The following is a 270,032-nucleotide window of genomic DNA, read 5'->3' as shown; positions in this document are numbered from 1 at the left end:
TGCTACCTGGGTGTGTAGGGATGGGATCAGGAAAGCTAAGGCACAGTTGGAACTGCATTAGGCAAGGAATGGGAAGAATAATAAGAAGGGATTCCACAGGTGCACTGGCAAGCAAAGGATGATTAAAGAAAATTTACCCTCCTGGTAAATAAAACAGAAAATCTGGTCACAACTGATATGAAGAAAACTGAGGTACTCAACAAGAGCTATGACTGTCATCTATCTGGACTTCTATAAGGTACTTGAAACGGTCCCCCACAACATTCTTATTGCTAAATCAGAGAAACATGGCTCTGAAGGATGGACGGTCAAATGTATAAGGAATTGGTCGGATGACTGCATCCAACGAGTTACAGTCAATGGTTTAATGTCAAGATGGAAACCAGTAATGAGTAATGTTCCCTGAGAGCCTGCATTGGGACCAATGCTGTTTAATATCTTCATTAACAACATAGTGGGATTGATGGCACTCTCAGCAATTTTGCAGATGACACCAAGCTGAGTAATGCGGTTGATTTGCTTGAGAGAAGGGCTGCCATCCAGAGGAACCTTGACAGACTTGAGGAGTGGGCACATGTGACCCTCATGAATTCCAACAAGGCTAAGTGTGAGGTCCTGCACCAATGTCAGGGCAACACTGGTGTCAATATAGATTGGGGGATGTAGGGATTGAGACCATCCCTGTGGAGGACTTGGAGATACCAATGGATGAAAAGCTGGACATGAGCTGACTCACAGCGCAGAAAGACAACCATATCCTAGGCTGCAGCAAAAGAAGTGTGGTCATTAGGTCAAGGGAGGTGATCCTCCAGCTCTACTCTGTTCTCACGAGACCCCACCTGCAGTACTACCTCCAGATCTGGGGTCCCTGCACAAGAAAGATATAGACCTATTGAAGCAAGGGCCATGAAAATGGCCAGGTGAATGGCACACCTTTCCTGTGAGGAAAAGCTGAGACAGTTGGGGTTGTTCATCCTGGAGAAGAGGATTCTCCCTGGGGAGAACCTATTGCAGCCTTTCAGTACTTGGAGGGGGATCTATAAGAAAGATGTAGGGAGACTTTTTACCAGGGCCTGCACAGGGCTATGGATGTGGGGTATGAGGGAAAAGGGGTAGAAAGGTGGAGGTGGACACAAGCTGGGGCAGGGGTTGATATCTGGAAGGCGGAAGATACATGGTTTGCCTCCTTTTTCCTTCAGAGTGCTAGAGAAGTGGAGGAAGCTGAGGACATGAGTTGAAAATGGGCACTGGAGACCTCAGCCAGAGAAGGATGTGAATTATCTCTGAAGAAGAATGAAGAGTTCTGCCTTTATATTATGATTGGGCTCCCAACTTGGCAAGACCTGACCTGCCTACCTTTGTGAACCCATTCATATCCATTTACTTGGCCTAATAAACATGTTATTATATCAACTCAGAAGCTTGTTGCCCTGACTTCTGGGCAGGAAGAAAATGCTAAATCACAATTTATCCTTGTTCTGGAGAAATTTGCTGGCTCATGACAAGGTAAGAGCCAGTGCAATTTTCAGTCACTGATGTGGTTACCAGTCTAAGTTGGTTACTGGGATTGTCATGGTCTTGATTTTCAGTGAGGATACCTGGGATCCCAGTCTTGCAGGGAAGTAGAGGAGTGGGCAGCATTATGTGAATCCATGCAGCATTCATCCAGCAGCAGTACAAGGACTTCCTTTTGCCCCATTAAACACAGTGGCATATTTGCAGTTTGTGACATTATTCAACTAGTATTTGATCGTCTTTAAGCTGAGCTAGTGCCATGTTTGCAAATATGCATAGTTTCATTAAAAAAAAAACCAGTTTGTTCACAGCACAAGGCGGTTGGAGAAGAATCATTTCACGAAATGAATGAATATATGATTTTTAAGTACAGATTAAGTATGAATCCTGCCATTCACAACTGGGGATCACAATGTTGCAGGGACTTTACTTTTCATGAATTTGAAGCCTGAACAGAGCTCTGAACAGAACTCTGAGCAGAGCTTTTTTTTTTTTTTTTTTTTTTCACTAGTGAAAAGAAAAGAGGGGAAAGACCCCACTTAAAATATTGTGTTTGGCCATCTTTTATTATGGCAATATTTCCAGGACCTCTACCAGCATCTGGCATTTTTCATCTGTCGTTGTGAGTGGACCAACTGGGCAATAAGCATTGTAAGAGTTCAATGCATGAGTAGCAATTCGTTCTGCAGCTTTGGGAGTATCAGTATGCTGTAAGGATCCGAAGTAAATATGCTGAAGTGCAGCCCCTGAAGAAGCTTTTGTATTATGTGACAACATTTTCCATTGAAAAGTAATTATGGGTATATTGCTTTAGTATTCATGTTCTGAACAGGAGTGCTGTGTACAACATACGCAGACATGTCGCAAGAAGAGCCAGAGGCCACAAATGCATTGCAAAGAGCAAGTTTTATTTTAGTTACCTCTCTGCTGGGGGATCTCTGAAATAGCACCTAAGCTTCCAGGCAGAGGTGACAGAGGTGGGGACGCAGGCGCTGGTCAGTTCAGCCCTGCTGGAAGATCACTGGGCCTTCTGAGCTCGCCTGTATTTCAAGGCTTCAGGCAGGTGTAGCCTCCCGCTCTTTCTCACAACAAAGCAGGAATCTCAGACGCAGTGATAAGGTGCCTAGAGTTTCTCACAGGCCTATGTTATCTAACACAGAGGTTCTACTCATCAAGTACACAGCATCAATAAAACAATTAGTGTGATGTATGTGCTTTTTCTACAGACAGGTGCAAGCCACTTGAGCATATTTACATTTAACTAATCTCGCCAAATCTTCTGCTATATTCCCATACAAGTGCCATTGGTCTGTCAGCTTCTGCGTATAAGGTACAATGCTAACACAAATTACAGAATCACAGAATTAAAGGGCTATTTCTGACCAAAGGGCTCACAATCACATGGTGATACAGACCACTGAGAAAAAAAACTCAGCTCCCCTTGACACTGATAGGAGTCCTATTGGTTTTGCTCTTCACTGTCAAAATAAATGTGTCAAATTCAAGAAGAAAATCTCATGGTGATAATTCAGGCTCTACTCCACTGTGCACAGAGAAGCATGTTAATAAAGAAGTCTCTTTGTACTAGATTCAGCAGAGGAACACACAATGTCTCTATGTTCTGACCCTTTTTTACGAGTTCACAGCTTCCAAGGCACAGTGGAGAGGACACTGAGCTGCATCTGGGGAAGCCCAGAGGTCCCATGGCACTCAGCCCCACGACCTCACTGCAGCACCCACCCACTGCAGGACACCCCTGGAGTCCCAGCTCAACATCCGTGCACAGGACTGCTGTGGGCTGGCATTGCAAGGAATGAGGTCCCAGATTAACGAGTGGGAGAAGTGAAGGAGGATAGTAATCCCTCAGTTCTCAGGGCCCTGTGTTAAATTTGAGTTCATAACCAAGTTCCAGTCTTTTCAAATACAGCGCCAGGCATGGTCTCTTCTTCCAGATCAATGACACTGATGGCAATGGCAGTGCCCTCCATGCAATGATTCTCTGAGGAAAACTTGCATATATTGCAGCATGCAGTCGCAGCATAAAATGCAAAATGCATATACCAGTCTCAGGTGGGTTCCTGAGTGGATACAGGATTCCCCTCTCTCTTTCCCTCTCCCTCTGCAGAAATCTTGTTTCCTGCCTCCCAGGTTTGTGTATCATACACTGGAGAAAACTTCCACAGCCAACAAAAACAATTTAAGTATAAACTAAAGGCTGAAGTGTTGTGTGCCTCTCCTGCTTCTTAGTATGGACCCACTGAACCCAATAACTCTTGAACGTACACACGCTCACACAGACACAGATACATTGCAATCTTGGGTACAACCTGAGCTCTGACATTTTAATTTATGAGCCAGCTTAGTTTGACACATCTTGAGCCCTGGAAAAGCAGCAGCAACTTGAATTTTTCAGAATGAATTTAGAATAAAGATAATCCTAATATTTGTTTTATTTGTATTCAATCATTTATGCTGTCTGATGGTAACAGGTTTTAGTTTTGAGGTACTCCTTTGCTGGCAGTCTTTCTAACCCATGTCAATCCTTTAACTTACAGGTGCCCTGAAGCTCAGCTTTTATTTAAGTGTACAGCTAGATAGTGATGCTTCTAAATAGAGAAAATGTTCTAAGCAAATGTATTTTCAAGAGCTATTATATTCTGAACATTGACTGTTAAAGTACCACCTTCTTATTCATCATGTCTACACTTGGTATGTGTTCAGTCTTGTCGGCTGGTATATGACTGCAGTTTTACTGCCTTTTACTCCCACTTACCTGAAAGACTGAGCAGGAGGAGAGCATTTGAGCTGGATCCTGAAGCAGAAAGCATCATGGACTTCAAGAAGTTTCACCTGTGCAAGGGGACTGAAGTTGGCTCTTCTTTGCAAGACTGAGCAAGGTTTTATTGGAGAACCATGTGTTACATTTGTGAAACAAAAGAGCTAACTGTACACTCAGTCTTTGTAATGGCAATGACATACAACTGCACAGTCTTGCTTTCGATCCCACCATTGAAGGCATCTACTGAGTGAAGTTGTTTTATTAGAAGTCTGGTTATCTGCAGAATTTCTACAGAAGAGACAGTAACACAAAGTGTAGGTGAAGATGACAGCTAAGGCTGCTATATTTTACAGCTAAAATTTGATTCAAATAAAATCAAGCCAAAAAAAACAAAACGAAAATGTGACTGTGCCTCGAAAGATATTCTATATTCCATCAGAGCAGAGCCACTCTGTTTGGCAGAATATATTTGAATTTTGACTGTGACTGAAAAAAATGAAGTTTCCAGAACCTGAGATTAGTACACTGAAGGGAAACCTATGCCTCTTGCTGGCTTTACACTCTATGAATTTTTAGAAAGAACGATTTCATACATACTTTATGGAAAAAAAAAAAAAAAAGTCCATGTTGCAGCTGAAATCAAGTATGTTGATTTCAAATGGAAAGCTTTCGTTTCAGAAAGACACTTGCCTTTGAATACTGGAAAATGTAAGAGGATCTGGAATGTGACCTTAGTTACAGAGAACATGATGTAATTATAGCTTTGGTTTGCTCCTTGATAGTAATAGATTTAACAACACAGTCTTAGAAACTGTGTGATGTATGACTGGTCATTCATACATATCAGCTAATTTGCCCAAGTAAAAAAATTAATGTAGCAAGAAGAGAGTTTCCACAGACTTAACCGTCATTAGTATGTCTTTTTACCTTTGATTAAGAAGCTGCTGACTGTGGGTAGTTAAGCAACAAAATACCTTTGAAGATCTGGGCCTTAAGGCTTTTGTTACAATCTAACCTTTGTTCCCATGCAAGAGGAATGAGTCAGTCATTTCAACAAAATCTTATCATTGCCAGTGTCACAAAAACATCAAATATCGTTTGGAAAAATTGACTCTTTTCTGTGGAGAGTTGCATGATATGACTTACTGTACAGTGTAAGTCATCTTCTATCCTAAAAAAAAAAGTACAAAACACCCAAATATAAGTGTAGATTCTTCAGTCTGGCCAAATAATTCAGAATGGTGTAATTCACGGATCTGTCTTAAGCTTTGGTGTAAAGAAAGTCATTCTCAGCTTAAGCCAAATTCCCTAAACATTTTGAAGCCTGAAAAGTGTTGTGGGTTTTGAATCTTTGATTGGCTCTGCTTTGCAGAAGCCAGAGGATGTGGAAATTTATAGCATTCAGATGTTACTTGGCACTTACCCATGGCAGTTAACTTTTTAATTTAAAGGTAAAAAGACAAAATAATTATCAGTTAACAAATTTCAATCTCTGTACAGACAAATGAATTAATGTGACAATTATAACTTGCAGTATGGAGAGATAAGGAAGTTTGAAGTTTACTTCTTCCCTCACTTTACTTCAGGGACTTTGGGGAAATTAAGGACAAATTCTCCACACTCAACACCTCTTTCTGTGCTCTTTGGATTAAACAAACAGAGGAAAAATCAGACTTTTTCTCCCCGAAATTGTCAGTGGCATCTTGCAGAAATAATTTCTCTCCAGTACAAGCTGAGAGCATCAGATGCTGCAAATATATATATATATCTACAAATATATTTATGCATATATGCATGTTGTGTATGCCAGGGTGAAATAAGACTTCTAGGAGAGTCTCATTGGCTCTTGACTGTTGCAGAGGGGTCAGGGACCCTTTTCCCCTTTGTGTACTCCCTAAACCCTTATTCAGCTCAGGGAACAGATCTAGAAGACTCCCAGCTTCAGAAGGGCTGTAGTGTACTGCAAAGGTGACATCAATGCCAGCATTAACTTCTGCATGAAACTGGGGGATCAGTATTCTCTCCTACTCCAGCTGCAGAAAGCTGGTTTGGTCAAAAGTGAAGGGTGGTTCTACAAGACCCCCTTCCACTGTTCACCGCCCAGCACTGCTGCTGTGATTACTGGAGCTGCTGGCATTTTTTTTTTCGTTTGGTCTCTGTAACAGCTGAACTTCAGAAGGGTTTCTCCCCTCTGCTTTTCATCATTAGACAGAGCAGAGGCTTCAAAACAACCTCTGATCTTTGTGTTGCAGCACTCTCAAATTTTGCCATACATTTTACAGGGAAAAAAAAAAAAAAAGTCAAGACATTCAAACCCTTTCTATCCACTGAAACCTTTTTAGTGCTGTATTGATAGTAATTACCCATAACATATTCCAGTAAAAGGAAGCTGAAGTTGCCAGGTCGAAGTGATCCATAATTAGCAGCTGCTAAAATGCAAACTGCAAACATACTTCATTTCTTTTCTTCCCTCACGCAAACACATGTTGAGGTTCTTCACTTTCTCAGAGAGCAGGAGCTTGCCTCTGCTGTTCAGGCTGGACGAGCTGAGGGCATGGATCAAGACTGAGCAGTTACCTGGAGAGGGAAAACCTTATCAATGCACATAGGAAGGTCAGTAAAAAGCAGAAGGATTTGTATCTACTGCTAAACATCTGTTTAAAGTGTATTTGTGGATATGTGAAGCTTTGGCATTCTCAACCGCAGTTTCTAAGGCTTTTTGATCCTTACATGTCTGTTTTTTTTAAAAGGAGCTGGTTAGCATCAACATTGTAAGTAATGTTGGATGGAGGTAGGGAGCATGATACAGACTTGATTCTTCAAGAGGTCCTTTCTAGGTCTATTTCTTACATTTAGTTTATTCACAAAATGAGGTCTGTTCCACTTGTCAAGGCAAAGATATTTAGTTAACATTCCGAAACTGAGCTAGTCAAAGTAAACTTTTACAATCAGCACTTTTTAGTTTCTGAGCTGTGAAGCACAACAACAGACTGAGACAGATTGTGCTGCCTTCTAGAAATACCCATTTAGTAATGAGTGTGCTCAGGGACCCAAAACCAGGCACTTTAACACAGCCTGTTCTGTGCCACTGAGCTAAATCTCTCCTTTTAGCAATAGCTGGTTTGCTGAGAGGAGTATGAGGTATCAAAAAGAAAAAAAAAAACAACAAACAAACCAGAAAGTATGTAAGGAAAACACAGCTATGCATGTTCAGCACCCAAATACCTAAGCTGATGAATAGGTACAGCTAATTTGGCTGAATCTTTTTTAATGACGTTGTTTGCATATTTTATATTAAGAAATTATAAAAATGGAGATGGAAATAAAAGAGACTCACAGCTGACTGAAGATAATGGATGACTCCTCACTAAAAGCATCTTACTTTTAACAGAGGAGAAATCCTAAGTTCTGTTTCCTTCATCTTTCTTCTATAATGTCTGTGTTACCAATAATAACACCTCATTTAGCCATTTCCTATGGGCTAACGGTGACATTTCAATTTAATGGTTGATGACTTCTCTGAGGGCTCTGTCCAACTTCTATGCTTGCTAGAAAGTGCACTGTCTCTGACCCAGTATCTTTAATTGAGGTGCTATTAAGTAAAGGTTCCTATAAAGGTCAACGTAACTCTAAAATAGATTCATTAACAAAAAAGAGATGTGATTCTCTGTCCTGACTCACTACAGTGCCATTTTGTTCAGCACAGAGTTTTCCTTGGTGGTATTTCCAAAGCACCATCAGAAGGTGAACTTGGAGGAGCTGGGATCCCCCTGCAGATCATGAAAGGACAAGTTGCCCTTGAGGGAATTTCAGGACATCACTGACCACCCTGATTTGTGTCCTGACAGGGCATCACTCTCTCCGCCTCCTTCTCCTTTAACTTTTTCGTTAGATGAGGGAAAAGAAAGCACCCAAAGATATTTTTTAGCCATTGTGGATATACCCTAAGGGCTGACACAAAAACTCTTGCCATAAAAGATGGCAGTCTTCTATGGATGGCAACAGGGGAGGGTGAAAACGAGGCCAAGCTGTGGGATCCCCCAGTTCCAGCCTCACAGGCTGTGTGTCTGGCACTGTGAAGCTTCTACATTTTTTTCTTCTTATCCTCCCTCTTTAAAATGCAAGCTAGGTGACATGTAGCTTGTTTAGCACTTGTTGCTCTACAGAAATCAAAAATAGCTGCATCGTGTTACTTAGGACTAGAAAAAAAAGTGTGATTAGATGTAATGCGTTCTTGTGTAGTGGGTTTTTCCCTGTGCAGCTCCAGTGCAATGAAGCATAGGGGAGTCTAGCATTTACCCTGGTACTCTGTGATTTGACCAAAATGAAAGTCCAGTACATACTCCCTCAAATGATCAGAAAGAAAATAATTTTGAGTCAATTAAAAGCAGTTCAGGCACTACAGTGGACTTGGCATCATGACAAAGCACTGGCCTTGTCCCTAATGGACTAACTAGATCTGATCTCGGCTGCAAAACTCCATAGCAGTCCTGGATTTACATTTTGTCCGGCACTCTGTTTTTGAGAATAGTAAGTGGGTTCATTTATGTAATTGCTCAAAGGAGTTTGTGAAGGTCAGTGGAATCTAATCCCAGGTTCTCTTAAATATTTAGTTTATCATCTCTTTGTATTTAAAGTTTCAGAATCTGAAACTTTAATGATGTTATGCAACTGTAAACAGATGAGTTCACCTGATATTGAGGAAAGGAAGGGCATTAAATAACACACCTCTTATCCAGGAAAGGCCAAAAACTTAGCAGCTTCTTTTACAGAGGACGTTGCCATTCGGTTGAGCATTTATCTACCTTATTTCATGTTTCAAACAGATCCATAGAATCAAAGAATAATTTAGGTTTGAAAGGGATCTCTGGAGGTTGTCAGGTTCCCCAGATCAGTGTAGGGCCAGCATCCATGAGATTCTTATGTTGTCACAGGAACAGCTATGAAAGACAGTCCACATAAGAAAACACAGTGCAACATTTTGAAATAAATTTCTGGACATCACGGTCAATGGATTTTTGAGATGATTTTTGTTTGTTTGTTTGCATTATCTTTGTTAATAATGGAATGGAATTACATATATAAAAATATTTGAATACAAATTTCAGATGATGAAGGAGAGCTTCTATGTGTACAATAAACTCCTTGTAGTTCCTATCTCTAGCACATTTTCTGTATTTGCAGGAATATCTTAGCAGTGTTATACACACTATCAGGGTTCCCACTGCCATATGTTCACAAGCTATTCCTTGTGTGGAGAACCAGTCTATGTAGTTACTCAGTTGTGGAGTTATATCTGAACATGGCTGTGGGAAACTACAGCGGGTCAGTGGAATCCTTGACAGACAGTATGGGAATAGAGATCAACCTTGATGATATTAAGGTCTACCCTTGAGAAGGATGGGAGTAAAGGAGTATCCGGAGATATTAAGTTGTACCCATGAGAGAGAAGGGATGTACCTGTAAGAGAGAAGGGAGTAGAAGAATAACATGGATGATAGCAAAATTACCCAATGAGATGTTACTGCTGTAACTTCTAACCAATAGTGAAGAGACACATGAATTGGTAGAACTGTGTAAAAGTGCACTTGTAGCAGTAAATGGCATCTACTACTTTCATCCTGGAAGAACTTGGTCCATATCATTTGTCGGTCTCAACTGCGACACATGGTTGTACCAGTCTCGGACCGTAAGTGCCTCTGAGTGGTGCACCTCTAAAGGCTACAACACTTCTTGGCCTTTGAAGTATGCCCAAGGTTTCTGGGAGGCAGAAAATCTTTGAATCCAGAGCCTAAGGGCAAAGGCTGCCTAATGTTGGAACTCACTTACCCTGGTGTGGGAGGAAAACCCTGCCAGTCCTACAGTGTCCCGTACGGGTGACTCGAGATCTTTAATGAATTCTGAAGCTTTGCTTCCTAATGGGATTTTCTGTTGTTGTTTGTTCTTGAGAGATCAATTTGATGAGGTACTGATCAAGCCAAGGACTGAGAAGTAGGTGAAAGTGTATTTTATATATATTCTCAAGCTTTTGGATGATAGCTACTAATACCTCATCAAGCAAGACAGTTAATGACACTCTCAGTTCTGCATTTGTAAACAGTTTGCTGCTTAGACCATGTTTAAATTCAGTATTAAAAAGCAGTGACAAAATACTATTGCTAGCCTATGTACCCTATATCAGCAATATATGGGGTTCAGTGAGAAAAGGCAATTATGATTAGTTCAAAACTGGAAAACTAATAGTGCATGATTTGACTCTTGGGATGGTTGTTATCAGAACAGGCCAGTATCTTGTCTCAGTCATTCCAGAGGATGTTCAGTGTGATGTCTTTAAACAAAACTGGTTCAAACGAAGGAAGTTTGATCTACAATGGTAGAGAAGACACGAGAATCAGCTTCTCTCTGCTTTCTGCTGCTGAAATGTGTCCTTCCTGTCCACATTCTCCTTCCTCCCTTACTGCTGCAAAAAAGGGGGAACTGTTTTGGACTGCAACCAAAAGCATTGTCAGAATATATTTCTTGCTAGTTTCAATTAGTATCATGTATGCACATATGCATGCACATAAACATCCCAACTCAAGTCCATTTCCATATTAGATGTTTATTCCCCTTGTTTCATTATACCCATTTCTAATTTAAAGGAGGATATGACTGATGCCTAGAGAACAAAGTAACCATTATGTCCTTTGCAGTTTTTGTATTATAAATTATCTTAGTCATAAAATACATTAAATAACGTACCTTGCTATTGAGAATCATCATGCTCTGTGCGTTGAAATGCCAATCCTAACCCAAGGGAAGGAATCATTAATTGGGTAATGAAATGGAAAGCGTGATAATAGATTTATTACTTAAATTGTTGATTATGTCAATTGACCTTTTAGTTAGATCTTGAAGCCTTCATAAAATCCTCTTGCTCCTTGACAGCAAAGAAAAAAAAAAACCACAAACCACAAGCCTGTGCTAGCAATTATATTAATTTGACAACTGTGCTTGTGAAGCAAAAAACACAGCAAGAGGAGTAAACTAAGTTCAATGAACTCTCACCTATGAGGTTTCCAGCATAACATCAGCTCAGGCAGCATGAGCTGAATACTCTGCACTGTGCACTTGCGGTAGGAAAAAAGAGTACAATTACAGCCTAGCACTGATATGTAAATCATTGCAATTATAGGTTATTTAGCTGATGTTTTGAATTAACTTGGTCAATGACCCACGAGCGTGTCTGGAGGCAGTGCTTCCCTGGAAGATAAACACAGAGAAAATGAGAGACAGCATGCACTGTCACTTGCCCACTGCAAACTTTTGTCATTAAGCAGTTGCAAAGGGTGCAAAGGACATAGGTGTCTCCTAGACAAATCTTACCCTGTGGCAGAATTAACAAAACCCAGCAAAGGAGTGACCTAAGTAATGTAACATCAGTAACTATGGCTCATGGCGCTTCTTACAGTTTCCATTTCAGAGCACCATCAATGACTTCATAATCATCTGACATTAACTGTATCTATCTCTGCCCTATCAAAAGGGATTAACAGTTGAAATTAAGGAAATCAAGGCTTTGTAACTTATTGGCTATGAAGTTGCTGAGCATAGCAATACAGCAAGAGAAGAAAGAAAACCTTCCTGGTTTGGTGGATGATCCTCCCAATACGCATTACAAAGTCTTCATTAATTATTTCTCATTGAGTTCACTGCAATAATTGAATCGCATCTGCAATGCAGGGCAAAATTTGTCAGCAATCTGATCACCGAGGTTAAAGGGATATAGATTCAATTCCTTATTATTTCTCTGATGCCATGTAGCTGCTCACAGAGCTTCACAACCAGCTGAGGAGTCAAGGCACCAGTTCTGTGGGATTTGGGTTCTCAATTAAACAAGTAAAGCTATGAGATGTGACGATAAACTGAGGACAGAGGGGAAGGAAAATGCATCTGCGGAGAGGGGGCTAAAGAAAACTTTTCTGGAGGAAAGCAAAATATTATTTGCAGTAGTGCAGCTGAAGTATGCATAGTTCAGACATGACTTTGTTGCAGCTGGAGAGCACTTACACCAAAGAGGTTTCTGAACACAGACCAAATTTCCTTTAGGCATCTGCTCAGGGGTAGTACCATGGTGCAACAGCAGCAAGTGGCTCTGGCCTTCCTGTGCTGATGCACGCAGATTAGTAAAGACAAACGGCTTGTGTCCCTCTTGCCTGTACAACCACTTGGTAGACTTGTGTTCCCATGTTACATGGCAAAGTGAGAGGCTACCTGGCTACTCCATTTGAGTAAAGGGTGCTCCCACCTGTGTCCTGGGAGGGATGTAAGGCAGCAGCCATACTCTGGTCATTGCAGAAAGAGCCCCTGTGGCAGGACCAACCCAGGGCAATGCTGTGCCTCACTGCTTCATGGTGGGATTGTGTTTAAATTGGGAAGTATTTCTGATCCTAAATGGGCTGAGGGGGCTCCTTATTGTAACGTGCAATCAGTGGGAAACTGTGTAAGACGTACTGGTGAATTTGTGGCATCTGGAAAAACAACTTTTAATCTGTCCTCAAAATAATCTTTCTTATAACATGAAGAATTCCTACAGCTGTTTACCAGGAGACTGAGGACTTCTGTGCAGCTCAGAGAGGGCCCAGCAGCAGCGGCTGGTGTCAGGGGCAGCAGTGTGGGGTTGCTCCACCAGGCAGGGTCACTGCCAGCTGCCAGGAGCAGCGGGCCAGGGGGGTGCAAGTCCTCACAATGGGCGAGCACGGCCCCACGGGGCACAGACAGCAAGAGCAGAGCAACTCCAGAAGCTGCCACCAGGTCAGTCAAAAGCCCAGATGACCACCCAGGTCCATAACGGAAAGCTGGTTCAAGGTCCAGCCAGCAAGTGAAGGGAGCCAGGGCCAGTGAAGTGCACAGGCTGGGGGTGTGTCTGCCTGCAGGGGGGTACCACAGCCCCCAAACCAGTCAGCACAGAGTGCACAAGCAGAAGCCCTGTAAGAGACTGTTCATCCTTGCAACTCAGCTGTGTTCACAGATGTGTGACTGATGGTTACACAGCATCACCATATTGGAGCAGGGCACAAACACAAACACAGGCAGCTACACCCTTAGATGTGTGGGATGGAAGAGGCTGCAGGGAAGGATTACAGAGAAAAATGGTTACAGAGCCTGTTGACATACTCAGGGCTCTGACAAGCTTCTTATGGATGGTATCAAAATTGCGTATGAAAGCTACGTTGTTTCATTAGTTCTCTCAGGACCTCAGCTATAAGATATCAGCTCAGAGCAGTAGAAATGTATGTTCTCTACCACAGCCTCCTTTACCTTGCACTTTCCAGCCCCTGCACCTTCCCAGTGTTCCATCATCTTTAGTACATGCGTCTTGTAAACACATTAAATACACACAGCTAATATTTATATGTTGGAAAAAATGTAGAATATGGAAGCCTTGGAAGGAATATGGTTATTTGTAACTCTGGATAGTCCTACCCAATAAGAAAGGTCTTTTAATTTTAAAATAGACTTACCCCACTGAAATCAGCAAAGATTTTGTATGAACAAATGGAAAAGAATCTTGACTGCTCCGGCAATGGATAAAGGGAGTAGGGAAAAGTAGCTGTTCCTCTGCCAAATCAGATGCCTCTCCAATCAATTGTGATGGTTTGCCATAGATACTGCATCTCTCAGAGGGTCTGGTTTGTCCTCTTTGAGTTGTTCATTTCACACATGGAGACTCTGAAGCACTGATCAAATATAGAGTCTCTTCTGAGCTCAGGCTGAGGTACCAGCTCCTCATAGGCAACGTCGAAGTGCATGGTTGACAATGTAGAGCTTAATGAGGATGGCTTTAGAGCAGAGGTGTCAAGCTCGTTTTCACCAGGGGCCATATCAGCCTTATGGTTGTTTTCAAAGGGCCAAATGTAATTTTAGGGCTGTATAAATGTAACTACTCCTACATTGATATGTAAACTTGCGTAAGTTTCCTGCTTTAGAGGAACAGGGAGCAGCCCTGCAAATTTCCAAGATGAAGATATCCACAGAAATGATTGCTAAATTTTCTTGTATTTTGACAGAATAGTCTCTATTTTGCATGGGTTGAGTGTGTCCAACTGATCTATAATGAAAGTAATGCAATCCAGAGTCCATAAGGCTAATTTTCAAGCTGCCCCACTACTCTTTCAGTGTGGATCAGCAAATATCATGAAGATTACTGGCTTCTGTATAGGTGCTGCAACAAGCAAGAGGAATGCTGAGACAGACATAAAGGGCATGTTGTTCATTTGAACAATCGTATGGCTTTGTAGTAAAACTGGATAAATGTATTGCCTCATGAAGGGGGACTCATTGTAGTAAAACTGGATAAATGTATTGCCTCATGAAGGGGGACTCATTGCCTGTCCTTTGGAAGGACAGTAGAGTAACATCTACGTGAAATTCTGTGTCTCTGTAGAGTAGTATGGAGCAGTCTCAGCATCTGGCAGCTCGTAGCACCTTGTGAATTCTTACTCCCCCGGGAAAGAAAAATGCAGTCTGCCACCATCTCTGAAAGACTAACAGCCATCAGACAAGAGGTCTGACCCACAAGTCCCCCTTTGCCTTGTCACAGAAGATCTAAACCAGGTGGTAACAACACTGGTGTCTGCAGCAGAGAGACCCTGGGAGTGTGAAGACACGGTCTAAACGAGTGGAGCTGAGAGCACAGCATCAGTATCTGACTGGAAAGTCATTGGGACAGAGGGAATCAATACCAGAGATGAGCTGATCCAAGATCGGAGCAGCCCCTGGGCATTTTGTGTTGGGAAGCTAATGAGCTGGAGGCAGAGCTGAGATGGATCTGCTTGGCTTCTCTAACAAAAATATCTCAGTATTGTTTTCCCTGGATTTTGGCATTCTTTCCCCAAAACAAAAACAAACAGAATGTTTTCCTGGAACACAGAATTAAAAAAAAAAAAAATCACTTAGTGTAAGCCTCATGTGAGGGAATGATCATACCACAGTGGAAAATAAACAATATAAATAACATCTGTGTGATGTGAGTTCTGCTATGAGAGCTAACACCAAATGCCACTGGAAGTTTCTAGACACTAATTCTCTGAACTGAAAAGTAATAGCCTGTTGCAATATTCCTCTGTGCCAGCAAATATCCATATTCATTTAAATAACTATCTGTGTTAATCTATCATCAAGCATGGTGGTTTCCTGCGTGGTTTCCAGGATAATGTAAAGGAGTTATTAATCATGTGCACCTCCCAAAGAACAAAGAGCAAGCTGAGGAACGGGTAAGAGAAAACTGAATTCCTCAGGGCAGAAGGGCAGGAACTTTGTTCAGAGCTGCAGACAAGGGCAAGTGCCAGATTTTTGCACCTGGAATATGCCAACCTTTGCTGTACATTCAGAGTGGGGGACTATATGCTGGAGAGCAGCTCTGTGGAGAGGGATCTGGAGGTTCTGGTCAATGGCAAGTTGAACACGAGCCAGCAGTGTCCCAAGAGGGCCACCCGTGTTCTGGGTGCTTCCAGCACAGCATTGCCAGATGGGCGAGGGAGGTGATTGTCCCGCTCTCCTCTGCACTGGTGTGGCCTCACCTGGAGCACTGTGTGCAGTTCTGGGCAACACAGGATAAAAAGCATATAAAGCTACTGGAGAGTGTCCAGAAGAGGGCTACGAAGTTGGTGAAGGGTTCGGAGGGCAATCCGTATGTGAAGCGGGTAAATGATTGATGGAAATACACAGCTGTCAGTGTGTGTGCACAGGCTGGATGAAGTTTCCAGGTAAAGGTATTAGGGTTTATTGGTTCAACTGGTGTTGCTGGAAATATTAGGCAAACTTTCAGGTATGTAAGCCCTTATTCAGGTCTGAAACAGAAGCAGCAGTTTTCAGAGCTAAATACAAGCTGAGAACAAATGTTCAGATGCTAGTTAGGTATGTGGCAATTAGGCCTTTGTTTAAAGAAAAGATATTTGGTAGCTGTGGAGAGGAAAGGATGGTAAAGAGGGAGAAAAATGAGAGACAGTGGAAATCAAAGTTAAATGAATCTGCTTATGACCTAGGGCAAAGAAGAGACAGGTAGTTTATAGCCTGGGGAACAAGAGCTGATCATGGAAAGTAGGAGGAGAGTCTAATAATAAAAGTCATATCTACTGAGAGCATGCTCTTCCACATTAAGTGGTTTATGAATTTCAGTTCTCAACTTCATCTTTAGAAAGGGTTTTTGGATGCTGTTCTTAAAAAGAGTATTAAGATGTCCAATATGTTTGGGGATAAATGTGCCCTTATTGGCAGTTAAGGTTTTTTGTTACAGCTTGACCATATGAGACCATTTTGGTGCATACTAATTGCATCATTTTTATTACACAGTTACCATGGGGCCACTGGATTAATTATATTATATTTCGGGGAATGTGGGTGTGGGATTTAGTGAAATTCAGGGAGGGAAGGTTGGGGTTGGGCCCCATTTTTGGTGGGTAAGACCTGTTTGTGTGCAGAGGAAAGGGTGATGAGTTATCTGCAACACTTTGAGGGGATCATCCTCCAGTTTTACAGGAGCTTCTGTTGAGGAAGCTTCTAGGAATCTGTGTCCTTTCTGCCTCACACAGGGTTCTTTTGAGGAAAGAGGTAGGGAAGCCAGTAAACTAAGATTTCCCATCTCTGTCACAGGGAGGTCCAGATACTTGAGAATGGTATATTTTAGGTTAGCAGCACTATGTCTTACATATTCTACCAAATAAATATTGAACATATAGGTTCTATTTAATCAGACCAGTAAAAAAACAAATGTTTCATTAATATTGTGAGTACCCTTGAGTAAGAGTTCATCTGTTGATTCTGCTTAGCCCACACAAACTTGAGGGTCTTGTTTATTATAAAAAGAAACCTCCACATGGAGCCAGTGTATTTTTAAGTGGCTTTGCATTAAAGGTAGCCTGAATTTTCTGTGAAATATAAGACAGGTGAGACAATTTCTGGAAATCTAACTGCAGAATGAAATACTGTTTATCTTCAATGATTTTTTTCTTGCATATACATGTCTGGAATTCAAATCAGAACATTTTGTAAAGAAATGTGGAAGGGTTTTATACTATCAAACCGTGCACGGTCTGTGAGTGGTAAAAAACCAGATGTTTCTAGATCACTAAAATGTCCCTCAAGTCATAATTATAAATTGATATGCATGTGTACAAAAGATTGGTGTCTCCATAAAGTGCCTGAAATTCAATATTTTTAGTCTACTCTGTCTTCTGAAAGCGCCTGCATATTTTATATTCCCTGTGTGCTAAAAATTGTCTCTGTATTTTATGTGTTGTTGTTTGTAGAGTTGTATTTGCAAACATAAGTAACGGCTAGTCCTGGAGATGATATACAGGCTGTATAACATACCTGCAGAAAACAAATCTGGAAGCATACAAATGCTCCCAACTATAAATTTTGAGGACACCATAAGAATTTTCAACCTCATGCTAATGTTGTTGAAGAGTATACCATAGCTGTGTGGGATGCATTCTTGTAGCTGGCAGGAAGGAAAATAGCTCCAGACTCTGGTTAATGTGCACTCTTCCATGGTTGTGGTACATAACTGTGCAAAAAAAACTTTGTATTTTCTAGTCAGTGGGATGAGCAATGAGTGCGGTGTAATTTCTGTCATTGCTGCATGTTGTCCACTGGCAATCATCTGCTGGCAAGTGGTCCCCGAGGTCAGTGTGGCACACTGGAGAACTTCCCGGCTCCCAGGCAAGACGCACAGCTGGAGGGTGACCTGGCTGCACACCCCTGATGTCCACTGCCCCAGCTTGGAGCTGCCAGCAAGGAAGGGACCCAGATTAGGGGTCTCACATCAGTTCGTTCACTCAACAGGAGCGCCAGGAGGTGTTTTTGCCCAACCACAGGGTGAAAACCAGTTTGGGAAGCACTGCTGGTGTCCTCTGAAGAGCCTCAAGCACCAGGTAGCACAGTGTGGAAATCAGAATGGGGACTCCTCAGAATGGAAGACACCATATTAGTGACACAGGAGTTTATCTTTTGGCTCAGAGCATGTGTCCTTTTGCCCATGTTCTCAATATAGTCATTTTTTATTAATGTGGAAGGATATAGATTAGAGAGAAGTTTTTCTTCAGTTCTAGGTTGGCTGCTTAATATAACACCAAATAATATTGAAGCGAAGCTTGAAATAAAGGGTTTTGAGATAAACATCAGAGTAGAGTTTGTTTCTTTTCCAAAATACATTCTACTTAATCAATATTTCGTGCTGGGAAAAAACCTGCCTTCAGGCAGTCTTCATTTTTGTACCACAGGGTTACTTTTCTGAGAGCCAAAAGACGTGCTTATCATGCATGTGCACAAAAAGCCAAAAGTCCTTGTTTTTCACTCCCAAGTCACAGGCTGCTGTATCCCTGGGCCTGTCTCTCTCATGCCATGGACATCCTTCTAATAAAGTGGATTTTTGTTTGCAGTTAGGTTACAATGAGCTGCAGCAGTAATAGGAGATGTCAGCAGTAACAATACTTCGATCAGAATAAGGTAGGTGTTTGTTTCTGTCAGTGCAGGGTTATTTCAAGGAAAAAACACAAATATTCCACAATGTAAATTGCTTGTATTTTCTGTGTAAAACCCCATAGCTATTTACATACCATTCTGCTGGTACAATTACATTCAACGGGAATGCATTTTGAAGCTCCTCCTTAACCAAACAAAACAGAAAGAGTGTAGATGGCCAGAATTTGAAACAGCTTTGTAAACGATTGCACGTGGCAGATCATGAATTGGTCTCAGCACTTATTCTGACAGACTGACTGAAAATGCGACTAGCAGTACAAAAATCTGTCACAAATCAATGAGATGCCAAATGTTAAACATGAAAAACAACTTATTTTTCCTGAGATCAGGTTTCAAATTTCTTATTTTTGTTGCACAGATTATCACTGAAAGTAACTCTATGTAGCAGCTTCTTTCAGCACTGAAAGAGTACTCGCATTGTTTCATACAAAAGCTTAACATGCAAAACACTGAATAATGCAGAATTCTTTGAGTGGGTAGAAAGACGAGTACACTGAAAATAACTTGTTTTTCTGGAAGAAGTTTGCCTTTTTGTAAAAAACTAAGAAGAATGAACATTTTATTATGAAATACAAAATTTCAGACAAAACATTTCAGCTAGAAATAATAATTTTTAGATTGGGAAGGCATGTATAGTGTCCACATGTCAGATCTGCTCTACTGAATAGGTTGCCTAACTAAAGGGCGTTTCGTGTGGTCATTACCCACTCTGTCCCTGACGTCCATCATGAATACCAGCAGCTGCCATTGCTGAGACCCAAGCCATTTGGCTGCGAAACTTGGCCCACGAGTAGAAGAGAGACAAGCAGCATTCAAGCAATAACCCTTAAAAGTCAGGAATTTCAAATGCACATTTTACAGCTTCAGATTTTTACATTTCAATCAAAACAGGATTTTTTTTGGCACACAGGTGATTGGGTTTTACTTAACACTGAAACACTGGATTTAAGATAAATACCTTTAACAAAAGAATGTATGGAAATGAAACAAATTCATTTCTGATCCAAAGACAGTTTTGTCAGAAATTTCAAAATAGCTGTCATGAAAACTTCCCTTGATTTTATTACAGAACGGAAACTGAAAAATGTTGTGGATCTATAATCTTGAAATAATCAGCTGTACATACAGCACGTTAAAAAGCAATTCATACCAGTATTCATAACCAGTATTATTATTAACCATTTATTCTGAACTAATAAATCTCTTGCAGATCTAGTCACAGGTCCTGTTGTGGATAACCTCACATTACTGCCTGATAGGAGTTTTGCTGATTTTCTTGGGACCCAAAGCACGTGTTCTTGCTCTTGTAGAGTCCCATCAAATTCATTGTCTATGAAGTTAAGTCTGTAATTTATGTCCATTATTTTGCTGAGATAGCATATGCCTCATTATGAAGGTTGCAATTTTATTTCATTACATGAGAAAAGAAATAAAAATAACTTAAAGCTTACACTGAGAGAACTGGTGTTAACCTTTCTCTGCTGCAGGAAGCCAATTAATCAGTTGCATATAAAATGCAACTGATTAACAGAGAAATTTCCTGGAGAAGTCCATCCTAAACAAGTGTCATGTTTCTGATTTTCTTTGGGTTGATTGGATAATCAGTAGGTTTTTGAGGCTGCACCTATGGGAGAGAAAAAGCAGTTACAGAACTAAAAGAAATCCTAGAAAAGCAGCACCACAAGGGTCCTCGGTCACCTGCCAACTTGTCACCCCAAAGCATCATACCAAAATGAAATCTGTATTCAGCAACCCATTGAAAATCTAAATACAAAGAAAAATATGAACAGCAGAAAAAACTAAAAGCTTCACATGCAGCACACTTGAGGCAGTTCTGGGAACGCATTAGTCGGTCTTATGCTGTCTGAGAACTTCTTGTGAACTCTGAAGTCTGTATTCTTTTCAGTAAAATATGATATTGGGCTTTCCCCCTCTGGGTCTCTTCAAGAAACTACCCATTAAGCTGTAATAAAAACTTAACATCTGAAATTGCTTTCCTAATACATTACAAATTGCAACAATAAGTACAGGACCATTTTCTATATCTGAAAGACTGCTCTCAACATCTCAGTGTTTATCCAAGGCAGGCTTTTTTTTAAAGTTCCCATGACTGGCATGATTGCACTTTGACCAACAGCAGCCTGTTTTCAAAGCAACCCCAGTGGGATCTTCGCAGGGCAAATGCTTGGCAGTTTTGAAAACCCTATCCTCATTTTAAATCAGTGTAATGGATTTCCAGCACTAATTGCTTATGCACTTTTACAAAATACCATTGCAGAGGAAAAGACAAAGAAAAATTGATTCTCAAATGCATCCAAGAAACATACGCTGTGGGTATTTAAAGGTAGTGGTGAGACCTCACATAGATAATTACAAAGTAGCTCTAAGGAATGAAAATTTCTTGAACCTGTATCTTCACATAGATTCCTAAATGAAACACTACAGTTGAATAGTTTGCTGTGGCTAGACCCAGTGTTGGTTTTATCTTCCTCCAGGTAGATGGTATCTGCTGGCTATTGTTCATCACAACTTCCCCACTTGGTCTCAAGCACTTGGAAATCAATGGACATTTCAATGTTCTTCCCAGTAGAATTTTTTATCAAGCCCAACTCTTTCCCGACTATTGACCGATCTTTCTGTAGTTTGTTTCTGAAGCATTAATCATGTACAGTCTATGTTGCCTTGGTATTCTTCAAGTATTAAACATCTTAAATAATGCATTTGGTACGTATACATTATTGAATAAGCAACAGAGGAAAATGCTAGAAAAAAATGTGGACAACCTGTCTCTGGTGTTTAATGAGCTCCAGGACCTCAAGGAAAACCATGGGATAAATATAACTATCCTAGGAACATTTCATATGACAGCTGCCTTCTGCTTTAAACACAACTCTCTCCTCCCCAGCCCCCACCCTGTTTTGTTGCTAGAACATACTGCTGTTTTCTAAATTTACCCTTCTTTACTGTTTATTTCTGCAAAGAAGAGAGGAGCTCTGGGAAGTAACAGGGTTGCCTGTCTCTGCTCAAGAGATGTTTTCCGAGATCTCTCTGCTGCACTTAGTTTCTTGCAGTCCAAAAATGGCCCAAAGACCTGATGGGTGCTCAACAGAGACATCACTCACTCATTTCCAGAGCACATCAGAAGTTTCCTATGGTCTGTGTTACCCTGGAGATTAATATATGATGAGATTTGCTCCATTTATGGCAGAACAGTTATTTGGCATTTCCTGATCCTTAAATTACAGGTCTGTTATGGCAGGCTTCCTCACTAGGGCAGAGGTTTTGAGAGGCCCTCTGCTTCTGCTCCTCCCCAAAAATAACCAATGTACAAGTAGAATGGAAAAACAAATCTGAAAAAAGCTGAAGGCAAGCATTATGTTCGTGGAAAGCATGTATTCCCAGATAATGTGGACTGTCCTTTGAGTATAAAGCACGCCGAACTGGTCAGCACATTGAGTAACCAGAAAGTTCCAGAGGGAGTCCAAGGGCATTTCACCGAATGCTGTCTCTGAAACTTCCTGAAAAAGGTGATTATTTGAATTCCATGTTTCGCAAAATACTGGGGTAGGAATATTTCCCAGATTTTTTTGCATGAAAATACTGTATTGCACCCAAATTTACTAAAGGACAAAAGAAGCTAATCAGAAAGTTCAAGTAATATTGTCAAAAGAAGCAGTGCTTATGGCTACTAGTAGGCAATATTACTTGAGATTTTTCTTTGTGTCTGATTTTGAATGGGAGGGAGCAAGAAGACTTGCACCAGCTGGATCTAGACTGCCCTATTCTTCACTGACAGCACTGCAGAAAATGTAACCCAAGCAGGTCTCTTTTGTTTTAAAAATATTATCTGCATGAATGAACCATCCATTTCCTGCCCCATCATACCATTTATCCTCACCACCAAAGGAGGAACCGAGCAGCAAGTTTGCTCCTGGGATGGGGACTGTGTCCATGATGGTCAGATTCCCCTCTGCCCTGCTGCATCTTTCATAGATATTTGCTTTAGAACAAATGCCCTGGGTTACTTATATTTTATTCTCACTGTGCTCTGATATCAATTAATGAATAACTGGTTGAATTTAAAGCAACTCATGCTGTGTACTGGCCCATTTTCGGTGGAGCTTTCTCTAAAGTAGCACAGCCTCACTGAGGCTGCAGTTCACTGGATGTAACTTCACTGAAATGGGGGATCAGTGACCTAAAACTCATTTTCTGATGCTATAGGAGATCTCAGATACAAGACATTGCAAATGCAATACACAGACGAGTAGGACTACCACAACTATTTCATATTTAAACCTTGATAAACCACAGCTGTTAGAGCCTCTGCTTGGTTTTGATTTCAAAGTTGTTTCTTCTTCAGATTAATTCAGTGCTCTACTAGTCCTGCCAGTCCTTGTCTGAGAAAAAGTAGTTTCATTATTCGTTACATTCTATGCAATGAAAGGAAAAAAGACAGTTCTAGTGGCTTGCTGCACTACAGGAGAGACTACCCAGCATTACAGGAGAGACTTTCTAAGGTGGTCCCCTCTATCAATAAGGATATAATATCATCAGCATTTCTTTTACACAGTTTTAGATCTCTGTACTGTCAGCTTGGCATCTAGTTAAACACGACTATTTGACAGTCACATGTTTCAAAGTCTGCCTGTTGACTTGATTTATCTGCCCCGGATGCCTTTTTATAGAGATTCCTATAAAGGGACTACTACACTGGGAAAAGCTTTGCATAGTTTGTTGGTTTGTCTGGGGAAACAGATGTCCAAATCTTGCCATCTCTTCCAGCTCTTCTGCCAGACAAAAAGAGAGCTAGCAATACATGGACGAATCAGAAGGTAAAATGAGGGTGTGTATCAGCTGATTTCAGGGTTTAATCCTTCAGTGATGTTTTGAATATGGACCTTCAGTCAATGAAAGAAGGACTTCTGCTATTACAAGCATGTTTTAGTCATTTCTGCCACCTATATGACATCAGTGATATGAATGATGAACACACATCTGGCATTATGAAACAGGTTTCTGATCTTTAAACTTATCTGACAGATGGCAGCGCCTCAGACACTGATGCCGTGGAAATGTGTGATAAACTGAAGGTTTTGCCTACTATTAGCCAATAAAAAAAAAAAAATCCAACTCTAACTGCATTAGAACAAATTGCTGAGATTAATGTGGTAGGAGTGCTTCCAAACGCATCTGCATGCATCAAAACTTTTGGTTTTGGAACAGAAAATCAGAGAGACACAGCTTTCTGCTTCTGAAGGTTATTTTTCCCCCTGCCTTAGGTTTTTAATTGTCATTCTAAATTCATTTACAGGAAAACACCTGCCCAAAAGTTCTGGGTACCCTAAAAATCAGATACACCATTGCTTCAAATAGCAAAGTACAGTCAATACCCATAGTCAACTTTTCGTACAGTCAGTACATTTCCCTGTCCATCAATAGACAGACAGTCTGGAAATTCCTTCTCTTTTCTTTATGGGTTAATCCCACCCACAAAACTCCTCCCCTTCTTCCACAGACATCTTGAAAAATTACACTATAAACTGCACCTGTCATTTCTATATCTGTATCATCAATATTTATTACTCTCTTGATCAAGATATGCTGACCAATGAATATCATAACATGACATACTCTACAGTACATTTCATCAGTAGGGGTAAAATTATTTGCTGTCATCCATTTATATTTCTATTTTATTGACCTTTTGAGTCAATTTTGATAGCTTAATTTTTCTTTTCAAACAATCCTCAGAGTCAGAGCAGTTGTATACAGTGCAATAAATGCAGGTACAATTCATCATTCATTTCCTTCCCAGTATAAAACCACAACCACAACTAAATAATATTTCGAATTTATAGAGTGTCATTTGGAGTAGTTAAGAAGAAAAATAGATCCTTCCCCATTAACGGAGCCATGACTCACTCTGGACTAGAAAGGAGAAGTGTGGCTGCGGTGGCAAGCGCAAGCCTCATGTGGCTGTGCTGAAATCAGCTGAATTACACCAGGGGTGAATCTGGCCCACTGTGAATGAGCATTTCCTCTTATGAAATGGTCTTCTGATTTGTCATAGAGACATTTATCGCATAGTAAATGGAATAATTCTGAAGCTTGTGTAGGTGACTGTCCATTCCTGCAAGATGCTGAGTCCTTAGAGCTCCTTTTGTACCAGTGGAACTTTAAAAAAATGTAGCTCCTTGGAGGTGGAACTGAGGACCTGGCAGAACTGGCCCCACGGCCCTTGTTCAGGTTAAACTGCCTACAGGACTGCCCCAAAATCTGCTAGAGCCAAGGTACAGGATCCCCCTCATTGCACTTGGGTTTTGGAAGGAGCTCTGCCCAAGGATCAGAACATGAGAAATGGCCCCTTGGATGGGACCTTGGTCCCTAGCATTCATTTGGCCTGGAGCTCAGCCCTGGGACTAGAAGCAAGGATCACTCTCCTCCCTTCACTGACAGTAACAAAATATGCAATTAAACAGAAGCCTGTAACTCTACTCTCCATTTGACCTTTTCTTGGCTAATGTAATCAGAATGAAGACCTTCCAGCACCCCTGACTAATGCTCCTAGCCTCCTCTTCCAGTGGCTGGTAATTTTTTCCTCAGCTCAATAATTTAGTTCGATATTCATCATTTTTTAAATGTCTCACACACCTTTTTTTTTTTTTTTTCCCCACTTCTTCTTCACTGAGGTATTACTTTACCCTAGGATGATTTGCCAGATCTCTTGTTCGTGTTGTGAATTGATCACTGTAATTTCTGGGCAACATTTATCTTCCATGAACATTTTGCATCAATTTCTGATTCAAAGAGTTCGAATGGCCAGTAGCTGACCTAAGCAACTTTTGGTTGTAACCTTTTTCAATGAGACCCAGCAGGTATTTCAGAATTTGTACCTGGTTAGCTCTGTAGGCAAGGACTTCTGAGTAAAGAAAACCTGTGATGCAAAGTCTCCCCTAATTTCTCAGATCATTTAAAATTGTAGCTCTTTACGTATGGAAAAGGAGGGAACAAATTTGAAGCTGATACCCTCAGAGATCCAGGAAGACTTCCTAGTGCCTCTGACCTGTGCTGAAATTTTCCATCCAGTTTTCTTCTGGGAGTGGGAGGAATGGTCTGTGTAACACATAAGATCGTCTCTGCCCAGCCAAAATGCTAACTTGAAAAATCTTCATCCACTGCAATTGCCTTGCTTTGCATCTCATCGCCACATCCATGAGATTCTTTCAATTTTAAAAGTCTCTGTTCAAACTTTGCCCATACGGACCTATTTTCTAGCCTTGTGCTGTGATTAATCCTAATCCCCCAAGGTGACAAGTAAGCCCAACACAGAAATCTTAACATCTTTCACCTCGTAAAGGTGGAGAAGGCTTTAGGATTTCAATCTCTGTGACTCCACCAGTGGATGGGCTTCTTGTTCCCTCCCCACCCTGCTCCTGATTGAGGACTTTGGTTCTTCACTCCTTCCTCTTGACCTCCATAGAAACACCACAAGGACGTTTGCTTGTTTTTCTTGATTATCCAGGGAGAGAGAGGCAATTTGCTGCAGCCCACTGCTTTATGACCTCCTTCACTATGAAAAAATTCTCTGGATAACTTCTCTTCCTCCTGTTTTTTGTTTGGTTTTTGTTTGTATGTTGTTTGAGGTTTGGGGGTTTTTTAAATGCCCTGTTTCTCATTAAAAAGTCCAGAAGAATAAAAACTAAAAGCTTTTGGAAATGTTTCCAGTACTCAGGCAAGGAAGGCTAACTGAGAAACACAACTTTCTGTCCTTAGAAAATGCAGTGGCAGAAAGGCAGGAGGTTTCTGAAGAAGGTTTTTCTATTCAGCACTAATTAGCAAACACTTAAGTGGCTTGACATCCGATTTCTCCTACTTGACAATAAATATAACGCATGGCCATCACAAGTTTTATTATGCAATATATTGGCAAAAGTGGTGATTGGACTTTATTAGAATGTATCCAGTAACGCTGTCAGAAAACCTCTACTACGCAGTTAACAGAGAAGGTTATGAATGTAAAAGAAAAACACCTTTTTGCCTGGGAAATTTTTTACTATGTTGTGTATAATGCCACAAATATAAATCACGGACTGAAAATCCACAATTTAAGGTAAACCTTCGTCAACCTTTGTCAGCTCCTGCATATACATGGTAGGGATATCAAAACGTACTGAGAAGCCCTGTTCAAAATGAGAAATAGTTTGTCTTCACAAGCCATTTTTAGACTGCTAAAAATTCCTCCAATATATGCAAAATAATTATAAATAATTTTCACCTCTAGATTATCTCTTGGTATTTTTCAAAAATGTGCATGCATTTACTGATGCTTCCAGAAGCCGCTTTAGCAGACTAGTACCAAATATTGTCCAGGGACAACAGGTTTAACAGAAACAGTTCAACTTTATGCTGTGTGCCTCTGTGTGCAGGGGCTTGCACTAGATGATCACAGAATCACAGAATGTTAGGGATTGGAAGGGACCTCGAAAGATCATCTAGTCCAATCCCTCTGCTGGAGCAGGAACACCTAGATGAGGTTACACAGGAAGCCATCCAGGCAGGTCTTGAATGCCTCCAGAGAAGGAGACTCCACAACATGCCTGGGTAGCCTGTTCCAGTGTTCTGTTACCCTCACTGAGAAGAAGTTTCTTCTCAAATTTAAGTGGAAGCTCTTGTGTTCCAGTTTGTACCGATTATCCCTTGTCCTACCATTGGTTGTGACTGAGAAGAGCCTGGCTCCATCCTCGTGACACTCACCCTTTATATATCTGTAAACATTAATAAGGTCACCCCTCAGTCTCCTCTTCTCCAAGCTAAAGAGACCCAGCTCCCTCAGCCTTTCCTCATAAGGGAGATGTTCCACTCCCTTAATCATCTTTGTTGCCCTATGCTGGACTCTCTCCAGCAGATTCCTGTCCTCCTTGAACTGAGGGGCGATGATCTTTGAAGATCCCTTCCAACCCAAACTATTCTATGATTCTATAAACACTATTGTTCTCACTGTGGAGCTCTCTGAGAACACCCAAAGTGGATCCCTGTCAGATGACACTAAACAGCTGGATGCACCCTCAGTGCACAACCAGTGCACATCAACCATCCATGAGCACCCCGTCAGTAGGAAACAGCTACAACTACCTAAAGTTATTTCTTTCTCCTAAGATGTCTACAGGGTGGATAGAGGGTCCTCAGCACAAGCTCTTTTGCTCCTCAGAGCAGACTGTGATGTGCCACATGCCTTGTGCATGTAAACATAGCTAATGCCTTATAATGCTGTACATAAGTGTATCGAACGCTGTCTGAAACTGTTGCTCAGGGTTATAGATCCCCACTGAGCTGTTTTGCACATGCTTTTCATCTTTGCTTTAATAGTATTTTGTTTGATGAGTAATCAGTGTCAAGTATAATAACTGGCAGACACAAATAGAACAGTATAATTCCAATTATTTTTACTGTTATTATTTTGATCATTATTTTAATCATTGATTGAGTACTTCCTAAATTTCATTGTGTGCCAAAAGAACTAGACGCACTCTGCTATGATTTATATGCAATGTCATCCCAAGACAGATTTCTGCACTGTACATGTTGAAACAGCTCTTCAAAAATAAATGAGTTATCACTGTGTTGAGAAGTGAACTTGGTATCACATCACTGCCACTTTCTCAAGAGAATATTGGCAAAAACCATCATGAAGGTACTAAATGTATTTTACAAATATATGGCATAAATTAGGATCCACATTGCTGTTGTGCTAGAAACTCAGGAAGCCCTACACCGCCCTTCAGAACAGACAAGTAGAGGAATAAGCACTGAGCTCTGCTTCTTTGCTAGTTAGCCATGTGGAAAGGGGCCAAAGATCGAGGGTGGATGAAGCATTAGCTCCATGCTTTCCCTTCCATCATTTACTGCTGGGATACCAAAGGTCTCTAAGATCAGTGTAAAGTTCCTGACTGAAGCAAATTCTGCAATGTGGAAGTGTAATTGGAAAATACAACCCAGAAATGATGCAAAGTGCACCTAGATTACTACATGTACAGTGGCTTTTGCTTTTGCCACTTCAAACCCTGTCTTCAGCAGTGCCTCTATGTTCCATCCACATCTCCTCCAGTCTGGCAACTGGGGAGAAAAACAAAAATATTGCAGACCTCCACTTTGGCAGAGGTACCTTTATAACAGAATTATTACATGTCCAGAACAAAGCAAACCTCTACATTCTGACGGTATAATGCATAATACATGCTGAGGTGAGTTCTCAAAAGCCAAGCCAGAGTTACTCTAACTGGCTTAATTAATGGTGATAAGTGGGTTTGTGGATAGAGAGGAGCAGACTTTTTAATCCGAGGAATGATGAGGACAACTGGCTTTACCTTTGGGAAGTCTATCCTAGCCAGGGCTACCTAGCATGCTGGCCAGCAGAATTCGGAGAAGGAAAGATATGAAAAGCAATGAAAAGGAAAGAGCAGACACTGACTGAAGTTCATGGAGCATTTGGACAATGCTCTTAGTCATATGATTTGGTTTTATTGGAGTCCTGTGAGGAACAGGTGGTGGGACTCAATGATGGGTCCATTCCAACTTGCGATATTCTATGATTCTATGCAGGGAAGTCTGTGACTTTGTAATTTTAACCTGAGAGGTGTGATGGAAGATACACCAGGATTCTGAGGGCAACAGATGTGCAACAAAAGCTTTGTCAGATATTTCTTTTAAATATCAGGGGTTTCTCCCTCACCTCCCATCCCCCTAAAAAAATCCACCTAAATCCAAGGCTAACACCTAGGACACTTATCCTTATAAATCAAACATTCAGGAATGCTGAAGGGTTCATTCCACTTATTCAATTACAGCTGTAATTGACCTGCAAATATCTACCTCCACCAAAAATCTATGTTTATATATAGTACAATGCATGCCATGTGAAAAAATAAAATAAAATAAAATAAAATAAAATAAAATAAAATAAAATAAAATAAAATAAAATAAAATAAAATAAAATAAAATAAAATAAAGGTCAAGATATCAGCATTACTGTTACCTTTGATGCAGAACTGGTATGTAAATCTTCAGCACGGACAGTAAACTTTGGATACCTTGGGGGAAGAGAGTAAATTCCTGTAACAAGAATAGACAAGATTACTTTTATTTGGTGTCCACCATGGCATGAACCACAAGCCATTCAGTAATACAGCTAAATATGATTTAATATTGTCAGCCAAACTCTAGCTAACTCATTTGGTAACACCAGGTTTTTGTAGTGGGGGGAGGAGCTTACAGGGCTGACTTCTGTCAGAAGACACCAGGAGCTGCCCTCATGTCAGACAGAGCCAGTTCTAGCTGGCTCCAAGATGGACCTACTGTTAGCCAAAGTTGAGTCCAACAGTGATGCTGGTGGCACCTCTGTGATAACGTGGTTAAGAAAGGGTAAAAAACAACCTTGCAGACACCAAGGTCAGTGAAAATGAAGGGGAGAAAGTGCTCCAGGTGTTGGAGCAGAGATTCCCCTGCAGCCTGTGGTGCAGACCATGGTGAGACAGGTTGTCTACCTGCAGCCCATGGAAGCCCACAATGGAGCAGGGATCCATCTGCAGCCTGGGGAGGACCCCAGGCTGGAGCAGATGGATGTGCTCTGAAGGAAACTACAATCTGCAGAGAGCCGGCACTGGAGCAGGCTCCTGGCAGGACCTGTGGCCCTGTGGAAAGGAGCCCATGCAGGCGCAAGTTTTCTTGCAGGACTTGGGACCCCACTGGGGACCCACACTGGAACAGTCTGTTCCTGAAAAGCTGGACCATGGAAAGGACCCACACTGGAACAGTTTGTAAGAACTGCAGCCCATGGGAAGGACTCACGTTGAAGAAGTTTGTGAAGGTCTGCATCCCATGGGAAGGACCCACGCTGGAGCAGGGGAAGCATGTGAGGAGGAACAAGCAGCAGAGACAATTTGTTATGGGCTCACCACAGCCCCCATTCCCCATCCCCCTGTGCTGCTTGTGGGGAGGAGGTAGACCAGTTTGAAGTGAAGTTTAGCCTTGGAAGAAGGGGATGTTTTTAGTCTTGTTTTTATTTTTCATCATCCTGCTCTGTGATTAATTAAAAATAAATTAAATTAACCTTCCACAAATGAAGTCTGTTTTCCTGTGACAGTAACTAGTGAGTGATATCTCTCTCCTTATTTTGACTCACAAGTTTCTCCTTATTTTCTCCCCTTGTCCTGTTGAGAAAGAGGAGTGACAGAATGACTTGGTGAGCACTTTGTGGCCAACCAAAATCAACCCAGTACACCAGCACATGTAAAAGGAGCCTGTGTAGGACCCAGTAGGATCAATTTGTCCAGGTTTACTTAGTTTTCCTTTTATTTTTTATAACTGCTTCATTTCACAATACCACATGCTCTTGATATCTTCTCACTGCACTTATTTCTTCAGAATTTATTTGTTAGAGAGAAGAGGATGTATGCCTGGATTATAGACTCTGCACAATAATTTCATGTCATTAAGTGTTTGATTAAACATTTTGATAATAATGTGGTGATACATGCATGCGGTAGGTAACAATATGGTGGAGATTTACATTTGCTTTTGAAGACTCTTTGTGCTTAAGGACTAGAATTTATAATGCCTTGGTCATGTATCAGTAAAATTATTGTTCACTGTTTCCTTCCTTCCTTCCTTCCTTCCTTCCTTCCTTCCTTCCTTCCTTCCTTCCTTCCTTCCTTCCTTCCTTCCTTCCTTCCTTCCTTCCTTCCTTCCTTCCTCCCTCCCTCCCTCCCTCCCTCCCTCCCTCCCTCCCTTCCTTCCCTTTTTCTTTCCTTTGTTTTTAATTCCGTTGATGGCAGTGGGTTTCTTTCACTTTTACAGAGCAACTGCAAAATATTGCCTAAATTAGCTATTGTATAGGAATCTGGTATTCCCATCTCTGGACCTAGACTTATTGAAGAACAAAGATATTTAAAAGAAGAAAAAAAAAAAAAAAAGAAAAAAAAAGGATACTATAATTAAATTCAACTGCAAAGAACTATTACATTTTCTCAATACCTTTGAAGGACCATACTCTAGAAACCCCAAAATATTCTTAAGAGGTTCAGGTCAGACACAAGTTCTTCACATAGCATCGCGAAATTTTGTAATTTAGCAGCTTGACATGTTATCCAAAATGCCTGTGTTGAAAAGCAGTTTGACAATATGTGATTCAAGAGCCTAGACTCACTTGGATCTTCTTCTGTGTTCCACAGTTCCTCTGGAATGTATCCTTGATTTTCGCTACCATGCCTTTGCCTGTTTCCCAAATTTCCATCTTTTTTCTTCTCAGCGGAAACTTTTCTAGAAACAAAAATGCCAGTCATAAGAACTTCATTATGATATGAGAACTCTTGGGTGTAGGCTACAGAGAAAAAACCTTTGTTTTACTTCTGAAAAAATATGTACAAAAGATATCTGAGCCTTTGAAGGAATTATCTAGTGCAATTCTTGTCCCATGTAAGTATTACATGTGAAATTCAGTTAAGACAGTTTCCATCTGCTGCATTATCAGAAAGCAGACAAATAAATTATCCATCTTTGAAAAGCAAACATTCTGTTCCAGCCCATAGGTTTTGTAGGAAATTAATTTTTATCTCTAGTTCTGAATTACAGAATATTTTGTGGCCCAATATGGGAACACCAGCTAGGTCAATTAGCTCATCATTTTTTGTGATTTGAGCCCACACAATTGCAAAAGCAAAGCATGTTAGCTCACATCACCACAGATAGCTCCCAAATGATTCATCTGTACACTTCAAAGTTAATCTTTCACTTTGAAATTTACTTTAAAAGTGAGTGTAGCCACAGTGAAGTTGACAGAACTTCCTTGGTTAAAGTTAACACACCTCTGAAATTGCAGAACAGTGACCTGCAGAGCTGAACAGTGAGAAGAGTGCCATTTTACTCAAAACTGTTATGCTACAAGAGATGCTACTATTCATCTGTTCCTACAATGGACTCTACTCCAGGATAGTCCCAGGTCTATCTTTGCCTAAATTTCACGTGTGGCAAGCACAAATTGGCAGGATTATGACAAGCCAGGAATTTGTAAGGGAAGGGGGAAACATTTTTGGTGTGCAATATTTGTGAAAACTGCTGCATTTACATTTTGTGTTTAGTAGCAGTTACTTTGCAGGTCCATAGAGCTTTAGCTGAGCATTACTGATGCACACATAAATCTGACAAGCCAGCTATGAGTATTCGGCTTTTTTAGGAGGTAATAAAGTTAGACACCACTAAGAAACCTGTCATGTTGCTAGAAGACGAGCAATTGTTTAGGAATACCACCTCCATGTAACATGATGCTGTACTGTCTATTTTATCTTATCCTTGGATCTCAGCAAACTCGATGTAGTAGCCAAATTGAAAACAGCTACAAAAAGTGTGGGAGGTACAGAAAGATAGCCAGCAAAGTTAAAAATAAATGTGGGAAGTAAAACAATATATCCCTGGTCTCACTACTTCTTTGATGCTACTAGAATGCAGCTTCCAAATTCTGGACAATTATAATCCTTTTTACTGCAGCTAGGTTTCCTCCAAGAAAAAAATTAAAAATAAAAATCTGAATCTACAAAACCTGTAAGTGATTGTGAATAATTCCTGTGATTTCAGTGTCATTGTTTACATATGCTAAAACTCTGCAGAACGGTCATCCCTGAGTTTCTAATGTAAAGCTAAGCCATAGACCCTGGACTCATCTCACTGCTTAAATACTTGCTTAAACCTTTGCTTAACATTCAGCATTTGTTTACAGTTGATGAGAAAATAGGAACTTTACTGTACTGAGATCTAAAACCACACATTCTGCCATGAAGATATACACGTATTTGCCCAAATCAGATTCAAAGAAATAGGGACCTGTTCAGGTTGTCCAAAAGGAAGCACTGTGCACACCTGCACTAGCAAGGCAGGGTCCTGGGAAGGACACAGACCCGGCCATATCTGTCCCCACTGCTGGGCTGATGCTTCCCTGCGTGTTCAACTGATTTTGCCTTAGCAGGATTGACCCTTGCAGACTGCTTTTCTCAGAATCAAGTTAGAATCCAAGCCAAAAGGTTTGTAGCATCTCGTTCGCAGCAAAACCGATACAGTAGTGGTATCTGCTTTTGGCCTCCTATTTCCTGCTGATTTAGTCCTACTTTATTTATATAGCTTCACTTGGTAAAATAAACAATCTAAGCATCACAAACTAAGAAATCACATGGAATTTTACTGGTATGGCATGACATAATTATAATTATTTCCTCAGGAGAAAATAGTGTTTACCTAATGTCCTCCTTTAGTTTTGTATCAATAAAAAGCTGCACAAATTAAAATCTGTCAACAGGCCTCTGAAAAATTTCTGCTCCAGAAGCCATTAATGAAGTTGGCTATCACTGAAGTGTGTGGCAAAGTGGTGTAAGGTTTTGTAAACTTATTAAGAGAGGGGGAGTTAAAAGCCTCACAAGTGTAGGCGAAGCGTGAACTTAGAATGCTCGCGAGTAGCTCAGATAAAATAACTCCAGGTAACCTCACTGACATGTCTGTCACAGCTGCACCGGTGCCAATAAGTAGGATCTTAATGCTGATAACCATCAACTTATGATTTCTAATATTTTCCAACTCAATGTGATAATGTATCAACAGCTTTGTACTCAAGCACATCTAAGCATCACTCGCTTACACGTCGACATTCATCATCAGGGCAGCTTTGTTTATTTATTCAATTGTCATCAGACTAACGCTGAGCAACCTTAAAAGAGCAGGGAAGACGGCCTAATTTCCTTGCCAATCCATCGGGATTGGTTTGCGAGCGGGCTTTTCGCCGGCAGGTGCGGCGGCAGCACTGGCGCTGCTGCCGGGCTGGTAGTGACCCCCTCCGGCAGAGAGGGACATCGCACTCGGGCAGCAGCACGCAGGCAGCAGCAGGCAGGCAAGGTAGCAGGCAGCCTGATGCAGGTAGAGCTCCTCCCTTTGCCTGCCCGAGACACCGGGATGGTACAGCAATTTTTAAGTATTGGCTTTGCCCGTCAGCTTCCGTAGGAGCATATTTTCAGTTTGTAATTGCTGTGCTTGCTGAATCAAGAGAGTCAGAGTTGGGAGGATTTTGGTTCTTTTCACTCAGTTTGTTGTGGGAACAGAGCTCACAACCTTCTGCGAGCTGTGACCCTCGCTTTTTGCCTCTATAGTCAGTCCCCTCCCCTGCATGCTGCCTCCACTTCCCCTACTGTGCGTGCAGAAATGGGCAAGGTCTAACAGCACCTGGGGGTGCTGGGCAACCGGTCATGGAATCTGGCACATGCCTCTCACCGTCCTGCAGCACCCTGAAAGAGCTGAGTAAAAATGGAAATTCTCCCACCTCATCCAGCTTACCTTATCTCATTTTCATACGTAGATCCTGAGGGGAAAAAAAAAAAAAAAAAAAAAAAAAAAAAAAGAGAGAGAGAGAAAAAAAACGTGTTTTAAATGCAGGAAAACATAATGTGAACTACTACAGGGCTCCTTTCAGAGCATGCACTGCACTCAAGCTAACACAGGGGTATCTCTCCTCCCCATTTACAAAATTGCACAAACATCCCTGTAGAACAGCTTACACCGAAGTTGGAAATGAGGCACACAGCACTGAATGTGTGCTTCAGCAAAGAACCTCAGCATGGGAACTGCGCACCAGTGAAAGTTAACGTGCTCCTGAAAAACACTTGCCCCTTGTAGTTAATGTGAATGGCTGGCACCGATTACTTTGGAACCAATTTACAAGAGGAACAGCAAGGTGAAAGCAAGGAGCATTTTAATCAGATCACAGTTAAAAGCAGGATCTGTCTGCTCACACTTCTGTCTACAGGTCTTTGCACAGCACCAGAGGTGACATAACTAGGAGATTTATGTCTAATTTAAGATACTTTTTTAAAGTTCAGATCAATTGTGAAGCTCCACTTACCTTTCTTCTTTAGGCAACAGCAGCGTACAACAACTGCAATAATAATGATCAGAAGAACAATACCAACAACCGAAAGCACAACTGCAAGTACAATAACCCATGTGCTTCTGCTGTCTTCAATGTGATCATTTTCTGTTAAATTAAATGGAGAAATATTGTACTATCAGAGTGTCAAAATATCCTTTCCAGAATATTTACCTGTTTTCTGAGAGGCTATTAACTGCTTGTTGATTATTTAACAAGGAGTCTGTGTTTTCCAAATGACAGATTCTGTATTTATGGATGGTGTCCAAGAATTTAAAATGTTTCCAAATGCAAATTCTTCATTGCAACAGTAACTTTTATCACAGCTACTTCTCTTCTGAAAACACAGGGTTGCAATTTTCCAACCTAAGGTTTATTTTGTAGGTATGCTGGATCTCCCAGCATCCTTTGGAGACATTTGAGGTTGGGGAGAGAGGTAAAGATTCAATTTAGATGTCTCTACAGCAGATACTAAGTATCTTGCCTAGCTGCTTTTCTCAGTAGAAAGAAAATAGGTGTTCGGGTTACAATTCATTTGGCCAAATATGTTTGTGTCCCTTTCGATTAGACTAACAGCTCTGAAAAAGTGTCCATTTCTGCCCACAGACCACAACTATAGTCTCAGGTGATTAGAACAAGTGGAGATCTCCAGCCTGTAGATACAATTTTCTGATTAATTCCATCCTGGGATTTCTCTCACTGATTTCAACAGGTGTTTGATTGTGGAACATACTTGGTAGGGTATCTATTACTCACTTAAAGAGCAGAAAAGAGCAAAAACCGTAAAGAGTAGCAGTGTTTGGGAATACATAGCTGCTAACCCATTTTATCTACCATCCTTCTCACCATTTTAACTTATTCCTCTGTCTTGGATGTAATCTACAGTGTTAAATGAGGTGATTTAAAGATAATTCAGTGTCTTGCTGAAATTGGTTGCTATGACCAAACAGTTTTCCTACAGAGCTCCCACATACACAGAATTTTAAAAATATAGCATATTTCCTACGTAGTTGGATGCACAAGAAAAATGTCAGTTCTGACTGTCACATTGTCCTGCCAATTGGTTTTGAACAAGTATTTCAGAAGCACGTGATTCGGCTACCTGTTGAAAAGTAGCACCAAAACAATATTGACAGTTTCTTAGAAAGAAGCTTCCAATCCAATTTACAGGTGTAAGACACATCCAGACTTGACAAAACCCCTTCTGTCACGCTGAGTTTATAATTGTCATTTAGGTGAAAGCTTAAGCCTAGTATTAACGGAGGAGCTAAACACACCTGCACAGGCCCATACCTCCAGGCTGGTTGCCACACCAAGGTATTTCGCTCCCTGTCAGGTTCAAGTTACATACCAAAAGAGTATCATCTAAGACGCTGAAGTGAGAAGGACAGGACACAAGACAAACACTCCCAGCACTTCTGCATTGTAGTTTCTCCCCATTTTTGGAGGATCCAGAAAGAAAGTGGAGCTGGGACCAGTAAGTATGAATGCAGGACCTGCCAGTTCAACAAGCAAGTAGGGGTGCAAGAGAGGGGTACTAAGGCATGAGGACATTAAACCACTTTTAGTAAATTCACAGCAAGTTACGTGAGATGCTCAGCGTGGATAAAGCCCTTGCCTCTATCTATAGGGTCCATCCTCTGTTGTGATCTGGACCTCTGGGCCCTCCCAAAGCTGCTCCAAAGTTTACCTGGGCTAAGTAATATCTGCAGATAAAAAAAAAGGATTTTCTGTGGCATATGCTGGTAAGCAAGGAGAAACCAGAGACTGGAAAAAGCTGCACATTGCTTCTTGGAGCTTTCTGGCTAACTTACAAAACAAAGGAAGATCAGGCTCATCTCATCTCAGCTCAGCTCAGCTCAGCTCAGCTCAGCTCAGCTCATCTTCTGCAAGTCACAGACCAATTAAGTCAACACTGATGCCCAAGAGAGCTTGGGCCCAGCTAAGGGACTGCCTTGAACCTCATTTCCCAATAACTTCTCTGTGAATGCATCTGCCAGGATGACTTCATAGGAGTTCTCAAATCTCAATCAAACATCACTGTGAGTGAGGTAACTGTGGAGGAGGAGTGACTGACATAAACATGCATCACCTTGGATGGAGAGGTCTGAGATTAAGACTGATCTAGAAGTGCAGGAAGGCAGGATATTCATTGATCAGGAGAAGGCTGGCTGAAGAGAGCTCAGGTTTTTGTTTGCAGTTGTTGCAAATGGACAGGTATTACCTGTGAGGAACATGGAGGAAGTTGATTCCTCAGGCTTTGAAGTGAGGGCTGAAATTGATGTTGCAGTAGTTTTGGGAAGGATTCCTTAAATGTTTGAAGCTAGTCATATTCTTTCCTGACAACAGCTACCTAAGGCTGAGCCTGTATATGAAAAGTCAGACAAGCTTTGAGACTTCAAGTATGATATATATATTATATATCTTCCTCTGTCATAAATGCCATGTCTTTATTTCCTTCTAATAATTTAAAGACTTCATATTCTCACATCCTGACAAATTTTTAGTGTCTGCTGCTGCACAATGATTTTTCCAAAGAGAAATGAATTATGGTCCCTTACAATCATTAATTATATACTAATTGTGCTTCATGACATCTGCTTTTCGCCTCTTCTGATTTACAATGAGTAGCTATGGAAACTGATGGTGGATACCTCAGTACTTCACAAATTAGTAGGCAGGGGAATTTATTAATTTTCTCAGGATAGTTCTATTTTGCTTAATCAGTAATTAGGATCAATCTGACTACAAGGATGTCAAATTAAGAATGGTGAAATTACCTTTTTCAGCTGCGTTAGAAAGCAAGTACTTCTGAAAGAGGCTTGTTAATAATGACTCATACTTAAAATACAAGGCACAGTTACTCAACCTCCTCAGTTGTTTGTGTGTCGAAACTTCTATACCAAACCCTTCATCAATCCACTATAAGAATGTCTTTGTATGTGCCACGTTCAACCATTACAGAAGAAAAATCTGTTCATTAAGAGAAGCTATCAGCATGATTATAGCAGTTCACGATGCTCACCACATCATGAAAAAAAACATAGGTTCAAAGACCCACTCTGAATAGAAGACAGCTGAGAATGCATAGACCTACAGTAAAAAAAAAAAAAAAAAAAAAAAAAAAACAAACAAACAAAAAAAAGAACTCCACATAATCTATACATTTCCTGTACCACAGGATCAGGCTAATAAAAGCGATATCACTGTAGGCTGGACTGTGTCCCTGTAGGAGGCAGTGTGCCTACACTCAGTAACCTCAGCTCCTGTCATGCAATTAGTGCTTCCAGTTCAGTTTGTCTTGAACCTCCTCCACCTGACAGATGAGACACTTGGCTAGTCTCAGCAGAGAAATGTTCCTAAGTACAGTCTGGTATTGTCTCCCTCATCTGCATGAAACACTGCTTACCCACAGGGAGATACTTCCTCTTACTCACTCTTATTTTGTTACAGTTAGGAAAACAAAAACATTTTTGGTAGGATTCTGTTAGATTGCGAGGCAGATCTGTAGTGATAGTCCCGCTTGCTTTGTTCCATGCTGGCAGTACAAACCAGGTAAAATCATCCTTTTCACAATGAACCTCTTAATACTGTGAATGTGTTAAATTACAGAATTTTATTTTCATAGGATGTCAGTGAGGCCAAAGATCAGCAGCATTATAGGAAATGCTGACAACCTTAGCAAAAATATTTAGGGTTATAAAAGGTCCTGCTAACTGTTCTTGAGAGATTTGACCTACACCTCTGCTTGGATTAAAGCTACCTTGAATTTACTTAAATAAAAGGCAATAGAAAGCAATCAAATGCACCATCTAAAGAATTCTACATATGTTGCTGCAGGACTTCTTTTCCCTTTTTCTAAGATGTGAAAGAGACGATGACAGGAAGAGGAAAGCAGGGCCAATGGTTCATTGATCTCGAGTAGACTTTGGGATAAGGCTCACAAATATGAAGATTCTCTCGACGACCTGATTCTTGTTCTCTAATGGGTGAATATACCACGTATGAAGACTTTCTTACAGCACATATGGTACGCAGTATAGAAGTTCCTACTTTTAAATGTTGCCATCTGCAGTTAAGTACCAGCCTTGGTGCAGTCCTGGGGATGTTACCACCATACTACAACAGCTCTATCACATCAGGTCACCGCTCACATGGAGAACTTTCCATTTGCACCTAAAGTACTAATACAGAATCTGTTTCAGGTTGTGTGCAGAAATGGAGAGTAAAACTCAGGCTTTTTTTCCAAGTCCGTGGTAAAACTGGTGTTGAATATTATGGAGAGGGGTCTGGCTTTGAGTAAATGAGGCCTAACACATCATGTTAATATGGCAGGCGTGGCCTAATCAAGGATATTTAAGACCTAAATTCATTAGATGTTTGTTTGGTCAAGGAACAAAGGCTGGTTTTCTTAGCAGTGAATCCATAGTAGAAGCCAGTGGCAGGTGTACTGCTTCATTTGTCTTGCTCAGTCCTAAGTTGGACTTCATGGTTCATTAGACTTGTAGCAGTCCTCTCAAAGATGTGAATTTTACTCTACCTATGTATCAGGTTGTAACTACTGGGCCTTAGTTCTATCACCTTTGCATATCTCATAGTATTTAATTTGCAAATAAAAGACTTTTCAAAATAAAACAAAGCAAAACAAAACAAAACAAAAAGCACAGTTCTACGTATAGGCATTACAGTACAAGCACTACAGTATAGGAAAAGTACAACAAACATTCACTTACCCATAGTAGAGTTGACAAAAATAACAGTTACAGTTGCATTCTGAGGGTTAGGGAGGGCTTCTATGTCAGCTAAACAAGTCAAAATCTCAGTGTCCATCGGAGTCAAAGTTAGGATGCTCAGGGCATTGTGGAGGCCATTAGATCCTTGACTTTGCTGGGTAACATACCTTGACTTATCAATGAGAGAGTCATTTGTCATCCAGGCAATGTCTGGAGCTGGAGCCCATTCTAAGGCTTCACAAACAATTTCAACTGTTTTGTTCTCTGTTACTGTTAAGGTGCTATTTTTGATGAATAAAGATCCATTAACTGTAGGAGGGAAAATATGTTTTGCTTCTTCAGAATATTTGGCTGCATTGCTTTCCTGCTGATCATTTTAAATCTTAACTTGCTACCTAGAAATAGCTATACCTTGAGATATTAAGTCAAAAACAACAATTATTAGCACAGATATACCATATGCATGAAATGAACATGCAGATATTACAAGTTCATGAACACATTGTGTGACACATCTAAAACACAAGTCTCGGTTTTCAGTACCTTTCCAATAAAAAGCAAGAAATTAGACTTTTTAGCAATCCTGATATATTTCCAGCTGAAGGACAAAATAATGAAATAACAGTATTTCTCTGTAAGTTTTAAGTATGTTCGGGTTTTATCAGGAAATGTTTACAGGTAGATGATGAGATGTTTTCATTGCATAAAGGATCTCCTTGACAAAGAATAGTGTCACATGGTTAGACCTTGCTTTACTGGCTGCATTCTGTCACTATTGATGCTTCAGAGAGGAGAAGAGGTCTCATTTACAGGGGCCTGATATGCAGGAACTTTTTGTTCTTTGGAAATGGAAGCTTGCAGCAGCAATTGTATGTAGAATATCACATTGTATCTCAAAGGCTTTACTTCTACATACCATTAAATCAAACTCGAATAAGCTAGACACAGACCAATTCCTGAAGGAGAAAGGAGAGAGATGTGCTCTAAAGACAGCAGAAAGGTCATGTAATAAGATGTGCATGGGGTAATCCATACTGTTTCTAGCCAAAAGATAATTTTGGAGTGACTGCTTCTGGGCCTGATACAGCCTTCAGGCATTTCAGTGCAATCCAATGACAAATAAGAGATGTAACAGGAAAAAACAAAGGTGGTTATAACCTTTGTTAATGGCACTCTGAATGTGACTCTGAAACCTGCTTTGAGAGTAAAATTAAGACAAGGAGGACAGGAGGCAAACAATGGCAAATGAGAACATGCACTCCTTCACAGGGATAATTTGAGCAATTCATCAGAGGATTCCTTTAAGTGCAGTATAATAAAATAGCTTTCTATTGGTGGCTATACGCACCTTGAACAGAAAGAAATGCAAAGCTGCTCTCATTAGGTTGTTGGGTGCTGCATTCAATTTTTCCAGAATCACTCAGCTGGGTGTTGTGGATGATCAGCTCTGAGGTAAACCCATTGCTACTGGTATAATTTCGAGAGGTGAAGCGTTCTGATGTTTCAATGGCTCCCTGAGGATTGATGACAGTGAGGACAGGGTTTCCATTGAACAGCCAAATGAGAATTAGCCATCCTACTGACACAGTGCAATTAAACCGAGCATCTGAACCAGCAAGGACTGTTGCATTTTCAGGGCTATTTATGATAGAGTAACAAAAGCCATGACCTGGAAGGAAGAAAAAAACACAGTCTCTAAATATATATACAATACCACCACCAAAGGCCTCTGACTTAATTTTTACTGCCAGCAATTTAAGACTAAAAAGCCAGGTGCTGTGGTTCAAATAGAGTACGTAAGCACTTAAGTCATGTACCAGGAAAGGCTGTTGATTCAGCTAAACTGGCACTTCACCTCTGACAGCTGTCAGTACCTGATATTTTCAGGAAAAGATTCTTGCCTCTTTTTCTATAATGCCTGTCAGTAAGTAGTTAAAGGTATGCATGGTGAATGGGAATTACAACTGAGGAATGTTAATCCCACAGCAATAAGCAGTGGTCAAATGCTACATTGTTATAATGGGTCCCCAAACCAATCATTACAAACCCAAGAAGTACACGCTTACGTAGTTTCAAAGATCTTAACCAGTTCAGACATGGAGATGTATAACCTAATCTTTTAGCTCCATCCTATATTACATGGTTTTCTTTAAAGATGCATTTGAATTTTGTCTCTGCTACTCCCACTCTGAAATCACCTGTCTCTCTTCAGTGAATCACTAAAAGGCTGACTCACCACGGAATCACAGAATGTTAGGGATTGGAAGGGACCTCGAAAGATCATCTAGTCCAATGCCCCTGCCGGAGCAGGAACACCTAGATGAGGTTACACAGGAAGCCATCCAGGCCGGCCTTGAATGTCTCCAGAGAAGGAGACTCCACAACCTGCCTCGGCAGCCTGTTCCAGTGTTCTGTCACCCTCACTGAGAAGTTTTTTCTCAAATTTAAGTGGAACCTCTTGTGTTCCAGCTTGTACCCATTACTCCTTTTCCTATCATTGGTTGCCACCAAGAAGAGCCTGGCTCCATCCTCGTGGCACTCACCCTTTATATATCTGTAAACATTAATGAGGTCACCCCTCAATCTCCTCTTCTCCAAGCTAAAGAGCCCCAGATCCCTCAGCCTTTCCTCATAAGGGAGATGCTCCACTCCCTTAATCATCTTTATTGCCCTGCACCGGACTCTCTCCAGCAGTTTCCTGTCCTTCTTGAACTGAGAGGCCCAGAACTGGACACAATATTCCAGGTGTGGTCTCACCAGGGCAGAGTAGAGGGGAAGGAGAACCTCTCTCGACCTACTAACCACCCCCCTTCTAATACACCCCAGGATTTTGCTGAAAGAAAAAATTTCCACTTTTAGATAGGAAACACATATATTCTCTAAACTTTAAGTAAATAAAGGAGTGTATAACTGGTCCCTTTTCCATAACTCAGATTGTCACTGATTTTTTCCAGCCCCAGCACACACCCTTCTATGCTCTTTCCCCTATTCATCTGCCCCTTCCCCTATTTCTCACACATGCATCACATACCTGTTTATCCACCTTCTCAGGCTTTCTGTTAACCAAAGCTGCTGTAATTCATGAGTTTTGCTTCCTCAAAAGGTAGTATGAATTTTGGCTGCTGTCTTTCAGGACTAAAAGCTCCTTTCTCAGAAGGCATTTTGTTTTCCTTCCCTCATCAGCAGACCCAGGACATTCCATTGCCCTCAGAGGAGTGAAGGCACAGTTGTTGCCCAGGCAGATGGTGGATCCCTTGCACGTGGAAAGTCAGAATCACTCACTTCTACCAAGCAGAAAGCGAAGGAAGGACAAAAGCAGAGACACCCTTTTTCAAAGAAGCAGCTGTGACTTCAGTCCCTGAAATAGCTGGGGGAAATGGTGCTGTTTTGAAGGTGGGCAAATCTTAAACTGTTTTTGAGAGAGAGGACATTGTATAACCTAGTCTTCATGAGGGACAAACCTTCACACTGTAAGAACATAAGAACATCCCAAATTAGTTGGTTGGTGTCTTAGGGAACAGGACTTGAGAGAGCAGCTTACTGATGTCTTTCCTGTGTTGGAGATCCCAAAATGGTACCCTGTCATGAGCCAGTCACTTTAATAAGTCACTGGACTGGAGGAGGAGGGAGGACTGACATTGCACACCCTACTATTACTAAGGTCCATCTCATGGGACCACCTGTGCTCTGCATGCATTCCACTGGGCACAGCTCTTCCTCATCTCCCCCAGCTGCTGTCATCTCTTCACCTGCCTTTAGGCTCAGGTCATCTTCCTTTTGTCCTAGTGCTCATCTGCACCTCATTGTGAGGGAGCTGTTCTTTGATGGAGGCACTGACAGATTTCAATGGCAGGGGACCTCAGGAAGTCTCTAGCCCAACCCTCTGCTCCAAGTAGAGCCATCTTCACAGTTGGGCCATTTGCACAGGGCCTTGTCAAATCAAGTTTGGAGTATCTCCAAAGATGGAGATTTCCAAGGTCCCTGCAGACCAAGCAGTCCTGCCAGTGAGATCCACCTCACCAGTTGGGTTTTCATCACTCACTGGGAAGCATTCACGCTGAGGAAGCATCAGGACTGCCAGGGCTACCCTTAATGATTCAGGCTACAGTCTGCATAATTACAGCAATTATATACTATAGTTCATAGCAGTCTAATTAAAACCTCGTGTCTGCAAATTTGGCCTGAGTATAAGTGTTTGATTATTTTTCAGGAGAAAGAAAGTCTGAAATGGCCATTACTTGCTTGCTACAAGTATTCAGGACAATGAAGTGATTTTTAAAGGTTTCATTCAATCTAGATTTTGTACATTTTAGGCAGTTTATTCGTTAGTGGATTAATTATAAATTTTTGAAAAATTCATTTTTCATTCAGTCAACAACTGACTGGGGAGAATATGCTGTACTGTCTCACACAAAAGACATGTTTGATAGTTGTATAACTGGAACCAAAGCCCAATCTCAGTTACAATGTTGCGACCAGAGCCTCAGTGAATGCACCCTGGGCATAGGGTCTGTAATCTCATTGCTCCATTGTCAACATCATTTTCTAATTCCCAGCTCACGCTCAATCCTAGGCAGTGTATATCTAACCAGGTTTGTGCCACGAATTGTTCTTTAATACAAATAGCTCCTCTCTTCCCTCCCACCTGCCACATGTATTTACAGACAAGAGCTTTTTCATTCTTTGTTTTGCAGGATTATACAAACCTAGCTCTCCCTGGTTCTTTGCATGATAGACTATGAGTTATCTCATGTTTACAAAAACCTTTACAAAAATTTTCCACTTTCCTGGGTTATGTTACCACTGCCATGCACCCTCATTCTCCACAGTATATCTGTGTGTAAGCAATAAAACTTTAAACGAAAAGCAAACTTAACTTCCCCTGATAGTTAATAAATCCAGATAAGATATTACAAAACATACTTCTATTCAACTTAAATAGCTCATTTTTTCCAGTAGCATTTATTCAAAGCTCTCTTCAGACTTGTAAAGGTGAACTGAAATTATTTAAAACATGAAACAGCCTGAAGATGAACTCAGCAATAAAATCTATGTGCATGCCTTACTATGTTGCTTTGCAAATAGTTAGCTCAACAAAATGCCTAAAAGCCATTTCCTCCCTTTTCTATTTGTCACTTTTTGAATGTTAGGGACTGGCCACATGTCTGTGGATGACATCATCTACAGAGCTATAGGTTTTCTAATGAACATACACTGATGAAGTGCATTCCAGTGAGACCTTTTGTCACATAATATGTCCCTCTTCCCTGATGTTCAACAGCCAGTTGTCACGGTTTCTATTCATGACTTACATTACTGGGGTTGAGACACTGTCCAAAGCTCAAACATGTCTTTGAATTACTTACTTTTTCTTGACTCATATTGTAACTAGCCTTCACAATACTACTCCCTGTACATCTGTGCTGTGTATAACATTTGTGTGCTGAGATTTTTTTTATTTTTACACTTCGCTTGAAGTCTTTCTGACTGGTTGAAGTGGACATAAAGAGCTACCATGATGACAGACACAGCTACAAACTAACTTCCTTAGAGTTAACACCAAAATGCCTTAAATTGTTTATGGAACGGAAGCTGCAGTACTTACCCGCACTGCTCCTCTTAATGTGAACTGATCTCTGTGCTTTTGTAATTTATTTCCCTGCCTGTGAAAACTGTATTTTTTTAAGCAGCCATGGTTTGCCATGGCTCTGAATAAATGGTGCGACTTTCAGTACACTGTTAGCTGTTAATTAATCCTTTGCTATGAGGTTGTGTCTGTGAGTTCCATTTTACTCTTGAAATTTATCCCTAAACATGAATAATCAGTGATCATTTGCTCTAAAAATACATGGCTAATATTGTTTTTGTTTTCTTCAGGCAGTCAGGACAGTATAGGCAGGTACGTATGAGTTATTCCTTCATTTATCTAATATAATATAATCATTTTTTATCAATCCATCGCTATAGTAGGATCTACATATTTTTCCGCCAACCATATCTGCTGGAGTAATAGATGGTCTTTCACTGACTTCTGTGAGCTGGGAACAGGTCCATCAGCCCTGTATGGGGATCCTACAGGGGGGAGGAGAACTGAGGAGTGGGACATAGCTCAGCCTTGCCTCCCTTTACATCTCAGTAAAGCCCCAGCACAACTGAAAAAGAAGCTTCATGAGCCTTCTACACCAGCTGCCAAAACATTTTTGCTTTTTTAAACTTGGCTTCTTTGTCTTTTTGCTCTTTACTTTTTATCCTGCAATAGCACGTGGAGTCCTGAACCAACAGTGCATTGTTTTGTCCAACCCATGTACAAACACTGATAAAGTGACTTGTGTAAGGTCAAAAAGGACATTTATGACAGAAATGAGATCTAAACCCAGTTACTAGTTCCTTGAGCCAGTGCCATAAGTCCTTTTGCTGGACCTTGCTTCTTGCACTAAGGAGAAAATTTTAGTGCTAGTTTCATTTGCATACTGCTTGAAAAAATATCTGGCAGATGGTTGCTTTTAGACAAATTAAGGCCTCAGGCTAGATTGTCATTGCACTTTAAAGGAATTACATGTTCAGCTCTGATCCACTGGTTTAACATCTGCTTTCCCACACACAACCGATACGAAATCCCACCTAGGCAAATATCATCTCTGCTATTAGACTATCTTCATCTGTTGCACCGTCCCTTGTCTTTTGAAGAACAAAGTTGAATGAGGACATTTATTTTAGGTACATCACTAAATGTTTGTAAAGCAGTCACTAGTGAAAGTTTGACTAAAATTATAGGTATTTGTGGTATTTCAGTTGCTCAGTCCTTCCCAACAGCATGCAGAGTACACATCAACTCCTTTATGAGCTGTTTGTTCCCTCCTCTGTCACACAAATCCACTGTCATATTGTTGCAGTTTTGAAGAAATGAAAATGCATCTCATTCCCTGAATGGCGCCTGCACTGAGGGAACCTCACTTGCCAAAGAACCACCCTGGTCCTTCATCACCAATGTTTTTACTTCTATGCTTGAACTAACTCTAAAGTATCACTTTTTCATACTGAAAGTTTCAGCAACAAGGGCATTGGGATGTGCCTACCTTCTTTTCCATCCTTCCTCTCCTCTGCTGACTCTTTCTTTCCTCTTTTATAAGAGACCTATTTGGATGCAGTGCAGTAAAGGGCAAGATGGGCTTATCCTTTTGTCACAATGATTCCTTTTTTTCAGCCTCATTATTGTATTTCAAAATAATATTCCACTCTGTACACATATTGTACTTTCATAAACACTGCCTTTTATTTTTCAGTTTTTGCATCAAATCTCTGTCTTCCTACCTTCCTTCTCTGCTATTTCTGTTTCAATTACTACATTTTTTCCTTACAGTCTGTTCTAAATTCCTTTTTCTTTTCACTCATTCTTTATTCTCTTGCTCACTCTACCCTGTCTTCTGTCTTCTCTGCCTCATTGCCAGCCCACTGCTTGAGCAACAGCTCTGCAATAAATTATTTCGGATTTAGTTGGATTTTTCTTCAGCTCAAGTTTATTTCAAAAACCAATAGCCCTGCAGCTGAGCTTTTTGAACATCAAAATAGGTTAGAGCTTGTCAAAGCCTGCAGAGAATGACTAGTTTGTTTGCTCATGTTAACAGGAGTTTTTTGAATGCTTACAGGATGTTTCTGACAAGTAATACCAGTATACTGGTACTTGGCAGCACACATTTCCACCCACCTGCACACAAACCTCTCCACAGCCCCCAAGTGCATCTTCCCATCTCCTCTCTCACTCACTGTTTGACACCTGTCCCCTGTAGCCTCTCCTGGCTCTGTTGCTGGACCACTCCTCTGGTCCCACACTGTCTCCTGTCTCCAGTGGTGAGGGTCCCCAGGCTGGGAGCACCGCAGCAGCACCACCATGGATGTCCCAGCAGAAGGCTGGGGCCCTGCACTGGCCTGCAAGGCTGTTGCTGACAAAGGGCACCCTGTGCCCACTCAGAAGGATATGTGTTCAAACCAGCTGTGCCACGAAGCTGCCGCAGCAGCCCAGCCACACCGCCCACCCTCGCCACTCCCGACACCGCAAGAGCAGCAATACCCCTTTCAGGTGCAGCACTTGTCTCTCCACAACAGACTTTTTGTCTCTGCTTTGGGGTGCGGGTGCTCCCATGGCTGCACCACACAGACCAGGCAGTGCCTGCTACCCCAGTACAGCCCACAAGTGGGGCAATAAAATGCTCATTGCAGGCATGTTTGACTGAAAGCATTAGCGAAGGGTAGTAGACATCTAAAACAGGTAGTGCTCTGCTCTGGATGCTTAAGAAGACAGTATAAGAAAGAGAAAAAAATAGGAGGGGCAGGCGCTGATCTCTTCTCTCTGGCGACCAGTGAGAGGACCCAAGGGAATGTCAGGAAGATGTGCCAAGGGAGGTTTAGGTTGGACATGAGGAAAAGATTCTTCCCCCAGAGGGTGGTGGAGCACTGGAACAGGCTCCCCAGGGCGGTGTCACGACCCCAAGCCTGGCAGTGTTCAAGAAGAGACTGGACAATGCCCTCAGACACATGGTGTTGAACTGTGGGGTTGTCATATGCAGGAACAGGAGTTGGACTCAATGATCCTTGTGGGTCTCTTTCAACCCAGGACATTCTATGGTTCTGTGATTCCCTGTTATATCGTCTTAGTGTCCAACAACAAGAGATCTAGGGGCTGCCTGAGCCAGCAGTTGCATCTACACCTATAGATCTATATTCCATGCTATTTGTTTCTAGCTTTTTTCAGCTTCTTTACAATTTGGTTACCCCTATATCCAGTGACCGTAAGCTTTACTATTTTATTACATACTGTGATGAAAAGTACAGTCTTTGGTTTGCCTTAAATCTTCTTTCTGATAGTTTTACTGGTTGCCTCTAGTGTTTTTTGTTATAACCATTATAACCATGTCTCCATTCAGCTCCACATAATTACTTTAACAAATCTTTACTATTTCTTCCTTTTCAAAGGCAGAAAGATATCCCAGTGAAGGCCTCCTCATACCTTCGATCACCTCTGTAATACTTTATACCATTTGCAGACCTAATGAGTCCTTTTTGAAGTGGAAGGGCTAACAAAACATTTAGTATTCAAGATAAAAGCTTTCTATGGATTTATATAATGCCAAGTTTCATTGTATTTCCCTTGCTGAAGAGTGTAAGCAGAGAATTTTTCTCTTTTCCAGCATTTTACTCTCTTTCCCAGAAATGCACTGTATTCCCCCACTAGATATCATGACGCTTTGTGTTAAAAGTGTTCTGCTCCTTTATTATTCATACATTTGGCATCGTGACATTTTCTGGCAAATCTTCCTAGTCTCTTTTTGGATTTGGTTGCCCTAAGTAGTTTTGCACCACCTGCAAAGTCTGCCACCTCACAGTTCACTCCTCTTCACTAGGTTGTTTAAGAGCTTGTTGAATATCACACATCCCTGTGCAACTCCACTGGGAACACCACTCTGCTCAGAAAACACAATGTTTATTCCTGCATTGTGTTTCCTTTCACCAGTTATTAAGCCATGATAATACCTCCCCTCTCATCCCAATCAGCTCTCTCCTTTCAGAGCCTGTTAAAACCCCAGCTAGATCATAATTAACAAAACAAAACAAAACAAAAAACCACCTTGTCTCCAACTAGTTACTTTATATTCACATTTTCTTTGAAGCTCTGCCACCGAGATACCTTTTATCTGAATTGACTTTGAAACTCAAGCGTGTGAAATGTAAAGTGGAGGCAAACTAGCGAAATGATAATTTGCACATAGCTCTGGAAGCAAAATCAGCTTCTGATATTCAGTTCTCTACAAATGCTCCCTCAAAAGCAGTTCGGAACAGGCAAGAGGAAGATGAGAACACGGAGAAGAAGAAATAAGTGGGACATCCCTGCTAACTGCAAGTGAGAGAGGGCAGCCTCCCCACCTCCTCCCCACCCCATCCACTGCTCACTCCTACACACTGAAGTCCACTCTAAGCCATTAAATCATTCAGGCTTGAAATGCAAACTTAACCGTTTCAAACACTAAATAATTCCCCTTTGGGACTGACAGTTCAATTTGATATCACCAGTAACTGCTGTTTACACAGCTTTAAAATCAGTTCACACATTTTGTCCACAGTGGTTCATTTCACAGGTTATGAATGTGTCCTACCTGGCAGCGAGGCAGTTAAGATGAGAGGAAGTAAAATGAATTTCAGGAACCTCTCCATTGGAGCATGCTATCCTGGTCCTGAAGGCAGAAAGCCACCAGCAGTCACTGCATACTTGAGAAGAAGCTGAAGAACAGACTGTGTTGAGAAACTCAGTAATGAGCTGCTGCTTTGTGTCCTGTGATAAAATGTGACTTTATGTGACCTATATTATCAACAAGGGGAGAAGATTAAGTGAGGGAGGGTTTGGAAGGAGAACGATATCTTCTCTCAAAACAACTGTTTCAAAAGAAGTAGAAGAACTTTCTTGAGCAGAGAAACCTCCCCCTGTGGACCTTGCATCTTTCATGTGCTTTTAGGCACTCCTGGCTCTTACAACATTACTGCTTCAGGATTCACTGTGTTAGGGGAGCTCCATCTGCATCATTAAACTTAATAATGAGTAGCTGGGAAAAATAATTCTCTAAGCTGCTTGAAATTTCATGTGTATTGTGGGTGCACCGTCTGTGCTGCTGGTGGCATCCTGGTAAACTAATGAACCCTGTGCTGCACCACTTATTGTCACACAGGGCAACTACGCAGGGTGCCAGCTGCTCCCCTGGGGTCAAGAGGAGCAGACCTCCATTCAGAGAGATTGTTGCCTCCCCCCTGTCCTGGGAAACTGATTCCTCCAGCACCAGGCAGCCTCTGGGACAGGAAGTGTGAGAATATTTCAATGCACTGCTACACCCAAAAAGATAGTTCTGCCATTTTTCTGTGTGTTTAACTCCAAAACTAGGATTCCTGCTCATGTATTTCCAGGGAGAGCCTGGTACCATCATTGCTGTGTCAGTCCTGTCAGGCCCCTGCTGCCCAGGGGTCACCCCAGCCAGGAGGAGCAGCTCCTGCCACCCTGTTCTCTCCATCCCACCTACCTTGGGGCAAGGATGAGAAACACCAAATCTCCTCCCAGCTCCCCAAACTGAGAGCTCAGAAAACCCTCTACTGCAAAGAGGGTCCCTAGAATTATTTCTCTGAACCTGAGAGTGCTTTTTACACCTCAGAATAAAACAGCACCTGCAATCCACCATGGTTGGATATAAGATACAGAGCTTGGGTGGGAGCCATCACCTTACTTCTGCATTTTCTGCTTTTCCAATGCTCGTGATTCACTTGTGTGATGTTATTCTCCTCCCCCTCAAAATGTGTGGGAGAGAGTTTAACTGCACTGCTTGGTTTACAAACTTCTCAACTAGGAAATTAAAGCTTGCATTCATGAAAGTGACACTGACCAGAGGATGTGATTTTGTGGCCAGGCCATATTCCTTGTCAGGAAAGTGTTTTGGATATTAGGGGTGCTCTTTGTGGCAGCTCTGCGCAATGCATAAATATCAATATCACCACAGAGATACTCTGACTTTCCTGGAACAACCACACTTTTTTGACCGCTCTTTTGCTAAAACCGAAACCACACCAAGGCACAAAACACAAAAGCCCTGGCCCGGCTGTTTTGCTCCCTTTAAGCAAGCAGTTCATTTTGCAGATTTGTGTGAAGACCCTGCATTAATTCTGAGCAGGGCTTTTGTGAAAGCAGTGGTTGTGGGATGGCACAGGGGTGGGTGGCAGTGCCTCTCACAGAGTGCCCACGTAGGAGGAATGTCTCTTGCCAAAAATATCAATAAAAACAAACAAAAAGCATATTTTGCTGTCTTTCCAAACATGTTCAGCTGCTGCATCAAGCTATACTGGAGCTCTGTTCACCTCTTGGTGCTTTAAGAAGGGGGTCTTGCTAAGTTTACTGCAACAGCTCTGACTTGACCAGCTCAGCTGCCAATTTGCTTTGCATTTTCCCATTTTGCAAGCTTCCAGTTTACCTTGCAATCTTAAGAGACAGCCCTGTCAATTAATCAACATCTAAAGCTGAACTTGTGGGTTGATTTCTTCACCTGCCTGTTGGGAGAGGAGATAGTTTGTAAGCTCTTTTGGGTTTGCCCAGTGCCTTTTGAAAGGTTTTGGTTTTTTTTCTCACTTCCATGTTTCATGCGCAGAGTAGTTCCCAGTGGGCAGCTGGAACAGGAAGGTCACCATGCACTGACTGGAGGGATTTCTCCTTCCTCTGTCACTGCAATACCTTGCTGTATGTACACAAACCAGTCAGTATTTTCTAAGAGTTGGTATCATCTTCCATATGAAGTGAAACGGCCCAAGTAAAGCACCGGGAAGCACGTCCAAAAGTCAGTGCTGTGTCCTTTTCCAGGAAGCTGCAATTCCAGGCAGATCTACAGGTCTGGGGAGAAACCTGGCTGCACCAAAGCAAGTTGAGCTGAGCAAAGTGTTATGGAGAAGAATAAACATGCTAGAATCTTATGCCCAAAATCAGGCTAAAATCGGTAAGTTATTTGGGGTGACACAAAGTGAGGAGGGAAACAAAGGGATCCATAACATTTTGTTTTGCTTCGTTTCACAATGGACTTTCAAAGGAACAGGAAATACTAGCCAATCCCCAGACAAAACAGCATACTTTGGCCAATGATGAATTAAACACCTGGGGTCTAGCCTCAGCTGCTTTTTACCTTTTCCGCAGGTGCAAGGGGCAACGAGCATTGGAAGTGCTGCCGTATGTGGCTCTGAGCCTGCTCCTTCCTGCATCCATGCCAGAGACGAGGGGATAATATCACCCTGAAGGAGTGGCAGCTGGATCTGGCACAGCAACAGAGCAGGGCTCGGGTGGTTTAAGAACCCCATAATGCAGGGAACACCTGCCCCAAAGACCAGGGAGCACAGCAGTAAATGGGGGGTCACAAAACCCCCCTGCTCACCCCACTGCCACCAGCTCAGGGCTGGCCTCCCTGCTGTAGCAGGAGCAGAGGAGAGGGTTAAGTTATCTTTCAGCCGCCAACTCCTTCTGCTGCAAAGCACATAATGTCTCCGGAGAGGTTACCTGGATCGCTTCCCTGGGTGCCAAGAGGGTGTCTCCGACTGGTTTCCCTTTGACGACGAGCCTGCTCGCACCCTCCACCCCAAGGGACACTGGAGGAGGCCTCTGGCGGCGTTCAAAGCGAGGAGCTCCAGGCCAGCCCTCCCCGCCTCAGGAAACCTCCCTCAGGCGGCGGAGCGGCTGCCCAGGCACAGCAGCGGGGAAGGAGCGCGGGCTCTGCCGCCTCTCAGCTACCAGGCCCCGGGGCAGGCGCCCGCTCTAACATTGTCCCCGGGATGTGGTGAGGTAAGGCTTTCCTCTCCCCTTCCCCCCGCCCAAATACGTGTATCACTGTGTTAATATTTAACCAGTCCCGCAGGAGGAAGTAAGGCACAGTCGATGACACACACACGCTTGTACAGGGAGTGAACTTCATGCCATCCCAGCCCGAGAAGCTGGGCGGGTGACACTGCCTGACATCTTGGCACCGGGAGAGTGCGCCACCACACTGGGATGTGACATAGGGCATGGTGGGAGGCAGAGGTTTTATTTTTCCTGCTTTATAACTGCACAAGTGAGTGTGTTGGCGCCCTGTGCCAAGGATGGGGCTTGTCCTACCATTACAGAGCCGCAGCAAATATGATAAAGAGCAGAAGCACCCACCTGTGGGCTCCACAATGGCCGTGCCCTCACCTGCAGGCACTGTCACCCACAGCCGGGGGTGTCAGGGTCCATCGGCAACCCCTGGCAGGGTGAGGGGCTGAGCCAGGACCAGGGTACACCCAGAGTCATAGAATCACAAAATGTCCTGAGTTGGAAGGGACCCATAAGGATCATCGATTCGAACTCCTGTCCCTGCATATGACAACCCCGTAGTTCACACCATGTGTCTGAGGGTGTTGTCCAGTCTATTCTTGAACACTGTCAGGCTTGGGGCCGTGACACCTCCCTGGGGAGCCTGTTCCAGTGCTCCACCACCCTCTGGGGGAAGAACCTTTTCCTAATGTCCAACCTAAACCTCCCCTGGCACGTCTTCCTGCCATTCCCTTGGGTTCTGTTATTGGTCACCAGAGAGAAGAGATCAGTGCCTCCTCCTCCCCTTGTGTCAGGACCTGAAGGACACAGGGTTGGGTATGGGGCTGGGTACAAGGTCGTGACATGGTGCCAAGGGGCCCATCCAGGGAGCAGGGCCAGGAGCAGGGACTGGGCAGGGGCTGGCAGCCTTGGGGGGCTGACATGGGGCCCTGGGCCACGGGCAGGGTGAGGGAACCCCAGGGTCCTGCCAAAGGGGGCGTCAGGCCCTGTGGTGCCCTCACAGCCCTGTTAAAATGAGCCTTTAGAGTGAAGTGCAACTTCATAAGCAGATGGTGAGAAAACTAAATTGGGTTTACATGTTTTAATGGAAAATACAGTTCCCAAGTGTTGGTGGGTTTTAATGAATAGAATAGAATAGAATAGAATAGAATAGAATAGAATAGAATAGAATAGAATAGAATAGAATAGAATAGAATAGAATAGAATAGAATAATTTCAGTTGGAAGAGAACCTCAGGATCGTTGAGTCCAACCATAACCTAACTCTGACACTAAACTATGTCCCTAAGAACCTCATCTAAACACCTTTTAAACACCTCCCGGGATGGTGACTCCACCACTTCCCTGGGCAGCCTGTTCCAATGTCTGACAAAGGCATATATTTTCATATATTTTTTTATTTATTCTTCATATTCCTTTTCTTCTTTCAGTTTGTATTTTGGGGATTTTTTTTTAACATTTTGTCAGGAAAATGTTCATTAAGCCATTTCATTTAATTCTTAAATATTTTGTTTGTTTACTCAGTTAAATCATACCTTTTCCTGCCACTTCAACAGTCATGTGTGTTCACCAGGGCTGCCAGGTTGCCTCATGAGAGATGTTCTTGCAAAGGCTGCAGCCTTACCTCTGGGAGCTGCACCGCATCCTTCACACTATGCCATTGCTGGTCATTGAGCTGAACTGATGTGACACGAGAGAAAATGTCCTCAAGTTGCACCAGGGGAGGTTTAGATTGGATATTAGGACAAATTTCTTCACTGAAAGGGTCATCGGGTATTGAACAGGCTGCCCAGAGTAGTGGTTGAGTCACCATCCCTGAAAGTATTTTAAAGATGTGTAGATGAGGCTCTTAGGGACGCGGTTTAGTGATGGACTTGACAGTGTTAGGTTAGTGGTTGAACTTGATGATCTTAAAGGTCTTTTCCAAGCAAAATAATTCTGTGATTCTATCACAAGTTTTTTTATGATGAGTCCATATGCTGGGAAGTCAATTATAAAGAAGGACCACATGACTTTCCTGAACTATTTTTCCTGCTAAGCATGGCAACAGTTCTAACAAGTAGAAATTAATGCCACACTGACTCAAAATGAAAAGGTTCAGTTCAGCAAAGAGAAACGAAACATTCTGTTTGCAGAATTTTGATCAATTTCAAAAATTGAATGTCAAAACTTTGCTTTGTTAGAAAAAAATGTCACCCAAACTTGTTAAAAAAAAGGCTATGAAACCTGCAGTAAGTTTTTCTATCAGTTATAATTTATTCTTTCTGCTTCCTTGATTTTCCAAACCTCTCATTTTTTTAAGTCTAAAATCTCACACACTTGTTCAGCCAACAGCTCCACTTTCATAGCCGTATTCTTGAGATATCTCCTATGTAGTTTGATTTCCATCCAAACAAAGCTAGAAGAAGAAAAGGGAGAACATCTAATAAGCAGATTCCATCTCTGTTTGCCCAACTATGAAAAGTGCAGAAGGTTAAAATGGATTGACTGGATTTTCAGCTTGAATTAATAAAGATAACTCTTTGTAAAAACACTTTGGAGAGGATAATAGATGCTTTTAAAATTCTTTAAAAAAAACCCTATAATTTGACAGTATCAAGATTGTCTCTGTTGCCTTTTTAATTACTCTTCAGGTACATTTGAGCTTGTATTAGATCACCCCTTAACCTCTTCTCTGCCTAACTAAAGCCTTACTCCCTCAGTGTCTCCTCACCAGTGCTGCGCTCTAGACCCTTGTCCACCTGATGTCCTGCCACTGGGCTCTCTCTACCTTCTCTACATTGTGCTTCAACTAGGGGCACAAAACAGCACATAGATTTCCAGATGTGTCTGGTAGAGGAGAATAATAGCTTATCCTTGGTGCCATCTCAAGGCATATCAAGGATGAGAGGGTTATTAGGGGCAGTCAGCATGGCTTTACCAAGGGTAAGTCATGCTTGACCAACCTCATAGCCTTTTATGAGAATGTAACAAGGTGGATGGATGGTGGCAGAGCGGTGGATGTGGTCTACCTTGACTTCAGTAAAGCCTTTGACACAGTCCCTCCCAGCATCCTCACAGCTAAATTGAGGAGGTGTGGTCTAGACAATAGAGTAGTGAGGTGGGTTGCAAACTGGCTTAAAGAGAGAAGCCAGAGAGTGGTGGTCAATGGTGTGGAATCCAGTTGGAGGTCAGTATCTAGTGGAGTGCCTCAGGGGTCAGTACTTGGGCCAATATTATTCAATATATTCATTAATGATTTAGACAAGGGAATTGAGTGTACTATCAGCAAGTTTGCTGATGACACTAAGCTGGGAGGAGTGGCTGACACGCCAGAAGGCTGTGCTGCCATCCAGTGGGACCTGGACAGGCTGGAGAGTTGGGCGGGGGATAACTTGATGGAATTTAACAAGGGAAAGTGTAGAGTCCTGCATCTGGGCAGGAACAACCCCAGGTTCCAGTATAGTTTGGGGAATGACCTATTAGAGAGCAGTGTAGGGGAAAGGGACCTGGGGGTCTTGGTGGACAACAGGATGACCATGAGCCAGCACTGTGCCCTTGTGTCCAGGAAGGCCAATGGCATCCTCGGGTGTATTACAAGGGGGGTGCTCAGTAGATCGAGAGAGGTCCTCCTTCCCCTCTACTCCGCCCTGGTGAGACCCCATCTGGAATATTGTGTCCAGTTCTGGGCCCCTCAGTTCAAGAAGGACAGGGAACTGCTGGAGAGGGTCCAGCGTAGGGCAACAAAGATGATTAAGGGAATGGAGCACCTCGCTTATGAAGAAAGGCTGAGGGAGTTGGGGCTCTTTAGTTTGGAGGAGACTGAGGGGTGACCTTATTAATGTTTATAAATATATAAAGGGTGAGTGCCATGAGGATGGAGTCAGGCTCTTCTCAGTGGCAAGCAATGATAGGACAAGGGGCAATGGGATCAAGCTGGAACACAAGAGGTTCCACTTAAATTTGAGAAAGAACTTCTTCTCAGTGAGGGTGACAGAGCACTGGAACAGGCTGCCCAGGGAGGTTGTGGAGTCTCCTTCCCTGGAGACATTCAAAGCCCGCCTGGACACATTCCTGTGCGACCTCACCTAGGCGTTCCTGCTCCAGCAGGGGGATTGGACTAGATGATCTTTTGAGGTCCCTTCCAATCCCAAACATACTGTGATACTGTGATACTGTATCTAGTGGACTGCCTCAGGGGTCAGTACTGGGACCAATATTATTCAATATATTAATTAACGATTTGAACGAGGGAATTGAGTGTACTATCAGCAAGTTTGCTGATGACATTAAGCTGGGAGGAGTGGTTGACACGCCAGAAGGCTGTGCTGCCATCCAGCGGGACCTGGACAGGCTGGAGAGTTGGGCGAGGAATAACCTGATGAAATTTAACAAGGGAAAGTGTAGAGTCCTGCATCTGGGCAGGAACAATCCCAAGTTCCAATATAGGTTGGGGAATGACCTATTAGAGAGCAGTGTAGGGGAAAGGGACCTGGGGGTCCTGGTGGGCAACAGGATGACCATGAGCCAGCACTGTGCCCTTGTGTCCAGGAACGCCAATGGCATCCTCGGGTGTATTACAAGGGGGGTGCTCAGTAGATCGAGAGAGGTCCTCCTTCCCCTCTACTCTGCCCTGGTGAGACCCCATCTAGAATATTGTGTCCAGTTCTGGGCCCCTCAGTTCAAGAAGGACAGGGAACTGCTGGAGAGAGTCCAGCGCAGAGCAATGAAGATGATTAAGGGAGTGGAGCACCTCCCTTATGAAGAAAGGCTGAGGGATCTGGGGCTCTTTAGCTTGGAGAAGAGGAGACTGAGGGGTGACCTCATTAATGTTTACAAATATATAAAGGGTGAGTGCCACGAGGATGGAGCCAGGCTCTTCTTGGTGGCAAACAAAGACAGGACAAGGGGTAATGGGATCAAGTTGGAACACAAGAGGTTCCACTTAAATTTGAGAAAAAACTTCGCAGTGAGGGTGACAGAGCACTGGAACAGGCTGCCCAGGGCGGGTTGTGGAGTCTCCTTCCCTGGAGACATTCAAAACCTGCCTGGACATGTTCCTGTGCAACCTCACCTAGGCGTTCCTGCTCCAGCAGGGGTATTGGACTAAATGATCTTTCGAGGTCCCTTCCAATCCCAAACATACTGTGATACTGTGATAATAGTTTCTCTGAATTTACTGGCAACGCTTCTCTGATGTGATCTTCCACACGGTTTGCCATATTTGCAGTAAGAGGGAATTGTTGGCTTGTGTTCACTCTGGCCTTCATTTCATCCATGTCTCTTCACCGAGATTTCTACCCACTGTTATTTAGGTGGTACCACTGCAGCTTGTACCTTGAGGTCATTGTACCCGGTGTGCATAACTTTGTGCTTCTTCGTGCTGGATTTCATGATGTTTCTGTTGACTCAGTCCTCAAGTTTATCAATCAAAGTCCCTTTGGGTGTCATGTAGCTGCACCTGTGCTACAGCTGTTGTTATACCACTAGCTAATCACAGGCTGACCAGCTATGTCTTTACCACACTGAGGTCTGTCATGGTCTGGAGATTAGCCATATCCTTAAACACCTACGCACACAGGGATGCACGCACTACTCTGCAGGCCCCCGTCACAGGCATTTCATTCCTGTCCCCTCAGTGCACAGGGGACTGGTTGAAGCCCACAGTAGGAACTGGGTACATTGTGGCCTAGACCATTTACCGTGTTTATCTCCTGCTCTGGATCTGACCCCAGTGAGAGTCATCAGGAGAGCACCTGTCACCTCCACCCACACACTAGCTGGCTTGGCTTCATCAGCTGAAATCCTCCTGGGTGAATCTACTGCACAGTGACTGGATTCAAATGTCCTTTGTTTCCCCTGAGGCTGCTTAGGCAACCAACACATCTATTAATATTTTATTAATTATTTCTCATTGCCCTTGTTAGTTCATTCTGTACATTGACTTTTCCTAATGGACCATGATATGGTGGTGAAAACAACCATTGGCATTGGTTAGGATGCGTGTGGGATAAGACATTACACAGCATGGCAAAGTGTCCAAATCCCCAACCACTGAGAACATCGTGCATGTACAAGACTATCCATGTTCATGAGTGTTCAAAAGATCAGGGCCTAAGTTTACCAGTCTGATGCAAATGGAAAATCATCTTGTGAATCATCATCCTGTATACCAGGCAGATTCCTACCTCCCACTCCAGTTTCTCTAGACACTTCTTTCAAATTCTTCCCTTTTTCTTCTGCCTCTGCGTAGGAGGATTTTTTTACACTTTTTTGTTTTTTGTTTTGTTTTTTTTTTTTTTCCCAGTCCTTCCATACTCTCTTTTTTGCTCACCATCTCATTTCTTCAGTGTGGAGTGTAGACTGTACAAACTACTGGAGAGACCCTCAACATTTTTTGTTCTGGAGTGTGTTAGTCTGAAACATATGTCTGCACAGCTTGCTGTGCATACAAGAAGCTCCAAGTGAAATCGTCTATCCAGGAGCTGCTTAGGGAAGCCTTGTGTCATTGTCATCATGGCCATAGTTTTGTTGTTTGTTGTTTGGTTTTGGTTTTGGTTTTCTCACTGGAGAATTAGACAAATTGTCATGATTGAAAATGAGGAGTATTTAGACATTCTTCATTTATAAATTACTTTTAATGAGCGAGAACGTAGCAGGGGAAATTACAAGTACTTTCACTTCCATGCTGTACGTTAGCTTATTTAGCTCATTCTAAGAAAATAAAATCAAAGGATGTGAGCATTAAAATAGCAGAGAGGATGCACTTACAAAAGCATATTAAAGCTGATTTGAGGTCAGTGCTAGAAACACGAATAAAATTCTTCATTTCCATGTGGAAACTGGCTTGAAAAGTGGTTTGAACACCACAAAGATTTTGAGAAATGGCTCCCTATTAAAAAATAAATGTTGTTTTCTCTAGTAAAGAGCAGGAGAACTGAAACATACAGAAAAGACTAAGGTAGGGGACAAGCGAAGTTAGTGACTGCATTAGCTGTCTCTATCTCGACACCTACAGGACACTTCCCTCTAGTAGCCAATCAGGCCAAACTGAAGCTAAGCCATAACTTTTCCAATTCTGCTTCCTTCTTTTTCCTCCTTCTATGCTCTTACACCTCTCCTCTACTGTTTTCCAAAATATTTGATGCTCTGAAAGGCGTGTTTCTCCTTCAAAACAGATTTTATTTGTGTTAACTATAGAAGCTAAGTGAGACACACAGATCCCTCTCCTTTTCTCACAAGCTTTCATTTTTAAAATCTTTTCATTTCTCTGTTAATATATTGAAGACTCATCACAATTCTAGGTTTTAATTTACATTTCTCCTTAATCAGGACCCAAATGCACTAGAGGAAAAGCTCCAGAGATAACAGGGCCATGCCATTTCTTTTTTCTGCTACCTATGTGACTGTTGAGATGCATTTTTCCCCACCTTATATCCACTTCACAGGATATGAGAACTCCAAAGGCCCATTTCTTCTTTCAACATCAAGCACAGCAAAGACTCAGAGCAAGCTGGGGTCCTTGCTGGCTACTACATATATATTCATGTGAAAAATTAGGACAACTCGAATGTCACTCTGTCTCCTTATTTTAGATGGATTGTACAAAATGGTTTGCTGAGCAAACAAAAAAGAATTACTGGACAGATACACTAAATATCTGAAAGATACTGATGTGTCCTGTGACATCCCCGTTGAAGAGCTGACATTACAAAGTGAGGCTATGGGGGCACTTATAGAGGACCTGCTATCCTTACGAATACCAGTAACCACACACAGCGTACGGGAACCCCTCCTCAGTTACTGCTAGCCAGCTAAGACAAAGGCATCTATCCTAAACTATTTATCAAGAATTTTTTTTGTAGCCATTAAATATACAAAAGCACTTCTAGATGATGCATCACCTATCCTGATACAAGGGTCCAAGGCAGGCAAGGTATGTCACCCTTTGGTTAGGTCTGCCTCATTATTTTGACTACAGAGTAGTCTGAAAGATTGGGTTAGAATGGATGTGTTGTTCTGGACTGCAAAATTTAGCTGAGACAAATCCCACAAAGAGAAGATGTCTCATGTTGATCTAAGGAATCCTGTTTTCTGTCCTTCCTGAGAAGATAGGCCACATTTGTCTTGACCTAAAAAAATCATAAAGTGATGCTATCATGAATCTAGGCCTGGGTAAATCCTCAAAAACCTCATAACATCAATATAGCTCATCTGATATTTTTGTTCAGAGTCTTTTCTTCATTGCTCTCTTGCTGGTTATTATAAAGCCATAACTCTGTGAAGAATTGCTGTGGGCCCTTACTGAGAAAAGCTTTGGATACAATCTCCTTCCAGACTTCCACTCACAGGAATCCACAGGATTTAACACTTTATTTGAATTAATATCCCTGCAGTGTTGATTTGGTGTTAATAAATCTATACAACTGGAATGTAGTTCTGCAGTACTTCTTTCATGCCAGTAGTCTTTCTAAACTGCATTACATGTTTCCCCTTTGACAGGTGTATTTCTCCTCTCCAGCACTGAAATTAGTGAAGAGTTGTAGCTGATAAAATGAAAATGTCATAATTCAGGGAACACAGGTGAAGGTAAGTGTTATGAAGTCCAGGCAACAGTAAGTAAGTAAGAAAGTTTACCACAGAATAAAACAAGATGCAGCTTTGGTGCTGTTAGGAGTGTAAATCTAAGAAGGAAATTTTTAGTGTTCTCTAATACATCAGTTCCCCTGGCAACTTTTAGCTGTAGAAATATTTTGTCTTTGGTCCAAGCAGTTAGCTTAATTGCTCTGGTTATCATTCAGTTTATTCTAAGGAACTTTTCGATGTATGATAGCTTGCCAAGAAAATGTAAACATCATTCTCTACACTCATTATAATTAGTATTACATTTTTCATTATTGCTTAGGATCATGATTTTAGACTGCCCCATGAGCTTTACATGGGCAGCCAGATTCTTCAAGGAGTTCAGGCAAAGTGCAAATCTCTCCAGGTCTCCTTTAAAACTGATGCACTCAACACCTATCAGCCAGTCCACAGTGAGTCCAGTTCTGGAAATGTCAGATGAAGAGTGAACAAACCTAGTCAGTGATACACACACACAAGTTCTGTGCCCAGGGCTCCAAATCCCACAAGACTTCCCTGATAATGCCAGGAAAACTACCATGAGAGTATGAAATTTTACCCATTTTCTTTCATTCCCGATGATTTTGCAAGGTTGCCAATTATGAGAAAAGCTAACGCTTACAACTCTGAAAATAGAATATTAATGAATATTCCCTAAGTGACCTGCAGGCATGATCCAAACCGACACTGCAATGATGAGAGAGCAGATTATTACCATAAAAATAAACATTATATTGGAAGACTGGTGTCTGTTTTGCATTTTCATAAAATACATCCTTATGATTGACATCTTACTCCTTCCTTTGGGCATTCAGTTAAGATCACCAAGTAGAAATGGCAGGGTTTTTTTCTTAGAAATAAAAGTCTCCTCTGCACCATGCCTGTGATATTGAGTCTGTGATTGAAAGCTGCCCTTTTGCAGTAAAAGAACATAATTCCCTGGCAGAGATTATTTCAGGTATTCAATTTCTCTTTATGTTGCAGAATAATGGAAGTGCTCGTGATCACTGCTGCATTTTGGCTTTCTCTTATAAAGGAGCAGTAAACTTTAATCTTATATTCTGCCATTTCCTTTGCAACACTTGTATAAAAAATAAGGTTCACTAATAGCTTTGGGAACTGGTGAATGCTGAAAGATCTCAAGAATGTAGTAAAGACTAATACGTTTATAGGATAAAGTTTCAAGTCTCCTCCCATATCCCATGCAGCACTTCCCTCAGCAGAGCTGGAGAAGGCAGCACTGTGCAGTTACAGTGGCCTTTGGCAGCAAACAGCCTGCCGCTTGAGTTACACCTGCAAGGCATGCAGGGCTTGGCCTCAGCGTAAGGGGATGGGATCCCCAAAATGGGCTGGGGGGCGCTGTGAGCACAGAGGTGCACCTCATACCATCGCCCTCAGCAGCGAGATCTCCCCGCCAGCAGCAAGCGCTGCTATTCTTCCTCTTCCTCACCCCCACAGGAATGACTTGCATTCTCGCTCCCACTCCTGCCTCACGGCTCACCTCTTGCTTCTTTTTAATTCCCTTGTTGACCCTTTACTAGCAGAAGCACATGTAAAAGCTGCAGGTGCCTTTATGTACTGGAGTCAAACATTTACTTACAACTCCTGTTCCAGCAATAACAATTAAATTAAACATGAAGAGACTAGAGTTGCCTGGAAGATCTACAAGCTGGAGGAGTAAATCACACCACATAACTAATTTATGACATTCTACGCCTACAGCTGTATGCTGACGGTTTGTAACGGCGGCTGTGATTTCTAAATGCTTTTGGTGACGGAAGAATAGGAAGCTGATTACATGGGACTCTATCCCTGCACACGAAGTCATAAACTAAATGAGGTCAGGTTAGGTCAGCAGCTGAATGCAAAGGGTGTTGTGCACACGCTTCAGTGGAGAGATTCTGAGAAGGGACTTGGATTTTTTTCTTCCCACAAAAATAATGGATTTTTGAATTTGCGAAACATAAGACAACAACAAGGTTGTTTCTCAACCATTGAAATTGTCCAATTATATTTTTCAGTGAAAATACACTTGAATGAACTTAGGAGGATAACCTTAAAACTGATGTGTTTCTAGGCTTTGAAAAAGGTCTCTGTTTCCTCAGCCAGAACACACAAATTCAAGTCTCGATTTTAAGGTGGCATCTCCTATGTACTGTATATATCCAAGTTTCGTCACTCAGCTGCTTTCCTCTATCTAGTGTGATCCTATTTGTAGATACTTCTGGAAATATACTGGTGGAATGAACTAATGAATTTAAGTCCAGCTGCAAACAACCCAGCAAAATACATCAGAAAGATAAGCCAGGGAAAAAAAAAAAAAAAAAAGCAGAAACAAAAGATAAAGGTAATAAGGGAGACCTTTTCCTAATTACAGTTGGCTATGGTGACACAGGCAAAACCACTTCTACAAGATGTGGTTAAAATTGCCTTTAATCAACTCCCTTGTTATGGCTTTAACAATCTTGCACTTGACACTCTTGTCATTTGGATAAAGAAAAATAAACAAAACATTCTGAATTCATATCACATCCTGTTTATAAGTTTTTCTTTTAAGGTGCCTTTGACTTAAAGGTATACCATATCTAGACTGTTAATGGCAAGAGTGGCTAAGGTAGCAGGATTGCATGCTTAATACTTAGGAAAGCACTCCCATTCCCGCTCTTTCTCTTTTATGGGATTTATGTATTTGCCTTAGAAAGAGGAACCAACCAGCCAAATTAGGATGTATGTAGTAAGGCATGTTAGAGAATGGGAGAAAATTCCACAGATTCAGATTCAAAAAGGCCAAGTGCCAGGTGCTGTACTTGGGTCACAACAACACCAGGCAGTGCTACAGGCTCGGGGAAGAATGGCTGGAAAGCTACTCGATGTAAGTGGACCAAGAGGTGTTGGGTGAACATGAGCCAGCAGTGTGCTCAGGTGGCCAAAAAGGCCAACAGCATCCTGGCTTGTATCAGGAACAGTGTGGCCAGCAGGACCAGGGAAGTGATTGTGCCACTGTACTCGGCACTGGTGAGGCTGCACCTCGAATCCTGTGTCCAGTTTTGGGGAGCTGGAGAGAGTTCAGAGAAGGGCAGCAGAACTCTGAGGAGTCTGGAGCACAAGTCTGATGAGGAGCAGCTGAGGGAACTGGGGCTGTTTATCCTGGAGAAAAGCAGGTTGAGAGGAGACCTTATCTCTGTCTACAACTACCTGAAAGGAGGTTGTGTCACAAATGGTTTTGGTCTCTTCTCCCAAGTAACAAACAACAGGACAAGAGGAAATGGCCTCAAGTTGCAGCAGGGAAGGTTCAGGTTGGATATTAGGATAGATTTCTCCATGGGAAGGGTTGTCAGGCTTTGGAACAGACTGCCCAGGGAAGCGGTGGAGTCACCATCCCTGGAGGTGTTTAAAAGGTGTATAGACGTGACACTTAGGGACCTGATTTAGGGGTGGATTTGGCAGTGTTAGATTTACAGCTGGACTCGATCTTAAAGGTCTTTTCTAACCAAAGTGATTCTGTTATTCTATTAATTTTAACTGGAAAAAAGAGCAAGCCTCCTAACTTGACTAAATCCCAAAATGTTAATACATTCACAACCAAAAAGATAAGTGAACACTGTCGAGGGTTAAGATTGCGAGATGACAATCAAACCCTGGCAGATGTATTGTTAACCTCCTCTCCCCTCCACTTCCCCCTTTTGCCCCTCCCTCTCTCCCCTTCCCACTCAGGACAGGCGATCGGGAGGGAAAGAAGGACAGAGAGAAGAGAGTTGGAAAAATTAAAGATGTTTTACTAATGCTACTAATAAGAATAGAGAAAATAATACAAAACATACAAAACCAATCTTGAAAGTCTCAGCAACTGCAGAGCTGGCACCTGAAGTCCTGGAGTAGACTCTGTAGCCAACCAGAGCTGGATTCAGTCTCTCACTAGGCCTCAGTTCGCAGGGACGACCAGCAAGGTCCTCTCCTAATGTCAGCCATGAGGAAAAAGGGAAGGAAAAGGGCAAAAGGGACGAGATCCTCATGATCTCGCACTTTTATATGAAGTATTCACGTGAATGGAATGTTATACACAGTTGGTCAGTCTCTTGGTCACCAGTTTCTCGTTGCCCCTCTCACGAGATGTCCATCCGTGCTTATCAATAAGTTTGCATTCCATTGCTAGGTTTACCAAAACATGTGTCTGGTTCTCCAGGAAAATGCAGCTAATATGAAGGCTTTAGCTGACAGGCAAAATTCACTAAAAGAGAAACTTGTTTTTTAACAAAACCAGGACAGGACAACACACAAAACTGTGATAACAAAAGACTTTACTAAAATATCATACATTGAATAGTTAGCTCAACATTCTCATTCTCATGTTCTATGCAAATAATGCAAACATTGTCACACATTTTATATTAACATTATATAGTAACCCGCACAAATCCAAGAAGAGCAGCATTGCTGTCAGATTCATTACAGACAGTTAGCCCTTGTGTTCCGTTAGGCTTTTATGTAAGGCAAATGTTTCATTACAAAAATCTACTCCGTATTCTCGAAAGTGCCTGGAAGGGTTATATATGCTCAATAATACTGAATCAGATAAGATGTGTGATTCAATGCTTCAAGGATATTTTTTAAAATCTAAACTAAGAATATGTTAGTTGATGAGTTAGAGTTGTGAAAAATGCATTCATTTTCCTGTATTCAAAAACTGATCTAGTGTTGGAAGAAACAGAGAATGCATATATTTAACCAACTCTGAGACACTATCAGCTCTGCTGATTTTTTACATCCCTTTCTACTAAACAAGAAGCAATGAAATAACTTTTCAGAGTAACATTTCAAAGCTATTCATAAAAAACTGATTTAGTGATCATCTGACTCAGAAAGTCTAAAAATGTTAGGATAGTGCAGTATTTCTACAGATAAACTGCCCCAAAATTGCCTAAATTATTTTATCAGCCTATATAAAATTTAAAAATAAGTATATATACACTGCAGTATTGTGTTTACAGTTATATTTCTGGTCTTTCATAGGAAAATGCACATAAATTTGCAAAAGGCCCCTAAGACTCTTTGATTGAGTTAAACTCCATGATCTGAGGCCTAAAATGCAAAAGCTAATTTAATTTAGCTGATACATATAAACTGACTAGCATAGTGGTTTTATTTAAATAAATGAATTTGCCTTACATGCAGTCATCTACTACTCTTCAATCACCTTTTCCAGCAGGATGACCTTATAATTTAAATAATTAATTATTCAAAGCATCCTACTGAATGGAGAGAATTATGAAATCAATTTCTAATTTATGTGAGTACAAAGAAAGTCGTATGTTGAGGAAACTAATCTGCAGCAACATAAGTGCTCACTTGGGAAGCTGATTTGCAAAAAGGAGAGGAACAGGCTATCCAAACCCATAACATTTCAACCTGTACTCATTTGTTCCTCATCAGAGATTTAGCAGCGATAAGACAAATGCTTCAGATAAGCAGGCTATTAGTTGCTTAAGAACATGTATTCAGGGGGGACAAAGTATTTTGAATGAAGGAATAAAGAGACCAGCATCTTGCAGAAGTCACTTGAAATTACAAATAGACTCCCTGGAAACAGTATCCAGAATGGGATGGTTTCTTAAAACATACCTGAGGACCTTTTTCCTAATGGCATGGTAGCTATGGATTCTGTCCCAAAAATATAGCGGTAGCATCTGCAAATATGATTAAGAGAGAATAGCACTACCTGCCCAGATAGTAGCTGTATTCAGATAATTAGGAAGACTCCTGAACTAAAATAAAAGCCACAGCCAAGAAGTCTAGCAGGACCTGGCCCTCAAGGGTAATGTTTTTATAATGATACAAAACCACTAACTGCTCAGGTAAGACATATTTTAATGCCACTCACAAGTAGCCATCATTCAGGGAAGCAACCCAAAGTACTGTCTCCTACTGGGAGACTTTACCCTTTGGTCACTAAGTCAGCCTGACAGAAGACCAGCAGCCACGCCATCCCAGGAGCCTGGTGCCACCATACTTCTTGAATCTCAACACCTAGTGGAGGTGAACAAGTCAGCATACCCATGTGTAAATGAACAGCTGTTCTACTGAGACACAGGTTCCCTGGGACCACATGGTTGGACTGGTCCTGCCAGCTGGGACACAGGTGGCACCAGGCACAGAGGTGGAAGTGAGACCCAGGAGGGACTGAAGGATTATTTCACTGAGTACAAGAAGAAGTCAGGTAAACATTAGGCTGCACTGTGCTGTCCCAGGTCACAGAACCTCTAATCCACAAGAAAGAAAGGGAGTTAGGAGAGGCTAGGAAGCATTCCTTTCTGCTCAACATTTTTCCATAAATGAAAGCAATAGCCCACTTGCATCTTGAGTACAATAGCAATGAATGACAAAAAGACATTTCTGCAGGTTGCATGGAAAGAATAATGGTCAAAATGATGTTGCTAGGCTTTATCAATCTGACCCATCACACCTACTGAAGGCAGCAGCAAAAACAGATGTGCTACAGCAGGACTTCGAGTTCAAGGGCAGATCCACCTGCAAAGCTGGGATGGGAGGCAGGGAGATGTTGTCCAACCCAGACTTGAGCTGCCCACCCTCTGGCACAGGGTACACACTAGGGAAAGGTGAACACCTCCTTGGTCACCCATCCAACCACCTGGCTAGACACATCCCTGCAAACACCATCTACACAGCTATTTCCTGAATGGGAAACTTAAAATAAAGAAGATTATTCTTCTACCAAAAAATATACATTATTTCTTTCATAGTAAGTTGTCAAAAATAAGTACATGAGTTCAGTTTATATCAGAAGGAAATAAATAATATGTTATTAATGTCAATGAAAATTTTTCAGGATGAGGCAGTATTTCCGCTGAAGATATTTATCCTGCTCTTCAGACACAGGCAAGTAAAAAGAGACACTTGGACAGTCCTACGGATTCAGTAAAAAGAAAATAAACAATAAAATTAAATAACCCCAAAGTAATAAAATATCTTTCCTTCATGTTTTTTACCACATTCAGTGTATGTCCTCACCCCCCACCCTAGGGTAGTGTTTGGCCCTGGTTCCCCACACTGGGCCTGATCCTGACCCCCACCTGTCATCACCAGGGCCTGATCACTGCTGGCTGAACCTCAGACCTACCTCATCACCATGATACTTCCTCAGGACCAGGACTCTTGGTTGGACTGGGCCACCATCTGTGGGTCTATCCTGCTCCCTTGTGTGGGTGTGTGGGGCTGAGCCCTGCTGTCTGCCAGACCCACTCGGCTCCCATCTCATCTGCCCCTAGGGAGCAGCACCACTGTTACTGGTCTCTGAAAAAAAAACATTTCATACATAGTATAGGCATTCAATACTTTTTTTTTTTCTGGTAAAACTGATCTTTTCTGTGCATAAAAGCAAATAAAATTCCCATAGCCCAAATGTATTTTTCACAGCATCTATTGTAAAGACTCAATTCCTTATCTCTGAAAACCATCCTAGTGATTTCATGGGTCTCTTCTTGGTAATGAAACAAGAAATGAGTCTCTCAGCCTGAATGATTACTTGGGCACATTTTCACATCAGGTCTTGTTTGAAAGAGAAAAGTCCTCCTATCTTCTTTGCCTTACACACAGTTCCTCATCAGGAAAATCACCTAACTCAGATGTGCTGTTTAGCTCACTGTAAATGAGTCTATTTTAGCCTTGGCAAACCATTTACAGTAGCTTTCAAGCAACAAAAGTGAGACACAAATGCAAAAGATGTCTCCAGGGTCTATTTTAATAGAAAGACCAGGACACTCTCCACTGAGCATGGATCTGGTTCTACTACATACCATTTTCAGGAGGAGGCACGTATAGGAAAATAGATGCAGTAACCTTACACATTCACCAGGTGATCTGCAGTACCTAAGGTTGTCCCAAGAGCACTGCATGAGCAAATTCTTTCATTTCTGAAAAAAAAAAAATGTGTAGACCAAAGGAGAGATCTGTGCCAGTACGCTGTTCTGCCCACACAGAGCTGGCAGGGCTGCAGTTCCCTGCGCCAGGAGAGGAGTGTCCTGACAGCTACAGACACCTTTTCTTAAATGTTTGCACAAATGGATGCAAATGTAGTGATCTATCAAGGGAGACCAAGAAGAAAGTGCAAATTTTCTTCTCTGAACAAAAATACTTTGACATTTAATTTGGCACTGCAGAAATGTTGCCAGTCCTGTAGCAGGAAGATTTGGAGACCCAGTCCATGGAGAGTGCGGATTTGTGGGTCTGCATCTTTCAGAAAAAATACTTGTAACTTGATGCAAAGAACTGAGAGTGAATGGGAGAGAAAGGGGTTTGCATGTTCTTGGACAGAAATTAAGATATTAAAATAAGCATTAAAAATGTCCTTAACATGATGAGTCTAGAGTCAACCAGGAGTTTTGCTGGAGTCATGAGCAGCCCTGTAAATGTGGAGCATTTCAATTTGTATATTCGAGCAGGGAAGGTGCTAGAGGACTCCTCAGTGATTTTCTCTCACTAAGTGATTCCAGTAGCTCAGCTGCTCAGATGGTTCTACTCCATGGCACATCACGATTTTCTTAAAGTGAGAAACAGAGAACTTAATCCTTTCTGGAAAAAACGTCTGTTCTGAATGAAGTTCCTCCAGATGAATTTTTAATTTGGCAAGGCACAGTCCTATGAATACATCCTCTAGTTTAATGAACGAAACACTCTCTGAGACATTATAGATCTGACTAGCAACATCAGTGGATAAAACGTAGCCCGTCCCAGAACAAAACGGCGGGTAGGTCTTTCCCGGATACTCTTCTCTACTCACAAACCACTTACTCCCTCTTCTCCGTATGGGGTACTCATGCAGTTTTAAAAAGCCTGTGAAGAATCTAGTGGCCCTCTTTTTCCTTAGAAGAAGTTCAGTGAGGTAAAAAACATTGACAAACACATCCGTGTCTGTTTTCATCACAAAGGTGGCCTGGTAACAAAATCTGTGAATCCATTCCATTCCCATCATGGTCTTCAAAGTCAAATTGTAATACGTGTCTGTAAAATTCTTTTGAATAATGTCTTTGTACTTTTGGCTTTCAGCAGCAATGTCAACCTGCTGGCTGAGATTCACAGTGCTTCCCAGAAGGAAATAAGTCACCAGGCGCTTGCCGGCGACTGTTCTTTCCTTCCCCCAAGTTTGCCGGATCACCATCCTGGCATTGACATGGTGGTATGAGGAGGCCACAAGCAGGACGAGGAAAGGCGGATTTTTATGGCAGTCTATATCCGGGAGCTGTGAGAAGTTTCCTCCAATTCTTCTAAACGTCTCTATGGGGAATAGGTAACCTTGGCTAGTTTCACCGAATGCACAGAATTCGGCCAAATAGTTGTAAAAGACCCAGAAGCTAGCACAGCTGAACCCTACAAGGCAAACAAACAGTCTGGATTTTCTGAAATCCATCTGAAAGAAACAAGAAGGAAAAGTACATTAAAAAAAAAAAAAAATCTAGTGCCTTTCAGTACTGTATTCCAAATTCCCTGCATAGGGATTTAAAGCCAGGTCATCTCTAATTGAAAACCAGCTATTTCAGGGCACTTGCCCACATACATTTTTCTTGCTATCATTCCCACAAGTTGCTTTGCTGGCAATCAAACTCATGCTCATGCTTACTTGAATCTGCAGTCCAAGCCAGCATATCTTCAGAAACAAACACAAGCAGGTCCACCGATACCCAGTCACCCTGGCCGATGCTTCTGACCTCCTCCCCATTTTCAGCATGTTACAAACCCACCAGGGCTCTCACAAGCAAGAGAGCAAAGAAGCAGCGGATATGTGCCCGTGGCATATGAGAGAGAATAGCAATAGGGTTTGTTTCTTTTTTTAAATACCATGTTTCTCCATTTGTTTGACAAGTGCCTGTGTCCAAGAGTCATTAAGTTCTGTCCAACTGGTAGACCCAGTCAGGTTCTCCCCATCTTCATCTTCTTTGTGTCCTGTGGGGCTCTGGCACTGACCCAGAAAATTCTCCCAATCTTTTTGCTGGAGGGGCCATGAGTCACATATTTGACTTTGGGTCAGCTGCTTGGAAAAAACAATAGAGGGTCAGATTATTTGGACGCTTTACCTTTTGCAGAGTTCAGGTGACTCACTAGGGCATGCTGAGGTGAGAATGGGGTTGTCCATACCCCTCTCTGCTTTCTAGGTGAAAGAGATCCAAACAATAACAACAATATTCATCTTTTATCCTTGTAACAGATTACTGTGCTGTGTATCTGGTTACAACTCTAGTAAAAATTTTGAGAGAGAGAAAAGTTACCAAAGTAAACCCCAAAAAGGTCACAATGCCAAAAAAAATTACATGACTCCATAAATTAACCTGGTGAGTACGATGCTTCACTTAGTTACTCATTCCATTAACCCATGGGCCCACCAACTACTGTTTTAGAGCACTAGGATGGGGGAATTTTTACCAGGGGGAAGGGCATTCCCTTCCACTTGCCTCATTTTTAATGAAAAATTGGACCTGGCTTCCCACCTGAAAATGCAGCAGAACAAGTCTACAATCCCCAGAGCTGTAGATTTCATGGAAATTTAATCTCTGCCTTCCAACGAGGAATGTTCTGCCTGGGCTCCCCAAAGCCACATTAGTGCCTTCCTTTTTCTCAAATTCCCCCTTCCAAGCAATGGAAAGGTTTTGTGTTGCAGGCTTAAGTTCATTTTAAAGTCTAGCCTGTTGTTTCTGGGACCCAATCCAGCTCATCGTACCTGTAAGAATAGTCCCATTAACTTCAGTTGGTATTCTCAAAAGCATGAAACAAGTAGAACCGGAGTCCTGGTTTGCTGAAATTCCTCCCACATGCATTTTTGCAATGATTCACGAATGAATTTTGAAAATACTTCAAAAGTTCACGTCTTCTGGCGTTCATATTTAAATTGCTTTATCTTTAAGTAGGTTATTCCTCAAATCTGGTTTTTTTTTCCTGTATGTATAGCTCACAAGTAGCCTTGAGATTGACTTAAAATTTGCTTTAATTAAATACAGATGTAAAATTGTGTGAGAATATACACATGCATACATATATATGTACACACACACATACACAAAATAGCATATGAAAATCCACTCTGCATCTGTTTTCATGTTCTTCAGTGGCCTGGGAAGAAGCACATGAATATCCCCAAAATAGCGTTTTCAGGAAAAGCTGGTGTTCCAAGCTTGGCAACCTCTGCGGAAGGGGTTTGCTCCTGTTGTCGGCTGTCACAAGGGTCTGACATTTCTCTATCACAGGAATTCCAGAACATGCACAAATAAAAGCCCTCCAAATACTGAACTAACAAAGTAATTGAGAGCAATTTTCTGTTAAAACCTACTAAAACCTTTTCAGAAATACTCAAGAGCAAGAAAACATAACATAACATAGTCTTTTTACCTGATTTCAACAGAATCAAACTAATGTGACTTGACCATATTTAGTTCTTTTTTCTGGGTTTGATCACTGGTAACATATCTTAAAAATAAAATTAAAATAAAATAAAATAAAATAAAATAAAATAAAATAAAATAAAATAAAATAAAATAAAATAAAATAAAATAAAATAAAATAAAATAAAGTCCCTGTTCCGAATGACTGAGAAAGCAGCCTCTCAACATATGTTCTGGCATGTATTTACCATACTGCCTACCCAGAGCCAGACTGCCTTTCTTTGTCAGTCCATGTATGAAGAAGCATATATTATACAGGTATATAAACATGCCGGGGCAATGCATACATGTATAAATTCATGTAAATTGTAAAACGTATCTTCTAAATTTCACAAATCACATGTGTATACATGTATCATATCCCAGCAGGTCCCTGCCTACCACCAGTGGGTAGACAGTGGCTTTGACAAGAAGCATATACTTTCCAGAGCAAAGTCTCATTTGGTTCTGATTGTGTGAAAGCTGGAAAATACCAGCTTTTTTCATTGGTTTAATCACCAAAAGTAAATTTGGGTTTATCTGGAACTGGTGGGAGTCATGATCTTTTTTTCTCCAGTGAAACATTTGCAATTACCCACAGAGGTTTTCGCAGAGGGGATTAGTGAGGAGGGCTTACGAGGACCCAGACTGCACCAGTAGCACCTTGGTCATTCCCAGCTCGGTGTGTCAGCTCTCTCCACATCCCCAGCTGCATATAGGAGGGATCCAACCAGATAACATACTTTCCCCCTTGGAGCTCAAGAAGGGAAGACCTGTCCCAGATGCCTCTGAGGCCAGTAGGAGCCCATGATGCAACAGAGAAAGATGCATTTGCACAGGTACAGCCTCGGTGTCCCAAGCACCTAAACTTGGCAATACGTTATAAGGTTGGCATTTATTGAAAGAACACCAAGGGAAAGAGTGACAGAGAGACCAGTTTCCTCTCACTGAGGCCATCTGTTCTTTTAAAATCATAAATTTTCTTCTTCTTATCAAGTGAACAGGGAAAACTTCGAAAGTTAAAAAGCAATTTATATTAACACAGGCAGGTCGCTTCCTTGGACCACTTTAGTTGGTATATCTGGAAATTAAATCACCCTGATATTGGCTCCTTACCCCTGGGATGCTGAGGACCTGTCCCATCCTTCACCCCACCTGCAAACAGCAGGTTTAGCTTCCTGGGTGAAGCAAATGCTCTGTCTTCCCCGTTGCCTGGGAGAATGGCATATAGTATATAGTGTATATATTATATCTACTATATAGTATATACTGTGTTTTGCTGAAAATAAGACAGCATCGGTATTAATTTTTGCTCCAAAAGATGCCTACATGTATAGCTGCCTGGACACTATTTAAAATTACGTTTTTAGTGAACTGTAACTAGGGCTTATTTTTGGCGTAGCACTTATATTTCAAGCATCCCCAAAAATCCTGAAAAATCATGCTAGGGCTTATTTTTGGGAAAGGCCTTATTTTCAGGGAAAAAGGATAGTATATAGTATATACGAAGAATGTGTGGAAAACAGTGGCTTCTGCTACGTTTCAAGAGGACAACATGGCTATGACTGCATTTAGCAAAACCATCACCATCCAACCTAAAGTATCTTGCTCTACAGCAGAGGTATGAGCACAGGTTAGGCATGACAAGGCCTGTGGTTTCTAGATTATCTCTCACTATATTTTTCCTCCTTTACCTACGACTGACAGACAACACAGTCTGTGATTCAAGTTTTCCAGCCTATGTGCATGTATCTCCACAGAATACTCCTGGACATGTTAATATGAAGGAAGCACAAGTCTACAGGAGGTCATCCAGAAAGCAACAGAGACTTAGTAGCAATGGATCTCTTTACTAGGGGTCATTTTGAACAGCATCCAGTATTTTTGCATCAAAACAAATCTTTCCAGTTTTATAGCAAATTCTATTATGTGATGTTATACTTTATTTTCTCTCTGATCTGAGTCAGAAATCGCAGTTTGTAACGATCTCGTAGCTTTTTCCATCTCCTATTGTTCCAACTGCAAAATATTTAATTTATGTAGCGCATGGACAAAACATTACCTGCTTCGTGTCCTAGAGAACAGTTTGTTTAAACTGACCAGTACAGTGTTTCACAGCTCTGCACGGATCCAAACAAAGTTTGCACGAACACCTGGGACCCAAGTGACGTGGGCTATGGGAGCCTGCAGCCTGGTGCTCTTCCCACACGTGCCTGACATGAAAACATGAAGAAAACAAGAAGATAGTCAAGGTCTGTGATCCAAAACAGTCAAACTGCAGCTCTCCACTTTGCAAGTACCTATTTCCATCAGTGGCGTGAACATCGTCCTGGTTCTGCCATGGTGAGCAGGCAGACGCTGTGGTCTTTCTATTCACACTACTGACCCTTGGCTATCTCATCATGTTGTGCAGCAACAGGGCCATGGTAACTTCATGATGGAGCCTAGTTATTCCATCAAAATTAATCTGACACCTCCTTTAGGTCTGTTAATGAGTGTAATTATCTAAACGGCACCAAGAGATCAAGGCTATATGCCATATAGTTCAGGAAAAGCAATCTGGCCCGAGGGAGGGAGAGGTAAGTAGGTCTAGAGTTCCCCTGAGAAACTGATTCAAAATATCGGTTTAAAGAAATAAAGTTTTCTTAATTTTTCTGGGGCAAAGCTACAGTCATACCACAGAGTTCAGTGGACCATCAGTGTTGGTTTTGCACTGAGGTTGCACATATCAGTCAGGGAATGACCTGATCCACAAACGACCAAAGTGCTTTTGACCATCTGCAAGAGTCCCAACTTTGTAAACAGCAGATGGGACAAGACAGACCCCGAAGCGGCAGTGTGATTTGAGTGTGTAAACAGGAGTTAAGACCTCAAATACTACATGTTTAGAGCTGGTAGAGATATTCCCATTTTCTTTTCCTGATAATCTAAAGTAGCATGTGCCCTGGTATAAGTACTAATAATACCTGCTAACTTTTGATTTTCATCAGAATAGAGCCTCTAAATTGCTTTCTCAGAAGCTCAGTAGGACACAAAGAGGGATTAAACACGCATAGATAATAAAAAAATGTCAAGTACAGCATGAAACATTTATTTTTCCTAAATGCAAGCATTGAAGAGGAGCAGGGGCCACCTTGGAGCTCTCAAAAAAATGATATCTCTGGTGAGACAGTGAGTTCAGCAGTGGGGGAGATGGAGGGGGTGGGGGGTAGCCAGGTTTTCCCCTTAGCCCAAGCGCAGAAGTTGGGGAGGGATGACCAGGTTCTTCTGTCCCAGCAGCGTTCGGCTGTCCCCCCACTCCTGGAGCAAGACGATGCCTGGTGCCTACCAGATCTTGTCAGGAGCAGTAGTGCCCGCTCAGGTCCCACGCAGGACTACCAAAACAGTGAACATGGGGACAGACCACCCTGCCTGGACTCCCAGGAGCACTGGCTGGCTCCTCCTGCCCCGTGCGCCCAGTGACAGTGTCCCATGGAGCCTCTCAAGCTGCTGGTGCTGTTTCCACCCTAAAGAACTGCACACAAACTGGTGATGAGGCTAAAAGTCTCCTTCCTGGTGCTTCAAAATGCTACTTTTCAGAGTGAGGGTTTTGCAGTAACATGTATTAACAATATCCTCGCCCAAACCGTATGTCAAGACTGGCAGGCAAGAAGGGTGAAAGCCTGAAAAGGGTACAGGACAAGGGAATCACTTTTCCTGACATCCTTACTGTCAAACTACAGAAAATCTTTTTCCCTCTGCTACATCTCACCAGCCTCTGCTGTCAGCATTGTCTCTCCTTGTCAGCCTGTCAGCGAGTCAAAGCAAGACACTATTCTTCTGCTTCATACGTGCCAGCCTCCATCACTTAAACACTGAGTTGCTAGGCACTAGAGCTGGAGCCAAGAACCCTCCCTTATTTCTTTTTTTCTTTTTTTTTTTTCTTTTGTGTCTCTTTGGTTTTATTTGTGGTTGGTTGGCTTTTGTCATTCTTTTTGCATTGCTGTTGAGGGGCAGGTTGGCTTTTCCAGCTGCTCCCCAAACACCTCAGCACTCCCCCAGTCTGCCATGATGGGGTGTGCATGGGGAGAGGAGCTCTGAGGGGTGGGTGCTTTTGATGCCTGAAATAAGCCTCAGGCTCTCCAGAAAGGCCACAATGTTTTACAGCTGGGGAGATGACGCTGGGGAGTGGGTGAGCCTTTTGCTCATGGTCACAGACCCATGACAGGAGTCCCTATCTCCAAACCCTAAGCAATCAATGAGGTAAGAGATAGAAAAGGATCATTATTGTTACTGATTTGCAAATCCTAAAGCATTGCCTGGCTTATGCTCTGTCATTATGCTACCAATTCTCATTTAGCTGATTGACCCTGTAACTTGAACAGCAGATTGAATTTTCTTTGTAGAACGTTGAGCTGGGGTTTTTCTACCATACCAGATTTTAGTAAGAAAAGAAAAATTGTTAAAAAAAAAAAAAAAAAAAGATGAAGAGGAGGAAAAGTCAAGTTTTGAATAGTTCTAGCAGAAAAAAAAAAAGTTTTAGAGTGATAGGTTAAATTCTGTATTAATATTAAACCAAATGAAATGCCAGGCATATAATACAATGTAGATGTATACAGATATACACATAGAACTGTATTGTTTTTAGCAGTGCTGATCAATACAGGCTAACTACTGCTATAGTTACAATAAGTAAAGAAGCTTGTTTTCTAGCAATCAAACAAAAAACATGACCAAAGAAGAGATACTTTAAAACATAAATTGGTTAAAATTCAGTAACTGAATAAAAGTCCCTGAAAGTTTCACCCCCATGCCCCAGATCTCCTCCCATCATGCTATGACAGAGTTTCAGAAGAGCCTCCTGACCCACTGTAACTCCTCAACTTTCTCTCTTCAAAGAAAAATTTCCACCATTTCCTCCTGCAAATCATGTTTTCTGTACTACGAAGGGTAATTTACTGACGGTTAGCCAAAGCACCAGCATAAGCATATAAACATACCTTAACATGGCATCTCTCTCAAAGGCAGCACACAGGCACAACAGGACCTTTGCATGCAGCATTCACCCACTAAAAAGGTTCTTCTCTTTTATTACAAGGAAAAGAACAAATATTCACAGGTCTTATCCACTTGAAAACATCATCTTTCCAGTTCAGGTAGAGAAGTGTCACCTCGGGTGTGGAAAGTTCCATTACCGAAATGGTTGCAATGGCCCAGACCAGAGGTCCACACAGCCTCTGGGTTCTCCCTCTGAAACTACCCGGGAGGCAGACGCCTGAAGGAGAATAAAGATCATGGTGACCGTATTCTCATAGTGGGAAGGCATTTGTGGTACAGGCATCTTCTAAATCAGAGGCTGCATCTTTCTCTTTATTTAAAAAATCATCAAGAGCCGTTAGCTCTTGATGCACCTTCATCTCATTCAACCAACCATGACCACTTGCTCATGAGATTTGTTTGGAAAAGCCACACAGCATCCTCACACCAAAATGCAGTTTTGCTCTCAAAACCAGCCAAAAGTTTGGCAGGAGGTGGAGCTGCTCCCGTAATGTCACAGGAAAGAAGTGCTGCATCTGAAGAGTCAAAAAGAAATGTAGTTCCAGGGACTTTAGCCAACTCAAGAAAGCTTGTTTCTATTCAAAAATATTATTTTGCTTTTCCAAGCTGCCTGCAAAATTCTTTTGATGAATCCTGGCCCTAAAAAGCCCACCAAAATGTCAGCATCAATATTTGGGAAGATCAGATCCTTTTTTCCAGGAAGGAGAAAGATGTTGCAGTGGAGGTTGGAAAATGGGCTGTTAGGTAGGCACCCTGTTGCAAAGTTCAGACTATCAATGCAGAGAAACTGTACAGGAAAGCCATACAGTCCAGTCCCTGGTGTAGGTGCTTTTTGTACTTTTTAGGTGTATATTTGGACAGTTTTGACTTAATCCACTCCTATGTGTGACACAAACACAGTTGACAGGCAACCAGCAAAGATGCGTCTTCTCTTGCAGGCAGAGAAAAGAGCAGTGCCTCTGTGGTACTCTGTCCTTGTTATCCCAGAAGGACCTTTTCTTGTCTTTGTAGTTATTTTTTCCAAACACTCAGCCTAAAAGTCTCCTCTTCTTGTCTCTGTCTTCTCTTCAACCCCCATGTGCTGAACATCCCTTTCTGGGTTCCACTTAGTGCTGATAAACTCCCTTTTTCTACTGCTCCTTCTATTCCTACAATATCCCTATCTTCCTTTTATCACTGATGCTAATGAGCGTATTTAACTTTTTAAAGAATTGCCTCATGAATCAGCAATTTCTCTACATTTGCTACATTACTTGCTATATTCCAAACTCCAGATCTCACCAAAGATAAGCAATAGTCCACAATGGGATGAATCAGAGCAACCTTACCCAGTATAAAGCCATGTGGTTTATTGTGCTGAAGAGGAACAAAATCCAACTCACAGACACCCTCTTCATAAACAAATAAAGTGGTGAGAAAAAATATTATTCAAGCTCTTGCTATCAATGCTAGGATTTCAAAAACCTGGTTCTCTGAGCTATGTGTCTGTGTCGCCCAAAATTGCACCCTCTTTATTGCACCGTCATTTACAAGTAGTGCTGCATACTGGATTTTTCACCTAATGAAAAGGAAAAATTAACCTGGAAATGGTATTTCAGACAGGATGAGGGTCTTGCTCTTCTCTGTCGGAAGCAACATCAAGATACATGACATAAGAAGTATAAGAGCAGTACAAAGAAGAAATAGGTATGTGGAATGGACAAAAAAATGTTCAAAACAAGAAAAATTGCCAATAAAGCCATTCCAATATCACTCTTAAATCTGTCATAAACAAAGTGCTTCTCAACTCTGCCAATAGTCACTATAGAGATGAGGACTTGTCAGAATTCTGCCTTTCAGGTGTTTCATACCCCTATTTTAATCTGGAGCAGCACGTGCACAGAGTAGGTAAGCCCGGTGCTCTTGCCGTTCTGTGACCTTTCGTTTCATGCTGCCTCTTGGCAGTAATTTTTTAGCGTTTGGGGCTTTACTCTACCCTAGCAATACAACAGTTGAATCAAGTTTTTGCATTTATGTGCTTACTAAAGAAGCAATCTGGTACTTGTGGAGGATAATGTTCCTGGACAGCATATAATTTCCATCCAAGGCAGAGACAGCCCAGGCTCCCTTCACCGTCCCAACCCTGTGCCAAATGCTAACTGGGAGGGATGGTGTCCAGCTCCTCTTTTGATTAGCAGGGCTAAGGTAGAAAGCAGAGGAACAGAAATCCCATCGTGGGGCCCTCATGCTGGCAAATCTTTTGTAAATAACTACTTGGCTTTAAAAGTGCTGATTATACACAATAATGTTTGCAGGATCAGACCCAACAGCTGTTTTTTCGATTACTTACCTGTACCTCATGGATCTTCTTCTTTTTAAGCATTTTATCCAAGGGCTCAGCAAACACGCAGGACAGCGAGAAAAACATTGCCCTGTGTTTGTCCTAACTGACCCTAGTCTTTATCTGGGGACAGGATCACAGGCTGCCAAAATGTTTCACCATGTTAAAACAAATGCTAAATCCTCTGGCAAACGAGGTTTCTTATTACCACCTTCTTAGCACCAAATCAGTCTATCCCTCATGCCAAGCAGCACCATGCTCCTCACTGCCCGTTGTACCAGAGGATGTGCGCTGCGGTCTGGAGCCTGCAGTCGAACCCCACACTCCATGGGGATGAACACCCCTGGCTCTGGTGAGGGGCTTCCCTGGATAGGGAGATCTGGACTTTGATCCTGCTCTTCGAAGCGGGGTCACACCTGCCTCCCCCTCTTACCTTATTCTCCTAACACACTCGCGGCGGTCGGCGAGTTTCGCAAAGTCGGCGTTGCGGGTCCAAGGGTGCATCCATAGGAGAACGGACTCCTCTGCCCCACGGCCATACCTGCAGCCGGATTTGGGGGAAGGACCGGGCACCTCCTCACCTCAGGCACCGGCAGCGCATCCTCCGGCGGCTCTGGCCATGTTGCGCGGGGGCTGCAGCGGGCGGGCGGGCGGGCGGCTGCCCCTGCCTACCGGGAGGCGCCGGCTACGGTGTGTAAAGCCTCCCTCGATCTCCCCGCCATCCCGAGAGAGGCGGTGCACGATCGTCTGTGTCTCCGGAGCGAGATGAGAGGGGAGGCAGCGATGCGGCAGCGGTAACCTGAGCTCCCTGCCTGTCTCTTCCTTCTCTCCCTCCTCCCTCCCTCTCTCTCTCTCTCCTTCCCTCTCCATCCATCCATCCTTCCCTCCCTCCCTCCCTCCCTCCCTCCCTCCCGTAGGTAGGTAACAGACCACCTGCACCGCTGCAGCTCCATCGGCAGGGAAGGGAAAGTTAGGAACTGTCCGCAACTGTTTTTATTTTGCATATTTTGGATGGGAGTGGGGAGACCTTGGCCTCCCAGGCACGGGAGCAGTGCTCACGGAGCTGGAAATCGTGTCAGAGCAGAGCCAGCCCCTCCCAGGGCTGGGAAAGTTCAGCTCCGTACTCCCAATTAGGAGCGATGCTGCTTTGATTGGCACAGTGGGAGAGAAATCTCCCTCTGCTAAAAAGGCTTCACTGAGGCACCCTCAGAGTCACAGGATTTTCCTTGATGAGGAATGACAATCTGGTGAAAGGGGAAAAGGGCAAACACCTCCCTGCACTCATCCCTGGGCAGTGGCATCAGCGACGGGGCAGCACCCATCTCCCAGTCCTCAGTCTCTGCTCTCTGCTCTGTCACTTCATCACCCCTCTTCTCAGATCCCAGCATTAGCCTAACACCTGACACTTTGCTGTTTGGGTACCAGCTCAGGTTCAGGACAGCACTCAGCCTTGGGCATAGTCAACCCTTTGCTTTAGCGCTGGTAAAAGTCCAGGCAAGGTGTCTGATCCCTTCCCAGGGACACTTTCAAAACTTCTTGGTGCAAGTGGAGCAGTGCAGCATTTTTACCTCTGTATATACGCAAACAATCTTCTGGTGATAGCTAATCAATGACAGATTCACATGGCAATTACTGAAGCAAATGGCTTGGGCAAATAAATTTTTCTCCTAAGGGCTGCAAGCTCAAGCAGAAAAAAATACTTCTAAATAACTGCTGTGAATAAAGCAGCTCATTTAGTAGCAAAATACCCACCAACAATTGGGGGAGTTTGAATTTCTATCAACGAATATTAACTTTGATTCGTCATTGTCATTTTCGAAACAGGTTGTTCTATTGCAGCATAAAAAAACAGGTGACAGATCAATCACTATGGGCTGCTGGCAGCTCCTTTCTCCTCCCCCTCTGCTCCAAGGCTAGAGATGAATAGATGTAGTAAAGGAGACATACAAAATGCTGTTTGTTTGTTCTACTTTGTGAGGGAAATACAAGTAAGAAGAGAGATCCAGATTCACTTCCAGATTTGCTGCAGAGAGCACTGCTCCAAAAAGCGTGGGGGTTTGGAGGATTTTCCTTTTTTGGTTTTTTTTTTTTTTTGGTTTTTTTTTTTTGTTTGGTTGGTTGGTTGTTTTTTTTTAAGGTAAAAAAACAAACCCAAATAGTTTTCGTTTCCTCTAAAGTGGAAGCATTAGCTAAGCCACCTAGAATGCCTTTGCCTCCCTCTGCATGCATGACTATCTCTTTTGTGTTCTCAGTTCCTAAAAAAACCTTTCCTTTAGTTCTGGGAAACTGCTAATACTTTCTTTGTCACAGTCTGACCTACAAAAGTCCAAGAGACACTGGACATAGCAAAGCTTCTGCAAGTAAATTTCCTGTTCTTCACCTGGACATGGGACATTTTCCCATGGAAAATGGGAATCCAAGGGAGGGTTGGGGCTCACACCTCTGCCTGCACAGCCCCGGCACATCAGATCAGGAGCGTTCTGAAACAGGAATGCATTGCCATTTCATATAAACCCTGTTTCCACTCCCTTCAGCTGTGTCAGTGAAAGGTTGTTGCTCCCAGCTTGCTACGTGAATTTTAGCAATTTGCTTCTTGGCAGTTCGTAGCCTGCCCAGGTGTCATTAAAGCCAGGGAGACCTGAGTGTGTTCAGTTTCTGACAGGACCACATGCTGAAAAGCACACATTGCACCAGGAGATAACATAGGACAATGCCTGGGAGGGGCACAAGAAGAAGAAAAAGGAACTCTGAAATATCTAGCCTTAGTGCTGAAAAAAAAAAAAAAAAGAAAGAAAAAGCACGCAAAATCTGCTTCCTTATATCTCTGATTCAAGATTGCACTTGCCATCTAAGTCCACCGAAACACCAGCAGAGTAATGTAAACATATGCCTATATTTCATTAGCAGTAAATTTAAGTCAACATATGTCTCCATGAAGTTGGGCCTCAGAGAGTCAGGGTCTAAACCAGTGTTGTAATGGAACTAAAATAATCTGGGCCTTCTCAAAGTGCACATAGTTTTAGCCTGTCACATCAAATGAAAATTATATACTTAAACTATAACCTTCATGTTCCCTTAGTCATCAAAAGAGGCTAGATCAAATTAAAAAAAGAGCGTGGATGCTGCTCAGCTGGCTGAGAAGGAGGTGGGGCTCATGGAGCAGGATAGTCAGCTTGAACCAAGGGGCATTTCTGCCTTCCAAACTGGAGTCACCTTTAAACTCAGCTCCCTCAGCACCCGTATCGACATTGCTCCTTCATCCTTCAAGCAGTAAACTGTCAGCTTGAAATACCAATTGCGTTGGTGGCTCTAGATTGTCATCTCCCCTGACAAGTAGTGCTAGTTGGATGTGGTCTCACTAAGTGACAATATTTCCACACGTGAGATTTTTCAAGCATAAGGCAGGCAGAGATAAGGTCAGATTGCAAACACTCATCAAAATATGCCATTATTTGGTTTGGGTTTGGGGTTGCTGTGTTTTATTTTGTAGCACTACAAAAAATGTGAACAGGAGATCTGTCCTTGGGTTTTCCTGAATGCATATGCTAATAAGACAGCTGTGGGGGAAGGCAGAGAAACACTTGCAGCTGAAGAAACTAAGTGATTTCCAGGCTGCTTATTTGGTGTAGGTATAGGATCTTTTAACAGCTTTATTACCTGACTGCACTGGAAGTTTCAAGGCTATTCAATTCAATGCAAATTTAAATCCAATCTTCATATAGAAGTTTTCAAGATTTTTCAACAGTGAACCTACATAGATTTATTTCAGTCAGGAAGAGGACTTTTTTTGAAATAACAGCATCATCCCTCCAATGGGCACAGTTTATGCTATGAAGGCACTAATAGCAGTGCAGATACATCTGAGGAAAATCATTTGCAATAAAACCTACTTGTATAGTAGCAAAATGGTTTCTACCCTCAGATTTACAGTATTACAATTTGTCGTGTTTTAACCCCAGTTAGCAACTAAGCACCCCAGAGGTATAGGAGACAGACTCGAAAGAGTAAAAGTGAGAATACTCGGGGATTGAGTTAAAGACAGTTTAATAGGTAAAGCAAGAGCTGTAGGCACAAACAAAGCAAAACAAGGGATGAATTCACTACCTCCCATGGGCAGGCAGATGTTCAGTCACCTCCAGGACAGCCGGGCTCCACCACATGTCATGGTTACTTGGGAATACAGCACCACCACTTCGAGCATCTCCACACTTCCCTATTCCCCCAAATTTACGTGCTAGTGTACTGTCCTGTGATTTGGAGGGTCCCTTTCATCAATTTGGATCAGCTGTCCCATCCATGTTCCCTCCCAACTTCTTCTGTGCCTGGCATAGTGTGATAAGCTATGTCTCGCTATGACATCAGCCAGGTCTTTAAGCACTCTTGGATGAATCCCACCACGCCCCACTGACTTATAGGGATCTAGCACCCACCTTGTGTCCTATGTTTCCTCCTCACTTTACCTTACCCTACCCACTTCTCTATTGTGCTTAAATGAATCACCAGGTGGGGTTTTAAGGTGTATGTAGGTAAACTTACTAACATTTTTTGAATCTGGATATGCTTGCCTAACCACGGCCCAAAGAGCAAAGACAGCTGAGTTTGCCTGTCTTTGTGTCCCATCTCCACTCCTGCATGGTGCTGACGGGTACAGCTGCTCATGGGTACAGTTGTGTGTGGTGGCACGTACAGAGGGTTGGGACAGGGATGGGATGGGGTCAGGGAGGGACAAGAATGTTTCCTGCCTTCACAGGGTTGCGTTCAGTGCTACAGTGGCAGCAGCGCTACCAGCCTATTGCGCATCACTGAAAACAAAAAATATTAGGTGCATTTTAAAAAAAGTTTATGGAAAGCAATGCTCCCATTCAAAAAACACATGCACACAGTTAACGTAACTCTAGGTGCCACAATCATTCAGTTGCTTCATATTCTTATCCATTGGGTGTTGCACCTGGTTGGCAAACCTAAGTTGTAGCACACTACATCCCAACAAGAAACCAGTTGTGAAAATGCTGCACACCAAGCAGTCATGCAAAAAAAATTTCTTTGACAAATAGGTTTCCATAAGAATTTCACGTGGAGGGAAAAATCCATAGCTTAACTTTGCATACAGGATTAAAGCTAATCAGTAAAAGCACATTCAAAAGTCAGTTAATGAAACTGCTTAAATACACCAATCAGGCTTTAAAAGCTTCTTTAATTGATTGTCACAAAGGATATGGTGTTTTTAATATTAGTTTTGTTTATGCATGCCTAATACCAACTTCTACTCTTTATTTGTAAGAAAGCATGCCAATAAGACGTGAATAAAAGTTTATTCAAAGGTATGAATTAAAGTGTTCTGATTTTTGTTAGTGTACGTTGCTAACGAGTTTTTGCTAGTTAAGCCAAACTCTTACAGTCTAACTATTTCTCTATGGGGCTATACACAGGGCTTGCAAACTGTGAAGAAGAACTTCAATGAGTCCAGGAGTGTCCCCACCTCCTGCTGAAGCTGTGAATTTATTCCTTAACCATTTACAGCAGCACTAATTCAGTGCAAGACCTGAGACCTATGGACCGTGACCTTTCATTTTGTCCTGTATAAAACCTCCAATTTATCCTCGCCATTTTGTCATCCTGGTCATTATTATTTCCAGTGCTAACTGCTAGTGGAGCCTGGAGCAATCTATCTACTGGGAAGAGGTGATGCTGCACGTTACAGCATTGTTTCCCAAGGATGGGAGCAGAAACGTGCTCATGGCAGCAGAATTCTGGTTTTCTTCTTCCTCAGAGGGTAGACACTGGGGGCTGGGTGGATGACAGCTGTGCCTGGTGGAGGGCAGAGCTGGTATGAACCCACAGCCCCAGTTGTAGCTGACACCTGCAGGAACAACAACAGCCATTCCTGGCTAACAGGCACCCTCTGCGTGTTTAATTTGGGGAGCACAGACCCACAGCTGGCCAAGCTAGAAGGCTGTTCATGCTGGCTGTCATCTGCCTCCTGGCCAGCATGTGCCAGTGGGCACCACCATTCAGAAAGGAACCCCAGCTTGACTTGGGGCCTGTGAACAACGTGAAAATCTGTTGCTTCTACTGATAAGTTGCCTGAATAGCTAACCATCCATACTGTAGGGGTGTTTTGCCTTATTTCTTGCTATACTGTTGTTGGCTGGGGATGGCAACCTGCCCAAGAGAGTTGCCTTGCTCCTCTGTTGGCAGACACAGACTGCCATTGAGATACCTTTTGAGGTTCTTCTGAATAAGTTTCACCAAAATTTCCCCACAGCCATCTTAAATTGTGAGCAGGTGAAGACAAGGACTTCACACCTTTTGCATTGGTGCAGTGCCTGAGGCTGCCTGATGCTGACTGTGATGTGGGGGCTTTGGACACTGGCCGTTTCCTTGCTGCTGTCACGGGGACTCATAAGCCTTAACCTCCATTACCACAGTGCTGGATTTTTCTACTGGGCTCTTTCCAGCTTTCTCAGGTTTCTTCCTGAAGACACTGAATCCATCTCACTGCAACAAGCGTGAGATAAACTCCAGCTTCATGTGGCTCAGTCCTTCCCACCATCTGAGGATGGACTCAGCGCTGCCACCACAGTGCTGCAGGTTTCGGCCACCAGTCATCTGCATCCCTGCTGGCCTCAGGCCTGGCATGGGATCAAAGGTTTGGCCTGTGAAGGTGACCTACACAGAACAGCCAGCCCACCCCTCAGTCCTTCCTTGCTAGGCTGAGTGATCTGAGCTGACTATATCCCCGTGTACTAGGCTATTTTCCAGGTCTGGGTCCCATTAACTCTTGCCATCACTTCCAAGCATGAGACCAGGGTCCAACAGAGTACCCTGGACAAAAGCATATCACTGGTGCCCTCAAATACCACCAGACCTTCCCACATCCCTCCTGGTACGGCATCTGGAGGCTGGACTTCAAGGCATTTAGCCATTAACTAAGACACATGTCTTATTTAAATAAATCGTGTAGGTTATGAAATGCCCGAGCCATTGGTAAGGTGCAGCACAGCCACCCCTTGCTGCCTGCAGCATTTCAGGTCTCTCTGGGAAGGAGCCTTCAGCACATGTTGGTGGGAAGGAGCTGGAGGGCCAGGGGCTGGACAGAACCAGAGGTCACCACGTCTGCCCCAGCAACCAGTGACCCGCTGAGGGCCCCAGAAATCTCTCTCACATCGAGCACTGAGCACTGCCTTATGACAAATGATGATAATCAAATCATATGCTCCAGGGCTTTGGCCTGCAGCAATAAGGAAAACAGGATTTTTCAGCCCCCTGCCCACTGCACAATTAAATGAAAGCATGCGGAGGCTTTTCATTGTTTGCATCTCTTTGCCTTGTCCCCATTTTGAAAAAAAGAAAACAAAAAAGAAAACACTCACAACTGGGCGCAGGACTCTACAGCTACAAAGCCATGAAGTGTGTGCACCACTCACGCACCCTCATTTCCAGACAGAAAGCGTTTTCTGTTCCCAACCTGATGACCTGACCTGGGGACAGGGAACAGATGGGGCAGACACTAAAGGTTTGCTTTTGTCCTGCACCAGAGCTTATGGCTCGGCCACCTGGCCTTCTGCGTGCCCACCACATACCTTCTGGCCCCATCCTCAGTGGTACCATCTTGAGAAGCTCATTATTCCCCTCCTCCATGAGGATCCAAACAACAGGTTGTGGGGCACATCCACTCTGCGGGAAAATGTGGAGCTTCGCAGAAGGGCATGCACACAGACTTGATACATCATGTCAATCTTTCCTCTTCTCCCTCCCTAGCATCATGTTGTCTTCTACCTGCCAGCAGTGAGGCAGTCAAGCAAAGCCCAGGAGATAGGCAGGGGTCACCATGGAGCTGCACAGGTGAGGGGGATGGAGCCCAGCCAGTGGGATACTGGTTGTAGGCTAATCATGGGGCAGCTGGTGCCTGGGACCACTTGTTGGATGGAGGGACGTGCTAGGGATGGGGTGAGCTGGGGAAGAGCTCCCATCTCCTTGCATGGAACGGCGCCACTCAGACAAGGATGCTATCCGCAGAAAATAATGATTGAAAACCAGGTTTAATATAACTCCCACTCCTTCCCTTCCAGCTTTATCTGCTTGTAAATGTTTTCTCAGTGCTGACTGATCTGAGAGCCATTATCTGGTACACAGCCTGAGATGAAGGTTTTGATGGAGCTTGATTGCAGTGCCAGAAAACTGTTCAGTCAGTTATGGCTCTGACAAACGGATCCCTCTGAGCTGCTGAGTTTAATGTGTTGGTTTTTTTTTTTTAATTTATCGTCAGCATGTTCCTGGTTTGGGCTAGTGAGAGAGCAAAAGCCAAAGGGAAGGTATCCAACTAGCATATTTTTGATCTGGCTCAAAATAGAGAAAAGGAACAGGAAAGTTTCAGGTTATTTGGGTTAAAACCAGGTACACTAAACCTTCCAAATTTAAAAAATGAAATACTATTTTCTCCTCTTTTTCATAGAATCATAGAATGTCCTGCATTGGAAAGGTCCCACAGGGATCATTGAGTTCAACTCCTGTCCCTGCACAGGACAACCCCACAGTTCACACCATGTGTCTGAGGGCTTGTCCAGTCTCTTCTTGAACACTGTCAGGCTTGGGGCTGTGACACCTCCCTGGGGAGCCTGTTCCAGTGCTCCACCACCCTCTGGGGGAAGAACCTTTTCCTCATGTCCAACCTAAACCTCCCCGGCACATCTTCCTGACATTCCCTTGGGTTCTGTCACTGGTCATCAGAGAGAAGAGCTCAGCGCCTGCCCCTCCCCCCCCGCTGTGAGGAAGCTGTAGCCCCATGAGGTCTCCCTCCTCTCCTCTCCTCTCCTCTCCTCTCCTCTCCTCTCCTCTCCTCTCCTCTCCTCTCCTCTCCTCTCCTCTCCTCTCCTCTCCTCTCCTCTCCTCTCCTCTCCTCTCCTCTCCTCTCCTCTCCTCTCCTCTCCTCTCCTCTCCTCTCCTCCTCTCCTCTCCTCTCCTCTCCTCTCCTCTCCTCTCCTCTCCTCTCCTCTCCTCTCCTCTCCTCTCCTCTCCTCTCCTCTCCTCTCCTCTCCTCTCCTCTCCTCTCCTCTCCTCTCCTCCTCTCCTCTCCTCTCCTCCTCTCCTCTCCTCTCCTCTCCTCTCCTCTCCTCTCCTCTCCTCTCCTCTCCTCTCCTCTCCTCTCCTCTCCTCTCCTCTCCTCTCCTCTCCTCTCCTCTCCTCTCCTCTCCTCTCCTCTCCTCTCCTCTCCTCTCCTCTCCTCTCCTCCTCTCCTCTCCTCTCCTCTCCTCTCCTCTCCTCTCCTCTCCTCTCCTCTCCTCTCCTCTCCTCTCCTCTCCTCTCCTCTCCTCTCCTCTCCTCTCCTCTCCTCTCCTCTCCTCTCCTCTCCTCTCCTCTCCTCTCCTCTCCTCTCCTCTCCTCTCCTCTCCTCCTCTCCTCTCCTCTCCTCTCCTCTCCTCTCCTCTCCTCTCCTCTCCTCTCCTCTCCTCTCCTCTCCTCTCCTCTCCTCTCCTCTCCTCTCCTCTCCTCTCCTCTCCTCTCCTCTCCTCTCCTCTCCTCTCCTCTCCTCTCCTCTCCTCTCCTCTCCTCTCCTCTCCTCTCCTCTCCTCTCCTCTCCTCTCCCCTTCATTTTAAAGAGACATTGGCATTTCTCAGAGGGAAAACAGTTCTCAAAACACTTCCAGCAAGTTTCTAGAAAGTTCCCAGGATGCTTTTCCCCAAAGCACCAGCAAAGGAGAGAGCCTGAGCCACCAGCATGAATTTGCCAGCAAGCACTTAGCCCAGGTGCCACCTCCTCATGGACAGTGAGGACCAGGGCAAGTGATGGTGAGGTGGTGCCCTGCGTGGGAGCACGTGTCTGCAGCAGGGCTGCACCCCACATCAGCAGGACTTGGGCTGGCAGACACACCACCAGGAGCAATGGGAAATCCAGGTTGCAAACACAGCCCTCAATGGCAGCCTGGGAGGTGAGGTGAGCCCATCTCATGGGTAATTGCCCACTCTGTTCATCGTGCAGAGTCCTGTATGGAGCCAGCAAAGGTATATAATGTAGCAGATAAGTTTAAAGTTCACTGACACATCAGGAGTGTTGTTAATTGCTCACCGTGATGGCTAAAATGTGCCTTAGCAGGCACCTTTGACTCAAGCCCAGGGCTGCTCATTGCTGTTATGATGGATGGTCTGATTTCACCAGCCAGTAGAGCTGCACAAACACAACAGAAACTAAAATCAAGCCCAGTTGAAGTCTTCACACTTTTTACCCATTTTTCAGCTGGCATTGAAGGGAACAGAGCTTCATCATTTTAAGTCTATTGTGGTTGCTGTGGTGCTAGCTTGTACCCAGGATTTTAAACAAGCATTTGGGGCACTATGGCACCAGCATGAATGGCTCCTACACCCTTTTTTCCTGGAGCAGAAGGCTCCAGATCCAGCCAAACACAAGCTAATGTGCTGTCAGGCATGGTGTTGACATAAAATAGGACTCAAGGGAAATCTGATGCAATATTACATTGAAAGAGATTGAAAATTCAAAAAAAAAAAAAAATTCTCCTAAAAACTCAACAGAAATTAAACAAGCTTTACATCATTCCTCTTTGAAACATTTCCACTTGGTTTCAAGATGAATTCCAAGAAATGAAACATGGTTTTTACAAAAGAAAAAAAGGCCACTCGATGAACACTTATTTCTTCAAAAACCTAGAACTGGTCTATAATGCACTTCAATGTCAGCATCTGAAATAAAATTATAACTATTTTACCATTTTGTTTTTCAGGGAAACCTTGTTTATTGGTATAGATCTTTATCGACTTGCCTGCAACCCTGCTCTGCTACACTATTTTCTGTTACCTAAGAGTATTATTTGCAGTGATTTAGTAAATTGAGCAAACCCATCAGCTCTACAAATATTTATCAGTGCCTTTTAAATATTTATACTTTTAAAGACATACAGGCTTTTTTCCCTGTTGGGTTTTTGGGTGTTTTTTTTCAAGTGAATGATTGTGAGTATTGTTAGCTAGATGTCCATCTTCCCCATGATATCCTGGATGAATTAGATAATTCATGTTTTGTGTCTCCTATATGGACAGCTTGTCTGGCATGTGAGGTAGGGAACTCATGGATGAGGACCCAGCTTGTGGAGCCGGGGGTGTCACTCCTGGCTCCCAAATGTGGGAGGCAGCTCCCCCAGGACCACTGGGTGTTACAGCTCCCCATGCCAATAAGCACCCTTGATCTGTTCTTCACTCAATGCTAAAATATTCTTTTCACTGAAGGCACACCTGGTTGGGGATGTGGCTTTCCCTTATATTTGTAGGCTATACTGGCACTTGCAGCACTCACCTTTGATAAGGGGTGCCCCAAGTCTATTTAAGAGTCACTAGATAGCCAGTGGGACAGGGAAAAGACCCCGCTCAAAGGTCAAGCCAAAAAGCCCTGCTGCTCACCTTCTGCCCCTCATTGGCAGCCATGGAGCTGAGGTCTCTCCACAGCCAGGATTTGTCAGAATGTGCATGTTTAGCATCAGCCCTCTTCCACTCTGCCCCACAAAAGATCAGCTTGAAGACCGAGACATCGTGTGAATGTACACAGTGTCCAGCTGAGTATTTATTTATTTTTCATTGCTCACTTGCCAGGTGACTTTTCACAAGAGGCAATTTTTTAATCAAAAAAGGATTGATTTTATTTTTTAAGTAGATATGTTCAATGCACTCTGCTTATAAGCATTTTATCTCATCTTTAATTTATATTCCCCCTCTCAAACCTCCTTTTCCAAGAGAACAAAAACACGTTGTGGGCACCCAGACATGGGGGTGTCAGCACCCCCACGGGCTCCTCTCATGAATGAGTCAGGCCAGGAAAACTGGCTGCCCACAAGTTTAAAGCTTACTAATCTTTAATACAGCACAGTAAAACATAGATGAGCAACAAATGTACCTGTCCCTGTTGCTTCTTGCCCATCAAATCAACCCCTTGCTTTCTGAGATTCAGAAAATGGAATTGTAATTAAGAAATGAAAAAAAATCTTTATATCTGGAAGCAGTCCTCGTGCTAACCACTGCAAAACATATCACATAGCATTTTACTGGGCAAATGAACATTGTCTGATTGGTTCGGCCCTGAGCTCCACAAAGCTCATCTCTGCCTGGTGAAGACACTTACCTGCATCCTCTGCGGATGCAGAGCCCCTCAGTGTGATTAAGTATGACAAATTCATGCTTTCCCCTTCTAGTCCCTGGGCTCAAGAAAGAGCCAGCACTAGGATTGCCATCAACTGCCTTTCCAGTGCCAGCTCAAGCATGGAAGACCTGTGGTGGGGCAGCTAGAATCATAAAATCATTTTGGTTGGAAGGGACCCTCAAGATCATCAAGTCCAACCATAACCTAACTCTGTCACTAAGTCATGTCCCTAAGAACTTCATCTACACGTCTTTTAGACACCTTCAGGGATGGTGACTCAACCACTTTCCTGGGCAGCCTGTTCGAATGCCTGACAACCCTTTGTGTGGAGAAATGTCTCCTAATATCCAGTCTGAACCTCCCCTGGTGCCACTTGAGGCCATTTCCTCTCGTCCTATCATTGACTACTATTGGATGAACCCACACTTCTGTGAGGAGCACTCACAGCAGCCTGGCTGCTTCCGCACCACGGGGTCTGTGCAGTCATCACAGGGAAACTAAAAACTAATTAAATGCAACAAAACATGGCAGAATAGCAGTTTATGATGAATGCATGATAGAAATGTGTACATCTGAATCATCAGTATTGGGCTTTAAATATTAAAACCATCAAATCTTCAAGCAATCATAGACTGCAATATCTCTAGGTCAGTGTAAGGCTTCTACATTAAGCACTGAAATGAGATGCCTGAATTTTCATCCTCCCCCAAATTTCTCAGTACCTAGTGTTGTACTTGTGCTCCTGGAAGTAATAGTGAAGACCTGTTACTGGTTAATATAGAAAAAGGCACGTGGGATAGAAAAAAAAAAAGAAAAAGAAAAAAAAAAAAAGCTGATGCACTTACTTAGATGTCTAAGACAACTTTTAACTACCAAACATTTCAAAAATAAGTAGCTCAGAAGCTTTAAATAGGTCTTAATACTGCACTTTTCTGCTATATTTTGGACATTAACCCATACCAATGTATTTAATACACAGCACATTAATATGAAGTGACTTTTCAGGACCACCTGTCACTTCCTGCCCTACTCTGCAAGCTAGCTGTTTCACCATGCCTACCCTACAACAACCATCCATCTACTTTCTTATTTTCCTTGCCCCCCAAAAAATTTCACACGTTACGCCATGAGCTTTCATGGTGTTATGATCAGCTACAAAACCAAGACAGAAGAAGAGCTCAGGGCAGCCGCAGCAAGTTACGAGTTCAGGATACAGCACCAGGCACCTGACCAACAGCTTCAGAGATAATTTATCTCTAAATAATGACACTGTGACAAACACAGATCAGTACTTAGAGAGCAGAAAATGGCTTTACACTTGCAGAGGCACTTACTGTATCAGCACAGAAGGCTGAGGAAAGGGCAGGGCAGCTGCCACCCCTGGAGATGAGTTTCCCCATTCTGGGGAAGGACCTGATGTCCTGGTGCCACCCCACTGGTGATGGCACCAAGCGAGTGAGAGGCACTCAATGAGTTTCTACGACGGTCTTCGCATCTAACTGGGAAACAAAAAATCCAGCCCAGCAGACCACCCTTTAGAAGTTGCTGAGCTTCATCCATGGCATGTCGATTAGCCCTGCTGCCAGCTTTTGGGACTTGTATGCACCCCACAGGCGGCTATTGGGTGGGCCTGTCTGTAACCCAAAGAGGCTTCATCACCTCCCAGGGGATTATACCAGCCCACATTTCTGAGTCCCGCCTGCTGATGCCAACAGGGATCAAGTGTCTGCCAGGCTCTTGTGATGTTTCAATAGCAGCAGGCAAGACTTCAACATGCACCCTTAAGACACCATGCACCAAAATACCTATGTTTTTAGCATGAGTCACCAGAGAGAAGAGGGTGATGCTGACATTAGGAATAGTAACAGCCAGGCAAAGATCACTACAGGTTAAAAATGTACTGCTAAGAGCAGGAGTGCAGAATACTTTGCTAAGGATATACAGCACTGGTTGAATTCACTCCCTTCAGCTACCTCTAATGCACTACAGACATCCCCAGGTAGTAGGTTTCCACCAGTGAAACCCTGGTTGATAACGGCAGCCGGTTTCTCAAGGGAAGTTCCCAGCTTACTTGCAAAGTCCTGCAAGATCTCAGTGGTGTCACCACAGAGAAAAGCCACGGAGCAAAGTGACCTGTCACTCCCTGCCTCACCAGATGTTTCCTCTCTTCTAGGTGAGAGACATTTTCAGATCCTGGAAATATTCCTGCTGTGACCCTGTTTCTCAGTGTGCCAGCAGTGTGTCCTGTACGTTCAGTATATGCTGTCGTATAGTCGCACTCTCTCCTTGCTTTACTTTTTGTGCAGCTCCTCATGACATGTAGTGACGATGTGCAGCATGCATCTGCTGAAGAGACATTATTTCCCCTCCTTCGAGTAAGTTGCTTCGCCAGTTTTATGTTTTCTCTATTCCCAATTACAAAACAACTAGCAATTTCCACCATTTTTTGGAATTTCAAATTTGGAAATTTGGAAATTTTGCTGGACTATATCAACCAAGGTCCTGTCACCTCCTCTTGTAAATCTCATACCTAGAATAGCTTTTCCCTGGTCTCTTGGTGAGTATTCATCCTGTTTTTGAGCAAGGGTTCAAGCATGACACAGTACCTGCCCCAAAGGAGGTGCCATTACCATGCTTAGAAATGTTATTTGGTATTCCCTTCACTTCTGAAAATAGCTCCTTAGCAAATCTGCTCATCACATTTCCCTTTGCCACCGCTGCATCACATTACAGTTCCCTGTGGCTTTGAGATGGACCCGTGCACACAACCCAGAACCATGCACACAACCCAGAACCATGTTCACAAGCCTTTCTGCTCCTGTGCTAATCCCAGGAGTACAGGCTGCCAGGTTGCAGCAGAAATTCTTATTTGCTCCCAAAGCACATGATGCTGGTACTCTGTACCACCAAACTTTGTCTCAGTTCTGTCCTGGGGTCTTTTGCTTCTTTCTGGATGTGCTCGTTTGGCAGAAAGTGAGTTGATCATTAGCGTCATGCTTCGTATTTAAGGAGAGTCAGGATTTTCTGGCCAGGAGGATGGACAGACAGGCGGAGACAGAGACCCGTTCCAGTTTCTGCTCTGTTTTGGTGGAGTTCTGTTTGGCAGTTTCTTTATTTCAGCCTTTCCCATCCTGCCATTTTGCAGAAGCCTCTGGGCCTTTCTGCCTTTTTCTCTCTTCTCTCTCCAGGATCGGCTGTTGGGACCAGGTGCTGCTTCCTGGGACTAGCTGCTCAGTGTGGATGGAGTTCATGAGGAACTGCACTGAGTACCTTTTATTTTATATTTACCATTTTATATATATTAGTAGTAGTGGTGTATTAATATTATTTTGTTATTTTACTAAACTGTGTTTATCTCAATCCATTAGTTTCTCCATTCCCTTTTGATTTTCTCTCCTTTTTGGGGGTGGAGGGGGCAAGTGAGCGAGCTGCTATTGTGGTTTGTAATTGCTGGCTGGGGTTAAACTGTCACACTGGGCCACCATCCTGCTCTTCTCTGCACTGGCAATGCTCCCCGACTCCTCACCTCAGAGGTGCCAAACTTCATAAACACACACATTCTGTGTTAAACACAGTCCCCAGGATCCATTCTTGGAGGCCTTTGCTACCTTGGGCACATCCCTGCCAGTCCATGGGTAGCTGCTCTGCCCGACCCTACTTGTCTCCCTCCCTTCTTCCTCACCCCCTTCCCTCTCTCAGAGCTGGGCATCAGGCAGAGATACCCTTGTCACCTTCACCGACCGCTGGGAGATACATCACCCACCCTGCCATGGTTGGCACAGCTGGGTGACTCCTTACCCAGATTTTGGCCACCTGACCCCTCAAGGTCCTGCCAGAGCCACTTCTTCTGGCTCTTGCATTTGTTCATGGTGGCCCACACCAGCAGTTGCTCTGAAACTAGTCCAAGGCTGGCCAGAAGCTGAATACAATTTTCTTTTATTGCCTCTGGCTTTCATCAAAATCTGATTAGGAGTACATGGACGCCAGTGCCAGACCCAGTTAAGCTGGCTGCAGCCAATATCAGTGCAGCACACCACGTCATTAAAATCCAGCAATGCTGTAATCCCTATGGAAAAGTACTGGAGCACAGAGAAAGCCAAAATTCTTCCAACGCACTGTGCTCCATTACTGACTGTTGGGAATCGCTCACATGCAATGACCAGAAGATACTTCTTAGCCCAAAGGGGATTTTTGTCTCCATTTTCTTTCTCACTTTTCTTGCTTTTCCTTCCTTCCTTCCTTCCTTCCTTCCTTCCTTCCTTCCTTCCTTCCTTCCTTCCTTCCTTCCTTCCTTCCTTCCTTCCTTCCTTCCTTCCTTCCTTCCTTCCTTCCTTCCTTCCTTCCTTCCTTCCTTCCTTCCTTCCTTCCTTCCTTCCTTCCTTCCTTCCACTCAGACAAGGTAAGCAACATAACTGAGATGCTGCTGCTAAGTCAGCTGTAAGGGCTGGAACAACAACCCTTTTTTGGGAGCCCAGGAGAAGCACCCACCAGCAGCCCAGCCCTTTCCAGCTGCCACTCCACAGCCCTACTGCCTGAAACCTCACTGTGCCCAGCACATCAGCTGGTGCTGCTGCTGTGGGGATTGGGTCAACCAGGAATTGTGTGCTCTGTATTCGGCAGTTGCCCTCACTCCTGCCTATGTGCACTCCCAACTGTGCCCTGTACCGGTATCTATCTTGAAGTAATTTCCCATGCTCACCAGGATGCCCCTGTCACAGAATCACAAGATTATTTCGGTTGTAAAAGACCTTTAAGATCATTGAGTCCAACAGCCCAGTCCACTGCTGCCTTTGCAGGAAAGGCAGCATGCAATTGCAGCAGAAGAGATTATGGAATCATAGAATCATTCCAGTTGGAAGAGACCCCTGAGATCATCAGGTCCAAATATAACCTAACTCTAGCACTAAACCATGTCCCTAAGATGAAATACTTCCAGCTCAAAAGGGAGAATGGACCTCAAGTGCCCAGTTTGAACAACCATCAAGTCATCTTAAACTACCGAGCATTGCTGTCCAGAGCTGTTTGCAGGAGCGACAGGACAGTTTTTATTCTAACTCTGAAAGCAGCATGCTTACAAGCTGCCAGGACAGAGTGCCCACCATGAAAGGATGGCTTCCTTGGGCTCCCCTCCACCCATGGGTACCTCCCAGACATCTGACAGGACCAAGGAGGTTGACCATTCCCAGGGGTCCCTTTCTTCTGCCCAAGGCGGGACAGCAGAACTGGTTGGTGCAGGGGACTGGCCTCATCTCCTAAGCTGGTGACTCAGAGAGTGGACATCGCCCATGGCAGCACGCAACCATGGGGCTCAGCACTGGGGATTCAGCAGTGTGAGGGGATATCGACGACAAGCCCACCCTCCCAGGCAGGGTTTCTCATTGATCTTTGCTCTGCTGAGCCACGCTCAGGTGCAGTTGAGAAAATGAAGTATTATAAAAGTTCTTCTAGGTTCTTGCATTGTTTTATGCCTCCAAGTTTCCTGTTCTGGGGTTACATTTTCCTGAAGAATCACACCACTGAAAATGTAGAGATGCTCACGCCTTTTTTCCACACCTATCAGCAAAATCAATCACAGCCAGCTAACAGGATGGCACTGTGTGACATACTTTTCTACCTACATAAAGAAGCAGCTCATGCAATTTTAGAAATATGTTCTAAACTTTTTTCAATGAACTAGGAAACCCAGATGAGTTATGTTCTGCCTCAAAATATATCTCTTAGTAAATGTGTAAGCTGTATGAAGCTGACTTCAGTCCAATGACTGTAAATATACACATATTTTGAAGGACAGCTTGTGACACAGGTGTGTGTAGATACATACTTAGTAAATTATGAGAGAATGGAGACACTGACACAGTTGATATTTTCTAAGAGGAATCCCCAAAGAGCCTTTTTGCACGAGCAATTCTGATCTAGGTCAGTGAGCAACAAAGAGGGAAAGGTGAACACTTTTTCAGCCTTTTATTCTGTAGACTGCTTAATATTAGAATTAGGTGAGAAAGCAGTAAAGACATACTGTAAATGAGAAGGTGATTTTGAAAGCTGTCAGATATCAATATGATGAGGGGGAAAAGTAGAAATTAACATGTTTAATGTGGAATAGACAACACGGAAGCAAATACCTTATAAAGACAGAAGATGCAATTATACTTTCATCTTTCTATCACTGCATTGATATTTTGATTTTATTCCCATAAATTTTCTATAAGTGTTTTCTCACTTTCATAGGGAAACTAAGATGCAAGGAAGTTAACTTTATAGTCTGTGGTCAAAAATAGTTTTGGACAAGCTGGTATCAAAAATTCAACTTCTCTTCCTTGTTACAACTTTATTCCTCAAAAATCAAACATCCTGAAAGAGGAAGGTACCATTCTTCCAGGAAACTGTGGCCACTGTAAAGCAGTGTGTTCTCAGAGATTAATTCTTTTTCCCTCTCAGATAAGGACTCCAGAGTTCCTTCCTACTTTTATCCCTGGATGTATTTAAAAGATGTGTAGACGTGGCGCTTTGGGACATGTTTTAGTAGAAGACTTGACAGTGTTAGGAGAACAGCTGGACTTGATGATCTTAAGGGTATTTTCCAATCTAAGTGATCAAAAATATTTAGTGACAGAAAGTCATGACCACATGCAAAACCATGGTTGGTATGTCCCAAAGCAGGGAAACACACAGCAGGTAGTCTACATCTGATTTGGACTCTAGTGCTCTTGGCCTGTGGTATTCAGCATCTCATCCCATCTCTGCACCTTTATTTCCCCATTAGCAAAATGGAGACAGTAACTCATTAAGAGTGAGAGTCTCAGTTGAGAATTGCTGTTTCCTCTGTTTGCTGCCTGCATGGCAATGACTCTGCAAATGGAGGCACAGCAAGCATTCTTCAAGGTATTTGACATCAAAACACAAACTTCCAATCTGCTTTCTGAAGAAATTGTTATCTTGAATTTTCAGCTTCCCAGATTGTTTGTCAAGTGTATTTCAAACCTTCTGAAGTAGTCAAAGGATGCAGATACGTAGTCTTATCTCCTTTAAGGCTGATGTTCTCTCAGTAAACAGAAGACTATTAGCAAGTCTTATTATTTGGAAGGCAGGTAAACAGATGTGGCAGCTGGAAAGGTGACCAGAGACACTGACCAGAAGCTAGTGCTGTACTGGCAAAACTAGTCAACAGTTTAATTTCTCTCCAATGAATTTCCCTTAGAGTTTTCTTAGGAGAAAACCTCCTACACAATTTGTTGACTCAAAATTGCTTTCATACAAGAGAGAGCACAGCACAGGTCATCTTCTGGACCTGTTATTCAAAACCCTGCCTTACCAGTAGTAGAATGAAGCTCCTAATATTTCTTTTCCTAGAAAACAAGCCATTGACTAGCCTCATCTATTTAGTTGCTTTGTCATGATAAATATAGTGGTTTCTTTTACACTTCAGCAGTCTGTCAAACTTGACAGTCACTTTAAAGTGCAAACAGCCACCATCCCATGATATATATGGATCTCTGTGAAACATAGCTTGAAGCCTTTCTATTTTTAGCTTGTTTCAGTATATTAGAAGCTCCTAGCATCAATTATCCAAGAAAATACTTTACATACCAAAGTGCCACAAAAAGCTGTGCGCTCTTTTGTGTCTAACTGTGGTGCACTGGAATAATTTTGCATCCTCAGTTTCTTGAAGCAAGTGAAATATCAGGTACCGGGTGCATCCATTTAACTAACTGCAGTTGTTTTCTCCCAGTAAAATACAAATTATGTAAAAATGCAGACAGGATGTTTTCAAATGCAAATAGTTCACATATTTGTGCTGCTGTGCTGTACTAGAAGAGACTTAATTCTTTTCCTAGTCACACTAAATTACTGCAGAAAGTATTAAGCTTATGTAAGCAGAATTAGTGTGATGGCTAAAATCACCGAGCAGTGGTCAGCTTTCAGTTTATCCTTCGCATACTCACAACCTCCTTTTGTCTGGCAGAAAAGATGATCAGCAGATGCTGGAGAGCATTGTCCCAAGGCAGGCACCAAGGAGCTGTGCTGTGAGTAGGACCATCCGCTATCCCGTTTGCTTTTTTACCACACACTGAGCACAACCTCAGTCACCAGTTGAAGACCAGGGGAGTGCGTCACTCCTCTACGGGAGGCTTAGCATTCCTCACATTCCCGGACGGGCTTTCCAGATTATACCCTCTTGAGAAGATGGTTGCCATATTTCTGCCTTAACAAGTAATACCTGAATACGTGAGGTGTGGTGTTTTTGTTTCAAGCCCAAAGCCTGTGGCCCTGCCTGACGTACCGACTACTCTCAGACTCTTTGTTCTGCACAACAGAACCTGGGGTTCATCATCTGTGTGAAGCTCAGGCAGCCCAAGGGATATGTCAAGGCTTCTACAAACATGCTGGCCATTGCACAACACGTGCTCACTGTGCTGGATTTACCGCTTTTCCAGAGTCATTAACAGTTCTGTTTTCATTTTGTCTACCACCCTCAAAAGTCTAGGCTTTTGCTCAAAACTACTGCAGCGATGACTGGCACCCCAATTCAGCTGCTTGCAAGATGGGGAAGATTTTTCCCGGGAAGAGTAATCACCTGCAGGAACATAAGAAATGGTTAGATCAGTGTCTCACCTTACCTGGTACCCAGAAAGTAGAAATGGGCAATGCTATTTAGGGACAGCAAGTCTGCTGTATTCGATGTCTTCTGCCCCCAGCATCCACAATCCATTGGATTAGGGACACTGGTGGACACATTACAGGCTGTAGTAACCCCTTACGAACCTCCTGTTCCTGACATTGCCCAATATCTTCTTGGGCATCTTGACACTGTCAGTCCCTGTAACATCCTGTGAACAAGAAATTCCAGAAGTTTCTGACCCATCATATAAAAAAATACTTTGTCCCTTTTAAGCTGATCTACTAATTTCATTGCATATACTAGCTGTGTATACTTGTGAAGGGGTTTCGTTAGAAGGAGATATGTTGTTGAATTAGTCAGGCCCAAAGGAATCTCAAGGCCACTTTGAGATGCTGAGAACAGAATCTACTGTGAGAAAGAGGGGCGTTTCTTCACTAACAGGGCCTCAGCATGGCGTGAGTCGTCGGACCTATCATCGGTGGGGCTCCAGCGTGTGGACTGCCCATGATACTCATTTAGCGAATCCATGCTTGGAGCGTGGATTCGTGATTAGAGAATAGTTGCGTATATAAGGAGACATGTGTCTGTAATAAATGGCTTTGGCGTGATTCACATTGAATCGGAGTGCTGAGTCCTTTATCGTTCCAACATATACTAATTTTCGTTATAGTATTGCAGGATTTTTGACTAACAGCTCTGCATTCATCTTACTCATGGCCTTTATGATTTTTGTAAATGCCTTGGCTTCCTTTCCAAATTGAAGAGAGTTTTCAGTCTCCTCACAGAACAGCTGTTTCATTCTCTCTAATTGTTGTCTTCTCTGTATCTCTGTGCCACAACATCTTCTTTGAGCAGCAGAGACCAGACTGCAGAAAGTGCTCAATCAACTCATCAAGGCTTTACATGGCAGCAAAGTTCATGTCGTCATCCTGCATCCTGCCCAGCACTTTCCTGGGTCTTGCAGGGCTGCTGCATGTTGAGGTGATGATTTTGGTGAGCTGGAAGCAAGGACTCCAACATCCTTCCCTCGGCTGGACCTGCCAGCTCTGAGCTCGGCATCACGTATGAGCATAAGAACAGCCTAAAGAGTGCTGCGTCCCCATCCATCTTCTCCCAACAATTGCAACTTTAGATGTAGCATGACCAAAAAAATGCACCCATTCAGGAAACCTCCACAATTTTTTCTTTCATTTTATTTGTTCAGCTATTGTTCAAGTGCTCTCAATATAGGAGATCTGAGCTTGAAAATCCAGACTGTTCTCGATCAGAGTTAAACATAAACTTGTGGTTCCTTTGGAGATTATTTTGTCTATGAAGCTACGGACTACTTTGGCAATTAGCATTCTTCATCCTCTGCCTTCCTCTATAAGCAGTTTCTATAAATCTTATAAAAATTAATTGGACAAGAGACTGAAATCCAAGCTCTTTCCTCCTCAGCTACAGCATGAACATGTATTAATTTTTCCTGGCCCAGTGAATACGAATGTATCCATGAAGACTGACAATGCTTCAGTAGAAGGGACTGGGACATCGGTTGCCTTCAATGTAGGTTCTGTATCTGCATGTTGGACTCTTACACACAACACCAGAAACACCAGCAGGACCATGGAGGAACAAGGTGAAGGGCTTTGCACAGCCTACAACTGTAATGGCAGAGAAAATTTAACTTTACAGATCTTAGCACAGCTTGCTAGGGTTAAATTAATGCTCTTGCAGACAAAGAACAGATATGACAGAAAACTCATTTATTTAAACTGCTGTACAATGGAAATCTCAATCATTTTCAAAAGCCAGCTGAGGGAGAAGTGACTCACATAGCTTGTATACAGGAAGCCTCTTTGCAGTTTTCAGTGCTGAATTTCTTTTTCTCTGAATACATCACTTGTGTGAGTGCAGTTATCTGTTGAGTGGCAGCAATGTGTTTGGCAATATATAAACATGGAGAAAGACATGGTTCCTGCCCTGAAGAGCTTACAAACTAAATGTGACATGGACAATACCATTCCAACATATAACAATCTACTGAAATATCATCAGTCAGATATATAACAAGCAACTGGAATAACAAATATATATATAAAGGCCACAGATAGGTCAAAGTGGTGTCTTTGTTCTGTTATATATTTATATGTTCCTAAGTCTACAGGCATGAAAGGTAGTGATGGTTTGCTTGAGAGAGTGATTTTATTTTCTTTGGCAGGGCTGCTCCAGCTTGTGCTTCCTGAACAAAAATAAGGAAAATTAGATTAGAACTCAGTACTCCTGTGATTTTGCATGTCTGAACATGGGGCAACATTGGGATGAATTAATTCCTATGCAACAAAGGAACCCAGATTTGGGAGAGGTAGTGTGAAGGAAGTGATGGACTTTCTGTTCTGTTGGGACCCTGGGTCTCCACGTCAGCATACGGTTGGTGAAACCTATGGCAACTACTTCAGAGGCAGAGTTAGCTGGCAATCACACAGGTTCTAGAAAGAGCATATCACACCCTGTGTATGCAATCAGGAGGGAGTCCTGCCACCCATGGGAAAATCTACTGAAAACTACAAGTTTCTTGCAGGTTAATGGTTTTTCCTTAGTAAGTGGTTGTCTGATCTTTATTTCTGTGCGGAGGAGAAAAGACAGTAGGAAGATGAAGAAAACCTGAAAATAACATTCGAAACCACATGCTGACAAAACCTGAGGAATGCTGGATGCTCGTAAATCTATACAGGCACAAATTCTGCCTCCCAGAGGCTCCTTGTTTTGAGGTTTTAAAGCCATATTTGAACAAGTTTCTAAGGCAATCAGAGTGATTTTACAGTGTGTTGTATTTCTGATCAGGCTCCTCTCCACTTCAGGATAATATTTTTTTAACATTTCAATTAAATTTGAGAGAGGTTTTCATTTGAGACATGAAAGTCCTAAAAGTTTCAGTGAAATCAGTAGCTGAGTAAGAAAGGAGAGGGACGAATTCTTATCCCAGATGAAAGAGAAGCTGCCAAGAGTCTAACAGTTAAGTTTACTTTTAGTGCATCAGCTGGCCACTTTGTGCATGTATAGAGATCACTCAAGCAGCACACAGCAAGCTGGTTGCTCTTGGCACTGCTCGTATTTCGGGGACACAGCAGAGAGGTGGGGGCTCCCATAGGACAATTCTAAGGAATATGCCCAAAGCAGATAGCAGAAGCCTGGCAGTGAGGTGAAGGTTGTAAGACTGATGGGGAATGGGGCCTGGCAATACTTGGTGAATATCAGAATCACAGAGACAGCTATGTAGAAAAGTCAGATTCACTGGTGCCACAAAAATGGGGAGAACTAACAAGCTCATTAAGGGCAATAGGTCTGACTCACTATTATGTGCCAAATGCATAATACCATTTTCGGCTTTGCTATGTTCTTTCCATTCTTGTCATTGCATATAACAACAATATGTACAAAATTTTCCGGTTTACGTTACTTTACGAACATTTAGAAACTGTACTGGATATCTTAATAGTTACCTGAAAACCTGTTCAAGAAAGAATATGTCAAAGGGAAGTGTACTAAGACTCTTCTTGCTCCTCCACCTCTTCGTTTTCTTCTCCCTCTTCCTGCTTTTCTTCTTCCTCTTCCTGATTTTCTTCTTCTTCCTTTTTTATAGAAAATAGTTGTATTTATCAAGTAGGAATTGAAGAGAAAATAACCAGTCTTGAAATGTAGAGCTCTGCTTCTGTAACTGCTATGTTTCTAGTAAATGCAATATTATTAGAGCTTAAAAAACAGAACAGAGGAGCAATGTATAGAGCTTCTAATCTCACTATGCCAGGGCTCTAGCTTTGTGGAGTTAATAGGCAAGTGCTGGACTATAAGAACCCTCTTCTTAGAGAGGCCAGAACAAGGTACATGGTTAAGCTGTAAAAAGATGTTCAAGATCTAAATGAGTATATGAAATATGTGTAAATATTACAAAAGTTTGGTATTTTTAATTATACACTTTATTGGAGCAATAAACAGGTCAAGATTCATGGCATAGGAACTAGATTCTTAAATAACCTAAAAATCATTTGGAGTCAGTGTTGTATCTGTTTCAGAAGTTCTTATTTCTCTCTTTCATGTAGGAGAAATGGCACAATTTAAAGACAATAGACCTTTGCTTCAGTCAGCCAAAGGAAGTTATCTGCAAGCTAGTGTTTAAGTAACACAGCTGACAATCTGTGTTTATTATCTTCTAAAACCTAGGAAATGAAGCTTTAAAGTGTAATCCTACTCTGAAAAACAACCAAAAATTGCCTTGTAGGCTTCTCTGCTCATTCTCTTCCAGCAAACTCTCATTCAAAGGCATTCCTTCTGTGTGTATAAGCAAGCTTTATCTCAAAATGTCATACTTCTGTGTACTATCTAGACTGAAAAAGTTATGGAATTTCTTCCTGGCATAATCAACCAATCAAAGAATACAGAATTTGTTTTCAGTCTGGACCGCAGTTAGTATAGGAGCAGCACAGACCTTACGTTTTCCTCACAGACACACACTGTCTCTATGAGTCACATCCGAGTCACTCTAGTAAAATCCTTTTTAAACATGTGCATGGGAATGAACCTGAGATAATCAGATTCTTGGTCTGAATCTTTGTTTTTCAGGCAAAATCATTGCAATGAGGGGTCATCCCTACAAAACCAGAAATGTGATAAGAATGTCACAGAGGTCAGCTGGATTAAAAGAGGAATATCGTCTCTTTCAGCATCTTCCACCTGGAAAGGTGCCTTTCATTAGCGTTCTTTGAAACAGGGCCAGGTAAGCCCATAGACAAGCAACACCTCTCAGATACTAACAACTTTGGTTCAAAGTCCAAGTTAATTGCCTTTTACAGGAAAAAATGGGTATTTTTCTTGCTTGATGCAGTTGTTAGCAGTGCCGGGGTGCACTAACCAGTCGTAGACACCCTCGCCAGCCTCATCCGGAGCCCCCAGGCTTTGCCCATGGGACAAAGAGCTACGTTTCAGCTGCCAGGTCCACAATGTGCAGCTCTGGCAGCGGGTATGTGTATGTATACAAATGTATACATGCATGTATACACACATATACACGCATGCATTGCAGCTTGGCTATGGGAAGATGTGAATGTACCCTCTATTTAATTGCAGGTTGGCAGTGGAAAATAGCATAAAGTAATCATTAGTTTCACTGGGAGCGATGAAGAAATATTCGAAGCATAAACTTGCAATGCTGGCCAAAGCAGAAAAACATATAAGGGTCTTACAAATTCTGGCAAGGAAAATATTTCCCATATAGGCAGAATTGCCTAAATTTTCAGAATTACTCTTTCACACTCACAACACTAAAAACGTAACCAGCACGGTGTTCGTTAGCAATTGTCAAAGATACAGTTGCCTTGAGAGTCTTTGGAAAATTTGATTAAAGAATTTGTTAAAGAATTGTTCTTCCATTTACAGTTTTTAATGATGGAAGGCCTATCTTTGTTCCCAAACAATAAGACAATGAAATGACCAATAATTACCTCCAGCAGAATAGAACACTAGAACATTTAGTTTCATGAATAAAAATTTACTAACTTCTGAGGGAAGATATGAACCTGAAAAGGAATTAAATGCACACCAACAAAAGATGAAAGCAAAATGTTAAAATATACTATACCCCTGTTGCTTCATGTTCTTCCTTGTTTTCCTACATAAAAGATATAAAACAAAATGTTTAAAAGACAGAATATCCAAGGTCATACAGGCAAAACACAGCAGAAATTAAACACTGAATTCAGGAAAATTATGTGGAGTTTAGTAGACTTATTTTGAGATAATATCCTCCAGATTAACTCACAAAGCACATTTAAGCTAAGCTTTTACTTTGAAAAAGGGCTATAAAATCATTAAATACAGCTCCCTTTTCCTCAGTTACTTCAAATTAAATCTGCTTCATTGGCAAACAAGCATTTGGGCAGGGATTTTGTTTAGTTTTTTTCAGGTGGGATTTTTTTTTTATTATTTTTTGGTAACTATCTGATCTGCAAAATGAAAGTTAAAACAGAATTATACAGAGACTTATCCATGTTATATATCATCAGTCAGAATGCGGTTTGCAATCTGTTAACTGTTGTTGGCTGGAACAGATGCCTTGGCTCAACAGTGCCGGAGGACAAGAAATAATATAAACCATATAAGCTGGTTTTAGACTAGTTTGAGCAAAAATGATGGAGAAAAGAGAGATAAAAGACAAAAAATATATATAAATACGCAGTGAATACACTTTAATGTTTGACACCAAGCTGGTTATTGGAGAGAAGAGCTAATCTTACAGAAAATCCCAGAGAAAGGGCAAATGGAATAGTACCATGCAGAAGGCATGAGTGGTTGACAGGAGTTTGCAGAGAATGAGTTGAGATAAGGAAGTTGAGTTGCAGTGCCAGGGTTTGTACATGGCCTGGTGAATTGCTGAGACAGGATTCAGACTTGCATTATAGTACAATATTTTAACAAATTTCTAAAATAATTCTGCCCTGAAGTGAGCCTGATCTGTACTGCAAATTGATTTAACTGGGACACTACTTACAAAATATCCTAACCCCCAGGCTAAAATCTGAAGTTAAAATCAGATAGTAAAAATAAAGAAAAATTGTTACCATCCCACTTAGTGACCAGCAGAGCCCTTGCTGTGCCACATGCAGAGAAGGTCACAGTCTTTTCCTCAAAAACAAAGGGACAAAGCAAGAAAAAGGGATACTATATCCAAATGAAATGGTTCCCCAGCATTCTCTCTCAGAGGATGAGAATTAGGAATGAAAAAAAAAAGATTAGGAGGAAGTCAAGGATAAGCTTGATGAAGCGATTAGGGAAGGAAAGTATGCAACAGGTTTAAGGTGAATAAAAATTCCATAATCTAAATAAATGCTAGGGCAGATGTCCCTTGCTGCCCCAGGCTGGAAGCTGTTCCTGTTACTTACTAATGGATCTGTGTGAGGGACTTTCTACTTCAGCATCTGCTCCGGGCTTGTGTGAACAAGGGGGTGGAGTTGTGGAAGCCCAGGCAGCCAACATGAGATGTGTGAAGAACAACCTGTCACACTGTGCCCTCACACTATGCCCTCATCCCTGCCCCTTCCAGAAGGCAGCTGCTGACTTAAGATATTTTTTTCTCTGAAGGCTGGGGTCTGTCGCTGGTTTCCTCAGGGTCGTACCAGCCTGAGACAAAAAGCTGGAGCTTCTGGACTCCCGTATCCCCCAGTGAGGGGAGCAGAAGAAGTAGGGGAGGGCTGCAGCCCCCACATTGACCATCAGCTGCCATTCCTGCTACTGAGGCACTAGAGGAGCCTTCTGGAGTCCAGGACCCTCTGTGAAGCTCCACAATTGAGACACCCACAGTTTATTTTGTTATCTGTCTTCTGATCACTGGCAAAGATTGAGATATCTTTAATTTGCCAAGATTCTTCTAGAATTTTTCCATAGCACTGGCATTTCTCTGGCAAATCACTGGAGAAGAGCTGGCTTTTTACACCCTGCATCAGAGAGTCGTTTTTAAGCTGGTTTGAAACTGAGTGCTAAATAAGGCCAAAATTCCAATACTAGATTCCCACTAGTATATTAATGCAGAAGCAGAACATAAAACTATGATGTTTGAATTATGGCATTTTGATTTGAGGGTTTGTCAAAAGTGTAAGTTGATGCTCTAAAAGAGACCTGACTACTGTTCAAAAGATGCAATTTGTTTGGCTGCCAAACACAGTGGGCCACTGAGAAAAAGGTCACCCTTTCAGAACCCAGTTTACAGAAGCCAGCTCCTAACAAGCTAGAAGAAAAAAAGCCACGGGATGGGGAGCACTTGGAAAACATGTATTCAGTCTGACCAAGCACTCAAACAAGATGTGCTGGGCTGCAGAATAAGAGGAAGAGAGTGAAATACTGAAAACACTGTGTTGATACTACATATATCTTTTAGGACCTAACATCCAGTGAAGATACTCCAATGGCAATCTGACATTCTTTAAATGTACTTAACTTCAGAAAGTCCTGGCCAGGTAAGGAAATGTTATTCTAATTTTCTTTCATAAGGATAAAATGAGATAGAAACAAAAGGTGGAATTCCTCTCACTGCAGCTGCCTCAGAGTCATTCTTCTCATCTAAACTTGTCCTTTGTGTGCTGTTTGTAGTCAATGAGAATACCAGAATTTCTACAGAATGATTCATGCCCTCCCAGCAGAAGCGATGATTGGGATGAACTGTGGCAAGGTGGACAGATGCCACATCACTGAAGTGATTTGTCCCAGGTGACATGGGAAATGGGTGGTGGAAGAGGGTGAAAAATGTTTTTCGTGCATCCCTAGCAGGAGCCACTGGTACCTTGCTGCCTGCAATGGTGAGTACGAGTGAGACAGGAACAGAAAACAGTGCTTTTATTATTCCCCCAGGAGCCAATATACACTTGACACCATGAAGCTGAGTATCAGTTGGATGATTTCAGGAAGACTTTTCTCCTCCTTATGTAAGATCATTTTAACACTGCCAAGACTGTGCAGGTGAAAGGGGAGGATTTGTAAGACTAAGCATATTTTATGCCCTCATAACCACAGAAGAACCTGTTCAAACACACTATCTTGCCTGCTGCTTTCTCCTCTGGCACTCCCCTCCCTGTAAAACTGAAGGAGAATATATTTTCCACTTAGAGGCTCCATCCATTCTGTGAGAAACGGAGCAAGGTACTTGTTGCATAGGAGTGGTATTGCATTATGTCATTACAAAACCTCTCATACACAGCTGCTTGACACATTTGCAGACATGTTCCAGCATTCTGTTCTCATTTGAAGAACATTACAGCAGACGGCCAGCCAGAATGGCAAGTAACCTAATCCAGCCAGGGGATGCACTGCAGTTTTATGCGGGGCTTCTCTTCAGAGCTGAGGAAAAAGGCATGTGATGGCACTCACAAGCCAGCTGATATTTCTAGAGTCATGAAAAGTGCTTGGATATAATTTAAGGAGAAATTTCAGTTCCCACTGAGGACTGTCTCTCCTCCTCGCCATTTTAAAATATTAAATGGGACTTGCCAGCGTGTTAGACTTGCATGGGGCTATGTAAAAGGGTGCTTTTCCAGCCTAACAACGTCTGGTTCAGTCATTGTTAAAAAGGGTAATGGGAAAGGCTTACAGAGAGCTGTTTCCTCTGGCAAAACCTCACAGCTAGATGGGAAAAACAAAATCGTTTTGGTCTTTAGTGAAAGAGATTATGCATTTGTGACAGGTATTCCACTGGGACCATCAGATCTCCAAACCACAGAAAAAAACAAGTGTAAGTCCTTGATCCAGCAGTAGGCCTGACTTTTTGGGAAGAGAGTCACCTGACACTGCAGCATCAAAATAAACCCATCTTTAAATGCCAAAGTGTCAGAGCAGCAGGAGAAATAAAGCAGCTGGATCCCTATCTCCAGACACAGGATCCATTTCTGCTTAGTGTCTACTGGGTCTAGAACCTGTCCAGTAACATAAACATCCCACTGAGGAAGAGACCAGCACGTAACAGAATGAGCCCCTTTTGCAGGATCCATCTACCCTTCAACAACAAGGACTTCACTGATGTTGGCTAACTGCAGGATATTATACCATGGAATTAAAGGAACTCAGATGGCTCCTTTCAAGAACCTTTGGCACTGTAGTTTGTGATCTGCCCATGTGACTGTAATATCAGACCGTGATGCAGCCAGAAAGGATAACAACGGTCTTCGTTTCTGTACTGCCCAGGGGTTTCTGCATGACTTGGAGAAGACACTGTCAGACCTGGCTTGCTGCAACAGCAGTCAATGCTGGTACGTGACAACAAACATTAACAGATAGATTTCTGAGCACTTCAGATGCTGGTCACGGATAGCAGCAAATTTTCCCACACAGATAGGACTCAGATGTCTACTCCTAAATTATTCTCCATATCTAGAGTTTGGTTCCAAATGAACATAAACAAACAAAAAAAAGGTGCTTGGTAACAAGAGGCAAAAAGAGCTGTTAAATAAAGACAACTCCTGTTATTCAAGATTCAAAGATTCGGAGCAAATTTCCCTGGAGTTTTATCTAGGTTTCATATCACCATAATGTCAAATAAAGTGTATCCAAAAGACAAGCAGGATCACACTGCAAATCAGTCGTCCCACCCTGAGGCACACTAGGAGGGGCTGTGGGTTTATGTTTCATACTCTTAGCACAGGTAAAACCTTCATATCACAAGGGGAAAAGGGAAAAATTACCTGTTGATCTTCTGATGGTGACTGAGCAGACTGAGCCTCTTCATGAGCCCCTTCATCAGCCCCTTCATGAGGCCCTTCCTCTGCCTTGTCTTCCGTGTGTGTTTCATTTTTGTCTGTGGCATCGGATTTTTCATTCTCCTGACAGCAAAGGAGAGGTCATTGTCAGCCTCATGGCACATAAACAACAACTTATTTCTAGAAAACTCTTGACTGTTTTGGGAGACATTTTTCTAATTTCACTTCAGCACTCAAATGAATATATACTTTTAGACATTTTCCTGTGAAAGGAACACTTGTTGGCATGTTGATCTGCTGGTAAATGCATGGGTTTTGTGTAGGGAAAACATGAATTCAAGTACTTCTTCCTCTTCAGAGCATAGTAGATTCTCTAACTTTTCCGTGTAAAGTTTAATAGAAACTGATGCTCACTCTGATGGCACATTCTGGCTTCAGAAAAAAAAAGAGAGACTTTTTTGACAGCATGCATTCCAATTTAACTTCATCAAGAAGCTACAGAAAAACTGAATAGAGGATTTCATTCATAGTCTTTTAGCTTTCTTGTTTAAAATCATCAGGAAACTGTTCCTCAACTCACACACATATCTAGCAAATCTATTTATTCCAGCACCATGAACAATCACATCCTAGCAGGCTCTTTATTTTAGGTCCTATTGCACTTGCAGCCAGGTAGCTGTGAAAGGTCACAGTGGATCACACACTGTGTCAGATAAAAGGACACCTGTATGGCCTCAAGTGGAATAACAGAAATAGGATGAAGTGCAAAGTCACATTATTTGGGACAGGCAGTTCTGAGACAGAGATTAGAAACAGATATTTCTACTGCATTTTGAGAGCTTGTTAGTTGGTGATCATCGAAGAAGAAAAAGATGGATGTATTTAAATAATCACAGAATAACTGAGCCACGAATGTGATGCGATGGTGACAAAGGTAATAAATGTGAACTTCAGACATATGAGGTGAGGTAGAGCTGGTAGAGCTGAAAGCAATTTTTAATGTCATTGTATAAGGCCAAGGTGAAACCTCCTCTAGATCGCTCTGTACCATTCCAGTCACTCAGGCTCAAGAAAGAGAAATTCAGACTGGAACAGGTGCCCTGGGAGGCTGCAGGAATATCTGAGGGAGTGGAGAGCTTGTCTTATGAAATGGTGACAAAAAAAGCTTCATTACTTTAATCTATTGAAAGTAATGCTGTGAGGGGATATGACAGCTCTCTAAAAATAGACCAGAGTAAACATCAGGGAGGGATAGGATGAGGAAGAGCACTGAGGTAGATGCAAAATGCATACAAATCAGCTGTAAATAAAATTTCTAATCAGCAGCATGACATTTTTGAAGATCTTTCTAATAGAAAAGCAGAGGCTAAGGACCTAATTCATTAAAAGGGAATCTGAACACTTCTGAAAGGTGCTGTCTGATGTGGTTGCCTCCAGCAACAGAGAATTAGATTCAGGGGAGGTCCTGTCCTGTGTCATCCTAAATCCTACAATTTTCAGCCAGAGAAACATGTTCCGGATAGAAGACGAGCTCCTTTATCAACCCTGTGACCAAGTCCTTACAACTCATCCACCTGGCTGGTTTGGGTTTTATTCTCCTTTTCCGTAGTTTCATTTGTCTCTACAGTTAAACAAAAGCCTCCAGTCATGATCCCCTGTTCTTCAAGCTTCACAAGTCCTCCTCCAGTGTCCTCATCACATATGATTTCTTCAGGCAGTGTACTTGGCCTACAGAAGCATTACACTAGCATAGCTACCTGGCTTTTAGCCTCAGAGCAGACTTGGGCGAGCACTGACTCCGGGACGTTTGTCCCATGATGTGGTGTGCAATATAAGTCATGCCTTCCTGCTGAGATGCTCTGCTGGATGGGCACAAAAATGATAGAAAGTCAGGAATGTTTGGAAGCAGATATCACAACGGAGTGAAGATGTACAAAATACTTCTGCAATTTTAGCTTTTTCCTGAAATTTCACTGTCTGTAAGACTTGGTGCCCTTTTGGCAATTTTCTCCTGAAATCATGGAAAATATGCTTTATAGGTAAAGAACTTGTAATGAAAAGAGAGTGAGCACATAGGTTCATAAGTTCCCCTTCCTCTCCCAGAGAATAACAACAACAACAACGACAAAAATTCGGCAGCCAGCATCACTCCCCCAGCAGCCCTTCCCAGAGCTGCCCTGCCTTCCTGGCAGCAAAAGCCTGTGCCTGCTGCCTGGTGAGCTGGAGCAGGAGGCTGATCAAGACTCAAGCTTTAGAAATAAAAACATTTCTATCTCACACAATTTGCACACTCCGTTATGCAGCTGCATTAATGTTTTTGCCAGCATGTGGAGGATGCTTGGGGAGAGGAATGAGCAGCTGGCAGTGAGCAGAAGGAGCCAGAGGAAGGAGAAGAGACCACTTTTTCTGCAATTCTGATGTCAAGTACACATAAAACTGTGGGTTCACTGCACTCTGATGCTGGTGGCATCGATATTAAAAATAGATCTACAGAGACATTTGTTCGGCTTAATTTACATCTTGCTTTTCTCTCACAAGATACCAGAATATTTGAGGATTAAAACTTGTAGTAACACAGACATACATTGAAATTCTCTTGTGCAACATTGTGTTTATACATTGTTTCCTTAAGCAAGTGATAACGTCCTTACACATACTTACTTTGTAGCAATTCCTAAAATGAAAATTATCGTGTTCAAGAAAACTGAATTGGTTAGATATTTATTTTCAGCATGTATCTTAACATTCCATTTTAAAATACACATACTCAATATTTTTGGCAGATACATAAAATACATAAAAGTAAAGTGGCATTCTAATTAAAATATGCCTATTGTGTAAAACTATCTTAGATGAATCACATACTTACTCAGAGCATAAGGCAAGAAAAGTTGTGGCTGAAAGAGCTCAACTCTAGAAGCAGTGTGTTATCAGCCAGTATACACGCACACACACATACAGACTCCTTGTTGATTATATGGAGAACTGTGATATTTGGAATAGCATTGTTACACTAGCCCTACATAGCAACACAAAATTTGATTTTTAAAATGATGTTCCATTCATAAAGTTTGGCTGACCAGTTACTTTTCCTTTAAATAAAATGCACATATTTTAAATTAGTAGAAGACTTCTTCAACTAAAAGGCTAAAGCTCAAGTATCTATGGATTTGGGGATGTCAAGATCATGAATATTAAGACCAAGAATACTAAGATTAAGGACTTGGGTATATACGAGATTTGAAAATGGATCCTCAGCTCAAATAAATCAGCTTCAGAGAGCAATAAATGATCTTGCTACAAGCTACTGTCTCTCTGGACTTCTGGGAAATGGAGACAGTATTCCACTGTAGTTAATAAAGTTGTCAAAAAAACCTTTTTGTTCCTCAGAATAAAAAGTAATTAGTTACCTGCATTCAAACCTTGCCAAGATACTCAGAAGGTATAATGATGCAGCATTCTGTTTGACATCTTAGTTTAAGTAACAGACATCTCATTTGTAGAACAATGTACCTGTGTCATTTCAGGAAACCAGCGGTGTAGCCAAAGCTACTAATGGGACGTTCACACAAGACCAGTATTTCAGAATATTTTCAAGAATGTTGAGAACAGTCTCAGACTAAGCCTAAAAAATGATGGGGGCTTCAAAAAGAAACATACCCAACTTTGGGGGCAGTTGAAACTGACACACCTGACCCTATGTACATGTGTATACTGTTGGCACATTCACCATTGTTCACCATTCGTGCCACTAATCCAAGATTAAATAGGATCATGTAGAAATCTGTCACTAATTTGAGTGATCTTTGGGTCAGGCACAAAGTGTAGCTGTCCTTTAAATCCCAGTGTGCCATGGAACACATTGAGAAGTTAGAAGTATCTAAGATCAGATATTCCTTCAGGTGAGAAGGTTTTTAATATTAATAGACTAAAGAACCTATTAACACAAACACTATGCCCTCTTCTTCTCTTAGGCATAGAAAACCGTGCAACTCACCCCTGTTAAATGATGTTGTAGAAAATATGATAACTAGTATGAGGAGGAGGCAACAGGAGAGAGAGGATGATGTGAGCTAATTGATCCTTTCTGAAATACCAAAACCAACAACTGATTTCCTGTAGTGTCACTGAGTTTTATGGCCACATAGCATCCTTTAATGACAAAACCGTATTTGGTATATAGGAAAAAAAGTGTGAAGACCTTTGCCCAACTCCCACAGTGTTCTAAACAAACAGCATTTAGATCTTGGGCACTTCCACCAAGATCTGCAGAAGTTTCCATATGTCATCCAGGCATCTAAATGTTTCATTGTATTGCATCCAAGAACACAGTGACGGCCACAGCAGTTGTCCATCTGTATGGTGGTACCTGACCAGATCTCTTAGCAGAGGTCCAAACAAACCCGGCTGCAGGGAGGAGCAGGTCCCTATTTTGGGAGCTGCCCCTCAGCCTGTTTCCCAGCCAGCCTGATTAGCTTTGATGTTGATTTGCTATTTCTTAATGAAACAATTACAGTGTTTTTTTGTAAGTAATAGGATACTTAAATAAGTGCATGAAGACTATTTTGCATGTGTGCTGCAGATCTAAGAAGGATCTTCATATCTGTGTGTATTCAGAGCTTCTTCACATGTGTCTTACAGTTAGTCTGCTCTTTGATGTGTCCTGGACATGTCAGACTCAGCCTGTAAGTGCAGATCAGTTTGCACACTAGGCTCTGGCACTACCAGAGCTCCAATACCAGGCAGTAACACTTCAATGTAAAGCCTGGTCAACTAGATCTGATCACATGTCATAGACACCTAAACCAGAGAGAATCCAGGGCTACAAAAATGTGAATTTGCAAAATTGAAACATGTATTTTGCACTCAGCAGGTTAACATGGCAATTAATTTACCAAGAAGTATTTTGTTGGAAAGTTATAATTTGCTGAGGTAGCAGCAAAAAGTTCCTCTGCTTGCTCTAGAAAATACTTCTAAAATAGCCCTGGGTCAGGATGCTAGTGGGTTGTGCTGTGAAACATCTTCATGGTCATTAAAGAGCTTCTCTACTGCTAGTGCAATATGAGACAAAAGCTGGATGGAGTAGGAAGAAGAATCTCCTGAGGCAAGAGTATAAAACACATTGTCAGCTTCATATTATTTTTTTATAATGACTCAGTGAGATAAAAAATACTAGAAAGCAAATGCTTACTGACTGCACTGTGGTGTTTCCATGCTTTATAGTTTGCGTATTTTATAAATTACCACCACGTTCCAGAAACAAAATACAATTATTTAAGAAGATATTAGTTGGAAGCCCTGTCATGTGTCATCATCACCATCTTTTCCACACCTGACTTATTATTCCAGATTCATGCTGCTGGAAATCAATGTCACGAGCCATCCTTTGTACTCCATGCTAAGGTTGAATTCACAGCCTAATGAAAGGAAAGCAGAAGCAGTGCAGCAAGGTTATTTGTATGACAAACCACAGCCAGACTGTCAGGCAGTGAAGCTGCTGAGAAACACCTCTGCAATAAATGCTAAAACACTTATATGTGTCTCTTGAATTCAGGAATAGATTCTAAAAGGGAGATGATGTAAATATGCTTCTACTCTTTACATGGATTTTTAAAAAACACTCACTTATTTCCATTTTCTGGACTGAAACAATCCTCACCAACACCAATGCAGCAGTTAATCAACATAAACTGTATTTGCTTGCTACCAATAGCACTAACAGTTATCTGCTCAGCAGAACGTATAGAGCATATTATTTTCAACATTTACAAAGTTGTCAGGAAGTAGAAACTGTAATAGCCTCTGCTGACAGCTGGGAATGAATGAATTCTAAAAAATTGCTACTTTGCTTCATAGACACACTATCTAACAGAACCTTGCACGAAGGAGTAGATAATACATGAAGTGGGAAGATGGAAAAATGTAATTTTCTTTGTCTCATTGATTCTCCATATATCTTTTATGATGATTATAATATGTAATACATGTAGTCCTTTAAGCCTTTCATGGCTTTGTGGATGTTAATTAAATGAATTCTCACAAGACCCTTGTGAGGTAGGCGAGTAATTTTTGTTTCCCTTGGTGGGAGATGGCACAGCTGAAGCAGAAAGTTTAAATCACTTGCTCCTTATCACACAGGGAATCAGCGTCAAAGACATTTATAGCAACCGTGGCTCTCCCCTGGGTATCTCTTCAACTCTAACTCGCAAAGCACTTAGCAAAGTCTCCTTTTTCACTCTGCTTTTACAGAAGAGCAAAAACAGAGACATGTACAACAGTGTTTTTACTCAATGTTGCTGCACAGTTGGCAGCAGAGTTGGACCAGAAAGCAGATCTCATGCTCCAGGGCACTTCTTCAGCCAGGTCACCACAGTGCAGCAGAGATCTCTGCTATCGTTCTGGCTTATCGCTCTCTTGATTCATTTCTTTTGTTGAATCACCCACGTTAAAGATGGCAACATTTGATTATCATGTAACCTGACGTTAGGATATGAGAGCTGTAATGCTCTCAGCTATAAAACTTCTGATTAGAAGAAGGCTCTGTTAAAGATAAAACACCTTACTTCTGCTGAAGGGAAAAAAAAAAAAAGACAAAAAAAATATTTTCCTTTTACCAGAAATACACTAGAACATTGTCAAAATACAGTGCATGGAGAACAACAGGAAGGTTTGCCAAAGGGACTTTGTGACATTCTGGATAAGACTTTAAGAGATCTCCTCAAGGGGCAGGGGGAGCAAACCTCACAGTGCCCCTTTGTGTGTAACCACAGGGGATGGAAGGGCCCCACACCCCAGCCCCTCTGCTGGAAGCCAGTACAAACCCTGTTTGCTCAAGGTTTGATGCAGTCAGGGAGAAGAGAATGTTTCTTGTATAATAATTAAAACAACCCATACATTGCATTAGGAAATTTTGCATCATTTATAGCTGAACGTGATAAAATACTGCTTTGTCAATAACAACAACATAAAAAATCTTCAGCTGGAGGCATGGTAACAAGCCTGCAGTGATAGAAGGGAAGAGAGAAGTATTTTCTAGTATTTACTGAACCAGCTACTTATTTTTTTTTCCTTTAAGAACACTTGGCTGCACCAGCATCTAATGTAATGCTTGTCACTGCTCCTTATTTGACATGCTGCGTCACTATCTATCTCCATCTTTTATTAAAATCAAATAAATGGCCCCCATGGAAGGACAGCAGTGCATACCTTTACGCCTGGAGGAGGAGCAAGACCCAGGAATGAATAAATAATATTTTCTTCTTTAGCAGAGAAAAAGGATTCAAAATCCTAAAAAAAAAGAACAAACAAACAAACAAAGATTGGTAACAAAAATCAAACCAAAAGCACAGGAGGAAGACACTAGCCCAGGCAAATCTTTCTTGTATCGATGAGAATGACTATGCACTTGTACAAGCACCCACATTATCTAAGCCCCACGAAAAAAACTCAGATAAAGGGAGTTTTGCACTGGCTGGCAAAATGCACAAATGGGCAAATCTCTCCAGAGACTCAGACTTTAATTATGTCACATCCATGTCAGAATCAGATAAAATTAAGCGTCTCATTTTAATGTGCCTCAGCTGTACACACCGAAGCAAAGCTATTCCCATTTAAATGTTAAAATAAAACTTGCTGTAAGTAAGAATACAAAATAGATCCTCAAAACCCTGGATAGTTTCATAGCAAATAAAAGGCAATAGATTCCGCAACAGCACAAGTGAAATGATGAAGAAGATGGTTAGAAAACGCAGTTACTTTTCAGACAAACATAGCAAGCAACTGTGTTGTTCCCTCTGACGTGCATGTACAGCCAAAATATCTTGTTCACACATGAACCAAAGTTATAAATCATTACGTTAGATGCCTATTTTCTCTTCAGTGCCAATATAACTGAAAAGATGTTAGGGATGGCTCCAATCCTTCCATCTAGAACTTGCATGTTTTTTATGTATTCACCTGTACAGCTTTCCTATCAATTAAGGAAACTCTGGTATCACTAGCTTGTTATTGGGAAGTTCATAACTAACACCTTACATGGGTAAAAATCCACAGGTTTTCAACACCTCAACAGAAACTCTAGTCATAAGTGACCAGCCGATGGCCAGACAGCAGCTCTGTGTAGGACAGCAGACTGAATGCATGTCTGCTGAATCCTAGACTACTGTCTTGACCATGTTATCATCCCCCCTCTCATCCCAAATAACTCCAGAAATAGAAACCTGTAAATAATAAGGTGCTGACTCATCCTTGAGACTTATTTGTAAAGCTGGGTTAGGACTTGAGCTGTTTTATTGTGCTGTTCTAGTATTTAGAGAGAAAAAATTATTGGCCAAAGCTAATCCTAGGGAAAAGCTGAAGTGGATGGTTTAGAAGTCACCTTAATATCAACAAGACTGGAATCAATGACATTTCAGTCCAGTTTGGAAGAGGCAACATAGATTAACAGACAGGATAAGTGACAGCCCATTTCACTGATTTATCTAAGGGACAGATGAGCTTTCATGCAGACCTAGCTACAGGCAGTGGGAACTACCTGGCACTGGGAGAAGCCCCAGAGCACATTTTGCCCTGACCACATAGAACGCCTGCTGCTGCTACAGGTCACCCATTTCTCAAAGCATCTTTTTGCTGTTTTCATGTTGCTGTAGGGTTCTCCTCATCTAACTCAAGCCCGCCCTAAGCATTTAAGAAAGCCAGTGTCCAAAGTCTAATCCATAAATTTAGGAGCAATACAGCAAATGAGAACACGACAATTTTCTGCAATTCGAAGGGCCAGAATTTGACGTGGGCCTTTGACAGGTCAGAGAAACACAGGAAACATGCTACAACATGTCAATACCTGAGAAACAAAGAGAAGACTGTAACAAGAAAGGGCCATGAACTGGACTCATTTTATACATCTTGTTAATTCCTCCTCAGAGGAAAATCAGCAGATGGCAAGTGCACTAAAAATCTCCAGAGACATGTAGCCTTGTAGATAATGAGACCTCGTCTTGCACAAGCAAGACATGTGAATGACCAGATGAACTCCTTATCAGAACAGGAAAATCTTCTATCATATCAGGTATTCCTTGGTAATCGGTAATGTACAATGACATCCCACAGTAAATGTGGTATCTTGCAGTAATTGGAAGGTCACTCGACCTTGCTTACACTGAGGAGTAAGCTATTGTGCATTTAGCATGGGGTAAAAGCATGACTACAGTGCCCATGGAATAGTTTTTGTATTGTGTATTTGCACTCTTACCTTCCTAATGGTGACTCATTCATACCTCCACTTGGTGAATGACAAAAGGTGATTGTTCCCAAGGCAGATATTAAGAAAAATTAGCGGCAACAACTTATTTCTAAGTACACAACAATATTATAGCATATGAGAAGACATAAATGGTCTAGGCAGAGAGTAGTGGTGTCATTTTGCCTTTGGAACTAGCCTTTGAAAAACACAGTGAAATGTATTAAAAAAAAATACTCCATGAGTTTTTCTTTATGATATGAGGGCACATGCACATATACTCTCTAACATCCTTTGGATGACCACTGCAGAAATGCCAGACAGCAAAACAGTAAACTCCATTTGGACATCAGCAGAAAGTTCTTCCCCACAAGTGATACGGTACCAGGTCAGAGTGCACAGAAAGGACATGGAAACATCATCCTTGGGGACTTTTGAAACTCAAATGGCCAAAGCCCCGAGCAACATAAGCTAACTTTAAAGCTATCTCTGTTTTGAGTGGCAGGCTGGACTACAGACCTCCAGAGGTCCTTATGATTTCCATATATTTGACTTTAGCAGCTATATGAAGCATCAAATAAAAGTCTTACCTAATAATACAGAGATTCTTTAAAAATATATGTACATGGGTATTTTATTCTATGGATTTCAGTTTACAGAGGAAAACACAGATTTCATCTTACAGAGAAAACCAGAAGTTTACATTTCATTTCTTCCCCAGTTTTCTAGGGTTTTTTGTTAAGCAAAAGCAGAGACAAGAGCAACAGAGTGCTCAATATATTTAGAAAGTGACACAGATGCAGACGTCTGTCTAGACATGAGCAAAGAATCAGCGTAAGAAAAAGAGCAAATAAGAACATAGTTGTCAACACTGATGGATTAGAATGGATACTTGAAATTCGTGCTATAGCCAGGCATACAAAATGAATCCATTTCTAATCTTTCTTCAAGTGGCAATACCAAAGATCTGAAAGAAAAATAAGATCCAAGCTATTTATAAGACAGACTTAAGCTTCTCTGACCTCGCAGAAAAGCTACTCACAGTTGGTATATTTTCATGAATGTATTTGTAAGAAACCTCCATTTTACCATAAAAAGTTAGGAAGCAAAGCAGCCCTTCAGGGTCAGCCAGAAGATGTAGATACTTTTACGTATCAGGGGAAGAGATTCGCACCAGGACTGAATTTACTTGCTCATTATGTCAGTCTATCCCAGCACATGAAGTCTCCTCACCTGTCCCCAGTATCCCCTCTTTGCTTACCCCCACCCCAAAATTTCACTGAACTGTAGAACAGGAGACTGGAGAAGAACTCAAAGGACCATTTCTCCAAGGCAGGAACCACTACACTGTTCCCAATAGGTGTTTCTCTAATCCATTGGTAATGACCTTTAATGAGATAATGAGACAATCTCCTGAAAACTATATATTTTTTTCTGATGTCTGACTTAAACCTTTGTTGCTGCATTTTTTGTCATTACATCTTGCACCACCTCCAGTGGGTGTGGAGCAGAACATATTTTACAACATCATGGAACTACAGGATAATTCAGGTGGGAAGAGACCTCAGGAGACCATCTAGTCCAGCCTCCTGCTCAAAGCAGGGTCAATACTGAACTCAGACCAGTAATAAATTCTTTTTTTCCTGCAGTGCTTAAAATATTTGAAGGTTGCCATGTCTCTCTCTAAATCCATCTTTCTCAGGATGAGGAAGGAAATCTTTTATCTTGAATTTTCATCTCCCAAGGCCAGAATGCTGCTAATGCGTATATAAGTGCACATATGTGAATGGTAACTAAACATACAGGACAATTGATAGGAAGGAAAGTCAAGGAAAACAGTGATCTCAGAAAGGAGAATGAGTACAAATGAAATGTAACAAGTTTGACCTAAAAAAAAGGGCTACTTGGGAATGAGGATAGAAAAACAAAACTTGGGAAGGAGAAAAAGAAATTGTCTTTTACAAAAAAAAAAAAAAAAAAAAAAAGTGTAAAGAGCTTGAGTTGTTCAGTGCAGCAAAATGAAGATTAATAGAGGATTTGATTCCCATTTATTAATATATTGGACTAGAGCTGTTTAAGCTAAAGGGTGATTTTGGCATATCAGGAAATGGGTATAAACTGGCTGCATATACCCAATTCAAAGGTTCCTAGATACCACAAGACTGAGGCCCTTGAAGACTGTACTAACAAAAGCAACACATTTTAAAGGGACTTTCATGAATTCAGGATACTGGACTGCAGCCTATGACTCAGACAGAACTTTGCAATACTCAGCCCTAATTTTAATGAAGTAGCTGAGGACAAAGGAACTGCGACACAGGAGAAGCATTAAGATATAACATCTAAAGCCTAAACAGCATAAAAGACTTCTAGACTTCAGAATTATGGGTCTGTTGGACCTGCACATGTTATGCAGGGAACTACAATGCAAATCCCCAGCTTTATGTTGTAGACATGTTACAGAAGACTTGGAAGAATTTTGCACCAGTCTGCCAGCCCCTGACTGTGTTCTCAATCAGCCCACATAATTCCACTCCACAGTCACTGTGCAGCTCCTTTACAGCACTTTCCCATCAGGAGAAAGGTAAAGCTTGTGTACAGATATGGATCTCCTTACCTTATTTATTTGGAAATAATGATGTTATAAATTGATCTTTGCTATGCACCCACTGAGATCATTAGCAATGAGCTTTGAGAACTTGGTACGTTAGAATTCTGGAAACTTTTAGAGTACTTGAAAATTTGATTTAGTTTTCAAATCAGTAGCTGCAACTATTTTCTGGACCCCTTTGCACATGGAGGTGTCTTTGCAAATGACTCCTTCTTAACTGAAATTGATTTCAAGATGTAGATGGTTTACCCCCTGAAATAGCTTCAGACATGGAGTAAAACCAGTGTATTTGTCATTTACTGGCAAGGCTGATCAGCTGCAACAATTTTTAAGGCAATTACTCTTTAATTCACTACATAACCTCTCCAGGGAATATCAGAAATATTTATTGCAACATTGGTTGCAACAAAATCCAGAGTAAAATATATCGAATTATATGTTTTATTGGTGCAGACTGGATGTTGAAATGCACATGAACTCTAACTTATCAAGTTCTCTTTTAAGATTCCTATGAGAAAATGCGTAAACAATTGCACCGCATTATTCATACGAGCAACTTTTGCTCTGAGAGTACTGAAGTTAATTCTGAAAACTTAGTGGCATGTAAATCCCTTCTCTCTCAAAACAACATTTGCAGTAGTTCACACTGGATTTGTGGAGTAACTTAAAACTGGGCTCACTATGTGATCTGCGTTTCAGAGTACTTTGCAAGTTCATCTCAGCAATCATATCAGAGTACTTTCCAGACTATGTATTTCCATCCAGACCATGAGAGAAAAATTGTCTCAGATATCTCTTTTGATTCACAATCCTAATATTCATGCTGGTACAGTATTATCTGTCACTGATTTGAACAAACTCTCTGAAGAGAAATAACCTGTTACAAGCATATATGAAAATATAAAAGCATCTGATGAGTGTTACAATTTCTTTTATAAAGAGTTGGATATTTATTGCGTAAGCAATATAATTTCAATAATTCAAACCACATAGCAGAACTATTCCAGTCAACTATAACTCCTATTTTTTTGTACAGTATAATAGAAAAGATTCCTGTTCACAACCCCTGGTGCCTTAGACATCTACTTGACTTCCTAGCAGCCCAGATGAGTCAAAGAATCACAAAATGGTTGGGGTTGGAAGGGATGTCTGGAGAGCATCTAGTCCACCCTACCTGCTAAAGCAGGTTCACCCAGAGCAGATCACACAGGAATGTGTCCAGGAGGGTTTTAAATGTCTCCAGAGGAGACTCCACAACCTCCCTGGGCAGCTTGTTCCAGTGCTCTGGCACTCTCAAAGTAAATAAGTTTTTCCTCATATTCAGATGGAACCTCCTGTGCTTCAGTCTGTGCCTGCTGCTCCTCATCCTATCACTGGGCACCACTGAAAGGAGCCTGGACCCATCCTCTTGACACCCATTCTTGAGGTATTTGTAAGCACTGATAAGATCCCCTCTCAGCCTTCTCCAGGCTGAACAGACCCAGCTCTCTCAGTCTTTCCTCATAAGAAAGATGCTCTAGACCCATAATCATCTTTGTAGCCTGCTGCTGGACTCCCTCGAGTAATCCCTCATGGTTCACATATGGCTACCCTGAGATTTGGTGTGAAGAAGCCATATTCACCCAGACAGCACTACCTTTGGTCTCCAGGAGCTGAAGTGAATGCGCAGGCACAGAGCCAGCAGCAGGACCACTTGTGAGTGAGCTACACAGCAGAAGGTAGGAGACTGTGAGAGGAAAACACTGAGCTCCTCACAGGCAGCAAACTCCACACCTTGCAGTGAGCTCTGTGTCCTCCACAGGCTCTGGGTCTGCAGGGGAAAATCCATACGGTCTGTTCGGCAGAGTTTCTCTAGCCAGTTTTCCCTCTATGTATATTTTTTCTCTTAAAATGGAATAATCTTTTGGTTTATTGCTTTTCTGTGCCTAAAGAAATGTTTTGTAAGAATTGTTCTTTCAAAGTGAATCTCAAAGTGTTTTAAGGAGTTGAACACTTCCTACTAATGGAAAAAAGTCACTTTCTGTGAAAGAAGACTCTCTGAAGATATTTGAATTTCCAAACAGCTCCTTACCCCACAGTACCGCTCCTCATTGAAGATCTGTGGAGGGAGGGGAATTCCATTTTGAGGCTTTTTTTCACCCGGGACGTTCTCTCTCATCCATTTCCTGTTGTCTTCATCACCTGCTATGTCCATTTGCTGGAAGTCAATCTTGTTGGCCTCTAAAAAGCCCACTACTTCTTGCTGCTTCTTTTTGATCTGGTTAGCAAAGAGGAAAAACAAAATTCCTTCTTTAAAAAGAAAGCTGTTTTCTAAAACCAGTTGCTATTACAAGCAGAACTAATGCAAGTATGTCAGGTTGGATCCACTACTCTAGTAGCCCCTAAACTCTTTGAAGCTGGGATTCAGCACTGCTTCTCAGCACCCAGAGCTCTGCCATTACTTCCCCCCACCCACCTCCCAGCCTCTTTCTTTCCTCCCTGGAAGCAGATACCTTCATCTAAGAAACAAAGCTCAGCAGAAAGCCTCCTACGGTTCCTGGATCTGTGGGTGTGGTGTATAGATACCTAAGCCAATCCTGTGTAAAGTCAATGGAGGTCTGAGAATGTACGTAGTCTCCTCAACATGTAACAGTCTCATTTTTCCTACTCATTACATACAATATTTAGCTTTCTGTGAGCCCCATGTTTCTCTCTGTCCCTGTTCTTTAATGCAACCATAATTAAATAAGTGAAAGCTCAGTGGAAACCCAGTACAGCTTAACTCCTGTGCTTGAATATTCCCCACATTACAGAATGATGTTCCAGTTGGACCACAAAGAACATACTACATACAAATAAAGCACGCTATACACAGCTTCTGCGCCACCTAAAATTCAAGTATGGCCCTTATTCACTTTGATGCCAGTTCTGCATGGACCTAGGATGCAGGCATCAAGCTTACAACCTATCCCTTTACTCTGAAGATGTACTACCCACTGTAGTTCTCTGCTAAAGGAATGCTTCTCCTAATCAACACATAAAGAATGTTGCTGTTTTGTACGTGGCTGACTTGTCTAAGAGCTGCAAGGCCAAACTTTAGCCTTACAAGTACTGTAGCATTTGAAGCAAGCGCTGTTTGGACTGATCTGTACAAATCCTATAAAACTGCTCTTTGGTCACAGAGAACTAAGTTACTCTCTAGCACAAACACGTTCCAGATATGACTCTCTTCTTCTCCCAGTTGTGCTACTCCATGCAGTGTCTACATCGCGTCCTAGATAGACAGTAGCCAGAATGATGTATCAAGGTAATTTTTATATACAAGCCATCATATGATTTGAAACCATGTCTTCCACAAGTCAGGCATCTGAACAACTGATTTAAAAGTGACACCGAGCTAGTGTAAATCAGTCTGAGACAGAAAACGAGACAGGAAATAATTCCTGAATTACATATTTCTATAATCTAATAAACTTGAAAAGATGAAGTAGAGTGATAGCCTACTATATTGGAAGAATGAATTTTTGTGATTAAGAATAAAATTTATTTTTCTTATTTAAATAAGGAAGCATCTATCTATGCAGCTATGGTTGCTTATAAAAAATAACAAACACAAAATGCTGCACATTTTTATGATAACAACAGAGGTTTATGGTGAGATTAAAAAAGTACATCACTTCGAATGGAAACACTAATCCAAAGCATTAAAAAGCCATACAGCTGACAGACCTCAAAGGTGCTTATTTATGTATTTATTTTCACTTTTTAAACAAAGGACATTTTCTTAACGGCTATTTAGCTGCACAGTCATTTGCAGAACACATTCAGGTGGCAGAAAGGATTGTCTGAGGGACTTCACTGGAGGAAGTGGTAGGATAATATTAATATAAATGGTTTATAAAATCTGCAGGAGCCGGTACTAAGAGTTTCAGCACATGCTCTGAAAGCCAGTGTACTCAAGTGCTGTCAGCTGCAATTTCAGCGTCAGCTTGTCGCTTTGGACACAGGCACTGGAGTAGATATGGCTCCTGGAATAGCTCTTGCCCCAGACAGATAGTGGCTCTGAGGAGATAAAGGAAACTGAGCTACAGATTCTGCGCTCCCTCGCTTATGTTTGTAGCTATAAATTTTAGAATTAAACCCCGATAAACAATTTTTCTTCAGGCTGGGTTTCATAATAAACAGAAGGCTCAGACAACACCAGGACTGAAAGCAAAAATCAGAAGAGGGTTGTGTGAAAGACAAATGCTGAGGAAAACGAAAAAGCTACATGGAATTATGCCTATATAAGGATAACTCTGATAACAGCAATAAGCTATGCAGAAGTACTATGTTTTCAGGCTTATAATTACTAGAGTTGAGGCAGAGCAAAACATTGGGACACACGCTAAGTATGGAACCATAAAGCAAGCCCCTGCTGTGGCTGGCAGCAGGTAGCCGGGCAACCAAAAAATCTCTCCAGCAAACAGCACTCAGAAAGGGAAATCTTCAAGGACGTAACAACCCAGAGGACATGCAAAGGTTTTCCCAGAATGGATGAGATTGCAGGAGCTTGTTTGTGCTTTCACTTGTCTGATGATACAGGAAAAATTCTGATTACTTGGGAATATATTCCCTGGAAAGCAGTGGTGAGCAGAATATATTTTCATCAATGTCATTTTCCCTTTCCACAAAGCTTAGGTTCCACCATCCCTAGCTTCTAGTCTGTTAAAATAAGAAAAAACTGTTTAAAATAAATATTATCTTGCTAGAGATACTATTAGTTTTACCTGATGCAGAATTAAATACTATTATCTAAACCTCATAACCCAGAGCATTTGTGTTGATCAGCTGCCTATGGCAGAAGCAAACAGTACATAGTGAACAACTCACAGCAAGAGGAACATTAATGTTGGTAGGCGGAGTTGCTGCAGCTCCTGGTTCTAACACCGCACAAACAACCTATTTCTGATAATTATTTATCACATATTTAACCTCTGATTTGGCTTGAAATTGATTGTAATTTGAGCTTGAGTTTATATATGGCTAGATTCAGAGTCAGGGATGACAAACTTCTACTCTTTTTTTTAGAGAATATAACTGAAATGTTCTGCATTGTCCTTCTTAGTCCTATAGATTTGAAGGTGGGAAAGTTCATAAAATGTCGCTTAAAAAAAATGGGAATAAAAGGATCAGCAGCAGTAAGAAAGACTCCAGAAGCCTTTCTCAGTGTAAGACATGAACCCCCTTTCTCCCATAACTCATGGTACCTTAGAACCATTTCTAAACACCTCTGTGGCTAATAACAAAATTATTTTTTTACTGCTTCTTTCAAGCCAAGCATTTAGTACTTTTTAGTGATATAAATGTACCCGCTTCTGCTTGCCTTAATGACTAGTTCAATATCAGCTAAGTTTGGAGCAGAAAGATAACAAAGCTGAAGTTATTTAAAATAAATTTCTGAATCACTGAAGGGGAAAAATACAGACTGAAGATTTGACCTAGAGCCACAGTGAATTATATCACTCAAGCATTAACCAGAATGTTACTGGGTTCACTGCATTCACTTTTTAAAAAGTATTTATTAACATGATAAACAGCTGCAATTAGTAGGGTGACTGTGCAGTACATAGAATAGAAACATTTTTCATTCTTTACACCAGCGAAGGCTGGCTCCATCTTATTTTGAAATTCAAAATGAACAACATGCATTTGATGGAGAACAGCCACAGTGAATAGAGCACCACTGCTATTGGGACAATTTAGACTTCCAATTTAAGCTCTTTAGGGATTAAATTCATTCTTCTCAGGAAAAGCTGTACAAGGCTGATATAAAATTTGTTTTTAATAAGATTTTAGTGAAATATTGGGCTTTGTGCTGGCTCCTTGCATGAGTGAGTTTTATTCTATATATACAAAAACTCATTAAAGGTTCATTGAAAGGATAGCTTCCATCCATTTTAATCAGTAAATGTAGAAAACTACTCCGGCCGAACATTGTGTTTACTTGGCATTGTAATTACATATCAGTAATCTGAACACATGCTGCCTTCTGAGATTGCTACAGCTATACATAGACTCAACACACCAGAAAGGAGGAAATACAGAGGCATATTGCCATGTAAAGATGCCATACCCTTCCTTCCCGTGTACATCTGGGATCTGACTAACAGCTTTCGTAGACTGCTAACATACAGTGGAGACTGACATTAACAAGGTTAAAACCTATTACAATTCACTGCCATTAGCTATGACTCTTAGTGGTAATAAACCTCAGTAGCAATGCTTAACAGCCAAAAATGGCTGGGTAAAGCTGAATGTTGCCCCATGTTCAGTGCAGCATCCACATCCCTCCACTGCAGCCCAAGGGGAAAGCAGTGAGAGTTGTTGCCTGGGAGGAGACACATGGAATGCGTACAGCAAAGATCTTGGTTCGGCTGGTGCTAAATAGCTGATATGCTTAGTTTTAATTGCGTAAGTGATCTCTGAATGTCAGCATCTAACCAAAGCACTCATACGACTGCCTCGCTGAACTACAGCCCCTGTATCTGGAGTGGCAGCAGCTCATGCCCGCGGCACAAGAGATGATGGTGGCCCCAACACACACGCCCCACACACATCTGCACTGGGATTTCGGTCACGGTCACCATTTTTGCCAGAAAATGGATGAGTGGCAAAGGAGGTAGAGACGACTCTTCTCTGGCCAGCCAAAGGAGACCAAAACAGGAGAACAAACAGGAGCAAAAAGACTGCCAATGCACTGTGTAGGGCAATTTATAAAGCTACTTGAGCAGTAACTGCTAGATTACAAATTACCAAATTTGCAGTTTCCAACACCCTCTTCATTTTTCCCTTTGCATCTAAGGTTTCATATTACAAAAAAAAAAAAAAAAAAAAAAAAGCAATCCTAAAATGTCAATAGTACATTTAGAGTGTCTGCTTAGCAATAGGCTGGCAAGAAAAGGTGATGAGAGAACTGCAAACATCCTCAGCTGTATTGCAATTTGAATTTCAGTGAGTGAGCCCCCCGTTCATTTTCTAGAGATGATGGTCCCATGAACAGTGGGTATTTTCTGGACCTTTTCAATTCTGAAAGCTTCTCGAAGACACAGAGCTGGTGTCAGAGAGAGATGTCATTACAGCTATGTGCAAACCACAGCCAGTTTGTTTAGCCATGTCACTGAGAGTGTGTGGCTGCCAAAGGAAAACTGCAATCTGAGCTCATCTGGGAATTGGATATAAAAGGAAACAGTCCCTTCCCCGTTCCCACCTCCCTCGGACTTCCAGCCTCCCTACTATTCACATGCCCTTCCCTTCATCTGATAGACTGTGCTGACAGCTACAGCAGTAGATCTCAATACTAAAAACATCAGTATAGAATTTCAAGAGACACATAGCACACACACAAAACCCCCAAAACAAAACAAAACCAGGGAAAAACTAAACAAAACAAACACCAGCAAAAACCTAGGGAAAGGGTGGGGGGTAGGGAAGAAATTTTTTTCTGCATAGCTTTATTCAACTTACTTTGTCTCCAGGCTGTTTCTTAGACACAGTTCCCCTTTTGCAGGAGCAGTGTCCTAAAGTCTCTATTAAAAACAAATACATAAATTTCTACTGCAAACAATCTACCTTAGCTTTTGTGCATATACAATATCCACATTTTCCTTCTTCAGTGAATATATATTCCATGTACTTTTTCAAACAGAAGCAAATCTATTAAATGACAGATCATTTATATGTAAATGTTATACCTGTAGTAAAACCTCACATGCAAGCAAGCCTGCACTAATAGGAATTCTCTACATCTTGAGCAGCTTTCAAGAATAAGGTGTGCAGTGCAGATCAGAAGAAATCCAATGGATTTTGGCTTTTTTTCTGCATGCAAACTCAGGTTGTCCTGGGATTTTCTAGGCTAATTTACCAACCTGATCCCAGCAAGAGAGAGGAGTTATGTTAAATGAGACACCTACCGCTGTAGACCCCGAAGATGTGGCTACAAAGACTTTGATCACCATGTTAACAGTGATGAAAATGAATCAGCAGAGCACGCCTGCTATCCACAAGTCACCACAGTCCCAAGAGGAATGCAAGCGCTCTGCAGCTCCTGGGCTAACCCCAGTCCTAAATGAATGTCCTCCCGGACCACCCCCCCAGCAATCCAGCAGCTTTGGCCTCTCCCTGGGGTCCTGGGTTTTCCCACTCCATTGGCTCTTTGGTATTTTGGGACGAGGGGCCAGTAGAGGATTGGTTGGTAAGAGGAGCCATAGCAAGGGCTTTGCACCTGCCCCTGGCCTTATTGCATTAGATTGACAGGGTAACAGTCCGAAAAAGGCAAAGGAGAGTAGCGCACCAATGAGACAGGGCTGGAGAAATATTTGGGAGAGGGGGAAGGGACAAGTGAGAAGGGACAAGGGAGAGGGAGCAGGAAACTTAGTGCCGGGGGCGATCACAAAGCTGTCAGGATATGTTTAAGGTTGCATGGGCACTGGCACAGCTGCCTCCTGCATGTAAGGGCTCGTGCCCTTTCCCTGGGCACAACAAGGTGGCTTTAGAGTTGTACCTGGAAATTTTACATGATAAATGGGGAAGGAAGCAGGGGAAGGCAAGGGGAGTATCGATGCAGAAGTAATTATAGCAGAGACCATATTGAAATAAGTCTCGGTTGTGAACGCTCTCAGCTTCAAAGAATTCAGATCATCATCCACACGACAGGGCTCAGGGTTGTCTCTGAAATAAATATGTGTCAGTGCATATTGAGGAGGGTGATTCAGCTGATTCTGTGTAGCCAGAACTTATTGTTGTATTTTCTCCTTCTTTCTGCATCACCAGTGAAAATTGCCAGGGCACATGGTTTAAGAGGAGGTCCAAAATATTTGGTAAAAAATATCCCATTTTACAGCATTGCCCAGGATGCTCTTTCACCATCTGGTTGCCACCTTCTACCCCAGACATAACTTGGTGGCTGCCTGCACGTATTTGCCTAAGGAGGTCTCTGAGCCTGAGAGATATTTTAAGAATGTTACATGATAACAGATTACTTTTAGATTTTAAGGGCCAAGTTTGTTTTCTGCTGTAAGTGAGCAACATGCCACTGAGCTCAGTAAAGCTGACCCTGTGTCAGAGGTGGAACTGGCCTAGGTTTTAGAAAGTGTTTACACACATTTAAAATGTTAAGACTGAATATAGCAGCATCTGATCCTGAAAATACTTAAAATGGAACATAATACTTTATTTCCAGGATTTATTAGGTGGGACTGAATGCACAATAGTAAAGACGCTCTTGAAAGTAAGGGTTTTTTTTGTCTTTGCAAACCATTACAGGCAGCTGGAAATGCAGTATTCCATGTATGGAACAGGGATCCTGAAAAACTTAACTGAAAACTAAAAATAACAGTATGGATGGTTTGCACCATTTACTGTGGTTCACCATCTGTCGTTTCTTTTTTCTCTTAAGAGGCAATAGGAGATCTAGCAAAAAGAAAAGCCTGTTAGAATCGGGTATTTTCAGAGTATTTTCCTGTAAAACAAACAAAAAAAACCCCTACCTCTGTGCAAAAACATCAATTATTGCCGGAAATTATTATACGTGCTTGTTTCTCAGGAGATTTTGTACGTAAGTATAGCCAGGTAGAATCAACAGAAATGATTGGCCATTTCATACATACGCTTTCCAAATTAATTTATTTGGTTACTTGTGCTCTGAATAAGTGCAAACAAAGAATACAGTGGTCACTGGCTTCAAAGTGATAGTAATAATACTCAAAGTGGTAAATATTTGCACCATCAAATGTCCAGAGTCAGGACTGGGACAAAATTGCCAGTTAACACTCTTTCCTGTTCTACTTCACACCTGAAATGCCCGCTAAGCTACACAGGGAAAAATCAGGATGCAGCCCAAAGCTTCTGCCCACCTGGGGCTTGGCCGGTGAGGACTTTATCGCAGAATCACAGAATAGGGATTGGAAGGGACCTCAAAAGATCATCTAATCCAATCCCCCTTGTGGAGCAGGAACACCTAGATGAGGTCACACAGGAAGGCATCCAGGCGGCTTTTGAATGTCTCCAGAGTAGGAGACTCCACAACCTCCCTGAGCAGCCTGTTCCAGTCACCCTCACTGTGAAAAATTTTCTTCTCAGATTTAAGTGGAACCTCTTGTGTTCTAATTTGAACCCATTACGCCCTGTCCTGCCATTGGTTGTCTCCATCCTTGTGACACTCACCCTTTATATATTTGTAAACATTAATAAGGTCACCACCCAGTCTCCTCTTCTCTAAGCTAAAGAGACCCAGCTCCCTCAGCCTTTCCTCATAAGGGAGATGCTCCACTCCCTTGCTTATCTTTGTTGCCCAGCACTGGACTCCTTCCAGCAGTTTTCTGTCCTTCTTGAACTGAGAGGCCCTTGTGGCCAAGAAGGCCACAAGGGCAAAGTCCAGCCTTGAGGTATTCCTCCAGCTGCTTGCATTTTTTAGGATTTTTTCCCTGTTTTCAGTATAAAAATGTCTCGTGTAACCCCACACCACGAGTTTGGAGCTGGTTGGGTTTGGCTCCTATGCCCTCGGGACCCCCACCACACCACACTACGTGAGGCAACACAACCCCAGGCCCCACCAGAGCCACCACGAGGCTTCGAGGCCTGCGGCCCATTGCTCAAGAGGACCCGCAGCCTTCGTACCACGTTGCCGAATTCCCACCGAGACGCCAGTGGGGCACAGAAATAAGAGGGCTAACATTTACACGCAGACACCTCTGCAGTGTGCGAGGCCAAGGAAAGGGGTGAGGGGGGCTGCACAGGCCCGGTCGCGGGACCTCCGCGCCGGCTGAGACTACAGTTCCCATGGTGCCCCGCGGCCGCCGCTTGTCTCCATGGCAACGGCGACGCGCCCGTGAGCCGAAGAGGCCGGTAACGGCGGCGGGAGCCGTGGGGGAGACGCTCAGGAGGCCGGAGGGGACGGGGCACGCCGGGGTGGGCAGTAAGGCCAGGGCAGGGTGGAGGTGGGGAGGGATGTGTAGGGGAAAGGGACGTGGGGGTCCTGGTGGACAGCAGGATGACCATGAGCCAGCACTGTGCCCTTGTGGCCAGGAAGGCCAATGGCATCCTGGGGTGTATTAGAAGGGGGTTGGTTAGTAGGTTACTTTTTGCACATATATTGAAATTAATTCTTCCCCATGATAGTTTAGCAATTTCTGGGTGCTTGAAATGGTGCTGTCATCTCTGACAGGTAGATTTGGCCCTGATTATTTTTTTCTGCTTTTCCTCCTTTAACGTACCTTCTCCTGGTGTTTCTGTGTTTCATTCTACCTTCAGCTACTGCTTTTTTTCATTTCTGTAGTAATATCTTTTGTTTCATTTCTCTGGGTTTTTTTTTGTCTTTCACCTTTTGTTTTTCTGTCCTTTCGTCTCCTTTTCCATTTTATTTACTTCTCAACATCTGCTTTTGAAGTTGGATGGTGAAGTTCAGCCCACACTTCTCATCAAAACAAATTAAAGCAGTACTTTTAAGCTTAATTTAATTTGATTTAAACACAATTTGACCAGAAAGTGCTGACAGTGCCAAACGAAATTTAAACAGAAACACAAATCTATGTACCAAGCTGGCCTTTGCCTAATCCTCATCTTAAAATGAGTTCTCATCTCTTAGGGGTTATTGCAGTAGCTGAAATTTAGTAGGACCCTTGGCACTCCTCAGTCTTCCACAAAGAAGAGTTGTTCATGTAAGGGAATGAAGAGTAATGAAACTGTATTGATCCAATCTGGAACATTTTGTGCAATCCTAAATTACACTTATACATTTTCTTTGGGAGTTATGGGATTCCCCTCTCCCCTTTAAGAAATTTAATTTAATTTAAAATAAAATGCCACCAAAAATCAAAAATGCCAACAAGGTAGTTAGAATGTTCTAAAAATATCTTCCCATTTTTCTAGCTTAGGCTACTTGTTAAATCGTATTGGAACTAAAATATCATTGTAACCCCCCTCAAATTGCTATGCCCCTTTTTGACCTCTCCCCAAATACACAACTTATTCCACTAGTGGGTAGAGTTCTGCATGTATAAGACTATGGTCTGGGTAGTCTTCAAGTGTCATTAAGAAAATGAAACAGATTGAACCGTATCCCCAAAAATATTTTTACCAGAACTATAGTGTTTAAACAGTTCTGCCAGGAGAATGAAGTAATCTTCTCTCCAGTAGCCTCAATAGGCAAAAACATTGAGGTGTGACAGATATTCACAAAGACATAGAAAATTAGTCAGCATTTTATATTTTATACCAAATATATGCTTTTAGAAAAGCTAGACAATTAGGAGAGTTCATTTAGTTTGAAAATTGGACTATTGAGAAAAGACAATTCCAGAGGAAGCAACATTACTTAGAACCCAATCAAACAAAATGAGATCATCATCAGACAACCACAGCTCTGGCAACAAGAGTGCATTACAGGTGATATTTTCCAAGCTACATGGGTGCGTAGGCATGGAGATAAGTGTCATACAGCATTTTCAAAACCAAACAAATGTGTCAAGTATAGTTAGGCTGTGAATACGTTATTTTCATTAAAAAAACCTCTGACATTTTCCCTAATCTTTCTTCTAAAATTGTGCAGAGACACTTTCATTACACTGTGAGGTTTTCTTTAACAAGCTTTTTTTTTTTTTATTATTTTTTACAAATAATTCTGATTTTAAAAATAAATAAAATAAACAACATCTCAAAAGTACAAGAAAGCCTTTATTTCAGTCTCTAAATCAGATACTCTTGTTGTGCAGCTTTAGCTGCTGCTAGATCCTCTGCCTATAATGGTTATAAGGCAGCTAAATTGGGTTTTTATATATATATATATTTTAATGCATAAGTTAATCTTGTGATTTCCGATATAATTATTGAAAAATATTACTAAATTATATTTTTATGACATGAATGGAAAGCTAAAAATACTATAAAAGCACAATTAGAAATATCTAGCTTCTAGACACTTGAACAATAATTTTTTTATGTTGCAAAGCACTTTGTAGGTATTGAGCATAAACACAATTACACTTCTTCTAAATTACATTAATAATGGAGAAAATGTATACATTACAGAAAACAAACTGTGGTATCTGTTTACATTTAAATGGTAGTACCTTGTAAATCTTTAGAAAACACATGTCAGTATCATAGAAAATTCTGAGATAAAAACTAGAATGTTTCATGTTGCAGTTCATTCTGGAAACCTCCATCCCACTTACTACAGACCACACAATTATTTTAAGGGATTAAAGAGTCAGGACTTTTTTTTTTTTTTCCCAAATGTAACCTAGTATTTCTGAACATTATTTAGTATAGTTGAACACAATTTAGTATTGTTTATGTTAAATGTAAACAACTCAGTAACATTCTGATTCCTGATGACAGGTCAGTTCCTGATGATGGAGGTCAGCTTTTAAGTCTTCCACCATAACATTGTGGTGAACTCAGATGATTGTTTCCTCCATATTTTAGTGACAGAAGATAATAAGTCAGAACATGGCACAAAAAGCAGGGGTACTAAAGATTCCCCAAAACACAGAAGTACCAGAAGCAGCAGCTGTAGCAGAGATGATTGTAGGCAGCACAGTGGAGAACACAAAAGAGACAATTCTCACGCTGACTGTTCTGAGGGCTTTGTCAGTAACTTACTGCGAAACAGCTAGAAACAGCAAATGTTTTGTAATGTCAGGAACTGAAGAGAAGAAAGCACAGCAAAAGGAAAGAAAGAAAAAGGAAAAGAAGAAAAAAGGACAGCGTATCTTCCCGCAAGATGATAAAAAAGGTACTTTGTTGTCTGCACTAGTAAAATGAGACTCTGTGAGAAATACAACTGTTCCCCTTCTTCGGCGTTTTTTCAGTAATTAGGAAGACAGGGGAAACAGTTTTTCATTGAAGAAAAATAGTAAATCATGTTTCAAACTCTAGGAAGGGGAGGGAAGAGAAACAGAGATTCCTTTTTGTGTTATCCCACAATAGTTGGTGATCCAAGGGACAGAAAAATAACTTGGGATGTGGGAGCACCTTTGCAATCCTTATTCCTCAGTTTTAATCTGAGGACTTGAAAAATGGTTCTCCCACATATACTGTAATTTCTGGTTTTGACCATGCATCATCATATGAGCCTGAAAAAGCCTTTCCTGAGGAAAGTTACTAAAAAAATTAAATGTCTGCACTAAAGTGTCAGTTTTGACAAAAAAAAAAAGCACCATGTTTTGGCCAGCTAAGTCATGGTGCATCATGTAAAATTAAGCTTATGCTTCAATGGAATAATCATATAGCACAAATATATTCCCTTTACATAAATGTTAACAGTGAAGAATCTTTTCATGTCTACATATTTTCATATCTAGATCTACGCTTTCTTAAATCCCACCATGCCGTGTCAAAAAATGAGTGTAAAACCAATGACCATTTTCTTGCTGAGATTCAAAATTTCATCTAGATCTACTCAATCTACAAGATGCAAATCAATGAAAAGAAGAGTGAGCAACTACTGATTATCTCTTCTATTATATAAGTTATATGCTGCTGTCAAGAAGTTACACTGGCATGAAAATAGCAGACCAGAAAGAATAACCACATTTTTTACATCTATTTAGCAAGATATTAATTATTGGCTGCTAGCTGTGTTGGATTTTTAAGTGGTTATTTTTGCTTGTTCATGACTACTTGAAATGATCCATTTCCCGGTAATGTAATTATAACCTACATTTTCCCCCTGTATAGACATGTATAGATTTTACAGTATTTTTGTCAGCTTTTGCAGGAAAGTATTTTCCCATGTCTTTTGCATCCTCTCATTCAATGCTGGCAAAATAAAATAATAATGTAATGGTTGTTCTCATTTTGCACTTATTTGTGTGACAACATTTGTGGTCACATGTAGTCTTCCTACAGTGAAATCACAGAGAATGTGCAGGCGTGGTGCTTGCCTACCTGCCATTTGCTTTGGGTTTTACCTCTGGTGAGGTTTTTTTCATGGCACTTGTTAATTTTGCTCACTGTAGAAGGTGTTGAACATGTCTGACATCAACTGGCTGCTGTAATTTCTTCTCTGTTTACTTGAACCTCCATGATAGTCCTTCTTAATCCATTTAAAACATATGTAAAATACACCCAAATCACAGTCTCTCCTCCTTTTGATTCCTAATCTCAGATTCTTTCCATCCTTCCTTTTGCTGTCGTGTTGAATTTGAGTCTCTTCTCCATGTGCGGCTCTGTGTGAGCGAGGTCCTACCAGCTTGCCTCTGCCTTCCCTCCTCTGGGCCACCAGAACAAAGACAATTTTGTTTGTTTCCTGGAATGGCAGATATGCGGTTGTTCTCCATGCCGTTCCAACCTCATTATCATTGTGTAAGTGACCCTTTTTATACTTCCCTCAAACTCGCTGCCTTGCACAGCGGGCACGTGGGTGTCAGGCCCAAGGCCCCATGGTGGGATGGGGCAGAGCTGAGCTGAAGCTGTGGAGCACAGGAAGGCTGTTGAGGCTGCTGCCATTAGGGAAAGAGAAAGAAAGGAACAGGTGCTGCTCCAGTGTGGAAGAGCATCTGCCCCATGTGTCTCTCTCTTCCTAGATAATCCTCTTCTCATAGCTTTCCACTGCTCTGGCTTAGGTCATGGAAGCAGCAAGGCTGTGACGTGGTGGTGCCCAGGTACTGTCCTGCTTTGCTTTTCCTGCCACCGATTAGATGTTGCTTACCATCTGCAACGGGGTGTTCTCTTTAGGGCCTGCTCCTGTAAAGAGTTTGTGTGTAGAAAACTCATTGGATTCAACAAAAGAGCTTGAAAATATCTGTCCTTTGCTGTTTTTTTTTAGGTTAGGACCTTGCCTATCTTATCCATAAAATGTTATGTGATCGATAAATTATTATAATAAGCTTCTAGCAGAATACTGCCTGAGATGTCTTGACAGCTGTAGCGCAAATGAATATATGCTTAAAAAAGGGGGATACGCTCAGACTTACAGTCTTGACTATTTTCAAATTATGTTTCAGGAAGGGAAAATGAGAGTAGTTCAGTTATAATGCTGGCCATAAAGAAAGGCAAATGACAGTAATATGCTTAGAAAGCTAGTCCGTAAAGATTTTTTTCAATTGCTGTATAGAAACAATGTACACAACTGCGTAACTCTTCTGTACTAGTAAGTATGTCGGGTTTAAAAATGTAGTTTAATTTGAAGCTGACTTGAAAATTCTAGAAAGCTGGTTAGAAATCCTAGCTACAGAGATATTTAACCATGTGCTATTGTGATCACCTTGTTTTTTGAGTTCTTGCAGACCTGTAGATTACTATGTTGTTTTTTCTATCATGCCTCCAGTCAAGATGCAGGTCCTCACTCTTGGGAATCTTTCTAAATGGGATGAATTTGTTTCATCAATCCTCAGATCATGCCTTACATTAATGAACTGCATGATTTACAGAGGCAAAATTTGTTTCTGTAGATAATGGAGTAATGTGTTAACATAAACATACTTTACTAAGTTTTTCCCAGAGTATTATTGCTCTTTGCCTCAGAAGATACCACCTGTGTAGTTACTCTTGTTAATAGAAAATGAGCATGATGGCTCTTGCAAATGAAAAAGGCTTCGGAGAATGAAAGGAGGGAACCTTGACCTCCTACAGACCTAGTTAGCTATGGTCCAGTGCAGCCACGTAAATGCACACACAGAGATATAAAATCTGTAATGGATTTATCTGTGAAATACTTGAACACTGGAGTGTTAGTATAGATCTTGGGCATTTTCTCAAATATACCACAGGTAAGCAGCTTGGATGAGCAGTGTATGAATTTATGTGAGCAGTAAAGACATACAATGATTTTGCTAGTTCAAATGATTGCTATATATCAATGTCAGTTTACTTTGGTCTGAATGCAGGAGGAAAAAAATTGCCAGCTGAGAAGATACCATATCAGAATTCTTCATCTTTAAGCCTGCAGAGTAGAATGATTTCCCAGAAAAAAAATGCAGTGGCTCAGCGAATATTATCAGCAAGACTTCACAAAATTAAACAGTTGAAGAATGAAATATTTTATTTACAACAAAAAGTAGAAGCATCAAGCTTAGAAAACCACGTTTTGAAAGAGCTTCAGTGTCGACACTTGAAAGCAATAGGTAGATACGAAAATTCAGAAAGTAACTTGCCGAATCTTTTAGCCAGTCATTATAACAAGGTGAGAGCACTAAGGAATCTCCTGAAGGTGTCTCAGGAGAATGAGAAAAACACATCCAAGAAGCTCAGAAAAGTTGAAACAGAACTGCTAAAAACTAAAGATGCTTTCCAGGCCTTGCATGTGCTTTCAGAAAACAAGGCTCTTGCAGAAAGAGAACAACTTTATCACAGATTATCAACCGTTACAGAAAAAATTGAAGTGAATAATAACAGAATACAGGTAATACATGCATGTCGTATTTATGGAACAATAATAGGAGAGGTTTCTGTGCAAGAGTAGTGGAAAGTTTTTAGATGCTTCTTGTCACATTAATGATTCAGATGCAATCCTGTAACATCAAGCATTTTTTTTAAACCAGTGCTGTCCTGAGTGTAAGGTACGGAAAATGGCAGTTGTACCCCCTTACAGTATTTTAAAATCTGTCAAGAAATGTATGAGCAGATTCAGTTTGGCAAGAAAGGTCTTTTAGGAAGTAATTCATATGCTTTAACCCTGTTAGGTCAGAAGTGTAGTGTATAGCTGGAGAGCAATCTTCAGCAGAGCGTCTGGTTTGTGCCCCACAACAGCATGGGGTACCAGGTTTCCTTGGGTCATCTAACCCCAAGAGCACGGACCCTAATTTACACTAGCAAAGCACAGGATTAGTCACACATGGAGACCACCAGGCTGCTGCTGATCTGCTTCCCTGGATGACCAAAGCTGGCTTATCTGGAACTAGCACCATTTTTTTATGTGGTGCTGGTGGGCTATATGGACATACCTACATCTCCTGTTCACTGCCACTCACAGTAGTCAGCTGGAGAGCGGCTGCTGAATTAAGCAGTAGACAGGTGTCCTCAATTTTAGGATTAGTTCTGCTATTGCTTTATTATGCAACTGTAGTAAAAGCCTGGTGAGGGTTTAAGAGGAGAAAATTCAGCTCCTTTTCATATTTCATGCTTCTTTACTTGTATTGAACCTTTCACAAAAAGACAGGAACACAGTTTTTAATACAAAACTGGAAGAGTGAAATTTCCATTGTCCTCCACGAAATAATTTCTATTTTCTATGCACTATATCATGCATAGAATTAAATAGAGAGACAGGTAATCTTAGAGGAATTTCACCATCTGAACAGCTAGGTCTGAAGTACATTTATTACATGAAAGAAAATGGAAATATAAAGAGCTGAATTCAGACTCTCTTTTGAAAACTTTTTATTTACAGAAGTCCTAGTGAGAAGGCTTAAAAAGCATGCAGGGTTGGGTATCCACCTTACAGTTTTAGTAACTATAATTTCAGTGCATGGCACTGTGTTCTGATGATACAGTACTCAGTAAAATACACAATAAATTACCTAGTTTTCATTTACATTAAACCTCCTTATGCTGCTGCAGATAATACATCTCAGTGTGAACAGAAATGTTGTCTTAACATTTCTCAAAGATGACTGTATTCATTAATCCATCAGAAAGGTAATGTACAGCCTTATTTTTCATGTTTGAATGCCAAGTATACTTTTTGTTTTAGTAAAATTAGAATTTAAAGCAGCTTTTGCTCATTTTTAAAGTATTTTTTCAGATACTTCAGCATAATTACATGCATTGTTTACAACAATGTAATTATTGGAAGTTTACTTTTCATTATACTAGCATGCTTGTTTTTTAAATCTGGTAAGAACTGAATTTTTTCAACAGTCATACTGGGTATGTCCATACAGTAAAATATGTAATTTTTTTAAGAGCCTAGAAGAGCAGCTGAAGTTGAACAATAGCACCTTTAGTCGGCAGTTGGCAAAAGAGAACAAAAAAGCTGTGGAAGCTGGGATAATTACAAAGAACTTGCAAATGGAAATTAACTCTCTTCACCAAAAAATGAAGGTATTCAAGATTTTAAACAGGTTTCTCTTCCCACAAAGGATTTAAGTATTTAATGTTATCTATCCTTTTTTCCTCTTTTATATTATTTAGGAGTGAAAATTTTGTTTCCTAGTTGAGTCTATGGTCTACCAAAATAAGGTCAAAATATCAAATGATGGGACTATTGTAAGGTCTATTTGTCAAAAGTTAAAAGTAGTTCAATAACTAATCAAAACAGAGATTAATGCATCATAGTGTCAACAAATTATCTCCACCAGCTTGTTACCATTTTGATAGATTTAGGTCAATATATTAATCTACTAGCCCTAAATGATCTCCCTTGCAGAAACACTTTCAAATAAAAATGAACTAAATATTACAATCATCTACAAAACTAGAGTTTAATGAAGAGAATTAACATAATTTTTTCAGTAGTTTGTTTGAATTCCAGCTTGGTTTTTAGACAAATATCTTTGGGACAAACATGTCCAGTTAAACACAGTAATCCTTGCAAACCAAACATACAAGAAAACCTAAAAGTGATAGAACCTGGAAGTAAATAGAAACAAAACTGCCATGATTGGTATGTGAACAAGAAAAGCAGTACACATTCCAGGAAACATGAAAAGCCTTGTGGCTTTTTGATAATTTTAACTGTGTTTCTAGCACAGTTAAAATCCACTTTTTTAATTTGTATATAAGGTCACTGATCCATCTGTTGATCCCGCTACAGAGTTTTCTCTTTCTAAATGGAATCAAGTGTCTGTGAAAGATGTTACGGTGAATTTGCCCAGGCATTGCTTAGGGCAGAAAAGGCAGCTCTGCATTTCTGTCCAGGGACAGTGTTTCTTCCTCTTACTAATATATCAGGTGCAGAATTTTTCCTCCTGATATTTGGCAGCAGCTGGGCTTAGTGTTTTGGTGGGAAAGGAAAAAAGAACCATGGTCTTCCCAGGCCCCGTATCAGTCACCCAAACATCACTTGCAGCGCTACTGCCCTGCCAGACCCTGAGCTCCTTCTGTGTGTGCAGATCTAGGAGATGGGAATAATTATAGTTCCAGGAACACTAATGTAACACTGTTCCAAAATGAAAATTATTCTAAAGTACACATCTCACCTTAACGCTTCTCTAAAGTATTTATTTCATGTGTTTTCCACACAGTTTTCTATGTGTTTCCAGGTCTCTTAATGTTACATTTAGATTCACAAAACCTTCTATTATTTTACCACAAAGAATACAAGACATACTTATTAACCTTATTTCTGTGCCAGGACAGTGTTTATTCTTACACAGTCATAGTTGAGCACCTGGCTTATTCAGACTATTCAAGGTATTCAGACACACAGTTCCCTTTCAGAACAACCTCTGTCTCCAAATAAAGCGCAGCTCCTATTTTTCACACTAAGAAACGATATGGTGAGAGTGTTACTGAAATCTCTCTTCTTTGTTAAGATTTCAGTAAGGAAAGAGGACCCTTGCTAAAAAAATTTTAGAAGTGTGCCTCTGAAGTTTATGTGATCACCTGAGCAATAGATTGTAAAACAGAACTGAGCACATCATAACCAAGGATGCGGAGTAAACAAATTTAAAACAGGAAGTAAATCCAAAATTTACTTAGTCTGAAAAAAAAAGGAACAAATTAATCATTGGAGAAGATTTCATCTTCTAAACAGTGTTTTATGAAAAAGATCACTTAGGTGTATAGATGTGTCCTTAGCCTTAAAAAGGGAGATTTTTTTTTGATTCATGAAAGAAAACGACAGATTACTATTTAGATAAATGACAAAGTTACCACAGGGCCCGGCACAAAGCAAAATCACTGACAGTTTTTTCCCACCATGGGAGAATTAAGTTGGTAAAAAGTAATCTTAATGCACATTAGAATTTCAATAGTGTTTATTTCTTCTTAGGAAAAGGATCGACAACTTTATATACAAAATATCTATGCAAATCGGATACCTAAAATCCAAAAAATGAAAAGGGATTCAGTACCTCATGAAAAAAGTATGTCTATATTAATTTTCCTTTGTTGTTTAGTTATGTGAAATTTGCATTGTTTTATAACTGGGAGATATATTCTGAAATAGAAAAACAATATAGTACTTTTATATGGGTTAAAATTATTCTAGCACTTATAATTTAAAGACAACTGCTTGGTTTTTTGCTCATTTACTTTATGAACACAAATATATAACCTGTTTTTAATATTCAACCCAATTTTCATCATGAATAGCATTTAGCATGCATAGTTTTAGTATGCTAACAGTGACACTATAGGAGCACTGCTATTTTAAGTGTCTATTTGCATCAAGAGCAGCTTGCTTGTTTTTTTAGCAAGGTCCACAAATCTTTTGCAGGCTAATTTATGTTCAGGCTGTTCCCTTTGAACTGGCCCAGAGAAATGTCCATCCTAGACCTAGAATTTCCTAACATGGCTCATGAAATCAAAGCACCTCAAACAACCCTCCTCTGAAATGTTCCTAGTTTTAATACAGACTTTCAAAGTGCTTTCATATGAGGAAAAATAATGGATTTAATTGAGTCTTTAAGAACTGCTTTCTCATCTTTAAAATGCTTAGACCCTGTAACTTGTAAGTAGCAGAGACGCTTCAATGTCCACTATTGAAGCTTCTGCAACTTGCATTCTGTTGGGGTGTAAGGAGAGGAGGAGTTTTCAGATGCAAGGTTTAGGAAGTTTAAAGGCCAGTCTGATGATCATACTGACAGCTTACCTGAGAGAAGATAATGTTTATCCTTACTAGTCCTTTGGTTTTTAGTGTAAGTAAATTTAAATGGGTAACCAGAGATCACAATAACCCACTTATTGTACATCACATCAATTCTGTCCACAGAACTGATGTTATTTAGAACAATATAGTAGAATGATAGTAAAGAACAATAGAAAGTTAATACTATCATGGAACAAATAGCTCTTCAGTAAAGATTATTTCTTTATGAGGACACTCAGACAGGTGTTGGAGAGAAATATCTATTATATGCAGCCTTGTCTGTCAATCATACCAAGGGCAGCTACCTTGTGTGGGATTCAGCTGCCTAATCATAGGCATCCAGTGCCCTTTGAGATGTCCTAGCACATTCTGCCTGCCCCTCTAGTTGTTTTTCCAGAAGAACATGGGTGTCCCATCGGTCCTGTGTAATATTGACCAGCATTATACAGATACTTTGAATAGTCAAAGGCATCTCAAATAGCATGAGGCGCCTGTGTTCGGACAAGTGGATCCCACCCCTTGAACTGAGGGATCGACAGCTAAGAACAATTATAAATCAGACAAGCCAAGAACAGTTATCTTGCCTGTGTGTTCACTATATTCATCAGGGACAAAAATGTTAAAGAAAATAGTTTTCTTGAAGCACTTATAAATTTCTAGTTGTCTTATGCTTTAGATACAGTGTTTAGAATTTACTGATAAATGTGTCTCATATATAAACTAATAAATGGATTTCAAGTACTTTCCCCACATTGAAAGTAATATTCTGCCACCTACTTGGGATGATAAACATTCTTTTGATATTCTAAAAGAGAACTTGCTGCACAACAAGCTTACACCCTTTAATTTTGGATAATGCTTTGAATATTGACTGTCCTGAGTTAAGCACTTCTTTACCCGTCAGATATTATTGCTCCTAAACTGAGGGAGGAATTGGAATGTTCAGGTTCAGAAGGGTGCTTAAAATTGACTTGGTAGCAAATGTATTTTCTGGAAATATTTCATGTGCTCACCTAATTCTTCAAAATATGGTAATGGTACAATGCCTTTTTGCAGTCAGTTGCTTATTTCATTCCTCATTGTTACATTTGTAAATCCATTGCCCTGCATTAACGACAAGTGAAATACAGCAGAAGTGTTGGTAATTTAGTTTGTAAAATTAAGAAACATAAATTCCTACCTCTCATTCTAAGTGCGACAACTTTTTTGGGAAGCTCTGAATTCCAATTTTAGTTGCAACACAGGATCAGCTATGGATTTTTTAATTTTAGTTCCATGTGGGCTCGTACAATATTCTTACTTAAAATACAGTATTTCAATCACTATTTATTATTTAAGGCCTTCTTTTCTCTAAGGAAGATAAGGGAGCTTAGCTGGAGAGAGACCTGATGTTCTGTTTCGAAAAGGTTCCAAGCTAAGTTATCTGATCTTTCGGTATTTTTGGCCAATAAGGGTTTAATTCTCTGCCATTTAATAGAAACAGATGATTTAGAAATCTAGAGCTGGAATTACTGACAGTTGTTTTTTCCTTTTCACTATTGATTTGAATTTTCTTATGACAAATTAGAAAGAGCTACTTCTTCAAGTAGTTATTGTCCATTCTGTATTTGTAAAAATTTTTACCCAGCAGGAAGGAGAAATGCGAGGATGCATTTTGTAACACTCCTGGTAAATAGGTAGGCTTGCTTATGTTATCAGAAAGCTCTGTGTACATAAATTGATTTATTGAATGAAGCCATTAATTTCATAAGCTCTCCGTAACAGCAAAGTTTGCTCAGTTGTGGGAAGGCCACACCAGCTCATCTAGAGGTACAGCTCCCCCTAGTTCTGAATCCGAGGAATGCTCCACTGATTTCTGTCAAAAAGAAGCTGCTAAGTTATGTACTTACTGGTTCCCTTTTGAAAGGGAAAATTACCTCCACATCATCAGGGCCATTCCTTCAAGAGTAATCCTTAAATCAGTCATCAACATCCTTTTTACCACCAAGCTGCAAATATTTGAAAATCACCATTTTTATGGGTAGTGTTCCTCTGATTTCAGAGATCAAAACTGGGAATAAGTTTGAATGTTGATGTAGGTAAGATCACATTTTTGCTGCTGTACTCGGAACTTTCTCAGCTACTGTACTCATGCCAAAATTATTCTAAAAATAGAATAAAAGAACAATATATTCACCTTCCCCATCTTTATGGTCCCTTCCAACCCAAACAGTTCAATGATTCTATCATTTCTTTAAATGCCTCATTTGATCACTCCCTTGTAATCGCTTTTCAAAGACCATTGATATTTCAAACAGTGTTAAGCATTTAATCTGAAGAGTTTTGTTCCGTAAAGCTTTCTGTAAGTGCTTAACTTTGAGAAAGAAAGTAATCAAGTCAGAAGGCATAAAAACAAGCATGTTTATTATACTTCATGGGATGCCAATTTAGGAACCTGAAAGCTGAGGCCTCATACTAGACCTCTTGAATTTACATTGGAATGTTACCACACAAATTAAGCCCATGTGGACTCCAAGGTATAAACACATTTGTCTGACTTTGCATGTTCTATCTGAACAGGACTTTGTAGATGTAAAACTCAAGTATATTTACAATGTACTGATGTGGAGATGAAAATGCTCCGAAGTCCAGGTATCTTTGTTTCTGTTCCAGTTTCACATTTATAGATCACACAGAAAAAAATAATTTCTTTATTAAAAGGCATTAAGACATGCAGCAAAAAGATGTTTAAATCCTAGGCCACATACCAGTATGATCAGTCATCAAAGCTACCTTTTGTTTATACCAACAATATATAATTCCAGAAACTACTGTATTACTAACAATTGTCCTTTTTCAATAGGTCTTAGTGTAAACAGAGCAGTACAAGTAGATAAACAGAGTTTTAGGTCACTGCTGCTGTCACAGTACCAAGCTCAGGAAACAGAAAAAAGTCCAATTCAGCTAACAAAGGTATGAAAGATCTGAATCCAATCCCTTGTTTAAACTCTGAACTAAGCTGTTATTTCATAAATTTCAGGAATATGCCTGAATAGCCTCATTTGTCATCTTAACTTTCCAGGATGTGGAATTTGTGTCCGCTTTGTGTAATATAATTATATTACAGAAAGTATGTAGGACAAATGTTGTGATACAAAATAAGAATATAATAGTAATAGAAATTATTAATCCATTTATAAGTATTACACTTTGTACTTTTAAAAGTCACTAAACAAGTATTTCTTCATTAATTTTATCTTTAATTGCCAATTATAGGAGAAAAAGTCTTCTGAAGATAAGAATCAAAAAACTAAAGCAAATGAAGCATACACAGATCCCCAATGTAGAACAGAAAAGAAAGCAACCAAGAAAATACCAAAGCCACAAATGTTTAATAGAACACATAGAGGTATATTTTAATATTTCTTTTTCTCAGAAACTCATTTGATCTTTTGAAAAGAAGTGCCGATGGTACTGGTTATTTTACATGGGTCTGACAGCCATTAGCTGGCACCTGACCAACAGCAACTAATTCAACAAAATAATATATTAAGCATCAAAGAAATCCAACTGTTGGCAGCGCGGCACTGACAGCAGAGCAGCTCCACAGTATGAGGCATCTTCATGCTAGTCACATTAGTAAAAAGTCAGTGTTTTATCTGTAAAAGTATACTTCAGTTAACAGCTTGTTAATTCCACACCAATCAGCTACTGATCTCAAACTGTTGGTTTCAAACCTTCATCACAGCTCACGTCAACAGGTATTTCTGGCTCAGGTCCTGTTGCTGAGAAAGGAAAAGAACTCGCTCAAGGCCTGAGAGTATGTCCTCATTACAGTGATCACCATAAATAGATTTTATAAATCTTAGCCATAGATTGTGTTCTCATGTAACTGTTACATGCAAGAGGCTCATCTATAAACACTTTTATTTTGAAGAGATTCTATAGAATGGAAGAAACCAATATATCCCTTTATCTGAGTTTTTCTTTATGAAAATATTCATGTTATTTGCATTAAAGTGAGGCTTGAAGGAAGAACCAAGATCTGAATGCCATCATGCTAAATATTTCACAAATGGGAGGAGAGATTATGTGACCTAAAGGTCACACTTTTACAAAGGTGCAACAGGTTCTTGAGGTCGCTTGCTGGATCAATAACAGCGCCAGTAATCTGGAATGTGTTAACTCATGTATTTTGTACTCCACCTTTGCAGTCTGCAGCTTATCCAGGCCCCGCCAGATACCTGAAGTCGCCATTTGTCATCGAAATCCCCTTTTAAAATTGACAGAAAACCGAATCTTCTGATTCTGTCTGTGAATCTCTCTCCTCACTGTTTGCCAGACTTTTCTGGTTTTCTCCCACTGCCAATATTAAGAGTTATTTATTGAAGTCTTATTTAGCTATTTCAATTATTGCAACTTCATACTTCTCCTTTAAGTTTGGACTCTATCTCATTTTGGAGGTACTCTGAATCTCTCCAAACCAGAGAACCTATTATTTGTCCCCTGCAGCAAAGAAATGCATTTACTGTAGGCATTTGGTATCCACTATCTTTTTCTACTAAAAAGTGAAGCCAACTCAATTATGGGTTGGAAAGTTGCAGTATGTTCTGCTCCACGCAACAAGCAACTGTGTTGTCAATCAAGGGAGAGAAAATCATGCATACATTTAAATTCCATTTAAAAGCAGAAAATTACAATTAGAGTTTAGCTCTCATGTGCTTTCTCCGTGGCATTGTACATGGTTTTTCTGGCCCTATATTTAGCCATTACTGATTATATTTGCATGTTAATTCATTTACTAAAATTAAACATAATGAAAAAGGTAAAAATAAATATATTTACCTGAATTCAATGGCACAATGCCATTTAAATCTTTAAATATTTCCCCATCCTCTTATATTTATCAGTAAATAGCATTGTCATAAACTTCAAGACTGAAATACCTTCGATAACACCAACTTAAGGAATGAAATAAGGAAGTAAAACTTGCTCTCATTAATGCTTCATTAATCTTTCTGTTACTAGGCAATTTAAGAACATTCCTAAAACCCACAATATTTCATTTTAGATTATTTAAGTGAGGGAAGACTACTGATGGAAGAATACACTTGTTTGGAATTTATGAAAGAAGAAAAGACAGATTTGCTTAAACAGGAGCTGGACAAACCAATGAAAACCGAACAAGCTCTAAGTGACAATGTGAAGGTGAACAAACAGGAAGATGCAGTGGAAGAATATGAAAAAGAAGAAAAAAAGCCAGATGAAGAGGTAAATAGCAGTGAGAAGGAGGGGAGTAAATGTGTAACTCCAGGCCCAAGAATGAAAACACCCATTGGGCTGAAAAAAAACCCCATCTTCTCAGAAGCCACTGAGAATTTGCATCATGGGCTTCCTGCATCAGGCACAAAATCCAGACAAGGTAGTTTTTGCAACCTCAGACATGTGGCTCAGGACTGTGGTGAAACAGCTCAATCAAAAGAGAAAAATTCCTTTGGGCTATACGAACCATCTTTTGGCAAAATTACCAAAACAGGGCGGAAGGACAGTTCCACCGAAGTGGAAGGCTGCGCTCATATGACATTCGCTGAAAGGAAAAACAATCTTATGAAAGAGTTCTTTGGACCAGGCTGTGTTTGAAGAGACAACCATGCAAGTTCTGTCACGAGAGAAATGAAGAAATGGAAGTGAAAGGATGCGGCATTACACAAGCCAAGTGTCAAACCACCAGTACTAGTTCATAATATAAAGCATGCAACGCTAATGAAATCCGTATTACTAACTCATTAGCATACACAAACTAATTATTTTGCTATTTAGTTAAGTACGTCAATTTATCTTTAGATCTGTGAATAATTTAAAACATGTTTTTTTAAAAAAACAATGGTTTTACCTTCATTAAACATGTATTAAATCTTACAAGTACTGAGAATTTCTTTCAATGATTTTTTCAAGATGATACTCAAATCAGTTGTCACAAAAGAACGTTCTTCTGTTCTCGGTCCATGTGCATGCATATCCATCTTAGTAACGAGTGCCTGAACAATTACAACATTTTTACCTGTTAGCAGGTGTTCATGTTAGTCTTTGTTTTGTAACTTCCAGCTTTTTGCATTCTCTCTGCAGTTTGAATTTTGAAGCTGGTTATTTGTTAGCTAGCTGAAGTGAGCAACCTGCTTTCATAAGGTTCAGTGTTTGGTTAGTACCAACAATGCAATAAAAAGAAAATAATTTTATTTTTTATTTTCTTCACTCCTGAAATAGCTTCCAGAATTCACACATAATAAAAATAATTTGCTATTACATTGTTTTCCTTAGTATTATAAAGCTCTAAAGCTTCATTCTTTTCCAGTTAGAACTTATCAAAACAGTTTGCCTGGTAACTTCCACAGCTGACATCCAAAGATGAATGTGCAAGAGTACACTATTGTTTTGGAGAAGTCAGGCATACCCAGTTCTCAAAAAGCCTTTAAAAAGCCTGTGTTTAAGGTTATGTAAGCAAGGGTAGGAGGATTATGTTTTGTTCCTCATGGTAATTCATGAAACCTTGCTAAGATGATGTGCATTCTATTAATTTTAAAATGCAGTAGCACTTTAAAATAAAACTTCAAAAAATTACACTGCAAAAGCTTTTAAAGATGATTAAGACATTTAGATCTGAAACCTACTTGCAGCACATTTCTTTTCAAAATTTTGAAGGTTTTTCTTGAGGCTTAAGCTGTACATTGGGCAGGTTTCAAATGACTGAGTAGTCAGAAGAGGTATTTCTCTATGAAGTATTAATACTTCTACAATGCCCTCACTGCTGTCCCAAAGCTCAGAGCCAACTAGAAGACAAAACCCAACACTCCTGCTTGTACTGACTGGGTGATCAAAAGCCTTTTTGCCTTCACTCACCTCAATGTTTGACTACAGCAGCCAACAAACTGTGCATCTGATGACCCCACGCTACACGTGGATAAACAGCAAATGCCATTGAGAAGGTTTTAAATATTGCTGCTTTTCTTGACTTCATAACAACATTAGCCACATCTTTAGATTCAGAAATATCTTAATGTCATAGCTAAATAATCTGCCCCAAATACTTAAAAACAATTAATAAATTAGGTCTATTGATTCCAACCATATCTCCTTATGGAAGAACACGGGGCGAAGGGGTGGTACGGGGAAGGAGTTGTTCTTTCTGGTTTGGTTTGTTTTTTGGGATTTTGTTTAGGAAAACTAATTACTAATGAAAAATGGATTAGAAAACTTGGGATGGGTTGAAAAGCTTTATTTCATTAATAAAAACACAATTATACATAACATTCAATCACAATATTTTTTCTTGATATTTAATGCACCTATTTTCATGTCGGCTAAATGTAATCCCTAATATAAAGCCATTTTTTAAAAAAATAACATTAAAACCAAATAAATACATGCATATATACATACACACATATGATGCATCATGACATTTTGAACTAATTTCTAAGTGCAGTGCTAATTATGGAGGGGCCCTCGCCCTTTCCTGCAGGAAGGCAAAGGACCTGAAGTAACACAACAGACACATTGCACTGTACAGAGTGGCAAGCTGAACCAGAATGGCCAAGGCTCAGTAGAAAAACAGTGTCCCCTAGAGCTCATGTAAAAAAAAGAAAAAAAAAAAAATTAAAAAAGAGGCGTAGAATACGAATTTTATAAACCCACCCATTTGTCTCATGGGGCAGCAACCACAGGGTAGCACAGATGATATCACAACTTTGTCATTGTTCTACAGGCACAGTACTATGAAGAATTCTGTCTTTAAATTCAAAATATTGTGGCTGTTTCCTGCACCTAAATACAGCAAGAAGGATTCACTCCAAAAGAGAAAATTGTTTTCCCTCCTCCTCCTGATCGCTACCGTTCTGTTACTGCTTTAGACATTTAAATTTGCCTTTACATTTACATCGGTGTTTTGGGCTATCCTGGACTGTCACTAATATATGCTAGAGCCCTTAGAAATGTAGTTCTCTGGAGGAACAGCACCATCTTTTACTTTCTCTTTCTTAACATGGAGCTTGAGACGGTTGGCCAGATCCTTCCTCCCAAAACAGGGAAGGAAATCGTTTCAGTGACCCTCACTCAGTTTGGGAAGTAGAAAAAATGTAAAGGAAGGAAAGGTCAGTTATCAATAAAAGTTGGAAAAAATACAAGTGATTCTTACAAGTCAGGGAGGAAAAAGTATTCAGCCATCCTGTATTTGGCAACTGAGTCTCTTCAGGGTTGACTCTGCATATATATCATTAATAAATTCTCTAAGACAGTCCACGAATACACCAATTCTAGTGTAAAAAATAACATGAAGGAAACTTATTCTGTTTACACTAAACAAACTAAATTTCCTACCTCTATCCTCTAGTACCACTTGTCACCAAATATAATCCCACCTTTGCGTGAAACTGCCATATTATACAGAAAAGAAACAGCAAAGGTCTCAAATTAATTCCTAATGCCAGTGCATTTCCAACTTAAAAATACAAACCAAACACTTAGATTTTGGTGAATTTCTACCATGACAAAGTCTTACGGTTCTGCCATGAATCAGTGTTCATACTTGTCGAAACAGACACAAAATTAGGTTCTATAAACAGCAATGCTATTCTTTGAATTCTGACCCCCAAACTGAAAAACAAACTAAGGAAAGATAAAATAAATCAAAAGGAATACTGGCTGATATCCAAATGAAGTAACAAATATTAACTCAGACCTAGTCTCATGAAAGACAATTGTTCCTTTTTTTTTATTAATTTAAAACAGCGATAATGAAAATGCAGTTGAGGACTCCACAGATTACTGAGATTCCTTTAGCTGAAAGGGTGTAGCATGATAGCTACAACTTTATTACAAACCACAAGCCAACATGTAATTCCAACACCACCTGAAATAGATATAAAACATGATTTAAATCATTGCATCAATAACTCTGATGCACACATGCCTCTGAAGGAAACTTTGGAAGTGTAAAAAACCATGAAACTTAAGAGTTACAAGATAAACAGGAACAAAACATCTTTGTATATACAAATGTCTCTCTTCAAGGGATGGCAGCCAACTTGGTGCTGGTCCTGAAAAAAACTGAAGATTGTCCAGGGAAAAAAACCACCAAATAACATGAATATGAGCCAAAGTCTGGTATATACAACCCATAGCTAAAAGCATTTTCTATGTACCTAACAGAAAACATCTAAGCGCTGAAATTAAAGGCTTGGCAAGTAACAGAATACTTTGCTAGAACCTAAACTCAAGATCTGAGACAGGTAAAAAGTAAATTTCCTCTGAAACTTAAATCAGTCTTTTTAAAAGTATTGTATCCATACTCCTTTCCTTTCCCCTTGCTCCCCACACAGCAATATAAAAAACCTCTACCGAGACCTTCGCTACTGACCCAGATGCCTTTCACGACTGTTTTAAAGGGTTCCGTCCCTCCCACCAGCAGCACAGAGATTTGTATCGGTATGACAGAATAGAGGGTGTGCCCAGGCTGTAACACACAGCACACCCATACTGCACACTACATAGAATCACGCTGCATAGAATTGCAGAACACATAGCTATTCATTGTTCATGTGAAGAAATTATCTTTTTAGTGATTTTTCCGACATTTTTGTATTTACCACCTAGAATTCAAAAGCAAGCTCTTTACTGTAATTATGAGCCAAGACAAAAAAGGAGATTGGAAGGCAGATATGGATAATAACCTTGTTAAATCTGTTCAAATTATATTTAAATAAAAGTATGCCAAGGACTATACCCCCACTCTGCACAGAAGCAGACCCTTCTCATCCAGTAAGCATGCCAGATACAAATCATTCTCTAGACAGTATTAAAAATACAACAACATACAATTCCAACAACATATTTTGGAATTCCTTCTAGAACAGCTAGGACTTACAAGCCTAATATGAAGTTTCACCAGCAGCATTTTAGCTTGATGCTAAATTTCCATGCTACATTGTCCTGTCATTCTGCCTGCCTGCTTATCTCATTAGCATGGAGTCAGCACAGATTTCATCCAGAAACAGGTGTCTACAGTCTGTGATATTGTTCTGATTATTAATAGATTAAACTGCCCAAAAATAAAAGGATTTAACCTGTGCATGCTCTTCATCACTACACAGTTAGCACCCACATGGGCCTGGGAAATGTATTTTTTCCAGCACACAATCCTTACCTGCCACCCCCGTAGGAAAGGCTACCAAGCGCTCCAGCGGAGCAAGCCATTTGCTTGGAAGCACTGTAACTGGCTCGGAATAGTACTTCCAAATCAGAGAGATCATCAAGGCAGCCTAGAATTGAAAGTTTTATTACCTTGGATAATACACGCCAAAGTACATTTCCAACACTATTTTGAAACAGTAAATAACAAATTCTAATTAAAGGGAATAGATTCTTTGTTATTTTAAATTGTTCTTAAGCAAGTTGAAAATATTTTTAAACTCAGTATGACCTTAATTTCATACACAATATTAAGAGGTAGCAGTGAGACATTGGAAAATACTGCTTTCTTTTGAGACCCTGGGTCCTATCTAGCATAGACAAACATCGTAATAGTAATTGTTAAATTCTGATTACTGTTTTTATCCATAATCCTTGCCTGCTTGGAATCCAACTTGCTTTAACACTACCCTACGGACATCCTCAGGCCGACCGCTGTCATCCTGATTGGCAGACAATTCTTTGGCATCAAGTCTGAACTACAGACAATCTGATGAGGCATCATGGGGAGATGTGTGGCAGCTGTAAGTGGAGATCTGTATCTCAGCAAAAGCATATTTTGTTTTCAAAAACATAAGTAAAATATATTTGCATGTATCAGGACTTTCCTGGGTCCACTGCCATATGCACATGAAAAAAAAAAAAACATTGATTAAAAAGGTAAGACAAAGTCCTATCTTGTGATGTCAAAACCAGAAACACTGAGCTAAAATGAAACTCAAAATTCCTTCCATCCACAACTACCAGACCTTATCAGCAACATTTCTCCATTCTATTTCAATAAACTGTCTACGTTTGGCATGCACTGTCACTGAAATGTCAAACACCTTTGTGACTAATCATCAGCCAATAAATGCAGGAGAGAATTCTAACACTACTGAGGATTTAGTTTAGTACTTTGTATTCATAATAAAATATTTACTTACCTGCAAGATGTAGAACACAATATTTATAACCCACTTTATTTTGGCTAATTGGGCAGTTCGTGCTTTTACTGTTAAAAAAAAAATATTACTCTGCATTATTTATAATAGTGAATTATTTTTACATAAAACTATTAACGTATTAATATTTCACTCTTCAAATCACTGTTTAAATATCTCTTTTCAAATGACTCGTAACTATATTGAAAGTACCCTTTTGCAAGAAAGTGCAAGGTCTGTATCACATCGTAGTTTCTTATTAACACTACTATGAAAAGTTGCAAAACACTGATATCCAAGACAGAGAAATGTCACATGTAATCAAGAACACTATATCCAAATGAGAGCAGACACTGTGTTTACTAATTTAAAAACCTGCTTTAGCTGAAGCATAAATTAAATTTTCCCCTTTCCTAAAAAGGGGAGAATGCTGGCTTAGCAGGTGGACTTTTTGCCATATTTCATTCAGGAACACAGTTGAGACAATTCCTTCACTGAATGAATCTTGGCCAGGTTCAGTATTAAAAGTTCTCATGCCTGTTTTCTTCTGTTACAGTACTTCAGACCAACACAAAGAAGCCCAGTGAAGACAGCACATCTTCAAACAAAACGGTGGCCTCAGGTTTTCTAAAAATGTTGTTGGTTGCTAAGTAAACTACTCAACTCTAGTTTAATTGAAATTATTAGGGTAAGTTTGGGCAAAGACGAGCAAAAGCTCTGGTGCCAAAGTTTTACGTGTACTTTCTACAACAAGATGATGCACTGTACTACCATAAAATCCTCATTGAGGCAAAGCACTACAGCTTTATTGCTAATGCTGCTGCATAAAATCAAGCAGGAAAGATCTCATCTGTTTACCTTACAGATTAAGGCTTTCTCTCTAGAATTTTGTAGTACACCAAACAAATAGCCCCAGCCAAACAATGCATCCTTTTGCATTGAAGATATGCAGCAGACAACTTCGACATAGTAAAAACGATTCAGTGATGACATCACTGAGAAAAAGTAACTACACAGTGAAGACTAGGAAATACCTTGTAAAAAAATGTATGTAAATCACTGCCTTACCAGTGTACGCAGAACTATGCACAACTGAAAGACAAAAACAAGCTCTCCAAAAACTTTAAATACGTTTAAAAAAAAAAAAAGGGGGGGGGGAACACTTGAAATGGCTAAGAGGGGGAGAAGGACAGTTGAAGGAGAAATATACTTAAAACTGACAAGACTCTTGACAAAAACATTTTTTCAGATACTAGAAAAGGAAGTAAACATTGCACTCTACCATGAGTTTTAAGCTTGTCAGTCATTTTGTTAATTTTTCTTTCCAGACGGGCATATCTAGCAAACTCATCCATCATACTAATGGTTGAGAGTTCTTGCTTCATGTTCTGAATTTCAGCTCTCATTTCGGATTCCTGCTCTGCATCCTTTTGTAACAATCTGGATATCTAAGAAGCAAAGAAATAGTACCAGTTATTAATCCAGAATTCCATTCATTTTCTTTGATATGTATAAAGTATGATCTCCTCTTTACATATTCAAAAGCCTCCCATAAAAAAGGCCCTTTCATCAAGACGCTTAACATCTGCAACATGTTCTAAAAGCCAAAGAATTTTTATTCTCTTCTTCTGACTGGAGCAAACCAAAAAGGGTTTTACTGTCCTGTAGGACAGTGATTTTCAACTTTTCTATCAATTTTTAACTGCCTTTCCCTTCTCTATTTCTGCTTTCACCTCCTCATCTCCCCACTCTCAACAATGCTGCCTTCTGAGACCTTTCAAACCCCCCAGACCTGGCCTAGCGCTGCATCCTGAGCTGAACTGCCCTCCTCCCTCCTTGCAGTTCTCATCATTCAGTGCCCCTTACTTATTCATCATTTTCAGCCTCAGCAAAGGTCTAAACTAATTAACGTGGAAACTTTATTCACTGAAGCCCATTTTTAAACCCCACCACTAATGCATGGATCACAAAATGGGAATCACATGTCTAGGTTATAAATTGCCTAGCCTGGGCTGTTTAAACACACAAATTGCCATACTTGGCTGAGAGTTGTGATCCATCTTGGGCAGCATCTTATCACTGCTTCAAAACCAGAAACATAAATTTGTGTTAGTTCATAGAATCATAGAATGTCCTGAGCTGGAAGGGACCCATTAGGATCATCGAGTCCAACTCCTGTCCCTGCACAGGACAACCCCACAGTTCACACCATGTGTCTGAGGGCTTGTCCAGTCTCTTCTTGAACACTGTCAGGCTTGGGGCTGTGACACCTCTCTGGGGAGACTGTTCCAGTGCTCCACCACCCTCTGGGGGAAGAACCTTTTCCTCATGTCCAGCCTAAACCTTCCCTGGCACATCTTCCTGACATTCCTTCCTCAGGTTCTGTCATTGGTCACCAGAGAGAAGAGCTCAGCGCCTGCCCCTCCTCCTCCCTTTGTGAGGAAGCTGTAGCTGCCATGAGGTCTCTCCTCAGTCTTCTCTTGTCCAGGCTGAACAGACGCAGTGACTTTACTGTTCCTCATATGGCTTCCCCTCCAAACCCTTCACCAACTTTGTAGCCCTCTTCTGGACACTCTCCAGTAGCTTTACATCCTTTTAATCCTATGTTGCCCAGAACTGCACACAGTGCTCCAGGTGAGACCACACCAGTGCAGAACAGAGCAGGACAGCTGGCAATGCTGTGCTGGATGCATCCAGGACACGGGTGGCCCTCCTGGCTGCTAGGGACACTGTTGGCTCATGTTCAACTTGCCATCAACTAGAATCCCCAGATCCCTCTCTGCAGAGCTGCTCTCCAGCATCTTGCCCCCCAGTCTGTATGTTCAGCCAGAGTTGCCGTGTTGCAACTGCAAAATTGGGCACTTCCCCTTCTTGAATTTCATGTGATTGGCGATTGCCCAGTTCTCCAATTTGTCCAGATCCCTCTGCAGGGCCACTCTGCCCTTGAGAGTGTTGACAGCTCCGCCCAGTTTTGTCTCATCAGCAAACTCACCAAGCAATCCCTCCAAATCCTGAGTCTAAATCATATATAAGTCATTGAAGAGTGCTGGCCCTAAGATGTGTCCCTGAGGAACCCGCTGGTGACTGTTCACCAGCCCAACAAAACCACCTTTACTAGAACCCTTTGAGCCCGGTCTGTTAGCCAATTGCTCACCCACTTCACTGTGTGTTTATCCAGCTGTGTGCTGGAGATCTTTTCCAGGAGGATACTGTGAGAGACAGTATCAAAGACTTTGCTGAAATCCAAAAAGATCACATCAACAGGCTTCCCTTGGTCAACTAGGTGGGTAACCTTGTTGTAGAAAGAAAGTAAGTTTGATAAGCAGGACTTTCCTCTCATAAACCTGTACTGACTGGGATCAATGACTGCATTGTTGTTCAGATGTTTTTCAATAACTGCCTCAAAATTTTCTCCATGATTTTGCTAGGAACAGAAATGAGACTGACAGGCCTGTAGTTGCTGGGCTCATCCCTGTTGCCCTTCTTGAAGACTGGGACAACATTTGCCAGCATCCAGTCCCCTGGGACCTCTCCAGATTCCAAGGAACACTGAAAAATCATGGAAAGAGTTCTCGCTATGATGTCAGACAGCTCTTTAAGTACCCTTGGATGAATCCCATATACATAGTTATTTTTCCTACATCTTACTCGTGCATTTAGATGCAGTTTTCTTATAATATCTTATTGATTTCTTGGCTAAAATTATTTGCTGCTAACAGAACTGTAAAAAGGTAATCAGGCATTGTACTGGCAAATATTTTCTTCTTTTCTTTCTCCTTTCTTTACTTTCCTTTTACTTTCCGCCTGCTGGTTGGTTCATGAACTCCTTTTACCATAGAAATGAAGATACAGACAACATAAAATATTGTTCTTGCTGTTCCTTAAAAAAATCTGTCTTTCTCAAGACACATATAATTTCTTTCCTCACAATTTTCTGTCACAAACCACAGCAGAAAGCTGAGCAGAGATTTTCATTAGTCATCTATAGTAACACTGAGTTCAGCTTCCCAAACTAAGACAAATCCATGTTCTAAAGGATTTTTATCCATTTATTGAAGAGTGTGCACTGATCTATGTGACAATGAAGTTATTTATGTGAGAGAGCAGAACGATAGGTATTTCAGCACGCTTGCTTACACGCGAGTTAATGTGGCAGTCACAGAGTTTATTGGTCCATAATTCTGTTACAGACGCTTCCACAGAGACGCTTAACATCAGACCAGGGGGCATTCTGATTAGTGACTGGGACTTAACGTTTTCTCCTATGACGCCTATCCCCTTAATCTCTGCATCCACTGATCTCCCTTCTCAACAATGGAGATGGCCATCTGTTGGAAACACAGACGACTGAGCAAAACCATCCTTTACATTCCCTGCAATGTCGTAAGGGCTGGAGCATCATTTAAGACACTGGTAACTCATTATGCTGAACTTTGCTTCAAAGAGCTGCTTAATCGATACTACTGGAGTCACCCATTGTCACGGTGTTTGATCACCTCCAGTTGTTCCGGGTACCAGCCTCTCAAGTCTTCCCTAAGGCCCAGGCCCGGCCAGTGACGGCTGGGGACGCCTAACGGGTACACCGGGAGCCCTCCCAAACGGCTCCACTCGCCCGTCCGCCTCCTCTCAGCTCTCAGCTGTCGGGCGGGGGTGACGCCACCTCCGCAGAACCCCCGGCGCTCCGCAGGGGGCCTCCACACCGCCCTGCCTCGGGGCCTCACCGCTCTCTCTGCCACCTGGGGACCAGGCGCCCTGCCCCGACAGCGCCTCGCCCAGCGCCCGCTCCCGCTTTGTCTCGGCGGATGGCGGCAGAGCCCGGGCGGGCTGGGCGAGGCCCACAGCACCGCAGAGGCCTGTGACCAGGGCAGAGGAGACCGAGGCGACGGGCGCGGAGCGGAGCGGCGGCCCCCATTCAGCAACGGCTGCCCCCTCTCCCCCGGCCGCCAGGGGGCGGGGCGGGCGCGGTGACGTCACTTACGATGGAGGAGCAGGAAGGCAGGAGGATCTTGAGAGCGTTGCAGAGGAAGACGGAGCTCAGCACCAGCAGCCAGGCGCCGCTCTCCGCCATACCGCGCGCTCCCGCCGGCAGATGGGCACCTCCCTCTCTCTCCTTCCCTGCTGCCGCCACTAACGAGCCTCCCAAGCGGGGGGCGCCGTGTGGGGGCGGCTCTCCCGCGCACGTGGGCTAGGACGCGGGTGTCTATGCGAGGGGAAATGGGGACAGGTGCGGTCACGTGACAGGAGTTGGCCAATCAGGAGGCCGCCCCCTATTTCCCTTAGCAAGAGGAGGCGGTGATGGAGGGGAGGGGGCGCGCGCGCACTGGGGCTGCTGGCGGCGGCCCCGCCCAGCAGAGGCGCCCCTCGGGGGGGCGGTGCCGGCGGCCTCTCGAGAGCGGGGAGCGTTTCCCCCCCTCCCCCCCTCCAATCCGGCTGGATCCTGTTGCTGTGCCGCTGGCGCTGCTGGGATGAGGGGGGGCGGTGGTTTCCCTGCGCAGAGCGGCGGGCTCGCAGGCAGCCGCAGCGTTTGGCTGTGAGGCACTCAGCGTGCGCAGCAGCCGGGCGGGAGCCGCTGCTGCCGAAGCAGCTCCGGGGGTCGCGGCCGGGAGCCGCCGCCGCGCAGCCTCGCTATGCCGAAGAGAAAGGTGAAACGGGCGGGAGGCGCCGGGGAACCGCGCCGCCGCCGCAGGGACGTGCGGGCGTAGCGGGGGAAGGGCGGTTTGACCGCGCGGGGAACGGGGCTCGCGGGGAAACAGCTGCTACGCCAGCACCGGTGCGGCGGCCGCTACCGTTCGCCGACTGGAGCGGACGCCTTCCCCTTGCCAGCCGGCCCCGTGCACGCCCTGGTGGGGGGGCCCCGCTGGGGGCATCGGCGCCGGGCGCGGGTAGCCGGCGGTGGCGGTGTCTGGAAGGTTCGGCGGGGTCTCGGCGGCCGCCTCTCCGGGGCTCGCAATCCGAAATCGACGGCGGGAAAGGGGGCGGGCGGGGGGGCGGGCGGGCGAGCGGCGGCGGCGTCACGTGCCCGGTCGCCATTCCCGCCCTGCCGCCGGCCCGAGGCGCCTGCGCCGCCTGACGCGCACTGTTTGTCTTGGCAGGTGACGGTCGCGGACGGGGAGGCCCCCGAGGAGGTAGGTGCCCAGGGCGGGGCGGCTATGGTGGGCCAGGCGGGGCTGGCCCGCCCCGCTCCCAGCCCGCCCGCTGATGCCATTTCTCTCTCTTTTCCCCCCGTGTGTAGCCGAAGAGGCGATCGGCGCGCCTGTCCGCGGTGAGTACGGAAGCGAGAGCGGGGTGTCCTTGTCGCGCTGAGAGGGGGTTGTGTTGCCTTCGCGAAGCACAAAGGGGATTATGGAGGGCTACATCTCTCCCTTATGTGTTCTTTCTTCACAGAAACCTGCTCCTGCCAAAGCAGAGCCGAAACCAAAAAAGTTGGCCGTGAAGGTGAGAGTCACTGGGAAGAGGGGTGGGTTGTTGAGTTCATTGTGCGTGTGTCTGGTGGCCACTCATTTCCTGTCATGTACAGTGTCTGAACATTTTCACTCATCTTCACATATTCCTTGTGGGAACGCTCGTTTAGCTGAAGCATCATTTTCAGATGCTTCTGTCAGTATCTACAGGTCCATTCCACCACTGGTTGAGTAGATCTGTGTGAAGCATGCAGAGTATTGCAGTAATCACTCATTTGTGAGTGTTAGATGGTAGTTTGGTACTGAGAGCTGCTTGAATGTCAAAGAAACTGTACATAGGATTGTATTTCATCACTATAAAAAAGGGGGACAAAATATGCTGATGATTTAAAGCAGTGTGTTAGAACAGGAAAAAAAAATTTGAATTATTTTGCCACTGAAAAATGTCTGAGTTTCCATGCATATAGTCTAGCTTTCAGGTCTTTGTGTGTATGTGTAAGTAAGTGTGGTGTAGCAGAATCTTTCCGTTTTTCAGTATAGCCTGCATAGTGCCAATAACTGATGTGTAAAATTCTTTGTTTCTGGGAGAAATGTGTATCTCTTGGCTTTATTGGCATGTGTTTTTAAGTGTAGCCATATGTTTTCTTTTTAATGTATGGATTAAGAATGTTTCACATACACTAATACAGAGTTCCTCTTCACAGACTTGATATTTTCATTTTACTAATCCTACTGAACAGTTACTTATCAGTAATGCACTTTAATTATAGTGGTTTGAATTTGAGGAAGCTTTCCAATTTTACTTCAGTGCTGTTTCTCTCTCTTTTTTTTTTTTCTTTTAGTGTTCTTGTGCTGTACATCAAATTCTTAACGATGTTACTTGGTGTTGACTGATATGCATGATTCTTACTTGCTGCCTATAACTGATTTACCTCTAGAAAGAAACATTTCCACAGTTCATAGCTGGGCACATACTCATGTAAACCAAACACAAACAGTTGTCGTCTCAAGATATTGAGTAGAACACCTTGCATGAGGCCGCTGTGGAATACTGTCATAATATGAATACATGAACAGAACAGTCTTTTTTTTTTTTTTTAAATCCCTATTACCACTGGCAACTCGAATGTATAACTTGCTTTACATTTGATTGTTCTAAAACTCATGCTGTCACTAAAATCTTTTGTCACTTGAAAACTTCCTTATTCCTAATGTAGAAATCTCTTTTGTTCTGGTTGTGTTTTAGTTTTCCAGCTTTAGTATTTTCTCTGCCATTTTAGCAATCTCTGGACTCACTGTTACATACCAGTCAATTAATATTTTTAATTTTTTTAAATTGTTATCATTTTTCTGTATTTAATCCATTAAAAAAAATGTTGCTTTGCATCAGCTTTGTAACCTCTTGATACTATTTTTTCTGTTTGGGAGAAGTTTGCTCATTATGTACTCGCGTGGTATTTTTCTTTAAAAAATATTAATGAAGGAAAACGCATTTTGACAGCAAAACATAGATGTCTGTGTGTTGTGAAATTGTCTGTTACCTGAAATTTTAATATGGAGCTTAGCGTTTATAAGTTTTTAGTTTTTTTTTTTCCATTAGCACACTTCAGCTGGGTTTTTTGTGCTTTTGAGGATTAAGAAAAAAAAATAGGTCTTTTCTAAAATAGGTATAAATAATTCCTAAAGTTTTGTGGACACAAGATTCTTCAGTATTGATTTTTTTTCTTTTTTTTTACTTTGCGTCTTTTATGTATGTGATGTAGGTTACTGCATGTTTATATCCCGTGTTGTAAAACACTTAACTTTGCTCAGTAGTTGCAGTTGGTTGACAAAATAGTATTTTTATAAAGATAGCATTTTACATGAATGTTCCTGTAGAATAGGAAACTTAATCAGATAACTATTAAAAAGTTCCATGCTTTTTTTAAGGAAGGATGCTTGGAGAGCAGATATTGTTGAATACTTCTGACCAAATGGATTCCTAATATTAATCTGAGATACACATTTCTACAGTACCCAAGATATAAAAAAACGAGAACTTTATTTCTTGGAGTTAATTTTAGGTCAGAAACAACGAATTAGGACATAATCTGAAGAACATACCAATGAAATACACACCATTTTTAATGAGATCAGGCGCATTTTAAGGTAGATCAGTGTAGTGGTCTTCTGCTCAGAGGAATAAATGCGTTATGTTTTCTTGTCAGTTATTCAGATTGTACCAAAAAAAGTGTTATAGTTTGTAATTTATTGAAAATTTTTGTTAGTGTCGTTAAGTAATGTTTGTCAGATGGTGTCAAAAATAGTGCATTTATGTAATTCTGAATTGACAGAAATATTTTATAAGTAGGGGGATCAGCTGGAGGACAGGCAAACTTTGTAGCATGTGGTTGCTGTGAGGAATGCCTGGGAGGATGTATTACATATTTATATGAAAATAGCTCTTGAACAAATACTTCTTCCCTACCCATTTAATAACAGTCATGTAGATACAGAGGATGTGACTGAAATACTAACAAAAGGAGCACGGAAAATGATACTTCCAGGTGATGCATTTCTTTAGGTTAAGTTGCTGAAATTCCCACCTATCAATATAAGAGGAAAAAGAGTTTGAAGTGGTTTGTATTTACAAAGTGGAAGGACTGCATTGCTGGTTTTTTATGCACCACAAGGCTAAATAATATATTGCAAATTGCTCTATCTAGCCACTAGAATCTTGTTATCTTCTCGTCCCAGTTTGATTCTCTTGCTGTACTATCTGAAACTGCCATCATCTATATACAGTTTGGAAAATGTTTTTGGCAGTTTAACTATGTATTAGCTCTTTAGTTTTTAGTAATACCTCTTGCTGTTTGGCAAGTCCGTCTTGGTTTTGTGTGGTTTTGATTATTTTTAAAGTTTACCTAGCAGGTCACATGAATTTACTTACTGCAAATTCATTTCATTGTAGGATAAATCTGAGGACAAGAAAGCTCAATCAAAGGGGAAAAAGGGGCCTAAAGGAAAACAGACAGAAGAAACAAACCCAGAACAGACAAAGGACAACTTGCCTGCAGAAAATGGGGAAGCTAAAAGTGAGGAGGTAAAACTGTCTCTATTATTTGGTGCAAAGCAGCTGAATAACTTACTGTACTGATTTATCCAAATATCCATCAGAAACATATTCAGTTCTTATAACAGAATCTATTTCTTCCAATAGAAACATGTAGGCTATTAAAATATTAGTAGATATGCCTGGACAATTCTAGTTGCCCCAGGAAGAGCTGCGGTGATATGATAACAGTCCCTGAAATTAAGGAAAAAGGTGAGAATTTTACCGAAGTTACACTACAGGATAATGTCCTTCAGAGAGGGGCTGTTTTCTCTGTGTGCAGGTCTTGGCAAAATAATACATATGGAATGTACAGAGAGGATACTGCTCTGTGTGTGTGGACGTGTCTGTCTTTGGAGGGTTTGGTTTGGGATTTAGTCTGCCAATGCCATTACTGGAAGAGAGGTTCCTTCTTGCTACAGAAGTTTTTTGATAAATGCACTGAAAACCCAAAATCAAAATGATTTAACCAAAGTTGAAATAACATTTATAGGAGTCATGGATACAGACTTTGGTAGAAGGGACACCTTGGTGCAGGAATGGAAGAGAGGGCACAAGAAATACTAATAGTTGTCATTGCTGAAGAAATTAATATGTCAATCAGTCTTGCCTGTAATACTGTGCTGAAATGACTGTGTTGCTGACATTTTTGGAATCACTGATCATCTAACTTAAAACATCTTCCACACTATTATTTTTGTGGAATATGGATGTAATTTAATTTTAAGTTTAGGACAAGATCTGTGGTGAGCAGCAGCACCTCTTATTAGGGCAGCTGTTAACAACTGGATGAAACACAAGTTTTCTTGTGGCAACAGGCTTACAGTTAGTCTCAGGTTTCTGCACTGTTTGAATACCTTGCTCATTTTAATTAGTTCAGTGGAGTTTGATCAGGTAGTCTGGTAGTTGTATTGAAAAGTAATTTTTTTTTGAGATACTTCTTTTTTTCTATCACACTGCTCTATCAGTGTGCAGCTAGATCTTCAAATAGAGGAAAAAAAGTAGTCGGTTTTTGGGTAGAAGATGTGTTTTGGTGGGTGAGGAAGGTACAGGATGGTACTTGAGTGTACAAGATAACGTACTTTGGGGTATCAGTTTTCATTGGCAAGCTTACGGTGTGATCGTAGTAGAAAAGTTGTGCTATAATTAAGAATTGGTTGGCTTAACTTTCTGTGTAGCTCTGGTTCTGTGCTACTGTCACATAATTCAGTCTTTTAATTTATGCATGTAGTATTTCAGCAATACCAGCAAAAGTTAAATTTGGCAATATTTCTCAGCTGGGGTCTATTTAATACACCAGTACAGAGAAGATGTAAATTTATAAAAAATGGATGATGAGCTCTAGGGCACATCTTCCTGCTGGTCTCACATTGATCATATGCCAGCCAAAATTGCAGGTTTAATATAACACCCAAGTCTAGAAGAGGCAGAGGAAGAGTTTGTCCTATTGGACATTTCTGTTGTCAATCAGGATGATAGTGTCAGTGATGCTCTTGTTAATCCATGATCTGGTGAAGGGCCAGTGACAATTTATGGTGATGTTCACAGACGAGTGCCTGCAAGTGGATATGGCTTCTGTAGGTCACCCTTGAAAATCTTCCCCAGGTGGCAGTAAAGACTGAACGGGTGCTGGAGTTCCTGTGTGGGTGCGTGTTACAGAACACGCAGTTATAATTTTTATGTTAGTATATATGTTGCATTCCTTTTTTCTAACCTGCGTTGCAAATGGAGCAACTTTTCCTATCTAAATGGAGTTGTGATTTTACTCAATTAAGTTTGTATGAATTTGTTCTGAAGTTAAGGTACAGCATATAGAGACTTTACTTGAAAACAGTATAGCTCTGCTGCCACGGTTCAGTTTCACTGAATGTATTTTTACAAAATTCTTTGATGTCAGGCAGTGCTGTGTTTCTAAGTCTTAGTTACTTTAAAACATGGTAAGATTTGAGAATACGTTAGCAGGGCTGCACTGAAATTTAAATACATGAAGTGTATCTGTAGTGTTTTCTAAACACCCTATATGCAGGGATTTTAGCTTAGTAGATTAAAAAGCTACTTCTTTCTTTCATAAAAACAGTAATTATTGAAATGGGCTTTATTCTTTGAAAAAAAAATGCTTTACAGTGCATTGAGTAGTAACAACAGCAACATTCTGAAATTCATAGAGATGCATCTGAGGAGATAGAAGCCTTTTCAAGACAGTTTGTTTTTAGTAGGTCATTATCCAAGAGAAATAAGCAGATCATGACACCAATTTATTGAGACTGTAAAACATGGTATGTAGAAACAAGTCATGTTTTTTTCTTTATATCAAGTTAGCTAATTTGTGCATTAAAAATACTATTAACTAAAAAGCTGAGTCACTTAGAAACTTTCTGCATTTAAATGTGCTGTTTTGTTTTTCTCTTTTCAGACCCCAGCATCTGATGCAGCAGTAGAGAAAGAAGCTAAGTCTGAGTAACATCTGGTACCAAGTCTTTAATTGGTGGTCCTTATACCTTTCTTCTTGTACAATTCAGAGGAATATTTTTATCAACTATTTTGTAAATGCAAGTTTTTTAGTAGTTCTAGAGAACACATTTTTAAAAAGGAGAGAATCCCAACTCAACTCATTTTTTTACATATTTAGATAAGCGTAAATGCTTTTTTTAAGTGGTAAAATCATGTAATGGTTGTCTGTTTTCTATGAAACAATTAATGGCATGTTACATTAAGAAGAAAGCTTTGAAGTCTTGATTAGGCTTCATGTTCCATAGACTCTAAGGGACAGTTTTTCTATCCTATTAAAAGAAGCATAACACAGATCAGACTTTGGAATTCCTAATGATACGTTGAGAATGTCTTAATATTTTAGTTATTTATCTATGGTTGTACCATCAGTAGAATTGCTTATCTAATAAAACTGCTCCCTAGTGTTGGATTTCTTGCTGAGTGATGTATATCTGTGACAAAATTATTTTTGGTAGTTGCAGCTTTATTTTTTTCAAAAACTTTGTAGCAGTGATGCGAAAGTTTGGAATCTTTTATTATATCTTTAAACACTGACTAGGTAAAAGTTTGTTTGGCAGATGTAACTTGTTATGTCAGTTTGAGATACTGGAACTTCACATCCAGTTTAAAAAGGACAGCTTGTCTACAAAGATCAAACAATAAATATTTGAAATAGTTTTAGGAAAAAAAAAGTATTATAGTTTTTAGATTTACAAAAACCCTTTGTGAATAAAAACAATTGTAAAATTGTTCATAGTGTCTGTGATCATCAAAAGCCAAATAAATCTTGATTATGAAAGGAAGTTTCTGTAGCTCCTGCATTGACTATCCCAATCTAAGTGGTGTAGTGATTCTTAACCATATTCTTCATATTGTTAAAAATGTGTTTTTGAAGAGATAGGTGGTAATGCAGGGAGTGAGTAGCTAGTAGAAAACAGTAGTTGTAGTTGTATCTGGATTGAAGTTTTAAAGCTGATAGCCTGGTGCCGTTTCTGTTCCCTTTAAAAAAAGTAAGTCAATAATTAGTAAGCATCAGATATTTTCATCTCTTTGGCATCTAAGAGTTTGCATATGCACTCACGTGTAAATAACTGTTTTAAGGAAGATGCACAAAGCAATCATCTTGAATGTTAACTGGTCAGATGGTGGTGGTATTATGTTGGAACCATATTGGAATTTCCCCAAATCTTGCCTTAAAACCAGTAAAGCTTCTGGTGCCTGGGGAAGAAAGAACCTAAGGCTGTGGACTCTTCCAGGTAGCTGAGTGTATGTAATGGAATGCAGAGAGGATGAGCTGGGGAGCAGCCTGGGCAGGAGCAGGGAGGGAGGCACAAGAACGCTTCCCTTTCAGTGCAGATGAGCTGTTAGGTGAGCGTAACATGCTGTGAGCAGAGTGTACCCTCTGCATAAGGTTGCAGGTTGATGGATTGTGGTTTCAAACAAACATACCTGTGCTGAGAGCCACTTTGTGTTGTACAAAACAGTCTTGATTCTTTCTTGCTGTATTTGAGAAAACTAAATCAGTCTTGATGATGTAACAGCTTTCAGCAGAAGGGAGCATGTTTATTGTTGTGGTTTAACCCCAAGTAGTAATCAAAACCACAATAGCTGCTCACTCACTCCCCTGCCCCCAAATAGGGGAAAGAATTGAAAGGGAAAAACTTGTGGATTGAGATAAAAGCAGTTTAATGAAATAACAAAATAATGCTAATGTACTACTAATTATATATAGAAAACGGAAATAAAATATAAGCGATGCTCAGAACAATTCCTTGTGAACTCTGTCTGGGCTGAGCAGTCAGTCCCAGGAAGCAGCATCCTGATCCTGAACAGCTGATCCTGGGGCAAAAGGGAAAAAGGCAAAAAGGCCCAGAGGCCTCTGCAAAGCAGCCAAATTAAAGGAACTCCGGAACAGAAATCAACCAGAACGGGTCTCCCCAGCCAGAAAACCCAACTCTCCTTAAATATGAAGCATGACACTAATGGCATGCAATGTGTTCACTGATCAGACTGGATGTCAGTCAAGGCCTGTCCCATCCATGTCCCCCCACTTTTCCAGCTGCGTCACACCTGCAGATAGAGAGCTCAGAAAAGACCTTGGCTCCCAGACAAAAACTAAGATACTGGTAAGTTCTTACATTCTCTTCATTCCAACTTAAAAACACTGTGAGGTTGAGAAAAACCATTTTGTCCCAGGGTGTTATCTTCTTGTTCTCAAATGAAACCCAAACAACTGTGCTAGCTGAAAAACACATTTCTAACTGCATGAAGAAGATAGCCTCATTTCAGTCCAACTAGCACAAGTATATATTAAAATAAATTTAGTACAGCATTACTACAGTTTTCCCACCGAGTGCAGGGTTGTTCTGTTTCGGTTTGCGGTTTTTTGGTGGTTTTGGTTTTTTCCTGTGTGTCGTTTTTGGGTTTTGTTTGGATTTGGTGTGTTTGTTTGGTTTGGGTTTTTTTTGGTTGGTTTTGTTTTTCCCATTTCACATTATTTTGCTGTATTGCAGCAGTTAGTTGAGTAGTTTTATCTTACCACTCTATTTGGTGCCTATCAGGCAACTGTCAACCTTGTCTTGGGAGGAGTCAAGATGAAGAAGTAACGTTCTATGTTTCTTCCTTTTTCCCCTTGACTGAGAACTTGTTTATGCTGTTAAGTAACACCTGCAAGCACAGTGTCTGCTTCCTGTACATTCTTGGTGCCTTCTTCAAATTATCACAGTTATTTCTGAAAAAAAACCCCTTCAGTTTCACCTCTTTCTTAAACAATGCTTTCATTTGAGAAAGCGTTTTACCATTTTAGCCCTTTAATATTTAAGGAATGTTTAACTTTTCTTTAGCTTATATGTTGGATGTCCTCCAACACTGGACCGCAAAGTGCTTCTTCTGGTGTGATTCCACCAGTGCACTCTGGTGGAGTGCACTTGGCTTTGGCTTGAAGTTCTTGGATATTCCAAAATTAAATTAATGCCACTTTTTCTAACCCCCTGCCTTCCTCTCGAAAACCCCCCTCCAGTTACCTTATTGGTTTAATTTAGTAGTAGCATGACATAGCTACATTGTGTTTTCAGCAAGTCAAAAGCACGAGTTAAATGACTAATAAATTTGCAGGTAAATGCTCCAAAATCATCTCTTACCTCCTTTACTGAATGCCTACTTTTCATGCGTGTTTTGAGTCTCTCATGTTGAGATCCTGTTGTCTTTCTCTATTATCCACTGTTTAATTTGTGGTAACTGCTGCTCCTAATATTTACTCTTGGGGACAAAAAGTTATTTCTTTATGATAGAAGTGAAAGGACTCAAATGAGGGTAAATCTGTGACAGCGTCTCTGGAGTTCCCATGCTGGCAGGTGGACAGAACAGGCAACTGTGTCAGGAGCCCTACATCTGCTTTGAGCAGCCCCACTCCACGTGGTAAGGAATGTAACAGGCTTCCCAAGTTAAGTAATGTATATCTCATAAATATGTCAGTGAATCAATTATGAACTTTGATTCTGTTGTAGATGGGGTTGCCTTTCACAAGTCTTAATGTGCGATTCTCTAGAGCACATAGATACAGGCATGATTCTCTTAATTAAAGATAGCTACTGTTTGTGCCCCCTTTGAGTAGAGATGGGGGGGGAAGCTCTTTAAGTATTTCCCAGCTATTATAAGCAGTTAACTGGAGGAGAAAAAAAAAATCTAATTTCAAGCTAAACATGTTGTATCCCATAAATACGGTTATATGAATGACAGATACACTGCCCTCCACAGCATGAAACGCCAACGTGTAACTGTAAAAAAAAAAAAAAAATCACCAGTTTGGCTACTGAGAAAATGAGGAATTGTATATATTGGCACTAGATGTCAATTCTGCTTGTGGAGAATTGGATTGGAAGGCATTTTAATTCATCCAACAAGAATTTCCATGGGTGTGCTTCAGAAAAAGTGTTCTTTCCTCTACAATACCAGATCCATTTGGTTTGTACAATGGAGTGACAGCTAATGCTGGTTTGGACACAGCACTACAGAACACACATAACAGAGGGCTGTCCACTTCAAAATACAACATGAACAGAACAAAACATGTTTATTTGGAGATACTCGGTGGTATTTGTATGCTTCTAATAGTGGTTAAGGCAGTGCTGCTTTATACATTTTCACACTGCACTATTCTTCTGGAATTCATTTTCTGGTGTGAACTAGACCACAGCTCTTTAAAACACAGATGCACCTGAAGTGCATCCAGGTTGAGCTAATGAATACTGAGTTGTTTGGCAATGAAATCTAGAGGAACACAGGTGGCCTGTAAGAAGGATGCAGCTGAAGCTTGCAGCAATATAGGAAGCAGAAAACCATGGATCTCTTATAAGGAGAGGATTTTTAATGGGCAGGATACCTTTCTCTTGTACCTGAACAGTGATGCAGGAACACTAACCAGGCTGGAGGTGAAGACCAGGAGGCAGAAGCAGCAGTCTGCCTGCATTCCAGGGATGTGCCTGGGGAAGCTGCTTGCTGCTGCGCCTGCACCTCAGGTGTACAAAAGCTCTTTGTCGAAAACTGAACGTGCATCTAAGGTAGTGATATTAATAAAATACACAGATATTTCTACAATTATATGTAAAAATATTTTTATTTCAAAGGTTCTCAAAGTGCATACCATGCCACCATGGGTGGGGAAAGGAAAAAAGGAACAGCTCAGATTTAATATCCAACACAGGTATAGCCATTGCTACATTCACATTACTGTTCATGCTGGGCAGAAGCGAGAAACAACTCTAAGGAGGAAAAAAAAAAAACCAAAATCACTCATAAATCGGCTCTCAAAGCTGGGGTGGGGTGGAGGTGGTGCTGGCACCCTTTTGCAATGCAAGGCACCGGGGTAAAGCTGTCAGTTTTGTTGAAGTGATGCCTTCCTCCAGAGAGAGGTGGGGAAATAACCAGTCTCTGAACTGAAATTTAGGTCAGCTGAGGTGCCCCTGAGCATCACCCCCATGTAGCCTCGGTAGCACAGGAGGAGACCTATGGGTCTGAGGAGTTAGGAGATCCACCTAAAGTGGGACTCGGGAAGCAAAAGACAACTGATCACGTGTAAAAACACCAGTTGGTGATGCTCTGCTTGCAGATACACTCGTGCTGCTGCCCGAGCCATTCCTGAGCTCCCTCAGCACGGAGAGGAGCACCTCTGTAGCCAGCTCTCCAGGAACCCAGGGCACTCGCAGGGCAACGTGCTTTATATGCGAAGGTTTGGGCCCCACGGCACACGGCGCCTGCTTCGCCTTCCTGGCTTCACATCGCCCCGGGAAGCCGCCATCCCCGCGGCCGGTTTTCGGTGCCTTGCTGCAGGCTCTAGCTTGTCCCCACCGGTCCCCGGCCTGCCCAGAACAGAGGCCGCGCCACAGGGCCCTGGGGCGACCGGCGACAGCTGCGGGACACGCGCGCTCCCGACCACGAGTCACAGACCGACGGCCACGCCGCGCGCACGCGAACGCGCCTCGTGACGCCTCCGGCACCTCAGAGCGGCCCCGCCCACCAACGTGCCGTCATAACCACCTTCCTCGCGCAATCCTTCCGCGCGCGCCCCGGCCTCTCGTTCCCCTACCGGGCGCCTACCCCCTGCTCGGCCGCCCCTCGCCCCGCCGCTCTCCCCGCGCTCCTGCCGCGGCTTCGGGCACACTCTCTCCCCGCGCCGCACGCCGGGCGCACGGGACAGGGAACTATTTTTTTTCCCCTCCGCCCTCCCCGGGGCGTGCCCGGCGCAGGTGGCAGCGGCGGCGCCGTGGCTGCTCGCTCGGCGGCGATGGCGGCGGCGCGGAAGCTGCGCTAAGCGCCAGCGCAGGGGGAGGGGAGCCCGAGCGCGAGCGCGAGCGAGGCGTCCGGCGGGGGGCGGGGGCGGCTCGCTCCCGCGCGCGGAGGGGAGGGGGGGCGGTTGGCTGGCGGTTGGCCGTGGGGGAGGGGCGGCGCTGACAGGGCTATGCCGAGCCGGGCCCTGCCCGCGCCCGGCGCTGCCTGAGCCTTGCTCCCTGCCCGGGCAGCAACGGCCGCCGCCAGCAGCGACTGTGCCGAGCGAGTGAACGGCAGCCGCCGGGCTCAGGTCGCCATGGCTGAGCCCCCGGCCTCTTCCAACTCCGGCGGCAGCGTGTCCCTGCCGCTCATTGAATCAGGTAAAACCGCCGGGGCGCGGGCGGCCGCGGGCCAGGGCGAGAGCTACTGCCGGTGCCGCCGCTCCCTGCCGCCATCTTCCTGACCGTGATTATGAATTACAGTCACCCCGGGGGCTCCCCCCCCTCCGCCCCAGCCAGCCCCGAACTCATCCCCCGTCTCTCCTCGTGTCTCTTGCAGAGCTCTACTTTCTCATAGCTCGGTTCCTGACCACCGGGCCCTGCAGGAGAGCGCTGAAGGTGAGTACAGGGGCGCCGCATACTCACCTGGGCTCAGCACCCCTCGGCCACTCGCTGCCGCAAAGAGGATTGAAGGGGAGGTGTGAACAGCCGCTCCCCCCCTCCCCCTCCCGTGCCCTTTTGCGGCAGCAGCTGCTTGAGAAGCCAGAGGCTTGCTTGTCTCTAAGTCTGTATTTTTTTTCTCTGCAGGTGCTGGTGCAGGAGTTGGAGCAGCACCAGGTCTGTGTGGGCTCTGAAGTAGTCTCTTGCTGTCGTCAAAAGTTTCCTTTACAAGTCATTCAAGTTTCTTTCACTCTACTGTCCCAACTTTTTCCCCTCAACAGGCATTGTTTTGAAAATGGTCATCCTTCATTCCCCTGTAGCCACTCACTTTTTTTTTCTTTCTCCATTTAGTTGCTTCCCAAAAGGTTGGATTGGCAAGGCAATGAACATTATAGAAGTTATGAAGAATTGGTGAGACCTTTTTTTTTTAAAAAAAAAAAAACGAAAAACACCTTTTCGTTTGGATGATAACATCGTTGTTAAACCATTTACCTTTAAAAGCAGGCCCAAACCTTTACCTTGTAATTTCGTTCCAGCTCTGTTAAGACATGGGAATTATTTTGAAAAGGCCTTTAATTTCTTTGCATTAGACTAACAAAAACGCAAGTGGTGTTTTAAATTGAGGATATTGTTTACATAGCAGGGGTGGAGCTTGGCGTTGTGCGTTGATACATGCCACTGCCTACATATAGGGAAGAACCAATCTGAAGCAAGGTTTCATTTCAGTGTTTCATGAGCACGTTTGTTAAGTGTGTTTTGATTTGACAGTACTTATTTTCTGGTTGGCTTCCTTCATCTGCCCCTTTCAACAGATTAGGAAATGAAATCGGTGTTCAGAAATCAAGGGTTGGCAGTTCTGGTGCCTATGAGTATGCTCTTTATCTCTGACGACTCACTGGTCATAGCTTTGTTTCTAAATGCAAGAAGGATATGAGTGATCTTGCAACAGTGTGTACTTTATGCCTTCTTCTGCTGATATAGTTTGCTTTAAGTGTTTTCTTTAACTGATATCCATTTCAGAATGGAAAGTTGTCGTGGTGTTTTATTTTCTTGCTTCTTAAATGGCGAAGTATATTTGGCAGTTGAATCCTGTGAAATGATGGCCTGGTAGTGCCTGACCGGTGTGGTTTTATCCTGTTTTATTGTAGTTGATCTTGTTTTCTTTAAACCAGTGTTTATTCTCCTTTTCCTCCCTTAAGATTCACCATATTAATTTACTGACTTCTCCCTTACCCGTCAGTTTGTGAATTGTTACAGCTAAATCCCCTTGTCCCTCCTGTGTAACACTTGAAGATCTCAGAATTGTGTTTGCACAGAGAAGGGATGAGATTTTGTTTAAAACATTTTTCTTAGTTTTTAACTGTTGCTTAAAATGATCAAGTTTCCATTTCTCCTGCTTTTCAGTGTGGTCAGTTGAGCAAATGAGGTTTTAAATTAATGCTTCAAGTCATTAAAAAGCCTAGTCTTGTTAAACAGGAATACTTTCAAGTTCTGACTTGAATTAAGCAAGTCTAAAAGTAGTATTAAGTTTTAAAAGGATTATTTGGTGGGTTTTTTTTTGGTTGGTCTTTCTGACCCCTGCTGTTCTGGCAAAAGGTGATGGTGTTGGGAGATGTCATGTGTGGATTCTTCTGACTTCAGTACAGTTGTGTTTTAACTGTGTTTATTATGCCCGTACAGTTATCAAATTAATTATTTAATATGTGCTGCTTCTGCCTCTTTTTCCTACACAATTTAAAATCTCTATACAGAGTAATAGTATTTCAGAATATCAAAATAAATCTTCTGAAGGTTTTAGTTTCTGCTTTTGAGGGGTTTTGGGAACCTTTGGTCCCACTGGTCTCAGTCTGAATTTGCAGAGACCACAAACAAATGCAGTCATGTGGTGTAATTATTTATTTTTCTCTTTGTTCATCATGGAATTGGAGCAAGACTTTGAAATAACTGTTTCTTCCAAAATCTGAGCAAAACTACTTAGAACAGAAAATAATTGGTAGGTTTTGTATGCGTGCTTCTATCAGAGATTATATTTGGAATACATACTTACTGACGATGGCATGCAAACAAAATGGTTTATAATGCGTGGCACAAAGTATCCTGAACTTTCTGTCCTCAGTGTTGTTGCTCTATACCAGTTCAAGAGGCAAAGTTTATAAAGAAATTATGAAAAAGTGCTTTTTGTTACCCAATATATTTCCCATAAACAACCTTAAGCCTCTGGTGAGCTGATTTGCTTGGAAATACTTGGCTATATGGTAATGTTAACTACTTTACTGATACTACCACCCCCCCTGCACTGCTTTCCCCCCAGGAATACAACCTATAGGCCCGCAAGATTTATAAATTACTTGCATTTTTATTGTTAAAACAAGTGTTAGGTTGTGGCTTAAATTGTATGTTCTCAATAATCAGCATGCATTTGGTCAACTTTTTGTTGAATTGCCTCTTACATGACAGCATGTAGTCTTTTTATTCCTGCTGTTCTAATGATGAGGTCAGCCTTGTCAGGACTTTTCTCATCTATGTTCAGGCAGTAGGCTAAGGGAATAGCATCATAAGCACAAGATAGTTCTGCCTGTGTTCTGAGCAACATGGGCAAGAGGCCACATACCTGTGTTGGTGTGGCCCTCTCCCTCTCCTGGATGTGTTGACTGTGAGTAGTCTGGCTGCTGAAGTAGCAGTGTGGCTTCTGAGTCTAACTGGTTTTTATTTGGCCAGGTCAGAGAGTGGAGTAAGCATGGGGCTGTTTGTGCCTGCTGGTTCAGACCTCCCCAATAGTTTAAATTTGTGATTCTGATGGTTTGGTTTACTTCAGTCTGTGTGAACTCTACTTTGCATATTTAACTTCTACATTATTGTGATTGACACTTTATAGTTAGATAAGGATTTTTTGTTGTCGAACTCCCAAAAAGAAGAGGGGGAAAGAATAATCAAAACCCACACGCATCTATTCTTGGCTGAGACATCTGAGTGTATGTGGAGTTGTATTTTTTTAGATTATTAGATGTAGATAGTATGGGATACTTCCTGAATGGATGGGTGACTGTTTTGATCCTTTTAGTTTAAGGAAGTAGGGCAGTCCTATGCTATGTAGTACTGGTTCTTCAAGGAAACTATTTCCGGAGGGTTTGTACTCAAACCTACTACATTGCAGTTTTCTGAACAAGTATTGTGTGGCTGAAGTACTAGTTGCATAAATTCTTGTGCTTGGTTATGAAAGAATTCTTCATGATCTGAAGTTATAAGGGTTTGAATTATATTTTTTATTTTTAATAAAAATAATTGGGTGAATTGGACAAAGACATGCATTGTAGGGTGCTGCACAAAAAAGTGCCATACATGTGAATACTGCAGGCTTTCGGTAGTAAAATGCTGATGTGCAGTAAGTAATTTTACTGCAGTTAATTTTACTACAGCACTCCCATTTTTGGAGTCTACTCACTGAATTTTCTAGATCAGAGCTTAACAGAATTGGTTTTGTTTTGCAAGTTGAACGTGAAAATATCTAAACAATCTTTAATATAACTGTGAAAATTGATGCTTTTAGATTCATCTGTTCTGAATGTACCCAATGTATTTTTCACACTTAAATTTCTGTCAGGTGCTATCCAACAAACATGTGGCTCCAGACCATTTGTTACAAATTTGCAAACGTATTGGCCCTATACTGGATAAGGAGATACCACCCAGCATTTCGAGAGTGAATTCCTTACTTGGTGCAGGGAGACAGTCATTGTTACGTACAGCAAAAGGTATGGTTTGTTTATTATTTGAAATAGGTATGGTAGATTTTAATAAGTGTATGGGGAAGACTATTGGAACACTTAAAAGTGGTGAGCTCTCACCAAAACTGGCCCCCGCTTCTGTACTGTGTTTAATCAACTAAATCACTAGTGATCTGTCTATTAATGGTATAACTGTATATTGGTTGTTGTGAAGAGAAGGATCTAAGTTGCATGACAATTGTTACTCTTGAGTGCTGAGGCTGCTGAATGTGGCCATTTTTCACTGTTATTGTAATATAGTGAAGCATCAGAACACTGGTGCTGCTTCTCTAACGTCTCTTGACACTTCCAGTAGTATATTGGCCTGTGTTGGTTTTGAATGCAGTAGCTATTGTACTCTGTTCACTGCAACTGTGAGACAGTGACACCAGTTTTCTGAAAGCTTTCTTGGTTGATGCAAATGGCATAAAAATTAATATTTGCGAATTCTGTACATATGTGGGAAAAAAGTTCTTGTTTGTAGCTTAAAGGGAATAGTTGGTGATGCATAAGCATGTACTTTATTTGTTAGAGTAGTTTTTAGCTTTAGACTTATCTCTTTGAATATTTCTGGGAGGGGAGTGTTTATGTGTTTGTATGAAATTCTGTTGAATGCTATAATGTGGGACTGGTTTATTGAATTCTGTTGTTTTTTCAGTATCTGTCCTAACTGCTTTAAAGGGTGCACACTGAATGACAGTGACTGTGCTATCCTGAAAATCAGGATTGCAATTATTTCAGCATGAGTGTGTCAAAATAACTGTCAATGTGGGAGGTTTTTTACAAATTGCAGAATTGTCAGGTTGGAAGCAACCTCTTGAGATCATCTACTTAAATAATTCCATGCCAATAAATGCTCAATAAATATTTTTAATCTTTGTTAACGTTTTCACAAATTTTTGTTAATAATCTTAAATGCTTTAAAAAAATCAGTTGAAAAGTTGGTTTTGTGTTATGGGAACTGCAGTGGCATCACCACTTAGGAGCAATTTCAAAGTTTGGCAGTTGGTTTTGTTGGTTTTTTTTTCCTCCTTCTGTTATTCTGTTAAATGGATTTTTCTCTTCTCTGATGTTGCACTGTTCATGAAGATTCTGGGGCATTTGATGTTCTATTTTTTTTAGTTGTTCAATACTGTGTTTGAGACCACCTATATGTATTCTTTCCCATGTTTTGGAACTGCAACTCTCTTGGCATTTCTGACATATACTTTCAATAAATGTCAACCAATTGGTTTTAAAGATTGCAGGAACACTGTTTGGAAGGGCTCTGCATTTGCTGCTCTTCATAGAGGAAGACCTCCTGAAATTCCTGTGAACTATGGCACACCACCAAATATTGGTAAGTTGTTTTCAACACCGATCACTGCTGCTGTGAGCATACGATGGCTATCTTGGTATACTACCCTTGCTACAACACTGAAAATGGCATCTCAGAACTGGATCTGGAGGCTTATCTGGAGACCTTTATGTGACTTCAGTGGAGTTATGTATTGGGTACAAAGGTCTGCTCACAGCACTAGTGAAGCAGTAGCCTCTAGATCACTTCTCTTTCATTTATAAAGCCCCTGTATTAAGTCGAGAAACCTACAGAAAATACAAATTGTTCTTCTTTGGATAGAAGGGCTCTTGTATGGTTCAAGGTATAAAAAGCTATGGGAAAATAAAGATAATATTGAATGATTCATATTTAGAGAATGAAGTTTTTATTGGAACAAATTTAAAATACTGTCTTAATTTGTACACACAAAGGTGGCAAATGTAAGAAACCCTGACTTTATGAAGCCTGAAAGTAACTTTTCAGAAATTCTTAAGTAATATACTATTGGAAGCTAAATAAAACATTGTTTTAGAATAGACCTGTTGTAAACATTAGTACATTATTTCTTTGTTTTCTTTGTGTTTTAGTGGAAGTGTATCGAGCAAAACAATTAACTGGATATGCAAAGTTCAGTACTTCATTTCCAGGAAGTATGTATCAGCATGTCAAGATGCACAGACGGATTCTTGGCCATCTTTCGTCAGTATATTGTGTTGCATTCGATAGGACTGGACACAGAATATTTACTGTGAGTTGTTGAAATATATCTGAATCTTAAAGTAGTTCTTGATGGATGCAAGGAAAAGAACTTCAAAATGCACATTACACTGAAAGTTCTGGAGGTGGATATCAGTATTGTTAAAATTTAGCTGATAACTCCACTGCCATGCTTAAGTAGAACAATTTGATGTAATTAAATGTCAGAAGCATCTAAGAAATTATTGTACTCTTATGTCTGATCAGGTCTTAACATTGATGTAGGAGCTGTATTTAGTGATATAGTTTAATGTTAAGCATGTTTCATATTCTGTATGAAGTGGCAGAGGAGAGATTGTTTTTACAGAACAGTACTTCCGTTGGCCCTTGCTGTTTATGTCAGGAATCCCCTCAAACTTAATTCAGACTTTTTCACATTATGTGATATAGATCTTTGGTGATTGCAGTGTTATCCTGAACCATAATCGAACATTTTCTAATTTTGGTCATATGACTTTATTTTTTTCAGCTTAAGTAACATGCATAGTTTTAAATAGAAGTGTAGTTTACTAAGCTGCGGAAAAACATAGGTTCTTTAAAGGACACCTGAAAGTTTTACCCTGAGTGTCTTTGAAAATCCTTGCTGAGTGTAACAAATACTTCTTTCTAGGGTTCAGATGACTGTTTGGTAAAGATCTGGTCAACTCATAATGGCAGGTTATTTGCCACATTACGTGGACATTCAGCAGAGATTTCAGATATGGCTGTCAATTATGAAAACACTATGATTGCAGCTGGAAGCTGTGATAAAATGATCAGAGTGTGGTGTCTGAGAACTTGTGCACCAGTTGCAGTCCTCCATGGACACACAGGGTCCATTACCTCCCTACAGGTATGTTTTTTTAAAGTATTTTTATGTGTTGAAGCAGAAGGAATGTAGATGGATTGTAAGAAGCAGCCATTCTATGAATAAAGTCAGATGTTAATCTCCACTTGACACCGTGGTATTGAAAATCTGAAGGTATTTTACTCAAATAATAGGAAGCAATGAATAAATTGGGAAAGAATTTGAGCAAAAAAAATATGCTGTTGCACCTAATTTGAAAAGTTAAGAGTCTGCTTTAGTAGTAGGATGTTGATGGATGGGATACCATGAGATTAGCTAGCTATCGTATTCATAAGAAATAATCAGCTTCCTTGATTGCTGACTGAAATTGAGAAATGTAGTTGTGACTGCTTGACACCAATAGAGCTTTCTATCTTTGGGTTATAACTTATTGAAAAGGAAGATCAGTACCTCATTTTGTGTTTATGAAGAGAAGTACTTTGTTGTTCCTGTTACTAGGTTAAGAAGTAGGTTGCCAAGCATACTTCTTAGTTTTTCATATCCAAATGCAAGGAATTGGTGTTCTGTTGCCCATGCATGGCAAATCAATTTCACTGTGCTTGTCACTGTGTTTTTCACATAACTAAAATTATTTCTTTGTGGCTGTGTTAATCTTAAAATCCGAGCATTTAAATATTGATATCAGAAATTAGTCAAGACCACAGGAGAAGCCTATTTTTTTTTTTTCTTTAAGAATAATAATAATAATAAAGTTCCTTGCCTCTCTGAAATTCCTGAGTATTTAACTGGAAATAATGGCAGGAATCCTCCTTCACTTGAAGTAGGTCATTATCCGTAATATTTGAGCTGTTGGAACCAAAGAGAATTTCTGGGAAATACAGAGTTCTCCTGTTGTCTGTTACTGGAGATGTGGGATGCTGATTTATGTAGGCAAGTGTTCTGATCCAGTATGTGGTTCTTACAACTTCTGTGATAGAGATATCTGTCTTAATTTCAAAAATATAAGTTATTTCAGAAGTGCAAAGGTGCCAGTGTAATGGGTTGTGTAATTAAATTTGAAAGTGTTGGGATACTTTATGTGCTATTGGTGGTTCTTTAGATTCAGTCTCGTTTTGGCCTTTGTAATTCCTTATTTAACAGATAAACTAGTAGCTCATTATCCAGATTTACTGTTTGCCAATAAGACAAACAGGCTTATGTTGAGCAGTGAAGAGTGACCACCTACCAGCTTGTGAATTTCAATACAAAAAATAATTTTGCAGTTTTTCCAAAAGTGCTGACTCCAAGGGTGATCTTCATATTCACAGAGTTTCTGTAGCATTAATTGCATTTTTTTAAATGACAATGCACTTATTTGTGGTGTTTCTTTTACTGTACTGTAGTATTGTGGGGTTTTTGTGTCTAATCATTCTTAATAACGTTTTAATTGCAACATGTACAATTTATATGGCCTTTTCCAAAGGTGGCAGTAGTAATTAAAGAGCAATTTAATCAACTTGTGTAACTTGTGGTACCTGTGTGCATAACAATGAATCCATGTGTGAGGACTTCCTATAAATTCGTATGTGATGCTGGGTACATGTACTTGGACTATCTCATAACTGATGTTCCACTTAATTATAGAATTTTAAAAGTCTAGTGAAACTTCTTCCATTTTATTTTCTGTTTGTTTTCCAATCTGTTTTGCTCATTACTTCATTCATGGACAAAGTGGATGATTGTGGTTAGTTAAGACTTCAAAAACAAAGCAGTGAATGCGTTGGTTTTATGTAATGCAATAATTGAAACACAGATTATGACCTTATTTTAAAGTGAAGGAGATGTTATTTTTGTAAACATTAAAATTGACAGTTAACAACTGCTTTAGCAGTTTCGGTTGAAAAAATGCAAAGTAAATGAAGGTTTTACGTTAACTTTTTAGAAATTCACAAACAGTTTTTAAATATCTCTTTCTGTATGTGTCTGATTTTACTTTCTTCTCTTTAGTTTAGTCCAATGGTGAAAGGCTCCATGCGATACATGGTGTCTACAGGTGCAGATGGAACTGTTTGCTTTTGGCAATGGGATGCAGATGCTATGAAATTCAAGTATGTAAATGAGTTTCTTATTAACTCTGTGCTGTACTATGCTTAATTAAAATAAGTTAAGTCAAATAATAGTAAACTAAAATAAGTCAAGTCTAGGTAAAGAGGTTTTGAAGTTCTTTCATGATTGTAAAAATAGTGTGGAAATAACCTACATAATTATTTTAAAATGCCATCAATAACTATATCCTTTATAAATTTATGTTACTCTATTGTCTTAGGAGTTTAGTGGGGAAATCTGTTAACTTCTTACTACAGTAATAGCATGAATGTGGGACAATTAGAATTGCCTCAAATATAAATATGTTGGAACAGTAAAATACAACTCTCTGTTCATGATGAGTTTTCAACAGCCTTGTAGTTTTAGGATGTCTCTTCTAGAACTTGCATGCAGAGTGTGTTCAGCATAGTTTTTAAATGTTCTGTATGTGATTGCTGTTAATTTGTACAAAAAAATAGATTATTACCAGAAAGAAGATATGTGGGATGATCAGTCTGTATGTAGTATTCTGCTACATAGTGGAAGTTGGTATAAAATTATCCATTTTACATTAGAGCAGCTGTTAAAAAAAAAAAAGTACTTTAGAAAGCAGAAGGTTATTTTGCTTTTTAATTCAGTCTTGTGATCTTAAGATAGTAGAATTGCAACAAAATCTATCAAAGACACAGTTGCGTCTGAAGAATCTTTAAGGGCTGTAAGATACAGGAGGAGAATGTTTAAACTGAATCCTTAATTATTCTCCTAAAAACAATTTAGAGGACTGTATGAGATGTAAACATTGTTTAAATTAGTTTAAAGTGTAGACTTAAATTGGTTTAAGCTTTGGTAGGTCTCAACGCAGTATTCTTAGGATTTGAGTCTCTATATTGTGTATCATACAAACATGAGAAATATTGAGATGTTTAGTATATTTCCTTTGATAAACAGAAAACACTTGAACAGAAAAACAGCAGAATGATGAGTAGAAACCTATAATGCTCGTAAGTGGCACAGTTTGCTGAATTTATCCATAATGTAGTTCATAGTAGCTACTTTCAGTGAGATTATGGCCATGTCAACTGGAAGAATGTGTACCTGACTTGCAGAACAGGAAACCAGTCCTTTAAATTACCATGTGCACAGTGTTGAAGAACTTTTATTTACTTCTGTAAAATGGTGTGATTTTGTACAGCATTCTGCAGTAATGGTATTTGATAGACCTTATGTACTGTTGGTGATTTGTAATGTGAAGGCAAGAGTTCAGTACTTTGTGGATATGTTATGAAGGTTGTATATCATACTTAACAAAGGATGAGAGAGAATAAACATTCTTGGCATGTCATTTTATCCTTACGAGGTAATAGCATCTTGCAGAAAAAGTCATGAGCTGTGCGGGCTTCAAATATCATTTGTGTATGTGTGTACAGTAATTTTGAAAAGTAAACCTTATTGCTTATCCTCCTGCACAAGATTTACAGATGGTGTTGTATGTATTTAAGAAGTACCTGTTACACAGATGTTTGAAGAAATGGACCTTTATGTTTTGAAATGTTGACAAAGCCAATATTTTGTGGCATGTTTTCTTTTTAAGCAATCGGCCAGTGAAATTCACAGAGAAACCTAGACCAGGGGTTCAGATGCTTTGTTCTTCATTCAGTGTAGGTAAGTTGTGTACAGATTGAGTTTAGCATTGTGATTTCTCCTCTTTCCCATATGTATTTATTACAATACACTGGTTGTGACAACTTTAAGATATACAAAAGCAGTAGCTGTGTAATCAGTAATTGTTTATATGTGTATTGTTAGCCTATGACATAATTAAATAATGTAATTTGCCTTAGTTAACAGTGAAAGACTGTAGAACTAAGTGATACTATTTTCCTTTAGCCACTGGTGATTTACAGAGGTAAAATGCACCTGATGCTCGTTTACTTTTTATCCATCTCTACTGGATTTTTATTTTTGTTCAACCCGTTAGAATAATGTCAGGCGTTTGCAAAGTTCTTTAGGTTACCACAGTCAAGAGCGGTGGAAGTGGTTACTCCCAGTAGTAGGAGCTCCTGATTCTGTGCCAGCTATATGCAGGGATGGACATCAAGATCCCTTCTTTCTTAAGAATCCATAAATGTATCTATAAATGTATTTCACTTCAGGCTTGTAGTTGTCTTTCATTCTGATTATGTGGGTGACTTGTGGGAAGGCCTACTGGTACCAGACAGCATGAACATTAGAAGAAACTTGAGAATTTCAGAAATGAAATAGAAATCAAAATATGGCTTGTTAATGTTGTCAGAATATAGCCATGGGTTGTGTTTGGGTTTGCGGGTTTTGTTTGTTTGGGTTTTTTTTGACAGCACTTAGGTATGTCAAGAGGCAGATCTTAATATTGCTGCCAGCCCAGCTAAATACTGGTGTACTTATGCTGATTTGCTTATGCATCTGCGCAGTTCTGAAGCAATTCACATGCTACAAATGAGACATGCTACAGTGACAGATTCAGCTGGATAATTCTGATGAGGACTTGCTGTATTCCCCATAATCAAAGGCTTTTATGTGCAATTAGTAGTGTAGTAGTAGCAGCATTCCTCTAGTTACATATTTTAAAATCTTCGTAACATAGAGTTAGACTATTTTTATTATGGCTGAAAAAGTTTTCTGGGGCAAGAGGAGGATCTGCTTCCACATCTGTATGTTAGTGGAAGAGCATGAGAAATGCAGTGCTCTTCAGATTATTATTTTTTTAAACTAAGCATCAGAGGAATATTGGTGATCTGTTTTAATTTCTTATACAGTAGCTTATTTATTGCTTGATTTTTACAGGTGGTATGTTTTTAGCAACTGGTAGCACTGATCATGTCATCAGGATGTATTTTTTTGGCTCTGAAACACCTGAGAAAATAGCTGAATTGGAAAGTCATGCTGTAAGTAAGATTCTTAGATTTGATAATTGGTCACCTATCAAGCAGTATTGAAGTTGAAAGTTAATGTTGTTAATGTCATACATCTCTAATTTTAAAGTGCATGGTTTGCTTGGTTGCTTCCCTCTGATGTAAGTGTGCCTTGCCACCCATATATTACACATATTATATGCTGTATACAGGAAGTAGATAGGCTGAGAATGTGTATATCATTACTCAGGTTATTTACAATTTGACACCTTTTGTGTTAAATCTTTAAATGGGATTGAGTTTCCAGGATTTTAGTTCTGTTCATCTTGACCTTTATTTATGTTTTCAGGGGCTGTGCAAACTGCTTCATACTTCCTAAGTCAGCTTGCTGGTTTAGTGTTGTTTTCATATGTGTGTCATGTAACATGTGGTGTCTTTACTTGTGTTCTTGATATAACTGATACCTGTTAGGAGAATAACTTCTTAGATAAAATATGTTCAGTTTTTTATTTGTGTACCTTAGTCTAGTGGGCTCTGCCATCTAAGGAATCTTAGAAGCAAATGAGCTTATGCTCATGTGCTGAAAGCTGAGACTTTTTTTTTTTTGGCCTTTGATGCACAAAGAATCTGTAGTTTTACTGTAGAGATTTTAGATTTAGTTGAATCCTTAAAGCTCTTTCAAGGGCAGCTCTGAAAGTACTCATCTTCTTTTTGTTTGCCTTAATGTATTTTCTCTAATACTGAATCTGACTTTAACCATTTAAGTTATAGTGATAAGGCTTGATCAATATGTATTTTGTATGTAGAAGAGACTTTCAGCTCTGAAGATAAACTGATCTGAGTGTGCTATCTACTTTTTCTGTAGTTCTTATTGTGATAAAAATGAGTAACTAGTTGTATATTTCTTGAAGGAACATGTAAGTAGACTTGGGAACAACAAAGTCCTCTTGATTGTAGTATGCATAGGATATTAGAAATACATATTCAAATGTGATTTAATTGTTTGCCAAGTGGACAATTATTTCACCTGCCCACTCTTCATATTTAATTGGGTCAGTTTTTTAAAACTTGCTTTTTAAATGCGTTAGTGGTTAGTGAATTCTGGGACTTGGTTCAACTTGCAGTTAAAACTGTTAAAAATTTGTTGTTTTGGATTTGTAAAAACTGTATTTCCTGTTTAAAAATGTAATTTCTAACAAACTACCTTTTCTTGCAGGACAAAGTGGACAGCATTCAGTTTTCTAACAGTGGTGATAGGTATGTTGAGAGATGCTCAATTGTGAACAAACAGTTCATTATTTCGGACTGGAGGTTTCCAGTAAGGAAATTCTCCTTATTTAGAACTCAAAGGGGAAATTTGGACTAATTCAGGAAAGCATAGTTAAGTTTCATCTGCCTGTCTCAGCTATTAATCCTTGTTAGACAGTGTCTTTGGACTGGCTGGATTTTAGTTTGCTTACAGGAATGTTACCACTTTTTAACATACCTGACGTATTTGTCCCTTCGTAAACCTCTTCTTCCCCCTCCTTTCAGTTTGAGGGAGTATTGGATCAAAATAGGAAATGGGAAAATCCAATGCAAATTAATGGTCTAAAATAAGTTTTAATCTTCTTAATTTTTTGTTCTAGCCTACTTTTTTTTTTTTTTAAGGAAATTTATTTAACAAAATTCTACAGTTGTTTGGGGGTGGGGGAATGTGAAGGGAAGTGCTGTGTAAATTCCATTTGTAAAAATTCGCTCCCTTTCTAGTAGCGAATGGAGTCAAATTGATCTCTGGCCTATCCCTAATGAAGATGTGGATTTTAACCTTCAGGGTAGACTTACATCTGCAACCATAAGATGCAACTTTATTGGGTCCTTTCTTTTCTTGAAAGCCAGATAACTGTGACTAAGAAAACTAGAAATCTACATTCAGTTTGGAAGTTGTAGTTGTCTTGCTTTTGAATGTGTTTTTCTACAATTATATGGATCTTTGGGGCCATCATGTTGCACTGGTCTATCCATGTTGCTTGCATGAATTACTTCTCAAGGCAGTGCAAAAAAGTCAATACAACTGCTCTTTTTGTTTGGTAACACTTTCTATGGAAGATGTTTGAGATTTATAATTATTGTTAAGATGAATCATAGCAAACTAGAGCACAGTCTGACACACAGACTTTTCCTGGGGGAGGTATGTCAACTGTCTTTCTCAGACTTGTGATTAATGGACTAGGGAGAATATCATTGAGTATCTTAAAATGTTTTGGTTCCTCCCTTAAGGAATTTCCATTCTGCTGCATTGACAGTTCAGCAGTTCATGAAATGGAAGCCTGAACTGACGTGGTTTACAGCTTGGTATCTTAAAGTAAACCACTGATGGTCTTCTCTTTTATGCACAGTTGTTCCCTATGTGTGTCATGTCTGTCCGTCTTTCATTGTAGTGTTTTTCAAATTGTGGTGGTGTAACTCTGAATATACTTTAAAGCAAATCCTCCTCCTTCAAGGTTCATAAGTGGCAGTAGAGATGGAACAGCTCGAATTTGGCGTTTCGAGCAAGCAGAATGGAGGAGTATCTTGTTGGATATGTCTGATCGATTACCAGGGTAGGTGAAATGTTGTCTTTTGTGGGTTTTTGTTATTGTTGGGTTTTTGTGTCCACTTTTGTAGAACTAGGCAGAAATGAATTTGTAGGTGATAAAACAGTGGGGTGGTGGGGGGAGAACAAACACAAAAAATGGACCTTGGGTATACTAGTTTATTGGAGGGTGATTGCAAGCTCTTTTTTGATGCAGCATGAAAAAAGAAAGTGTTTTTACTAAGAAAGGAGGAGGTATTAATATCTGAGATTTGGTTATGGTATCTTTCTGGGTTAGTATGTACAATTGTGTATAATTTAGAGAGAGTCTTTGTAGGAGAGGCTACTAGTTGATGTGGAATATAGATAATGCTGTGTGAAGAAGTGTTTCAAAAAAAACTTGTTCCTTTAGTTGACTAAGATACTGAAAGGGAGTGTTACAGTTTCCTATAAATGTATTTTGGGGAGAGAAACAAGGAAATAGATCGAGGTTAATACGAAATATTATCTTCAATATATTTATGTTGGGAATTGAAAAAAATGCTTTGTTAACGTAGAGGTTAGCTTCTGAAACAGTTTATTTTTAAAGTAATTATGTTGCGACTCGTAATTGTAGAAGAGATAAGACTCTCTGAAAAAAGCAAGCTTGTTTGCCTTTCTTCTCAAATGGGAAAGAGGTTATCATGTCCTATGAAATAAGTATGCTAGAAATCCAGATTTGCTTAATAGTTAATTGCACGAAAAGAATCAAGTGTAAGGACAAAAGTTTCAAAACAAATATAATTCCTAACTTCCCTTCTCTTGTACGATTATTAACATGGGAAAATAGGTTATTTTTCTGTATTTTGAGATTGAAATGGGCTAATTAAAAATACCTCGTGCCTCTTCAACTCTTTAAAATAGTGATACATGTTCAGAAGAAGACAAATTTATGAAGCCTAAAGTAACTATGATAGCTTGGAACCAAAATGATAACTATGTTGTTACGGCTGTGAATAATCATCTGCTGAAAGTTTGGAATTCCTGTACAGGGCAATTACTTCATGACTTGGTGGTATGTAATTTTACTTGATTTTTGAAATACATTGTCTTCCTGAAATTGCGATGACATGTGCCTGCTGGGTTTATAATTCGATCTGATTTGTCTTGAAAGCTCTATATGAATGATAAATAAAGTGCAGTGTTTCTTGGATTTTTTTTTTTTTTTAACCAAAACTAGCCACTTCCTTGTGCATTTGAACTATCCTTTCCCTAGCTGCTGTGTTGAACCTGCCTCTCCTGTGGAATAAATAGAAAGTTTTTTTGCAGTGACACACTTGTCCATGTAATAGTTCGCTGTCCCGTGGAAAAAAACCTCTGTATTTCTAGAGTTTTTGCGTGAATCTAGAAAATTATTTAGTTTAGAATTACAGTCTTTCTGGCTGCCTGGGGTTTTCCCCTACTTACGTGCCATGAGGAAGTAGTCCAGATAGATACACTGTGGAATTTGTAAAAATCCATGTGTTTTGGAGGCAGCTTGTAGATGTCTAATTTTCCAAGAGTCTGAGTGTGAGGAGATGATAGTACAGTGCTTTAGGCTCCACTGTAAATATCCTCTTGATGTGGATTTATGTCCTCTTGTTTGCACTTGATATGTGATTTTAAATTCTAGGGACATGCGGATGAAGTATTTGTCTTGGAGACCCATCCTTTTGATTCCAGGATAATGTTGTCTGCAGGTCATGATGGCAACATCTTTATATGGGACATTACCAAAGGCACGAAAACAAAGCATTATTTTAACATGGTAAGACCTTTTTAAATTTTTTTTTCTTAACACACAGCAGTGTGTTCACATACTAGTTTAAGGAGTACTCACTAACATGCACACCCCCTGCACTTTTTTTAATTTTTTTTGGGGGGGGGGCAAAAAAAACCCCACCAATAAAAAAAACCAAAACATAAACAACTAAGACCCACCAAAAAAAACCCCAAACCAATACAATTTTTGAGTTTGTATTTTCTTTAGAGCTTTTACCTTTGAATTTCTTGATTATTGTAGTGTAGGTGGAAAGTGACCAGGAGCCATTTTTAACAGTTTAATGTGGCAGCAAAGGAGGGCTGGGATTGCCTCCCTTGTCTGCTCCCAGCTGCCCACTACCATTCTTTGTCTTCAGTCAAGTGCCTCTCACTGAAACTTCTACAAAGCTGAGTCAGTTCACTGATCTGCAGTGGTAGTCCCCACTTCCCTTCATCACTGCTTTCCTGCAGGGTGTCGGAGTTGAAACCAGTCAGGGAGGTCTCAATAAACTGAGACAAGGAAGATAAATTTTGAGAACTTGCAGTTGGGTATGAGGAATGTGAGACATGGGGGGAGGAGCACATGAATTTACTTTCATCATAGTCAATGTCTGAGCTTTTCAGACTTCACATGTTGATCAGGACTTCTCTGTTTGTGATGTGTTGGGAGGAGTTGACACCAGGGCTTTTCCACTCTTTGTTACTGAAGACGTTCTTGCACCTCATTCATAGTATCGGTTTTCCTTAATTGAGATCAGGCGCCATATAAAAGACTGAGAGGTCCTGTTTTAGACCATCATTTCAAGAGTGTTATTGACAAATAATAGTGGATCAGTGCAGTTCTTGAGACCTCCAATGGCATTTGCTCCATTTGAGAGTTTGTGATTAACATTTTAAAATAGGTTATTTTCTCTGAGACTCTCTGTTCCTAATAATTTTTTATTTTTTTTTTTTTTTTTCTGGCTACATTCAGTAGCAAAGTGATTTTTTTTTTTTTCCTTAGCTTTAAGATTTGTTGTGCTTTTCTTGAAAGTGGTTTAACAAAATCAGTATATATTAGCTGCAATTTACTTTTAAAATTTACTTTTAAGCAGTATACTAAGAGCTAAAAATCTTCAAAAAGCCTTTTATTTTTTTTTTTTTTGAAATTCTTAACAGTAAGTTTCCATACCCTTTAATGCATCTTTTAAAATTGAGTACATCTTATGTAACTATATGGTTCAGGACTTAAACTCATTTGTCAAGGGGAAAAGGAATAAACTGAAGTAATGGAATTATTTTTGCTTTGAGTTATTTAAGAGATGAATGGCTGCTTTTGATAGAGTAATTAATTTTTGATGCTGCGTTATTGTTTGCTCAAAAAAAAAGGTCACATAATGTTGAGTTTCTTTCCTTCACATCTAGATTGAAGGCCAAGGACATGGTGCTGTTTTTGATTGTAAATTTTCACCAGATGGGCAGCATTTTGCATGTACAGATTCTCATGGGCATCTATTGATATTTGGTTTTGGCTGTAGCAGGCCGTATGAAAAGGTAAGTTCAGCTTTTTATTGGAACTGTTTATTCAAACTTCTTACTCAGATTAGTTACATTCACTCTTCTAAAACATGGTATGTAAAGAAAAGTTTTGTATGGGTACAGGATCTAAATATAACAGGTTCCTTGGTGTCTGTGAGTTCTCCTGTATGTATGGTCCTGACACAGGAGAAACAACCAGTGTCCTAACATTCCCTTGGGAGTAGCTTTCAAGAACTTTTCTGGAATACATGTTCATTTTCCAGCCAGCTAATCTGCATGTTAATTGTTCAACCCCCAAATTATGTTTCTTTCTAATTTCTGAAAATAGCTTAATGTTTAAAGAATGGACTGGATCACAAAGTTTATTGCATGACTACCTAATTAACAAAAAAGGCTGTTTCTATGTTAAGAATAATTTGCTGGTTTATTTCAATTATTGGAACTGGCAGTTCTTTCTACCTTTCCTTATTCAAACCCAAATACACTGTAGTTATTTGTTTAAAATAAGCAGAAGTAAATATTGATCCAACACTGTGGATTTTGAAAGGTTAGAAAAATGTGCATGGGATAAATCTTTTGCTTTTTTGAGCAACCTGTTTCCTTTTTGTTTTGATAGATACATGTGTTTCTGTTTTTTCAAAATAGCTCTCAAAAGTGCAGTTCTGGCCTATGCCTATGCTTTTCTTCAGTTCCCCCTAAAATTTTTTAAAGTTGCAATGATAATTCGATATTTGTCATTTTAAATATTTTTTTTCTTACTTTACATTCTTAGCTGAAATTGAGATTTATTCAATTCATCTTGCTTATAATTTCTCACAGCAAAGATTCTGACTGTGATCTAACACTTGTGTAACTGTCTTCCTTCAACTGCATGGATTTAACAGACTGTTTGAGTTGCAGAAAAAAATTATGGTGGACATTGCATGATTAAGAAAGAACTTTATTTTGAGAGCTTAAGTTTAACTTCAGATAGTTATTTCCTTGCATGGAAACCAAGGGAACTTTTCTTAATGATATTGAAAATATAGAATGAGATGTAGAATGTTTTTAAAATTAAGTGTAAAGTAGTGTTTCTGCTTAAGTTACCTCAGTTGTTTCCTAAAAGGATATTGTTGCCTGCAAAAGCACTCAAAAATGAGAGTACTGCAACACCCCTACAGGTTAATTGTAGCTATGCATAACTTCTTATTGGGAACTTGCGCTTGGTTTTACCTTTAAAGAGAGTTTAGATATTTTAGTGTCACTTGTTCTTTTCTGTTATTTAGCATATTTGTTTTTTTCAGATCAATAACATAAAAACTTCATTTCTTTCTAGATTCCTGATCAGATGTTCTTCCACACTGACTATCGGCCACTTATTCGAGACTCTAACAATTATGTCCTAGATGAGCAGACTCAACAGGCTCCTCATCTTATGCCCCCTCCCTTCTTAGTAGATGTGGATGGAAATCCTCATCCAACAAAATATCAGAGATTGGTGCCAGGAAGAGAGAATTGTGCAGATGAACATTTGATTCCTCAGCTTGGATATGTAGCAACAAGTAAGAACAGTGTTACTGAAGACCTATGTCCAGAAGTTAGAATGGGAACAGAGTAGATAATGACATAGGTTATTAAAAAATGACTTTGTTTTCTCACATCTTGAAAGGTCCCACAGGTTAATAAGATTTTAAACAAGAAAAAAACCCCACAGTTGGTTGTTCAAATATGTATCTAAATTCTTCCAACTCGGGACATTCTGATTCTATGATTTTCTGTGGGCACTGACATGCACAAGGTGTGTTTGAGTTGTACACTTCATAAATGTCTCATTTGGAATAAGTCAGTCAGATCATTTCAAGAATGGATTTCATTGTGTTTAGTTGTAGCATGTCTCTTTGTGATGTGAACAATGAGATTAAATAATTTGCTATAATCACTTAGTTAACTGAAGCCATTTGTTTTATTTGCATTACACTTCCAAGGTGACGGAGAAGTGGTTGAACAAGTTATAGGCCAACGGTCAGTTGATCAGGATGAACAAGGCTTGGAGCCCAGCATTCTTGATGGCATGATTAGACAATTACAACTACAACAAGATCAAAGAATTGGAGCTGATCAAGAATCTGCTTCAAGTGGTCCACAAAATGGGGAAGGAACACCTAGAAGAGGTGAATAGATGCTGATAATTGTTCTATCTCAATTTTTATTATGCTGTGTGAAATATTTCGAACAGGTTTTATGTTTAATGTTGTTTTGGGGACTAAGATTCCTTTAACACAGTGATATCTAGTTAAGATGTGTCTTATTCATTAAAACATTGCTACACTTGTGATTAAATTACAGAGCCTTTAGCTTTTCCTTTTAAAGACCATTAATTGTATTTCTTCTAGAGTGCTACATCTTTAATAACATTTGTAGAGTGCTCACACAACACTTATAGGAGCTACATTTGTTGTCCTCTAAAGTTCGCAAAATAAATATTTTACCATTATTCAAACTGGGCTCCTCTACCCTTTCTTTCTGGATTTAAACCAAACACACTTCTGATCTGTGTGTGTCCTTGTAGTTTTAATTATGTATGCTCAGCTCCAGGAAAAGTGCTTTGTAGAACCTTCACTAGCCTCAGAGCTGCTAAAGTAGTTCAGAAAAACATCTCTGTTACGTTATACTTCCTTTCACTGTATTAAAATTGTAGAAGAAATAACCATTTTAAAAGTACATGTGTAATCTCACGTGATTTCCTGAAGGTGGTAACTAATCATATACATACAATCGTGGAGTTAAAAATATGTAAAGTGTTAATTTGTTATCTTTTAGTATGAAGAAACAAGGTTCCAGTTCTCTGTAGCCTGGGAAAAACGTTTTTGTATATTTTTAGCTTTTAGAAGGCCAAGTTTTGACATCCAGTCTCCTCCCAATATTGGTCTACGACGTAGTGGACAAGTTGAAGGCGTGCGTCAGATGCATCAGAATGCCCCACGAAGTCAGATGGCTACCGAGCGAGATCTTCAGGCTTGGAGACGAAGAGTTGTTGTACCAGAAATACCACCAAGCTTATTCAGGTCTGTGAACAGCTTGCAGATATGGTTGGAGAGAACACATCATGTTATTTTTTCTAAGTCTAGTGCTATTAGACTGAGGGTAAAATAGATCCGTGATATAAATTTCAATAGTGCAGTGTTATGGTCCGCTGTGCTTAAAAAGTTCTACTTGTAAAGTCCGTTCAACAAAAATAAATGGAAATTTCTCTAGTTTAATATATTCTCCCATATTTCAGTTATTTGAGTCATCTTAGAGGACAACTGGATTGCCTAGAAAATTGCTTTTTCCAAAACAAAGGGGTATAGCTTAAATTCATTTACGTGAAAGAGTTCAGAGAGATTGTGCTTTTCTGAGACCTTGTGGGGGTGATGTGTTATGACGAGAAGCAGCACTGAGCACCTGAAATACTGAAACAGCTGTTCTCAAAAGTAGTATCAGTATGCATCTGTGAAAAGGAGTAGTATCAATAGCTAAATATTTCTTTTTAATGGTTCAGCAATGTGTGCTCCCTCATCTCTGAAGTTTTAAAAAAACTTTCCTGGTGTTGGGAGATAGAATGATTTGAAAGGTAAGAATGTGGATTAAAAATGGGGTTGAAAAAGTTTATTATATTCTGATATTTGCAAGGAAAACTTTCTTAGTATCTTACTCTACCTGAAAATGAGAGGATGTGTGTTACAGGTTTTTGAGCAATAATAATGTCTGAAATTAATAATGGAATGGAATTAGGTGTTAGGGTTTTTTAGACAGATCCTTTAAAGAGAATGGATCATTTAACTTTTCAGTATTGTCAAAATAGATGTAGAGTTAGATTTTCATTACTTTCTCGTAGGAAGCAGGAAGACTATCGAATTGCAAAAGGGGAAGAAGAGAGAGATCTTTATGCAACAGAGAAGAGAAAGTCATTCGAGTCATTGGAAAAGGTATGCAGCAGCTTTTAGGAAAATGGGCATTCTGTGCCCAGGGACAAGGGATGGTTTAAAAAATGAAAGCAGACATTTCCGAAAGTATGGTCTTCAAAGGATCCTACTGGTTCAGCTTCCACTTATTGCAGGATGAGGTTTTATTTCTTTTATGAATACCTACTGTTATATATACATATATATATATATATTTTATTTTTTTCAATTGTGCCTCCTTCCATCTGTGTTATTTGGTAGTAATTTTTGAAGGCAGGCTTGACTTCAGGCCATTCTCGTTTTATGGCAGTTCAAGTTTCAAAGACAGTTGTTGCAGGTCCTTGCTAAAGTGTTGAGGTATTAGGATGTTCAAGGTCCTGTATTTGAAGAGTTACAGGCTCTATCGCTATTCCCTTGCCATTTTACTTTAGATTACTATGTTTTGTGTATGGGGCAACTTTTTCAGACTTACCCTATTTTGAATTATTTTTTTCATTATCTGTTGCTGATTTTATAAGATAGTGACCCTGATTCACTGTGTCTTGCAGCACAAAACAATTTGATGCAAGAATTGTACTGCATGATCCCCTTAACTGGGAGGAGTTGAGGATTTCTGGTCCTCTCAGAATTGCACACTGTAGGCAGTTAATGTCTTGATTCTGTAAACACTCTTATCGGGTAATGTGAATGAACCTGTCACAGTAGCTTATACAGAGTAATTTCGTAGAATAACTATTAAATCTCAAATTGGGAACAGCAAATTTAAAACTATTGACTTACAGGAAAATTATTCTTATGAAAAGGAGTTTTGACATGATCAGGTTGTGATGTGATGAGGCTGTTTCAGTTTTTACGTTCACCAGTGCTTTTAAGCCACCCTTTCACCCTCAAAATTTTGCTACATATGTACTTTTCTGTAACTTCCTTTTTTTTCTTTTACTTCCTGTATAAATCAGAGTGATTCTGAGTCTTCATTAATACAATCTAAGCGTAGACTGTATAGACGGAAATATGCCAATTACCGAACACGGAATAACATTGAACAACTGGAGTCCTCTGATGAGGAAAGAGATAACTGCTTTGACTTGATAGAGCAGGTGAGTTCTCTTCCAAGTTCTGTATTTTGAACCTGAGTTCTTCAATAAGTGAAGTTTGATGTAAATTTGCCTTTTCCTCTTAAGCAACCAAACAAAAAAACCCCTCTGTTAGCAAAGAAAATATTTCTGTAAGAATCATTATAGTTAGCAGTTCTTAGACCTATTTATCTATTGTCTTAATAATGACTATCTTTCCTGTCATTTTATAAATGACTGAACTGTTTTTGCTGAGAGTCTCCTAAACCAAAGCCACAGCTCAAGGCACTGATGTACAGTGTTGAGGCTGGTTGAAAGTGAAATCTGGACTTTAGATACATCTTGCTGTTTCTCTGTGAAAACCTTCCAAATTTGTGTGCACATCAAACTGGAAATTTTGAAGCTTCTTGATAAAGCATAGTTACAGTCTGGTAATCTGATTCTTCCACAGTCTGGTTATCCTGACTGAGTCCTGGCTTGGAGTGACACAGGAATTTGCTGTGGGTAGCAAGAGCTTTTGGCTGTTGTATTATCAGATGTACATCAGTGGTAGGGTTGTTTAGACTACAGTTTGACACAGATGAGTGATTTAGGGTCCTGCTTGCTGCAGAGCAGTGTTTAGATCACTTAAAGAAAAGTGTGACTTAACAGAGTTTGATGGCAAGGTTAACTCTATTACTGTGTGGAGGAAACATGCCAAGCAGAATGAGGTGAAAGTTGCTTTAGAGTGATTTGTGTAGGACAGAAGATGCAAAACGGTAGAGGCAGGCCCTCCTGTTGGGTCATGAGGTTCAGAATGGACCTCCTTGCTTTCTAAACTTGTTCTCAGAAAGGAGCCTAGGTGTGGCTGGATCTAAACTTAGCCCTAGACTTGGTCAGCAGTTCATGTCCAAGAGACACAAAGGGAAAGCAAGTAAGGGATTGTATGTGTTTATGACCAAAAGATTGTATGTGCACATCTGATTCTTTATATTGCTTGGCTAAGATTTCGAAGCTCCATCATTCTGCATCTCAACGCTATTGGTCTCCAGAGGTCTGGTGCCAGGTCGCTCTGAATCCTAGGTCTCTCAAGCAAACTTTCAGACATAAAAGTTAATTGGCAATGAGGATGGGATCCTAACTGTCTCAAAGCAAACTCTCAGGCATCAAAGTGCATAGAAATAAATAACTGAACGGAGTAGTACAGCAGCAGGCTTGGCTCAAGCTGGGTGTTTTTGCAGAGGTGCTGAGCTGAGGACAGAAGCCCCTGGGTAGTTTATACCTTTGCAGACTATTTACCTGCCCCTCACACGATGGTTCAATTCAGTAGTAGTATTTGTTTCTGGGGTCTTCTTGCTTCTCATTGAATCCTTTCATCATCTACAGACAGGCTTGTGTTTTGTTTAGCTGCAAACATTTTTAGTCTGTACTTGCTTCATACTGGCTCTGAAGATGCTATTTTGTTCAAATTAATCCTGTTTTACTCAACAAAGTGCAAAACAGACCTTATCTTGCAGGTGTTCATGATGTTCTGTAGCTGCTGTGTTTTCATTATGTAGATGTAAGTTTGGTGAATATGAGAGGAACTTCACAACATACAGTTTAGGATTTCAGCAAACTTGTCTAAGTAACATGAAACAGACAGTGTATTAAAAATCACATGACCTTATAATTCTAAGTTATTCTATTTAAAACACATTTACTTAAGCTAAATTATTAATATAAGACTTAAATTGGGCTTATCCAGTGATCTCTGATTAGTGAAAGCCCTACAGCCCTACAGCCATGCTTGTCTAGCAGGGAGAGCTCACAGTAGCTCACCCAGGCTGTCATATCTATGGACTAAAGTGGTTGGCTTGTCATCTGATTGCACACAGTGGGAAAGGTCTGCACAAGACTCCTTGTACCCACACCTTGCTGGTGTTCAGTGCACTGTTCTGCTTCCTAGTGGGTTTCCTAACAGTTTTTGGCTTGGCTGCAGCTCAGGCCTTTACCATCTCTGGAGTCTGGACCAAACTGCTGTTGGTTTGGTTGCGGGGGGAAGTAGAGTACATCTGCCACACAGCTGTCTGGCCTTGTACACAGGGAAATAGTCTCAAACTGGAAAAGGGGGAAGAAGTGGAAGGAGTGGAGAAGGCTGGACTTGTTGGACGTGTCAGTTAAGGAAAAATGGTGAAGAAAAAAGAATTGGCTGCCACTTTGTTCTGATAAAAGATGTGAACTTAGACTAGAAAGAACATAATTAGGGGGATATAGATGCTGCTTTGTAAAGGGTGGCTACAGCGGATGAATCCATACGTGGCTAATAAAATGTTGGTGAATGTACAGAAGTTAATGATTTTCAGTGCACTGTTAACTTTAAATCAACTACAAAAAAGTATTACTTTAATTTCTGTTTTAACAACTCCTTTTACCAGATTTCATCCTAAATTGATAATATGCAGACATGAACAGAATGGTTTGTTTCCAGCCCTTAAAATATGTGCTGTGAGAAAGTTTTGGATTGACTCTGCATATTTTTAATTTCAGGAAGCCAAAGAAAGTGAGGGCTCTGACTCATCTGATGAGGAAGAAGAGTGGAGAAGTGACAAGAAAAGCAACAGTAATAGTTCTAGGTAAAAGCAAACAAACAAGTCCCAGCTTTTACTGTAATGAGTTTTACTTGAATTTTGGCAAGTTAAAAGTTGTGTGGAAGTTCTGTTGTGCTTTGTATGTAATAATATTTTGTGGAGTACTGTACTGATGCATTGAATTGTTATTTAGTGTTCCCTTTGACGAAAACATTTCTGTCTTTTAATGCAGTTTCAGATTGTCTTGCTTTTTTACTAGGTGGCAAGGAGAAAGAAGATAGTCTGGAATTTTTTTTTATAGTGTATTTTGTTCTGTAGCACTTTTGAGGGATAGGGGGTTTTGGTTTGTTTGGTTTGAGTTTTGTTAGTAATGCAGCAACAATCAGTTGCTTGCTCTTACAAAATATTTGGTTGAGAAAAATTAATTTTGAAAATTTATTATTTTATTTAGAACTGAAGTTACAGACAATTTTCAATCACTCTACTATGTTTTAGATATTCTTTCTAGAGCTCTGTAGTAGTAGAACTAAAAAATACTGAAAAAGAGACAAAAATAGATATAAAAAATAAAATGTGAACCTGTGAGATTTGTATAACTGTCTTTAAAGAATTTTAGTGTTTGGATAGTGTGCCCTTTAGAAAAGGCTTTTAACTAGTCCAGAGTTTCATTGCACAACTTTCTTTGACTGATGTTTTTTTAGAATTCTTCAGACCTGATATTTTTAAAAAACATGCTTTGAATTACTGTGTTCTTAAAACACTATGTTAAACATCAAAGAGCAATCTATATCTGCAGATATTTGTCTGAGAGAATTTAGCATTCTGGAGTATTGACAACTTGATTCTGTGTTTGCATTTTCCCTGACCCCATCTGCTATGGACAGTGATTCTTCAAGTAGGTACTCTGACTGGATTGCTGATTCAGGGATTAACCTACAACCTCCTGTACGGACTTCTCGACGGAAAGTGCTCAGATACTACAGTACTTCAGAAGATGAAATATCAGCAGAGAAATCATCTCCTCCAAAGAGAAGGAGAAGAAAAAGGAGAAAAAAGCCCAAACCAAAAAAGCAGGAGGAGGTATTACAGTTAAATTATTCTACTAATTCTAATAAATTTCTCTTGTAAGTTTTTAGACCTCTTCACTGGGAAACTTTAAGTAATTGTTGTTGCCACTGGGCAAGGAAATCGGTATCACTACGTATAGTGTGTACGTAGTTAATTTGACACCATTGCAAGCGCAAGGTGTCTGCTGATTTGTGTGGAAGAATCTGCATACTGAGTCAAGTCATTTTCACTTTCAGATAAAGAGTTCTCAAGTTTTCTCCTATCAAAGGAGAAATGTGATTATTAAGTAGCAGAATATTAGACTAAAACCCTGTTAAACTGTCGCTTTTTAAATAACCTATCTTTTCAAAAACTTAGGGCCTCTAGTAACTGTATTTATGGTGGCCATTTATACTTGGGTTGAATTTTTAATTTTAAGTTACAGTAATTACTCTTTTTTTTAAGTTACTGAAATTTGTAAGTTAATTTAGTAATTATCCTTTAGGTTTCAATAGATATTTGCTGGTTTCTACTACAAAAGGGCAAACAGGTGTTTTTTATTAATGTTTGGGGTAATTTTGGTATGTTTTGCTCTCCATCCTTTCACTTCTTCCAAGTATTCTCAAAAATATATTTTAAAAACTGGTTCAATATGGATATTTATTGTGCAATATCTCAATTTTTAATATTCAAATAATTTCTTGCAGTTTGATAGATTTTTAATTTGATACTAAGAATGCCATCTAAATAATAAAATTTTTTTTCTCTGAAGACATGGGTAATAGTAACCTTGCTCTCTCAAATCTTCATATAGGGAGAGGAATGCTTAGTATTAGTACTACAAATAGTTACAACGTAAGCAAAGCCTTGGAGGAATTTTGCTGGTACATTTTGGAAATGTAATACCTTAAGCTTTTGTCTGCCAAATTAAAATCGAACAAGTTGTTTTGATGTCGTGTCAGCAGTATGTCCACTATATCTGATTTTGCTCTCCGTTAAATGTGAAGGCTAATGCTCCAACACAACCAGTAAGCTTGGAAGTGTCTTATGATTGGCACCCTCCCGTTTGGATAACAGACACAGCTCTTCGAAGATCCCCTTTTGTTCCGCAGATGGGTGATGAGGTAGGAATATTGGTTAAAATCTTTAAATGCTTGTGTTAACTAACATTATTATAGTTTCTAAATACAGGAAAACATTTACTGTTTGGGTGTGTGTTTTTTTTTTTTTTTAAGGTAATATATTTCCGACAAGGACATGAAGCTTACATTGAAGCAGTTAGAAGAAATAACATTTATGAACTGAATCCACACAAGGAGCCATGGAGAAAAGTAGTTCTTAGGGTATGTCTGCACTTGAAGATGCTGTGGGTTCAATACTAGTAGTCTGTGAATGAAGAGTTGTGTTTACGCTGTTTACAAAACACTGATTTGTGAGGTTATGCCATTTCCCATAATGTTTCCCTGTGGAAACAATAGGGGAAACTGTCTTCAGCTACCAGAGTATCTTCAAACTTACCTGTGGGAAGGCTGGAGTATAAACAGCTGTGTTAAAATTGCAAAGTCTGACAGACTATCTTCCATGGAAATCTCAAGTACAATTTCAATATTTTTGGCTTTTTAGATGTGGATACAATTCATGTGCCTGGTTAATTAATTTCCAATTAATGGTTTTGTGCATAGTCCAGGAGGTAATAATTTATTTGTTTTGTTCTTAATCTGTAGGATCAGGAATTGGTAAAAATTGTTGGCATTAGATATGAAGTTGGTCCTCCTACATTGTGTTGCCTCAAGCTTGCCTTTATAGATCATGCCACTGGAAAACATACAGACAAATCATTTTCCATCAGGTATGTGCATCTTTATTTTTCTGAAAAGTATTTAAAAGTACGTTTCTTTTTCTAAGGTACACTCATGAAAGGGATTTTATTTTTTTTTTCTAGATACCATGATATGCCAGATGTTATTGACTTCCTTATATTACGTCAGTTCTATGATGAAGCACGGCAAAGGAACTGGCAAGCTTGTAAGTGCGTTTAGGTATTTGACTAAGTGATTTTGGAACCAGAAATTTTCCTTGACTAATTGCTGAATATGCTAGATGCTACTTGCTTGTAATTTCGGAGGGCTCTGGTATGTAAGGTCCCTTTGCCCATTAGAAATTTGAGCCTACTAACTGCTGTGCTAAGCATTTCGGAGGGATTAACATGGATCTAAGATAGTCTTCAAAACTCTAGAGACTCTAGTGTACCCTTTTCTTATTTCATAGCTAAGTAGCAAACTTCTTTAGATTTTAGCATTTATATGTTTTTGACATAGTAAGTTGTCTTTTATTGAATATCAGTGGATTTAGAACTTTAAACTGGAAGACACTGATCATGAGTTTTTCTACTAGCATATAGAAGAAGCGTAACTAAATAAATTTTCTTAGTGGAATATCTGAGCAGACTTCTTTTGCTTTAGCTGATAGATTCCGATCCATTATTGATGATGCATGGTGGTTTGGAACAGTGTTGGGTCAAGAACCATATCAGCCTCAATATCCGGATAGTCACTTTCAGTGCTACAGTGTTAAGTAAGTATAAAAAGACTTGGCACTTCTAATGTTAGTTGTGTGGGTTTCCTCTTACATAGCAGGCTTATTGGTATGAGAATATATAAATTGTTCATATTATTTTACTGGTAGTATTATCATGTTTTAATGCTTACAAGTTGCTAATCTAGCATAACATGAATATGTAATAACTTGTGGCAATTTTTTTTGTGGATATGGTAAAAGAAGTTATTGACCTCTTTATTATTTGTGAATCATCTTCTGTAAAGACTAATGCTGGATTGCTTCCAGGAAGCAAGCAATGCAATTTCCAGTGTATGCTAATTACTTCTGTTAATTCATAATTGGTTTCGGATCGGACATGCTGAATCTCTTCTGTTGTTGCTGAAATCGTGATCCTTATGCTTCAAGTTCCGGCACTTCAGTCTTTCACATTATAGTCCGCAGGAGAAAGTATACATATAAGATGATCTCATACTATCAGTTGAGATTCCTGTAGAGAATGTTTGAAAATGTTGCTCTCTTCATGCTTGCCACATGAATGTGAGGAAAGAATTTGAGTCTCTTCAGTACCTGGTATTATTCTGCCATATTCCCTGTTGTGTAGATCCCACTTGCAATTTCACCTTTTGATGTTCTCTTTGGGTGATATTTAGCTAGATAACTGTCAGGTAAAACAACACTGTGTTGCTTGTAAGAAACAAATCCCTTTGACCAGTCTACTTGTCAGGAGATAATACTGCCTAAATGAAGGCAAATAATATCAAATGAATTGTTCAAAACATGGCAAATTGAGCAAATCAAGGGTATTAGAGTAGAAAAAAAAACAACTACGTAAACAAGAAAGGCCAAGAACATCTGGGTCAAACTGGTTACAGGATAGTTGTACCCAGACCTTCTTTATGTATTCTGAAAAATGACTGCCTACTATTCCTTCATGATAGTTTGACATTAGTGGTGTTTCTGTGCATCTTCTTTCATGTTGACCAAGAGGTCCTTCACATGAAGGAGAAAAAAGGTGAACAAAGATAACTCAGGACCTCAGTGTTCAAAATCAGGATATTGCCCATCATAAAATCACAGAATGTTAGGGATTGGAAGGGACCTCAAAAGATCATCTAATCCAATTCCCCTGCCAGAGCAGGAACATGTAGATGAGGTTACACAGGAATGTGTCCAGGTGGGTTTTGAATGTCTCCAGAGTAGGAGACTCCACAACCCCCCTGGGCAGCCTGTTCCAGTGTTCTGATACCCTTACTGTGAAGAAGTTTCTTCTCAAATTTAAGTGGAACCTCCTGTGTTCTAGTTTGAACCCATTGCCCCTTGTCCTACTGTTGGTTGTCACCGAGAAGAGCCTGGCTCCATCCTTGTGACACTCACCCTTTACATATTTATAAACATTAATGAGGTCACCCCTCAGTCTCCTCCAGGCTAAAGAGCCCCAGCTCCCTCAGCCTTTCCTCACAAGGGAGGTGCTCCACTCCCTTAATCATCTTCGTTGCCCTGCACTGGACTCTCTCCAGCAGTTCCCTGTCCTTCTTGAACTGAGGGGCCCGGAACTGTACACAATATCACAGATGTGGCCCATCCAAGTAATCTGGAATGGATCTGGGATTTTGTTTGCTTTGGATTCCCCCAACGCGGAAGGACTGTAGAACAGTCAGTGAATACATAATATTCCTGTTTCTGTCATGACCAGAGATTGTTCTCGTGTCTTTTACAGTATGTTTGATATCCAGAATTTCATTGTTAGAGGGCCCTTTTGTTTTTTAACTCGGAGGTTTTTGAAAATGTCACTCATCCCAAGGAAGGGAAGTATTTGTAGCTAATAGACAGTTCTGTGAGACTACCAAGATTGTGTTACGTATTTTGGTTCCTTGTATTATCTACTTTTCTTGTTGTCTGTCCTGTTTATTTTCCTTAGGAGGAAGATGTAACTTCCAGATTGAAGTTCTTGCTCGTATGCAATTTCAGTTTTGCTTTTACAGCTACAATTAGAAAATTGGCACTCTTGATGTGCCATAAATAAAAGTGGCATCAACGTTTTGTCTGTAGAACAGATCATCTGACCATAAGGGACTTCTTTGTGTTCCTAACAGTGATAAAGCTAAGACTGTTCCATATATAAAAGATCTGTCGATGTGTGCAAATACTTTTTTTTTTTTCCCTGACAGGAGCTTAATCACCCCAGTACTAGCATGTTCAAAAAATTATTAGACAAAAATAAGTACATACTAAAGGAAATAGATTGGGATCTGTTCACAAACATGCCTAGAGGAATACAATGATCATGAATACTGAAAGTACAAGTAGAACAGACTTGTACCAGGATCATACGGCCTCTGCAAACAGCATCCCCCCAGAATAGTTTCAAAGATACAAATTAGTGGTCTAGCTGGACCGATAGGGCATTAAACTGATCCACTCGGGCATTTCTTATCTTTGAAATACCAAAATGTCCTTCAAAACATGTAAAAATCTGCCCGAAGTGGTAGTATTTGTAGAAATATCAAAATGATATTCACACTTAACTATTAAGTGTCAGAATGAATGTACAGATAACTGTGTTTGGCTTTACTTCCTCTTGGTCCTTAATTAAGTTCAGTTTCATCATTTTATACTTCCTCTTATCTTTGTCTTAATGTGGTACACCTTATAACATGAAATATTAATATAACAAATACCTCACTTACAGTTCTAGCTTTCTCTTAAACATTCAATGGACTTGCACCAATATTGTTGTGGTTTGCAAAAGAATCCTCTCTCCTGTATGTTTGCTCTCATATCTTCCCCATAATGCTACTTCATTTTTTCAAGTGTACAGCTTATTTTTCTTCTGCAATGTCTTGATACAATATCTATAAAATTGATTTTTATATTGAGTAAGTTGTGTATAGCCAAAGTGAGGAGCACAAATGTAATTTGAAATTCATTATGAAGAATGTTTCTTTTTGCACTGTGACAGGTGATTGCTAGCTAATAATTTTGTTTATATGCATATTTATACAGTATATTAATACATAAAAATAGCTGTAATTTAAATATGCTTGGAGGGAATACTTCTGAGTCAAAATAATGTGTGGGGTTTGTTTTTTTTTTTTTTTTAACTTCGTGACTCAGATGGGACAATGGTGAAATTGAAAAGCTTAGCCCGTGGGACATGGAACCAGTTCCTGATAATGGTAGGTAGAAACTCATTTAATGAAACAGTTTCATGTGCTTCTCCCTCTTTCCAGTTCCTTAGTCTCATGCAGGTATTGGACCTTAGACGATTCTTGTCTTTATTGCAACTCTTGTCACCAAGTCATTTGAGTACAGTATCCGTTGTACATATCTACTTAATAGGTAGAACTGGTATGGTAATGGTTATCCTTTAAATTGTAGGGAATGTCAGTAGGGTGTTTTTCTGTGTTTAAGCAAGACAGTTCTTAAAAACAGTCTTGCTTCAGATTGGTGAAATACCTTGAATATACCTATATTTTTTCCCTTGGCATCTTCCAGAGCAATTTTGAAGGAAATACTTGGAATGTGTAGTTCTGGCTTATACAATAAAATCTGCTACTTAAAAATGTCAATGTTCAAAAACATCTCAAGTTTCAAAAAAACAGTTTGTTGCAATACATTGTAGTATAAAGGGGTGGGGAACTAATATGTATAAAATAATTTCCAGCCAGCACATCCTTACTGCATGTAGTTTAAAACCACCAATTTATAAAGTTTGCTGGTCAAATCCAAATTAACTATAAATGATACAGCTGGATTCCTGGTTTGTCTTACTTGATTTAGTTTTCCAGCGCTTATCAGGACCAGCTGGATGGAGGGAAGAAAGTTTGTGAAATACTGAGAGAGTAGTTCCTGAATAAGCTGTCAAAAAGATACTGAATTTCTTAATAATCTTTGCTAGGAGTTAGCTTGTTTCCCGGACACCAGAAAGGCTTATGCTATATTTTTGTCTTAAATATGAGTATGTTGTACACATGTGGATGTTCTCAGTAGCCACCTGACTGTCTAAGCTCCAAAGTGTTACTGCCTGCTTGAGTCATATCTTGTGATGACAAATTCTGCAAAACAATCCGAAATCAAAATGTGAAATTGAAATCTTTATACATTTTAGTTCATAGAAAAGAAGTAATCAGCAGGATTTTGTTTTCACACACGCAGAGATTTACTTAAAACATCCAATTTTCTCATCACCAACATCTGTCTCCTCCTAACATACAGAAGCTTTTCTTATTAATCATGAACTGGTTAATACTTCCCATATATGTTACTGAGAGACAGTCATCATATTGTTAGAGGCTCATAAGCCTTACATATGAACTTAAGTTAGGATTTATTTTAACAGGACAAACTGCATTGATTTATTCTGAATGCTGTATTTGTTCTGAATGCCGTTTAAGATGCTGTTTATATCAGTGTATTAGTTACCACTTCTTTCTCCTATGGAATGAAATATAAAGAGTAGTGTTCTTGACCGCTTTAGTTTGACAGCGTAAGGGAACTAGAATTCTTGAAATTGCTACACTGGCAGCGTAATGACAGAGACATCCTACACATGCTAGTTTAAATCTGGGAAGTATTTGTTGTATCAGAGGAAAATGGTTGCTTCTTTCTTTGATCTGGTAAGTTGTTACTTTGCTGTAAGAGCTTAAGGTTTGATTAATATAAGGAGCTACAACTTTACCATAGAAAAACTTGGAAGGGACACAAGAAAAAGGCAAGCTAAAAGCTAGTGTGTCTGTTGTGGACAAGGTCAAAGAATTGAGAACAACATCCTCTGAACAGGTCAAGGATACAGCAGCCACTAGGTTAGAAAAAGAACAAAAATTATCTGAAGGCAATCTGTAACTCCTTATTTGCTGCTTTTCTTTCCAGGCAGAAACTGGCACTTAGTAGGGAAGAAAAGCTCTTACAGAAAGGTTTTGTGCATTTCTACAGAGCATTATTTTATGAGCAATATAGTATAAAATGAGTTAAACCCTTTCTACTTTGCTTTCTCGTCCTTTCTTCAATTGAATGACTTAAAAACCAAATCAAAATTGTATCTCATGTTTTCCACTCTTCTCTCAAAGTATTTCTTTGTTCAGTTAACTAAGATAGATTTATGGGAGAAGGAACAGCACTGAAGTTGGACTAACTAGCAGATTGCAAGCTTAATTTGTTACCCTTTGTATCCAGTAAGCCTGAGTTTTGTCTCATGATTATCAGGATACAGTGTCAAATATTAAAGTCTTGCCTTGTCAGGGACAATGCTGTAAAGACCAGGAAAAGCTGGTGCATATAGACATGGAAGTTCAGTTTTTAGCAGCATGCTTACTAAAACACTATTGGTGTGAACTGGGTGTTGTATGTATGAACTGTCTATACCTGTACTGTAAGCACTGCAGCCATCCTTCTGGGGATTCAGCTTTCTGTGACCCATTTACTCCTGAAGATTATTCTAGGTGGTCATTATGTATATATATAACATGCTGTGAGTTATGTCAAGTCTTCTGTGTCACATATACCAGGATGCTGCAAAGAAAACAAAGCAGAGATCTTTGCGTGCATGTTGAGAAGGACAGAGTTTTGTTTGTTTTAGTCTGTCATTCTGCTTTAGTTGTTACTCCTGCAGGAGAAAATCCCTCTTGAGCGCTTATGCAATGGAGTACCAGATACCATGTGAGTTCTTCTTGACGCAACCCTGTGTAAGTGTAGAAGCATTACTTGTGCTTTCTCTTAGTGTTGTCTTCAGGAAGTTTGGTTACAGAATTTGTTTTGGCTTAAAGATGAGTTAGAAGGATCATCTAAGTGAGTCACCTCTGCCCCTTCAGCTTTCCATAGTACCTTTTTTTTTTTTTTTTACCTGCTTCTTGAAGAGCTGCTTCATCTTTAGTATTATTTCAGTGGATAGCAAATACTGTTGGGCTTTGTCAATGCAATAGTGAACAGAGAACTAGAAATTATTTCGGTTTATTAAGACTAACCCTGTTCAGCTGAAGGAAAAAATAGTTTTCTCAAACTTAAAAGATCCACCGCTAAAGCTTGGATTTTTTTTCTGTACAGTAGTTGTAGCTGAAATGTATCGAGAATTTGTATGCAGCATATTCATGGATCCTATCCTTTTTCTTGCTTTCATTTTTAATGTACAGACTCTTGGATGCTAATGGAAGTTCTTTCTGTTAATATCTAGCTATAATCCTACACTCTTTACACTGTTGAATTTTATCTGCTAGTAAAAAATAATTATCTGCTGATTCCCATTGTCCTAATCAATACAAAGAAGTGATGTTGCCTACCAGTGATGTTGCCTACCTATGGTGTCTAATCAGGAACCTTCACATGGTTGTTCTTTTTCAAGTACACAAATGAAATGAAGAATGTAGCTTTTCAAAAACAATGAAAGTGCAGAAACTGCAGATGTGCTAAAACCAGCTTGTGGAGTCAAGGGGAAAGGCATCCAGGGATGATACATCATCTACTCAGTCATTCTACATTAGCCAGATTGTGTTAGTCTTAAGAGGCATGACTCTTTCCACAGAACCATAAATCACAGCTTCATGTTTCTGCTAGTTTGTACTGCTTTGAAATTATTAATCTGCCATGTTCAAAAGAAATATTTTTTTTAAATCTCCAAAAGATCACAGTTGTTAATACCAGGAAGGATGTGACAAAGTATATTGCCTGTCTTGCACCTATTTAAAGGCTGAGGGCACAAATTGACTCATTAAAGTAAGTTATGATCCTGTGAAGTTTAGGGCATGCATTTAAAACAAAAGCATATGAACAACTCTTCTGAGTTCAAGTCCTCTTCAAGTCTAGTGCTTAAATGAAGAGAGAAAAGAGTCTTCTGGAGATCCAGAACTGCAAGAAAAGGGCACATAAAGGCTATCTTTGCTGTTGTAGGCGTTCTGTGTACTTCTTTTTCCTATAGTCTTAGCATCAATCTCGGCAAGATGGTGGTTTTTTGTCAGTTATGAGCATATGAGTGTTTTTTTGTCAGTTATGAGCATATGAGTGTTTAATAAACATCAGTACTTAACAGTTTAGCTTGTTGATTTGTGTTCTAACTTCCTATCCTATTTGCTGTCACTCTTCAGTTGATCAGCCTGAAGAATTAGGAGCTAGTGTTTCTGTAACTTTTGAAGAGGTGGAGAAGCTACTATACAAACCTCAAGAAGGCGAGTGGGGGATGAGATCTCGTGATGAAGCATGTGAGCGGATTATCCGTGGTATTGATCAGCTTTTGACTCTTGGTAAGCATGTCATCTAAGCTTTAGGTAGTTTTCTGCTCACATTACGTTTATAAGCAGGTCCCTGGAATATCCATGGCATCCTTTAAATATTCTCTACGATAGAGTACTGTGAATGTTCATACATGTTTATGTGGAGTTCTTTCTGTTTGTCCGTACTGAGATTTTTATATTTTTATACATCAATGGTTTTATCAATAATATACATAGCAATTGAACACCTGGCTCAATTGTCATACGCCTACAAGTCTTGAAATAGTTTAATTAATCTTGCTATTTCTTAACAGATATTTCAGCAGCTTTTGCTGGTCCAGTTGACCTGTGTACATATCCCAAGTACTGTACCGTGATTGCTTATCCAACAGACCTGAACACTATTCGGACAAGACTGGTTAACCGATTTTACAGGTTAGTACTAGCAGTAGAAACGGGAGAGTTTGGCCTTAGGTTTGCCTGTTTTGAGAAGATATGAACTTTTTTTTTTTAGTAAGAAGAGCAATTAACCTTTTTAAAAACATTCTGAAAACCAACACTCTAGTACCTGAATTCAACATGACTAGTGTTTTGTAGCAGGGCTCTGATGCCTGATGACTGCAACCTTATTAAATTTCTTAGATCTTAAGGAAATTGATTTCAGCCTATATGGATACTGTTTTTAGACTAACAATAAACACTGACATTCTTTCTTTGAGAAATTTGCTGTTGGAAAACAATAAACATTGAGGGGGAAAAAAAAAGTTACTTCAATCCTGAAGACTTAATTAAGATTTCAAAGTGCTGTACTTCAGTTACTTTGAACTTGAAGAGGATTAAGAATGTATTACTTTCAGAAATTGGCTTAAATATGGAGGTGAAATCTTAAATACTATCACAGGGGTTTAAAATTATAAAAACTGTACAGTAGAGAGAAAGGGAATAAATTGAACTGTAGTGGTGATAAAGTTCTGATTTGCTGGATGTGCTGAGTATCCATAGCTCAGAAGAAACTAGAGTTGTTCATCTGAACTTACCTTCTGTGTGCCTGTAAATACAGTGAAGAGACATAAATAGCTTTTTTTTTTTTCCCCACGTTAAGACTGAAATAGTGTCTTGGGAAGTAGTTTGAAATTCTGTAGGTGAAGAGCTGCAAACTGGGGATGTCTCTGCTTCATGATTATAAGGAATTGGAAAAATGAATCATAAAAATGAAATTACATAGTTGTGCTAGCTCATTTCTATCAAGTTACAATTTTAATTTGTAGCAGTTTCTACAAATCTGTCATCTTAGAGAGGGTATGGCTTTGACTGGTCAGTTGTCCTCAAAGCAAGGTATCTGAGAGGAGACAGAACAGAACATCATAACCAAGATGTCCTTAAAAAAGTAACTAGACTAATTTTCTTGTCACTCTCTTTTAATTGCTTGTGCTTTGTGTTTATTAGTTAAGGATTACTAAGATACTGCCCAACTTGTGTTCCATTTGACATCTAATGTTTCCAGAATAAACGTTATAAGTTAGAGCGGTGGTTAAATAATACTTTTTCCCTCTCCTTTTTGAATAAGGTCAAATGTAAGCTTCTTAAAAAATGCATGTGTTTTTTAAAGAATCCAGGAAATCCACAATCCTTGGTATTATTTCAGTGCTGGTTTATAATTTAGTGGTAACAAATATTACTGAAACTAGCCAAGTACTAACTGAATTTTTAAGAGTGAAACCAAAGGGTGCTAGAATTTCACAAACCTTCTGAAGATGATTTATCAACAGTGAATTGGAAAATGAGTGAGCAAAGGTGTGCATTGTTGGCTTTGCTTCCTTGTGTGCATGTCTCTTTGTGTGTGTGTACATACAGGTACAAGCATACTTCAGTTTTCCATGTGAATGAAAAGTCTGAGACTGGTCTAATGAGAATTAAAACAAATTACATTTTTCTTAGTCTAATGTGGACAGAAAATTATTAGAGAGAATTTTTTTTTTCAGTTTTTAAGCCTTTCAGCTTAGTATTAAAGGTGCAACATTTTTTTTTTTTTAATTTTAAGGAGAATCTCTGCACTGGTTTGGGAAGTAAGATATATTGAAAGCAATGCTAGGACCTTCAATGAACCTGGGAGTGCTATTGCTAGAGCTGCAAAAAAGATCACTACCCAGCTCTTAAAGTTTATCAAGTAAGTGGCATTTTAATCTAAATAGTGCTTGAATATCCTGCTCTTAAGTGGTGGGAAGATATAAGCATCTTTGTTGTGAATCCTGCTTCTTTTGATTTCTTACTATTTTTCAATACACTGCAGGACAGTTGTGTAATTCTTCTTGACTATTATCCTAACCAGGGAAACACTTAAATGTTCAGCAGAGAGACATTTTAACTTTTTCCCTCAGTATCATTTGCTGTTAGTTATAGTATTAAAATATCACCTGATATAAAAGTAGCTCAACCTGTAAAGTAAGTTCTGAGCTGTCTAGCACATATGTAGAAGTTCCTGTTGTAGCTTGTCTGACTTCTTTCAAAATCAGACCTCTCAACTGAATTAAATTAGTGTAGGCAGTCTCCCTGCAGGTAGATCAGGTGTGAAGGCCCCTTTCAAATCCATAATGCTAATTTTACCTTCTTCCCCTCACTTCGGAAGTGCACAGTATGGCAGTTTTTTGGATGTAACATTACTTTGTTAATATCTTCTGATATTAACACCTTCTTCTTATTTTTCTGTTTCACTCTTAGTTACTGTCTTGCAGTTTATGTGTAGCTTTTGCTTATGGCTCAGTTTAATCTAGGAAATTATAGCTATGTTTTTGCTATCCAAATAACAGAGATTTAATTGCATTACAGTGATCAGAACTGTACAAACATTTTTGAACTATGTAGCACAACAGATGATGAACAAGATTGTCTTGATACTGATCTGGTAAGCTTTTTTGTGGATAATTCCAATAATGTATAGTGGTGAGAAAATGCTACCAGCCTTCAAATGGTTTTAGTAAAATTGCTCAGTTATTTGTATAGATATTTTTGGGTGTATTTGTACATTTATATAGCTAGTATAAACATGTAATATATTATGAACGTTGAGAGTGATGTGAGGAGATGCTTTATTAAAATAATTTTGATTTGTCAGTATTTGGTAAGTATAACAAATACACGTTTTGTATTATGACTGTGCGCTATCAACTGGAACAACTCTCCTGTGTTTTGTGAGTGGGACTGTATTTCTGAAGCATGTTAATGTAATGTAAATATTTCAAGAGTACATAAATAACTGTCTTTCACGGTATTCTTTATTATATGCATCTGCTTATTTCTAAAATGAAAATTATTATTAATATAGTCATAAATGCTAGAAATTGACAAACTGTATAACTATTGTGTTGATGCTTTGGCTCTCAGTTTCACAAATCATACATCCAATTTGCACGCTTCATTGAGCATTTAATAAAGTACATTTATCTTACATCTGATAGAGGTAAATATGCACTGTTGTGAGAATGCTACCTGCAGTGCTGTATGTTTATTAATAGTGTACCCAGAGCTGCCAGAATTGATGTCTCTTTCACTTTTTGATTTCTAATTTGGCATTTACTACCAATACTTCATAAAGTTCCAAAATAGCTGCTCTCCCTTGCAGGTTAATATGTAGGGAAGAAATTACATTGAATTGTTTTAGTTCTTTATTTCACTGCTTCAGCATCACCTTAGTGTCCTTCCACATAATAAGATTTTTCTTTTTACCAAAAGTAACTTGATCACAAGATGTCTTTTCCTAAACTCAGGGCAAGCAAGTTTTATGACATCTGTTACCAGTGATTTGAATTACTGACAAACTTTAGTTACTGAGATTCAAAGCTGCAATTTCTGGTGGTGTTTTTTCCTTTATATTAAGGACAAGAGTGGAATTGGGAATCTTCAGTGGTAGCATCTAGGATCTTACTTTCCAGGTCTCTCGAATCCTGTGTTTTGTTTTCTTATGTGCTTATCTTCTATCTCATTGAGAGAAGTTAGAATAAAAATCAGTTTTTACCGCGGTAGCAAAGCTAGTGACATTTTGAACACTCATTACCTACTTTTCCACACATTTTTAAGATGATTGATTTTATTTTATGCAGGATGATGAAAAATGTCTTCCAAGAACGTCATATAGAAGAAGAAAAGTGAGTTGGCTAATCGTTACTGTATATACCCAAATCAGGTCTGGTAGGAAAAATTGATTAACGGATTGTATTGAAATGCTGTGATAGTGATGCTTGGTTTTATAACAATCATAGAACCAAATTTTCCTGATGGTATTAAGGAAGAAAAAGCTTTGCTTAAGTAAGTCTTTGTTGTTCTAATGCTTCTATACCTGTTCGGTATACTTGTCTAGGAAAATCTGACTTTCAAGTTTGATACCAGTGCTGTTCAGAGTAACCGTTTTCAGTTATCTGTATGACACTGAAATAAAAGCATTATTCAGCTGACGTGCTTGGAAAAAATATTTTGAGTGATGGATAATATTCAGATATTTTGAGACTAGTTTAGTATCAAAAGGTATACTTTTGTGTGCCTTAGTTCTTCAGTATTAAAAAAACCCTTTAAAGATAGTAAAAGAAAATTGTATTATTTGTCAGAGTTTATTAATAAAGATTAGGAAAAAATCTGCTAGTAGTATAGTGCCCTTTTTGTTATAAAATGATATGTTTGGAAGTGCATTTTTCTGCTTCAGAAATAATTCCAGCCAGATTATCAGTTTTTTTTTCTGTATTTCAGTAGTGCTTTTTCCTATCTTTTTTCCCAAGGGACGGGGCTTGAAAAAAGGAAAAAATGTGAAGACTGGCTATGATGAAAACTGTTGGAAGAAACAGTGTATGGAACTGGTGAACTTAATTTTCCAGTGTGAAGATTCTGAGCCTTTCAGGCAGCCAGTTGATTTGGATCAATATCCTGTAAGTTGTCCTTACTAACCTTATAAGATTGTTTGGTTGCTTTTTTTTTTTGTCTTAGCATTTGGTACCATAATGAGATCTCTGTATTGCTTTTCGAGGTATTTGTTCTCTTTTATGGCTTTAGTCCCAAACCGTTGAAAGAAATTTGCTTTCCTCTGTGCTTAGAACTATGAGCTGTATGCTCAACTGCATCAACATAACTAACATCCAGCAGAATATTGACACACAACACAATTGCGGAGCAGCAGTGGTGCCTAAAAATATCCTGATATCTTAAATATGGTTTGAAACCACTCACAAACTCTTTTGTTTGCTTTCTTACTGTCCCTTAATAGGGAAATAATTCTAGATAAATCTGTATGTTCTTAATGAAAACTAGTTTCTTGAAGGACAATCTACAAAACCTGTTTAACTGAACCTAAGCTATGAATTTGATTTGTTCCATCTCTTTCTCTTAGCTGTTCATGGTATTCTTCCTAACTCTTTGATCTCTTTTTGTCTAAAAACCAAAAAAAACTTTCAAGGAAAAAAACTTCTTGACAAGCAAACAAATGTTTTCCTATGGACTTCACATCTTGAATTTGGGTCTCACTTCAGGTTTTAGAACATCTTGAGGTTCTGTAGAACTCATTGACAGGAGAGAAAGAGGTATTTTGAATTGCCTTTTTTTTTTTTTTAATCCAGATCAGTTTTTCTCATAGTAAAATGCATCAGGGAAAGGATTATGTGATGATTTACAGCAGTCTCATTTCTCATAACAATAAAAAATGTTGACTTGCATGTTATTGTTATTGGGGAGTTTTTATTGAGAAAGCTCAGGAGAACTGATACTGAAAATCTGCATGTGCGAGCTTGTGACACTGTTATCAACTCACGATCCTTCAGAAATTCTGAAGTCCAACTTGAGAATGAGCAAGAGTTTGTAGGGGATAATGTAGTGGAGACTTTAAATCAGCTAATCTCAGCAAAAGCATTGCTGTCTGTGGTAGTTACTTCTGTTTTCAGCTGATGGTTAAGATAATCTTCGGTTATTTCAGCTACCATTAAATTATAGAAATAAAATTCAAAAGTGTCGTTTTGCCTTTATACCTTCTTGAATCTTTTTGTCATGTGTTTTGTCTAGGATTACAGACATATTATAGACACTCCAATGGACTTCGGTACAGTGAAAGAAACTCTGGAAGCTGGAAATTATGACACTCCAATGGAACTGTGCAAAGATATAAGGCTAATATTTAGTAATGCAAAATCGTATACTCCAAACAAAAAGTCAAAGGTAGCTGTTAATATTGGGGATTTTATGCTTGTCTTAATGAAATGACGTATTATTTTGGAGTTAGTTGTTTATCAGTACTTTTGATAAAGCTACTGGTTGGATGGATATTGGGGAGAAGTATGACAAAAATATTTAGTATATTAATTTCTTGTTTATCTAGTGCTACATAGGATTGCATACTATGCATTTTCTGTTCCTTTCCTACAGTTTTTCATTTTTGAAATGTTATTCTTGGATGAAAGGTTCTGTTTTTAATATAAGCACTTCCTTACCTAGATTTATAGTATGACCTTGAGATTGTCAGCACTATTTGAAGAGAAAATAAGAAGAATTGTTTCAGATTTCAGAAATGGTCAGAAACAGAATGAAAAGCTGCGAAGAAACCAGAGGTATACTAGAAGGTGTCGTAATCAAAGCTCAGTGCAGCATCCTACCAAAATGCTCAGGTAACCACATTATGCAGATGTAGAGATACATCTCAGCTGACTAATATTCAGGTTGACTGTCATGTTTAGTCTGTGAAGAAGAGAACAGCTAGCGTAGTAAATGGTTAGCTAACTTGAGCGAGACTTTTTATAATTATTTCTCTTGCAGAAGGAAAGACATGCAAAAAAAGCAGGGATTTTGTAGTATAAAACCATTAGTGAAACAGCAAAAGGACTGAAGGGTAGAAAAAGGCTGGGTTTTTTTGCTTTTTTGTTTTTAATTATTTCAGTCAGGAAATCAATATTTAATCTGACGGACATAATGACGAATGAAACAAAGATTTACGTGCTGTATATATTACAAAGATAACAAAGCTGCTTATATTACGTTTTATTACATACAAAAGAAAGTCCTATGGAATTTATAGAAATTTTCACTTACTGTAGCATTCTGTTGGTGGCTAGATATGCCTTTTCTCTTTTGAAGGAAAACAAACTGGTTGACATGATTGACTCATTCCTAATTTGCATATGGGATAGAGCAAGACAAAATACAAAAGCTAAACTTGGTAAATTGTTGAAACTGAGCTTATACGTTTTTGCTACTGTCCAGCCTTTCTTTGCTGGCAGTCAAAGAACAGGAATAAGAGTTTTAAGAAAAACAATCTAAGAATGCATTTCTTCACCATATTTGGCTTTCTTCTCTTAAAATTTCAGTGGATTATTTCTATGATTCTACATTTTCAAGTTCTATTATACATGGATGTTGGACTATGCTACAGGTGTTCCTGGCAATGAGCTTTAAGCTTTACTGGCAGTCTTTCTTGGGTTCTATTTCTTCCCAGAGAAATAAAGGAACACACATCAGGATAGGCAGCAATTTTCTTGTGAAACTACACTTCTGCTTCTATCTCAAGAATTGTGTGTGACTTCTTTACAAGTCAGTGGTGCTCAGCAGGAGTGGGTTTGGGACTATTTGGGAGAGTATGTGGATAGCAAAGAGCATATACATCCAGTGTGTGTAGATGAACATCTGAAAACCTGTGACTGTAAGGAAGCAACTGACAAAACAGGAGTTTTAAATGTGGAAATAAGTGACTTATCAGGACTGTGTGTAGCACTCTAGCATGTGTAGTAAGGAAGAACTGAATCAGTGAGTTTCTGTGCAAACACGTGTTTTGTTTTATACAGGAAACTTTCTCTAAAGATACACCTTCTTTGTTTCTTTGGAACTCAGTTTATTATAGAGCAATGTTAGTATGCATAACACTTAGTTTGAGGCTTATATGCAATTAACAAGAGATGGGGAATTCAACAGAAATTGAGGCTGCTGTTGCAACTTTCTCATAAACAATAAGAGGACCTTGGTTTCTAAAAGGCATTCAGTATTCTTTGTTTCTCAGAAAGGAGTGTGTCTCCCCGTGTATAACTTCATTGTTAGTTTAATGAAAGTACTTAATACTTATCCTTGTCAAAGTTAAAATTGTCCCACACCATGTTAGCTCACAAATCTACCTACCCTTCCATAAATCTAAAATCTTAGGGCATACAGTTAGTTAAGCTTTCACAGAGAAGTAATGTTAAAATACTTAATTGCCATTATTTCTCCTAGTTTTACAACCTCTTTTGCTTTTATTTCTCTCTCCTTTCACTAGAAATTTGAAGCAGAAACCATTAAAGTCTCAGGCAAAAATTGAATCTGAGCAGGAAGATTCTTTTACTCAACCTACCTCAAGGAAAGCTGCCTGTGTTGCAAGCCATAAAATGAATGCTGGCAATTACAACCACAGTTCCTCTGGTGAATCCTCTGATTCTGAATGCCTGGCATCCTTTGAAAGGAATGGAAAAGCTAGATCCACAACACTAACAAACGGTTCTGCGTTATCATCAGGTCAGAAATAGAATTATTTCAGATGAGGATTTTCATCTTGGTCTTTGCCATGACTTGTCCACTAATATTTCCTTGCTTTTATAATTCGCATAGTTTGCAATTGCATTCTAAATTGTTAAACAAGGGTTGCATTTTTAATGTAATTTATTTTATTTGACAAGATTTTGATGCAGTTTGGATTTTTTGTGTAATACAGAATTTTGTGTATTTTAATGAATTTTGGACACTATGTTATTGAATATTATAAAAATATCTGTACTAAATATAGACATTTCTACTTTAAAATGCCATGGAATGCAGCAAGCTTACTGAACTTTTAATGAAAAAGCTTGTGCCCAAGCAGGAATCTGTCAATAGAATAGTTTGTGTCTTAGATGCAGAGCTGTCTTGGTTGTGCATATTTTTTACAGTCAAGTGGATGATACTTTTTTTTGCAGCTTTTATATGGGGATTCACAACAAAGCTGAACTGAGTAAGACTGCTGATAAGAAAAAGTTGTCCTACTAACTACATGGTTACTTGATGCTCTCAGGTCTTACCAAATGGAATAACAGAATTTCTTCATTTCAAGCAGCTGTTCTAGGAAAGTGGTTGCAATAAATTGATGTCTTGTGTTTGAGAGGGAAATGTAGTGTATTTGATAAATGGTACTATATAAAATACAGGTTGTACACCTATATATATTGCATAAAAATTGTCATTCAAAATTAGCAAATAACAGAAGTTCCATGAGACATAGAAACCTTCCTGTCTAATCGTTTTTTCCCTACACCTCACCTCAACAAAAATTCAGTTTCTATCAAAGAATAGCAATACAAGTCCTGCTTAAAAAAAAAAAGTCTGTCAGAGTATATTTTGTGTATGTTTTTTACATGCTTTTCTCTTAATTCTCTTATTTGGGAACAGCCATGTTATTTTACTTGAAACTTAAATACAGGTTAAAGAAGTTTCCTGTCACTGAACACTAACAATATGGAGTGGCCTATTTTTTAGAGCTGTCAGTTTCATACGTGGAAGACACTAAGGCATGATAGTGTATTGTAAGATAATATTGCGAGGAAATATTGAAGATTTCCTGGATCAGCAAAGTGTAGCTCTTAACTGGAAGCTGACTATATGTTTAGAATTCTGATTGATTTGTTTTGTGGGTTTTTTAACAGAAAGTGAAACAGAAGGTTCCTTGGTTTCATCGTCTACTTCTTCTTCATCCTCTACAAGTAGCTCAGAAGACAGCAAAGAAAGCTCTGTGGCTCTTGCATCACCTCCACTACAAAATGGTGTATGTAGAAGAAAAAACAGCAATCGTAGGATAACTAGAAATCGAGCTGCTCAGAGAAGACAAACAGGTAAGATTTGAGTAGTTTTGTTGTGACTGGTAAATAAAACAAGTGTTTATATAACTCAATATAATCAGTATTCTTTAAATTGCTGTATATGTAAGATGCCAGCTTTTTATTGGTGGTAGTTCTGAAGCTCTCAAAGTGATACATTCAATTTTTTTCAGTTCTTGGGGGCGGAGAGCAGAAACAAAGGGGGAATGTCTTATGACAATTTTTTATGTAAACAGAAGTAAAAGCTGTAATTTGTAAAGAAGTTCTAATTGTCACAAAACTAGAATGAATGGAAAATTTACGACATGGCTAAATAATTTCTCTTGGCAGACAACAAATGCACATAACTATTACGAGGAGTGTATTTTGTTTGTCATGTCTGTGAGTTGAACCTGCTCCAGGCTTGACAAGACTTAAGCAGCTGCTGGTTTTAAATTTAAGATGCTAATCTCTCATTTCCATTACAGGAGCACCTCTTCAGGAGAATGGGAATACAAGAAAAACTGTCAGAAAAAAGTTATATGTCAGTGACTCTGAAAATACTTCGGCGGTGACATCTGGATCACTCAATAATAGTACTGGTAGACACAGAAAAACTCCACGCAGAAGTGCTGCTGTGGCTGCTAATAAGTTAAGGCTAATGAGCGATGTGGAGGAAGAGGTCTCAAGCTCAGAAAGTATTGGCATTGGGTGCAAGAATAGGAAGCTGCCTCACCGAAATGCCTCGGCTGCAGCCAGGCGAATGTTACTGGAGGGGTCTGAGGATGACGTAGGCTTAAAGTCTGAAAGTGAAAAAGAAACAGAAGAGCAGCTTACCAAGAGGAAAGTTCTTTCTCAACCTGGTTCATCTGCTGCACGAAGAAAATTTGTTAGTGAATCTGAAAATGGAACTTCAGATTCTGAGACAGACACACAGATGAAGCAGAAAACCTGGCAAAGCAGTGGTCATAAACAATCACGTGGGACAGGCCATTCTGTATCTCCCAAAATGATAAGTCCCACTCCAGACTTCTCAGAGGAGGACTCCAAAAGCCATAATTCAGAGTATGGGAGCAGTCAAAAAGCTTCTGACCAGTCTACATCTGCACATAAGCCTGCAGAGAGCAACTCTGAGGATGAAGTGAATTCTGAGTCAGGTAGATGGAATGGCAGAAAAGCAACTGGTCTAGAGCTTGTTCCTGTAAAAAAAGCAAAAGTCTTGAGTGATTTAGAGGACACAGCAGAATCTGAAACAGAAGGCAGAGAGGATCGGAGAAGTTTTATCTCAGAGAGCTTGGTGCCAACTAGAACTGCGGAGAGTTCAAAATCTGGACATGGTGACCATTTCAATCACTCTTCCGATACAGAATCTGAGGCAGATTCCAATAATAGCAATTATTGTGAAACTACTTCAAAAACAAAAAGGAGGAAGATAAAAGGAAGAACAAAAATTGTGAGAAAAGGTAAAATTTTAAAAGTTAATGCATCTGACTGTTGATATTGACTAGATGGAGACAAGATTAATGACTGCATAATGGCTGGGAGGATTTGGACTCTACACAGTGTGATATTGTTCCTCGTTGTTCTAAAATAACTATAAATGGGGGAAGGAGAATGGTGAGCTACAATGACGGCGATGATGACAGTGTCTAGAAGTCTAGACAGGTTTGGAACTGAGAGGTTACCAGACACAGCACTGAGAGAAAACTATTTGAGTTTGGTGTAGTTCTATGGTATTGAGAATTTGGATTGAACACTGGCCGTTCTTGTGCAATTCAGGCAATACATTTCTCTATGAAAAACTTATAGTTATCTCATGATTGTTTTTTCCATATTTAACTTGCACTTGCTTATCCGTGTAGCAGTATATAGTCTCTAATGCTACAATACCAATTCTGAAATAATATTACTGTGCTTATGTGACAGTTAAATTTGAGAAACGCTGGCTTTCAGGGTGTTGCCACAAAACTAAGCAGTGTTCTAAGGGATGGTGTGGATGGGTTCTATGGTGTGCAGCTCAGGGTAGCACAGAATCTCAAAAGCAGCAGTACATCTTGCTCTGTCCTGTTCCTTATTTTGAGAATTTCAGCAATGAAGACCCTTTGTTTTGTAGTCTTGTTACCTTGAACTTGTGGGTAAAGCAATAGTTTTTACTGTAGATTATCTTAATTTTCTGTTGAAACTTTCTGTTCTAAAGCAGACTTACAGCCATTATTATTTTCAATTGAAGGAACTTTACCTTTTTTTTTTTGACTGAAAGATGTTGTAATTATTCTTCTGTGGTGTACACTGGAACCTGGAACTTGATTTGGCTTTTGGATTTTATTCTGTCAAGTGATGTGTAGTGTCCTTAAGACAGAGAGGCACTTTGGTGCTGCATTGGTTGTGTTTTGATGCATGTCTGACTTTTCTCAGTTTTGTTATAACACACAGGGGGTTGGATGGTTATCAGGGCGGGGGTTGTGGCAGATTTTGTATGGGGAGATGCAGTGGTGACCCTGCTGTTACTCACTTGCTTCAGTTTCCTAAGTGTCTAAGCAAAGTTTTTAACTCAGTGAAGCTTGATGGCACTTTGTAGCTACATTATCATGCTGATAAGACATTACAGAAAAGATCTATGTGAAGCAGTTAATGATAGCTAACTGAAGGACAGAAATTCCAGATTGTTTCAAATTCCACTTGTTTCAAAAAGCTTAGTTCTTTGCACCTTTTTTTTTCCCCTCCCCCCCATAATTCTATCTGTCACTCAGATGTTTGTGTGTGCTGGCTGACACATTATGATTTGGACATTCATATTTTGGGGATTTTAAAGCATATCAGAATGATGCTAAGTTTTATTAAAACAGGGTCTGTACATTATGTGTCTTCATAGTGTTAGGGGATTGGTCTTAGAATTTGAAAGACTGTTCAGAGGTTGGTGTTTTGGTCTGATCCTTCCAAGCCTGTTACTGGATCACGGAGACCAGATTATGAACCTCTAAAAACTCCTTAGGAATTTAAAGTGTGTTTGGGGCTTTGTTTTGTTGTTTCCTTTTTGGTGGTTTTGTTTAGTGGGGTTTTTTGTTTGGTTGGTTTGTTTGGGGTTTGTTTGTTGGGGTTTTTTTTGGGGAAGGGAGGGTAAGACATTGTAAAACATCTTAAGCACTCTTACAAGACTTGAGAGAATATCGCAAAGTGGCAATAGACCTAGCCTGCACCTAGATCATTAGCTTTTTCTATATTTAACCTTATTGAAGTGCAGGTTCAACATAGCATTTATTTTGGTTATATAGATTTTGTTTTGTTGTTATGGTGGAATTATCTTTCTCAGCAGTGTTCCTCACCCACCTCCCTCAAAGCAAGCAGTCTGCATTGTTTAGCCTTAACACATGGGTTTACAGGAATTTAGTGCCCTGCAAATAGTTATCAAAAGGCTTTAAGGAAATTAAAAGGAAAAAACAGTACTCAAGCTCAAAGGCATGAGTTGGTTGGCTTTTTTACATACCAAGCACACACAACAGAATTAAATGTTTCTGGCTCACATAATACTTGATCAGAGTTGAAGACTCTAATGTTTTGGAGTAAAATATCCTATCTGTTGTCAGTTACTTCCTACATTATTAATTTGGCAGTTGAGAAAAGAGTGAGCTATATTCAGTACTGCATTATAAGAGAGTAAAATTTTTGTGTCCAAGCTCCTTACTTTTCAGTGTTCAGTGTCAACTGAATGCTGCCTTGCCGAAAAAAAAAAAAAAAGACCAGGGGAAAGGATTACTTTTGACAGCATATATTTATTTTTCTTCCAGACTGAGTAAATATGCAACAGCCTTGTAAGTTTGATTGCATTACATTTTTGTGCCGTATCAGGTAGTAGCTTTGATACACACTTGTAATGTAGTGGTTTAATAATCTTGAGAAGAAAATTGTCTCTTAAGATCAATCTGTCTTGACAGTTTTCCCAAAAGGAATACATACTTCTTTTGTACTAAAAAGGCCTTAATATTTATAGCTGCTAAACATACTGAAAACATTTCTTACTGTTTTAATATTAGCAAGGTGAAAGGATGCCAAATGGACCTGAGGAGCAACAATAAAGAGCTGCTGAGTTCTGTAATTGGTTATTGAACTCCAGACTTGTCAGAACTAAATTGCCATAGTCACTTTCTCTTCTAAAGCTTAAGAAAACTGGGAGGAGGGAATAATTTAATAGCTTTATGGAATTGAAAAATCTCACTTGAATGTGCTTCCTGACAAAATCCGTGAGTCATATATTAAACTTTCTGGTGTTACTAGGAGAAGATTGGAAGAGACTTTTAATGTGACAAAAAGGGAAGGTGTTTGTACAAATACTTAATCTAGTGGGAATTTTTAGCTTTTGGAGTAGGCAATTGGTAATGTTTCCCTTATCAGTCTTGTCTAACAACTCATTTTTAAGAGGAAAGCAAGACTGGTTAATTTTAAAAACTTTTTGTGTAAACATTCTTTGTGAATAGTGTAGAAGCTGTCACACTGGGTAGCCAACACTGAGCTTTTTGGATTGTTTGGATCTCCTCGCAGAGTCATCACAGTATCACAGTATGTTTGGGATTGGAAGGGACCTCGAAAGATCATCTAGTCCAATCCCTCTGCTGGAACAGGAATGCTTAGGTGAAGTCGCACAGGAATGTGTCCAGGCGGGCTTTGAATGTCTCCAGGGAAGGAGACTCCACAACCTCCCTGGGTAGCCTGTTCCAGTGCTCTGTCACCCTCACTGAGAAGAAGTTCTTTCTCAAATTTAAGTGAAACCTCTTGGGTTCCAGCTTGATCCCATTACTCCTTGTCCTGTCATTGTTTGCCACTGAGAAGAGCCTGGCTCCATTCTCATGGCACTCACCCTTTATATATTTATATATTTATATTTATAAACATTAATAAGGTCACCCCTCAGTCTCTTCTTCTCCAAACTAAAGAGACCCAGCTCCCTCAGCCTTTCTTCATAAGGGAGGTGCTCTACTCCCTTAATCATCTGCCAAAGGGCTGAGTATACCATTAACTTAGTAAAAACCCCTTAATTTTATTATCCCAGTAGGTACAGAACCAGCATGGTTAAAGACAGAGGGCCAAGTCTGAGACTTCTTTCATGTGAAAGGGGAATATATTATTGCCCTAAACAATGTTCCTTATAGGCAAGTAACTTTCAGATGTTTCGTTTTCTTTACATTGTGAGTTATTCCCCATGTTGTTTTATTGAAATGGTAGTTGTCCTGTATATGAACTGATAGCTAGCTTTGGACAGTGTTTACTGTAAAACACAACATTTATTTTCCGTTTCGGTTTATCTAATCTTAAATATGGGATATTACCACAGGTATTCACATAATTATTTTTAAATTAGCAGATGCCCCTTCTAACTCATTTTTCTCAATGGTCAGTAGATGCAACAACAGATTGTGCTGTTAGCACAGCCTAGTTTACTGTGTTTTATCAAACTGATGCATGTCTTGCTCTTTTCTGAAGAGGCTGAGAGTAAATAGGAAGCTAAACTTGTTTGTACTTATAAAAGTTGTTAGGTACTCCTGGAGATGCTTTTACTTAAATATATAAATATAGGCACATATGTATTTATATAATATCTGTTTTCAAATAAATACATATTTTCTCTCTGTATATATATACTACATGGTTAACCAGCTAAGCAATTTATGTGGAAACTTTGTTTTGTGATGTGGTGTGTTTATTTTTAATACATATGTTGTATATACACTACATAGAAAATATAGGATATTTTCATATATAAAACATACTCTATGTAGTACTGGAGTATGTATTCTATTTTATATAATATTTATTCTAGATATATAGTATGTTTTTGCATATATGTATATTTAAAAACAAACAAAACCCAACCAAATGCCAAAAAGTAATACTACTAAAGCAAAGCTTCAACATAAATTATTTAGCTGGTTAGTAGGAGCTAGGAAATAATTTGTGGACTGTAGTGCACCCTGCAGGTGAGCTGAGTGGAGCGGTGGATGAATATTCATACTCAGTATTGAAGTCTGGGCTTCCAGGTTTAGGATTTGATGGCATGAGCACCAGGACAGCTTGTTGCAATGGTGAACTTGATGGACAAGGCCTCTGTGACTTGGTGCCTGTCTTTTAAATGCTCTTATAGTTTTTGTGGGTACTGGAGTTTGTTTAATCATCCCTCTTTCTGCCTGTGCAATCTGTTTGTTCCTTTGCAGCATTTAATTCAGGAAGTTCATTGTGTAGTTTCATTAAGTTTTAAACAAAACTTTAATTAAAAATGAGCTTTATACAAATTTGTTCCCAATTGAAGATTTTGTATACAAAGTATAGATTTAATATTCTGGTCATGTTTTCCGGAAAGTCTGGGCACCTTTATGCTTTAGTCTTACATTCTGTCTTATAAATTAGCTGCTGAAACTTTGAAAATATGCATAATCTGTTTATTATTACAAAAGTTTTTCTCAAAACATCTATCTATAAATATCTAAGCACCTATCTCTGTGGAAAAACTGGCTCAAATAATTATGTGCATTCTTTTTTCTTTAGCTGCCTTTCTTGGAATAGTTCCAGGTGATGTCTTTAAGTTTCAGACATTTACTTCTCCAGATGGCCAAAGGGGATCAAGTGAGCATTAAGGCTGGGAAGTCTCTTCTACCTTTCTAAACTGCCCTTCTGTAACACAGGTGTAGCTCAAAGCAGATGGAGGAGAATCTCTTAATCCTGGAGTTGGATTATATGTTTCCACACTTACTAACTGGTCAAAATGTCTCTCTGTACCAGTAACTTGTGTGCTGTCGTTTGCCACTACTAGTATGTTATGATGTATCATTACATTTAATTAGAGTGTTTTCCTGTGTCAGGTGTAATTCACAGTGTTAAAGTTCTTTACTCCTGGCTGTTCAGGTTTGCCTCATAACAGCTATGAGTAGCAGCCATATGTTGTGTATATGTCTACTTGATAGTACTGGAGGACAGTGTATAATTTAAGCCTTTGCTCTTAATTTTTTTAATCGGTGAATTGGTTTGCCTTTTTTACAGCATTATGCTGTATTCAGCAGAAATAGGTTATGTTTTGGCCATAAAATCACACAGTACCAATAGCAACAGTAGTAGTGTTCATGTATAATTTCTTAAAACTGTTAGAAAAGACAGTAAATTAATTATCCTTTGGAAACCTCAAAATAGGAATAAACTTGAGTAGTACATAAAAGGATTTACTTTGAAATAATGACCAGTTTTGGTGTCTTAAGGGATTTTTAATATTGCTACTCAAGCTGGACATTTGAATTCCTGTTTCATAACTTTTTATGGTTTTTTTCTATAATACATCTTTAGTGCTTTTATTCTGTTCAGAATTTAGGGAAACTGTTGCCCTATCCATACTTTATAGGTGAGGAATTGGGGAACGAGAGTACAAAAGAGCTGCCGTGCTATAACACATTTGGCTAAGCTGATCAGAAGGAGCAGGGTATTGAACCTTCCTCAGTTTTAAGTCTCAGGCTGGTGTTCTGTGTCTAGGTGGCTGTCATTCTCAAAAGGCATTTGGCCGTTCGTAGTATAAACAAAGTTATCAAGACAAGCTTGTTTCATCCCCCTGTAAAGGAAGATGAGAGAGCATGCCCTCTCTAAACTCTGCTTGCTTCCCTAAACTTCTACTTGAAAAGATATGTAGTTGCTGAGCATTATGCAAAATGCACAGCAGCTGCCATGATTTTTTTTCCCCTCTGTTTCCTGAATACAGGTAGAGAATTGTTGAAAGTAATGAGATAAAGCTAGAATAAAACTGACTGATAGCAGGAGATAATAGGCTAATATAATTTAGGGGCTTTAATGAAGCACATATTTATCCACTTCACTCATAAAATCAATAACAAATACAAAGAAATAAAGATGGACAATAATCTTGGGAAAACTAACTTTGCAAAACACTTTTCTGCTAAAATATTTTTTTAATCAAGTCTATGCAAATAAATATACTTCAAGAACTTCTGCTTTTGGTTTTTATTGATACCTGTGAGTAAAACTGTTTTATTTAGAAGGTAAAAGTTTAAACCATTTATCTTTGTAGCATCATTCATGTTATTTACAGACTGAATATTTGTTTTCAAACCCAGCATAAGCAAGTACTATATTAAAAATATTGAATGGAAGATTCACTATTAAAAGCAGTCTAACTGTTAAAGCTGCTAAGGAACTGAACCGTTTAAATGTTTTTTATGTATATGAAACAATTCTAAAGTTAAGAAATCTATCTGGGGTTTGTGTCTACATAAAATATTATAAATTCTTTTTTAGAATTCAAAGGTCTAAAATGTGTAATAAAACATTTTGAAAGTTAATTCTAGGAAGAAAATTATAGCTTTTAATGATGGCAAACAAGTTCTTTCATATTACTAATACTTCTAAGTTAGGTAATTTGTAATTTCTAAGCTAATTACTAGAGTGATGCTAAAGAATATTACTTTTGAACACTTCCATTATCTCAAAGCAAGAGTCTGGGACTGCCTGACTGTATTTTTAGTAAAGGCTTAAGGTAAATTGTGCATAACAGTTGAAATCAATATAAATGCTTTTGTGTATTTTATTAAAGGCAGTAGTGTTTGTGCTTAATAGATTTATTTCAGGAATATAAGTTACTAAAAAGAACTTTTAAATCTTTATTTTGTAGAATCAACATCTGAGGAGACGGGACAAAGTGGAAAAGTGCTCAGGAACAGGACATGTATTATTAACTACAAGAAACACATAAAGCTGTCTAATGTAACAGAGAAGAAAAATCCACGCAGATGTGCCACTTTAGCAGCTAATAAGATTAAGATAATGAGTGATACAAAGGAAGAATTGTCAAGTTCAGAAAGCATTTACACAGTAAAAAAGAACAGAAGGCAGCTTCATGGCAATGTGTCTGCAGCATCCAGGAAGAAACTGATCAGCAGCTCAGAGATCGATGCTTGCTTAAAGTCTGATGATGAGAAAGAACAGCTTTCTGGTAGGAAAAAACTTTCCTGCGCTGAATCATCTGCTCCTAAAAGAAAATACATTAGTGAGTCTGAGAATGAAAAAACAGAATCTGAGGCAGAGATGAAAGCAACTCGAAAGCAGATTAATGATAACCACAAGCAGGTACACAAAATGATCTGTGCTGCAGCTCTTAAAAAGTTTGAATATGACTCCTCAGAAGAGAATTCCACAAACCACAAGATGGAAAATGGGAGAAACTGGGGAAATTCCAGTCAGTCAGCTTCAGCCCACAACCATCATACGAGCAACTCTGAAGAGGAGGTAGATCCTGACTTAGCTAAAAAGGAAACTAAAAATATCAGAGAAGTATCAAAGAAATCTAGAGTTCCTTTCAAAAGATCAAAATTATTGGATGACTTCAAAGAAACAGCGGAATCTGCAACAGGAGGGAAGAAAGATGAAAAAAGCTCGGTATCAGAGAATGTGGAAGCACCTGGGACTGCAGGAAGTTCAAAAGCCAGTTTCCATTGTTCTTCTGATTCAGACTCTGGAACTGATAACAGTATCTATAGTGATGCCACAGAAACAAGAAAGAGGAAGAGGAAAGCAGAAGTTGATAGAAAAGAAGTTACCAATTCCAGCTCACTTAAGACTTCTAGAAGACCCCAGCGAAGGAAACGCTGGAAACCTAACCAAGAAAATGACTCTGAAGATTTGGATTACACCAAATACAGAAGAGCTAATCGGCGTTCTAAGATAAGAACTCGGAATGGTGGTAGACGGACTGTGAGATACGACAATTGTGATGACGACTATGACAGAGGTTTAGATGATACGGATTGTGAAACATAACCTTAAAAGGAAAAGCCAGCCCACTCTTTTTTTTTTTTTTTTTTTAATGGTAATAGCACTAGAACTCATGATGGATGCTGGCTCTTCTTTGTCCTACATTTCAGGGAATATATTTATATTTTTCTATGAAAAAGTTATGAATGTGATTAGATGATGACTTTCTCCTTTTCATATTTTGACTTGCACTTGCCTGCCCATGTAGCAGCATTTAGCACAGATGCCAAAATGTGCCTCATTATAGGGGCAATTTTTTGTCTTTACTGGTATTTTATTACATATAACAAGAGTTTAAAAAATGTTAGAACACTGCACAACAGGTTAATAGCAGTATGTTGAGTATTATTGTTATGGGTGCTGCAATGGAATACTACCTAGGTCATACAATGTTCAAGAACAGATTTCAAACATCTCTAATGCTGTATGAAATCATATACAATAGTAACAGGCTTATAAATAATACTGTACACTATAAACATCAGGCAGATGCTAGCATTGCATCAAAAAAGTGATGAATGGTCGCTAGGCTAAAATCTTCACAACATGTATTAGTACAGATGTTAAATGTTCTGTACTTCCATTATTGAAAACATGCAACTCTAGAACCAGTTACCATTGAAAAAGTGTATTTGCCAATTAAAAAGGCATATTGGTGCTGGTGAAAAGAGAGTTTATGCTGACAGGTAGTACTATCATAATTAATGTGACTTCTATACTGTAAACTTAAGAATATGAAATGCAGGTGAACTCTTGGGCCTAAGGGTTTTTGTGTGTTTTCTTTATAAAATAGAAAAACAAACAAAACACTTGTTCTGTTTTCTTTATGTGGGAAGAGCTTGAGGTACAGGGTTCTTACATTCCAGACCTTATTTGCGACATTTCTGTTGTTCTTCCATATTTAAACTTTTAAGTGCTTTATTGTTAGACTTTGCATTGATTAAACTTTACCAGTTTCTAATTATTGTAGTACATCTCCTGTTTTAGAAATGTTTGAGGTGGCTCTTGTTGACAAGCAATAATTCTTGCATAGGTGATAGGAGAAAATTTCTCCAGGAATAAAGTGTAAATTCTTGGTTGACCATGTATCAATGATGAGAACGCATAGCACCTCTCTGCTCTTACCTTGCTTTTCCCTGGAGCTGTGCTGGTGGAAGCCCCACCATCGCTGCCTTCAGCCTGATACCAGGATCTCTTCTTCTTTACTGCTCTCTGCTATAGGTTTTCTCCCTCTGCTTTCCTGGCTCCCTTTCTCACACTTAATAAGACTTTGTGATTTCTGATCTCGTCATTCAATAGGAGATGCGTTCATTGGAACTGAAACAGCAAGTTTGTGAATTAGTTTTCCAGCAGAAGGGACTGGTAGTAGCATCTGGAAGGGTTTTGGAAAAAAGAAGGTTAGTGCAGCTGCATAATCCCAGCCACCAATGCCAGAATTGCTTGTACAAATGGAAGCGATGTAATGGAAAAGGGAGTCCCACACACTGCTTACCAGCAATTAGTAAGAACCACTTCTCCAGCAACTTTGACATTCTGTGCCAAAAAGGTGTATTTGGTATCTAGACTGTTACATCAGTATAGAAAAATACTTTTTGTTTTTTCTTAAAAATTCTACATGAAGTCCAAAAATAACTTCGTATATATCATTCTTGCCCCAGGAAATTTCTTTATTTGAAGAATAGTCCTTAGTATGAGAGGGCAAAATTTTGTAAAGTCAAGATACATGTTTATCTGAGTTCTTGAAGTTGGTTTCTTAAGTATGAACACGGTTGTGTTTAGTGATGAAACTTTGAAGTGGCTTTGTGTATCTTACCTTTTAGTGGCAACTTTGTTACAAGAGAGCAAGTCAATGGGTATTTTTATTTTATTCATAAACTGAAGCAGCTGCTTATGATCAATGTTCTATGGAGTATAACCTCCAGTACAGGAATAAATACTGGTGTAAGACGTCTTCAGTGAACGTCAGGAGTTTTTATTAATCTTACGTTCAGACAGCTAAAAGCAGGCTGGTAGGTTTCTATTTCTAATTCAGACTTAGATTTTAAAAATACTTTCTCACCCTTTTTCACATGCTGTATTCTCTGTCATACTGCACTCATATACTACGTGTTCATAGTGATCCCTGGCAGCTGGGAGGAGGTTCTGGTCTCTGTACTTAGTATCTGAGTGGGAATTACTGGCTATGGGACTGAAACACTTTATTTTCTTAGCAAAGCAAAGACTGGTTTGCATTTCCTAATTTTATACATAGAGACAGGTTGCAAAGAACCAGTACAGAAAGACGTGATTAAACTGGAAAGGGACTTCTGTTACTCTTCTGCCCTCTAAGAGTTTGATTTTTATTTATTTTTAATTTAAATGAGCATGCTTCCTCTTACCAGAAATGGCCGGTGTCTTGCAGAAAGCAGTTTTGTTACCTTTCTGGTAACTTTAATCCTTCGGCCTTCTTTATTTGGTCTAGCTGTACTCAGGGAAGTGATTTAGTAGACCTGTCAAAGTAGTAGCTTTGTTCAAAAGCTGCTTAATGTGATGCATTTGTAAACTGTTGTGTTTTGGTTTGGGTTGTGGTTTTTTATGTTTGTTTGGGTTTTTGTTTTGTTTTGTTTTTTATGGTATGGTTGGTTTTTTTTTTTTTTTTGGTTTTTGGGGAGGTGCTTTGTTTTAAAGCAGGACCTTAATCTGGGATAGTGAACAGGCTAATGAGCAGCATCAACAGAGGAAAATAATAGCGCAGCACAGGAGTGTTAGGATAATCGAATTATTTAGTATTAAAGACTTTTTTTTTTGTAGTCCACTTCTACATGTACATCATAAGTAAAGCTATACCTCAAACTGCAACGTCACTGCACTCTTATTTGCACGTCTGGTATGTTTAACCTTGCTGTATTTGGGCTTCAGTCCGTGTGTCCCCCGGGGGGCTTCCTTGTTCCTGGGCTGCCCTGTTGTACCGAAGGCAGAGAAGCCCAACCCGCGCCGTACCGACCAGCGGCGGAGGAACAGAGGCTGCGGGTCCCCGCCTTCAGCCCCCTCTTCTTCCGAGATTTCGCCTCGCAAGGCGGAACCTCCTGCCGCCGGTGGGGGGTGGCGAGGCGGCACCGCAGCCTGCGCCGGGGGGACGGGGCTCCGCGGGCGGCAGACGTCGTGCAGCGGTACGGGCCTTGCAGCAGGGACGAGGGTACTCGGCCACCTCTGCGCAGCTGCCGCCGCGGAAGTCTCCGGGGACCGGAGCGTTCCCGGGCGGAGCGGAACTCGGCGGTGCCGGCGAACCGGAGCTTCTGTCCGCGCAAGCGCGGTGAGCGGCGCGGTGAGCGGCCATGGCGACTTTCTTCGGGGAGGTGGTGGTGGCGCCGTCCCGTGCCGGCGTGGACGATGAGGAGTGGGCGGAGGAGGCCCGAGAGGAGACGCCCGAGGACCGGGAGATCCGCAGGGAGCTGGAGAAGAAAAGGTACCGGTCTGGCGGGGCAGCCCGGCCGCTTTCCTCGCCGCTGCGCTGCGGCCTCCGCGACGGACCTCCGGGGGCGGCCTGGGCCGGGCCCTGGGCCCGGGGGTCGCTGCGCCACCGCCCTGCGCCTCTTTTGCCAGGGAGATCGACGTCCTGTGGACCCTGAAGTCGGGCGCGTCCTTGGAGAGCTCTGCCGGCCAGCCGTTTGTGTGCTCGAAATTCATCGTGGCAATAGGACACAACGCTGCAGGTATGTGGTGTGTGAACCGTGAAACCGAACCTACTGAGAGTGTAAAATGCTGGCGTTTTCTTAGTATTGCCCGAATTTGAGAAGGCTGGAATTTGGCATCTGCTCTAGGTGAACCTGATTTGGCAGGTGGGTTGGACTATATGATCTCCAGATGTCCCTTCCAACCCCAAACGTTCTGTGGTTCTGTGGAAGAAAGTGTAAGTGTGCCAGGACACTCCCTTTGCCATACTCACTCTGCATGCCCCATGCCATAGTTCATCGTGTGTCTCTGTTGGGCTAAAGGTCCTTACGGGTGTTCAGCCCCTCATTTAGGGAGCAGAGTTTGAACCCTGCGGCAGCTGGGCCATCCTGAGAAAGCTGAAGTTGGTCTGTGCATGTGAAGCATGGGGTTTGTTCTGGCTGCTTGTTCCTCCTGTGTGAAATGATACATTTTCAGTTGAAATATGTTTTGGTTTTGGATTTTAGTTGTAACAACCCCACTTTCCCTTTGTCTGACACTTGTTTGGTAGACTTTCCTGGATTATTTGTTAATTGGCAAAAGTTTTCTTCTAAGAGTAGTGAGTTGCTTAGTGCAGACTAGTGTTTTGAAGTAGGGATCTGTCAAAAACATAACATTGTAAGTCAATAAGCTGTAATTTCCTTAACTTCTAATGAACAGTGACTTTTTACTTTTTTCCTTGACCAGTCAGTCCCTTTTTAATATGATAATTCTCCACTTCTTCAAAATGACCTTTTTTGAGATGGGTATTTACTGATTAGACCTAGAGCCTTTAAACGCCCTCTCCCCTTCCCAAACACACTTAGCAAGGTCTTGAGCTTTTTAATAGCTGTTTCCCTGTGAATATAAAGAAGTTTTATTTCTTCATTATATTTAGGTCGCATCTAGATGACATTTAGGTGATTGATATCAATGTTAAGTTTGGTAACTTGTTTTTTCTTTTTTCAGTTTTTCCCTTGAAAAACAATTATAGATATTTTAGATCTGTCTTCCATTTAACAGTAATTTTTGACAGGAATTTGATTTATGAACATTTGATTTAGGATCTCTTTTTGCCCTAAGTCATGCATACTCTCTTCTCTGCTTCCTAGAGCCAGTGTAATAGTTCTCCCTTACGTGTTCAGTGAATTTGTGTTTTTTCTGAGAAATCTGTTATATCTGATATGTTAAGAAATATTAAAGACTTAATATTTCCATCCTTAAAGTGTAATAAAGGAATCAAAGTTGACCGTAGTGATATAATTTCTAAGAATACATGTTTTTGATGGTAGGGATCTCTGTACATAGAACTGCTCTTCGTCTTTTAGGTCTTGATATGCTGAGGTTGCTCTCATTCTTGGTCTTTGCTGCATTTGGTCAATAAATGTATGTCAATAAAAATCAGTTATTACATTTTTAAAAAACTTGAGATTGCAAAGAAATAATCTAATTCAGTTCAGGCATTTATTTGTGGAACAGAGATTTTATTCGTTATAAACCAACAGTATTTATTGTTTTTTGCAGCTTTCCTGTCTTCTTTTATTCTGGATTCTGTATGTTGGGAAGTAGTTGGAGTTGTGAAGCTGTGGAATGAGTGGTGTCGGACATCCAACACAACAAATGTCCTCCCGACAGATTCTTTCTGTTTGTTCTACCGATTAATATCAGATCCGACAGTAAGTGACTTATGCGTGAATTCCTCTGTATTTTAGCTTTCTGAAAAAGAACAACTTTTGTCCACCTGTCCTGCTTCCCAGGACAAACAAAGCATTAAGGCTGGGGTATTCTGGATTAATCTCACAAAAAATCTGAAGGGTCATTTTGCTCACCAAAATTATGTGAAGTTCTGGCACGTGAAATTCCACACGAAGATGATGTGTGAGAGCCTGATTGTTTCACATCAGCTGTGAACAGCCAATTAACGTTGCAATAGAGTTGAAGAAGCTGAAGAAAACTGAACAAGTTGTTGGCTGCAGTCACATCATCTTTGCATATGATTATGAGCTGTTGTTGTGCTCTTCAAACCACTTGCTTATGCAACTTTTCTGTTTTTTAAGGTTTTGTTGTGCCAGTGTAGTTGCTACGTTGCTGAGGATCAACAGTTCCAGTGGCTTGAAAAGGTAAAACTGGCAAGACAACAAATTGAGTAATGAAATTTTATGGGTGGGGGATCTTCAACATAGTGCAAGTGCCCCTTCCTCTCTGATATTCTCAACATGACAGTGTTGTAAATAACTGTTTTCCCTGTGGCTTTCTTTTCTTAAATATTCAATAAATGAACAAATTTATTGTCTGCAGATTCTGTGAAATGCCTTTCTAGAATTTACCAGTTGTATTTGCTGTAACTTAACAACTTTGTGCAATAACTTCTTTTGCACAGATTCAGTTTTGTTGCCCTTAACTATTTTCCAAACCTTTTTCCTGTTTGGCTTAAATTTTCTTTGGCTTACTGAGGCTCTGGGAGAATCCCTCCTTAAAAAATAATACCTGCATTTGTACAGCTGCCAAGTGATGACGAGACAAGCCTGTTGTGAAGCCTGTGATGTGTGATATCTTTACTAATGGGTGTGTTCTGTTCCTTTCACAAGGAGGAACTCTAAAGGTGCCTCCAGAGCAGTATCTTCCCCGTTTGTTCATAGACATAGTATGCCAGGTGCCTTACCCCGGCATCACACAAGTGCTGCTGGGTCATTCATGTCCCTCATTAAAATCTACATGGTGATATTCAAAGATGAACTGGAGGGTGTGAAATGTTCTGGCTGTCGATTTCTCTTTACAGATTTGGGTCAGTGCTTAGCCTGAGGGGAGTATGGCTTGTTTTGTCTTTCTGTCTGTCTGCTAACACACCTTCCTTTAAATCTCTGCTGATCTGATGAAGCTATTATGTGATGCTGAAGTTGTGTAGGGCTGTGGCTAGAGATACAAAGAGCCGGATAAAAAGCGGTGTGTCCATCTGCTGGGAGCAAGTCCTCAGCCTGAGCTGAGTGACAGCTGCTCAGTTGGTCCAGCTGGCATGTCGGGAGGATTTCTTGGTTGGGAGGGAGAACCATACGAGCATCTCGGTGTGAGGGAGCCAGAGGGATTACGGGAAGGCAAAGAGGATGGAAAACCAGCGTAACTTCACTGAGCGATACAGGAATATCAGACCCAAGTTTGTGGAAAACTAGCCCTTTGTCGTTCCTTGGCTTCTTGAAGAGATTAATTCACTTTGGTGGAGAGTCATGGTTCACTTCAAAGTTTATAAATCCTAAGGCCCTAATATTTTGGTTTTGCTGTATTCCACACATTTTTGCACTTCATTTAAACTGGGATTACAAAAGAAAAATGATTGTGGTTTTACTGTCTTCTGTTTGTGTTTTTCCAGCTCTTTGTATGTGTTATATCAAATGTGGATGTTTATGAACAGTAGGAGTGTACAGTTTTTACCAAGTCAATGTTGTTGAGTGTTTTTAGACTTCATGGTTATTGATATTTTTAAATGTGCGGCAGAAATGTTGTGCTGGTAATCTTCTGCTTCTAGTGTGAGTTACAGAACTGTTCTGTGTGCTTCGTAAATTCTGATTCACTGAGCATCCTCACATTCTCTGTGGGTCTCTTTTACCTCTGTGTATGTTTTCTCAGTAAGTGGTCACTGACAAAATGAGAACATACAGACCAAAGTTTCGCATTAATGCATACCAGCCAGTGTTTCCAACGAAATAGATATACTGTAAATTGAAACTATGTGAAAACTGAAAAGTTATGTCAGTTTTAAACTGCGGTTCCTACCCCATACAGAAACAGGCGAATGTCTGTAATGTTTACCAAATTCCCTGTTGCCTTGTTAAACATAAATCGGAAGAGGACAGTGTAAAAGGAAGGTGCAGGTTTATGATGCTTCTGTTCATTTTGACATATGTTCTGTAAAAACAGTGGAGCACTGTGCAGCGTGTTGGTTTCTGATGGCATGCAGTAGATCCAATAGTACAATGTTTTTGAAACTCTCTTCTTTGAGGAAAGCTGGAGAAAATAAGGTTCTCTTTGTCAACTCTCAATTTCACTTGAATATAATTACATAAAATCTGAATATTTAAAATGCAGGCTCTCTTTAAGTACTACAGAACATCTGGTGAGCACAATTTCAAGTGTCTTGCATCTTAGAAAGCTGCCTTCCTCTCATAAGCAGCCTGGGTTTATTTGGAGGACTTTTCTTTCTTTGATTGCCATTAATAAAAATAGTAAATCTTAGGATATTTGCAGGTGAACAGAAGATGCTGAAAACCTAAGGCCTCTAAAGAAAATTATAGGCTTGATAAATATGTTAGCTGGTGTTTTTTTTTTTTTTTTAATCTCCGTCCCAAGAGCAATGCATGTGAAATTTCTACCTCAAGTTTGTGATTTAAATTTTGGTTGATCCTGCAAACCTGAGTTAAATTACCATTTGCTATCTGTACTGAAATTGAAACAAATCTTTGTGGTTTTATGCTTTTATTGTGAGAAGATAAATTTTGCTCATGTATTAACATTTTTATTTCAGGTTTTTGGCTGTATGCAAAAGGAGGGCTTGCAAGTAACCATTCTTTCAACGTGTCCTGTAGCTGATTATAAAACTCAGGAATCCACTTTAACACTTCCAGCTCCGTTTCTGAAAGCCTTGAAGACAAAAGAATTCAAAGAGCAGATCTGCTGCCCACTGCTGGAACAACCCAACATTGTGCGAGATCTTCCTGCTGCTGGTATCCTGCAATTCCAGTTATTTACAATGCTGCTGGTGGCAACACAAAGTTCACCTGGAAGAGCATCCCATTGCAATTAGAATTTTCACTTAATTGTGTGAGAGAGCTAGCAAGTTAGCTTTTTGAAAATTAATTCCTAACAGTTTGACATCTTAACATAGTGCCTTGTAAAATAGGGACAAATTTCAAAACCACCCAGAGATCATTTTACCCCGTATGTGTAGGACATAAGCACTAGCAAATTCTTCAGTATAACCTCACAAAGCATATTGTGTATTGGGGTTTTTGAGCATTTTACTTAGGAACTAAGTGTGTTTTACTGAGTTGTTTTCATCTAAGCATCCAACCTGAGGCTCAAAAAGTCCTTTCTTTGTATTACAGGTAAAGTTGGTTTTACAGTTTTTCGGTTTTATTACATAAAGTAATAAAAACCTGAGGCTTTTAATTATGGAGTACCTAATTAGTCGTGGCATCGTGAGGAAAAACTTGTCTGGCAGGAGCTATAAGTGGATGATTTTTCTAGGAAAGTTTATCTTGTTTGCACTTTGTTTGGTTGGGTTCTTTGTTGTTGATTTGGGTTTCGTGGTTGGTTAGTTTTTGTTGGTTTGGTTGTTTGGGGGTTTTGAGGGTCTCTTGTTTGTTTGGGTTTTTTTACGGAAGCTAATGTTATTTTTGTTTACCAATAATATACGGTTTCCAGTTAAGGTATTTGCCAGGAAAAAAATACCAGCTGCATTTTACTAATTTTTGGTGGTTTGTTGTTTTGTGTACCTGAAGAATGAGGGGTGGCTGGTCTGGCAGCGAGTATCCTGAGTAGATGATTTATAAACTTCCATGCTTTTGAAGTTCTGGCCAGACCAAATGTGCTTTTATAGACAGAGCTGCAATTCCTTCTCTGTTGAATGTAACACACATTTTCTTGTGCCTTGTATTTAGTTTTGAGCTATTGTCAAGTATGGCAGATTCCTGCAGTGTTGTATCAGTGTTACACTGATGGCATCAAGCTGGACACGGTTACTGTTGAAGCGTTCAGGCCTCTGCTTTCCTGTAAAATCCTGAACAGTTTAGTCAAGGTAAAATTTCATATTTAAAAATTACTGGGAGGTTTGGTCTGTTTTGGTCTGTGTTTCGTCTCTTGCATTCTGCTTATGTATGTAATATACAGAAATGTACAGACTTTATTGACAGAGGCCAATGATTTCTGGTATTAGTACCTGCTGTAACTATTTACATCTGTTCATAAATTGCTTAGAAATAACGAATCTGCAGCTTCCCTACAAACTTCATTTTGACTTTTCAGGCTCCTCTAGTGGTATTAGTGTGTCAGGGAGGGATTTCTTATGATCATTTAAGCTGCAGTTTGCTTTCAACGTGTCTCGTTGAAATGTTTAAGTATAGCTGTTTCACATTCTACATTCATGTGCAAGAATGTTCTAGCTCTGTCTTGTGCAGTGCGTGGAAGTTGCTTAAGAAATTTATTTTGGCCTATAACTTCTTTCTGAATTTCTAAAGATGATTCCTCACAGTTTTGCACTAATTAAGCAGCTCTGAAATCACGGCATTGTAGGTATTAAAGTGAATGTTTTGCCCCTTTCTGAAAAGTTTTTAATTGAAATGTAGTTTGTTCAAAACACTCTCCTCAGTTTTGCCAGTTGAGCTTACATTTACGTGACAGAGAAGGTTTATGTGTACTGTTATTTCAGCTTTAAATATGGGAATTGTGACTTAGCAGACCAGTATAAGCTGCAATGAAAACTAAATGAGTCTAACAACCTAGTATGTAAATGTTTAAACTCTAAAGGAGAAAAACACCAAATATGCAGGCTCTTCTTTTCCTACAAAAACGAGGAGGAATGCAAATTAACAAATCCCATTCTATGGTTGACCTGCAAATTCATTTTGGAGTCTTTAGCAGATCTCTGGACCACCCTTGAAGGTGTCTAAAAAAATGTATAGATGAGGTTCTTAGGGACATGGTTTAGTGCCAGAGTTAGGTTATGTTTGGACTTGATGATCTTTAGGGTCTCTTCCATCCAAAATGATTCTATGATTCAGAATACCTGAGGTTTGCTCACAGTTAACATTTTAATCAAACTGATATTCAGAGAAATGAAAAATTGGAATAGAGGACACTGAAACTTTTTTGCATTGTTTTGTTAGCAGCAATGTAGCTAATGCAAATAATCTTTTCCTTTTCCTAGGATGTATCTGAAAGCACAAAGATTTTGAAGAAGTTACTGACGACCAATGAAATTCACAATAATATCTATATCTAAAGAGGACATTTATGGCACAGACTGTACTTCCGTAAACACCAGTTTATTCTGTAGAGGATACTTCGGAATTGTAGTTGTTTCCTTAAAAGTGGAATAAATTCCAGTAGATTTTTACTTTTACACTCATTTTTGTTACTTTCAAATTCATCACTGCAAACAGGTGTATCTGCATGGCTTAGGAGATTTTCTTGTGGAGCAATTTTAGGGAAGATACCGTGAATATGAAAAGCAACTTCTGTTGGCAGCTTCAGTCCTTGAGGAGGAGCCGTGGAGGCGCAGGAGCGTTCTCTGCTGTCACATCTCTTGCAACAGTGGGAACCTCTCCCAGTGAAGTGGGGTGGTGGGCTTGCAAACTGCTTCAGCTGGATTTGCCAGGGCAAACTGATTTAATCTGTCCACTTTAAAACTCTGAATTGCTGGCAATGGTAGGAATAGTACCAGATTTTTTATGTGGAGTGTGTGATTTTTAGAGGAAAGTAAAAGTTCAAGTTTTAAAAGTGTCTCAAAAAGTTCTCTGAAAGTTGGTAACAATTTCAGTAGTGTATTTAAAATATTTGTTAGGATTGTCATGCAGTTCTGACTTGCATATATCCTCTGTTAAACTGAGCATTTTGTTTAAGAAAATGGTGTTTCAGATAGTATTTCTGTTGCTACCAGGTAGTTCACTGGTGGTGTCACTGCACAGAGATCTTTAAATTGCATGTAGCTTATCCATTTGGAACAAAAGGATAACAGCTTTGAAGTTCTCTACTAAGTTTAACTTTGACTTAAGACTGGGTGCCCAGTGGACAATTTTGAACAATGTTTTCCTTCAACAGAACTGTCATCCCTTTGATTTTGAAAGTGGTTGGCTCAGTCACCATCCACTGAAGCAAGTAACCCCTGGCTTCAGCAGACCCAACACAGCTTCTGGTTTGGAAATTTTGTAACTGCACACTGTATCGCAGTTTCAACATCAATAGAATATTCTTGATGTGGATACAACCTTAGACATTGATTTTAAATTTCTCTTAATATCATTACAGATAAGCAACTGTTGCGTTAAGTGGTACTGTATTTTGGAACAAACTCTGAAGCATAAAATACAGGACATTGATCCTTTTGTTTTGTTTTCCATTTCTGTGCGGCATTTTAATTAAAATCTGTTTCTATGTCTGATCTGAGCAGAGAATTCTGTTGTTCTGAAAGAGTTGCACATTGTCTGCACCATTTTCTTACTTGTGTACTGAATGTGTTTGATTCGTAATAAATTAAGTACATAATAATATATTTAATAATAAATATACAGGCTCTTATAGGAACTGTAAATATTCTTCCAGTATTGGTTTTATCACCCACGCAGTTTGCAGTGTTTCAGAGCAGTTATCCATTTAATTATAATTCAGTTTTTGCTACCTGGGTTTATGCTGAGGTGTGAGAATACTCTTAAAGACCTTGAATAAAAGTGGCAAACAAAACACTCAGCAGCTTGGAAGATAAAATTAGAAAGACAGAAAACAGGTGTAGTGGCAGAATACTCTGGCAGCTGATGATTCTTGCTTCAAAGGGCGTGATAGCTCTCCATAGCTGGAAATGTTTATGTGGGGTGTGGTGCTTTTTCTGTTGGATGGTACCAAGCCAGCGGTTTCACCGTATGTATCCAGGAATAATTCTGTGACCCCTCTTACAGATGAAGTCAAGCTCTGTGCAGCGCTCCTCTCTGGTGTGAAACTGTATAGGTCAGACCACATGCACACCGTGTAGTCAGTACAGCTCTCCCTCATCCATGTCAGCTGGATTGTGCTGTATAAATTGGAAATGTCAGCCTTCTCCAGTGCACAGTACTATAGGGGAGTGAAAGAAGATATTTCAATTTAAAATTCCTTCTATCTTCCATAATTTGGTGGATGAAGTAGCTCATATTCACCCCTTTAAAACAAGTAGTTCTGGAAGCAACAGAATTAGTGATGCCTGAATATGTAATAAAATAGGAGCATTGGCTGAAGATTTTTTCGTATTTAAACATTGCTAAGTTCTATGCTCCCCAGTATCTAGTAAGAGCCTGCAATAAGGATTTGTTTAAAACAACTGCTGGTTTTTATAATACTTGTGGGAGTGTAGAAACTTCAAAATCTTTTGTCAAATGTGGCAGATGGCTTCAAAAGTTCTGGGAGTAGAAGTGCATTCTTGCCTGCATGTCTGAACTGTGATTGTAGAAGACTTGTTTCCTTAAGGTATTGGGCTAAATGCAAATAATGAAACCAGAGAGAGTAAGCTATTAGACTAGAAGAATTTTCTTTTTCCAGTTTTCAAATAATCTGAGCCACTTGTTAGCCATATTTTTTTTCAGATAACATAGACCTGTCTTCTTCTGTCTTGCAAACCAAGGATGCAGCCTCTTCTCGAGTCTAATCTGATTTATTGTGCTACAGAATATATTGGGTAGGTAGACGTGTTCTGTCTTTCCTCGAAGGACATGACTCAAAGGTGATGTGCCTGACCTAATTCTTAAGTCTGGAATCACATTGTTCTTTAATGAAGCTGCTTGAGTTTTAGCTTGTAACATGTTTGTGTTTGCAGTTTAGATCACAGGTGTATGAGTACAGGACTCTACAGACACAGTTAGAAGGTAACGTCCAAGCCAGCAATCTGGATTTTATTTGAATTTGTTACAAAATCTCCACATTTGAATGCCCAGAACAGCAATATACCTGCTACTCTGCTTTAATTTTTCCCTGTGGTTGTTGTGATCACATCCAGTGCAGTGACTCCAGTAATAAAATTCTTGCAGCCTTTTGAAAATCCAGCATGAAAACATCCACTCTGCTTCCTAAGGTCTTCTCTATCCCATGATGTTCCTTTTGGATTTAACATGATGTACCAGTTCTTCCTGTGCCATTCTTCCATCAGTCCATCCTTGACCCCACACATGATGCAGCTCTCTGTCCCCTTCTTATGTGAAAGTCTCCTCATCATACTGCATGTCTCTAGCAAACAATTTAAGTCTTCCTAGACTCTAGCCTTCCTAGACTCCAGCCTTCCCAGGCTGCCAGCAAGTATCTTGGGCTCTGCCCTGCAAACCGCTTTCTTGCCAAAGCCTCAGAGCAACAACCTCACTTATGACATGTAATTTTATAGTTTCTATGCCAAGAACTGTATTAAGAATTTCTGGAAGTCAAGCAGTCAAGATTTAGGAAAATCCTGGAAGTTTGCCCTGCAAATTTTAATTCAGTCCCCACTTAATGCCTGAAGGCATTTGTGTTTTTAATTACGTTGGGCACTTTTTCCGAAATAAAGTTGCCCAGTTATGACAACTGGGCGGAGGAGGCTCAGGATGAGATGGCTGGTTTCATTTCTCTTCCCTTGGAGAGTGTGGCAACAGAGGTGAGTGAGGACTGTAATGGTCGATAAAGGAGTTTCTGCCTCAACTTCAGACAGGAGTTTCTTCAGCAATGCTGGGTGAGCCCTGCAAGTGACAATTTGACACGCAGCTGGTATCTGTGTGTTTTGTGGCTGAATAAGCCGAGATACATGGAACCTAATTTTGCTGACGTGCTGAGCACTCACAAGATGAGCTGTAAGAACAAAGCTGGATCAGGATGGTGAAAGTCAAAATAGAATTATTATAGTGAAACTTGAAGAAGTTTGAAATGTTGCAGGTAATGAAAAAGATTTTTTTTTAAAAGGCAAGCATTTTGTTCGACCTCAGATGTTCTTTCTGTGTTTTTTTTTTTTAAATGTTCTGTCTCTAAAACACTGAAAAATATAAATGAGCTAAGAATAAAGTAGGAGAGATTAATTATTTTTTCAGTGTGATCAGATATGCATTTTTTTCTCTTTAAATATTTTAGATGAGAAGTTTCGACAGCTGCTGCACATAACAGCAACCAACATTAATGGGCATCTCTACCTAGCTGAGTGACATCAGATCTTCAAAGTAAGACTTGCTTACTTTATAGAAAACACTGAGATGGTGTTGATAGATATCCTACGATAGTGTATGAGGAAAAGTGCTTGAGAATTCCACACAACAAATACTGTGGGAAACCCTTAACTTGCCAAGCACTTTTTTCATTTTGATAGCAGGGTATCCTGAGATGTTTTCAGTGAGGGTAGAGCACCACGGACCTCGAACAGTGTTTGTGGAAGAAAGCTAAAGGTTGAATGGCGTGCCATAGTCTCAAGTTTTTTACTTTCAAATAGTTCCATAACCAGATGTTTAAATGTTTTGTGTCTGAGATGCTAGGTACTTCCCTGGGTAATTGCTTTAAAGTAGAAAATGTTTTTTAAGAATGTCAGGTACCTTCAAAGGGCAGCTTGTTAACATTAGCATTTACTGAAAAGACCATGGGTTCTTCCCGTGTTTTAATCAGAGGATTACTGCATGCTTTCATACACTAAACCCACTATATTGCTTGTGTTCAGGATTGATATTTTAATTCTTCTGTTAGGTCTGATTTGGACTTGGATCACGTTTCCTTAAAGGAAACAAAAGCTCTCTTTTTTTCCATCAGCTCTACAGACTTTAAAGCCAATATGCTGTTTCATAGGGAATTAACAATAGGGGGAATAAACATACTAGAGCCACAGTCACTAAAGACCGCAGTTTGATTGCTGAACAGATGAATGGTGAATGTACAGCCCCGCTTAAAAAAGAGTAAACCTGTGGGTAGAAAGGTTACAACTAGAAGATTGTATGAGAACAGAGGCAGCCAGTATGGAAAAGGTGAGAGCACAGTAGAAAAAAAAACCAACACCTTAGTGCTGATCAGACGATAAAATGAGGATTTGAGGCAGTGGTTGTGAAATGCAAGTAGGGTGCAAGGTGGGTTAGCTGTTCCCCGCTGGCCTGAATAATGTTCTCACAGCTCACAAAGAATGTCTTTGTGCAGCTACACTTAACTTGCTTCCAGGTTGGATTGGAAAAAAGTATTTTTTTTGTGCAGAATAAGCACAGTGAGCAAGTACCAAATACTGTGCCTGGGTATTCTACCACAAGACCCTGGAGGATACTTGAAAGAAACCCTGCGGATGCTGTCAGGAACAAGCAGTTCTTTTGTTCATTACTTAGAAAGTACTGGTGCAAAACTCTTCAATCTGAAACCAGAATTTAAAGTGGCCAACATAGCTTCATTGGGTTGTTGGTTTTGGTTTTTTTTTTTTTTTCCAAGTGGCAGGGAGCAAGCACTTTTAAGAGAACCTTGTAGTGCCTTGTGTGAGGAGATGCTCTGCAATAGTGGATTCACCAGAAAAGGTGATTCAACGCCTGCCTTCATAGTTTCTACTTTTTAATGTTCTTCCTCTTCTCTATGAGCTGTGTGAGTGTGTGTGTGAAGAGTATTTACTTTTAACAAATGTTCAAATTTAGTAGAGATTTTAACAAAAAAATAATTAAAACTATGGGGTTCTTATAAATAGACTTATACCTAGGTGTTGTGGTAAGCATATTTTCTATCTTTATGAATGTGAACTTCATCTACAGGACTTGTTGTGGAGATCTTGTGAGTGAAAACATAGCATGAATCTGCACAGTTCCCAGCTGACACCCTGTCTGGCAAGTAAAGAATTTCTGGATAGTGCAGGTTTGTCTAGCATAATTTTCACTGAAGATTTGGTTGGCTGCTATTGCGAATGCTCTGTTTTGTGTCCTACTAGACAATGATCCTATTACTTGCTTTTCTGAGCATCCCAGTATGGAGCTGACTGAGAGGTCAGATAATCTGCAGGGTAGTTTGTTCTGTGATGCTCATTCACAGTGATGCTGCTTTCTAAACCTTGTGCAAATTTCAGTTTTTCACTAACTTTTTCAAATAATTTAAGAGTGGTCTTCAAAAAAAAAAGCCTGGACAGAAACATTTCTCAGTGTTGGAGATTCAGTTCTGAGATGGTATTTGACTCTGTTCTGATTCAGGCTCAGCTGTGTCTGACATTATTCTAATTCAAGCAGTAGGAGTCCTGTACTTGATGTGGTTACCCTGAACGTGCTCAAAATTATTTTTGTCAGAAAATAAAATATTTATGGACATGGATGGCTCAACGAGTATCATTCCAGCTGTCATTCACACATGTGCTGTTCCCTTTCCTTCACAGGGATCACCTGGAAGTGCAGACACGTGCCGGCTCTTAGGAAGTGAAACAGCAGATGTGCCAGCTGAGATCTTGGAGCCAAGGAGCTCAGGTGGTGCTGTAGGTGCTTCTCGAGGTCATGGCATCCACTTCTACACCATGGCACAGCTCTCTGAGGACAGGCTGAGAGAGTTGGGGCTGTTCAGTCTGGAGAAGAGAGAAAGTTCTCTGGAGAGAACTTTTTGTGTTCTTTCAGTACTTAAAAGGGGCCTATAAAAAAGATGGGGACAGACTTTTTAGCAGGGCTTGTTGTGATAGGACAAGGGGTGATGGTTTTAAACTAAAGGAGGGGAGATTCAGGCTACACATGAGGAAAAAATGTTTTCCAATGAGGGTGGTGAAACACTGGCCCAGGTTGCCCAGAGAGGTGGTAAAGGTCCCATCCCTGGAGACATTCTAGGCCAGGCTGGATGGGGCTCCGAGCAACCTGATCTAGTTGAAGATGTCCCTGCTCATGGCAGGGGGGTTGGACCAGATGACCTTTGAAGGTCCCTTCCAACCCAAACTGTTCCGTGATTCTATGGGACGGAGGGAATCAACTAAGGCAACTCTTTTCTGTTGCTGCAGCATAACTAGTGCTTCCCTTAAGGAAAGGGAAGAGTTTCTGCACTAAAAACCACTTTCTGTGGTCTTCAGAGCAGCCCAGTAAAACCACAGGCTGCAGAAGTGGGTTTCCATGTTGCTCATGCTAGTGTGAATCATGTGCTTCCTTCCAGCCGCGTCCCCAGAGCTCTGCACCGTGTCAGTGCACCAGTCAAGAGGCTCCAGCTCATTCATTAGGCAGGAACTCATTCGAAATAGAAATAAATACTGAATAAGAGTAAGTAGGGTTCTTTAATATCACATTTATTTAGCTTTCCCTCGTTTAGATTCCACAGCACTTTATGAACAAATAAATGGGATCAAAAGCAGTTGTTTGCCTCAGTCCTCACTCTGCATTACACTTGCAGCGTGCACTTCAAGTTACACATTAAAATTAAGATCAGTTGGGAAAGGTCTTGACTTAATCACTGTGGGGTAGAGAAAGTAATGCTGTAATGCTCATAGAAACGACCGCTTGTCTGAAAGGAAAGCAGTTTGCCTTAACTTTTTACATCACCCCTACCTCTGGGGGGCTGCTAAGTGTTTCTGCAGAGCAGGCTCCTGCCACAGCTGGGATGCTGAGCAGCAAGTCTGTCATGTTTTGGAAGTGGCCTTTAATGTCTGAACTTCCAGCAGGCCAGCCTTGTGTTTCCTAGTGTTGACATGTGGCTTCCAGACTTGAAAATCCAATACGTGTTATGAAAGTGCATGAGTGTTGAATTTAAACCATATTTTAATAATTTGGCCACCTGTACAATATCCTAATAATCTTAAAATAGAGAACTTGAGATCCTCTGTAAAATTATTTGTAGCAGATGTTAAATCTTTGGTGTATTCTACATATTTACACGCTAGGGGACAGATATTAAACATTACCCTTACAAAAATAACCCAAAGCATATTTATTTCAAAGAATTAGAGTGGTTCGTAGCAGGAAGTGGATGCAGGAAGCTCTGTCCATTCTTGTGGTTTGTTTTAAAGCTGTGCTCAAAATGAGATGAAAAAAGTTTCAGTCGTTACTGCAGTTGGACAAACTTATTTGAGTGTTTAAAAGATAAAAAGCATTTTTTCATATTTTATTCCACCACCTTTCTCAGCTGATATTTTTCTAGCCAAGCTTTCTTTTTTATTGTTTTTTTTAATACGTCAGCTCTCTGACCTTAAAGACAAAATTATGGGGCACTAAATCCTAAGTTTCAAACCCATTCTCTGATGATTGAAAAATTACCCTTTTGGTCAGAACTTGAGAACCAGAAATGAAAAAAATTGCTGGCACAAAGCAAATGTTACAATCTGATGTGACTGGGTAACAAGTTTCTCCAGGAGCAAAGTGAAGTGCTGCTTTTAAAGATAAAGAAGTTTTTTACAAGCAAAGGTGCTTATATAGCCTCTGTTGATGTAGCTAGCTCCAAATGTGCGAACTCTGAATTGGCTTCAGAAACCATGACACTTTTAAATCTGAGTATGTTTTGGGGCATTTTTATTTGCCACCTGAGGTTTTGAGTTTACCCTATGACTATGAAGGCTGGACTTTTCCTTTCTTTCTTTGTGATGAAGGTTAAGACAAAGTCATGTGTTTCCAGGAGATATGACTTCAAAAAATCAGTGAATAAAAGGAGCGCAAGCCCCTACCCGCTCCCTCGACTACTGCCTCTTTCTCTGTAGGAAACATCACCTCTAGCTGCTTCAGTTTGGGATAAATATCACTGTATACACTTGCCCCAATCTTCCACTTTTCCTTTGCCAGTGGTCTCTTTTGTCCACTTCCCAGCCTTCCCACTCTGTGCTGGCATCCTCCTCCCTCCCCTCTTATCCTTGAATTTCAGATGTTTTTCAGCCTCAGGTGTAGAGGCAACCTCTAGAATAATCATAGACTCATAGAATGTCATGAGTTGGAAGGGATCCACAAGGATCATCGAGTCCACTTCCTGTCTCTGCACAGGACAACCCCACAGTTCACACCATGTGTGTGATGGGTGTTTTCCAGTCTCTTCTTGAACACTGTCAGGCTTGGGGCCGTGACACCTCCCTGGGGGGCCTGTTCCAGTGCTCCACCACTCTCTGGGGGAAGAACATTTTCCTAATGTCCAACCTAAACCTCCCCTGGCACATCTTCCTGACATTCCCTCAGGTTCTGTCACTGGTCACCAGAGAGAAGAGATCAGCGCCTGCCCCTCCTCCTCCCCTTGTGAGGAAGCTGTAGCTGCCATGAGGTCTCCCCTCAGCCTCCTCCAGGCTGAACAAACCAAGTGACTTTAGTCGCTCCCCATATGGCTTCCTCTCCAAACCCTTCACCAACTCCATAGCCCTCCCCCGGACACTCTCCAGTAGCTTTATATCCTTTCTATCCTGTGTTGCCCAGAACTGCACACAGCGCTCCAGGTGAGGCCGCACCGGCGCAGAGCAGAGCGAGACAATCACCCCTGGCCCGGCTGGCAATGCTGTGCTGGATGCACACAGGACACGGTTGGCACTCTTGGCTGCCAGGGACACTGCTGGCTCATGTTCAACTTGCCATCAACCAGAATCCCCAGATCCCTCTCTGCAGAGCTGCTCTCCAGCATCTCACTGCCCTCTCTAGACTACATGATTCTGCAGGAAGATGCTCAGCCTTTCCTCTGGTGCTTCCAAGTTTATTTGTGCTGACAGCAGTGGCAAATTCTAGAAGGAAAAAGTTGATGGAGAACTGTTAAATGCAAAGAATAAATGCTGGGTTGCCAGCAACCGGTAAGGCAGACCCAGGGAGTGTTGCTGCAGGTGTCCTCAGAACATGTGCTCTTTCCTTCATCATCTGCCATGGCCTCATATAAAGTGGGGTGGTAACTAGGACCTTGCTTTGACCAGCTTCAGCTCCTTTGATATTCCCAAGGATAGGGAGCTAGAGGAGCAAGTAGCAGGTGCCACCTCTGAGCTGGGAGCCCAGCAGCGCCATCCCTGGCCTGTTGTAGCCTCTTACTGGTATTTCCCATAGTAGGAAAGTGCGTTACAGTCACAGAAATGATGTTGTGACTGTCAGCTTGAGAACCTAACAGGATTAGGAAAAAGAACCAAATTTTCAAGAGACCACTGGTTGTAGGGGCTTCAGTTTTGCCTTCATTTGTCAAAAGACAATTTGGCCACAACTTCTGGAAGAGCAGAGCATGCTCAGGTCTGACTGGGTTGTCTCACCTCTTCAGCCTCGAGGAACTAATACAGGGTGAGGAATGAACAGGCAGGTGCTCAGCCTTGGACCAGAGTTGATGTGTTTTGCTTAAGGAGCAGAGTGGAATACTCTAGAGGCTGTTGGCTAATTAGAAGTTTTGCTACATTTTCGAGTTCACAAAGAAAACAGGAGCATCAGTCAGTGAACTGGTGCTGACTGGTGCATCTAGGGGCTGCCACTGAAAATCAGGCTTAGGGAGTGAGCAGCATGAGAGCCACTGTTGCTGGAGCTCATGAAGATACATCTGGCTGGCTTTTCCTGCAGCAGGTCTAGTGTCAACCTGGATGTGACCTTTCTGTTTCTGGAGGAGAACAGATCATGTGTGTTATGCAAGCAAAAAATATTTGCAGCTGGAGACAGGGGCAAACTTTTCCTCTTTTATCATAAATTAGTGCAAAGCTTTCTTCATGCTTAGAAAAAAAATTGATTGTCCTGTAGCTTTGTGGTGCATAAAGTGATGTTGAAATATGTGATAATCTCTGCTTTATCGTCAAATAAGCTAAAATTCATCCCATGGGCTTTTTTTGTTCCAAATTATAGTGAATGTAAACATACATATGTATATATGGACTTACATAATGAATTACAGAATTTTGGCATGTAAACATCAATTTACAGTTGCTGAAATTGTATTGAGAGGCCTTTGGACACTTACGGCTTCAGATCTTTTGCATGAAATAAGTGTGATTTTTCTTTGGAAGGCTGGTTTATTTAACCACGTAGATCATCACAAGCAACAACTGAGATCTCTATTCTGATTTCTTGGCTATACCGTTCAGCACTAAAGGTGCCTGTTAGGACTGGGTAGATGGGAGCTGTAATGGTGTGACTGACTTGAATGTGTGTGCAACCGCTGAGTTTCAAGTCACTACTGTGCAAAACCCACTCCCTGCAGCTCCGGAGCACCAGCTAACCAACCCCAGTAGCAATGCTGAATAAAAAAAGGCAAAAGTCTGAGGAAATGGCACACAGACAAGGCCAGTCAATGAGTGGGACTATTATTCATGTAAAATGAAAGAACAAAAAAGAAAAACTGGATGATTCATGCATCAATTCCTGTTTGGGCCGAGAACTGCCTGGCTTCTGCCCGGTTCGGTCAGGATTCAGGAGTTACTCCATCTCTGATGGATGTGTGGCATGGTCAGGTTTCTCTGGACATCTCTCTTACCCGGTCTGCCTTTGATGTTTCCCAAACCTTTTGGATTTGGTGCTCAAACCCGCTGAGCAGGACACGCACAGGCACCTGTATCCAGACAATCATGGACCTAAAGGGTCAGGGCCAAAGTTCGCCAGCAGCACATCTGTGGGTCAGAATGCTGTTGTTGGGGGCTTTGTATTGCAAGTAGCATTGGCCCCTATGTTAATATTAGAACAGCACGTGGGGTAGGAGAACTCAGGAGTCTTCCCACAGGGTCTTCTAGGAAGAGCAAGTGGAGCATTTGGGGCTGGTCAAAGCTGTAATGAAATATATTATTTTCCCAAAAGGGTTTTTTCTCAGAGTCAGGGCACACGTTGTTGCTTTCTGTGGGCTCTGGAACAGTCATCCTTGTGCGTAAATCATACACAAATTTAATAAACACAAAATGACTGCTTTGGTCTTTAATATTACTGAAGACATGAACTGAATATGTAGCAATACGCAGAACTGGTGAAATGGTTCCTGAACTGTCATCATCAAAAAGGAAAGCTATAAATCTTGAAGAGTTAATGCAGAAAAGCTAATGCCTTTTCCATAGACAAAGGTTAAAAAAAAAAAAATCTATTTCCTGTACCTTTAAAAATCATAAAAATTAAGAAATGAAAGTCAGTTAGTTGCTCATGAGATGAGAACACAGGGGATCTTACTCTTAAAGGCCATAGTAGCATAACCTATATATAGTCCCGTGCTTTAGGTGTCTGGATAGTGCTTTCACACAAAATGATTCTGTTCTGGAAACGTTTCGGCAGCTAATTAGCGATACGAAATGTGGCCTTGGTGACTGTCAGGTTGCTGGCTGGACTGTGCTTCAGTGTGTTCAATCATTTCCTCCTTCTTTTGCCCTCAGAGTTGAAACTGAATATTTCTTCTTTTCTGCTTCACTAACTTAAGCAAAAAAAACCTGGGAGAAGTGACTAGTTTGGGTCTACAGAAAACATTGGAAGATTCTGCTTTCTTAAAAAAATGAAAAGAGAAAAGGAGTTTTAAGGGTTTTTTTTAATTGAAAGTTCGTTTAGAGATTAAGTATTCATTTTCCTGGGTTTTTAAATTTATTATTAATTTTTTATTTTGTTCTTTAAATCCAGACGAAGGCATCAAAGGCATGAAAGCAGTCCAGGTTACAATGTCCTAAATATTCGTGTGGGAGATGTGGTTCCTCCTCATTCTCCTGTCAAGACGACGAAGAAATCTGTCTCAAATTCAGGAAACCCTTTCCATTTCATTCCCCGCTCCCGGGAGGGACCCCCTGGCTGACACGGCTGAAACGCTGGGGGCGGAGCTGGAGGCGGGGCGAGGCTCCGGAGGCGGGGCCACCGGGTGGGGTGGGGCGCTGCCGGCGGCGCCGTGCGGCCGCTGGGCGGCGCTGTCGCCTAGCGCTAGGGGCTGCAGGGCAGCCGGCAGCTCGGCGGCCGGAGCGGGGAGCGCCCGGCCCGGATCCTGCGCCCGAAAACCGCGGCGGAAGGAGGCGGCGAGGCGAGGCACCGCCGGAGGCTCCGGCCGAGCGCGGCGGTGTTCCCGCAGCAGGGAGTTGCCGCGTTTCACCGCGGAGCGGTGTGCGCGGCCGCTGCGCCTCAGCGGGCGCCGCCGCTGGGGCCGCGGTTCGGTCCCGGGTGAAGCCCCAGCGCTCGCCATTGTTTCCCCCAAATGTAAATATTTGCACTTTCGGCTGGTTTTATGTGTCTCCTCTCAGGAGACAAAACCATCGCCTGTTTCTTTAATAAGGTCACAGCCGTCTGGGAATTTCTTTTTTTTTTTTTCTTTTTTTTTCTTTTTTTCCCTTTTTCAAGGTTTTAGGGATCTTGGGTTTTGTGGGCCCAACCACGGTGCTGAACCAGGGGAAATCTGCAAACACATCTGGCTGGTAGTGCCGACTGTGACACTCCTGCCTTGCCAAGTGCATCTCCTCAGTGCATTTCCCCTCTCCAGCTCCAACAGTGCTTTATCTAAAACCTGCTGGTATGTTCACTATGCTAGCTATTTATCAGCAACATCCATCAGCAATTTGCTGTTGTGATTGGCATCGATTTTACAGTGCTCTGCTTTTTTCTGTTGCCGCGATAACATATATTGTGCCATGTTTTTAGAACCTGGCCGATTTCCCCATATGGTTTCCATATGGGAACATGCTGCTCTTGTTAGCCACCTTCGAAGCGGCCTGTCAGCCAGGTCCCTGCTCAGAAACAAATAAATTGTCTACTGTCTACTGTATTTCCTTTCAGGCCGCACTCTCCACTTTAAACTTGGCAGCGTTTCAGAACAATCAAAATCCAATCAGTGGCCGTGCTAACTCCATATGTTTTATTTCCAGACTACGTGAGGCGGAGGAACCTGAAAACTATTTTCGGCGTGTAGCAATGTTTAGGGTGACGTGCCGCAGATCGCACTGCACATTTTCCGCTGACTCTTACCCAAAGCCCCATTCAGTGAAGAGAGGCGCTTGGGTTTCGTGCAGAAAGCTGTGGCTGGCCAAGTGCTGCAGATCAAATTAGTTTTCCTGGAAAGTCGGGCACCTCTAGTAGAGAGTGAAACAAATGTAAACTACAATTAGTTCGGTGTGTTGGAAGTACACTGGAGTCCTCTGGGCCTGAGCCTTACAACATAAGCAAACTTGACAGGTTACCTTTCTTTAAATGGTGTTTTAAACGCTGTGATTACCCTTGTCATGGGTCTGTTGGCATGTTCAGTTAGGCTGTGTGCCGGAGTCCATCAGTCAGTCTCCTTCGGCTTCTAAAAATGGTGCAGCCTGCATCTGGATGTAAAATAGTGTGTCAGGAGGAATGCATGGACACAGGCGACAGTAGAGTTGCCTGGCATTCCATGGGATCAGGCTTCTCCCTGCGAGTTTGAGCTGGGTCTGTTTATTTTACCTTGATCTGCACTAATAGTTGGCAAATGCCCGACCTGTGTTGGCGGAATCACTCATGTTCATGGCAGCTCTTCTGCCCGTGCATTGTGAAGGTGGGAGCTGGATGTAACAGGGTCGGGTTCACCTTGCACCAGAGGCAGGTTTGGTCCTGTGGAAAGTGCCTGACCCAGCGGCCAGCAGCAATGAGGGATGCAGAGCTGAGGAAGCTACTTGTTTAAAAAGCAGTCAGGAGGTACCAGGTGGCGTTGGGACTTGTGCTTGCATCTCTGGAGTGCAGACACCAGGAGCCAGCTCTCAGAACAAGTTGTTCCTGCTCAGAGAAGCGCTCATGTTGTGGTGTGTAGGGGGAAAGAGTCAAGCAAACATGAGGAAGACTTACCTTGCACACAGGAGAATCAGGCTGAATCCCAGAGGGATCACAGTTCTCCCTTAGAGGCATGCAAGAAGGAAAGTGAGAGGGTAGATTTGTGTTGGTAGCAACTCAAGCACATGTTTTTCCCTGGGCCAACCATGTAAGTAAAGAGTCACAGACTGAGTTCACAGAGGCTGAAAAGCAGCAGCAGCCTCATCTCCCAGCCTGTGGTCCTGTTGTGTTGCTCCATTTCCCTCTGACTGTGTGTGATGAGTCTGGCGTAGTGCAAGCGAAGCTCTCCATTTTGAGTTCTTTTCTGAAAGAGAGTTGTAACCCATTCTGCGAGCGTACGACGGAGTGGGGAGAGCTCGCTGCCAAAGTGCAGGAAGCACCAGCAGAGCTGTTGAATGTTAATCCAATATTTAATGTTCAGTGGGTTGCCAGTTGTTATAAAAACGTTCACATGGTTTGATGGCTGTATACAGCTTTCCGTGGTTGCTTTACATCTGGCTTCAGGAGTGATGGATTTGAGAATACCACTAGGATGTCTGTTAGGAAACACTGTGAGGCCTTGGGAAAGGCAATAAACCAAGATTTGTCATTGTCAGGGGGCTGGCTTGAAGGACGCTTTGAAAAAACACTCTGCGTGACCTTCGAGTGCAGAACAAAGTCAAGCTCCCAGGCATCAAAGTAATGCCACATGTCAGGAAAACCCGACACGTATGGAAAGCCTAGAAGGTGATAGCCAGCATGAGGCGAATGTGCAGATCAATGCTAATTAAGTGAGTAGTAATGTCCGAGTGAAAATAGCTGTCGAGCCGTTCGGCTGTGGTGTTCAATGACGCAAAATGCTGGTGAGCGTGGGGGAAGCAACACATGGGAGAAACTCCTGGACCCTCTCCTCTTCCCCAGGCTCTCTGGAAGGAAAACATGGTGCTGCATGGGGAGAGAGGGGCGAGCACAGGGGTGAAGGGTGTTGGCACTCCTGGAGGGTGTACGCTTGGCAGGGGCCAGGGTCTGCGCCAGTGGAGAATGCGGCCGTGTTGATTGCTGAGTGTGCTCATGACCACAAAAAGCTTTGTTCAGTTCCATGGCGAGGGAGGGTAAAGGGCGGGCATCTGGGAGAGAGTGCTCGAGCAGATAGTTTGGGTATCTGCAAACTGGTAATATTTTGGGTTCAAATCAGAGAACCACAATGGCTTTAGGGCAACAAAGTAGGCAAGACTAGCGCCTGCGTCTGCTATTTTTTCTACTTCTTTTTCTACTTTTTTTTTTTCCCCCCTGTGGAAGCAGAAACATCTTTCCTAAGGCATATAGCAGACAATTTTTACCAGTAAACCTTTACCTTTTAAGTGCGAACGTTTATGTGACAACCGAGGGGACTGCAAAACAAGCTTTGCACTCTGGAAGGGGGACAGAAGACTGGTGGAGTTTGTGACACATGAACACCAGGGGCTCAGGTTTGTCAGCAGCAGTGCCCATTTCTACAAGAACTTGGAAATAAAACAGAGCGGGGTTTTTTCTTCATAAATCTCCTCTTTCTCACTTTGTTTCTCAATCTTGTTCAACTCCTGGGTTCCTGGGTCCAGTAAGCCTTTTCAAGTGTTTTTTTTCCTATGCCTTTTGAGTCTTTCCATTTTTTTCTAAATCCCGACCCACGTCCTCTCTTTGTGATGTGTTTTCTTTTCCTTCCTCATTACCACTGTTATTTGTTTTTCACAATTGTCTTGCAAACTGTTCCTTCCTTCCCTCCAGTTTTCTTGGTTTATTTGCACATCCTGGCTTGTTTCTGTTTCTGGAAGGAAAAAACACGGAGGCTCGCCGTGAAGTATTACACAAAATAAAAAGTAAGGTTTCCATCATTGTTTTCCTTAACAGTAGTGAGCTACTTCATCATACACTTAAATAAACCCTCCGAGTCACCTCATTGATGTGCTGGGACAGCGTCACTGGGCTGCAGGGCCCATCCTTGGGCAGCACAGGGAGCAGGACATGTCCTCTCTTCTTCTTACTTTCCTCAATAGGATGTTTGCTCTCTTGGTCTATGGAGAATGGTGGCTTCAATAGGAGCACATAGGAATAGGTCATAGGGATTAATCTTTTAAATTACATTTTAATTTAATCAATTTTTAAAGTTTTAATCTGGCCAGGGTTGGAGTATTGCGTCTTTCCCTCCCTGCAGTCACCCAAACGCTGAATGCAGAAAGAGCAGGATAAGTCCAATACAATCCAACGATCTGTTTCCCCTATTTTATAACCTTTTCCATTGTGTTTCACCTAATTAAAAGAACATATGTAAACCATTTTCAGTTGTAAGATGAATTAATTATAATTTCATTATTTGTTGTTAATGGAGTTATAAAGCATTAAGCTGATTTATAAAGCCTAAAGCTAAACCCAGAAATCAAACAGTGGATTTTGAGGTTTTTATAGCTGCATGTATTTTCCCTGAGAAAACCAAGAAATTGAAGTTTTTGTCTTTTATTATCCTCTTTTCCCTAGCGAGATGTGTCTTTGCTGCCTGCACAAGGAGACTTGCGTAGACTGAAGGAAAAGCAGAATAAATCCCTCAACACTTTTGTGGTGGGGAAAACTGCCCAGGACAGCTCTTTGCCCAAGGTATATTGAACATGAGAAAAGGTCAGGAATCACTAGGAAGCAGGAGGGCAGTGTTGCCACATCGCACAAGTTTATTTTCAGTGCTCTGGTACTTGCTGCTTCACTTTAAACCCCTACATCTCTGTAAGTGGTGACATTTAAAGTGATGGAGCCCCATGTTGGGAAACCACGCTGCTGAGCGAAGCCCTGGCGTTTGTGCCCTGCAGTTCTGCTGTAAGCTCAGCTTTGGGTCCCCGCTGGGACATTTTCTTTGGGAAATTAAATCATAGTTCATGGTGCACATCCACAAGTGTACTTTTGTTCTGGTTAGCACTTGAAAATGGAGCCATACTTTGTTTTCGTCCGTAGTACAGAATGATGTTTTTACCAACAATTTTGTTTGCATTGGATTTTTTGACTTTACAGATTATACTTTTGAGCAGCACTGCTGTTAGCATAAGTGCTCTATTTCTAAGTGAGCCCAAAATGAATTTGATGAGTTCCTGCAGAAAATACATTTAAAATAGAACAAAAATGAAGTAGGACCTACTTCATTCATATGCTTTTGCCAGAGGTTTCATTTTTGGGGAAAAAATAAATAACCTGCTGTTCAGTGACAGTGTTTTGGCTCACGCTAGAAATAATAGATGAATTCCCATGGCCAGCCTCCAGCCTGCGTGCAAGCATATACCTGAGCACACTTGTGTATACATATTATGATAAGGTATATAAGGCTGATTTATGGAATTATTTCATGATTTTTTGCTTGCTGCAAAATGTCAATTTTGCAATGACTCACATCCTAGAGAAACAGAAAGCCAAGATTTGAAATTATCATTGCTGTCTTCCCACTTGAATTCCTGTTAGTATTGGTGAAATCAGTAAGAACTTAGTGTTTGACCAAACGATCTAGGGTTGGGCACTCAAGGTTGCATTGACCCTACTTATTTTTTCCTTTTTCAAATGGGTCCATGATATATTTGATATTTAACCCAAATGTACCATTAATCTTGATGCAGAGCAAAATAAGTGTGCAAATGGGATATCAGTAAAACCTGGGGAATGCTTACAGCTTATTTAGTGTCTCCAGGTGTATAAGGAGAAACTGAAAACTAACAAGGAAACCTCCTTGGGGCCCAGCCTTGCCACAGAATGTGTCTTGGTACCTGAGGATGTAACCGCTGCCCTCACACCACACAGGCAAACCATTCCTGCACATCGTGAGCAACTTTTGTGGTAAGCATGAAGAATGAACTCTGAATTGAAGTGGCAAAAGGTAATTCTCAGCACCAGCCTTTACCCCTGTGGGTGCTGTCCTTCTGGGCTTGGCGGGGGTGTTGGCACCTCCAGAGGTTGCCTGAGTTCAGACTTCTGGTTGTTGCTTTTCCAGGTGTGGTGAGAAATTTGGAGTGACTCTCCTGGCAGCCAGGGGCTGTTAGCAGAGACCACTGAAGGCTGTGTCAGAATGTAGCTGTCTGGGGAATGGGGAAATTTATGTGCAGGATATATAGAGAGAGACCAGAAGTCCATTAAAATTACAGGGTGCAGACAGAACAGAGGAGAGAGGGGGAGAGGCAGCCATAGCAATTGGGTTTTCTGGCCAGGGCATTTTAAGCCAAAAGAAGGTCTAATGGGAAGGGCAGGATCAGCAGCTGGGCTTCAGCCTTTGTTGACCAAGCACTCATGCTGCATGCACTGCCTTTCCCTACAGACCCTCAGACAAGATAGTTTATCTTAATTTTCCACTGATTTGTGTCCCTCTATTTTTAAGAGCGCAGTCTTCAAGGTAACCCCATGCTTCCTTGCTGCCCCACGGTCCCTCCGTCTCCCCCTGTCTCCCCTGGCTGCTGTTTGATATAAGCACAGTCCGGATGCTTTGCTGAGCTGGGACCTTGCTGTGGTGGAGATGCATGGATCCACAGAGATGAAGGAGCAACTCCTGCAAGAACAGGTCTGGTGTGAGGAATGGCAGGTGGCACTCTGCGTTTGTGTCACCCTTCCTTGTTCTACACGCTGGAGTAAAGCACAAATTGTGTGTCTCCTTCCTGTGAGGGCTGAACCCAACAGCAAATAATGTGTGCATGAACAAGGGAAGGAAAGTGGCTCAGGGGTTGTCTGTCCTTGGATATCAGGATGTAGCAGTTGGACTTAGTGTTAGTGAACCCAAACTGGAAAAAATGGGTGAGTCAGCTGCAGAGTTGTTGAATTGTTCCTTCTAACATTTGCAAGTGAATGAAAAGTTTTGAAAAACTGGGGAAGGCTAACTCCTGTCTCTTGGACATCTGCAGAAAGTGTCTGAGGGGACTGACACTCCTGGAAACGTAGTTACTCAGTGTGCCTCCTCAGTGGAGACCTTTGAAGGGGACCCTTAAAACACAAACTGTTTTCAGAAACCAGGAGGAAGGTGGCTGTGGATGTCTCAGCAGAGCCTGTCCTGACAGGGAAGAAGACCTGATCTTGCTCAGAGAGGCTTGGTGTTCAGCACCTTCATTGTCCTTGTCTCTGTGAGACATGGACAGGAGAAATCATGAAGAGAAAATGGTTCTGAACCTATTTTTCAAACTTTTGTTTTGTTCTTAGGTGTGGCTTTGTGGCTTCTGATCACAGCACCTCTTACACAAGTTAAAGTGATGTATGAGCTGTATGAGCTTTAATAAAAGTACTATTAAAGATTTTTTTTTTCTTTTTTCCCCTGAAGGGTTTTCAGCTGTTAGAACAGACGGACAAACAGCACCAAAGGATCCTAATAGACCCGTATCACACCAAATATTGTTAGGTGCTGTCTCCTGTACAGCCATTTGTGCCATGGCCAAGTGACCAGCAGAGGCTGGATGTCCCTGGTGCCACAGAAAAAGAGTTGGGGATGACTGGCCACTCTTCTGAGCCCCCCAGGGCTGCTCTCAAGTGGACGCTAGGAGCAGTGGGTGTCCCTGGGGTCCTGAGGAAGCAGCTGCGGGATTGTGGATGGGGTTTTGGGGACTGTCAGAGCCAGATGGCTCTGGCGGTGCATGGCTGGGCTTGCTGGTGGCTGCCAGTGTTGCACTAGTGGTTGCCGTCTGATGTTGACAGGCCCCTGGGGAGCTGCTGGGTAATTTCAAGAAGTAACTTGTGAAAAGTGGACACTTCAGCAGTGACCTGGTGGAAAGCAGTGGCCAAACTATCTTAGAAATACTATCCCTGAAGTTTTTGGTTGTTAGAGAGGCTTACTGAGAAATTGCTTGGGCTTTTGTAGTCCACACCCTTGTGGTTTAGAGAGGAGAGGGCAGAGCCAAGAAGAAGGACACACACAGCGGAGGGATGCTTTTGTCCCCGCAGCTTAGTGAGCAGCCACCAGCTTTGAGGGTGCTGCCAGGGTGAGGGGTGAGCATCCAGGCCAGGGTGTGGACTCCCAGCCACAGAAAAGGTCATGCTGGCATCGTCAGCCCCTCATCCTCACCCCAGAAAGGTGGGGTGAGTGGTAAAAGTGTCACCTTGTGCGCTTTGCTCCTTTCTAGGATGGAAAGACACCTGGCAGTGGGAATGAGGTGGCTCTGGGGGTGGGAGCATGCATGGCTCTGCCTGCCTTGGGTACGGGCCTCTTCTTCATGACACTCCTGGCCACCTTAATCCCCATCCCCTTCCTTGGTTCCCCATGCTATTCCTAATCCTTACAGCTGCTCTTTCTGACTTGTCTTTTTCAGCCCTGCTGCTAAGCCTGGAGAATGGGGGTGCTTGCCCCACCTCATCTCTGGCGCCTCTTTGATGGTTTTACTGTATTTTGTGTGTGTCCTATTTGGTGTGAGCAGCACTGGGCCCATGGGTTGTACAAAAATTAAGGGGAAAAAAATCTGTTCCATGCTGTTGATTATTATTTTTTTTTTAGTGCCTACCATATGCTATTTTGAATAGCAGCAATATATTTTGAAAGTGTGTGTGAAGTGGGACAGAGAAACGTCTCATTTTAGTCTTGTAAATTTGCCTTTCTGTGTAGAGAGAAGGGTAAACATCAAAACCTTTCACCAGTTTGAATCAGTGCAACACTTTGGAATGTGTGTCAAATCTTCCTCCACCAGAATTTGTACTACAACCCTGAGAGTAAATACAGCAGCAGAGGGCAGGCGTAGCAGGAAGCACGTGTATTTGACACAGCAAGTACTGAGACTTAGCTGAATCATAGATTCTTAGAACAGTTTGGGTTAGAAGGGACCTTCAAAGCTCATCTAGTCCAAGCCCCTGCCATGAGCAGGGACATCTTCAACTAGATCAGGTTGCTCAGAACCCCATCCAGCCTGGCCTGGAATGCCTCCAGGGATGGGGCATCCAACACCTCTCTGGGCAACTTGGGCCAGTGTTTCACCACCCTGTAAAAAAATCTCTTCCTCATGTCTGGCCTGAATCTCCCTCCAGTAGTTTAACACCATTACACCTTGTCCTGTCATGACAGGCTCTTCTAAAAAGTCTGTCCCCATCTTTTTTATAAACTCTCTTGAAGTATGGGAAGGCTGCAATAAGGTTTCTCTGGAGCCTTCTCCAGGCTGGACAACTCCAACTCTTTCAGTGTTTCCTCATAAAAATAGTGCTTGATGTATTGTTTGGGTGGCTTTCAGCATCCCAACCAAATAGAAACATCAGTTGTGATTCTCTCTTCACTGTATTGAAAAGCAGCCTGTAAACAACCAACCAACCAACCAACCAACCAAACAAACAAACAATGCTTTCCATCTCATGCATCTGTGGCACATGACCTCCAATTTAGAGACGCTGCCTCATGGCGCAGGGGTCAGCGACAGTAAATCTGCAGGAGACATGATGAGTGATGGCTCTGAAAGGAGAGCAACCTGGCTGCCCCAATGCTGGTAGCCGTCAGGCTTGGCTAGCAGGGCCATGACCATGCCAGCCCACAGCAGCCAAGCAAGGCCAGCCTGGAGCCAGGCCCCTCAGGCTGGCACGGGGGGATGGCAGGAGAGAGGAGGTTGTCCCGCTCTGCTCTGGACACTGGTGAGGCCTCACCTGGAGCACCGTGTGCGGTTCTGGGCAACACAGGATGAAAAGGATATAAAGCTACTGGAGAGTGTCCAGAGGAGGGCTATGGAGTTGGTGAAGGGTTTGGAGGATTCAGCCTGTTCAGTTCTTTAGTGATCAGTGACAGAACCCGAGGGAACGGCAGGAAGATGTGCCAGGGGAGGTTTAGGTTGGACACGAGGAAAAGGTTCTTCCCCCAGAGGGTGGTGGAGCACTGGAACAGGGTCCCCAGGGAGGTGTCACGGCCCCAAGCCTGACAGTGTTCAAGAAGAGACTGGACAAGCCCTCAGACACATGGTGTGAACTGTGGGGTTGTCCTGTGCAGGGACAGGAGTTGGACTCGATGATCCTTGTGGGTTCCTTCCAACTCATGACATTCTATGATTCTGTGATACCTTGCAGCCACAGAGGACAGTGAAGTAGGCAGCTCTGGAGCCGGAAGTGGAGGGGATGTGGTTTGCAGTGAGGTGCAGAGCGATGCCATGTGGGGCCGGGGGACACAGGGAAGATGTGTGAGGAGCCCCACAGAGAGGGCTGCAGCTTGGGGCTTGGGGTGTTAGCCCTGGCTCCAGGACTGTGCACAGCGTTTTGCTGCCTCGGTGTTCTCAGCGAGCGTGGTGGGACTGGTCATGCGGACCACTACTTATATGTGACTAACCCTTTCTGTGCTTTTGGGTACTTTCACAGGAAATGGACACCATGTCCAAAGGGCTTTGTCGTTCAGATAAAATTTAGAAGCAGAAAAAACATAGTAAGAAACCAAAAGAAGGAACCAGGAGCATCACATTTTTACGTTGTTCTATGAATGTGAAGCTCTAAAATCACTGAGGCTGATGGATGGTTTTTAACTACACAGAATCACCATCCCAGTAGGTGCTTTTGACAGCAAAGGAGCATTTTATATTTTACAGGTAAATCTTGTCACTCAAGGACTTCAAAGGCCCTATGCTGAACCCAGGTGAGGGACTGAGTTATTTCTTTTCATAATTGCCACTCATCTCAGTTACTCAGTCATTTATTGGGTGTTCTTAAAACTCCGATCCTTATTATCAATTCTTCTAAGACCTGACCTTATCTTCTGCTTCTTCAGGGTCACAGCAGCATAAATTTTTTCCCAGCTTTGTCAAAATCAGCTTCCAAAGGGGATGCCACATCTAGGTGACAAGAAAAGGTTGTGCCCCCAACCCTCCTGCCTTTTAATAGTTAATAGATTACTTTTTCAGAGTTTATTTTAGGAGGCTCCGTATTTGGGTATGTGATGGAAGAACAAAATTTGCAATGAAAGCATAAATCAGTTCTCAGAAAGAGAAAATAACGTGTTGTAGACTGGTTGATTATTCATCACACAAGCAATCTGTATTTAGAGAGTTACGTAAAAATAGTTTCCATAGTGAAAAGTGAGATTGCCCACCAGCGTTAGGCAGTTGGGAATAACCACTTTATATGCAAGCTAGAAAGAGGAGTAACATAAAGAATACCCTTCAGCTTTCCTAACCGCTGTTTTACTTAGACCGCAAGGTACACTAAATGTTGCTGAGAAAACTTAAAACTTTCTCCAATGTGCTCAAGAATTCGGATCCACGTCTTTCATTGTCACTGGCTGAGTGCACGTATTTACTTACAGGGCACTTTTAATACAGTGTGATGGAGACATTAAGCTTGAGCCTGGTCTAGTGTTCTGAAAATAACTCACCATTTGGGAGGAGAATAAAGGGTGTTAATCTTAGCTCCTTGGCTGAAATTCCTAGTAAAGTTTTTACTTCTTCATTTCTGAGAATAGGCACAGTGTTCCTCAAGAAATAATTCATATTCAGTGTGTTAACTCTCTATATAAAATTTCAGTGCAGCAGCACACAACTAATCCTTAGAAAGAAAAGTTACCCTCAAAAATCTAGCCAGCTCTGCAATACTTAATGTATATGGACTTGAATGATAGGCAAAATGTTGAAAGAATTAAGTTAAATGTATTTCAGGGAGAAAAAAAAAGTTTAGGAAAACTCTTGGGCAAATCTTTTACAGATGGTAGACAGCTTAATTGCTGTGGTAAACTTGTCTAACATTTTTGGAAAAATTTGGGTGCTACAGTAATCCATAGAACTCAATGGGCCCAGGTTCAAATGGCTTTGAACAAAGATGTGCATGTCTTTGTCTTAGATGGGTTGCTAAAGTTTCACCCAGGGTTTTGGGGAGTGAGGGTTTTTCCTTCCTTCCTTCATTTTTTTTTTTTTTTTCCATTTAGCTCCTTTTAACCAATTTCAAAGTTGTACACATATTATTTGGATGGGAAAGCAATAGATGCCTTAAATGACGTGAATGAGGCTACAGTATTCCTCTGTACCAAATGTGTCCCTGGAAAAATTTATGCTGTACACAGCTGGACAAACTTTAGGAAAAAAACTATGATTTTTTAATTTTTTAGTATTTTTTTGCATGGAGTGTTGTGCAGGACACAACACTGACTGGAAGAGCGCAGCCTCTGGCTGTTGAGGGAAGCGTAAGGGCTCAGGTGTGATTTCTTGCTCCATGCTTCCCAGTATGGTGACTGGCTCGGCATCCGATGCTGGTCTGTAATGTGGCTGCTTCTCCTGTGTCTCGCTGAATGCTCCTTCTGCAGCTCATAGACACACATGTAACCTTCCCCTTTTTTTTCACCTTATATCTAGACCGAAGTGCCTGCATTGAGGTAAATTGTAATATTTTCCTTATTTGCAGGTATGAAGAGACAGTTGCAAATCAGTGTGATATTCAGCTCTTATGCTTTCCACTATGTCTGCTTTCTTTGTCATCAAGCTACAGCTGAAAGATAAACTCTCACATTCTGCAAAATCAGTCAATGCTTCCCTTTCTTGAGAAGCTGTTTCTTCTCGCACCCTATCTTTATTTACACAAATAGCAAAATTTCATGTCATTCCCATAATTTGAATGGGAATTAGAATAGAAAAGAATTATTATTCAATTATAACCCGTTTTTATTTAAAGCCTACATTGTCTTGTATACGTGTTTGATTTTTCATTATATATATATTTTTTTTCTTTTTTTTTTTTTCTCTTCTTCTTCCCACTTCTTACTAGGCAAATCCTGTGCTCTCCTTGGGTCTGGGCTCACCGTGTCGCCTGGGACCAAGGAGCCCTGTGTGTGCCGTGCCACACACATGCCAAAGGGAGCACGAACATGTCCCATGCTGGCTGCCAACCTCCTTGTGTGTGGCTCATCGGACAGCCCAGTGCTTTGAGGGTCTGTCCCAGGCACTGTCAGTTCCTGGTGGGGTTGGGAGCCGGGTTTGCATGGACTTCCTGAGACCAGTGGTGCCTTTGGCATCTGTCGCTCGTGTGGCTGAGGATTTCTTCCTTTCTTCCATTCTGCTTCTCTGTTTGGTTCACCATGTCCTGTCTTTGCCTTAGCAACTTTCTTTAATAAACCTTCCCCTACAGAGAAAGTGTTTTTCATAATAATGGGCAGCAGAAAACAATTCCCATGTCTTTCAGAGAATACAGCATGAAAGCTCATTGTCAGTAGGTAGGGTGCTGGGATGCTCCCTGATATTTCGCATTACAAATGTTATGTTTCAGTGTGTGATATCTAATAGTATAGTTGTTTTATACTGGATAATTTATGCAAGTAATATTTTGCATTTGCTGGAAACTTTGAGTGAGACTTGTACCAAATCCGGTTACTGGTGTGTAAGTGTTTGCGCTTTGAGGATTCTGTTTGTTTTCTGGTTTTATATCTTTTTGGACGCTTTATGCATCAGCATTAGCCAGGCTGACTTAATTGTTGCTCAATGTTTCTAGCTCTCAAAAAAACCAAAAAAAGTCTCTTACTTTTTGTTTACCTCAAACATGTATTGCTTTTAAAGATTGATAAAGCACTGTGTATGCTGTTCCTCTAAGCGTGGAACTGGTCTCTCTTGCTGCACATTTATCTCCTTTAATGTCAATCTTCCTGGTAGTGTCATTCCTCAAAAATCATAATATTAAAAAAAAAAATCCCTGAATATTTAATTCACTACCTAGGTTGCCCCCCAAAAGAGGTGACATTTTCAGGGTTTTCCTCTGCACGGTGAGTGGCAGGCACCTCTGTTTGCAGGTCAGTCAGTGCCTCACAGGCTGTTGAACCACAGGAGTTTTCAGCATCCAAGGCAGATGCTGCATCCCAGTGAGGAGGGGTTGATGCTGGGGCACCCCAGGAAAGGGTCCGTGCTACCTCATGTTTTCCTTAACAAGGCTCTGTGGGAGTCCCAGGGAGTACAGGCATGGCAAGGGGGCTGGATGGGCTGTGTGGGGTCCCTAGAGAGGAGACCTGGGTGGTGGAGAGAGGGCATCAGAGCTGGCCAGAGGTGTGCCAGGGAAACCCTGTTATCTTGGGGGCAAGGCAGTGGGAAACCCCACTGTGATGTGGGTTGAGAAGCTTTGGGACTTTAGGCTGAGGAGGGATAAGGGCTGTCTGTGGGTACTTAGCACTGGGGTTACGTGCCGTGGGCTGGTGAGAAGTCAGCGTGGGCATGATTTCTGGAGGAGACGGAGGTGGGTGACCTTCCCCACCCCCCTAGCAGAAGCCCCACGTGCATCACATTGTGTGAGGCACTAAACTGACAGAGCCAAACTGGGGAAACAGGTCCCCCAACACTATCCCTGGGAAGGGCTCTTTGCCGTCAGGTTTGACAATTGCCCCAGGGAAATCCCTCTAAGGTGCCGCTGCGTTGGTTGTGGTGCATTCCAAGCTCCACTGAACATGCCCCTGACACCTTTCACTAAAAACCAAAGCAGAGAATTTTTTTTTTTTTTAAAAAAAAAAAAAGCGTTCAGGGCAGGTGCTATTACTTGTTGCTTCCTGGTCAACCTAGAAGACGATTTTTCTCCCTCTCCCTCTTCTTCTCCCTCTCCTCCTCTCTCTCCTCTCTGTTTCTGCACACAGACCCTGCTACCAAGGGCCCTGGTTTGGGCTTCCTCACACACTGTGGTGTGCTGGACACTTTGTTTTCCCCACAGAGCGTGGCATGGGGCACCTGGAGGAGGCAGAGGGTGGTGTTTGGCACGGTCAGTGCAGCTCAGGGAGCGCTTCAGGAGCAGAGGTATTTTTTTCTCTATGAACAATCTCAAATAACCTGCACCTTTCAAGATGTGTTTTCGAAACATCTTAACAGCTTGCTGTTACATCTGCTAATGTGTTTTCAAATGCTCTTTGAAAGGCTGTCTGTCCCTGCTAATGAGCTACAGCTCCTGTGAGGAGAAGGGCCCTGGGGATTTTGTAGTCCTGTGGGAAGCAGGTGTTTCTGTTTGAATATGCCATTTTTTACCCCCTGAATACAAATCATAAGCTTCTGCAAAGCAGCTGACAAAGCCATCTGAACTCAGGCACCTGGAATATCCCACCTGTGACTCTACTCCCACTGGAATTTTCCTACTGCTTTGCTGGAGGGGGCTGTCTGCTCTCCAGAAGTAGCAGGGATTCCTGAATGGATCCTCTGATTACTTACAACCCTCTCCTTGTATGCCTGAAAAAGGCAGCAAGTGCAGGCTGTGTGAATGGAGTAAGTGTTTCTTGTAGACCTCTTGCTTTTCTTCCATTAGCATCTCTGCTCAACGACGGAGGGATTCTTCTGGTTGGCATTTCTCTCACTTCCCCCAGGCTGAAAGATGGTGCTGCCTCTGAGCTTGTGGGTGGTGTGAGCACCACACAGCCTGCCTGGAAAGGAAGGCCAGGGGTGAGCAGGATGGGAAATGCAGATTGTACCCATAAAAGGATGAGGAAAGTGCCTCTTTGGCCATTGGGTTATAAGGAGAACTGCTTGATGCGAAACTCTTTGACTCAGATGGAGTGCTGCAGGACTTCCTGCAAAAGTGCGACCATCCAGCCCTCCTTCAGGACTGGCTGTGACAAAAACACCACAGTTTCCCTAGCAACACTGAAATCCTCTACTTGCTGCTGTAAATGGGTGTTTTGGTAGTGTCTTGAAGGGGACCTTGCTGTCGCAACAAAAGGCTGTTGTTTACTATGATGCCTCATGTGGAAACCCCTCTCTAGTCAATGGAGAGAGCCAGGAACTTCCAGAGTGTGATTAATCCCAGCTATTTTAGACACTGACTTCTGGATGGGATGGTTCATCTGCTGTGATTTGTTTATCTCCCTCCACTGAGGACTCTGCCATCAAGATCTCCAGCTTACATGAGATGACATGAGATAGATTTGTTGCTTTATCCCACAGACGTGGGACCAGAAAGATCTCACTCCATCTGACAGACAGTAATCTTTTATGTCAAGGTTGTCATGCAATGGAAATATTATTATCTCTTCAAGGGAATCGGGTCTCATATTTGTGGAATAAATAATGAAATCCTAATAACTGGCTTTGTTCATCGTTATGCCTGAAAACAGAGACAGCAGGTCCACCAGAAGGGTGCTTTTGGGTTTAAAGTGGGTAATGAGCCCATTACAGGAACCTGGGATGAGTGGGTACATTTTTTTGCAGGCTAGCAGAATTTATGTAGATCTTTTATAGAGGTAAAGAATAATACAAACCTAAGAGTAAATGTGAAAATAATTCTACCTGGTTTTAAAAGGTTACTTTGTGATTTGAGAGAAAAAAAATGCAACTTTGTTATGGTTTAACCCAAGCTAGCAATACAGCCACAACAGCTGCTCACTCGTGCCCCTCCCCACCCCCAATAGGGGAGAGAATTGAAAGGGAAGGGAGAAAATTTGATTGAGATAAATACAGTTTAATAAAATAACAAAAGACCGATACACTAC

At 40.7% G+C, this 270,032-nt stretch overlaps 8 protein-coding genes across 23 annotated transcripts; 4 read left to right on the top strand and 4 right to left on the bottom strand.

Moving 5' to 3' along the window:
- Window positions 1–18,837: 18,837 nt before the first annotated feature.
- Window positions 18,838–53,877, bottom strand: IGSF5 (immunoglobulin superfamily member 5). Of its 5 annotated transcripts, none has more exons than XM_071811241.1 (9): window positions 53,577–53,877; window positions 50,659–50,861; window positions 41,859–42,179; window positions 40,511–40,819; window positions 35,754–35,885; window positions 35,189–35,213; window positions 32,025–32,137; window positions 29,856–29,932; window positions 18,838–20,444 (listed from the first exon to the last, which is right to left on the bottom strand). In XM_071811241.1, exons 2-9 carry the CDS (start codon window positions 50,714–50,716, stop codon window positions 20,376–20,378), a joined length of 1,104 nt encoding a protein of 367 aa, XP_071667342.1. In that variant the 5' UTR covers window positions 50,717–50,861; window positions 53,577–53,877; the 3' UTR covers window positions 18,838–20,375. The 5 variants fall into 5 exon arrangements, 4 of the variants coding, with proteins under 4 accessions (XP_071667342.1, XP_071667353.1, XP_065717802.1 ...); XM_071811252.1 differs by having other exon boundaries at window positions 50,659–50,794; XM_065861730.2 differs by having other exon boundaries at window positions 50,659–50,782.
- A 12,381-nt stretch (window positions 53,878–66,258) lies between these two features.
- On the bottom strand, window positions 66,259–101,705 carry B3GALT5 (beta-1,3-galactosyltransferase 5). 3 transcript variants are annotated; one of them, XM_071811215.1, is made up of 4 exons: window positions 101,330–101,705; window positions 72,614–76,103; window positions 72,317–72,506; window positions 66,259–71,888 (listed from the first exon to the last, which is right to left on the bottom strand). In XM_071811215.1, the coding sequence occupies exons 3-4, from the start codon at window positions 72,359–72,361 to the stop codon at window positions 70,944–70,946; spliced, it is 990 nt and encodes a 329-aa protein (XP_071667316.1). In that variant the 5' UTR covers window positions 72,362–72,506; window positions 72,614–76,103; window positions 101,330–101,705; the 3' UTR covers window positions 66,259–70,943. The 3 variants fall into 3 exon arrangements, with proteins under 3 accessions (XP_071667316.1, XP_065717840.1, XP_071667330.1); XM_065861768.2 differs by having other exon boundaries at window positions 75,953–76,103; XM_071811229.1 differs by lacking the exon at window positions 72,317–72,506 and having other exon boundaries at window positions 72,553–76,103; window positions 101,330–101,703.
- Window positions 101,706–103,734: 2,029 nt separating this feature from the next.
- SH3BGR (SH3 domain binding glutamate rich protein) lies at window positions 103,735–132,160 on the bottom strand. Of its 3 annotated transcripts, XM_071811205.1 has the most exons (8): window positions 131,998–132,156; window positions 131,552–131,613; window positions 126,138–126,323; window positions 119,427–119,507; window positions 112,206–112,343; window positions 107,621–107,650; window positions 105,489–105,617; window positions 103,735–104,227 (listed from the first exon to the last, which is right to left on the bottom strand). In XM_071811205.1, the coding sequence occupies exons 3-7, from the start codon at window positions 126,258–126,260 to the stop codon at window positions 105,531–105,533; spliced, it is 459 nt and encodes a 152-aa protein (XP_071667306.1). In that variant the 5' UTR covers window positions 126,261–126,323; window positions 131,552–131,613; window positions 131,998–132,156; the 3' UTR covers window positions 103,735–104,227; window positions 105,489–105,530. The 3 variants fall into 3 exon arrangements, with proteins under 3 accessions (XP_071667306.1, XP_065717971.1, XP_071667304.1); XM_065861899.2 differs by lacking the exon at window positions 131,552–131,613 and having other exon boundaries at window positions 131,998–132,157; XM_071811203.1 differs by lacking the exons at window positions 119,427–119,507; window positions 131,552–131,613 and having other exon boundaries at window positions 131,998–132,160.
- Window positions 132,161–140,892: 8,732 nt separating this feature from the next.
- LCA5L (lebercilin LCA5 like) lies at window positions 140,893–151,679 on the top strand. The gene is made up of 6 exons (XM_065861882.2): window positions 140,893–141,428; window positions 142,931–143,068; window positions 144,960–145,053; window positions 148,621–148,730; window positions 149,034–149,166; window positions 150,829–151,679. The coding sequence occupies exons 1-6, from the start codon at window positions 140,982–140,984 to the stop codon at window positions 151,395–151,397; spliced, it is 1,491 nt and encodes a 496-aa protein (XP_065717954.1). The 5' UTR covers window positions 140,893–140,981; the 3' UTR covers window positions 151,398–151,679.
- On the bottom strand, window positions 148,453–162,184 carry GET1 (guided entry of tail-anchored proteins factor 1). Of its 4 annotated transcripts, none has more exons than XM_065861917.2 (5): window positions 161,901–162,177; window positions 158,205–158,370; window positions 156,926–156,993; window positions 155,956–156,070; window positions 148,453–149,542 (listed from the first exon to the last, which is right to left on the bottom strand). In XM_065861917.2, exons 1-5 carry the CDS (start codon window positions 161,988–161,990, stop codon window positions 149,475–149,477), a joined length of 507 nt encoding a protein of 168 aa, XP_065717989.1. In that variant the 5' UTR covers window positions 161,991–162,177; the 3' UTR covers window positions 148,453–149,474. The 4 variants fall into 4 exon arrangements, with proteins under 4 accessions (XP_065717989.1, XP_065717981.1, XP_071667272.1 ...); XM_065861909.2 differs by lacking the exon at window positions 148,453–149,542 and adding an exon at window positions 153,016–154,662 and having other exon boundaries at window positions 161,901–162,176; XM_071811171.1 differs by lacking the exon at window positions 148,453–149,542 and adding an exon at window positions 154,669–154,849 and having other exon boundaries at window positions 161,901–162,184.
- Window positions 162,185–162,352: 168 nt separating this feature from the next.
- On the top strand, window positions 162,353–169,707 carry HMGN1 (high mobility group nucleosome binding domain 1). Its single transcript, XM_065861934.2, has 6 exons — window positions 162,353–162,564; window positions 163,015–163,047; window positions 163,155–163,184; window positions 163,307–163,357; window positions 166,274–166,405; window positions 168,828–169,707. Exons 1-6 carry the CDS (start codon window positions 162,550–162,552, stop codon window positions 168,873–168,875), a joined length of 309 nt encoding a protein of 102 aa, XP_065718006.1. The 5' UTR covers window positions 162,353–162,549; the 3' UTR covers window positions 168,876–169,707.
- Window positions 169,708–174,825: 5,118 nt separating this feature from the next.
- BRWD1 (bromodomain and WD repeat domain containing 1) lies at window positions 174,826–231,678 on the top strand. Of its 5 annotated transcripts, XM_071811142.1 has the most exons (42): window positions 174,826–175,050; window positions 175,229–175,287; window positions 175,477–175,506; window positions 175,681–175,740; window positions 178,931–179,081; window positions 180,334–180,432; window positions 180,999–181,159; window positions 181,778–181,999; window positions 183,941–184,041; window positions 185,610–185,680; window positions 186,839–186,939; window positions 188,123–188,163; window positions 189,390–189,488; window positions 190,364–190,514; window positions 191,112–191,246; window positions 192,644–192,772; window positions 194,073–194,298; window positions 194,722–194,907; window positions 195,618–195,801; window positions 196,614–196,704; window positions 197,637–197,777; window positions 200,262–200,347; window positions 201,187–201,382; window positions 202,357–202,473; window positions 202,585–202,692; window positions 203,074–203,198; window positions 203,292–203,374; window positions 203,812–203,923; window positions 207,023–207,084; window positions 210,982–211,137; window positions 211,422–211,542; window positions 213,149–213,274; window positions 213,934–214,009; window positions 215,205–215,249; window positions 215,874–216,020; window positions 217,144–217,296; window positions 217,573–217,742; window positions 219,377–219,612; window positions 220,773–220,958; window positions 221,411–222,385; window positions 227,457–227,534; window positions 229,579–231,678. In XM_071811142.1, exons 1-42 carry the CDS (start codon window positions 174,987–174,989, stop codon window positions 230,721–230,723), a joined length of 7,005 nt encoding a protein of 2,334 aa, XP_071667243.1. In that variant the 5' UTR covers window positions 174,826–174,986; the 3' UTR covers window positions 230,724–231,678. The 5 variants fall into 5 exon arrangements, 4 of the variants coding, with proteins under 4 accessions (XP_071667243.1, XP_071667248.1, XP_071667261.1 ...); XM_071811147.1 differs by lacking the exon at window positions 175,681–175,740; XM_065862009.2 differs by lacking the exon at window positions 227,457–227,534 and having other exon boundaries at window positions 174,827–175,050.
- A 2,139-nt stretch (window positions 231,679–233,817) lies between these two features.
- Window positions 233,818–242,540, top strand: PSMG1 (proteasome assembly chaperone 1). The gene is made up of 7 exons (XM_065862018.2): window positions 233,818–234,162; window positions 234,300–234,409; window positions 235,911–236,062; window positions 236,444–236,506; window positions 238,903–239,101; window positions 240,038–240,174; window positions 241,303–242,540. Exons 1-7 carry the CDS (start codon window positions 234,032–234,034, stop codon window positions 241,375–241,377), a joined length of 867 nt encoding a protein of 288 aa, XP_065718090.1. The 5' UTR covers window positions 233,818–234,031; the 3' UTR covers window positions 241,378–242,540.
- Window positions 242,541–270,032: the final 27,492 nt, after the last annotated feature.

Source organism: Patagioenas fasciata, chromosome 1 (genome assembly GCF_037038585.1).
Source record: "Patagioenas fasciata isolate bPatFas1 chromosome 1, bPatFas1.hap1, whole genome shotgun sequence".
NCBI classification, from domain to species: Eukaryota; Metazoa; Chordata; class Aves; order Columbiformes; family Columbidae; genus Patagioenas; species Patagioenas fasciata.
Note: the sequence above shows the minus strand (reverse complement) of the source record. Positions and strands in the feature narration are given on the sequence as shown.

Excerpts from the sequence above, each read along its gene's own strand:
- LCA5L (XM_065861882.2), top strand. The coding sequence starts at position 140,982 with ATGATTTCCCAGAAAAAAAATGCAGTGGCTCAGCGAATATTATCAGCA. Across the intron at positions 141,429-142,930 it reads TGAATAATAACAGAATACAG|AGCCTAGAAGAGCAGCTGAA; the intron begins GTAATACATGCA and ends AATTTTTTTAAG. Across the intron at positions 145,054-148,620 it reads TTCAGTACCTCATGAAAAAA|GTCTTAGTGTAAACAGAGCA; the intron begins GTATGTCTATAT and ends CTTTTTCAATAG.
- GET1 (XM_071811171.1), bottom strand. The coding sequence starts at position 161,990 with ATGGCGGAGAGCGGCGCCTGGCTGCTGGTGCTGAGCTCCGTCTTCCTC. Across the intron at positions 158,371-161,900 it reads TGCCTTCCTGCTCCTCCATC|ATATCCAGATTGTTACAAAA; the intron begins GTAAGTGACGTC and ends TTTGCTTCTTAG. Across the intron at positions 156,071-156,925 it reads TTGTGTTCTACATCTTGCAG|GCTGCCTTGATGATCTCTCT; the intron begins GTAAGTAAATAT and ends TTTCAATTCTAG.
- PSMG1 (XM_065862018.2), top strand. The coding sequence starts at position 234,032 with ATGGCGACTTTCTTCGGGGAGGTGGTGGTGGCGCCGTCCCGTGCCGGC. Across the intron at positions 236,507-238,902 it reads AGTTCCAGTGGCTTGAAAAG|GTTTTTGGCTGTATGCAAAA; the intron begins GTAAAACTGGCA and ends TTTTTATTTCAG. Across the intron at positions 240,175-241,302 it reads TCCTGAACAGTTTAGTCAAG|GATGTATCTGAAAGCACAAA; the intron begins GTAAAATTTCAT and ends TCCTTTTCCTAG.
- B3GALT5 (XM_071811215.1), bottom strand. The coding sequence starts at position 72,361 with ATGACTCTTGGACACAGGCACTTGTCAAACAAATGGAGAAACATG. Across the intron at positions 71,889-72,316 it reads CAAACAAATGGAGAAACATG|ATGGATTTCAGAAAATCCAG; the intron begins GTATTTAAAAAA and ends TGTTTCTTTCAG.
- BRWD1 (XM_071811142.1), top strand. The coding sequence starts at position 174,987 with ATGGCTGAGCCCCCGGCCTCTTCCAACTCCGGCGGCAGCGTGTCCCTG. Across the intron at positions 211,543-213,148 it reads CTGGTTAACCGATTTTACAG|GAGAATCTCTGCACTGGTTT; the intron begins GTTAGTACTAGC and ends TTTAATTTTAAG. Across the intron at positions 213,275-213,933 it reads CAGCTCTTAAAGTTTATCAA|TGATCAGAACTGTACAAACA; the intron begins GTAAGTGGCATT and ends ATTGCATTACAG.
- SH3BGR (XM_065861899.2), bottom strand. The coding sequence starts at position 132,042 with ATGGTGATCAAAGTCTTTGTAGCCACATCTTCGGGGTCTACAGCG. Across the intron at positions 119,508-126,137 it reads ATGAGGAGCGGTACTGTGGG|GATTTTGAATCCTTTTTCTC; the intron begins GTAAGGAGCTGT and ends CTTTTTTTTTAG. Across the intron at positions 112,344-119,426 it reads CTCCTCCTCCAGGCGTAAAG|GAGAATGAAAAATCCGATGC; the intron begins GTATGCACTGCT and ends CTTTGCTGTCAG.
- HMGN1 (XM_065861934.2), top strand. Across the intron at positions 163,048-163,154 it reads ACGGGGAGGCCCCCGAGGAG|CCGAAGAGGCGATCGGCGCG; the intron begins GTAGGTGCCCAG and ends CCCCGTGTGTAG. Across the intron at positions 163,358-166,273 it reads CAAAAAAGTTGGCCGTGAAG|GATAAATCTGAGGACAAGAA; the intron begins GTGAGAGTCACT and ends ATTTCATTGTAG.
- IGSF5 (XM_071811241.1), bottom strand. The coding sequence starts at position 50,716 with ATGGAGAGGTTCCTGAAATTCATTTTACTTCCTCTCATCTTAACTGCC. Across the intron at positions 35,886-40,510 it reads TTTTGTCAACTCTACTATGG|AAAATGATCACATTGAAGAC; the intron begins GTAAGTGAATGT and ends TTAATTTAACAG. Across the intron at positions 35,214-35,753 it reads CTGTTGCCTAAAGAAGAAAG|GATCTACGTATGAAAATGAG; the intron begins GTAAGTGGAGCT and ends TTTTCCCCTCAG.